At 47.6% G+C, this 288,358-nt stretch overlaps 1 protein-coding gene across 2 annotated transcripts; it reads left to right on the top strand.

The window, feature by feature from the left end:
• The first annotated feature begins 48,179 nt into the window (after positions 1-48,179).
• Positions 48,180-235,463, top strand: EBF2 (EBF transcription factor 2). 2 transcript variants are annotated; one of them, XM_054578988.1, is made up of 16 exons: positions 48,180-48,692; positions 51,143-51,299; positions 52,355-52,418; positions 52,675-52,730; positions 53,228-53,301; positions 59,413-59,481; positions 174,041-174,122; positions 188,454-188,571; positions 190,083-190,213; positions 191,152-191,278; positions 209,593-209,681; positions 216,670-216,735; positions 216,816-216,993; positions 218,799-218,984; positions 227,410-227,511; positions 232,637-235,463. In XM_054578988.1, the coding sequence occupies exons 1-16, from the start codon at positions 48,562-48,564 to the stop codon at positions 232,666-232,668; spliced, it is 1,662 nt and encodes a 553-aa protein (XP_054434963.1). In that variant the 5' UTR covers positions 48,180-48,561; the 3' UTR covers positions 232,669-235,463. The 2 variants fall into 2 exon arrangements, with proteins under 2 accessions (XP_054434963.1, XP_054434962.1); XM_054578987.1 differs by having other exon boundaries at positions 227,344-227,511.
• Positions 235,464-288,358: the final 52,895 nt, after the last annotated feature.

Here is a 288,358-nt window from a genome sequence, read left to right as displayed (position 1 = left end):
TGTCTTAGGTTGCCCCTGCCATTGAGGGGGTCTTACCCATCATTGACTAGCCAGCCATCCTCCAGGGCCACGCAGGGTGATGTGAGGGAGGCAGGGGCAGGACAGGTTTTGTCTCCTCAGTGGGCTCTTTCCCCAAGGCCTCCTTGATTAGCTCCAGCCTTGGGGCCTTCTTGCCTGTTGGCAGGACTGCAGTTCCTGAAACCAGCAGGGCGTTTCCCAACGGTAGTTAAGGGAAAACAAACAACAGCAGCAACAACAAGAAGAAAGCTCCCAACTCGACAAAGATACCTAGTGTTTCCTTCCCTTCCCCATCTCCTCCCTCCCTCCCTATACCATCCATTGTTCTTTATGATCAGAACCTGAGCCGGAAACAGGATGGCAGAGGTAGCACTTTCATAGCTTTTCTGGTAAGGGATCATCCTCTCTCAGGAGTGAATGCAAGTGGGGTTTCCATCAGGCACCTCATTCGCAAGCCGCCTCCTCCTCCCTCCCACAACAACGAGGCTGGCAGTAGGTGAACTTGAAAACCATAAATTGTTGGTGACGCAATTTTCCTAACAAGAGGAAATACAGGATAAAAACAGGTGGGGAAAAATAGAGACTATATGGTGCCTGATATGAATAGATTTCTGGCAGTTCTGACTATCAGGGAAACACACTTAAGTGCAGTGTTTGCTATATCTGAACAGAAAATAACTCACACAATCAGTTGTAAAGACACACTTTTTTTTCCAGTCACTTTCCCAACCCTAGTTCCAGGAAAAGGTTCATCTGATTTCTTTAACTATATATTAGAATTGCCTTTTTTAGAGTTTCACGTTAAGAGAATCACACAATATGTACTTCTTAGGGTCTGGCTTCCAAAGAGCATAATTTCATAACGCATCATAATTACAGACGTGTTGCTTAACGACGGGGTTGCATTCTACGAAATGTGTTATTAGGCAATTTCGTCACCGTGGGAACAGCCCAGAGTGCACTTCCACACCGAGATGGGGCGGCCCACTCCCCACCTAGGTTACGGGTTATAGCCCATTGCCCCGGGCTGCACGCCTGTACGGCACGTTCCTGTGCTGACTACTGTAGGCAACTGTAACACAACAGTAAGTATTCATGTATCTAAACATATACAAATAGAGAGAAGGTACAGGAAAAATACTATGTAAAAGATAAAAAGTGGTGCACTCCTGTAGGGCAGCTACTGCGGATGCAGATGGGGCTCGGGCTGCGTCAGTGAGTGAGCAGCGAGTGAACGTGAAGGCCAAGCACATGGCTGTTCACCGCTGGAGACTTACAAACTCTGTGCACGTAGGACACACTGAATTTATTTTTTAAACTTTCTTTCTTCAATAGTAAATTAACTTACTGTAACTTCTTTACTTTATAAACTTTTTAATTTTTAAAAACTTTTTGACTCCTTTGTAGCAACACTGGCTTAAAACGCAAACACGTGGTGCAGCTGTACAAGCATATTGTCTTTCTTTATGTCCTTATTCTATGAGCATTTTCTGTTAAATATTTTTTTAACTTTTTAAAACTTTTTGTCAAAAGCTTAGACACGAGCATGCGCGTTAGCCTAGGCCTGCCCAGCGTCAGGGTCATCACTGTTGTCTTCCCTCCTCATCTGGTCCCACTGGAGGGTCTCCAGGGGCAACGCAGGTGGCCACGGCCTTTGACAAGGACGCCTTCCCCTGGAGCAGCTCCTGGGGGCCCGCTGGAGCCTCTGACTGAGGAGGCGCCACTCTTTTCAGAAATATGTCCATGGTGCTTTGCTTGGTTTCTTTTAGTTTTTCTTTCTCTTTTTCATCATAGGTTTGCTTGTGAGTAGATCACGCACCATGAATGGTCCTCCGCTTCTCGGTGCTGGATTCGTGTTTTCAAACTTTCTAAGGAGCTTGCCGAGGTCTGCCCACGCTTCTGCTACACCCTTCACTGCGAACGTTCCCGGGGGTCTCTCGCTCCCCTGCAGTCTCCTTGTCCCCTGCTCTTCTGCAGCTCAGCGTTCCTCTTCAGTCCCAACACGCCTTTCTTAGACACTTCCTCAGGAGCCACTTCTAGGAGCTGCTCAGCGTCATCCTAACCACACCCAGGTGACAGTCGTTTGCCTTCACAACCATAAGGGCTACGGTGTCCCCAGGCGACAGGGGTTTTTCAGCTCCATTATAGTCCTATGGCACCATCGCCGTCATATGTGTGGCCCGTCATTGACAGACACATCGTCACGCAGGGCCTAACTATCTGATGCGACTCCTCAGTGCTGTTTTGTGTACCAGTAGTTCATTCCTTTTTATTGTCCAGCAGGATCTCATCCCAGAGATGTATCACGTTTTGTTCATTCCTTCATCAGTTGATGCAGATTTGGATTGTTTCCAGTTTTTTGGCTATTGCAGATAAAGCTACTATAGACATTTGTGTATAAATCTGTATGTAGATATATGTTTTCATTTCTCTTGGTTAAACACCTAAGGGCAGAATTGCCGGGTTGTCTGTAAAGCATATGCCTAACCTGAAAAGAAACTGCCAGAGGAATTGAATCGCTTTATTCCTGCTAGTGATACATCACAATTCCAGTTGTACTATCAGTCTTTTTAATTCTGGCCATTCTAGTTGGTGTGTAATGGTAGCTCATTGTGGTTTAATGACATTGAACATTTTTTTTCCATGGGGTTTTTGGCCATTCATATATCTTCTTTTGTTAAGTGTCAGCTAAAACGTTTTGCCCATTAAAAAAGTAAGTTGTTTTATTATTGAGCTGTAAGAATTCTTTTAATAATCTGAACACACAATTTTTTAAATTTATGAATATTTTTTCCTAGTCTGCGGCCTGCCTTTTTCATGTCTTAATGGTTCCGATTAGAACAGACATTTTTAATTTGATAAGATAGAAAGTACTCATTTTTTCCTCTTACAGTATATATTACTTGTTCCCCATCAAAGAAGCCTTCACAGGGGACAGGGTCCTTCTTTCTTCTAGCAGATTTGTAATTTCATTTGTATATTTAGATTTATGTTCCAGCTTAAGTTTTGTGTATGGTGTAAAATATGGGTTAAGGTTAATTGTTTTTCTTATATGGCTATCAACTTCCAGCACAATTAATTGGAATGTTTACTCATTTACATTTAATGATATTATTGATATGATATGGGTGGAAGTCTACCAAATTGTTATAATTTTTTCGACATTGCTATTTGTTTTTTCTTTGTTTAATCTGTTTTGTTTCCTCTGTCTCTCATTTCCTGTCTTTTTTGAGCAAATTAAAGTTGTGTTTAGTATTCTGCTTTAATTCCTTTATTAGGCTTTTTACTGATTTTTTTTTTTTGTATTTTTAATTTCTTAATCGCTCAAGGACATTTTTCCTTGCTTTTAGAATGAGAAGATGGTGGGGAGCGGGGGAGAGAGGGAAACATTGATGTGAGAGAGAAACACTGACCGGTTGCCTCCCGTACGGACCCCAGCTGGGGAAAAACCCCGCAACCTGGGCACGTGCCCTGACCGGGAATCAAACCCACAAGCTTCCTCTCTGCGGGACAGCACTCCAACCGACTGAGCCACACCGGCCAGGGCTTAAATATTTTTAGTGGTCACTCTAGGGGTTACATTACGCATCCTTTACTTATCATAGTCTACTTAGAGTTAATATTGTGCTATTTCACATAAAATATAAACATCTTACAAAAGTATAATTCCATTTGCTGCAGTTCTAGTTATTATGTTTACTTAATAAATGACCCCAGAATTTAGTAACATAAATATTTATTATACTTATAGATTTTTTGGGTCAGTAAGTAGGGCTCCTGGACCCAGTTCCAACTTGGGATCAACGCACTATCTTGGACATTGGCAGGGTGTCCAAGACTTGAACCCAATTCTGACACTAGCTCCCCTGAGGCAGCATCAGATTCCACAGGTTAAGGTTCAGGTCTACAAGACCGCACAGCACCTCCCGGCGGCCCCCGCCCACACACACGCTTCAGTCACCAGCCACGAGCCTAGGCTCCCACCTGGGCTTCTGACCAACAGGCTCCAGGTTGGAGGTTCCACCAACTCCCACCAACTTGAAATGCCAATCACAAGTCCAGGCTATTACCTGTACTTCCCACCAACTGGCTATAAATCAGAGATCACCCAACCGCTCCTTGGTTTTAATTAGTTTGTTAGAGTAGCTCACAAAACACAGAAGAAATTACATCCTAGAACACCAGTTTATCATAAAAGGATACAGGTCAAGATCAGAGGGACAGAGGGCGTGCCTAGGACGAGGTGTGTGGGGAGGGGAATGAAGCCCCCAAGCCCTCTTCGGTGCGCCTCCCCTGAACCCTGTCGCCCGCCTGGAAACTCTCCAAATCCTGTCCTTGTGGATTCTTACAGGGGCTTTATGACATAGTCGTGTTTGATTGAATGAGCGGCCATTGGCCGTTGATTCTCCCTCGAGGCCCTCCCCCCTCTCATCACAGGGTGGGCTCTCCCGGCAAGCCCCGCCCCCGATACTTATTAAAAATGTCACCCCGTTTAACAAAACAAAAGTCGCCCCTTTCCACTCTCAACATTTAGGAAATTCCAAGAGTTTGGGGAGCTGTGAGTCAGGAATTGGAAATGAAGACCAAATATATATTAAACATATATTGTGGTCATGTGACTTATATTTCTTATAAGTTCCAATATTGCAGTCAGGAATTTGGACAGTGAAGAGTGGGGGTAAATTGCCCCCGTTCTTTAGTTTCCAGTAGTAACTCAGGTAGAAGACCTGAATCCCGGGGCTGGAACTATCCCAAGGCTCACTGACCTGTATACATGGCGGTCGATTCTGGCTGCTGGTTGGCGCCCTAGCTGGGTACGTCCGCTGGAACTACGCGGCCGCTCCAGGCGGCCTGAGCGCAAGGCGAGGGCTGCCCCGAAGGATGACCATTCTGCGAGGGAGAGGGAATCAGGTGGGACGAAACTGCCCTCTCCGGCCTCACTTTGGAGGTCACTCAGCGTATCTTTTGCCACATTCCGCTTGTCAAAGCACCTGCTGCCAAGAACAGGCCATATTCAAGGGGAAGGGAATGAGACTCCACTCTTTTATGGAAGGAGTCTCAAGGAGCAGCTCTGGAACCAGAGGTGCCGCCAGGGCCTTTTTAGAAAAATGTAACCTACCACAGTCTGTCTCCAGCTACAACAATTCATCTGTCTCACGTACCCAAGATACTCACTTCTCCCTGACTCCCTAAAGTCACCCTTTAAAAAATCCTCACCCAAGGATATGCTTGTTGATTTTAGCGGGGGGTGGAAAGAGACACAGATGAGAGAAACATCAACTGGTTTCCCCTCATAGACTCCCCGACCGGGAATTGAACTCACAACCTTCTGGTGCAGAGGATGATGCTCTAACCACTGAGCCACTGGCTGCAGTCGTTCTCTCCTGGCATCCGGCTCAGCCTCAGTGTCGAGGATCTCGTCTCCACATCGGTCCAGCTGTGCGTGAGCGCCTGGGCAGTGCTCCTCAGGCACAGCCTCTCCTCTCTCGACCTGAAGCCCTGTGCATCTGAGGCACATGCTATCTGCTCCCCTCACACCAAACAGTGGTGGGACAGACAGAAGCTAAGTAGGACAGACGTTGTTCAGAAGGGGAGAGGACGTGGGAGCCACCCCGAACCACTGTCCCTGGTAATCCGGAAATCCAGCCGGACCCACGTTCCCAGTCCCGTGGTCAGATCTCAGCCTTTTGGTCTGAGCATGAGATTCCCTTGCTCTGCCCTTTAAGTCATCTGCTCTTTTTCATAAGAAATGCCCCATGTTTGCAGCTGCAGTTTTTCAGCTGTTTCTTTAGGAAATGATTTGGGGTCCATGGGCTTCTTGTCACTTCATATTGTCTCTGCGTCTTTTAGGTCAAGCTGGTGTTGCCACTACAATTCTCTTCACAACTGGGCGGTGGTCTATGAATTTGTTATAGATCACATTATTATACCAAAGCCATATTCTGAATTCCATCAAAATAAATTTTCCTCTCTCTGGGGACTTCAGTAAGACTGTCAAGGGCCTAAACCTTGAAAATTCCTAAAAATGTTACTGCCACCGGAAAATATTGGCAGCGCACCCCCAGGAGGGCCTCTGGTCTGACGGAGAAGTTCCTGCAGGCCGCCAAGCACACCTTCCTGAGGCCTTGGCAGACGATCACACAACCCCCTGCAGACCTGATCTTTGTTCCAACGCCGCTTCTAAATTTGAAAATTCTGAAAACACTGAGAATAAAAAAGCAGATTTTTAAAAACTAGTAAGTCCTGGATCCTTCATATTTTCTATACATTTCACTTGAAAATGAAATACTAGCTTCATCCCTGCCCCCTCCTATATTACTCTAGGCAGCTAGAAGGATGCCCAGAGCACTTCACCACCCAGCCTGGGATTCTTGGTTGCATCATCGATTATTAGGTACAATTTACATTTTACATACTACCATAGGCAACATAGTTGCAAATTTTTCTACCCATATATTACAAAGTCCTTTTTCTACAGCTTCCAATGTTTCCTTTGTGTTTCTTTAACCCTTATGGACAGATTCCCGGAGAGTCCTCAGACTCCCGTTCACAGTCTCCGAGGCCCTTGACACCCGCCTTACCACTCTCCCAGGGTCCTTCCGGCTTGGACCCACTGTGTGGTCCCGAAGCCATTCCTGCATGCTTCTGTTTAATTCATTTCTTTGTTTTGTTATCACAAAGTACCCCCTTCTCTGTTCCCGTTAATTTGGTTGTGTAACAAATTAACCCAAAATTTGGAGACGTAAGGAAACATTTATTATGCTCACAAGTTCTGTGGATCGAAAACTTGGACAGGACACAGTGGGGACAGCCTGTCTGCTTCTTAACATTGGGAACCCAGCCAGGGGACTTGAAAGGGGGCCTGGGAACATCCGAAAGGTCATTCATTCATGTGCCCGTCATTGATACTGGGCCTTCACTGGGACACTGGCCGAGCCTATGAGCTGGAATGTTTGCATGTGGGCTTTCCCAGTGGCCTGGGCTTTGCAACATCCTTTCACGGGTTTCGAGAGGGAGCGCCCTAGAGACAAAGAGAACCCGATAAGAAGCCTATTGCCCTTTCTGCCTTAACTTTGGAAGCCTTCCCAAGTATCTGTATCAATGGCATACTTGTTGGATTTGTAGAAGTGGCTGAGGAGTGACACAGAAGGGCCACTGCCATTAGAAGTAGAATTTATTGCATTTCCCAAAGAGAAAGCCATGCCACGCCATGCCATGCTGGGCCACACCAGGAAACACCTGTCCGGTTGGGAGACAGAAGCAGGGGAGGTGCTGTCCAGAGTTGGCGCTGTGTGCTCTGTAAGAAAGCCGGGCAGGCCGGGACCCAGCTCAGGTGTGCAGAGGTTCGGTGTCAGTGCACTCTGGTCATGGGGGTGGCCTCTAGTGTCTGGTACCTGGCCCTGGGACATTCAGAGTAGGGGCAGGAAAAAGTTGGTTTTGTTTGTAAGAACCGGAGAAGAGAGGTGCCTGAGAATATGGACTTCGGGATTGGCTGGTTTGCCTATGGAGGGCGTGTTCCTGGTTGAGTTCTTTTAGTACCGTGGGAATTAGCTAGACCTAGGAGGACAGCGTCTCTTCAGCCCGCATGTACCCCCGCCCCCAACACACACCCCGATGTCAAAACATAAAGTGAAAAACATAATATAATGTTTTTGACCACATTTTAGTTATTAAGGAAGTCATAAAGTTCAGCCTGTATTCAAGGAGAGAGTAGTTAGACCCTGACTTTTGAAAGAAATATCTAGAGCCTGGAAGGCCACATAGAACTAATTTTTTGTGGGCATTAAGAAAATACACTATTTGCCACAACTGTCCTTTTATTATCATTGCCAAGTATTTTATTCCTGGGTATATTATAAACCCCACAACACTGTGCTATTCTATGTGCTTTATACAGCCAGTTGTCTTTTAAAGAAATTAAGAGAAGGAAAAGAAGATAACTTTATATTTGTTTTTTATTTACCATTTTCAATATTCTTTATTTCTTCCTGTAAATCCATAATCTGTAGACCTGAAATCACTTCCCTCTAACCTCAAGAACTTTATTTGACATTTATTACAGAGAGTGTTAATTTTTTAAAAATTGTTTTAGCTTATGTTTATCTAAAAATCTTTATTACATCCTCATTTTTGAAGAATACTCTCATTGGAGCTAACGGACTATTACATTTTACCACTTTAAAGATACCATATTCTGAGCTTATAGCCTCCATTACTTCTCATAAAAATCAGCCATATTTTCTATCTTTTTTTTCCCTCTCGATGTAATATGTGTTCTTCTGCCCCGCCCCCCCCCCCCCCCGCTGGCTGTTTCGCAGGTTTTTGTCTTTGGCATTTTCAGGGGTTTGACTATGATGTTTCAAAGTGGTTTTTCTTTGTATTTGTTCTTCTTGGAGTTTACTGAGCTTCTTGGATCTATAAATTGATGTTTTTCATGATATTGAACTGATTTTGATCATTAATTCTTCAATATTTTTCTGCTTCTTTTCTTCCTTCCTTTCTGGGACTAATATCTTGGACGACTCTATAATTCCTCACCCATCATTAGGGCTCTCTGTTCATTTCCCCTGATGTCTTTCCTGCTTTTTGGTTTGGACAATTTCTGTTCCACTGATCGTTTCTTCTGTTATTATGCACACCCAGTACACCTTTCATCTCAGGTATCCTAGAATGTAAATGTGTACAGTAACTCTAGAATTTTTATTTTATTCCCTTTCGTTTCTCCACTTCGATTCCCCACCTGTTCACTCATTTTGTCTGTCTTCTCTGTTAGGTCCTTGAACATCTTTATAACGGGACTATAGTAATTTAAAGTCATTTTACTGCTAATTCCAGACCCTGGGTCATCTTGGAACATCTTTCTGTTTTTAAAATTATTGTTATAAGGTGCATTTTCTCATTTTTTTGTACATCTAGTAATTTTCAAATACCATGCTGGACAATGTGAATGGTATGTTATCCAACATTAAAATTGATGAGTTCTGTTTTTGACCTTTTATATCCTGTCAGGTTGCTTTTATTCTTTGTTAGGACAGGATGAGTTTGACTTGTCTTTGGCTTTACAGCATTGCTCTCACTCTAAGCAGGAGTCAGCAAACTGGCTTGTGCAGTAAATCCAGCCTGTGGCCTATTTTTGTGGAGCCTGTGAACTAAAAATAGTTTTTTAAAACACTTTAAAAGAACTGTTAAGAGAGAAAAAAAAAAAAAGAAGAGCAAAAAGAAGAATAGACCAGGATGCATATGACTCGCAAAGTCTGTAGTTGCCCTTTGGCTCTTTATATATATATAAAAATTGTTACCTGCCCCTCTAAGGCATGGGGCATTTTTAAAGGTTTGGGCTTTCTAAGCCTCAGCTCAGTGCCCACGGTGCTCAGGGCGGTCTCTCCGCTGACCCTCCAGCCCCTTCCGGGCGCACCCTCCCTGGCACGCACTCGGCGCTCCGGCCCGGCCCTCGCTCCTGCTAACCCTGCCGGGATGGCACTTGGCACGTGCGCAGCACCGCCAACTCCCGCAGGGAGGCCTCCTGCAAACTTCCGTGGCCCCGTGAGGTTTCTCATCTCACAGACCCTGTCCCGGAAAGTAAGCCGCTGCCACAGCCCTAAGCTCAGATCTCTGTGTCCTCAGCTCAGCGAGCCTGCCGCCCCCCCCACGGCCCACGGCCCACGGTCAGCATGCTCCCCTCAGCCGGCGCCAGAGCCGCGGGGTTCACCTGGTGTGTTTCCTTTCTCAAGAGCCACGGTTCCCTTCTGTCTGGTGTCCGACATTTGAAGATAGTTGCTTCACACACTTTGTCAAGATTTACAGTTGCTTGTTGTAGGAAGGCGCGGCTCCGGCTCCTCTCCTTTTGTCCAACGTGGAGGTCTTCGGAGGGGCCTCCCTTAGGTCTCCTGTCACCTGGAGGCTCCCGGTTGACCTTTTCATCCCATCCCCAATCTCTGCAATTTAGCTTTTGAAGGAACTGTAATATATTTGCCTGGTGTTTTTCATGGCCTGGATTTTACTATTTGCATTCTTATCGTCTCCTTTAACCCGGCTCTGACTTTCTGTCCCTTGGTAGCTGAGTTCACACGCTTGCTGAGATTCGGCTTTGATAGCCTCGGCCGTGCTCCCTTGCGCCAGCTGTGCGTCCTTCTGTCGGGAGGCAGCGCGTCTGGCGCTCTCTGTTTCCGTGGCGCCCTTGGCGGCCGTGTGTCCCGCCTGCGCTCCGGGCCTCATCAGCGCTGCGCCCTTCCTTTTTCGGTTCAGAGCGTTGATATCACAGTATATATACAAATGTGGTGCCTTGATTTTTATACCTAATTGTACAGACTAAGACGTTGTTTTGGTGTCTACACTAGAGGCTGTTTCCCTCTGGACAAGACCACTTTAAAAAGTCTTTTGATTGTAATAAGATGGAAACCACTAGCCAGCAGGAGACTTGCTTGCCCTTTACTTCTATAATTTTCCACGCCACACATGTCCTGCACTTCCCTTCGCCCTTGGTCTGTGAGTGGCGGTCCCCGTGAGCCCCGGCACTGCATGGGACATTTGCCGGGAGACTGGGGCAGAGTGGAGGGTTTTACCCCCCACCTTCTGCTCAGCCGCTGCAAGTATGCCAGGGTGACTGTTCTGAGATGAAGAAATGTCTCCGAATATTTTACTATCCCACTTATGGAAAAAAAAATTATTCATTAACCTAATTGTGATCTTCTTTCATTATATTTGAGATGCTAATAGGAAAACTTTCCCTCTAATCTCTTTATGTGTGTATAATTATATGTATATATCCTATAACATTTGATTAGGTATCTGCCTACATATCTGTCTATTTATCTACCTATCTATTGTCTGTCCTTCTCATTTTTTCTAACTTCACATCAATGACAATAAGTACATTTCCTCACCGCTGCTTACAAGATGAGTTGGTGTCTCCTTTAGGAGAAAATGAATATTTCTCCTTTAAGAAAAGAAAGAGAAACAATAAATAAAGAGAGATTTGGAGAACAAAAGACAATATTCACAGTCTTATTTATGTCATTTTGTTTTATTCTCAAGAGAAGGAAATGTGCTTATGTTTTGAAATGGGGGCTGAGAATGCTATTTATAATAGCCAAGATTTGGAAACAGCCTAAATGGTCATCAGAAGATGAATGGATAAAAAAGCAATAGTACACTTTCACAGTGGAATATTACACAGCAGTGAAAAGGGAGAAACTCTTATATTTTGCGACAGCATGGATGAACCCGGAGAAAATTATGCTAAGTGAATTAAGCCAATCAGTGAAAGAAATACACCACATGATTTCACTTATATGTGGAATCTAATGAATACAGTAAACTGACGAATAGAATAGTAACAGAAACTGAGATACATTAGACCGACTGACAGCTGCCAGAAAGGAGGTAGGAGTGAGGATGGGATGAAAGATGGTGAAGGGTTTAACCGAAGAGCATTTATGCACAACCCGTGGACACAGACAGCACTGTGGGGACTGGCTTAGGGAGGGTAGAGGGGAGGGCTGGGAGGAGGTGGAGAAAGAGAAAAAAATGGGAACAACTGTAACAGCATAAACAATAAAAATAAAATAAATAAAATCGGGGCTGAGAGAAGGTCATAGTCTCCACAGAGATCATTTTTCTGGGGATCTCCCTAGTATCAGGTTATTAAAAACCTTTCATAAACATCAGTTGAAATAACTGTATTATAATCTCTATAGAGTCACCAGTTTACTCAACTTTCCTTTTAATGGTGAGTATTTAGGTAGCTTGCATTTTCTTTTTCATATGCATATGGAGGAGATGGGAGAACATCTTCCAGCAAGGGAGTCTGGGTAATGTAGTTGTCAGCAGCCCTGGCTCTGGATGCAGGAAGACATTGGGGATGGTGGACAAGACAGGGAAGGTAGACTCTGTCTATTTTTGTTTATTCAAGGCCCAGCTCAGTGCCTGGCACCTGGCAAGCAATCCAGGGATTTATTGAATAAAATTGAATCGATAAGACACTTGGGATGATGAAGAGGCTATGAATCACAGACTCCCTTTCTCTAGCGATAGGGTTTTAAGCTCCTTTGGGAGGCAGTGAGTCAAAATGTTATATATTTGAGCATATTTTTCTGGAGAGATTATTCATGATTTTAATCAAACGCTGAGAAGATTCTATAACCGCTCTCCTCCTGCAATTAAGAAACACTGTCCTTGCTAAAATAGACTCCTGCAGATAGGTTGTAAAAAAAAAAAGAAAAAAGAAAAAAAAGAAAAACCATTTAATTCACTTAATTACTCCCCAAGACCTAGATTTCAGGAAGGCAGTTGAGTATATTTTTCAAACAGAAATGTTACTTAGTTCCTTCAAGGGAGTAAAAAAGTGCTTCCTCCCTTCCCAAGTGCTTCAGAGGTTATTGGTACAGAAAGAACCCCAGATGGAGGTGAAGTGCTAATAAGATTCACCAACATGACTAATCAACCAGCTGGCAGCGTCACCTGTCCCCGCATGTTCCGGGTGACAAACCACATGCTGCATGAACTGTCTTTGCAGGCCGGACACCCCCGGGAAAGTTCCCGTGCGGCCACACACTTCTGGGAGGACAGCCCCGGTCAGGGACTCAGCCCCCGCACGGGCGCGGGAGCCGGCGGCAAAGGTCAGGCTGGGCCCCTGCAGGCCAGGCCTGGGAACACCGAGCGGCCGCCGCCGGCGACCCGTGTGCACTAGCCGCGCTGGGCGTGGTGCACCCCCGGTCATGCTGCAAACCACTAATTTGTGTGTACACACACACACTCACACTTACACACACACTTGCCTGATCCAGGAACGACGGGGACTTCTTACAGAAAGCACAAGCAAACAAAAACAAAACCCAGGAATCAGAGCTCATAACTAAAGTTTTGAGGAAAGCTATATGCAAATGCATCGTCGAAATAAAGAAAAGAAATACCAAAATAGGTTTTTCCTACTAAAATCAGTTTGTATCCCGAAGGCACTGTCTAGAGAAAGCTTGATTGAACCAGCAGGCCATCTCGTGTTCAGCGAGCGGGCTCGGCTCCGCGAGCCAGTACGAAGGAAGATGTGAAAATGTCCACTAGATGGCGTCCCAGTCCAAGCAAATACTCCCCAATCTTGGCAAGGAGATTTCTGCGTTAATGCCAATACCCTGCAGGCAAATTAACACAAGGGCTATTGATTCTTCACCTAGATAGTTTAGTTTCTGTTAGAAGAATTCCCTTTTCTCTGCCACCCTATACTCAGCTTAAAAAAAAAACAGCAAAAAAAAAATACTGATGTTGCCTCATTTTTTTGACTGTGCTTCCAAAAAGATGTGCGTAAACTCATTAATGATATTACATACTTAGGGAAATGATGTTCAAGTTATGGGCAGTGATCCCCACCACTTTAGCTGCATAGCAAGAAGGGTCATGAACTTGGAGTTGGAAGGCATTTTGGGCAGTTGGCTGTTCCTGTGGTTGTGACAACACCCACTTCGGTTTTCCCACTGAGAGTAACAATAATACTTCCTTACTAGTTATTTAAAAAATGGTGATAAGAAAGGACTCTCCCTTATTTACTAGTGATGCAGGCTAAAACACTGACTCCTGAAACCAGATGCAGAATTTATCTTAAAATACTCCAGAGGAACAAAAGAGGAATGGATGGAAGAAAGACTAGCGAAGGTTTAAAAACGAGTGAGCGCTCACCTGTTAGTGTGCCTGCTCTTCTGTGAGTTTGCAATGTTCCATAATAAAAGGTTAGAACAGATCCTTCCCCTACAAGGCTGCTGCAAGGATGGAGGGAGATGCTGTAAATTGCTGAATTGTAAGTTGCTGTTTCTCTCTTCTGGACTTCAGCGGTCTGTAACGTGAGGGATCTGGACCAGCAGCACTGTAAGACCCTCTCACCATCTGATTTTAATGACTGTCTAATGCCAGCCTGTCCTGTAAGGGCACAGGCCTGGGAACAGCTGTCTCCTCGTCTGGTGTCTGCTCTTCCAGGAGAGGCCTTCTTCACCCTCCTATTTAAACCCTTGCCCCATGACCTCATCCTCAAGCTTAGATTTATTTTCTTCATCGTATTGATCACTCCTAGTGTTACAGACTGACTGTACCCCCCTCGCCCCACCTAATTCATATGTTGAAGCCCAACCCCGAAAGTGGCTGACTCTTGGGAGAGAGGGCTTTTCGGGAGGCAACTGAGATTAGCTGAGATGACAAAAGTGGGCCCTGACTGGTGTCTGCCCAAGAAGAGGAAGAGACGCCAGGAAAGCGAAGGGCACAGAGGAAAGGCTGTGTGGGAACGCAGCAAGGGCTGGCCGCCTGCAGCCACGGGTGAGACCTCAGGGGAAACCCGCTCTGCGGCCACCTTGGTCTTGGACGTCCAGTCTCCAGAACTGGGAGGAATAAATTTCTGTTGCTTAGCGCACCTCATCTGTGGTGTTTTGTTACGGCAGCCCAAGAAGACTGACGTAGCCGGAAGTCACCTTTCCGTTTGACTTCGGTGTTTCTAGCCTGACTCCCCAGCCAGAAGGCTAACATTGTGGCATGGCACCTGGCACATGGCTAAGTGCACACGGCTAAGTGCACACGGCTAAGTGCACGTATGAAAGAACTTGATGCGCTGGAGGCACTCGTTGTTTAGAGAACAGTAGGTGTCTCTGTCAGTTAGACTTGCCCCCTTGAACTGTGAATTTTATAAGTGCACAGTTGTTTTAAATCCGAAGACACACGTGCTGGTGAAGGGGCAGGGTCACTAGAAATGTTGCCATCCTTCCCTGTCAGCCCCGCCTCGCCACAAGCACCCCGGGCCCCTTAAAGAGTTCAGCTGGGGTCTAGGAACCAGAATGTTCTGCATCTGGCCATGAGGCCACGTTGTAGAAGCACAGTCTGGCCACAGTTGAAGCCCCATCCTGCCTGTTCTAACCTATTATGTAATTCCACCTGCATTTATCTCATCAGAATAAAAGATCAGACTTAAAAACAGGACAGTCCTGTTCACACTCTACTGCCGGACATGGGAGGACAGACTGCCCCTGCACTAAAGACAAAAGCCATTCATCACAGACATTTGTCACTGTCACAACTTAAAATAATACATAGCGTCACATTTTACTTATTTTTCTTCTACATCTTGTTTTTTAAAAAATAAACCTTATTTTGCATTCATTTTTGATTTACAGAAGATTTGCAAAGATAGTAGAGTTCCCACATACCTGTCACCTAGCCTCCCCTACCGTAGCCACTTCACATTGTGATGGCACATCTGTCAAATTTAAGAAACCACTGGGCCCTGGCTGGGTTGCCCAGTGGGTTGGAGCGCCATCCTGTACACCAAAAGGTTATGGGTTTGATCCCCATTCAGGGCACGTAGAGAAGGCAACCAATTGGTGACAGAAATTGATGTTTCTTTCTCATTTCGATGTTTCTCTCTCTCCCTTTTTCTCTCTCTCTCTAAAACCAACAAACATATCCTCGGGTGAGGATTAAAAAAACTAGCATTGGTATGTTAGTATTGACCAAACTCCAGACTTTATTTGGGTTTCACCAGTTTTTCCATTTCTGTCCCCTTCTGGCTCCAGGACGCAGTCCAGGGTTCACATTGCACTTAGTCGTCTTGTCTTCTTAGCCTCTCCCAGGCGCTAGACTTAGTTATTTCTGGTTGTTAGTTATCTAGATATTCTTGAGAAGGACCGGCCAGGTATTTCTTGGAATGTCCCCCAATCTGGGTTTGCCTGACATTTCCCTTGTAATTAGATCAGGAAGTGGGATTTTAGAAAGATGATCCTTGGTGTGAGCTGCTGTTCTCGGCACAGCAGGAGGGCCTGCAGGATCGCCTCCTGACACCGGGGCTAAGGTTAGCCTGACCTTGGTCAAGGTCCCATTTCCTGGGTCTCTCCCAGCAATGGTAGGGGCGCCACCCCCTGGAAGGGGTGAGGGTCTGTACCTATGATCTGGAATTCTTCTGTAAGCAAGATGTATCTCTTCTCCCATGTATTTATTTATTTCATGATTTCCACCAGTATAGACTCATGTAAAAAGTAACTATTTTATGCCCCTGGTACAATTCGGTCCACATGTAGACGGATACGGATATGCTAAGTTGTTAAGAACTAATCATTAATGGAAGTGCTTCCCAAGGGGAGAGCAGGACCTGCCCAGCCGTTCCCGGGGGCTCCGTGCCTCCCAGGGGCTCAGCTCCCGCGGCTGCGCGTCCTGACCCAGCGGATGTTACACACGCTGACTTTAGTGTGCCCCTGCCCCCATTTGGGTCCCCAATTTTCTCTCCCTCCCACTCCTTTTAAATGAACTTCTTTGGGGATTAATTTTAGACTCGCAGAAAAGATGCAAAGATAGTAGCGACTGCCCATAGACCCCTCCCCCACTTTCAGCCCCCCCCCCCCCCCCCATTATCATTTTGTATTACCGTGGCACGTTCGCCAAAACTGAGACAAGGGGCATGGGCAGCGGTTCCGCGCTGACCAGCCTCCGGGGGCTGGGCCTGCCCCCGTCCCGACCCGCCGCCAGGGGCCCCGGGCCCCGCCTGGAGCCCAGGTCTGTTTGCCCAGAGCAGGGGCCAGGCTCGGACACCCCGTCAAACCCCACGGCCACACAGCTCCCTGAAAAGACTACTACCTGACAAGATTAACTAAGGCGCACCAAATACCTTTTAGGTTTATTAGGGTACTTCCTAGTCTTTAATATTTTAATGAACGAATACATTCACTTAACTTCCTGTTGCCCTTTTTGGTTTCATTACCTGGAGTCTTGAGTTATTAGTTTGCATCTCTCAGAATATAGTGGCCGAGGACACCGTCTTCCCCACGTCCGCTTCTATGTACGCGTATTAATCACCACACCTGCTCTGCCCCCACAGAGCGCCAAGCGTTGGGGGACTAGCAAGGCACGGACCCGCGTGGGAAGAAGTTGGAACAGGGTGGGGGGAGAGGAAAGGCGCGTGAGCACAACAGCGAAGAAGGCAGAAGGCGAGAGGGACGCTTCCAAAGCAGAGAAAGGGGCCGAGTCTCTGTTCCGTAAAGTCCTTCTGGAGCCGTAAAGTCCTTCTGGAGCTTCCAGATACTTTCAAGAGTAAAAAGATTCTTGGCACGCTTTTCAAAGTCCTCCAAGATTTGTTTCTATTTTGTCTCATCTTCAGAATGCTGGCCACGGAGGCCTTTGTCCAGATCCCTGAGCGGTGACGCGGCGTATCCCCCGGCCTCCGGGGCGGCGGTGCGCGCGCAAGGACCGCCCGCACTCGGGCCCGCCAACTGCTGCGCAAGTGTCTTCCGGCCTCTCGGCGAACCCCGACCTGCGCCAGGTCGGAGCCTCTCGCCACGCCCTCCCAGGGCATCCTGACGTCTCCTTTCCCAACAGTCATTCCATTTTCATGGTGACCAGGACTTACTACCTTCTCGCCCTGGGTGCCCACGTGCCCTGTTCCCTGCCGTGTCTGCTGCGGCGCCCAGGACGGAGCCGGGGCCACTGTGCCAGCAAGAAAATGTTGTGGAGTGAATACAGGAATGAACATAAGGAGAGATAAGTAGATAAGAAGGATAAGCCAAGTGTTCTTACGGGTTCGGGAGGGGAGGAAGGGCATTTGGTTGGTGAGACCAGGAAACGTCCCTGGTGGAACTGGTTTCCCGCCACCTTGCAGGATGCAAAGGCCGAACTGACCCGCCAAGGCGCTGCTGAGAAAAGTCAGCGTGAGGCGGAGTGTGGGAGCAGGAGGGAGGGGCAAGTGAGGGCAACAGAGACTGACCCAACTTGGCTAAGTCTAGAAAGGACGTCAGGAGAAACAGGCAAAGAAGAGCCTATGATACCAGGGAGGCTGCTTTATAGGATCCGTGGGTAGGGGAACTCAGTAGCCATTGAAGGACTATTTTCAAATGGAACAAGTCATCTCATGAAGTACTGAGCTTCCCACCACGGCAAACATTTAAGCGAAGACCCAATGACAATCTGCCCCCAAACGCTGCGACAGGTGTCCCTGCACTGGGTCAGAGTTCGGACTAGGCAGTAACCCCGAAGTCTCCTTCTAATGGAAAGTTCCGTGGCTCTGGTCCCTCTCCATTCTCTGGATAAATGCAGCTGACCAAGGGGGTGGCATGAGTGCACCCCGCTGCGGGGAGAGCCAGCCGGCGGAGGCAGCCTGCGGCCCCGCGGAGGTGAGAGGCGGCGGGTGAGAGGACGGCGCCGCCTCCGCAGAGGGCGCGGCTTCGGGGAGGCGGGTGGCGAGGGCTCGGAGGGAGGGCCGCTCGCGCCGGAGAACAAGCTCCAGGGACCTCAGCGGCACCGGGGATGAAGTGATTCCGAAGAGTCGGAAGCAGAGAGATGTCAGGAGTCAGACGATGGACAGGACCTGGAAGAGTTTAACAGCAGAGAATGAATGAACTCCTCAGTGCCAGTGGGAACGCGCGCAGGCCACGGGTGCGTGGCTTCTCCTCACCGGCTGCGCAGCCGGGAAGGAGGTAAGTCAGTGGCTTCCCTGGGCGGGCGTCATCAGCAAGGAGGAGGCGAGTGAATCCGCAAGGTCGGAGATGCGGTTAGAAGCCAAGAGGCGGAAGAGAGCACGTTCCAGGTGAGGAAGCGGGAAGGCAGTGTCTGCCGTGGGCCGCCGGTAGCACGCGGATCTGCGCATCAGTGGCGACACGGGGCTGCTCTCTGCCCCTGCTCCCACTGATGCTCGGCCTGGGGCGACGGCAGGGGCAGCGTGGTCGTGGAGGCGGGGTCTGGGGAAGATGACAGGACCAAGACGGCAGATGGGGGGCGGGGGGACGGGGTGGATCCAAGAGGATGGCCCACACTCTGGGGAATCTCAGGGTGATTTGGGGCAGGGGATCCACGGTGGCCTGGAATTCCCAGTGAGGTCGCAGCCAGGGGATGTATAGTGTGTTAAGGTTCCTGCTGTGGGGTCTTCTCCGAGTTTCGGACTTGGAGGCGCCGACCCTCCGCACAGTTGAGATGCTGCGTAGAAGCCAAAGCCGTACGTCCCGAGCGCCCCTGTGGCCCGCGGGCACGCCAGGCGAGAGCTGCGCCCAGGCCGGCACCGCCCGCCGCACCCGGCGGCCAGGTCTGATGGCCCCGATGACAACCACTGTGGCCGGTGTGGCCCTGGGCTCCGCTGTCGCTGCCGGCCTCCTGCTAGGCGATGCCGTCGCTGGGGGTTCTGGGGGCGGGGGAAGCAGCAAGGAGCCCTCCGGGCCTGACCTCGCTCCCAGGAGCCCCGGAGCCCGGCCTGGCGGGAGCGGCCGCGGCGACAGCTGTGCCCACGTCACGGGCGGCCGGAGTGCGCCCAGAGCAGGCCCGGAGCTGTGCAAGGGCTCAGCCCGGTCGTGAAACAGCGCAGATTTGCAAATGCATTAACCTAATCAAGAAGTTCAACTCGAAGACATGAAAAAGCGTCTCTTATGACCAACTTAATTTAGTTAGTGTAAAAATATAATTGATAGTGAGAGTAGGGAGCTACCCGTTAACCCTCGGCTGTGTCGTGACTCGTTCCTCTGCCTCGGCGGCGGAAGAGGGGTCCTGCCTGCATGGAGGTTCGTTAGGATGATGATGAGCTCCGGGCTGGGCAAACGTGTGTGGCCTCCCTAAACCAGTTTTTGTGACGCTGTTTGTGACTCAATGAGAATGAAGTGGTTTTCTTTTTCTTTTTCTTTTTTTTAAATCCTATTTTGCCTGTTTTGACTGCCGTGCCGTTGCGGCTGGGGGAATACAGAAAATAAGAGCTGCCTCACAGAACCGTGTGGGAGCCAAATCTGACATGATGGGTACAGCGTTGACCGGTGCCTGGTGGGCCCTCTGCCGCTCCCCCGCCCTCAGCATCAGGCTCCGTCCTGTGGAGAAACAGAAGGGGTCGCACGCGGGCTCCGTTTCCCAGGAGCTCGCCTTCTGCTTGGGAGGAGAAAGCCAAGGTTTGACACACAGGCCGACCCCGCAAGGCAGAGAAGGCTGTCCAGCTGTGTCACCACCGGGGTGACACATGCCGAACCTGGCGAACGCCAGGCCCAAAGGCGGAGGCAAGCATCCTGTGGAGGGAGGCTGGATCGGCTTCAGCGTCTCCCACGGGCGTCAGAAAGGTCCCGTCTGAGGTGGGTCTTGAAACAGGGACGTGGGATTTCGAAGGCTAAGACGTGGGATGGTGTGTGTTGGCGGCTGGATAGAACAGGTCAAGACACAGTTAGTTTTAAGGCATCTGGAATGTATTTAATAATAGGAATGAAAACGATACGCACGACGATGACGATAGACACCCGCCCCGAGCGTCTGCAGGGCGTCAGATGCCGCGCTCGGCGCTCCAGTGCAGCGTGTCACCTCATAGCAATCCAAGGAGATAAATCATCAGAATTCTTTTGGCTGCAAGTCACAGAAACCTGACTCAACTCAGCTGAAAGATAAGGCATTTTCCTGGCTCGTGTGACCGGCTATCTGGACGTAGGGTGGGTGGCAGGCCGGGTTTCGTCATCCGTCTGGCTCCGTTCCTCATTTCTCAGTGCTTCCAGCCCTGCCCTCCCCACGCATCCCTTCACCTCCCCACCCCTCCCCACTGCACGCCGGGCAAGAGCGAGGTGGCGTTCCCTGGCTTTGTCCTGAGCGCCGAGGAGCTCCTCTCCTGGAGGCCACAGCGATCTTTTCTGTCAGTCTTGCTGGCATCGGTCTGGACCGTCCTTAAGGCAGACATCAGCAGTGTCATTAGCAGTGCCGATGAGACCAGCGTTAGCCTAGAGCGGCGGCCCCCCAGCGGGTCATGTCAGCATCCCTGGGCTCCGTCCCCAGAGCGACCCGTGCCGCAGGTTTGGGATGGGCTTGAGATTTGGCAGTAGCAAGTTCCCAGGTGATGCTGCTGCTGATCCTGCGACTACACGTGACGCCTGTTGGTCAGGCTCACCGCCCGGGACGGCACAGATGTGGAGAGGCCGGGGTTGATGCCTTCCGCGGACCGTTGCACAGGCCAGGAAACCGAGAGGGGGCAAGCATCAGAGGTGACTGCCGGAAGGCGGCAGGCCTGGTTCCAACCCCTGCAGCTGATGGGAAGGTCTGCGCACTTTGCCACACTGAGCAGGACGTCCTTCTAACTCAGGGTGTGAGATGAGCCAAGCAGGCTGCAATTACACTATGGAAGGTGTTTTTGTTTTTGTTTCTGGGGTTTTTTTTTTGTTTTTGCTTTTTTGTGTTTTACTTTTTAAAGAGAGGGAAAAGAAGGTGGAGTGTGAGAGAAATAGTGATCGGTTGCCTCTCTCATGCCCCCGGCTGGGGACCTGGCCCACAACCCAGGCAGGTGCCCTGACTGGGAATCGAACTGGCAGCCTTTCAGTTCGCAGGCCCGCACTCAATCCACTGAGCCACACGGGACCAGGGATATACTATGGAGGTTTTTAAAAGCCAGACAAAGTAGCTTAATCTTGAAACCATGGGCGATAGAGAGCCATCACAGTTCTTGAGGGGGAGTGTTTTATAAAGATTGGTCTAGAGGTGAAGCTTTTATTTATTTTTGTTATGCAGTTCAATTAATAGTTATGCCAAAAGTCGTTTTTGTTCCTGTCTTACAATAAAAGTTGACTTTATTCTCTTCTTTGTTTTCTTTAAAGTCAGAGGGAGATCTGACTATAAAGTAAAAAGGTCTCCTTCCTGTATGAGCTGAGATGCGCAGTTGCAAGCGGCAGATTCTGGCTCTTGCTGCTGTAAGCAGCAAAGGGACTTACTAGAAAGCATGTCAGGCAACTCATAGAATTACAGGGAGGGCTAGAGAGCCAGTGTCTGAGGCTCGGCAGCCAGGAGCCATGCCCGGAGCTGCGCTGCAGAACACTGGAATGCTCTGTAGCTGAACTAAGCACCAGACACCGCTGTGCGCTACACGATGCGCCAGGACCGCAGACGCGCTGACACTGCCTTCCCTGCCAGCCACACCCCTCCCGTGCCAGGAACGCGGTCTGGCAGCTCCCGCCGCGCTGCCCACAGCACCACAGGGAGAGAGCGCCCCCTGCCCTGGTGCCGCACGGCCTGCTCCAGACCGCATGTCCAGAGCGAGAGCTTCCAATAGTGGAGTGTGAATCCCAAGTCCAGCCCAGCCGCACGGGCGGCGTGGAAAGGAGGGAGCAGAATGCCTGCGGCTTCCTCTGCAGAGAGCAGACTCTGTCTCCTACTCAGACTTCCCATAAGGCGGCATGGGTTGAATTGTGTCTCCCTGCCCCGAATCCCTATGTTGAAGCCCTAACCCCAGAATAGTCTTACCTAGGAACTCGTTGGTTTCAGAGTTTGTCAAACCCTGTACTCATCGTATTTTGATGAGAAAAAATATTTCCGCACTCCGTGCTTGCTTGGGACTTGCTGCACTTGCTAGAACTTGTATGAGTCATGATGCTGCCCCATCATTCAGTGCTTGTCCCGAGTTCTGGAAGGAATTGACGAAGAGTGCCAAGTTGCCACTATTTTTTAGAATGTAACTGCATTTGGAGATGGGGCCTTTAAACAGGTGACTGAATTACAATGAGGCCATTCGGGTGGGCCCTAATTCAGTCTAACTGGCATGCTTATCAAGAAGAGGAAATTTGGACACACACCGAGACACAGGTATGCACGCATGGGGGAAAGACCATGTGAGGACTCAGCGAGAATGCAGCTACCTGCACATCTGCCATCACGGTGTGTGCGCTCGCATGCCCGTGGAGGGGAGGTGCCTCACAGTGGGGGGGATGGATATTGGGGAGCTGAAATGAGTCTCACCCCAACTCACTTGAGGTTGTTGGGTGGCACTCATATGAGTGGGTAAAGATTTGATGAAGGGGGTCTTTGGGAAGAAAGACTGGGAGGATGAAGGATGGTGTTTTAAATGGAGAGACTTCTGAGGCCCCTGCGGACGACCTCCCTGTATGTGCTTCTAATCCACATGGAGAGGCCTGGTCGTTCCTGCGTCTGTATGTTCTTGGGAACCTCCAAATCTGGCAGAGCCCAGTTGGGTTTGGCAAACACACGTGCCCCTGGCAGCTGAAATTCACAAGCTCAGCGGTGCACCCCGCGGGTCTGGGCGCCTTCCCAGACGTGCCCGTCACCAGCCCACGGGCCGCCTTGCTGGCTGTAAAGCTCCCTGGGAGAGCCGGCAAGAACGCGTGCTTTGGCTCAGGGGACCCGCTTTCTGAGCCGAGGTTTGTGGCCTTTGGTTTTTGTGTTTTCCCTATTTTCCCGGCTGTCATCTTTGCCTTGCCTTGTTTTATTTCCTTTTTACAAGTAGACACCACCGCTTGTTTATATTCTGCCACGTGCAAGGAGCTGGGGGACTGCAGGAGAGGCCCGGGGCAGGCTGTGCCACATCCCCGCGCCTCGCTGCGAGGCGCCAGGGAGTCATGCGGGGGACGTGTGTTTCGACAGCGGTGAGCAGGGAGACCGGGACAGAAGAGAACCTAGTTTCCTCCTGCTCTGCTGCTGCCCTCTAGCTGGTGACACCAAAGAAACCTATGGCTGCCGAAGTTCTCTGTCACAACCTCGCGACGTGTGGGCATCCGGAATACTCCCCAGGTGGTGGGACAAAAGTACGATGAGAGATGGTGGTGGGAGGTGGGCCCAAGGGGGCTGGGTGGGAGCGGGGGGTCACCCGCCATAAGAATGTTGGATGCTGCCCCCATGCTTCTATCTGGCCTCCTGAAGTCTGGGTTCCAGGACCTTCAGAGTGGCCTCCCCAGAGTCCCGCATGGCAAGTCTTTGTGCCTTGTCCCAACAGATAGGTTGGGGCTGAGTGTCCTACCTCTGCCTCGCACATGCTGTGTGACCTTGAGTGAAGCGCCTGACCTCTCTGGGTCTGTTTCCCTCGCTGTGACATGAGGTTAATAGTGCTGACCTGTCCCAGAGAATAGGCACAGGAGGCATCCCTAATGACACTTGTTATGAAAGCCTTTGTTCCTCCGAGGCTCAGAGGCCCGAAAGAGAGGCCTGGAGGCTGCGGCTGCAGCCCGGGAAGGCGGGCTGCCCGGGGAGCGGGTGTTGGCACTCTGCACAGCACAGCAGAGAGCGGGTCGGACAGCAGCGCCAGCAGGCTGCACTGGGGCCTCACCCAGGACCCGCGTGGAGGGCCAGGCCGCCCTGGCCGCCGAGGCCCAGCCCTTGCTGTTATCCCACTCAGGACATCTGCAGCCACTCACAGGAGCGACATCAGCTTCTTTCAGTTTCTGTCTGCCAAGTACAAGGGTCTTCCCAGCAGCACTTAGGTGGAAGTTACATGCCAATCACAAAAGAGCGCAAAGTCTGCTGGGAATTTGTTTCTGTGCAGAGAGCAATGGTCAGAGGAAGAGTGCTGCATTCTGCGGTGTTCAGCCTGAGCTGACACAGCGCCTCGTTGGGGGCCGGCCTGTCCCCGAGCTGTGTATGTGTGTGTGTGTGTGTGTGCATTCGTGAGTATGTATGTGTGCACAGGTCCCTGTGCATGTATGTGTGGGGGTGTTGGGTACACTCGTCTGTACATGCGTATGTGTAGATGCATATGTGTGCATGCACATGGATATGTATATGTGCACAACTGCACACATGCATGTGCATGAGCACACATGTATCACACACGTGTATATGTGTAGAGGAATGTGTTGTGTGTGGGTGTACATGTGTGAGTGTATTGTGTATATGTATACAGCTATCTGCCTGTATGTGTGTGGGTATATTGAGTATGTGCATCTGTGTATGTGTAGAAGTATGCGTATGTGTGTAAATGGACATGGACATGCATGTATGTGCACAACTGCATACACATGCACGACTGCATACACATGCATAATGCATGTGTGTAGAAGGATGCGTTGCATCTGCATGTGCGTGTGTGTGCCTGTGTAGGTATATGCACACAGGTGGGTAGTTGTGTGCACACTATGCAAATACATGTACACACATGTGCATTTTAAGTGTGTATATAGCTGCGCATGTGTACCTGAATATGTATTTATGCATGTGTATATGGCAGTGATTTTCAACCTGTGTGCTGCAAGAATTTTAATTTTTATTCATTTATTTTTAAATATATTTTATTGATTATGCTATTACAGTTGTCCCAATTTTTACTCTTTGTTCTCCTCCACCTGGTAACCCCCGTTCCCTTCAGCAATCTCCCCTAGTTCATGTTCATGGGACATGCATATAAGTTCTTTTAATTCCCCATTTCCTATACTGTTCTTAACCTTCTCCTATCTCTTTTGTACCTAATTTGTGATTCTTAATCCCTGCACCTTTTCCCCCATTCTCCCCATGCCCCCTCCCGACTGATAACCCTTCATGTGATCTCCATTTCTATTATTCTGTTTCTGTTGTGCTTGTTTGCTTAGTTTGTTTTTTAGATTCAACTGTTGATTGTTGTGAATTTATTGACATTTTAATGTTCATCGTTTTGATCTTCTTTTTCTTAAATAAGTCCGTTTAACATTTCATATAAGAATTTCATATAAAGTTTGATGATGATGGACTCCTTTAGTTTTTTCTTGTCTGGGAAGCTCTTTATCTGCCCTTGATTCTAAATGGTAACTTTGCTGGGCAGAGCAATCTTGGCTGTAGGTCCCTGCTTTTCATGACTTTGAATATTTCTTGCCAATCCTTTCTAGCCTGCAAAGTTCCTTTTGAAAAATCAGCTGACAGTCTTATGGGAGCTCCCCTGCAGGTAACTTACTGCTTTTCTCCCACTTTTAAGAGTCTCTCTCTACCTTTAACCTTTGGCATTTTAATTATGATGTGTCTTGGCATTGTCCTCGTTGGGTCTATCTTGTTTGGGACTCTCTGTGCTTCCTGGACTTGCATCTTTATTACCTTCATCAAATAGGGAAGTTTTCTTTCATTATTTTTTCAGATAGAGTTCTAACTTCCTGCTGTTTCTCCTCTCCTTCCGGCGCCCCCATGATTTGAATGTTGGGATGTTGAAGATGTCCCAGAGGCCCCTTAGCCTCTCTGTGTTTTTTTTATTCTTTTTTCTTCTTGCTGTTGTGATTGAATGCTTTTTCTTCCTTAGGTTCCAAATCACTGATCTGATTCTCAGCTTCATCCCCTCCACTGTTGGTTCCCTGTAAATTTTTCTTTATCTCACTTAGTGTAACCTTCATTTCTGCCTGGGTCTTTTTTATGCTGTTGAAGTATCCAGTGAGTTCCTTGAGCATTCTAACAACCAGTGTTTTGAACTCTGCATCTGATAGATTGTTTATTACCATTTTGTTTAGTTCTTTTTCTGGAGTTTTATTCTGGTTTTTTTGTTTGTTTGTTTTTTGTTTTTTAATTTGTGCCCTATTTCTTTGTCTTCTTACTTTGGCAGCCTCCCTGTGTGTGTTTCTGTGCACCGGGTAGAGCTGCTTTGACTCCCGGTCTCAGTAGCGTGGCCTAGTGTAGAAAAGTGCATCAGTAAGCTGGATGGGGCGGAGCCTTAGGTCCCCACCAGGGCGGGGAAGCCCATGGGAACCAGATCGATGGAGTCTCCAATACGGCGTCACCTCTCTGTGGCTCTGTGTGGAGGAGGGCTCAGAAAGGCGACAATGGTTCTGCCTGGCCTCTGGAGCTTTGTCTGGGAGGAAGCTGTGCCCTCGCACTCGCCCTGATGTGAGACACTTCCGTTTCTCCCCGTGTGCCCCTGGTGCCCTTCCAGCTGCTGCCCTGGTGCTGAAGCCCAGAGGGAGTGATCTGCCTAAGTCCTAAGACTGTTCTGGGCCCTTTAGGAGGAGACCCCTGAGAATCTCACAGTTTCTTCTGCCACCCCAACCCCCGCTGGTTTTTACAGCCAAAAGTTACAGGGACTTATCTTCCCAGCACTGGAACCCTGGGCTGGGGAGCCGAGCGTGGGGCTGGGATCCTTCGCTCCCGAGACATCCCTCCCAGTTTTTATCCACCGCACGTGGGTGTGGGACTGCCCGTTCCACACCTCTGCCCCTTGTGCCTGCCAACATGAATGTGAGTTTTTTAATTCCCTGGTTGTTGGACGTCAATACAGCTCGATTTTCTGACGATTCTGAGTGATATTTGTTGTGTAGACTAGTTGTAATTTTTGCTGTGGTTGTGTGAAGAGGCGAGCTGTGTTTACCTGTGCTTTCATCCTGACTGGAAGTCCCTGCTGCAAGAATTTTTAAAACCTACAAGACCTGACTGTGTAGTCAGGGGCACTGACCTCTTTTTTCCTTACATTGCCAAATAAAAACATAACAGCCTATACAACAGTAGCCATCTGCTATGATTGAGTCAAAATTATATCTATTTTTTTGTCAGATGGGCAAAAAATATAACAGTTTTTGATGTGCCACAGAATTTTAGTAATTAGTTTCCATGTGCCAAGGGATGGAAAAGCTTGAAAAGCACTGGTGTATGGGGCTGGCTGGAGCGGACACGCATGTGTACATGCTGTATCTCAGGCCTTCACGGGGCTGTGTCCACGTCAAACAGGCCACCACTCCCATGCCCAGCAAATGTCACCGACACTGAGGGCGGGCAGTGCGTGGCGACGTGTGCAGGCTGGGAGGGATGTAAGAGCGGCTGCCACAGAGGATCAGGGCGCCACAGCGCTTCCCTGGCGGGTCACTGGGCCACCTCTCCTCTCTCATGAGCCAGAAGTTCTACAAGCCAGTCAGTTTTTTATGCTTAAAATCTGACAAATGCCATGGATGTGCCAGAACAAATTTTAGTTTGCGTTTTGTGTTTACGACACATAGAAAGTCTTTTGAGTTTCATCTCATCAGAGAGGTTTTTTAAAAAATCTATTTCTTAGAGCAGCCCTCTGAATCTTCTCTTATGTCATCTTCCTTGCTACTTTTTCTCATATTGATAATTGAGATTCACTGGATAAAAGCTCAGGACTAAATGCCGGTGGACTTAGGGACTCAGTCTCTGAGCCAGACAGGTGTACGGGAATCGGGTAACTCCCTAGAGCTCTCTGGCCATTGGATCACTCGGCCATTCTAAGTCTTAATTTTCTCATCTCTGAGGTGGGGATGCTGCCCTGGCAGGGTGGCTCAGCTGGTTGGAGTGCTGCTCCGTACACAAAAGGGTGGCAGGTTTGACCCTTGGTTGGGGTGCATAGGAGAGACAACTGATCGATGTTTTTTACATGGATGTTTCTTTCTCTCTCTCTCTCTCTCTCTCTCTCTCTCACTTCCTCTCTCTCTCTCTAAGAAAAAAATCAATAACTATATCCTCAGGTGAGGATTAAAAAGATTGTCTTTAAAAATAAAATAAAATAATAAAATAAGGGTGCTAATAGTACAAGCTTTACAGGATTGCTGCAAGGATGAAATGAGATATTGACAAGCTTCCCAACCTGTGTGCCAATGTGCTGTGAGGTTGCAGGTTGTCTCCAAGGGAGCAGAGAGTCTCCCATGAGGCCGCAGCCATCAGCCTCAGGTCACGAGTGGTACCCGGGGGGCAGAAAACATAACGGTGGTTCCCAGTGGGAGAAGAAAACACAGGGTCTCTTGTTTAAAAATTATCCAGAATTTCAAGGTGGTAACACAGAGCGTTAAACCAGGTGTGGGGTCCCTGTGAGGGCGCGACCCTCGGCAGCTGCATGGGCTCTGCGTCCGCAAAGCCGTGCTGCCTGTGGGTGTCCGGCCCGAGGAGTGAGGTTGAACGTGAGGAGTGACATCGGCTCTTCGGCACTGCCCTGAGGGCGGTCACGCAGTCTGAGCCCTTGTCATCGAAACGGATGGCAGCAGCCAGCCGTCGAATGTTCCCTGTGCCCCGCATGGGCACGGGGCCCAGGTGCGTGCTCAGGTATCCCGCGTGCTCCTGATGGGCCCAGCTTCAGGCGGGGGTCGACGTCTCGGCCTTCACCACAGGGAGGCGCCGCTGTCTCTGGCCGCCGGGACCCCCGTGGGTACCGTTTAAGCCACGCATGGAGGGGTCGCTGTCCCAATGCACGTGCACTCTAGAAATGCAAATTTCATCATGATTTTGTTGTTTACAAAGTGTGATTGGATCCAAAATACTGACATTATCATGAGAAATGTCAACATGGTATTTGTCAGTGGGAGATGTTACAGATTCTTTACATGTAATTTCAACTCTCGTACATTTTTGAATGGTTGTATCAATGGCTGAACGTTTTTGTGTCCTGTTTGTGTGAACCAAACTTCTCTCCCATGGTGAGCATCATTCACAACCCAAGGGGCCGCCTTTAAAAAGGTGGAATTATGCACGGCCATTCCAAGCATAAAACTTGATATGGTCAAGGATGCAAGCTTGAGTTTTTCATGAAACATTTGGAAGTTTTATACCAAATCAACATTGACTCTCTGCCCTTCTACTTCCCATTTTATTTTTACGTTAATTGTAAGACGTAAATCAAGTGTCCTGGCTTGTGTCCGATGGCATGCTGGAGGGCTGTCGTTTCTCCCGGTTGGCTCGCCCCCACCCCTCGTGCCGTATCTGAGGGACTGTTTTCTGTGAGTGCCACAACGTGCCACTGCTGGGAGGCACTGGGGGCCGCATGTGAAGGGCTCCCTGGCACATAGTGAGCAGCAGTCCATAGTATCAGTTATGTCGTTAATGTATTATTGTCGTCATTAATACACAGATACCTGAGCTACTCATCATAAATTGAGAGTCAGAAGCATGCTTCCACTGTAAACTACCTAATGACTCTAAATGAGTCTGTTTATCTTTTTTATGTCAGCCTAAAATGCAGATAATATTACCTACTCATCCGGCCCAATGTGCAATGTTACAAAATTCAAATGAGAACAACTATTCTGCCGGTTCTATGATTTCTTTTTCTCTAACCCAGTGCTGTCCCACCACATCTGGTGATTTAAACTTAAATTAATTAAAATGAAATGAAATTGAAAATCCAGTTTCTCAGTCTCCCTAGCCACGCTTCTAGTGCCCAAAGCCGCACGTGGCCGAGAGCTACCATGCTGGACCCACAGCCTGGCTACTCCTATAAAGTGTCCACCTTCTGTCTTCTGCTTCCTGCCCCGCTGGTGAATCAGTAGGGAAGAGTTAAACTTTTTTCTACGGTCTTAATCTACAATAGGTATAAGAGACTTAAGATGCTGAGCTGCTCCTCCTGGCAAGGGCAGATGGCGTTGCTGGAAGGACACAGACCTGGCGGACTTGCCGGGACCCCCCAGCCCATTGCCCAGACGCTGGCACTTCCAGGTGGCTGGAAGGGCTGGGCACTAGATGCAATAATGAAGGGAAAGAAAGCTAGCAGGTGCAACAAGGGTTAAATCCATGCGGCTCCAGCGGGGCCTGATGTTCTCATCTCCCCGACGTCCACTTCCATCTTTATCATTAGCAAAGGTAGCATCGGACTTTTTATTTATGTCCCTCCTGTGGACTGTTTGCTTCTTTCATATGAGTTACGAAACTCCCCGGTGGGGGCCGTCTGCAACTATGGCCAGAGCCACCCATGTACCCACCCCCTCCGTCACTGGGCACCAGTTACCCTGGCTGTGAGTGCGAATGCTTTGGCTGAAGACTCTGCACACAGGGCGGCTGGCCAGTGACGCCCGAGCCTGCCGGGGTCCTCACCGTCGCTGAGCATATCCTGCTGAAGAAGGACGGCTCTCGTACTGTGTAGTGTTTCTACGGCAGTTGAACTAGATCCACGCCCCTTCCTGATTTCATCTGGGACAGAAAGCTGTAGGCCAGGGTTTATTTGCGTGGTTGCTGTGAGAGGAATCTTCTCCCTGGACCATTCTGGAGCAAAATCGTATTTCTTCTGGCTGTTGGTTATTGTTCAGTCAAACTGGCTAGGGAAGTGTGAGGAAACTTTGGCTTTCTCCATTACCCTTGGGAAAGAGTCCAAATGGATTCATGTATGCCGTGCACTCCAATGACCGCATTTTCTTTTTATTGATAGAAGTTGCCAGGACAAAACTGATATAGTGCAGTTAACCACATCAGTCAAATTTCTTTTATTGCTCTTTTAAAATCATGGTGTTAGCAATATTTGTTATGGACAAAAATTTTACACATAAGTCTTTTTAAAGGCTTATAAATGTTTAGAAATAAAAACTGGCTTGGGTATATCTTTTAAGCACCAAACATACCTTTTGTAAATAACAGGTTTAGAAAGGGACCAATTGTCCTCTCACCTTCCTGGCTGACCTTCACGGGGAAATGACATGCAGTTTAACATAAACCCCAGCAGGTGTTACTTCACAGCACAATGTTTTTGACCTATTGTTGGCCTAGAGAATTACTAATCTAAAAAAAAAGTCAAACTTTTTAAGCCTGGTTCTGCTAGTTGCTTCGCTTTGATATACCCATTTAACTTCTTCATGACCCAGCTTTTCTTTGCTTAAAGGGAATAATCCTCCTTTCTACAATTTTCAGGGATGTTATAAAGTCAAATATGGGATAACAGTTGAGAAAATTCTCAGAAAACAGTGGAACATACAACATGAATATAGCTTAAGCGTGTTCTCCATTTTCTGTGCTTTGTACAACCACCTATTCGGCTTGGTTACTTAACAAACAGAAATCCAAGCAGTGGTTCTTTCTGGTACAGGAACGAAGCTATGAACTCCCTCTAGAAAAACGGGGGAGGGGAAGTAGCTGAGGTGGTGCGGGGTGCCTTTCTCATTCGTACAGATGAGAGCTCCTACGGGCTCTCGGCTTCATGGAACCACTGTCCCCAAACATCCCCCCCCCGCACCAGCGCCTGTGGGGGGAGCAGAGGACTCTGGCGCAGGCACCCTCCCACCCAGGGCCATGTGTCCAGAGCAGCAACAGGTGTCTTGGCCAGAAGGATTGGAAACAAGAGTGTGAAGGCCTGGCTATTCTCTGCCCCTCCCCCATCTCTCCCACTCACATAAACCATTGGGTCCCTGCCTGGGGCGCCCCGTTTCTCATACAGCGCTGGAAAGGAGCGCCTGAGCACCCCAGGTGAGCCCCCAGGAGCTCTCCAGGGCCCACAGAGATGCCCTGAGACAAGCACGCTCGACCACACACACTCCGGGCACAGTTAGGGGCCTGAGCCCTGCGACTTGGGCCAGACCAACGGAACGAGGCAAGCTGTGCTGCTTCCCTCGGACTTCAGTTTTGACAAGGCTGCTTGCTGGGGGGACACCAAATCCGCCAACCCCCTTACTCTTTAAACTGACTTTGCTCTAAATTTGCTGTATTAGTTTTCTGGGACCAGGTAGCAAAGTACCACAACCGAGTGGCTTAAACAATAGACACGCGTTGTCTCGGTGCCTGGAGGCTGGCTGGCTGCCATCAAGGTGTGGCCAGGGCCGGTTCCCAGAGTTTACTTACACTATCCTCGTTTTTTGATTTTCGATTTTTGTAGTTCTTTTTTTCTTCTTGTTGCTCTGATTGGTTGCTTTTTGCTTCCTCAGGTTCCAAACCATTGACTTGATTCTCAGCGTCATCCACTCTACTGTTGTTTCCTGTAAATTGTTCTTTATTCAATTAGTGTATCGTTCATTTCTGAATGATCTTTTTTATCCTGTTGAGGTCCTCCCTAAGTTCCTTGAGCATCCTAACAACCAGTGTTTTGATTCTGCATCTGATAGATTCCTTATATCCATTTTGTTTAGTTGATTTTCTGGAGTTTTGATGTTTTTTCATTTGGGCCTTGTTTCTTTGTCTCCTCATTTTAACAGCCTCCCTGTGTTTGTTTCTATGTAGTAGGTAGAGCTGCTTTGACACCATGTCTTGATAGTGTGGCCTAATGTAGTAGGTGTCCTGTAGGGTCCAGTGGCACTGCCTTCCTTATCACTCAAGCTGGTATTCAAGGTTCACCCTTCATGTGGGCGGAGTATACCCTCCTCTTTTGGTTGAACTTTGGTTACTGTTGGCAGGTCAATGGGAGGTATTTACTCAGGCCAGTCAGCTGCAAGGACTGGCTGTGACCACTGACCACCAACCTCCACCCTCCGTGGAGGATCAGCTGTGCGGGAGCAGGGCAGTGGCGTTCCGATGTTGTCGGTAGCTGTCCACTGCGTGTGCAGGCCCTGGGGTTTCCTGGGTGGTGCAGGCCATCAACCCCGACCTGTGTTCTGCCCAGGGCCACCCTGTCTGAGGTATCAAGCAGTCTGAGATGGCTGCTACTTGTGCTGGGCTTGGAGAGTCCCAGGCAAAGCCAAGCTGTGAATCTAGACTGGCTGCTGCGAGTGCCAGGCCTGGGTCCCTTAGCAAGAGGTATGGGGGCTGGGGACTCACTGAGGCCAGCTGTTGCTCGTTTGAAAGGATTTAGGAGGTTGTGAAGCATGAGCCAAGACCAGCCATTCATATAGGAAAGCCTCTGTTAAGAGCTGTAAGTTGGGTGGGGTGGAACCTCAGGGGACCTCCAGGGTGGGGCAAATTGTGTTAGCTAGGTTGATGTAGTCTCAGATATGACACCAACTTGCTGACTCTGTGGCCCTGACCACCTTTCTGTCTGGGGGAGAACTGTCCCCCAGCTCTTGCCTTGATGCCAGACACTTCAGTTCCTCTCAGTATGCCAGTGGTGCCTTTCAAGCTATTACCCCAATGCTAGAGCTCAGAGGAAGTGAGTCTGAGTAAGTCTGTGTGGGTTCTTTAAGAGGAACTGCTTGGGATTCCATCAGTTTCTTCCACTGACTCATTCCCTGCTGATTTTTGCAGCCAGAAGTTATAGGGACTTATCTTCCTGGCACTGGAACCCTGGGCTGGGGGTCCTGATATGGGGCTGGGATTCCTCGCTTGTGAGATATCGCTCCCGAAATTTTATCTGCCACACATGGATGTGGGACTAGCCTGTTCTGCATCTCCACCCCTCCTACCAGTCTCGATGGATGGGGTTTCTTTAATTCTTTAGTTGTCTGACTTCCATTCAACTATTTCTGATGGTTCTGAGTGATGGTTGTTCTATAATTTAGTTGTCATTTTGATGAGGTTGTGCAAGGAGGTGAGCCATGTTTACCTATGCCGCCATCTTTTGGAAGTCCAAATATAGTTATTTAAATATAGCCCAAGTAGATTTTTAGCTACTTAGTGCCTGCTTGCTTGGCATACCCTTACCTGGTGTACCCAACATCTGCTAGCCATAGACAAGATAACCCTTGGCATTATGAAATACTTCAAAGTATGCCTTTGGGTGGTTTCCCCTTGTCTTTGGAGGGTGTCCTGATATGAAGTACTTCTCCTTGCCTATATTTCTTGTCAAAGCACTGCCCAGAGTAAAGCTGCTGCCCTCTCGTGGTCTCATCTGTGTCCTGCACCAACCCTGGCATTTGGAGGGACACGACAGATGAGCACTCCCTCCATCATCTGATCATAAGGAGCCAACCAAAGCCATGCAGCCACAGGGAGAGGGCGAGGGAGAGGGAGAGGCGAGGCTACAAAACAGTGGGGGCTTTGGTCAGGTAGCTCTGTTGGTTAGAGCATCCTCCTGATGTGCCAAAGCTGTGAGTTCCATCCCTGTCAGGGCACATTCAAGAATCAACCAATAAATGTGTGAATAAGTGGAACGAGAAGTTGATGTTCTCTCTGTTCTCTCTCTCTCTGTCTTCCCCCTTCCTCTCTCTAAAATCAATAAATAAAAACAAAAAGCACTCAAAACATGAAAAAACAAAACAGTGGTGGGTTCAGCGGGGGTTTGGAAGTCTGGATCGTTGACACCTGCAGCTTTCCAGTGCCCTCTGGACCTGCCCACGCCCAACCCAGGTGTCCACTTCCATCTCACAATATCCTGCTATTACATGGGAGAAGGGAGCAAGGAGGGATGCGTTTGGCTCCCAAGCAATCCACTGGGGAATGTCTTGGTGCTCTTAATTCTGATGGCCAGTGGAAAAGTCCAGCCGCCATAGCCTGAGAAAGGTATGGTCAGCAGAGACGCACACTTTTCAGGCATGATGCTCCATGTCACGCTGACCAGCAGAAGTGCCATTCGAGAGTGAGGGGAATCTGGGACGGGTTGTGGAGGAAGAGGATGACTGTCGGCTCTAGTCTCGAGTCCAGCTGGACCTGCCGGGGCTGTCGTTTGTCCCCTTGGATCCTCTAGGACCTCTCCCAGATCGCGGTAAACCCACCCCATGAAGGAGGCAATTGAGCAGCATAAGGGTAGACAGTCGTGGAGACTGTGCTGAGCAGCCTGGTCCTACCTCAGGCCCTAGTACCCCCGAGCTGCTGGGCATGCTGGCTGGTGAAGGCCACAGTGGCGTCCCTCTGAGCGAACTGACCTCCCTGCAAGGAAGCCTGCTCACCCCAGCTTACGCCGCCTTTGCATGGCCAGCGCAGATCCCAAGACCAGTTGACGGAGGCCCAGAAAGGCACGGGCTCCTTGCCTTGACTTGGCGTATCTTTGAAGGGCCATCGCAGCTCCAGAGCTCCCTGCGGCCCATGGAAATTGACTTTTCCCTCTGCCCAGTCTCACTTCTCTCACGCCCCCTCGTTTGCTGTTGACAAGAGCATTCCTCAATCAACTTCCTGCGTCCCAGTCTCCATCTCTGAGTTGGTTTCCCAGGGAATCCATGCGCACTCTTTTCTCTCTCATTATTTACCCTGCTATTTTCCTCTTTCTTCCCCCTTTCCCCTATGCCTAGGGCAATCATATATCCCAGTTTGCTGTGGACAGTCCTATTTTACCCTTGTTAATCGGGTGGCCCATCTGGCCAGTATCCTCTTTAATTCTCAAAAGGATCCTGATTTAGACTATATACGATGTGATCATAATTCATCAAGCTCATCTCTTCTTCATCACACACATTCTTTACACATATATTTTACTAGGTGCTGGGAATATAGAACTGAGTAAGAGATTCCAGTCCTCTGAGCCCATGCTCCAAATTCCTATTAAAATTGCCAACAGAATATTATAATAAAAAGACATTATTGCTGGGAACCAGAGAAAGGTGCCATTCTCATACAATAAACTTTAAGGAATTTCTCTAAGACTGGATTGAGGGAAAGGTCTGCCTAGACAGGTGTTTCATTTACATTCAGTTCATGTACTTTCTTTAGATGGAAAACTACCTGGGGTGGGGGGCGGTGGCAGCCACCCCACCTGCCCCAGCTCGAAGTAGCCAGGACTGGAGAGGACTGGCGATGACGTGGGGGAGCAATCAGTTCCACGTGTGCACCAGAGCCGCGCCCTGGGCGCACGAGGGCCCCCGGGTGAGGGGACTGCTCCCACACTCACATCGGTCATCTGCCTGGGGAGGTGTCCACCACGTGGGGCGGGCACTGCGGAGGCTGGCCCTGATGGGGAGAGGAGCCCCTAAATACAAGGTCACGGCCCTTGTTGACACTGGGCCCTCACAAGAAACAGGAAAACAGAACTCTCAGGCACGAGGGTGACGTTCTTCAGTATGGCTGCCTTCCTGTTCTCCACTCACTGCTGGAGCTTCAATCTGGAAAAGTAAAACGTGCAATAGTTCTGTTTCTGTTCTTTCTTTACTGAGTCCTGGAGAAGCAGAATGGAACCCATTAAGAGTCCACCTCAGCTCCCATTATCTGGAAACAGAATAAAAGTAGCTAAAATGTATCATCACATTTTATAGATGAAGAAACTGAAGCACAGAAATGTTAAGCAGCCGCGTTCCCCAGGATATGCAAAGGGATTCCCTCTGTAGGAAGAGCAAAATCTTTAGAAATTTAAAGAAAACTTGTAGGGGAGGAAGAGCAGGCACGCTGATGAGCCAGCACAGAATCACTGGAAAAATAACTTTTAAACAAATGTCATCAAGATGATAGCAGCGAGTTCACTGGGAGCTCACATCATGTCAACATTCTGTGGAAGGGTTTTATAAACAATTCTCGGGGATTATTACCAAAGAAATTGTGATATTGTAGCAAAAATAATCATATCCACCTTCATTTGCCCCCAAATTACCCAAAGAGGGACTTTGGTCAACTGAGAAATGTATTTAAAGGAAAGGCTGATGCCTGTAGAGGTTGTTGTTCAAGCATCTTTTCTGAGAAAAATGATGACAAGTCCCTGTCAAAGTTTTATTTCAACTTTCCATAAGGGAAGAATGTCCTGAGCTAATCATTTAAAAAATTTTTCTCTTTGAAGAAAAAGAAAAAATTAACCAGAGAAAACTGTTGTTCGATTTCTGTCTTCCCCAATGGAATATAAATTTCTCAAGGGCATGGACTCGGCACTGTCTGCCCCGGTATCTCCAGCAAGACGAGTGTTCGATGAATTTGTAATGAATGAATGAATGATTGAATGATTGATCCCATTTGGTTTATTGTAGAAATGCAAGGATGGGCCAACATTAGTAAATGTGTTAATATAATTAATCACAGTAGTAAAAAGAGGAGAAAAGTTCTATACTCATCCGAAGATGTACTAAAAACGCATTTGATACAATTCAACATTTTTTTTGTGATCAAAATTCTTAGTGTTCTAAGAGGAATACTTACTTAATAATATCTAACACTACAGTTACTTCAATAATGGAACATTACAAAAATATTCATAATATTCAGGTATAGGACAAAGTTTACCTCCATTGCTTCTATTTGTCATTGTGTTGGAAGTCTTTGCCAATGCAATAAAGCAAGTAAAATAAATCAAGTATATTTATTATAAAGAAAGGGACAAAATTATAGTTAAGTAGGTGATATAATTGTCTGAAAAGTGTAACTGAATCATTAAAATCTGAAATAATAACTAAAAGTGAGACAGCTGATTGCATAATAAGCAGCTTCCTTATATTTCAATAATAATTAGTCAGAAAGTATAATAGGGAAAAAAAATTCACAAACTACCCAGGAATAATTTAAACAAAAATTTTGCTATACTTTTATAAAGAATACTGTAAAATTTTACTCTAGGACATAAAGGAAAATGAATAAATTGAGGAACATATATTTTTCTTAACTTGTGGATTAGCATAAATTTCCAATTACTATTTTAAAATCTCAATATTTATTTAAGATATACATATATATTTATATAGTGACATTTCACATTTGGGGAAATTATGGATTATTTGATAAATGCTATTGGTACAACTAACAATTGAGTTGACATATAAACAGCAAATATGTTTTGAATAAAAGAATAAATGAATTAAATATTTAAATGTATCTACAACTCACCTTATATTTAGGTTGGTCTTCTAAAATTTTGGTATTTATTGTTGAAAATGGAACCAAGACCACAAGAAACAAGTTTATTTATTGATAGAAAAAAATTAAATAGAAAAAAATATGAAAATATAGGTCAATATTTAAATTATTTTGGAATGAAGAAGGACTACATGAGAATGGCATAAAAGGAGAATACTATAAAAGAAAAGACGGACGGATTTAACCACATACAATTAAAGACAGTTTTGTGGGGGGGGGGGCGTGGGCTTGATTGATTGCCCAGTGGAACTGCCACTCTCTAATGCCACTTCTGAGGCCTGTCACCCAGAGGCTGGGAAGGTGGGTACTCGCTTTCTCAGTCGTCCCTCTGACTACAAATAACCTGTCTAACGTCATTGTAGCAAAGGAGACCTAAGGGTTGTTTCTGGAAAAGCTTTTACTTTGTGCTACAAAGGGAAAGAATCTTCTAGTAACTCTGTTCATCTTGCTTTCTGTCTTCAGTGTGTGCTCTGATGTCTGCTGCTTTACCACCAGAAGACAGCAAACATGGGACTGAAAACTCAACATGCAAAGGTTAGGTGGGGCGAAGAGCAGAAGAACCAGGGGAGTTTCTGGTATTAGAGAAGGCTACCCCTAACCTGGGGCCACCTATCCCCACACTTCTGGTTATGTCAAGTTATAAAATAAAATATCGTTATCACTGAGCCATCACTGTCAGTCACTTATTTTATTATTTGCACATGAGAACATTCTAAATGAAATCAATCTGTATCTGCCACCAAAAATGACCATAAATAAAATGAAAGGCAAAGATTAGAGAAAATATTTCCAACATATATAATAAATTAAAATGCAATATCTTTAAAAAATATTTCATTGTTTATGCTGTTACAGTTGCCCGAATTTTCCCCCTCCGCCCACCACCACCTGCCACTCCCCCAGGCAATCCCCACACCGCTGTCCGTGTCCACGGGCCGTGCACGCGTGCTCTCTGGCTAATCCCTTTCTCTTCTTTCAGCCTGTCCCCTCTCCCCCCTCACAGCTGTTATCTGTTCCATGTTTCTATGCCTCTGATTCTATTTTGCTCATTAGTTTATTTTATTCATTAGATTCCACCTATGAGTGAGGTCATATGATATTTGTCTTTCCCTGACTGGCTTATTTCACTTAGCATAATGCTCTCCAGGTCCATCCATGCCATCTCAAAAGGTAAGATTTCCTTCTTTTTTAGAGCCAAGTAGTGTTCCATTGTGTAAATGTACCACAACTTTTTCATCCACTCATCTACTGATGGACACTTAGGCTGTTTCCAGATTTTGGCTGTTGTAAATAATGCTGCTATGAACATAGGTGTGCAATATCCTTTTGAATTGGTGTTTTGGGATTCTTAGGTTATATTCCCAGATGTGTAATTGCTGGGTCAAAAGACGGCTCCATTTTTAATTTTTTGACCAAACTCCATACTGTTTTCCACAGTGGCTGCACTAGTCTGCATTCCCACCAACAGTGCACTTGTGTTTCCTTTTCTCTACATCCTTGCCCACACTTGTTTGTTAATTTATTAATAATAGCCATTCTGACAGGTGTGAGGTGATATCTCATTGTGGTTTTAATTTGCATCTCTCTGATGGCTAGTGATGTTGAGGATTTTTTTCACATGTCTGTGGGCCAATTGTATGCTCCTCTTTGGAGAAGTGACTTCAGGTCTTTGCCCATTTTTTAAATGGGTTGTTAGTCTTCCTGGTGTTGAGTCATATAAATTCTTCATGTGTTTTGGAAATTAAATTCTTATCTGATGTATCATTGGCAAATGTTCTCCCATACAGTCGGTTCACTTTTTATTTTGATGATGGTTTCTTTAGCTGTGCAGAAGCTTTTTTTTTTTTTTAAGATTTTATTTACTTTAGAAAGACAATGAGAGGGAGAGAAACATCGATGTGAAAGAGAAATATTGATCGGTTGCCTCTCTCATGCCGCAATTTGGGACCAGGCCTGCAACCCAGGCACGTGCCCCCATGGGAAATCAAACGGGGGGAGCTTTCCTTTTGCAGGACTAGGGCTGACCAACTGAGCCACACCCACCAGGGCTGTGCAGAAGCTTTGTAGTTCGATGTAGTCCCATTTGTTTATTTTTTCCTTTGTTTCTCTTGCCCCAGGCAATATATTGGCAAAAATATCGCTATGCAAGCTATATGAAATTTTACTGCATATGTTATCATTTAGGATTTTTATGCTAGATGAAATATTTATCATGACTTATATTTAAGTCTTTTATCCATAAAATGCAATATCTTTAATAAAATAAGAACTTACATCTACCCGAACATGTACAGTGGCCAAAAAAATGAATAAACACAATTTTCCCTTAGTAGAAATTTACGAAATAAAAATGAAATACAAATAAAAACACTAAAGACATTTCCAATACATCAAATTGGATGCATTTCCAATGCATCAAATACATTAAAGTAAGAAAGTAATTCATGGATTAAGGAAAGTTAGGATGGGAGAAAAAGGATTGTAAATTTAGCCTTTCAAGAAGAAAATTTGCTGATTTATATCAGGTTTAAAAACATGTATAGCCTTGGTTTTGCAATTATATTTCTAGAATTTTATCTCAAGGAAAGGATCATAGTATGTGGAAAGCTACAGCTATGAAGATGTTCGTCACAATGTTGTTTATAATGGCGAAGAATTAGAAACAACTTAAATATTCAAAATAGCTGATTGGTTAAACAATTTATAGTATATCTTTTCTGGATAATAAAATACTAGGCCAATATAAAATTTACCGGAGGAATATCTTTAATGGTGTGGAAAAATGTTAAGTCAGAAGGTTACAAATCAGTATATGGAAATATGCACAAAAGAAAGGTTGGAAGAAAACCCATCCAATTATTAACAGTGGTTTTTTATGTTAATGGTATTAAGGCTGTATATGGATTTCTTTGCTGTTGATTTTTATATATTTTCTTCAATACACATGCATTGCTTTTGCATAAGAGTTTCCATTGAAAAGGGGCTTCTAAGAGGCTTTTGTCCTATGGCATACAAAATTTTGGAGCCTCTCTCTTTCCCCGGTTCCCCATCCCCTCTCTCCGTTCTTTGTCCTCTTGCTTCCCTGTCCCCAGCTTCGGCGAACGCGGGCTCTGGAAGGCGCAGCGACCGCAGCCCAGCTCTGCGGAGCGGGGAGACGGAGGCCGGCAGCGCCGGGAGACCCGCGTCTCCTGCGGAGGGCACAGGGCGGGGCGGGGCTCCTCGCTTTCCTGTGAAACGCCCATCAACTGGAGTTTGTCACCGACTGTCCCAGACCTCCCGGAGAGTCCCTTCAACCCCCCGGGCCCCCGGCGATTTCCGCGCTCCCAGTGCGCCTGCCCGGCTGCCCGCAGCGGTCCCGTAACGGACTGCACTCGCGTTCTGGATGCGACCTGTCCACTGCGGCAGGAAAAGGCCTCGCCACTCTTAGGAGGTCGCATTCGCTCCCCGGCCGCCACCAAACAAGTTCCAAAGCTCTTTTCTAGACGTAATTCCATGTTTGAAAAAAAAAAAAAAATTGCTGAGCGTCCGCCGCAGGAACCACCTCCGTGCCAGGCTCAGGAGCTGCAAAGACCAGAAAGTCGGGGTCCCGCCTCGGGGAGTTCGCGCGAAAGGCAGGCGGGCGGGGCCGGGGGAAAACCGTCCGCGGTCGGAGGCTCCCGGGGCCCAGGGCGGCGCGAGAAGACTGGTAACACGTTCACTCTGTGGAAACAAGCGTTGTTGAACGCCTACTACGCGCCAAATACTTTCACTTACGCGATCCTCCTATCTGGAAGGCAAGTGCAGCCCTGGAGGAACAAATATCCACCCCCACTTTACCAATAGGGAAACTGAGGTTCAGAGGTAAAACAACCCCATTTTACCGGGTAGGATACTGAGGCTCGGAGGAGTCGGCTCAGATACCCCAGACCTCACCAGTAACTGCGAGGCCCGGCTCGGGGTCTGCGGACTCCAAAGCTGGAGGAGTCTCTCCTTGGTTCCACTGCCCCGCGGTGCGGAGTCAGTGGGAGTGCGGGACTTGCCCCGGGTCAGAGCTGCAGAAGGTGCTGAAGGAAGTTTCGAGGCCCTCGGTCCAGCGCCCCCTATGTGGCGGGGCCAGCATTGCCCAAAACCAGCTCAGAGGGCTGCGGGCCTCGGGACAGCTGTCCCCGCGCGGGCGACCTGACCCGCAAGTCCCGCGCTCCTGCCTGCTCTCCTTAGGGAAACCAAAGTAAGTGGAAGTTACGTCTCCCCTTGGGCGGTGGGACGGAGCTGCCCAGCCCCGCGAGGTAGCTGTTTTCCCAGCTGGCTGTGAGGTTTCCCTGGGCGCTACGTGCGTGCAACCTGCGCCCGCCGGCCCCTAGATGCGTATCCCTCTCCCGGGAGTTGCGGGGTGGGGGGGACGGGGTTCCCATAATCCAGCGATGGAATTTCCCGGTCTCTGGCAGTGTTTGAGGAGACCGCACAGTTAGAAGTTCAGTTTACACCTTAAAGACCCTGGAAAGCATGCATTTTGCTCCTGTGCTTTTCCCCCCGACTTTCTCTCCAGCCACTTGAGGTGTGTGGTATGGGTGGAGGTGACGGTCCTGTGTGTTATGTTGGAGGAGGAGATCACCTAGTGCCAAATGGAATGAAATTCTACCTGGTGACATATTCGTAGCGCTCGCGCGCACGCACCAGAAATGGGGGAGTTGGGAAAACAAGTGTGTTGTGGAGGCGAAAGTTGGATCTGGAAGCCAATGGTTGTTTTTGGGGACTTGGAGGAAGAGGCGACCTACGGAGGAGTGAGAGGGAGCTTTTTATCATTCCCCCCCTATCCGAGACGGATGGCCCCTTGAGTGGGGGAGCGCAACTCTCCTCCCCACGCACGGAGCGCCGCGTGAGCGCGTGTGCATGTGTGGAAGCGAGTGTACGTGGGAAATGTGGCGGCGCCGGCCGCGGCGCAGTGTACGCTCGGCAAAAATATGAGTAATCAGCACATCACTCACACCTCCGCAGCAAGCAAGGACGGAGCTGGGAGGTCCCGAGGGCTTTCCCCTGCCGGCTGGCGGAGGCGGGCACCGCTAGGAAAAGAGGGGGACATTTCAGAGGAGCTCTTCAGTTACCTCTCTCCTCCTCAAGTGAGCTGAGAAACTCAAAGGAGACGCAGGAAAGTCACAGTGAATTCTCTCCTGGTTGGAGGCCTTACATTGCACGCCACTGTGATGTATTGGAAGTGTAACACCGGCGTCAGGCTTTTTGTCCTATGTATCAGCTGAGACACCACTTGTCCTCTGCCCACCTCATTTTGTACAGCTGTAAAATGGGGGCCGACAAATCCCACCTGAAGTGTGGCTGTCAAGTTTAAGGGTGAGAAAGTGTGCGCAACTCCCTGGCACCCAGGAAATGCTGGACGAACCTCCTGCCTGCGTTCGTTTGTCTTTTATCTTGAGTGGAGACCCACTCGATTGCGTCTCTTCATGCGGGTCAATTTGCCTTTGGGTCGCCGCGCCTTAAGTAGTGTGGTAACAGAGATGGCCACCGTCTTCGTGCCCAGGTGACTGGAGGTGGCTGCAACCGGCAGGTTTAGCCCAGCACTGCCCAATCCCGGGCTTGACGCGCACGCTACCCATGCACCCAGGAAATCAGGTCCCCAGGTTTGCCTGGAGACCGCAGCAGGCACTTCTCTCTCTGCTGGTCACCTGTCCTCCAAGACACATGCCTCCCAGTCGCATTCCCGTGTCGCCATGGGCCCAGCTCCGACGTCCGTGCCCCAAACGTGCAAATGAGGTTGTTCCTTCTAAAATGTGCTGTCTTGACCTTTCGCTTCTCTGCCTTGGCTGAGCGCTCTCGCTCGCTCTGCGCTCAGATGAAGGAGTGAAGAAGCAGGGCGTTTTTTCCGGGGCGGGGGAGGGGATACTGAAGCAAGAGAAGAAAAAGAAAAGAGATGAGAAAAGAAAGAGACTTTCTGGAGTTACCAAGGGTTAGGACAGACCCCACTCTGGCTTCTCCAATCCATTTTGGGTAAACTCATTGCGGTGACCCGAGCGGCCTGCGTGCAACCCCGTGACTCTGCACAGTGTCCGCCCCCCGCCCCCCCTCCCCGCGCCTCCGTGTTCTATAGCTGTGTCCGCTCGAATCCCCTTCCCTATGAAAAAGGCAAAAGAAAGCAAACAAGAGAGAAAGAAATATCGATCCAGAAGCGAATCTAACGTCTTACCAAATTGTCCTAAAAGGTGACGAACTCTTCAGTGTGGACGGTGGAGTCTTCCTGATATATTTGTGGCGCATTTATGAATAGTTTCCTTTCCCCCTCCCTCTCTCGGGAACTTTTTGTTATGGAGTATACAGGTCCAGTTTCGTAAGAAAAATGCCGAAGTTGAAATTTGGAGCAGGTGGTAGTGGGGCTGGATATTTAAAAAAATATTTCTCGAGAAATTGTGAGGTAAACATTGGGCAGGATTCAGAAAAGGCGAGCAAATCTATTTATTTCTACTCGGACGAATAAAAAGCAAAGATTCCAGCGAAAATAAACAAATTGGAAAACTCGTGCCCGAAGAGAGCTTTACGGGGACCTGCCACTTATTTAATTGACAAAACTCAGACTGGCTGTCCCTGGGGATCCAGCTCCCTGGGCAGTAGCCAGGCTCTGTTCGTCGGGACGCGTAGACCCAGGCGCCGCAGTGCGTGTGTCTGGTGGTGGGGGTGAAGGTCAGGCTGTAGGGGGCAGGGGTGTTCCCACACCTGATTTCACCCCAGGGCCCTACTGGACGTAAATGAGGCCCTGAGAGCAATTTTGTAAGAAAAATTTCCGAACCTCTGACCTAGAGGAGAGACGCGGCGCCCAGGAGACTGGACCGAACGAGATTGGAGAAAGGGGCCTTAAAAACCAATCCGGAGGAAATTGAACACTGAGGTGCAGATGTGAAACGTAAACGGGAGAAAAAAAAACCGGGGGTTCACTGGGAAGAGTGAACAAAGGAGGGGACAGGGTGAAACACTAATGCCACCACCGCACCCCGGTCTTGTGCAAATAGATTGTTGTTAAAATTTTTAATGTTTATCTTCGAGTTTTCTCGACCCCGGCAAGCGGCGGAACGAAGCTCGAGGGCCGGAGCAAGGCTCCAGGGCCCGGGGCGGGGGAGGCGCGCGCGGGCTCGGCACCCCCGCCGGGCCGGGCTTCCCCGGGACGCAGCTGCGCCTGCCCGGGCCCCGCGCCGCTCCGGGCGGGTTTTGTGTGGAACGCTCGGAAAGGCTTGTTCAAGGGTAGCCGGAGGCGATAGAGATGGGAGCGACCCTCCAGGCGCTGCTGCCGCCGCCGCCGCCGCTCACTCCATCACTAACCAATGCTCCTTCCGCGCGGGTGGCCGACTCTGCGCCCACCCCCGCCTCCCGAAGCCTACACAAACCTAATTAAACCCAACTGGGTTGGCAGAAACGTTCTCTGCTCCCAGAAGGCCGAAGCGCCGCCTTGCTGGGCCCAAGGCTGCGCCCCCGTCTCTCTGTGCCCTCCGCCCTCTTCCCCGCGCTAGCCAGAAACTTCGTCTTGGCCAACAGCGAACTTGGGCGCCCGCGGCTCGAAGCCCCCTGGGCCCCCAGCAGTGTGGCCGCGGTTTGCTCCGAGCACCCTGCGCGGCCGCGGGAGGCTGCCTCTAGCGCTACGGGCGGGGAGCGGTGAGGCTTCCCCCAACCGCAGGTCAAAGATCCGGAGCCGCGGTTTTCCAAAGCTACCTCCGGGCAGGGCACCTTGACCACTGAACTTGCCTTTGGTAGCTGCGGGTGGGGGCGTCCGCCGTGCGCGGTGTCTGGTTTAGGGTGGGCAGCAGGGAGCCGGGAGAAAGGACCAATTCATTCACTTCCTGAGGGGCATAATTTAGATGGCAGCTGTTGCGGGCGAGAAGAGCCAGCGTCCTCGACCCTAGCTGTGCCCTTTAACCCCAGCCAACCCAGCCTGAGGGCCAGCCCGGGACCCAGTGCCGCCCCGCGGCCCCTGGGGTTGCGCACCGTTCCTCTCTTGGCAACATCGCGGTGCAGCAGATCAGAGGCCCCTTGAAAAAAATCGCGGGGCTCATCAACACATCTTGAGGGGCTCACGGGCTCTTCCACACTCTCCGCTAAGGAATCCGAGGCATTGCCTCTACTGGGCGCAGTCCACGGACGAGAATGGGGGTGGGTGGTTACTTGAAGTTCACAGAGATTTATAAAGAGAGCAAATCGGGGTAAAAGATCCGGGTGCTTAGTTTTTGCAGGGACCGAAAATATCCATAAAATCTGCATGCACTAGAGAATTGCCGAGTTGAAACAGGGTAGTTCGTCGTACCCCCCGCCCCCCGCCCCTCAAATTTCGAACCCTGTCTCCTTTCTTTGGACAACTCCCATCTCACGCGGCTTTTACAACAGTTGTGGTCCATAGTCTGGTGCCAAATCACCCTTCCTGGCTCCCCCGCTCTTGTTAGCCAACAAGGAGGACCAAGCCAGAGCCCTGTGGTCGTGGTGCCACAGCAGGCATTATCCAGAGGCGGGGGTTTCACGTTCTCGACGCCTTTATCGAATTCACCCTGTCCTTGGACCCCGGGTTTGTACAGAGAAGGTCCGCACGCTCCTTCCCTCCCCATCGTTTTACGAGTAAATCTCCGCAGTACAGACTTGCGCTTCGTGAGCGCGATCAGCCTGTGATGTCTGGGGTCGCCGTTTGCCCTAGGGAAGAATGGAGCCGAGGAAGGGTCCCTTTCTCAGGAAAGCGGCATTTTCTGAAAGTGCGAGCTTCCTGTCCACCCAGGCAAACGAGCTGCAAAAGCGTTGTGTCCTCTAGCGGCAAACTCTCGCAGTTCATTTGTGAGCGCTCACCTACACCTAAGGGATGTGGTCGGAAGTGAATTCACGCTCAAATTGGAGTCCTGAGTCGGGGGGAAGTCCCCTGAACGTAATCTAGGCTGCGCCAGGGCCTCTCCGTAATGAGGCTGGGAGGCTCGGGCACAGCCGCTCGAACTGGAGAACAGCTGATTTGTCTCCTCCACGGCAGATGGTCTTTGAGCACAGATTTGCATTCATTGTCTTCAAATCTGTTTTCGCGCTGGTGTTCTAGATTTCAGCAGCAGATCTACGCACAGATCAGAATACAAAAGGAGAAGCAAGAAAATAACACCCAGCCAGGAGAATTTTTAATAGGCACCGCGAGCTGCCCGGCGTAGTTAAAAAGCCGTCTAGGGTTTCAGCTGTTTGGGGGAGCTGCCGCCGCCTCCCGGCCACCAGCCAGCCGCGGCCGGCACCGTGGCGACCGCGCGCCGCGGGCAAAGTTTCCGCGACTCCCCCGCCGCGTCCCCGCAGTTCCTCGGCGGGCTCCCCGGGGCTTTGGGGACCGGGCGGGGGAGGTGGCGGGGGCTCCTGGGACGAGGCCGAGCAGCTCTCGCACTAAGCCGGCCGCGATCTGTCAGCGACCTCTCCTCCGCGCGGGTGCGACTCTCACTCGCATCCGCCTGCGGGTATTTTCCTTAGCTCCTTGACCGTTTTCCCCGACACTCTATTTATTTGAATAGCACTTGAGCCTTGTTCGTACTACCCCCGCGCCCCCTACTTTCGTTCATATACCTTTCTCTTTCAACAACTTGTAAACCGCACACAAAACCCGAGTGTCACCGTGTAACGCCAGGGGACTTGGGAGAGCCATTCAGGGAACTGGGTTGCTCTGGGGAACGTTTGCACAAAACCCAAGTACATGTGGCCACACTCTCCGCCTTCTCACAAACACGCACACAGATCCAAGCCCAGGGAATGAACATGCCTTCCCGCAGGCTACAAAAATGTGCATCTAAAGGCAGGATCCACGGAGGCTCCCCGCTCCCGCGTCCAGGCTGAGCGGGTGCGTCCCAGGCCACCCGGCTGCAGAGCTGGTTTTGGGGGCCCCCATCCCACGCATGCACACCAAGGACGCAGCCGGCGTCCCCAGCTTTCCGTCCCCTTTCACCTCCGAGCGTGGCGCGCGCCGCCGGAGGACGTCGGCCCGGCCTGCCCAGCGTCGCCCAATCCCGAGCGTCCATGCAAATGAGGCTCCTTATCGGGCAGCGGCTCCGCCTCCCGCGGCCAGGGCCGTAGTAACCCATTCATGGGGTCCGTGCGCGGCTGCAGCCCTGCTCCGAGGTGCTCGCAGCCACCGCCTCCTCTCGGCTCTGGGTCTTCCCCTTCCTTTTACAACTGATCCTGTTGGGGATTTTTTTTTTTCTAAATTGGAGCGGTGGGGAGGAGTAGGGAGGGTGGGGGACCAGGAGGAAGGGGGAGAGATTAGGCGGCCATCAATCTCCTCCTGTTTCTCCCAGAACAGGTGATGCTTCAAAATTGTGATCACTTTCTGGAGGCAGCGTTGCCGCTGAAAGGATGCGAGCGACCTAGGACAGAGGGCCTGAGGTGGCAGATCTGAACTTGCGGAGGACAGAACCCAAACTTTCCCTGCACCAGTCCGCACCTCACGCGGGAAGCAAAGGACGGGTTATCTTTTTTTTTTTTTTTTTTTTCCGAGAGACTCAAACTTCAGCACTTGATCCCTTTTTTTGGATTGCTTTGGAGGAAACGGTTTGGTGACAACGTTGGGAACAGTAAGGACAGTGTGCAACTCTTATTTTTAAAGAGACAGATCAGACTTTTTAAATGTTTGGGATCCAAGATACTTTAGGAAGAGGACCAGCTCTGAAAGAGAAATCACTGGGTGCCGAGATGGATTCGGTCAGGTCCTGGGTCCGGAATGTCGGCGTGGTGGACGCCAATGTCGCGGCGCAGAGGTAACCAGACTGTCGCACGATTATTATGCTCCCAAAGTCTCCTGCTCGTCTGCTCGCTCCCACTGCTTCGGTCTCTCTCTGTCCCCCTCCCCCCGCTCTCTCGCTCGCTGCGTCCCTTGCCCTCTCCCCCGCATCTTTCGCCCCGGCCCCGCGCGCCGGGGCTCGCCCTCGGGCAGGCAGGTCGGCGCAGTTGGGGAAACGCTTCCCCCGCCGCTAACGCTCGAGTTTCCGAACTGCCTGGGTCCTTGTGTTTCTCCCTCACTGCTTCCCGACAGACCACTCTTTGGAAGGGGGGGAAAAAAAAGTAGCATCCAACGCCTCGCCGCTGAGCCCCCCTTGCCCAGCGAGGAGGGCCTGGCCCGGAGAGGAGCGTGAGCGCCAGAGCCGCTTCCCCGCGGCTGCCCGGTTCCGCCGCGCCGCTGGCGAGCGCCTCTTCTGCCGCATCTTGTCGGGCGATTCCTGGAGGCCGGGCGCCCGGCGGGCAGATGGCGGCGGTGGCGAGAGGCGCCCGAGAGGCCAGAGCGGCTTCCTGGGGAGGCAGAGCGGCCGGGGGCTCTGGGAGGGGGCAGGCTGGAGGGTCCGGGCGGAGAATACCGCGGTGGGCCGGGAGCACCGAGGCGGGGTGAGGGGAAAGAAGAAATTTAAGAGAAAAGGCGAGGGAGTAACAGTGGAAGAAGAATCTGCAGAAGGAGGAAGGCGAGGAGACGAGCTGGCCGCAAACGCAGGGAATCACCAGCCTCTAGTTTCGCTAGTCCCCGAAGTTGAGTGTCTCTCAGCGTCCGCGCGCTGAGATGGTAACCGCCTGGTCCGGAGGGCCGCCGAGCGAAGACATTCTGGTCTCCCTCCCTCGTCATCACTGCGGAGCTGTGATTTGTGGTCCCCACGTCCTTGTCTGCGAGAGAAGGCGGCCTTACCCCAAGGAGCCCACGAACTTCTTCCCACGACTCCGGCCTCTCCACCCGCCCTCCTGGTTGTCCCCCTCTGAGTCCCGACAGAACGCCGAGAAAGTCCTTTCCTAGCAGGCGTCGGGCTCCAAATGTCCCGGGTACAGCGAACCAGCTGCCACCCTCGGAGGACAGAAAACAGAGCTCGCAGAGCTCCGGGGAGGGCAGCGGCGCCCTCCCTCCTGCCAAGCCCGGACGGGACGCCCCGGACTGCTCCGGGGTGCGCCCGGATTTCTCCGGCACACCGCGCGCCGCTGTGCCGGCAGCGTTCCGCAGCCGCCTGGAGCTCGCAGGGCTGCGGGCCGGGGCAAGTCAGGCGGTTCCTCGGAGGCGGCTCCGCGGCGCATTTCCTTAGCCGAGCTCTTTAAAGACATCTCCCCTGCTTTCCTTCTTTCCCCGGATCAAGTACTTATTGAAATTGGAATAGGCAGCTCGATTGGGGTTTTCTAGCAAAATTTTACACCCTTCAAAAGAGTGAAAAGTGCTCGCGCCCTGGGGCATGAGGCCCAGAGACCCCAGCACCGCGGGGCAGCTCCAGCCATCTGCGCGCTCGCCTGGGCCCCGGGTCTGCTGTTAAATGTTATCTGGCGGCCAGTTCATCCGCGGCCGCGACGGGTCGGCAGGGAGGGGTGTATACATACTCAGTAAGCTCGAGGGCGCCTCTCGGGTCCTCCAACTTGGGTTTCGCGGTCAGCGGGTTTGGCTGGCGCCGCCCGCAGATGTGACTGGAACTAGGCTCCCCTAGGTCCCAGGCGAGGACGTTCTCTGCCTCTTAATAACATTTTGGCTTCTCGAAGCTCAGCAGTTCTGGGGGCGGCGTACCCAGGATCAGGTCGTTCCCGGTGGCCCTCGATCCCTAAGAATGGTCCCAGGGATTCCGCCCTGCCACTGTCCGGGGCGCAACTTTTCGGAAGAGCGAGGGAAACGGGGTGAGGCCTCTCCCTGTAGGACTGAGCCGTGGGCTCTGGGCCTCCTGCCCCTCCACGGGGTTCCCACCCACCGCCTTCGGGAGATACCGTGGCTGGGGCGTTGTGGGTACTAGCACTCAAGTGAAGATGCCGGAAAAGGGTCACGTCTTCGAAAGTAACGAGGCGCTTATTCCCCAAACCCTGGGGCCCAGCTCCAATTCCTGACCCATTCGGTGGACACCTGAGAGGCTAGATAAGGGGGCCGGACAGGACACTATTTGGGTCCCTGCCTGGAGGGCGGCTCTGGGCCTTGCTGTGCAGCTGGGATCCTTGTTCTCTACCAAAGGCCTGACCGTGAGCTGCGGGCGCCTGGATGACTAGAGGTGTCGGTCCTGCCACCTGACCCCTGTGGCCACCGAGACTCTTCTAAGGAGTCTCCTCATCTAAACCTGAATTGGAAAAAAGGTTCGAGGGGTCCAGGACTCTTGACCTGGGACATGGACCCTTGACCCTCTGCGGTGTTGCATGGGCGCCCTGGTAACATCGTGTCTCTTTCTCTTTTCCCGGGTCTGGTGTCCCCCTGTTTCTTCCTGCGCAGCGGAGTCGCCCTGTCCCGGGCCCACTTTGAGAAGCAGCCTCCCTCCAACTTGAGGAAATCCAACTTCTTTCACTTTGTCCTGGCGCTGTACGACAGGCAGGGGCAGCCGGTGGAGATCGAGCGCACGGCCTTCGTAGACTTTGTGGAGAACGACAAAGTAAGCTGACGTCCCCTTCTTCCTCTCGCGGCCTAATCACTACCTCCTTGCAAAGCACTAAAGATTCCATCTGTCACTCGTGACACTTTTCCGTTCACATCGTCAAGGATGATAAATCGAGGCCTCTCACTCACAGCCTCTAAATCAGTCGATTTCTGTGTACCTCCTCCCGCCCCCACTCCGGTGCACCCACCACTTGCTGCGGGGGCGCCAGTGGCTCTAGCACCCAACCTCTGGGTCATTAGTAGAACCTGGTCTTGGACTAACGCCACGCAAATGTCCTTCCCACTAGAGCGTGGTTTACAAGTATACCCAAGGCTCCGCTGCCCTTCTCTGGGTTATTTTCGTTATGTTGCACCTGATTGTTCCCGAAGAGTGGGGTAGCTACCAGGTGGAAACCCAGAGACCAGCCTTGGCCCGCCGTACCCGCTGAGACTCCTCTCCCAGTCTCGCTCCCTAACTTCTGGCTCCCAACCCAGACCTGGTTTGGGGCTGCATTTGATATCAAAGGAAGCCGCTGTGTGACAGAAGGGAAATCTGTTGCCCTCTCTGAGCCTCAGGCTCCCCTGCTGTACAATGTGAACCTCAGAGCAGGTGCCCCAGGGATCCCTCCTGACCCTGGGCCTTGGTCTCTGCTTTTTGAGGCCCCAGAGGTGCTGGTCCTGTCAGGACAGGGACGAATGCAGCCCTTCCACATGACTGGCCTCTTCCCCTCTCTTCCAAGAGAAGCCTTGCGACTTCCTAAGGACAGACAGAGCTGGGTGGGTTGGGTGGGGACTTTTAAGGCAGTGCTGGTGTGGTGTCTGTTTGTTGCAACGGGTGGGGCCGCACTTCTGAGGCCATTTTTAAGGGAGAGGGACAGAGGATTGGAGAGGGCGAAGTGGCCAAGAGCCTTGGCAAGTTTTGGAGGTGGTCCTGTGGCACAAGCTGCTGCCTCTGACCCAGGGCTGGGCAGGGGGTGAAAGGCTGAGGGAGGGTGTAGGGACATGCCCTCTTCTTGTCCCCTCATTTGAGAGCCTTGAAAACAAGAGGTTCCAACACGGCTGTCTTTTCAGGAACAAGGCAATGAGAAAACCAACAATGGCACCCACTACAAGTTACAGCTCCTCTACAGCAACGGTGAGCGCCCTTGCCCTCTGGGTCCAGGTGCCCGTACATGTCCCTTTCAAGGAAAGCAGCTGGCAAGTGGCCAGGGCCTAGGGGGGCGCAGGGTTTGGGGAGGCTTGGTCAGAGCCAGGGGGCTGCGTGGGTGGTCTTTGCCCCCAGGGACGGTCATCCTACTGGTCCACCTATGGCCCTAGGCAGCTTCTTGGGCCTGGCCCCAGGTGGGGACAGGTTGAGGGTCCTTACCTTGTGCGTATCCCCTCCCCCACAGGTGTCCGCACGGAGCAGGACCTGTATGTCAGGCTCATTGACTCGGTCACCAAGCAGGTGAGCCCCACGGTCCCCTTGGCTCCTCCCCTCCAGCCCCAGTCTCCCCTCCCCTGCCTTTCCCTGACCCCCCACATCCTCCACACATTCCTGGGTCAGACTAAACTTGTCCTTGAATGTCAACTCTCACCTTGTCCACTCTGGAAAAAAAGTTTTTTCTCTTTCCCTCCCCAACTGCCCTGTTTCTTTCTGGGTGGGGAGGTGCTGAGGGCGAGGGGAGGAGAGCAAACAGGTGAAGGGAGGAAGCTATTATTGGGAGATTCATTTCCCCCAAACATTGCCTTTTGCAAGAAATATGTTCTTGCAGGGCAAATGCGTCTGTTATTGTTTTGCTTGAGCCAGCCAGGCCGCAGCTCGGGTTCTGTGCCGCCAGCGGGCACACCTAGGGACGCCGCGGGCGCGGGCGGGAAGCCCGTCCTGGGCTTGCTCTGAAGTCCCCCGTTCTTTGTTTCCCGCTCCGCTCCCAACTTCCCTGCCTGCCCTTGCCTCTTTCGCAGCCCATAGCTTACGAGGGGCAAAACAAGAATCCAGAAATGTGCCGAGTTCTTCTGACACACGAAGTCATGTGCAGGTAAGAGCTACTTCGTCCTGAGGGGTTGGTTCGCAAGTGGGGCAGGGGAGCGGGCCTCTGCGCGCGCTGGCGGCGGGTGTCCCGCACAGACGGGCGGGAGCGGAGGTGCTCAGCCGGTCCCCGCGGCGCGCCTCCCTCCCGTACCGAAGACCAGATGCTGAGGGCATCTCCAAAAGGAAACCCAGAGCCGCGCGGGATTCCGTCCCCAGGTGTCTCGGGAGACCTCTCCCACCCGGACAGTCACAGTCCCTGCTGTCCAGCCGCCGGGGGCAGCAAGGGGAGGCACCACGGGGCGGCCCGGGCCAAGTTTGGGATGGGGACTCTCCCTGAGTGGTCTGCGCTCCAGCGCGGCACTTGAGGCTCAACGAGGTACTTTCCGCCTGTGTGGCAAGCTCCGGGGGGCTTTCCAAGGAGGGGCCGCTAGGGGTCTTGCCCAGTCAAAGCACTGGAGGCTGAGCCTGGGCAAGGGACCACCAGAGGGTCCAGCCGCCCACTTCCAGGGCTCCCCCTGCCCCCCGCCCCAGGCCCTGGCCTGTCAGGAGGAAGCTTTCCCTTCCTCCAGGGATGTCCTTCCCCACGGTTTCTCCTGTCCGGGGCCCTTCTTGGGCTGGGCCGCAGGAGGGGGAGAAAGGCTGGGGGTTCCCCTCCGGTGCCCGGCCGCCGGGGGCCTGGAGCAACAGCTGGATTCTGAGGGCTGAGTTGTGCGAGGGGCGGTCTCCTGGAATCCCTGCCCTGTGCCCGTCCTTTCAGAGATCGAGATGTTCCATGTTGAGTCTTTCTTTCTTGACTAGAAGGAAGTAAGAAAAATTAAGAAATTCAGCCATACAGTTTTTTTCAAAGAATGTTTACTGAGTGCCTAGTTTTGCCAGGTACTGGGGATCCCACAGCAAAGGAGAGAGCGTTTTCTATAAAAAAGAAACTCTGGGAAGAGGAGGTGGTTTTACTGCAAAAATGTAAATATTTATTCCATACATGTTTTTCTTTCTCCAAAATCTCCGATTAGAGAGAAAGCCTCAATGCCCCCTCCCTCTGCTATTGCTTGAGCAAGTGCCTCCCAACTCCAGACTTGCCCCCTTGGGTAACTGCAGGCCGAGGTGGGGCGGCTCGGGCTGCTTTATGGTCGGCCGGGCGGTCCTGCCTCCCTCCCAGCCCAGCCAGGAAGGAACATCACAATCAGCCGTGCTCGTTTTGGTTTTGACCAAGTATTAGAAAAACAGACCTTGCCAAATGCAAAGTTCAACTCTGCCAGAGATAAGGGAGGGGGCTTCCTCGGCTGAGTAGCCCGGGGAGGCGCGCTGGCCGATGAGCAGCTTCGTTGTCCAGGGCCCCTTGGTAGATCCATTTAGAAAGAAAACAATTCTGAGATGAACTTGCAAGTAATACCTAAGTTAAATGGTCAGAACACTTTGATTCCATTGGTCAATGGAAGGGTGCTTTAAAAAAATTTCTCTTTATACTTTTAAATGTCTTGGTTTGGAAAGATTATCTACTTAAAAGGAAACAACACCCCAAACTGGCCCATTGTGTGAAGAGTCATACCTATTATTTTAAGTAATACTTGTATGCCCCATCCAGCTGTATTTAAAGCTGACATTTTTATTTTGAAGCCCAGTCAAGTCCTCCTCATTTTATGCTGTTTAAGTAGCAGCATCAATTTTTAAAGCCTCTAGTTTAGACTGCATTAGTAACACAATATAAAAATTTAATATACTGTAACTTCTCTGCGTTCGAGACCTGGGAAGAGATCTTCGGCTATTTTCTTCCCAAAGCAGAATTTAAAACAAGTATTAATTATGAGTAAATAAATGATCCATGCGTGGGTGCTGTGTCTGTAGTGGGGGGGAGGGGGGAGGTGAGCCGGGGTGGGGTCGCATGTGGGATGCGTATGAAAGGCACGTTCTCAGTTCACGTGGCAGCCCAGGCGGCTGGGTGTCCTGTTAGGAGGAAAGTTCCTACTGCACGCCTGAGGAGCCAGTCACAGCAGTCGGGCTTTGGGGGGGGGGGGGGGGGGGGGGGGGATCGGAGGCCGTTTCTCCACCGGTTGGGCACACAGCCGCGTTTGTGTGGTGGGTGTTCTAGGGCTTACCTGGGAATTTCCCGCCATGGTTTTATGTTCTGTAACCTTTAGTCAAAAAGTTCATAAATTAGTGTTTAGCTTTGAGGAGGGAAACAATATAAATCGCTTTACGAATAACTTTTTCTGCCTTCTCCAGTCGTTTCCGCTCCCCTTTTCCCTGCTTTAGTTCGTTTTGCCAGCTATTAGCAAGGAGAAAGCGAGTTGTTACGTTGCTGCCAGCCACCCCTGTGCCCTCAGATGCTCAGAGGGTTAAAAGATATTATAATTTGAACAGAAGTCGTCTCAAGGCCTACAGCTGGCTAATAACAGAGTTGTATTGAGCAGAGCAAAGCCCACAGCTGTGACTTTTCCCCACCAGGCGCAGGCTAGACAGGGCCCTAATCAGATGGGCCAGCCGGGCAGTGGGGCCAGTGTCTTTATGGGCCAGATGGTGTGAATTTAGACACTTTTGTTATGCAATCGCAGGGAGGAGTTGGGGAGAAGAAAACAAAACAAAAGCCACCATGCTGTGCGCTTATTTGAGTTTGAAATTAGAGACAGATTTTTGAAAGTGGAGGGTTGAATTTTAAAAACGATTTTGGAGGGGAAAGGGCCCAGTCGCCCGTCTTGAGCAGGAATTTGGCTGACCGGACACTCCGTGTCCGTGGCTGGGCGTTCTTCCTCCCCAGCCGGCCCTCTCCCCGCTTTCTTCTCCCCTCTGAAAATTCAGGTGAGATTCAGGATTGGGGTGAAATTTCCCACTTCCCTCCAACCCCCACCCCAACTTGTTTTTTTTTTCCCTTTCCCTGTCAAGACTCCGTGAATAGACAGGAGAATGAAAGAGGCCTATTAGCGAATGGAGAGGATTTCAGGTAAAAGGTTCCCTCAATAAGCACTAGAATAAAATAAACCAAAGCCAGCCAAGCCAAGGAGGAGCAGGGGAAGAGCTTTCATTTTCATTCATTAGGAAGAAAGGGCACTTCTGAGCCTCTCCATGGTAGTTTAGGAACAGCCTTTACCTAGTGCCAAGTTCAGTTTCCTCCTGCCTTTGTCTAATTTTTTCCCTTTCCTTCCTTCCTCCCCGCTCCCTTTCCTCTTCCCTCCCTCCCTCCCTCCTCCTCTCCCTCCATCCCTCCCTTTTCTTTCTTTCTCCCCCTCCCTCCCTCCCTCCCTCTCTGCCTTCCCTTCCTCCCCCACCTTCCTTCCTTCCTTTTCACTGAACAAGAACTTCAGACTTACAGACGTGCTTGTTAGGAAGTAACCCTAAAAAGCCTTTTTAACTACATTATCCGAACCTGAAGTTGGTCACTCAGGCTTTGACGACCTAGGAAAGGGAAGGGAGAGGTGAGTTTGTTATCTGCCTAATTCAGGGCCCCAGGTCCCTTTTTCAACTATCCACAGACCTGATCCCAGAGCGACGGTTTGGGGAAGGTGGTTCATGAACATCTTCCACTCTCCACTTCCCATTGCTTATCTTAACATTCTGGCACGACGACTGAATGTCATTGAGGAAACCAAATAAGGAATAAGTAGGACATCTTGATGAGAACTTTTCTTTTAAAAAAAGAAAGAAAACAAGAATTAGCTTTGGCTAACCCAGAGAAGTTTTAAGAAGGTCTCAAACGGGGCAAATATAGTCCAATCCTTTGTTCTTATCCCTTTATTATTGTAGTACAACAACCAAGGGGGTGTCTTCTAAGTCTTTTCTGTGCTATAAACATTAGAGATTATACTTAAATATGTCACTGTTGGAAAATAGAAGATTGGGTCCTGAAGTTTCTCTGCATTTTCTTTAAATATCATTTCCTTCCCTGAGCCGAATCCCCACATGGTACTACACTGGCACCAGCCTTATATTTTTATCTGTTTTTCTTTTCCTCATGAGAAACTCTCTATGGAAAGCAGCGGAATTCAGCTGAGCAATTTTGCAAACGGCCTCCCAAGAATCATTCCTTCTCAAACTACACAGATTGACAGTGTGTGCTCTTGCAATTAAATTGTACCCGGCATCAAACACATTTGGGTTAGGTTGACACGCTGACGATGTCAAAGGGGAGTCTAGGTCGAAGGCTTCAGGTAACCAGCAGGTACGGGGCTTTGGAAATTGTGTTGCTAAGAACAAAGGTTTGCCTGAGCTGCAAAAGTTCTGTGACATGTGCCACAGAGAAAGGAGAGGTAGGGACAGAAATGGGTGGGTGTAGGAGCTGGGAAGAGACCCAAGTACTTTGGGTGGGGGGCGCAGAGCAGCTGGCCGGCTTTTTTATTGGTGTTAATCTTGGGGTGGATTGAAATATTAAAAGTTAAGACCTAATATAATTTCAAAAGCAAAATATTATTTCAGAAAGTCCCAGGGGCAAGCTCTGGTATTTAAGAAAGTTGAGACAATTTTTCTTTTACTTCCTACTAATTTGAGTAAATTTCATTAAACCTCATTGTGCCCATTCAGCGAAATTTTTTTAGCATCTCTGAAGTATATTCTATTTTTTGGAGAATGGTAAATTGTTCACTAAATAACCCACACGTCATGGCACGAGAGAGATGGATTTTAAAAGTCATCAAATTTCTTTGTTTGTTTGTTTGTTTATAATTCTGGGGCAGATCCGAGGTGGTCAAAGTTCTGCAGAGAACTGGAGAGCCAGTCTGTGGTGCTGGGGTGTTGGCCTCCGGGCTCCTGCTCACCCGTGGCTCCCCCCGACTCTCCGTTCCTCACCCCGTCGTCACTTTTGGAGGGTGCTCCGCGAACCTCATGGCCGCATGGACTTCTGAAACCTAGAAGGGACTCTGGAGATAACCTGGTCCAACATTTTAATTTGATCTATAGGGAGGCAAGGCCCAGAAGGGTTAAAGAGATGAGACTAAATCCACACAGCTAGCGTGGGACAGAGTTGGGTTAGGTGCCAGGGTCCCAATTCAATTCCCTTGTTAACAATTTTCCTGTTGGGCCGTGTTGGCCTTCAGCTCCAGAGAAGCTGTCATGGGGACAGCAGGCTCACATACAGTGTTGCTGTTGCTAAGGGGCATTAGACATATTCTGCATCCAGGGTGGAGGGTCATGCTTTTTGCATAAGCCACGTGGAGGTGCAGTTGAGGTGGGCCCTGTGCTCACGTGCGCTGAGAGGTACGCAGAGGTCCGAGGTCCTGAGGGGCCGCGATGGTGCTGCACAGGGAGGTTGTGTTCCCTCGCTTCTCCACACCAAGCTTCCTTCGCCGTTTCATGAGTGTCTGGATCTCCCATACAGGGCCCTTTGGATTGGAGTGTTTTGCCATCTGCCCCGAGGTCCTAGTCCTTCCTATCCCTGTAATTGTTCCGGGACTTCTCCCTTCTTGCGTTCTCCAGCGTCCGCCAGGCAGCCAGCCCTTCACAGGTGCAAGTCTAGGGAGGTGGCACTTTTGGGATGGGACTTACACGTACAGTGCCATTTCTGTTCTGGACTTGGTGATAATGACTGGAGCTATCACGTTACAGTTTTCTTCCTAGTCTAAAATGTACATCACAGTTCTGTTCCTCCTCCTTCCTATTTAGAAAATGATAGAAGTGAATGAATGCATAAATGTTTATATAGTGCCCTGACGGTTTTTGTTGTTGTTGTTTTTTTATTTTTTGAGAACAAAGGTTGACAATAATCCAGGCAGCTTCTTGGGGTCTATTTTATACATTTTCAATTTCCTTCTTTCTGCAAGTATATATTAAGACATAAGGATCTAAAATATACAGTCATAAAATCATTCAACGCTGCGCTGGAAATAACCATATAGATTTTTAAATCCAGTTGTCCATGATTCCGATTACAAATATGGCTCTTGGGAAAGTTGTGATTTGCTAAGAATTCCCCAATTTATAAGTCACAGAGAGAGAATTCACGTGAGTGTCTTTGGGTTTCAAGTTCACTCTTGTTTTTAAACATGGCTGCAAATTCTGCCCTCAAGCAGCTGATGGTGAAGACGCTACCCAGGACATAATGCATTTTTGCAAATGTTCTTACACTGTGTGCCTACTGTATTTTCTTGAATTTAACCGACTTCTTTTACTCTTTTGGCTCCTTCCCAATCTACAGTCGATGCTGCGAAAAGAAAAGTTGTGGAAACCGAAACGAGACTCCTTCAGACCCTGTCATCATCGACAGGTAGGGGGAAAGTGACTAAGAATCATTTCTGCTTGCTTTCCGTTGTGAATCTCAACTCTGAGTACTGATCACTTGGGCTCTGCCGTAAGGTTTGTTCCATGTTATCCTTAAGGCGTGATGCAGGTTCGACGTGGGTTTTCTTGCTCTAGTTGGCCTTTCTTGGAGGAAGTCCGAACCTTCCTTTCTGAACTTGTACCTCTAAATCTGTGACGGGATTCTTTTCCAGGGGCACTGGTTTCAGACTAATAAAGGGTGTGTGCGTGGTAAGGGATGCGACGCGTCGCCACCTCTCCTGTCTGGCAGGGCAGGGCCTCCGTCAGCTTCCTAAAAGAGGTAGTGCGCCGCAAGCGAAGCGGCAGCCCCTTCTTCGTTCTCAGTGGTGGCTGTTGGGCTTGAAGACTTTCAATTTAGATGACGGTGTAGGGGATTATGACAAGCTCCCCGTTGCACTGAGGGAGATTCCTTCCTACCACAGGGACTGCATTCCGGGCTCCATGTTATATTCAGAGTGGGGAAGATTCTTTGGGACAAGATGCTAATTCATTGAAATGTGATTTAGGCATCCTCAGCTGTCTGTTTTTGTGATTGGAAACAGAACTTACAAACCAACGAAGAAATACCAAATTAACTTCTAGCAATCATGTAATTTTTAAGAAATCCCATATTCCCACCCCTAATTTTTTCTCTTTCATTAAAAAACGGAATAATTCCCTATTGCTTCTTTCTTTGGGTTTTCATGTTTCTAGCCAGGTCCTGAAATGGATTGGAGAGACCACAGTCTCCAAAGTTGTTATTCCAATATCCCAATGAATTCTCAGCTGGGAGAATGGAACCTCTGGCATTCTGCCCAGAAAGCCAGCTTGGTTTCTTCGTGGAAAGTATAGCAGAGCCCTAGGAAGGAGCAGGCTGGAGCCCTGACTCTGTCCTAGCTGCTGACCTTGGACCGGGCGCTCAGCACCTCTGCTCCTCGGTGGCGTCACGGAGGGAGGAGCGGGAGGGCACTGCCCGTGTCCCTGGGCTTCAGGAGGCGACAGAAACAGTGTGGCGGTCGCGCAGAGTTCTCTGAGATGCTCGCGGGAGGACGAGAGCCACGTGTAAGATGTGTGTCAGGTGTGCATGGCGACTTCGCCGTCTCAGGAGGTCCACGTGAGACCAGTGTGAGGGAACTATACGGAGTTTCTTTGGTTTTCCTGAAAGTGCATGGACGCTTAAAATTGAAGAGCTGTAAGACCTCTTTGGGGTCAGTATCCTCCTCCTTTGACAGATGAAGAGACTGACCGGGGGGTGGTGACAGGTCTTGCCCATGTGTGCGCAGCTGGCTGGGGCAGAGCTGGCACGAGAAACAGTGTCCCCTCTCCTGGCCTGTGCCCCACTCACCGGCACCATCACCTCCCCCAGCACACTCTGTCCTGACTCCTGTGAGCTGGGTGTGCTGATTGCATGGGATGTCCCTTCCCAGCTCCCCAGGCCGCCCTCGGGAACGTCTGGGGGGATCGGAAGGGAACGAGAGCAGCCTAGACACAGCCTGTCCTTTGCAGCGTGTGGCCCACGCTGTCTGATCTTCACCTAGTCTTTTTCATGAACTTCAGCTGTCCTTTCAAGCAGGCACTCTAACCTCATCATTGTTACATCTTTTCTTGTCATAAACACCCCATAATGCAGCCTCAGAAATACTTGTGAACCCGTAAATGCTCACCTGCTCCTTACCTCTCGTGACTGCACGTCCCAGGGAATTTGCGCTCAGCAGCGGCTCTTACGGCAAGAAACTGCATACACCTGCACCCACTCCTACAGCTGAATATGCTTTTGTGGTCCTCCATGCAACACACGTGTCACATGGACAAAAGGAAGTAGCCTTTTTGCATCTCTGGGAGAAAAGGTTTTCACATTTGATGCCTTTGTTGTTGGTGTCAGAATGTCTTAAATTCTTCTGAGAAGGTGGAAACTGTATCTTGGCAGTGTGTTGTGGAGCTTTATGAGAGTGTGGCATTTATTTTCCCATCCTCTGCACAGTAAAACAGCCCCGTGACGCCTCTGCATCACTTGAAATATGTGTTACTTCCGAAATGTTTTGTGTCTACACATACCCACCAAATGGTACTGTAAATTGATCAGTATCAGGTTTTTAGACAACCCATTTTATTATAAACAGATGCATCTATTTGGTTTGTTCATTGCAGGGCTTTTGTTTGAAGTAAAACCAGGGTCCTGTTTTACTGCTGCGGAGTGTCTTTCGGGCTTCCCGGGGCTTCCTCCCCTCCCCCGTCAGAGGTGGGCTGGTGGGTTGCGTCAGCGCAGGTTTGGTGGAGCTGTGTGTCTGGTACCCGGGTTCGGCGCCTGCTGACTGACTGGGAGTCGTCCAGATCACCCGCGAACACCAAACGGGTGCAAAGTAGTCTATTTTGGATTTCCTCTGAGTAAATATAGAACTCTCTTCTTTGCCCTCGTTCCTACAATGCCAACTAATTATCTCCTCCCCCTCCTGGCTCGGTCTAACCAGATGCAGTTAATTTACACTGTCTCTCCCGGAGTTTTCTCACACAACAGGCACGCTCCACGGTGGCCCCAGGGAACCCTGTGTATTCCCAGGGAATGGTGCGTGCTCGGGGGAGGGCCAGAGGAGGCTCCAGCGCGGTTCCCGAACTTCTCACCTCCCGAGCCCCCTTTGTTTTTTTCCTCTGTGAATCCGGGGTTTGGCAAAATTTTTTCTGCCGAACTGCAGTTGACAAGTACTAATTCAGCTGTCATTCCATTTTTATTAGTCAAAGACACATAACAGAATGGCAAGGAAGAATCTCACCCCAGAAATGCCCTTGGGCTCATCAGTGGCCAATCAGGGTTTCTGACCCCGATGAGACACGCTCTGTCATGTTACTCTGCTGACATGATCGACTTCCAGCTCAACCAGAAAACAGCCTGACCTTTCACTTAGTCCATGTGACCGCATCCTGGGCAGATATTCAGTTTCTAACAGGTTGCTTGAAATATTAAAAAAATAGCTTTTGCTTCTTTGTGGTCCCTTAATTGAATATCATTGTATTTTGCAATAGGGCAGCCCCCGCTGAGACTTCGCTTTCTGTTTCTGAAGACTGAGCCCCAGCTTGGGAACTCTTTTTCCATGTTACATTAGTCCTGCCTGATCTCTCTAGAAACATAAATTTAATTTTTATTTTCAGTTGTCTTTTCAGCGTGCTCTCGTGACTGCTTGGGCACCCCACCCCACTCTAGAAAGCCAGGCCAGCGCACCGCCCGGCGGAGCTCGCTGTGAGTCACAGCGCCTAACGGGGCCGTCCTCCTGTGGACGGACGTGTGCGTGCAAGAGCGGAGGAGGGCTTGCGGAGCTTTAGTGTAAAAACGCAAAGTCCTCTTCGGAAAAAACCAGCGACACAGAACAGAACAAGACAAAAACAGCAATGAAAACAGAATCCTTACTGTGGCTGTCCACCTCAATCTTGTCTATAAAGACCTGTGTGTGGTAAAATTAAAAAAAAAAAATACTGGTTTGCATTCTGTGGTTTCAGAGAGAAGCTCTAAATCAACGTAGTTTCTCGTGGGCTGTGCTCTGTCTCTGGAAGCTCCTGCAGATCCACTGAGCCTCTGGGGCTCAGGGTCATCTGCTATAGTCCATGGGAGGAGGATTTCAGGGACTGTCTCACCGATGTGAGAGAAGGATAAGAAGAGTCCTCTTGCTCCGGCACTTGCAGCCTCTATTAAAAGTCGGGGGGGGGGGCGGACAAGACTTCTTTTTGCGTCTCTGAAGGCCCCCCTGCCCGTGTGTACGCTGGCAGGATGTTTTCTGTTAAAAGGGCAGTTCCAGCCTATTTCTCATTTGCTAAATACCCAGGTCTTTTGTCTTGGGACTCGGGTCTCCTCTATCTGACCATTTTAAGTGCTGACGTGTTCTTTGTTCATTTTATTTTCCAAGAACGCCAAACAAGCAACAGAGTGACTCTCACTGAAAAGGTTTCCTCAGAAATATTTGGTGTTCAGGTGTCCAGGAGGGGTTTTCCTGATATTATCTTCTCATTTTTAAGAAGTTAATTGTGGTAAAACACAGACGATGTAAAACTGGCCGTCCTAACCCACTCCCCTCACTGTGTCCAGTCCAGAATTAGTAAGTCCCTTCACGTCGGTGGGCAGCCCCCACAGCCACCCAGCCACACACCTCTCTTCATGTCGCAAAACTGAAGCTCTGTCCCCTCGAACGGCAACTCCTCATTTCCCCTTCTTCCCAGGCCCTGGCCCCCCGTTGTCTACTTACTGTCTCTATCAGTTCGACCACTTACTCCAAGTACCTCAAATACATGGGCCTATGTATATTTAGCTTTTGCCCTTTTAGGAGTGGCTTGTTTCCCTCAGCATAATGTCCTCAAGGTTCCTTCATGTTGGAGCAGGTGTCAGAGTTTGACTCTTGAGAATAAGGCTGCTATGAACACGGTGGACAAACATCTCTCTGAGTCTCTGCTTTTGGTTGCGCGTGTGCGCGCCTGCCCAGCAGTGGGATTGGTGGACTGCAGGGCAGTTCGAGGAACCGCCCTGCTGCTTCCGTCGTGGCTGTGCTGTTTCCCATTTGCACCAGCTGCACAGGTTCTGACTTCTCTACATCTTCACATCACTTGCTATTTTCTTGTTTTCAGATTGTTGGGTTTTTGGTTTGTTTGTGGACAGTTGCCATCCTAATGGGTACAACCTTTTTTTTTTTTAATGAAGTTTTCTTCTGCCATCGTCTCGGTCGGCACCTTCAGCTGATGCTGCCTCCTCTGGTCTAGGCTTCTTGTTCACCTTCCTCCACCGTCTAGCACATCCTCTTCTTGCCTCTCTCTGCCTCACCAACTACCTTGTTCCAGGTGCTGGAACCCTCTTTCCTCTGGGTCATTCCTCTCTCCAGTGTGTCGCTTAACTCCAGGAAGGAGGTGTTTGTAGGGAGGGAAATTTTGGACCATAACTATGGGGAATAAAGCCCTAATTGACCTTCTTGCATGTTAGAAGGCATTGCATTAATCCTGGACCCTGGAGTTTTTCTTTTTGTTAATTTATCAAACAAAACCAACATTAATCCATTCTTGATTTGTGGTGTAGATTATGCTTGTAACCCCACTGTGTCTTTCAGCATAGAAGCAGGTTTTGGGTGGTAGTGGGAGTTCAGCTCTTGGCAAGATTTATGTCCACACATCCCAGCAGGTTCCTGATGTCCTAGGCCACTCAGGCTGGCTTCTAACCCCACTTATTCCCTCTTCCCGGAATGGACGAGTCAGGCCTATTAGTAGCGAGGCCTCCTCAATGAGAGTTCTGACTCTGCGAAAGATGGGCAAGACCAATACTCAACATTTATCTAACATTTAATGGGCACTTATTGTATTCTGGGCATTGTGGTAAACAATTTGTATTAAATAACCTTCTTAATCTTCAGTAGTTGAGAAAATTCTCAATTTTACAGAGGAAAAAATAAGTCTTACGGAGTTAAATAATTTGGCCAAAGTCACATAGCTGGTTTCAATGGTGAAGTTGGAGTATCGTCAATGGGTGGAAGTTGCGGAAAAGATTTTGATATAATAGAAGAAAAGACTGTACAGAATTCGGAACTGCTAAAGAATGGGAACACTTGTGAGCATGGTCTGGAAGAACTCCCGGTAGGAACATTAGAGAGGGGATCTGCTCTCTGGGAAGGGGTGGGTATCATTTGTCCCCAAAGTGTCATTAAACTCTGAGACTGTGCAAGTCACATTCACCTGGGTGACAGGTTGAAATAGTAACTAAAGACATCACGGTGTAGTAGAAATGGCCCTGTGCTAGGGTCAGGACACCTGCTTCTGGCCCCAGATCATTCACTAACCAGCTGCCTAATGTTACAGAGGCCAGAGGCTGCCTTGTGGATCCTGAGTCTCCCTGTGTATAAAATGAAGTGCTCTGGATTCATGGGTGATCCTAACATTACCCTCCAGCTCTAAATGCTCTGATTCTAGCTGGGTGTCAGATGTGCTAGGTCATCATCCTTGCTCGTCAGTAGTTTACGGGGCCCATTAATAACGGCCTCCTCTGCCCAGATGCCCCGCACCCAACGGGGGGAAGCCCAGCACCGTGAAGTCTACAAAAGCCTGGCCCGGGGCAATGTTTCCGTGTCTTACTATTATTTTTGTAATGAAAATTCCATTCCCTCAGGGAAGGTTTAGATTTTTTTTTTTCCACTAAAAGCACAGATTATCTACCCAAAGTGAATGCATCATTCTTTCATGTTCTCCTTCCTTTGTTTTTGGTTAAAACCTTTGCTAGTTTCTTAGTCATTTCAGGGAGACACAGGGATAGAAGAAAGGACTCTTCTTCACTTACTGGTGAAGAAAAAAAAATGTCCCTTTAGATTGAAGCACTTCACCAGATGACAGGCTGAGCCAAGTGGTAAAAAAGAAATGAAACTTCCTTTGAGAAAATGACTCTCCTTTAACTGATTAAAGAAGTGGTGCTAAAAAGTTATGATGTTCACTTTCTGGCTGGGTTAGTTTTCAAGAGTTACAGTTACTCTACCTGACTGACCAGTCTTCCTAGACTTGCAGAGCTTTTGGATTTGACACAAAGTAGCTTAATCATCTATACATTGGTTCACACCATCATTCATTGATTTAGTAATTTTTTATGTTGTTCAGTTATTAAGCAAATATTTCTGACTCCTGCTACTGACAGATCTCCAGGGAACGCAACAGGCATAGCTCCTATTCTCAGGGAGTTGACAACTTAAATAATCATACAAAGAAATACAAACTGTGGAAAGTGTTCTGAAGACTAGGTAAGTGGATGGTAGATAGGTTCCAGCTTTCTAGTTCTTCTCTGTGAATCGGAATGGAATCAAAACATTGGTTCCATCAAACAGACCTTGAATATTTCATCTTCTCTCTCTTTGCTCACACCATTTCTAACCAAAATACCCACCGCAAAATCTCTGCCAATATAAATCCTATCCCTTTTTAGAGACCTAGTTCATGTTCTACTTCCTCAAAGATATCCATTCTTGTAGCCAAAGTCTTTTCACTTGACACTTGTCACGTGCTTGCTCTGGTTAGGATGTATGGGTATTGGTTTTTTGTTTGTTTTTAATTATTTAGGCTTGCCTTACATCCCCAACCATATTGTAATTCTTGAATGTTTGACACCATATGTCATTTAAGTGCTGACTCTAATATTTATTAGCTATATGATGTATTGAGTTGTTATAGTAATATGTTAATGTACATAAGGTGCCTACATAGTGCATGATGGAATAGGTGCTTAAAAAAATCATAGCAATTATTATTCTGTATCTCCCACGGTGTCTACCCAGTGGCTTAGGTATTACAGGAACTCAGTAAATATCAGTTGGCAGATTAATCTTGGACTGCCAAGCATCAAAGAGTTCGGATGACTGAGTCCTTTGCCAGTTCATATAGGACCTTTTCTGTAACTACTTGTATTTGACAACTGCTTAGTGTCGTACTCCCCAGTGGCAGTTAGGTACAAAATAATGCCAAGAACAGATACTTTTGGTTGCAAGGCAGAATGAATCCTTATTTAGTCAGTCAGTATTTTTTGAGGGCCTATCATGTCATGGACTTTGCAAGGTGCTCTTAGGGATAAGAAGATTGAATAGACACAAAGCTTTCCCATCAGGACCTTAGAGGTCAAGTGGAAAAACCATGGGTATGTAGGAATAAGCGATGCAATATAGAATGTAAAGAGTGTCATAAAAAAGGTAGAGAGAAAAACTCTAGGAGATCTGAAGTGGAGAGATGACTTTCATCAGGAAGAGGTGTATGGCATGAGAGCTGTAACTTGGACATTCACAGCTGAGGTCAAGGGGCATTCTAGGAAGAGGAAAGTGTGCAGGAAATGCAGGTGGGAAGGAAAGAATTTCCTAAATCTGCTTGTGGTTTTAGAAGGGCAGCGATATGTGCGAAGGGGGATAATGGGAGAAGGGGGAAAGGTTATCTGGGTTCTATTTAGAAGACGTTCTAGGCCCATACAGAAGTATTTAGACATTTTGTTGGTGATGGGGAGACATCAAAGGCTTTTGCATCGTGAAATCTCACAGTCAGGTCAATATTTTGGAGAGAGGCCTTTCGAGGATGCATTGGAAAATGGAGGACAGAAGTAGGGGAACCTATCAGGAAAATGTCATACTAGTTCATGAATACTTTTCTTTTTGGCCGCTTTTAGGAATTTATCAGTTTACCTGCCAAAACGTGAACATTATTTCCATCCCTCTATCCTCTCAGGAACTAGGGGGATGGGCACAGACTTCAAATTTTGTAACTTCCTATGAAAATATCCCAGTTTCTGAATTAGTTTCTTTTAGCTTCTTCTGAACCTGCCCTCTTCCACACCAGCAGTGGCTGGGAGGTTCACCCTGCCAAATACCAGTGGCGGGAGGCGAAAGGCCCGTTTTCTCCCCTTTCCATACCTCACTTCCCTTCCCCCAATGCACCCACCACTCCAAAGCTTTTGCTGATGTTGCCACTTGTCCCCATGAGTACGCAGCCTTTGTTCACTGGAAAGCTCAGATCCTTTGCAAAGAACTGCTGTTGTACCATCTGGCAATCTGTGAATTTTTTAGTAGCCTGGATGTTTGTGAGAAAGCAGAAACTCAGAAGCCAGGATCCAAACCATTTACAAGTAGTTCCTTAGAAAAGAGGGAAAAAGACCAAAGCCAGTTCGCTTTTACCAGCATTTTCTCATTCAAAATGCGTGCGTAGATTCCTCTGGGTCAATTCCCAGTGAAAATCATAGGACCAACAGGATGTATGGGCTTATTCAAAGCAGATAATGGTATGCTTCCATTTCCAGCTTCTTCCTTGTAAAACTGTGTTGTGATTGAAGAGCAGATTTGCCAGGAAGTGGATGAGTCAAGAGAATCTAAGAAGAGTGCTCTGAAATTGTGTTGTGTTGGAAATAAGAAATAGGTATTTGTTTTTGGGAAAGGTATCTCTTTCTAGAATTATCTGGCTGGCTCCCTGGGGAACAAAGGGACCAGAGCTTGGGAAAGGTTGATAAAACTACATGTTCACCCAGAGAGAACCTTCTAGAACAGTTATTTTCTTTTTCTATTTGAGCAAACGAGGCTGGGTAAGTTTTTCTGGGCCTACTTTTGACCCGGCCACGAGGCGAAAAGACAAATGGTTGGGAAATAAGACACACATCCCAAGGAAACAAGAAGGAAGCTATCCAGAGATGATTTATAGGTGATGGTTCTACCCACTAAAACTTAACTAGGTGATTTCTTAATTGAAATCTTGTAAGACTTGTCGTTTGTTGCTCTGTTCTTCACATTGACCTAGAACTGCAGTTGAAGGGAGCCTTTGATCAGACAGGGAAGTGGGTGGGTGACAGAGAGGCTCCAATCACGTCAGGCAGGCCAGACCCCCCTCTGCGAGGGGTCAGCATTTCCTCAGTCTTGACCAGGTGACTGATTAAGTGAATGTCCCCCAGGAAAGTGGACGCTGGACTCAGTGTCCAGGGAAGGCAAACTCCCAGACCCTCAAGGCCCCGAGGAGCCAGGCCTGGCGAGAAAGGCTGCAAACGCGCCTGCAGAACAGGGGCTTCTGAGAAGGAAACATGGGAGAAATCCCTCACCCCGCTGACGGGATGGCAGGGATGGAGCCACGGGCTCTGGCCAGCTCTTTGAGGTTAACACTTCTGTATTTTATGGCCCCTGGGATGCCAGGACTTTTAAAACAGAGAACTCACCAAAGGATGGTATGTTCAGGGCTGCTGCTCCTCCGAATGTTGTTACTCACACGTAGTCCCTCAGTCCCTCTGAGGAAGCCTCGAGGGGGGTCCCCACGGAGACAAAGGGTGGGCTTTTTTGTTTTTTGGGATCCAGATCTGCACGACTGCATGAGACATTTTCCTGACCAATTTAAAGCGGTGCACGCGAGTCGCCTTAGCTGTGGAGTGGGGCTGCCATTCCACGTTTCAGCTGAGGAAGCTCAGTTGAGAAGAGCCCATGCCACAAGCGGGTCAGAGACTCCAGTGGGACTAGAGGCAAGATCTCGGGTCCCCAGGACAAAACTGAGATGATCTACGCAAGGAAAGGGGCAGGAGAAACGGTGGCATTCACATCAAATGTGTCGTTCCTGAACTGCAGCTTCTGACTGGCCTGACGCTCTGGCAGGTTTGTCACCTCCTCAGCACCGTGCCAGGGGTCACGCTGACAGCATTTTACCTCACGACAAGCTGTAGTTCTGTACACAGCCAGTTCCTCCTGTGCAAAGGCTTTGTCTTACTTTGAAGAAGTAGGGTGGCACATTGGACACAGATTTATGACACGTGGGTTGAGTCTTGAAGTGGCTGTTATTCCTGTAGTGTGATAATGACTGTAGTAAAACCTGGCTTCAGATCTGGATTTAACGACTCCTGGGCCATGCACGCACCCACCCACCCACCCACCCATCCGTCCGTTCTCACTGGGTGTGGGCTTAACCGCCCGTGGGCCGTGCCTACACCCGCCCATTCATTCATTCTCACTGCATCTGGAGTTGCCAGATTCAGCAAATACAAACATAAGACGCCCAGTTAAATGTAAATATCAGATACACAGGAGTAGTTCTTTTTAGCGTAAGTGTGTCCCAGTTAAATTTAAATTTCTGATAAGCAACAAATACATTTTTAGGACAATCGCCTTTCCCATACAATGTTAGGGATATAGTTACACTGAAAAGCTATTTGTTGTTAGCCTGACATTCAAAATTAACGGGCCATCCTGTATTTTATCTGAAAATGCTTCCTGAATCCTGGTTTCTCATGTAAGGATAGGGCTGCCTCCCGGCCCTGGGCGGAGAGGGCGGTGTGGAGGACCCCGAGCCAGGCTGGCCCCCGAGCCACATAGCATATGCTCCTTTTCTCCCTTTAAAGTGTTTCCTTTCCTACCTTCATGTGGTAGAAATCAGCATCTTCTGCTGTATGTGGAAGTTGATTCACTCTTCGGAGGCTCATTTGGGAGGCCGCTAGCTGAGCAGAAAGCGTTATTGGGAAATACAGGCACTGTTGCGACTCCTCGTCTTCGCCCGTTTTTCTGCCCAGAGCCCCCTCCTCAGCCCTCTGTCTCTTTTCTTTCTCTTTCCTTTTGTCACCTCTCAGTCCTTGGTCATGCTCTGTCTAGACCCTGTTTTATGGACTTGTCGCCTCCCTGGCGTTGCTTGTGCTTAGTGTCCACTGTCTGTCTCCTGTCCACTTTCATTTTGACTCCCCCCAAAGCCTTTGTTCAGGTTCCCAAAGTCTCCTTCCTCAGCGCTTCCAACATGTGGGATTGTTTAGGCCCGAGTGATAAATTGCACGGAGCTAGAGGTACGGGGACGCTCCCCTCTCCCTGCCTGGTCTTGGCTGACGTTTGAACAAGAGCCAGACTTGGCTTCGATTTAACGCTAACAGTCCACTTGATGCTTGCCCAAGAACATGCAGAGTGGCTAATGCATTTTATCACCCAGATGTTGAGTCATGGGATGAAGGATAACCACGCTGAGACATATATCCGGATAATTTAGTGAACCTAAAAAAAACCAAACTGATTTTGAAAGTTTGGTGTCATATCCAGTCAACCTGTGTAGAAAAAAAAGATGGCAGATTTTCAAGTTCTCTTCTCCTTCCCTTGCTTCCGTCACACGCCCGCCTTGTCCCCGTCTCCCCCTTTTTCCTTTGTTGGCCTTTCTTTCTACCTCCTGCCTTTGGTTTCAGGGGGCCTTGCTTCCTCCCCCCTTGCCTTGCATTTCTGGTGGGATGTCCACCCTCGATCCCCACGCAGGCAGTCAGAAACGTTTCCACGGGCAGCTGGGCCCCTAATGCCTTTCTCCCCACTCCCCCTTCTGTCCTTCCCTGATGAGGGACGAAACGCTGGTTTCGCTGTAGGTGTTCTGTTTATAACTCTGGGTTGGCGTTTTCACTTCGAGTGGAGTCCATTGAGCTTGTAAATTGTATTGGATCAGTGAGCCCATAATGAGACCTCCAAACCCAAACACTGGAAGTCTGCGGGGACTTTATTGTTCATAAAGCCTCTTCCCGGGGGAGGGATGGAGTCATTAGGTGTGCACTGTGTTTAATATTTGGTCATGACAGGAAGCAATAATTTTCTATTTTTACGGTGGCTTCTGAGTTTTTCAAGCAATTGTCTAATTCCCATCACTGAGACTGGAAGCAAATTAACCGGACAGTGAGGGAAGCCTGGTTGTGGTTTTGGGTGGGCCTTACCTTGCTTAGCACTTTCTCCATCCTGGGCCTGGCCTTGGCCACCCTGATGGCCGCGCCTGCCCGCACGTTTGGACCCTCCCTGAACTCTTCCTGCCAGTAGATCAGTCCCTTCCCTGAGGGGGAGGTGGGGCTGGGGGCTTCTCTTTGAGAAGCCGTTCACTGTTCTTTAAAACACTCCCATCTTTCAATGAGAGAAGTGCTTGAAGTTTTTCAACACCGGCCCCGCCACTGGCATGCTTCCCTGTCCTTGGCTGCTGGTCAGGCCGGGGATGTGAGTATGACATGCACTCTGAAGAGTTCCACTCTAATCCAGGACCACAGGGGCCTTGAGTCACTGTATAAGGCCTCCTTGCTCCAGGGGCACAGAGAGGCTCTGGCTTAGAAACCTCTTGAATAGGCTTAGGTTCTGCACTACATTTTAGTACCTGGAGCCAAAGCAGAAAGAGCAGTTCAGTGAGTTTGCGTGATTTCTATCAGCTGGGCCAACCGGTGATGTTGGAACATTGGGCGGGAATTTCCAAGGGCGCGGCTGTGCCCCATAAAGGGCCGTGACTAGGCGATTGCCCAATAGGTCCCGGGCCAATGGTCCACTGACTTCTGGATGCTAGGCCACCCTGCCAACAGAATTTGTACTTCCATGTAACTGCAATTCTGGGAAGCAATTCTGAGGACAGAGAGGAATGAGCAGAAGGCTCGCTGTCTGGAGACCCATTTTGTCCTAGGACATCGCAGTTCCCCAGCAGGAGACGAACCTGAGGCCTCAATGCCATGCTTCTTGGGGAGGCTGTGGCCTACCCTTTTCCGAGTTTTACCGAACTTAGTGGGAACCAGCTGGGCAAAATGGGTCAGAACTAAACTCATGCTGAGCCTGACCTCCGGAGCTGAGGAACAGGCTCTCTGCGGTTAGTCAGCTGGGCTGACCTTGAGAAATGCTTCTGGAAAGCTCCCCGCGCCGAAGCCTAGACTCAGCGCATGTTAGGGAGTTCCAGGGAAGGCCAGGGAACCGTGGCCTGCAGGCAGAAAGCCGAGCCCGGGGGCGGGCGAAGGCTCCCCGGCCCACTCTGAACCCCATGTGCACCTGACCTCTGAACTTTTACCCCTGCAAAGGGGGCGGCCCCTCATGCCTCCCCAGGGTTGGCGAGTTCTTACTCCCCTTTCATTTTTTATTTTTTCCCTTCGGCGGCCCAGGGAATCCTGTGGTCAGCGGTACCATCAGGGCTTATCTGTATGTAAAATGGAAGGAAATGCTAAATATCTGGGGGGGGTCAGCGAAAATAAAGATCTAATATTCTCTCATCCAAGTTCACGGACCTCTTCGATCTCCAAACACGGGATGTTCCCCCAGCGACACACGCACACTTTCTAGCCCCTTACCCTGTCATTGGCCCTTTGTCCCCTCTCCCGCCCCTTTACTTCTACCCGCTCCCGTTCTCTTGTTCTTTCCTCTTTCATCTTTTTCCTCTCCTCTCATGGTAGGTCTTTCCTTTTTGCTGTCTCCCTTTCCCCTCGATGCCTGTCTTCCCCTTCCTAAGTTACCGAGCACTTGTGTGGGAGCCGATTACCAGCGTGTTTGTGGGTAACTTTGTCTTAGCCGTTCTGTTGCTCTCAATGGCTCATTTGTTTGCTCCTGTGAAGGGGGAAAAAAAAAAAAAACTTTTCCAACCTATGAGTTCCGTTGTCTCCCTAGGGATCCTTGTTTGAATCTTTGCTGTAAGATTTTTTTTCCCCTATGAAGTACCAAAGAAATAATTGCCTTATCGTTAACAAACAGAACCTGGCTCTTATCACCCCATACCCCAGAGCCTTGGTGCAAAAGTTGGGCCGTGCCAAGTGCATGCATTAACCTGATACGCGAAACCCCTTTTCAAAGCCGGTCCTTGGAGGACGCTCATTGAGGGCGTTTTTGTCGGGAGGTGGCACAGTGAAAGCACTTCTTGCAGCACTGGGTGCCAAAAGAGATTGGCTGGCGTTTACACCCTGTTACAACAAAAAAGGTGTATTTTCCTGGGAGGAACATTCTCAGATTGTTCTAATTGTCACTGGCAACGAACAAGACTTGGAACTTGAGGCTTGCAGCGGCCTCGCTGGAGTTTTCAAGCATCCCTTGGCACAAGAGACTTTTTTTGGTTTTGTGGGTGAGCTGTGCCCCATGAAAGCAAACCGATCGTAAAACGCCCCAGGCCCGGCTGCCCACTTGGCCCTGTGGAAGGCTGTGACGTGACCGGAACCCGGGCTGGCAGCCCCATCAGTGTGGATCTGAGTTTGTTTTTGGAGCCCTGGAGGCCTCCCCGGAGAGCTACTTGCATCTCGTGACAGTCTCTTAGCGCCGACCTGGTCAGGCCATATTTGATGAGCAGTGGGGATCTTCCTTTGGAACCTGGGGAGACCGTGGTATCTCCTCCTCGCTTCAGTCAGTGGCACCGTGTTCAGGAAAGCAGAGTGTGAGGCGGCTCCTGCTCTGGTCTAGGATGGGAGCAGCGTGACTTCTGGTGTCTTCTGGGTCTTTTCACAAGGCAGATGCACAAAGGCCCTGGAGAAACGCTCGCCTTGGGGTCAGCCTGGATTGCCTTCCTTTCCTAAAACCTTCTGCCATTGTGTCTTCTTTGTTAAAATAAAATAAATAAATAAGAAAACCCCACAGCAAAACACCAAAAAGATATACGATGTTGCATCAACATCAGATACTGACCCAGAGTCTCTAAAAGATCCTCGGGGAAGGATCTTTTGTTTGGGGTGGGAGAAATCTTTCTCTTAAGCGTTTCCCAGCATTCCTTCAAGACATCTGGTTCTCTCATTTTCTCTCTGACTTCTGTGTTGTTTTTTTTTAAATTACTCCACCACTGTCATTATTTTTATTATTTTTAACCATTTAACTAAATGTGCTGAATGGTGATCCCACATGACATCTTGTCTGAAACTCATTTGACCTTCAGAAGTGATGACCTTAACCAATTTTTACTGGCAAGTGTCTTGACTTTATTACTCAGGAGAGAGTTTATTTTTGTTCCTTAAAGAGAGAGTGAACAAGAGAGAATGAGCTCTTCTTGAGATCAAAGGAAAGGAAAGAGCGAGGAGGTTATACCCACCCTTCTCTAGGCTGGAGCAACATTTCTCTCTTTCCCATCCTGTTTTATTATGATTCTCAGTGTCCTTATAAAAGCATCAACAAACAAGGTGAAATCTCACCCGGACCTCCTGTAGCCACGTTTCCCTCTTGGAGCATTCGGGAGCTGCTCTGCCTGCGCTTGGAAACTGGATTGCTGAGTTGAAGCATTGTCTAATGGAGCCATCCCATTATTATTTTTTGCCCCATATAAATAGAGGCCAAATTGATTAAGTACAAAGAAAAACATAAATAAAAGGAGGCAGACTGGGTTGATGAGCTCTCCGCTCCAACTTCAGTGGACGTAGGCTGGAGCTCGAAGCTGTGGCTGCTGTCGGTCTCCTGCTGCTGCTAGTCTGTTTCACCAGAACCAGCTACAAGGAAGCAGAATGGTGTACGATTTGCAGACGCGGGGGTAAAGGAGCTCAGTAGATGAACTGCTCTTCCGACTCGGGGCAGGGAGGAGTGGGAAGTGCTAGGAGAAAAGGGCACGACTTGTGCTGCCTCACCCTCTCCGCACTTTAGGTTTCTGGCATCATAAACCTCAAAGAGCTGTGAACTATTGGGAGGAAAGAACATTTAAGCCGTAGCATCCTGCCTGGAAATGGAATAATTCCTTCCAGGTTATTTGTGGTAGTACGTAGGGAAGAACATTAGGGGCTTGACAGAGAGCATTCTTTCTGGGAGGGGGGGGCGCCCTGTGGGGCTTCCAGTGGCGGAGGGTGTTGTGGTTTCGGGAAGGGGTTATATCAAGTTGGAACTTAGGAACTGCTACACAGTGTCACCTGAGGTCCGTCCACACCTGCTACTTGCAGGGTCTCCTCTCTTGAAGGACTCAGCGTGAAGCGGCCATTGGCCCAGGGTTTGCCTCCTGTTGGGAAGTTTAATGATGGTGGGCGAGAGCTTGAGCAAGGCACCGAGGGTTTGTGAAGAAGTATATCATTGGTACACGGGGCTAAGATGAAAATTGCCCTTAGAGGTGTTACAGCTTGGAATGCTAGCGCATCATTAAATGCCATTTGCAACAAGAATGACTACTTTACAGCAACTGGAGCTTCTGTCATATTCTCTGTCCTGCCTTCCCACTCCAGTGCCATAAACTCTTATGTTGCCTAAACTTTTTGAAGGTGAGCAACGTCAGTGATTCACTTAATCAAGCCCTTGATCACCTCACAAATGGGTACTGAACCCGCAGAGCACTCAGCACTGGCCCCTGCTCTGGGGAGTTAGCAGGACTTTTGGTTCAAGGTGGAAGGGCATGGACTTGCTGCTGGGGAGAGGGGAGCAGTTGCGCATTCGCGATGCTGCCTGGGCTTGTCTCCGTGTCTAATAAGAACTCTCAAAACACATCGCGCATCTCTGGGCCTCACACGAAGCCGCCCGTTCTAGAAGACATGTTGATATTGTTCCTAGATTGTTTTTTCTTCTGTGGTCACTATTGTTTTCTTGGTCCACCCATCACACAACAGAGGTCGTAGCACCATGACCTTTTCCGGGTGGAATGGACTGCTGAAGAGTCACATGGCCAAGTTTGTATCGGGGGTCCACATTTGTTTCCTCCACTCTTTTAATCAGAATGCTCATTTAATTCTATTCCAGCACCTGTTCAGCAATTAACACCCTACGATTTGCATCTTACCCTGACATTTGCTATCTTTCCAATTAGTTTTTATATCAGTATAATTAGGTAGGGTTATTACAGTGCATCAAGCAGGGTCATGGTTATTCCCAAGCCTTTAAGCGCTTTCCCAGATTTGTTTAGGGAAGCCACTGAGGGCAAATGGTTGATTAGGATCACTGTTTTTCTTCTTCATTCAGATCAGGAGAAAACTGTTTCCCCATGTGGCTCATGAAAGATCAGGGAAATATGTCAACCTCTAAGAATTAGTATTATGTAGTTCATGACTTTTGGACAAATTTACAGAGGATTATAAATAAGGTTCACAAGGTGGGTGCACTGCAGGCGTTTCCGCTCAGGGACCAAGGCAGAAGCCACAGCCCTCGCCTTGGGCTCTCGGTGGCAGGGACAAAGGGAAACGTTAAGGGAAACTGAAGCCTCCCAGGTCAACTTTTTAGCACGTGTGTATGTGTGACAGAGAGAGGGAAGGGATGTGTTTTCTAGTGGACAAGGGGATAAACAAAAGGCAATTTGATAATCAGGCCAGTAGCTGTTCTTAAGTGTAAACTTGGTTTTCTCATTTTTCCCCCTTGGGAAGGTCTGATGAAATAAAAACCAAAAAAAATCCCTACCAAAAACAAAACAAAACAAAACAAAACAAAACGAGATAAATTCAGGAGGCAGGGGCTTCGCTCGATGCATTAGTGTATTTATCTATTATACCCTGGATACTTGGAACAGTGCCTAGATAGAGGATCCATAATATGGGCTGGAGGGAATTTCTGCCTGCCACTAAATGCAGTGTTCAGAATAGGCACTAATCTTTGTTAAGATTGAAAGTAGATGCCATGCAATAATATGTTACATTATTATACTATATGTGATTGATTATATTATAATGGGTACATAGCGTTTCATCATATATACCTAAGTCACATTCATAGAGTATTCTCATAAATGTGTATGTATGTATAGGTCATGCATTAATGTTTGGGTCAAATTCCATTATGCCCAGTACTCAAGTTCTGGAATTTAGAGCATTGATAATAGTTGGAAACAAATGCGGACTTTGACATCTCCTGGAAGAGTTCAGATTTTGGGGGGCCCAGAGGGGTTCATGATGGTATCTGACTTCCCGCTGAGTTGGTAGGATGACAGAGCAATATCCGGATGGTGCGTCCGATACAGTTGTTGGAGAAACAATACCATGATTGATGGGGGATGTAATAACGCCAGATTCCTCCGGGAGAGGATTTTACACTGTCTGATTTCATATCGACAAGGTTTTCTTTTACCTGTGATTCAAAATTGCATGGAGACATCTTGTTGTGGCTTGCCTTGATTTTTTAATAGTGAGGAGAAATGTGATTGTAGGTAGAGTGCATGAGAAAACCCGGGAATTGGAATAGTCATCACTGGAGCATGTCTATTTACAATTTGGGGGTGTCTGGAATTAAAAATCCCAAGCCCTGGACCGGGTTCTCGGAATGTTTCTGCCTTAAGAAGAAAAGGAGAACAAGTAGATGATGGGAGATTAGAAGTGGGGAAAGAGTCACGTGGTATTGTAGATGCTGCTCCTATACCACTTTGATATTTCTTCCTCAACATGTTGACACGCAGTAGATGCTCAGCTAACGTTACGGAAAGGAAGGACGGAACTTGGTGTTCTGTCCACAGGCTCCAAATGGTGCAAGTTGAGCAGGCAAAGAAGAACCGGTGTGGGAGGGCACAGTCCAGGCTCAGGAAGGAATACGGGGAGGCCTACAGCTGTTTTACCACGGGCTCTGACTGGAATGATAAAAACTAGTGGGGATATCTTTGTTATCAGTGAAATCACATCTCCTGTTTAACAGGGGCTGGGTGTTCCAGCGTGAAGTGTTTGCTCAGATATCCTTTGAGTCTTTGCTTAACTGTTGTCTCCGTGGAGCACCTCCTTCCCGGTCCTGCAGTTCCTAAGCCTCTTCCCTAGTTGATTGTTCTCATTGCACTTCTCACCACTTAGCGTGCTCTGTGTTTACTCATTTGTTTGTTGGTTGTCTCTAATGCCCTCCCTCCCTGGCAGAGGTTTTGTCCTTCTGTTTGGTGGTTATCCCCAGCTTCTAGAAAATGCCTAAAACACAGTAGATGCCCGTGCAATTTTGCTTGAGGGAAGACTACCGGAGACCTACATCAGGGAAGACGTGGTTCTCTCAGAGAAGGCCAGAAGTGTCGGGGCGCCCTGAGTGTCCGCACCGCGCCCTGAGCCGGGGACGGGGGCAGTCCCCACTAGTAGCAGCTGTCTGAAGTCTGGCAAACCCCGCAGACAGGGAAATGTTTCAGAGCTGGAACATATATATGCAAGTCAGAATAAAACTGTAACTAAGTCCACCAGCGCAAGAGTTAGGAACCAGGTCTGCCCACCTCAGCTCCCGGCTCATCTTTGTCCTTGGAGTTCCGCCTGGAGCGCCTGCATCCTGGGACCTGAGGCCTGGTTAGGGCGCAAGCCACCTGCTCTTGGAGGAGGGGGAGGGGTAGGCCTAGGGAGCAGCCGGAATCACTGACATGACTTTCAGTGTGGGGTTAAGGCAAATTCCTGTGTCCAATTAATTATTCTTTATCGCATTTTTCTTGGTATTGTATTCCTCCAAACCACTATTTTTTATATAAATGAAAATGAGCTTGTCCTATCATTCTCTGCACTAGTAAGTAATATATGAGCTTGACACTTGCACATACAGGGGCACATATATAAGTCTGCGGGGCAGAAAGCCTCCCGCAGAAAGACCCTGTGGCACGCCTGGCCTGTGGCTTCCTTTCCTCCTCCATCCCCACCCTCACCCGCCACAGACGCCTTTTGACTTGAAGGACAAAAAATAAAATCTCGTTCCTTTAACCAAGAGCTGTGACACCAGGACTCTAGGAGGTGATATACTTGCAAAGAAGTGGGAGAAGGAGAAAAATAAACGGCATAATCTGTTCTTTCCTGTCTCGGGACAGGAGCAGGCGAATCTACCTGCCTTAAGGTGCCAAGGTTTCTCTCCCGGCTTCAGCTTTCAGGGCTTCAGTGCTCTCGAGGCTTCCTTTGTGAAGTGCCGGAGGGGGAGGTGTGCGTGGGGAAGGCTTAAGGCTCTGGAGGGGGCGCTGGCCTAAGCTCCCGTTTCATTGAAATCATGCCCTCGTTGGCTGTGCAGGTGTGCCAGAAATTGGTAACACTTTGGTTTGGAAGAAAGGTCCAAATAAATGTTATTTTCCCCTAAGAATGCTGATGGTTCGCTGAATCACACTCAGGAGGGTGCGAGGGACTAGTAGGGAAAAAAGCGGGCTCTGTTCTGTGAGGTGCGCGGCGGCTTCTTGGGTGGGGCCCTTTCCGTGCGCGGTGCCCCCCCGCCGCCCCGCCCCGTTCACTTCCACGCCAGCGGAGCCAGGACCGTCCAGGCGGTGGCTGGCTTGTTGGTACTGCTGCGCTTCTGCCTTAGGCGCCGTGCGCAGCGGCCGCGTCGGTCTCGGGGTGTCTGCTGTTCTTACCGATGAACTGGCAAACTTTAAGAGCTGAGGTGGGGAGAAAGAGAAGTGATTTGAGACAAATGAGATACAATAGGTGGGGTCAGCATGCAGAGCTGTTTGAAACGATTTGAAACGAGGGAACTAGGGCCTTGTTGCCCGGACAGGAAACATAAAAGGAAAATGTTTCCTCTCCACTTCCTCCTTCTCTTTCTTCTGGTTTTTCTTCTTTTTTCTCCATTTACCAGAACAAGTTGGTTGTTTCAAAAACACAACCTACAAATCAGCAACCAGAGCTGGCGTGAGAGCCAGATTAGCAAGGTAATCAACCTAAACAATATTACCGCCCATCCGCGATTTCCTTGGGAACCACGCCCAGCTTCCAGGGTGCAATTTCGGTAGCTTTGCTCCGTGTAGTTTGCCTTTTTCCCCTGAACAGCTCAGCTGAGCAAGTGTTGAGGACTCTTTTCAAGTCTGCAGCATGTGAGAGAGACCTACGCCCTTTTGCTACCTTAGAGACACACATGTCCATATACCTATTTTATATAAACACATGCACATATAGGCACACGTGTACGCACATACATGCATAGCACAAAGTTGACATGCTCATGGAATGCTGTGTTAGGGACTTGCTTGGTGTGGGCAGGTAGCTGTCTGCACCCCGCTGTCTGCCCGAGTCCACCGGGTTCAGCGATACATCCACCGAAGGCGCCTCAAGGAGGGAGACCGCCTCCGGGTCCGCTGCCTTTGCAGGCCTCAGGGAATATTCTCGGCAGCGCATGTGCCCTCACATCCAGGGGAGGCTTTCCAAGATGTCAAAAATAAACAAATAACATTTGCCGTTGTTTATAAATCAGTTAATTGGGAAGTTGCAAGGTCAGGCACAACATTGAGCGTTTCGGAGGCGGCCCGGGAGCTGCAGCCGCGCGGAGCTCAGCTGTCAGGGCGGCTGCCGGGCAGCACTCAGCTGCGCCCGCTCCTCGCTGCTTTGCCGGGGACGGGGATGGGGACCGACCGCTTGATTAGTCGCTACTGGGTTTTGTTCAAGGGAGAGCTCTGCATGGTTGCATTTTAACACCTTCTCCGCTAAGCAGGAGGCCAGCACAGGGTGCTAAATTCCTGTCTGTGGCTGTCTGCGAAATAAATCTGTGCGTCGGCCGTTCCAAGCTGTCAGCAGTGCTTCGCCCTGACGGGCCCTGAAAGGAGTTTCCTCCGTCTGTGGAGCGGCGAGCAGCCACTAGGGAGCTGTCTTTAGCTCAGATTTCAGAGTTAGCTCATTAGACCAATAACAGCAGACACTCTCTTAAACATATTCACAAAGTTATATTATGAGAAGGAAAAAAAGAAGTCGCCCGGGCCAGACAATGCTCGTATTGGGTTTCGCCTGCCTTCTCCTGTACCAGCGAGATGGGAGCCGGCGAGAGGGCTCCGCGGCCTCAGGCCCTGGTCCTTTCCAGCGACTCTCCTTTCTGATGTGTGGCCTAATCTCTGGGACAAGTTTATTTTTAAGAGCAGAGTTTCTTCCCCTCCTGGCTAGGCGGTATCTCTCCATCCATTCTGTCCGCTCCTTCTTACCAGGATCGCAGCCAGCAGGATCTGCAGCAGAGGGCGGCCGGTGAAATGATTATTCCATGTTCTGGCTTCTCTCGCCTGCTCTTCCAGTGCATGTTTTTCCTCTTGGCTCTGGGAGGCCAGCAGTCTCCTCAGATATTTATGTGAGGTTCATGAAATGAAGCCAGTGACTGAATTTCGGAGTTGGGTGCTTCCCTGCAAAACTGTGCTGGCCCCTTCCCCCTCCCTAACTTGTTCAACTCTTCCCCTTTAAGCCTTCCAGAATTTCTGTGCCTCTTCTCTGCCCCGCCTGTTGTTGGCACACCATCGCTGAACTCTGTCCGATACCGCATGGATGCCGTTTGCAAAGACTCGCGGAAACCTTCAGTTGGGGGCAGCGTTTCTTAGACAGTCACAGCTGGGAGACGCGAGGCCCATTCGATGCCCGGGTGCCAGGGCTTCGCTGTGTTTGCATTTCAGTAAATGAGGGCCACCTCCTCGATGGTTATTTCTGTGCTAAATGCTCTAAGATAACTTTAAAAATCAAGTTCTTTTTTTCGGGTGATGGATATTAGGTTCATGCTGGCTTCGCGATTCTCGCAGTTATTTGTCATTATGATGTGCGGCCTGCTCCGTGTCTGGTAATGGTAGTTTTACGGTTACACGTAGATGTGCCTCGGAATTCCCTGGTGCACACTTGTGTGGAGTGCGCTGAATGTGTTCCTGCTTGGCTTTAGCACAAAGGCGGTTCTCTCCTTTCTGAAAAAGTTAAAAAAAAATTGGGCAAAGTAGGCCTAGCCATTGTCAAGCAACTCAAAAGGGAGAGAAAGAACAAAATAACTTTTTTTCATCTTTTATGACAAAATTCAAACTCCCACTCCATGTGCTGTTTTTTTTTTGTTGGTCCTCCCCCCGGTCCCCCCTCCCCGCCCCCTGCCTTTCACTCATGGATAACTTAAAAATGGCTCAACTTGAAATTTTCCATGTGTCCAGGAAAGCTCCTGGGACTTCTGAGGATATGTAGGCAGGAAACACTTCAGAATATATAAGCAATCAAAAATTTGTTTTCAGTTTGTGAGTTAGCTGTATAAAATATCACAAATGCTTTGGCTTTACAATCTTGCCTACAATTTTATACACAGATAATGTGGTATTGTTTTTGTTTTTGTTTTTGTTTTTTTGATTGGTTGATAAATAGGGCCAAGAGTAGTTTGTTTATTTTGGATCTGGACAGTTAACAATGAAGTATTTCTATATAGAGTAACTTTTTTTTTTCTGTTTTGTTACTAAGGGAACAAATGCCTGCAATAGGAAAAGCAAAGATGATAAAATGCTGCTCATTTAACATTGGCATTAGAATTTCAGGCAAAGGAAAAACAAGTGAAGCCGTAATTCTTACAATAACTGTACTTACTGCACATTTCCGTAGAGTGCCTCCCCCTTGGTGATTACAGTCTCGTCGCGGGGAGCGCTTTGGGGGTTAGCTGCCGAGCAGGTGGATCCGCCGACCGTCTCAGACCCACCCTGGGCTGCCAGTCTGTGGCTCTTGCACAGTAGCTGAAACCTCAGTTTAATGGGCCTCACTGGTCCTTCCCAGCCGAGGCTTCTCCGGGTGACAAAGGCAGAGCGTGTTTTGCAGTATTGCTGGTTGAATGTGGACCAGGAAGGGTGTGAAGGGGGAAGCACAGCGAATGGAGGGGACAGTGTGTGGATGCAGCCACCAGGCCCGTGGTGAGTCCCTCGCGCGCTCCTGGAGGACCCCTTGCCATGCGCCGTAAATACGGCTCTGTAAAAATAGACCCCCACCCGTGTGTCGCTTCCGTCCATCTTGTACACGATTTGAGAAAACTTAATATTGACCTCGAAGATCTCCCAGGCCCTGCTGGTCATGACGATTGCATTGGAATTGGGGACACAGTCTCCCAAGTGGATTCAAATATTAGCCTCTGTGAACAGCCCAAATGTAGGACATTTAAAACTATTTCACTTGGAAACTATGCAGTGATATCCTCTCTCTCTCTCTCTCTGTCTCTCTCTCTCTCTCTCTCTCTCTCTTTTCCAGGGAAAAACGCTGAGATAGTGGTAAAGTTATTTTTCAGGGAAACCTACGTGTCATGCTTTTCGAGTTAATACCCGGTTGGGCTTAGGTGTGCAATTGGGAGCTGCTTTCTCTGTGGGGGGTGTGTGTGTGTGTGTGTGTGTGTATGTGTATGTTATGTGCAAAAAGTTGCAAGTGTATGAGAAAGGGAGTGTCTTTCAGAGGGTCAGAAGCTGAGTCTGATCCAGGAACCCAGTACGGTATCGGCCCTGCAGCCCACCCTGTGCTCCTGGGCTTGGAGGCCGAGCGCGAGCCGGGGACCACCGTGCAGGGACGTGGGGACTCTTAGGGTCTTTTACCCGCCCCCATACTCTCATCCCGACCCTTCCCAGCACGTGCTTCTGTTTTCTAAGTGAGGCTGTTTCAGTATCCATTTCTTTACATATCCATCTCGTTTTTTGTTTTCACAAATCGCCCCTGGATTAGATGTTTTCAAAACACAACTCGAGGAGCACAAATAATAGGTGACAGTATTAGCAGGAAAACACGATGAAGAAAATGGCATCTCTGGTTTCCCAAAGGGAACCGACACCCAGGTGACTCTCACTGTGTGAATGGAGAATGTCAGAGGCCACAGCAAGCGCTCAGTCCCTCGCAGGGCCTCGTGCAGAGTCGCCGAGCGCTCCGGTCCGTGCAGAAGGCAGGACACACACGCCTGGCGACCCAACCGACCGCTCCCCCGCAGGTTGGCCCAGTCATTTGAAACGTGGAGGTGGAGCAACCAGATGACAAAGGCGGCGGTCACTGAAGGAGCCCGGCCCAGGAGAGCCAGGATAAGCAGTAGTTCTCTCAAAGTTACACTTCATTTCTCACTGAGAATATTGCTCCAGGCTTCTATTTTAACTCAGTCAATTTCTTTGCTGCCCTGGCTGTTTGAAAAGACCTGCTCCTTCGGTGACAAGACAACTTATGCATCCCTTCTGGGCCACAGAAAGGGGACAGCATGAATATGGCTCGAGATGGGCTCTCCGAGAGTAATCCCGCCAGACTGTGGACCGAAAGCCTGTGCTGAGCAGCGGGCACTCCTGTGTTCCTGTCCCACGGCCTCTGCAGGGAAGAAGAAATCGCTCTGATCGGTAAGAGACGGGACTTGAAGTTAAATAAGAGGGACAAGGCCTGGGCAGGATGCCATACCCCACTGGAGCCAATACCAGCCTTGCTGGAGCTTCTGAGATTTGCTACGGAAGAACCCCTGCGGGGCAGTGCGTGGCGGGGGGCACTGCGGGGGAGCGGGTGTCAAGAAAAGGTAACCAAGCAGACAATGTGGCTTTCTTACCAGGAAGTACGTGGAAGGTGGTTTATTTAAAAACAGACTCACAGGAGATAATGTAACAGAAAACAACCTCCACCCGGAATGATGTTCATTACCTTGTTTATTACGTGGAAGAGCATGGACCTGAGCAACCTAAACTGCTGTTTGAAGAGGGGCGGGACTAGGGAAATAGCGGCACAGCGATTGGACGCATTAGGTCATAGCCACCGACAAGAGCCACGGAGGCTGTTGTGCAACGTTGGAAAATGTGTAGTGAGCAAATAGAACGAATGCCGCAGACGCACGGATCAGGGCTCTATGAAACGTGCTTGCATGCGTGCGTGCAGGAAGCAGAGAAAATAAAACAGCCAGTAGTTCAGGGGATGTGATTATGGCTCTGGATCTGTTTTTTATTTTCTGCTTTGATTCCCCCTCCCGAGAGTAATTACAGCCAACATTCCTAAGAAGGATCACCTGGACCAGCTTTTTGATGCCCTGACCCAGAGGGTGTCCTAACTTTTTATTCTTTTTCTGGCTTCATCCATGTTCAAGGATGCTTAGCCATTTCTACAAATGCATCTTTATCCTGCAGGAAGGGAAGTTCTTTCTTGTGCTAAGGAGGAACCAGGACGTTGACGGAGACACGTGACACGGAGGTGAATTAAATGGTGGCAACTTTGGGAAAGACTCAGGTTTTGACGTCACTGCTTTCTCCATTAACACACACACATACACATGACACCCTGTTAGTTGGTGCTGTGGACATCCACTTAGAAAACAAAATAGCTCAACAGCTCTCTAATGTTCAAGCACCTCCTTATAGTTCCACAGGCTTTTTATGACCTAGAAAGCACAACAGGGAAAGGAAAAGAAATCCGAGACTTTCACTTGATGTTCACCGTTAAACTTGGGTTTCTGGACAGGTGGATCTTCCTCTGTCCTGTGCCTCAATTGTCTTCACCTCAAAGGAACTCCGACAGCCTCAGGGGACTGTTGAGGATGATCCCGTCATACTAGAGAAATGAAGAGATGAAAGAGAATTCTGCCTTACTCTTTATGAATGGGCTCTCAGTACGGGGTAAAGTAGGGCTCAGTTTGAACCATGATACCCATCTCTCCTCCCTGGTTATGAAGCTACCATTTGAGATGTTGAGGGTTTAGGAGCCCTTTAGGGGACTATTCTGCTTAAAAATGTTTACTTTTGGTGGAATAGTTTTTATAGGCAGTATTATGCAAGGGACCTCTTCAATTTTAGCCCTATGTCAATTATTGAAGTAATATTGGAATATAATATAGAAGCTGAGTATCAATAAAAAACAAAAAACTTCTAATTTGTTAATTTCTCTTGCAATAATTCCATCAGATGTATGCTGGTTTAGAGATACTGGGGCTACAATTATATTCCAGGAAAAGCCCATGTGTAAAGAGTTTATAAGTATCAAAATCAATAGTAACAATAAACTCTATGTGTTGAGTTTATTTGGAGAAGTTTTAATCTCTTCCACCCCCCCACCCCCCACCATCGTCACTATTGTCCTAAGGCCTTTTTGGACGTGGGGGAAGTACTAATTCAACAATGAAATGATACCTAGACTGAGAGTCTTGGGCTGGGTGGACGGGAAACGCCTCTCCTAATGAGATGGAAAAGAGAGAGGAGGGAGCTCCAGACGTGAAGAGCTTTGGTACCAACTGCCCCTGATCCCCAGAGAGTCCGAACTCTTCCTGGCAAGAGAGAGAGCACTTTGGTTAATCCCTAATTGCTCTCTTGGTGCTTCGCCAGAGAGGCGCTTTTTCAGAAGATGGAAGGGTTCAGATCAGAGCATCCGAGAATTCGGCGGTGGGAATGGTCAGTAATGTTTGCCCTTTTAGCATGGGGCCGCAGCCGAGGCGGACCTTCACCTGCCTGGCAGGGTCCGGGCCTGGGAGAGGCAGGGGAGTTGCTTACACACCTGCATGGATGGCCCGGAGCACTAAGACCCACTTGTTACCGACCTGCGGGCTCCTGACAGTGAGCGCGGCCCTGCACGCCTCCTGGAGTGGCTTCCGAGAGCCTCTGCCTCCCTGGAGCTCGCTCCGCCCAGGGCGAGGCCCCCTGCACCCACGTGCGCGGCGGAAAGGGCCGCTGCAGGCTTCGTTGTCCTGGGCTGGATCTGATTGCAGAAGTTCAGGTGCAGGAGATGGATCCACCTGCTGCTTTAACCGCATATAAGTTATTGTAAATGATATTCCTCTCCCTCTTTTGGGGAAGGCATTGGGAGTAGGGGGAAGAGAGCTACTAGAGAAACTCTAAAAATTCTTGCTCACAGAGATTATGGAGCAGCAGCAATTGAATTGGAGGTGGGAAAGGCAGTGGGACATTCAGCGTCTTCCTAAGGGGGCTTGGAAGTTTCTGGCTGCTTTTTAGCAGGTGTGCCCACAGGCTCAGTGCCTGTGGATGAGCTATACCCGCTGTGCGAACACCGCACCCAGCACTCAAACACTCTCAGCCCCATTTTATTTTAAGTGCCGAGGGATTCCCAGAAAAGGAGCGAACTTAGAACTGCCTCTTGGAGTCCGGGCCAGCGCCTCACTCTGACCCCTCCAGCAATTAAGGATTTTGTTTGTTTCCTGTGCTCCTCGTCTGCAAAATGGGGCTGGGAACAAGGAGGACACTCTCTCCAGATGAAAGCTGCCTGGGGGCCATCCCAGGACATGGCTTCTTCCAGCCCCTTGCTCTCTTGACCGCGGCAGGCTGTCCCGTCAGCTTCAAGATTGAATCAGTAACCACAAGCAGCCACACTCAGACTTCAGGAGACGCTCCATGCCCGGCGGGGAGAGGCGCAGCCAGGAGGAAGCGGGCCCATTATTACCCTCATTATTTATTTCTCACCCAGCACTCCAAAGTCTGCAAGGGGAAGGCGTCTAATTCCCTTTGCATTTCAGTCCTGCAATATTTACTCCGAGCCAGAGCCTCTGCCTGTTAATGTTCTCTCTGAGGAGCGCCACTCGCTTTGAGGCCAGTGCCGTGGGGAAATGGAGCACCGGGGCCATGGAGGCAGAGCAGCGCTTGCACCCGGCCTGCGCCGCCGAACTCGGGCTGTCAGAACGCACACACCTCGCCTAAGGCGCGGCACGTCTCGGCTGCAGCAGGCCTTGGGTGCACTGGCGCTGTCGGCCTCCCGGCGGGCCTGCTGAGCGCGTGTCAGTGATACTCTTAACGATGACAAAGTAGTTCATCAATAATTTTTTCCTAACACCCTTATCCAAGAACCGGACAACAGAATAAATACGGATGAGAGTCCCTTCCGTCTCTCATCAAGCCCACCCTTCTATGTGGTCTTACATGCCTGGCTCCGCGCAGCTATCTGTGTGTGACCCCGGCAGGAACGCCAGAGGGCCAGACGTGGGCTCACGGTGCTGGCCGGGACCTCGGGATGCACCTTTCAGGCCAAGGACCCCGGATTTCCGTTTTCCATTTTCTGAGCACTTCACGCGCCACATCCACACTGACGAAGAGTAGGGTTCTTCCAGATGCTGTGTCTCAGGAAGGGACGTTCTCTTGTTTTTCAGAGTCGTTTCAGCGAGGCCACTTTCACCGGCGTCCCCCCCCTTTCTGCTGCCCCGGTGAGCGGGGTCTGGGTGCTGCTTGGGGAACAGGCACGGGGGAGGGAAGACAGGCAGAGCTGTTCTTTTTAAGAATTTGAATAGCCCTGGCTGCTGTGGCTCAGTGGGTTGTGTATTGTCCCACAACCCAAAAGGTCGCAGGTTCAATTCCAGATCAGGACATGTGCCTGGGTTGTGGGCCAGGCCCCTGGTTGGGGGTGCATGAGAGGCAACTGATCTTGCACATCGATATTTCTCTTCCTTGCTTTTCTCCTCCCTTCCTCTCTCTCTGAAATAAATCAATAAGGCCTGGCTGGTGTGGTTCAGTGCATTGAGTGCTGGCCTGCGAACGGAAAGTTTGCTCATTCGATTCCCAGTCAGGACACCTGCCTGGGTTGCGGGTCAGGTGCCCAGTTGCGGGAGGCACCCGATGGAGGTGTCTGTCACACATCGATGTTTCTCTCCCCATCTCCTTTCCTTCTTCTCTCTCTAAAAAATAAATAATTAAAAATCTAAAAATAAAAACTTAAGTAAACTCTTATATGCATTCAGTGTACAAACGGAGAAAGATTACTTGAAATTATAGAGACTGTAAGAAAAAAACAAAGGGCCTCTATGTAGGACAGACCACTAATAACATTTGATAAATATCCTTCAAGATACCTAGTTAGATCCGTCAACCTCTTTTGCTTCTTCCTTCTCTTCCCCCCCTCTTCCTCCCTCCTCCTTGTCCTCTCCGTATCTGTAGGTGTGTTGAGAGGCGGCAGCCAGTTTTAGAAGGTGTTGGCTCGTGCTGTCGCTTCCCTCCCCTTCCAGTCTTGGGTGGGCGGCTCGGCCGGATTCGGTCCTTTGAGGGCCCAAGAAGCCATGGCCAGGTGTGGTGCCCGCACTTCGTGCTCATTGGGTTATTGCTATTGCAACTATTTTGGTACCCCCTACGCCATAGGGTTGCTTTACATGCTAGAAGTCATAAGCTAAAGAAAGCATTAAATCTGAAATTTATGTCTGCCCTCCCTGAGGCAGATCTGCCTTTTACTTCCACCCCCTGGCTCTTACTCCGATCCGCTGTTCACCTTCCACAGCATGACCATGGACGGCCTCGCCCTAATACGAGGATTTTTCTTTATTTATTAGATTAGCAACTCAGCTGGCATTTTTACGGTGGTGTTGCACCTGTTGATTGTTTTTGGCTAAAGAACAAACGCCTGGCTAATGTCCACAGGGAAGAACAATTTGCACATTTATTTTATCCTTTTGTTGTTATTTCAGTTCCAAAAGCTCAAGGTTAGTTTGCTTAACTAATGCATTATCCCTCGATCCCAGGTGTTTCCACATGACAGTGTTGTCTGGGCTTGACTCCCTAGTGTGACATTCAAGGCTACTAGAATGTACACATCCTTATGAAATACTAACAGTTCCATTTATTAGGGGTTACAGATCCAAGGTACGGCCAGTTGATTAAAGGAACAAATGAATAGTGCATCTATTTATGGGTCAGCAGAGGCTAGTTGTTGGATGTGACTGATTTGTCTCCTACAATATGGCCTCTGCACGGGGGGTAAGCATTGCTGGGGGTGCCTGCCACGGGGGCCCGGCCTCCCCACCTTCCCCCAGCCTTGGCACTGGACGCGAAGTATGTGTGTGCCGCATAGATGCCGCCTGGCGGTGTTGGCAAGGGCGGCGTAGCTAGCAAGTGCGTTGTTTTGTCCGTCGGGCGAGCCAAAAATGTGACGCCCAGTGGCCAGCCATGCACAGCCCCCCCATTTCTTTTCCCCAACAGCAGAACGCCAGCTAGGAGGCTGGGCCTGTCTCAGGTGCCCCGTGATAGCGTGACTTGGGAATAGGGACTCGGAATGCCAGGCTTGCACTTGACTGTAATTTAGGAGGTTCCAGGACTCCAGAAACATACGAGGGCAATAGTGTAGTGACTTGTGCACTTTTCCTGGCCTGTTTATGAATTTCTGGCTACGTAAGGGGTCTTCGTCCACAGGGGACAGACTCATTGTTTTTGAGTGTCTGGTGCTGTCCATTCGGGGGTCAGGAACTGGGGCCCGTCCATTTCGTAGACTCTGTTCAGATGTGTTGGTCCCAGTGGAGAAGGATTTGAGCCACAGAGCTGGGACTGCGGAAAATTGTGTGAGGGGGGAAGTCAAGAAAAAGGTGTGGGAAGTGAGCACCGCTGAGGAACAGGATGGTAGAAAAACTAGACAAAGATGAACCAGGCGGGAAGGCCGAGTATCGCGGAAGGAAGAACAGCTGGGGAGGAGGCGCCCTCGTGGGAGAGAAGAGGGGAGCGTGTGGAGGACGGTGAGGGGAATGAGAGGCAAAGGCAGAATGGGAGGGAGGAGGTCTGGAGTGGGAAGAGCATGAAAGAAAGCCGGAGATGCATAGGGAAAAGAAGGAGGAAATTGAAAACCCAGATGTAGAGAGACCCAGGCTGCAGAGGGAAGGAGAGGAAAGAGAAAATGAATACAGGAAAAAAAAAAATGGAACGTCCTTTTTGAGGGACATAAAAGACGGCGTTAGTCAGGTGAGACTTTCTCTGTGGTGCGCTCCGTTTATTTGTTAGCTGACTTCCGAAAGAGAGGGCGGAGAATGCAAGTACAGGGTGGGGCAGCAGGAGGCTCCCACTAGTTGTGTGTGAAAGTTTATTCTTGTATTAATTATTGCATCATTTTCTATATGAACATCTGTAAACCGATTTTTGCCCCACCCTGTATAACTTTATCTGATGTTTTTAAAAACATTATCCACCCTGGCCCAGTGGCTCAGTTGGTTGGAGCATTGTTGCGTACACCAAAAGGTCGTGGGTTCGATCCCCGGTCAGGGCAGGTACCTAGATTGCGGTTCCATCCCAAGTCGGGGTGCGTACAGGAGGAAACGGATCGATGTTTCTCTCTCTCCCCCCCTTCCTCTCTCGCCCATAAAATCAATAAAAGTATCCTTGGGTGAGGATTAAAAAGAAAAAGTAATAAAAATATTATGCATTTATATTTTTATTGGCACCCAAACCCATGGAATGCAGACCAAGCAATCATGGAAAGGTATTTTGGGGAGAAGGAAAGAAATGAAAATGATTATTGCAATAGATTGTTTTTCATTTTCCATTTCAGAGACAATTTAATAACAATTTGGCTTTGATGCTTTTATTTATTTTGCTTCCTGGGCTGAGGGGCCTATTGGATCCGCGTCTGTTTTTGCTCGCCCCTAAGTATCGCTTGTTTACCACTATGAGGGAACCTAATCTTTTACTTGAGTAACATCAACCTCATTTTCTCTAGGAGACTGAGTTTCTTTTCTTTCTTCTCCAGCTCTTCTACAAGGAATTGGCTGCATGTCAATCTTTCGTTTTCTTGAAAAGTGTTTTCTTCCCTTACTGGTTACTCAGTGGCACTGATAAGTGGGGCCCGCTATTTGTTTATTCAAAGGGAGATGTGGTGATGAGTGTGTTTCCTGTATTGTGAAATCGGAACTCATCTGCACTCTTGTAACGAGATATCAATCTTTTGTGTAATGCCAGGTACTGTGCTTAATTGCCCTCTTGTAATGTGTTATCCCTGAGATGATAATTTGAGTTATTTCTTTGTTAACCTTTACACAGCCAATAACAAATTAAACATCATTATCTGAGTTTAAAATAGGCTGTAAATCTCTAAACCCTGGTAATACTCAGACACTTACAACCAGGGAGTCATAAAATGACATTAAATGACACTCTGAAACACAACCCAGAAAGTGCTACAAATGAATGGGAAGAAAGCAGAACTGGCCAAGAGGAGTTTATGTGGGGTGGCCCCCCAGACTCTCCGTGCGGGGGTTATTCAAGTTATGGTGATTTTGCTTTAACAGAACCACTAAAAATGCACTCTCTGAATCTTCGTGTTGCCTGTGACTCCTCGAAACCTGGACATTCCTTCTTCATGTATTGCTTGAAATATTGGGAGAAGTTCAAGTTTATCTTCTGCTGGGAAGCCAGACTCACTCACTTCCTTTTGGGCTGACATCCTTGTCTGGCTGCTTTTACACCTATTGCCTGAGCCTCCTATTTGGTCACTAATTCTGGCTTTTTCACTTAATTCCCTTTCTTCTTGCAAGTAGGTAGGTTCATGTCTTGCTCTACTTTGCAGAGTAGGTGTCCAGTTATCTTCCAGGTGGAAGTTTCTGGGTTCTCTCCAGTCTTTCCAGTGATGGTGATGGATGATGAGGAGGGAGAGGGCGTGGGGAAGAGACACACATGTACCCGGAGGGAACTAACTTTTGGAACCAGCATTACTGTTCTTTTCTCGGGTTTGTTTGAAAACTAGCTCCATGAAGCCACAGCACACTGAGGTCAGGCCTTCTGCTGTGGGCGGAGGGCTGCCTTCTGCAGGACCGAATGAAAACTGCAGCGAGCGGGCCGAGCGGGAACTCAGGCTTCTGGGCTCGGGTCTGAATGCTCTTTCTACTGTACCCCGTGTCACATGGACATGGTTCGAACTGGTCTGTTGGGGTAAAAGAGAATTATTTACTTTTAAAAAAGATTTTACTTACTTATTTTTAGAGAGGGGAAGAGTGGGAGAAAAACGTCAATGTGTGGTTGCATTTTGTACACCCCTTGCTGAGGACCTGGCCCGCAACCCAGGCATGTGCCCTGACTGGGAATTGAATCGGTGACTCTCTGGTTCGCAGCCTGGTGCTCGATCTACTGAGCCACACCAGCCAGGGCAAAAGAGAATAATTTGTTATTGGATAAATGATGGTGATCAGAGGATGTAGCTCCAGGACCTACCGACCTCGGAGGAGTGAAACCTAGCAACTATACACAGATGTGTGCATAGAACGCAGTAGACGATGTTCTAGCCGCGGATGGCCGGGGCAGTGTGGGTGGTGCGCCAGCGCCTGGAAGTCCGCTCGGGCTGTGCCGGCTCCGGGGTTTTGCGGTGACTCCCTCCGGGGCTCTAGCGTGTTTCTGACCACTGGAAACACAAAATCTTTGCTCAAAGGATGCCTTTTGAAAAGGTTTTCAATTTTAGAGCCACTATTGGTCAGTTTACACTTTCTGCTTCTTCTCGAAGCAGTTGTATTCTGAAATTCAGTGTTTTCCTAAAAGGGGCGGACTTAGTCAGCATTTTCGCACATTGGCACAGAACCACTGCAGCGGTCCTCAGTCTTTAAAGTCTCCGCCTCAGCCTCAGTTACAGCTCTAATGCTCCGCATTCTTAGCGAGTGAGGTGCATTTGTGTCTTTTTTCTCTCTCACTCTCTTCTCCTCTCTTCCTTTTATTGTCTTTGGCAGATTTTTTGCTAATTTACACTTAAATTATTTATTTAAATTTATTTGTCAGTTCTACTTAATTATGGTCTGCTTTCATCTTTGATGATTCTGTCTTCCTTCTTTCTGTGGGTTTATTTTATTTTACTTTCAAGTTTCCTTGATTGAATTTTTAGTTTATTTACTTTTTAATTTTTCTGTCCTTTTTTTTTTTAACTCAAAGCAAGAATTTGGGGCCATGCATTTTCGTCTGTGGATGGTTTGGCTCTGAGTTTTATGAATTACATTATATTTTTCTTTCTAATGGTCATTTACTTACAAGTACTTAAATTGCAGTTTTGATTTCAAAGTAATTAAAGTATTTTTGTTGAAATTAAAAGATTACTTTAAATTGTTGCACTTTGGTTAGAAAATGTGGTTTGGACCATTTCTACTTTTCAGGACCCTAAGAAAAACAGCTTTATTAATATTATTTACATCTTCTACAATCCTGTTAATTTTTTAGTGTATTTTATCTGCTAAAGAGCGAGAAGACTAAGTTGAATCTCTAGCTAAATTTATCTTTCTGTGAGTTTATCCTTGGAATTCTAACACTTTTAAAATTTGTATATTTTAATCTAGTGTGTTTACATTCATGATTACTATGTATTATCATCCATATAAATGTTAGCTCTTTTTATTATTATAAACTTACCTTTATCCAGCTTAGTGCTTTTGCCCTTTGCTTACTACTAGTTTTATGACCTCTGCTTTATTTTTTTACACTTTTGCCTCATAATCATTTGCACATCCTTTTCTTTCTAATCTTTGATTTGAGTGTTCTTTTTATTTAAAATAATTTTAGCGAGGTAAAGTTGACATACCATAAAATTCTTCCATTTTCAGTTATAATTGTGATTTTTAGTAAATTAGGGGAGTATGGAACACCTGAGGCTTCTCTTAAATAGCATGTTGTTGGATATATTTTTGATTCAGTAGCAATATCTCATTCAACCCTCTTTTAATAGGAAAGTTTAACTTATTTACATTTATTGTTATAGCTGATACCTTTGGTCATACAGCTGTCATTTTGTTTGTTTTTATTTCCTTTCTGTTTGCTTTGTCTCCTCTTTTCTGTATATTGACCTGTGTTTCTTTGCTTTAATTTTCAAATATTTTTGAATGTCTATCTCTTCTTTTAACTAATGATTATATTATTATTGGTTGAATTAAAAAATATTTCTCAGGCTATATTTTTATTATTGACAGTCATGAGAGAAATGCATCTTTTTCTCTATTTGATGCAAATAATTTAGCACAAATTTGCCTTTACATTATCCCTTTTCTCCTTACACTATTTATTAAGCCTTTTAAATTTTGCTTTTATAACCAGATTAGTGTAATTACATAAATTTTGTATTATATGTCTTTCCTCTGAGTAACTACTTTTAGTATTTATATTTAAGTTTTGTAACCATATTGTATAGATTATTAGGCTTCTATTTTAATTGAATTTGTTGTTCACACCAGCTCTTTCATATTATAATATCTGTATTTTTCAGCTCTTAATTTTGCTTCATTTTTGAGGAGTTGGATTACATTTCAATAATCTTGTCAGGAAGAACACATAGGTGCTATATTTTCTGACACTTTTGCATATCTAAGAGTCTTTTTCTGAGTTCTTCACTTACAAAATATTGGCTATAAAACTCTCAAGTCATATCCTTTCCACTTAAACTACTTAGATGTTGCCCAATGTAGTCTAGCGTTTAATGTTGAAACGGGAAAGTCTGATCCTTCATTTTCATTGATTAAAATCTGCATATATTTCTTCAACTCAGAAAAATTTCTCTGTTGCATTTTTTATGTTCTTTCCATGGCATTTCTTTGTCCTTTCTATTTCCAAGAAGAGCACCTCAAGCTTGTGGTCCACACACTTGGCTTCTGTGTGGAGAATGGACTGAAAGGTGGTTTGAGGTTGGGTCAGTGGAGGGAGCTAAGGTAGCTCATACAGAATCAGACCTGGGTGGTGGCAGAGATACACTATAGAAGTTATTTTCCATGTTACTGTGAGTCTTCTCCTTCTTCTTCCTCTTCTCCTTCCCCTTCCTCTCTCTATCCCCCTCCCATTCCTGCTCTGTCTTCTCTTTCTCCCTCTCCTCCTCCTCCTTCTTCATTTTTCTTGAACTTGTAATAAAGAGGTAGCGGAGACAGCCTGCGGAGCCATTAGCTGGAAGCCATTTTGAATCAGAAGTCTGTTCACAGATTGTCAATGGGTATATGTGGCAAATTTATAGGGAAGAGGAGCCCTAATTGTTGCATATTTGCAAAGTGCTTTAGAAGTTATACAGTAATGCCTTAATTGAGCCTCTTACTCCGGGGTGGTTGACAGTGCAGATAGAGATAATAAAACTAAGATGCTGGGTGGTTCAATGACTTGCTTGAAGTCACTAGTCAGTTAATGGCAGAATCATGACCTCACCTTCTGTTTTTCAGAGCAGCAGCCTTTCTAGTTCGCTAGTGTATTTAAACCCGTGGAGGCCTACAGACTGGGATTGAGGAGCGGAGTGAGGGGCCGTGAGAGGTGGCCGGCCAACTTCGCACATGGGGCCTCGCCCCGTGCCCTGCATGTTGATCAGAGTGTCATTCCTTTAACCTATAGTTCTTGTAATTTATATACATGAATTAAAAGAAATTTTTAAAAAGATTTTATTTATTTATATTTAGAGAGGGGGAAGGGAAGGAGAAAGGGAGGGAGAGAAACATCGATGTGCGAGAGATACATGGATTGGCTGCCTCTCACACGCCCTCATCTGGGGACCTGGCCCGCAACCCAGGCATGTGCCTTGACTGGGAATTGAACCGGTGACCTTTCAGTTCACAGGCTGACACTCAATCCCCTGAGCCACACCAGCCAGAACTAAGAATTCTTAATTTAAAAAATTTTATTGCTGAGCAATAAAGTTTGAAAACCGTTCCAGGATACCACGTTGCCTCTAGTTTGGGGCTTGATGGGTCTTTGGGCTTTAACACAAAAGATGCTGAGTCCTCCCTGCCCTCTTCCTCTGGACTCTGACCCAAGTGCCACCAAATGGATGGCATGGCCGCCCTGAGGACCTCGTACCAGGCCCGGCCTGGCTGCGCTGAGCTGGGCGGCTGGGAGAAGGCCTGGGCTGCACCTACCGCAGCCCGCGGGCTGCGTTTCTCCCTTCTGGTCCTGCTCCTTTCACCTTAGCTGCCCTTTGTCTCTTTGTTATCACCTATATTGCCTTTTTCTATGTATCTGCGCTTTCGTTTCTTTATACTTTCTTTCCTTTCATGATTTCTGTCCATATTTTCTGTCATCCTCCAACTTGCCTTCCTTACACGTTTCCTCTCCCAGATTTCTTTTCATCATCTTCTTTCCCTGTCCTTTTCTCTTTTCCTGTCTTTCCTTTAGTTTCTTTCATAATCTGTTTTCTGTCCTTACCCTCTTGCTATTTTCCCACATTTTATATGAAAATGTCCAAATATACATACAGTGTTGAAAGAATTTTACAGAGATTCCTGTATGCTCACCACCAGATTCCATCACTAACGTTTCATAAAACTTGCTTTATCTCTCTATTCATCCAGCAATCTGTATTTTTTTAAAGAAATGATCTCGCCCTGGCTGGTGTGGCTCAGTGGACTGAACACCGGTCTGCAAACTGAAAGGTCGCTGGTTTGATTCCCAGTCAGGGCACAGGCCTGGTTGATGGCCAGGTCCCCAGCTGGGGGCATGTGAGAGGCAACTGATCCATGTATCTCTTGAACACTGATGTTTTTCTTCCTCTCTCCTTCTCCCTCCCTTCCCCTTTCTCTAAAAATACATAAATAAAATCTTTAAAAAATTAAATGATCTCAAAGTAAATTTTAGGACTTCGTCAGCAGTACACTCCCCCTAAGTACTTTAGTATGCACATCATTGACCAGAATTCACTGTTTACAGTTCGCACTTGTCTTTTACGGTACAGTGTTCATACGATAAACTGCCCAAACCGTCAGTGGACAAGTTTTGACAGATGAACACATCAGGGTAACCCAAAGCCCCACCAGGACAGAGCAACGTCCGGTCCCTCAGAGCGTCCCTTCATGCCCCTCTCAGTCTCTGTTGCCACTGAGCCCTGGAAAGACGGCCACTGTTCTGGCAATTTACCTCTCTGGGTTCGTTTTGCTTGGTCTAGAACTTCATACAAGACACCAAACAATGTACTCCATTCTGGAAAGCTTCTTTCACTCAGCAAAATGTTCTGAAGTTTTGCCCAAACTATCAATAGCTGTTCCTTTTTTATTGCCAAGTAGTATTCCATGGTATGGACATGAGTAGACCTCAGAGAGATCGTGGGGTGGTTCCAGACCGTGGCATCAGAGCAAATATTGCAATAAAGCAAGTCACCTGAGTTTTTCATTTCCCAGTGACTATAAAAGTTATGTTTATACCATGCTGTAGTCTATTAAGTGTGGAATAGTATTATGTTTCAAAAACAATGTGCATACCCTAATTAAGAACACTTTACTGCCAAAAATGCTAACCATCACCTGAGCCTTCGGCAAGTCATAATCTCTTTGCTGGTGGAAGGTCTTGCCTTCGATTTGTAAGAAATGCAGTGTCTACAAGGAGTGATAAAGCAAAGCACGGTAAAACAAGGCGTGCCGGTCTCACAGTTCGTTTAGTTATTCTACGGACAGGCCATGTTTGCTGTGCGAATGAGGCCGCTATGAACCTGCCCTTTGGCTTTTGCTGCCCTGTATTTTCTGCCCCAGCACTCCCTCCCCGCCTCCTTTTGGTCCCAGGGTACACTCAGCATGCGTGAGCAGAGTGGGGAGAGTAATGCTTACCTCCCAGGGCTCTGGTGGGAAGTAGTGAGATACGGTTCGAAAGTCTCCCAGGTCAGCCCCTGGTGCACAGTGGGCACACAGTGATGCATCCCCAGGGGAGGCACAAAGGCTTCTAGCTGGACGATTATTCAGGATTGTATTTCTGCACCGTTTTCTAGCTGGGTGGCTGCTGCCGAGCTGTGTCACTTTTATCTGCCTGCCTTTATTCCTCTACGATCTTTCCCTTTCCTCATGAATTACATAAGGGTAAAAATATCAGCCTTCCTGGGATTACAGAAAGGGAATGATGAAGAAAAATGATGGCAAAAGAGTTTGCAAAAGTAATCACAACTTTTTTTTTTTTCACACGGGTTTTGCAAGGAATTGCTTTGAGATCTTTGGATGAGAAAACCTGATTCAAGAGCCAAGAGCTCCAGTTTGAGGGTGTCCCTTTCCCAGATTCATTAGCTGCCATTCAGCTAGGACTCCGCAGTTTCCATTGGAGCGGAGAGAAGTTTATTTTACCATTTGAATTTGGTGCTGCTTTATTTACCCTGTTTGTGCTAGCCCAAATTTGGCACCCACTTCGTACTCCAAGTGCTAATTTAAGTGACATATTTCCGTTCTGCCTGGGAAGAGTACATAGAAGAGCTGAAAGACGTGTGTTTATAATTATGAGGTACCGAGCTGGCTCCAACAGCATCTCAGAGCATATGGGAACTATGTGGGCTAGTTAGCAAAAGTTTATGCTGAAGCCTGATGCTGCTTGGCTGAGTTTTGTAAACGCTGGGTTGTTAAGCTGTGTCTAATAAAACATGGGTCGAGTCGATTTAATATTTCCAGGCTAGTCTGTTGTTGTGCTAAAGACGGTCCCTTTCCCTTTTCTTGGCCTAAAAATGCAGAGGATCCCTGGCCAGCTGGCTCACTTGGTTGGAGCGTCGTCCCCTAAACCGAAGGGTCGTGGGTTCGATTCCTGGTCAGGGCAACTGCATGGGCTGCGGTCTGCCTCGGGTCAGGGCATGCGCGGGGGGGCACCCCATCGGTATTCCTCATGTCGATGTGTCTCTCCTCTATTTCTCCCTGTCTTCCCCCTTCTCCTTCTCTGTGTCTCTCCCTTCCCTCTCTCTAAAAACAGTGAGCATGTCCTCAGGTGAGGATTAAAAAAGTGCAGAGAATTTGAATTCAGTTCTAGAGATGCTAGATTTTGTGGGGATTAATAGGAGGACAGGCTGTTTTTCTTTTTTTTTTTTAATTTTAAAAAATTTTTACAGTACTTCAAGACCCTGGATATGAGTCCTTGGCCCCAAACTAACCAAACCTGGTTCTATTTCTCATCAGATTAACATTGAGAAGGGTTCTGAGATTATTCTCAACATTGCGCCTTTCAGGCTTTCTGTTAAAAAATGTTATATGTGATTTTAAAGTTTCTACTTACAGACCTCCTGTTATTTTTTAATATCACCATGCATATTTAAGCAGGCTATTTTAAACTCAGAGGAAATGTAGGCTGCTGTAGAAATGGGCCTGTTTAATATGTGGGTTTCTGGGTGTGTGTACACCCAGAGCCCCGCCCAGGTGCGTGCATGTGGACTGGACACCATGGGACGTGTTGCTGGGGTTACACCTACTGTGTGCAGACTACCGGAGCTTTGCTTCCGGACCTCGGGCTTCCTTTTGTATTGCAACCTCCGAGCCTGGGAAGAGGAGATGACAGGAGAGAACCACCAGGGGCTAAATTCCCATGCTAATGCTGACAGCAGTGCAGGCTCTAGAAGTTGACCCCAGGCCACGTGAACTGGCGGAGAGGAAACCATGAACCCTCAGTGGAAGGCCTCCTGCTGCGGGCGCTGCTGCGGGCGCTGCTGCGGGCGCTGGCTCAGCGTGACTCAGTGGTAAGCGCGGGAACCTGGCGCTCACCTCCCCTTGCATCCGGCAGGCCAGGTCAGCCAGGCTTCGGGAAGGGAGCCGCTTACACCCTTCTTATCTGTGCTGACGGCTTCTATTGCCAGAGTGCTGGAGAGAGAGTGGGTCCGAAATTTAAACTTCTTGTAAATGTAGGGGGGTTCTCTGCAAACATCTGGATTATCATGTACCCAAATTGTTTTTATCTCCCAGTGCTTCAGTGCATGAGGCTGAACAGTATCATGTGTGCACCCTTTGAAACCTCTGGGTTAGGTGGATGTTTGTTTAAAGAATCCGAGTTTCATGTGCAAAATAATGTGCTTTACAAATTGTGTGTTTCTTCATCTTCTCGAGGGGACCACGTGAGGCCTTGCTCTTTTACAAGTTTGCTACCACGTAGGCCTTCATGGCCCAGGTTGGCATGTACTGCAAGCCGACACCTTGCCCTGGATGTCACGGGAGAGACAGTGACACCAGTTCTGCTGTGGCATTGGCCTCAGGCCACGGCGTCAATGTCTCCAGCAGAGGGGAGCCCTCGTCCTACCCGTGCTGCCCCTGGACCTAAAGAGTCACCCTCACTCGCTCCTTCCCTGCCTTGAAGCATCTTCGCCTACAGTATTTGCTTTATCCCTGGCAGCAGCGCTCTGGTGGCTGCTATTATCTCCTTTTCCTGGAAAACTGAGGCTCAAAGAGGCCACGGGATTTGTGTGAGGTCCTCTATTTCCCAGCAGGTGACAGAGCCTGCGCTATCTGACTCTCAGTCTGGCGCTGGTGCCTCTACATCCCAGCTGTCCCTCGTAGTTGGGCCTCACGCAGTTACTTTTATATAACTGGGTTATATGAGGCTGCTAGTTTAGTTTTCGTGGATTAGTCTGGCTTTGCAGAACCCACCATGGTTTCTTGGAAAGAGCTGTGGTCATGGAGTTTGAACTGAGTTGACATTGTTGCTCTTTCGCTCTTTAGTAACACAATTTGGGGAAAATCAACCTGGAGCCTCAGCTTCCTCATCTGCAACATAAGGACAGTAGTAGGCATCTTGCGAAGTATGGGGGATGGTGTTTGAGAAAGCATTTTGTAAAATAAAAACTATTGTGCAAAATATAAAATGTTATTATTATAGTTCTCCATCTAGATTGTACATTGCTTTTCAGGCCGTGTTACATTACTTTTCTCTTTCTCTAACTTAGCTTAATGCCAGGTGCATAGAAGTTATTCGGTAAATACAAACTGATCGATTTATGGATTGATTGAAAGCTGAGATCATGCCTTCCCATTCCTTCGTTTCTTTTCCCCAGTGCATAATACATCTCTGTTCAAACGGTGACGCCCCGAGATAATTTTTGGGAAATTGAAAAATGTTTCTTAATACATGTCAGTGCTCATATGGACTTGTAAAATTTATTAAAATGTGTGTGCGTGTGACCGTGTAGACTGTTCCTGCACATGTGTGAGGGGTTCACCGCTAGCGAGGGGTCACTAATGGCCGGTGCACAGGGGCTAATGGAGCCTTTGCAAGATCAAAGCTTGTCTGCCTGTCTCTGGTTGTTGCCACTCTGTGGGCAGCTCTTTGATGTCTGGGCCCCTCAGAGCTGGCTCTGGTCAGGGCCCCAGGGTGGGAGCAGGTGCCTCGACTCTCCGTTTCCCCACCTATGTGCTCTCCCCAGCCTTTTATCCACAGCCGCCCGCCTGGATCTGCAGGCAAGAAGGGCCAGGCGATCCCCAGGCACTAGTGGGCCCCTTGCCAAACCCTTAGACACCGCGAAGCTGTCCTTGGAATGTACATGTGTTATGAAAGAATTCAGGGAATTATAAGATTTCCTATAAAGTGAAAAGAAAAACCTAGCAAATTGGTAAATGTCCTCAAGAGATTTTCAAAAATGGTTATTTTTTTGTGTATTGCTGTCGCGTGTACTTGAGGGTTGGGGCTGCCTCCCTAGACACCCAGCTACTGCTCCCCAGAGCCCCAGGGAACACTTGGCCCCCGGGGAGGAGGGGCTTCTGGGGAACCAAGGAGAAGCTTGCGGGAGGGGCATTAAGTGGGTGTGGGTTCTTGGGGAGTCGGGCTTAGCGAAGACTGGTAGGTGTAAAAGCACTGAAGTTCAAGGTTGGGAGTCCTGCATTTTGGTTTGGCCGTGTTATCCTGGGTAGAATTTATCTTTGTGCGCCTCCGTTTGATCGGCTGGAGAACCGAGGCGGTGATCTCCCTACGTGATAATTGAACGGCTCAGGCAGAATACCATGCATAAAAATTCTCCAAAGTTCCAAGGTGTAGAGCACATAAGAGGTGCTATGATGGTTGGTTTTTGAAGTCTTGAGTGACCTGCAGAGCCAGCTGTGGCGGAGTGATCAAGACAAGGACTCTTAGGATGGCTTGGGACCAACTCTCAGCTCTGCTCCTTGCCAACAGGGTGACCTTGGGGGAGCTCCTGAAGCCCTCTGTGCCTCAGTTTCTTCATCTGTAAAATGGGGGAAATAATGGTATTTGAATACACAGTGAAGGTCTCAAATCAGTGTTTTAATATAAAAATGCATACACACAGACACACCTCAGGGGTATCGCAGGTTTGGTTTCAGACCACGGCAATAAAGTAGCGCTATAAATTGAGTTGTAATTTTTTTTTTTGCTGGTGGAGGGTCTTGCCTTCAATTTGTAAAAAACACAACATCTGTGACGCTCAATAAAGTGAAGCACAATAAAACAAAGTATGCCTGTATATATAATGTACATGTACATAGCGTATTATTCATATCATATACAACTTAAATTACTGTTAACATGCACCTTTAGTAAATTGGGTGCTAAACTCAGTGCTCTCTCTGTCCTCCCCCTACAAGCTCTTTAGTTTTATTCTCCTCTTCTATTTTAATGAGAAAGATGAAAATTATCATGGATTTAAAAAATAATGCTAAGGCAAAGCCTAGAGCAAGTGGTCTTGGGTGATGGCGCAACCTCAGGGAGCCAGAGACGCGGAGCCGAGCCGCCCGGGGGCGGGGACGGGGGCCGCAGGATGAGAACGGGGCTCCCCGTTTGGGCTTTGGCAGAGCCTTTACTGACGTTGGGTTTCTCTGTTTAATTTTATTGAACTAGAGAGTTTAGCGGCTCTAACAAGTTGGAAACCCACTGGCTGACACCAACACAGTTCACCCCCCACCGTCCCTCCCAAGGAACACTCTCCACGTCTATGACAGTCCACAGGGGGCGCTGGTGATAACTGACGAACCGCCGAGTGAGGCGCCGTCCAAGGAGCAAAAAGTTAATTAAAAAAATGCTTTTTCTTGATGTGCCCTATTAAGAAAGTGGACTGTTAACCCAATTTAAGAGGATTAAGAAATAAAGGTTGAAATAAAGATTCACTCTCAGGAAAAGATTCACTTGCGCCCTTTTGGTGGGATTGTAAATTGGTGCAGCCACTATGGAAAACAGTATAGAGTTTCCTCAAAATAGTAAAAATAGAGCCGCCCTACAACCCAGCAATTCCTCTTCTGCGTATTTACCTGAGGAAAACAAAAAACACTAATTCAGAAAGACACATGTGCCCCTATGTTTATTGTAGCCTTACTTACAATAGCCATGATATGGAAGCAACCTAAGTGCCTATCAAGGGATGAATGGTTAAGGAAGATGTGGTACAGATATGCAATGGAATATTACTCGGCCATGAAAAAGAATGAAACCATTACCAATTTTGACAATGTGGATTGACCAAGAGGGTATGATGTTTAGTGAAATACGCCAGGAGAAAGAAAAATATCATATGATTTCACTTACAAGTGGAATCTGAAAAAGAAAATGAACAAACAAAGCAAAATAGAAGCAGACCCACAGACAGAGAGAACAAACGGATGGTTGGCAGAGAGAGGGCAGGGTGCTGTGAGGTTAGATAAATACATAAATGGATTCTTACTAACAAAAGAAAAATAGTTTTAAAAATTAACTCAGATAACCAGAAGAGAGCCCCCGTAGTTGGGAGTTGTACCCACCTGAACGTCAGTCAAGGTGTACACATTGAGAAACTGCGAAGCCCGGCACCGTGGGGACCCGACAAAGACGGAGGCACGGTCCCTGCCTTTGGGGAGCGTCTAGTCTAGGGAGGGTTATGATTTGGGGGCACTGAGCCATGGGTTTTCACTTTCAACAGTGCTCTGAAAAGTCTCCCAGTTCGGAGACAAGAGCAGTCGGAGCCGGCCGCGGGAGCCGCAGAGGAAGGCGTCCGGGAGGAGCTGGCAGCTGCAGGACAAGTGAGGGAGGCTGCAGGAGGGCGCCGAGGGGCCTGGCCCGGTGCGCACAGGCGTCCGAGAGGGTCCCGGGACAGCGGCCACGTGGAGCCGGGCGCTTCGGAAGGGCAGGAGCCAGGCGCTGGGCACTCCTGCCTGTGTGTCCAGCGCACAGGAGTCCTCAACAGGGAGGCGCACGAATGGACGTGCATCACAGGCTCCTGGGACGCCACCTTGGAGTTCAGGAAACTACCTTTCCAGCACCTCGCCTCATTGTTACTGTTTAAAAAAATATTTTGATTTAATCTATCTTACTTTTTTTTTCCATCACCATTTAGTCCCCTTGTACCCGCCTCCCCGCAGCAGTCACCACCCTGTTGCCATGTCCGCGAGTGCTTCTTCCAGAGAGGTTAAGTGACTCACGCAGTGTCACACAGCTAGTGCGTGGCAGCGCGGTAGTTCTCTTCTGTTCAGAAGTCTCGCTTCTCCGGGGAGAGCCTGGCTTCCTCGTTAGGGCCAAGTGGGTTCGGGAACCGCCCCCGCCTCCGGACAACGTCTCCTGCCTTGCTCTCTGGAGGCTTCCCAGCTGGGTTTACGGAGGGGGTGGGCTGCAGTTTTTGTGGGGATCGTGTGTGAAGAAATCGGCTGTGGAACGGTATGTTTTATAGGCAGCTGCTGGGTATTTCAGGGAAGACGGCAGCTGAATTCCCAGCCAATTTAAAGGGTCCGTCTTACACGGTGTGGGCAGAGAAGGAGGACCGGCCACAGGGGCCCGGAGAACTCACTGGGGGCTTGGATGGCGCTGGCTAGTCCCCGTCTGGGTGCCGTTCCCCACCCCCGAACACAGCTCACGCTTTGCCCAGCTCAGTTTCATCCCTTTGCAAGTATAACACAGTTTCTTCCTAAGAGCGGAGTTTCCAGTCCATGAGTCCTGGAGCCAGAAGAAAGACGCCTTTGGCGTCCTTTGCTTATTGTGGAGCTGTGTGTGTGTGTGTTTTTGGCAGAAGTTGTGTTTTTTGAGAAGTTCTGCACTTTCAGTGAGTGAGTGGATAAAAATCTTGGAGAACACCCAGGACAGGTATCTGTAGATCTGGGCTTTCCAGGTCTCACTCTCTAAAAATCTAAAGGCTTCTACCTGAAGGAAGAACCCGGGGCTGTTCCCAGAATGTGGACTTCAAGAACCGTTGGGCAAATCGCATCGCCTGGAAATGGGGGGCTTCTGAGGCGTGAGCAGGCTCGATGGAGCTCCTGGAGTTTTCCCAGGTCCGGTGCCTTGTTTTCCTGTAAATGTCAGTCAACCTGGATTTGGGGGTCTATTTACAGACGCTTTTAATTATATGGTTAATGCGACTGTGCGTGAATCTGACACTCAAAGAAACTCAGCCAAGATTGTTCCAGCGAAACAGCCCTATTTTTCCCTGCTCCGTGGAATGCTCGAGTTCTAACAGTTTTCATAAATTTGAAGACCCAGCTTCTCCTTGGTTTTACATTCCAGAAATGATTCTTAAGATTCTAGTTCACCTCCGAGCACACACATAAGCCCACAAAAGCAGCGCACCTTGGGTCACTCTTCACTCGCCTGGACCCTGGCACCGCCTCCCCCAGTCACTGCTGGAGCGGAGCGCCCCGCCCAGGGGAGCATGGCGGGTGTTGAAGGAATGCAGCCGCCAGAAAAGAAACGCTAGTTCTGTTTTTGTTTTTAAGCAGTCATTGATCAGTTTCCTTGGGACATTTTTTAAACAATAGCCCACTGACCCATGGAAGGATAAAGTTCACCAAGCAAAGTTTTTGATTTTTATATTGGCACTGATCGGGGGGCGGGCCCTTTGCTAGGCCTCCAGCCCTGGGTCTCGGCGCACGCACAGGCAGCAGCGGCCTGCGCAGCGAGCTCTCATGACCCCGTGAGCTGGGAGGCCGCTGATGAGCGGGGCTGAGCACAGTGCGCAGGAGGCTGGGGCGGGGGCGAACCTGGGGACTGCGACTCGGGGGTCCTGGCTTGCCCCCTCCCGTCGCAGTGCCAGGAACCCGAGGCCCAGTCCCCACGCCGGGCACCATGGGCCGCCGGGTAGAAGACAGCCGAGTGAGAGACACCTTCCGCTGGAGGCAGCACCGAGCTGGGGTCAGGTTGTGTTCAAGTTTTCTTTTCAAGTATGACACGAAACTAACACAACAAAACGGAAGTCTGGAAACCAGAAGGAAGAAGATCCCTCTCAGCATGTAACTATTGATTTTCAAGTTGGTGCGCTCCCTTTGGTCTTTTTTTTCTAATAGGTGTACTTTTATGCACGTTTCGAGTGTGCACAGTTTTGGATTCTGTTATTTCAACTTCCACAATGAGTAATAAGCACGTTCTATGCTCTTATATAGTCTTCATCCTTTTATTAACAAGCAAATACTATTCCTTTGAGTCAATGCATATGACATGACTTAACTATTTCAATATTATTTTTGCTACATGGAAGTTCTGATTTTTTTACTTCTAAGAATGTGTCATGTACTTCTTCCTGTGTGTAGAGCTGAGGGCGCGGGTCCCAGCCCTTGTCCTGCCCCACATCAGCCGGGTGACTGACCTTAGGGTGTCATGGAACGGCTTCGAGGCTCATGTTTTTGCTCAGTTCTCACTCATTCCCCCCCACCCCAGGAAGCACGATCATTATACCTAATATGTAAATACAAACCTTAGAAATATACAAATGCAACATATCAATAATATGTAAAAATATAATTACACATTTGTATATAATGTTATATGTATTATAGTAAATGATATAAACACAAAGAGTTTGGTGCCTATGTGACCCTTATGTGTTTCTGTTCAATTTCATGACTGATTCCATATTCTGAAAACCAAAATAATTTAAACCAATAATCTAAGAAGAATAGCACACTTCTCCCTGCGGGGTGGTGGAGGGAGGGAGGGAAAGGTGGTGCTAAACCTGACAGCCAGTGTGTGACCGTTCTCTACAGATTCTTAATGGTCTTGGAGGGCAGTGTAAACACACATCAGTGAAGTCCCCATGCAGTCCCCCCTCCTCTTAGACGGTAGTTCCCGGCTCCGCCCCCATGGAGCCTGGCACTGAAATTCTCCCCCCCTCCCCAGGGACTGAGCAGGGTGTCACCTTTCTCTTCCCACGCCCACTTTTTGGTGGAGGGTCAGAGGCACCGAGGAAGGAGCAGGGAGGAGGGGAAGCCCTCCTGAGGCAGGGAGGCAGCAGGAAGCTGTCCCTGCAGAGTCAAGCTGGGAGACAGAGGGCCTACGTGGGGTCCTGCCCAGCCTGAGCTCGGTGAACAGGGAGAAGGGACAGCTCTGTGTGGGTGTTCTGGGCCGTTTTCTCGCCGCTTACCACTGAGCAGATGTCTGAAGGACTCCCTCACGGAATTGGCAGGAGAGTTCAGAAAGCTAGGGTATGAAGAATTTCAGCTCTCTTTGACGTATACAGGAGAACTTCGGCCTGGGTGTTGGAGAGTGGGAGCTAAAAATGCCCGTCCAAATCCCAACTCTAACTGGGTCACCTTTATATATAATACCAAGAGCTGGCGCTGCTGAGACCTCCCCCTGGGACAAGGGCAGTCTAGCCCGTGAGCTCTGTTCGACTACCTGACAGCGTCCTGGGCCATAGGAAATTGTATTCTTTTTCATTAACCAATTGTGACGCTCTGCTCTGCATTGAGCTGTGAGATTATTTTGAAAAATTAAATCCAGACCCTCCAATGTAAGGAAAGGAGTGCTGGGCACCTCCTTTATATCCTACTTATTGAATGAATAACTGCACAGATTTTTAAACTTGGAAAATGCAGATGCATGCTATCTGATCACATCTGTTTGTGCCTTCCCCCGCTTCCGTTGCCCCGTGAATTTTATTTTGGAACCCAGACTCTTCCTTTCACTTGGCAGTGGTGGGTGCGGATGAAGTCACATGGACTCAGCATCGGTGACCCGGCGTGCAGGTGGGGCCGGGGGCCAGGGCAAGAGAGCTCCTCGGCCAGGAGTTAGGAGGAGAGAGGTGGCCCCACCAAGCAGGCGGAGGGACGGGGCAAGCTGGGGCAGCGCGGAGACCAGAGGTGGGCACGGGAGCAGGGTCATCGGCAGGGCTGAGGAGGGAGGCTTTGGGGGCATTGTAGGGAGAGGGTAGGGCTCTGCGTGGGCAAAGCCTGGAGGTGCAACTAGCAAGAGACTTTGAGTCTCAGGCAGAAGATGAGCCGTTTCTGGGGCTGGGAATCAAAACTAGGTGGTAATTGGAGTTCTGTACTCATGGGCTCCCCACTACTCAGTGGGTCAGACCTAACCAAGGACAAATCACAGTGCACAAGGTGGTCCTGGCCCTGTCCCCCACGGCAGGGCTGTGGCTGCAGTTTTCTTGTGGCCCCCAATGGCACCCCTCCCCCTGTCTTTCCTCCAAGGCATTTGGCATTTTGCGTATGCGCGCGCACGCGCGTGTGTGTGTGTGTGTGTGTGTGTGTGTGTGTGGGGTGGCCTCCCAGTGTCATTAAGCAAGTCAAAGGTCATCAGTCTAGAAATTGACACACTTGACCCATTTCCTTTCTGTGCTGGACCTTGAGTCTGGACCCAGCCCCCCAGGGACGTGTGGAGGGCTTGAAGCCCAGTCCTCAGTCCTTTCTTCCCATGAGGTGTATAATTCGATATTTATTGCCTCTCTCCCCACCAGGGTCTATGGTGCCACTGGGATCCATTTGGTAAAGAATGCTGATCCCCTTTATGAATTTTTGATGGTGGAGGAGGAGCGTTTGAGGCCACTGGGGGACCTTGTGAAATGGAAATGTTTTTTCTTTTTGATCTCTCTCTAGCTCTTTCTTTCTTAATTTAAAGACACACACGCCGTTGTGGCAGTGCCCCCACTTCCCTGGATGGCAGTGTGAAGTACCTTTTCAAGAAAGCCAGATCCCTAAAAAAAAAGCTGCAGCCCTAGAAACCCCAGAACCCCCTTACAGACCTATCGCCCTGTGTTTGTCAGAACAGGGAGAACTTTATTCAGGAAAAGAGACGTGCAGGCCACAACCCAAAAATTAAAAATAAAACAAAGCAACAGAGGAGAGTCGCTGCGGAGTGGGAGAGGACACACGATGCCCCCGCCCCCGCTGCTCCGTTTTTGGTGGTCCGAGGGGGTCGGACTCCGCAGCGGAGAGTCGGGATCTGTATTTCATTGCTGAGAATCTGACAGCCACAGTGCAAAGCAACACAGTCCTGCTTTTTATTAGCCAGTGTGAGTCCAGCACATAACGAAGGTTTTTTTTTCCTTTTCATTTTTCAGAGGTAGAAGTTTTTGCCAAACTATGAGATGATTTAACCACAATTTCCTTCCTGAATTTTTTTCCAGAAGGGGGAGGGGATGGTTGGGTGGGTGTTATTGTTTAATAAGATTTAAACAGGGTTTCTATTTTGTGGCTGGAACAGCCTTTCATGCCCTTTATCTGTACTGGGGTTTCAGCTGGGGTTTTATTTTGGTGACATATGGCCCATCGTATAATAAAAAGAGACGAACCATTCAGATTTAATTTGAGCCGCTAAGGACGTCAGAAGGGCTGTGAGGAGGGCTTATACCTGAGCTTTCATTTGTTTAAAAAAAAATTGCGCGGAGAAGTTGAGAAGGTGACTTTTGGAATTAGTTTGGTTTGGAGGCATTAAGTCCCAGATCAAGAGAGAAGGTCAATTTGAAAGTTTGGGATATATGCCAGCTCTGCTCGCTCTTTTATTGGAGAATCGCCTGTGGGGCCTTTCAAAGTATCTGCCCTTCAGGGGTTCTGCTTTCCACCTGCTTCCCCCTTGAACAGGGAAATGGGCTTTTAAAAATATGACGCAGCACGCCACAGCCGTCCCCTGATCCAAATGCTGTGTGGCAGAACACAATGTGGCTGGAGGGCCGGGGGCAGGGCGCGCGTCTGCAGCTGGCACACGGGGCCTGTCCGGGGCGGGGACTGCTACTTAGTCCAGCCCGCGCTTCCCTCCGAGGACACGGCCCACCTGGCCCGCCGTGCCCCTGGCAGCCTTCCCAAGCCATTTACTCTTGCTTTCCCCCGCACACTGTCATAGAGGAAATACTTTTTGCTTCTGTGGGACACAGAGCAAGTGGCTGGCAGTGGTTTTCTGGGCCGTGGGCCGTGGGTGTGACAGAGGAAGCACAGAGGTTTGTGCAAAAGCCCAGGATACTCCCCGTTGCTCTGTCTGTGCGGCTCCTTGGTGCGCGTGCGCGTGCGCGTTCGCCCCCACGGAGACGGGGTGCCGGCCTCCCGAGAGCCTCCGCGTCACGGGAAGATCAGAGGTGCCGCCGCCGGGCTGCGGCGGGCGGCCTGCCAGCCGGGAGCCACCGCAAGCTGCAGAGTGAAAGGAATCCCCCTGCCGCCACGACTGTTATTTGCCCTCAGTGTCTAACGCGCATCTCCGGCATCCTATTTGAAAAGCGCTCCTCATCACGTGAACTGTGTCTCCTGAGCACCGCCTCGCCCTTTTGTGTTGCTTCTAGTGGACTGCGGTGACAACATTCGGTGCCACTTCGTGTGCTGGAGGAAGGGGCCCTGATAACGTTTCCTTGGGCAAAGCCCGTGCCATACGGGGAGTTCAAGTTCATGGCTGTTCTCTGGTTTCCAGCCCGTTCATAGGTGGTCACTGCTCCCCCTGCCCATGTGGGCCTCCGCGGAGCGCGGGCCGTCGCTGCGCTGCCCCCACCGCTGTCGTGGAACGGCCGGGACGGCCAGCCAGGCCGGCCTCCCCGGCAGCTGCCAATAGTGTTCTTGATTTATTTGCAGCGACTTGGAGATCCGCCGCTAACAGCCATCTTGATGGGAAACAGCACTGTGACTGCCTGGGGAGAAGGACAGGCGTTTAGCGGTCGTAAAAGAAAACCTGCCCACGGCCACGGCCAACGCCGCCGCCCTCCCTCCGCCGGGCCGGCTCCCTTCCCCGCTGGAGCCCCCCAGGCGGGCGTGGGGCTTCCCCCACATGTTAATGCCCTCCATCCTGAACCTGGGGTTTGAGTGATCCTCTTTGGTGCCTCCTGGGGGGACCGAGCGTGTGGGGAGGAGGTGACAGTATTCAGCGCATGTTTTCCGGGGCTTCCAGTGTGACGAGAGTCCAGTGACAGGAGCATCTGACGGGCTCTGGGCTGCCCAGCAGCCTGTGACCAGAGGCGGTCAGCTGGGGGTTCGCGGTGCTCTCTTTCTACCTCTTCAAAATGACAACGGGGTAGGGCCAAACAGGACAAAGCCAAGCCGGAGAGCCCCCGCCAAACCGAAAACCTGGCTGGGAGATAAAATAATACGGTAATAATGGTTCTTAATTTTGCTCCTCCCGTGGGCACCCAAGGGGTAGCCGTCTCCCCACAGGTCCTCCATTATCGTTAGTCTTTGTCCACAGACCCCAACTCACCTTATATTTCTTTGGCCCCAAAATGTGTCTTTGACATGTGTCATGGAAGAAACTGTCAGCCAATAGCATTTGTGCTTCTGCGCTTGGGGTAAAGAAGTAAACGTGTCTCGGGAGAACTGCCCTGTTCACGTCAGAGGGGAGGAAGGACGGCCACTGCCCGCGCACGGGGGACAAAGGCACGACTCGCGTGCTGGAGTGAGCTGCTCTCCCCAGGCCGCTGACCGCCTTTCTATTTCTCTCTCCTCCCGGTGCCCCTCTGTGTCCCTTCTTGTGCCGAGGTCCGAACATAGCTGGGGGCGAGAGAGGGAACTGCAGGCTGGCGGTGCGGCCAATCAATCACCGCACAGAATGCACTGACCGAGCGCCCTTCTGCAAGCAGTGCCGTGCGGACGCTGTGCACACACTGGGGCTCAGGCCCGTCCCCTTTCCGCTGGGGGAGAAAGCCCGTGGCGGTTCGATTGCAGAAGTAGCCGGACTGGGATGTCTACTGCTCCGTCCAGGATGAACTCACATAGCCAGGTGGAGGTGCCAGGACTCTGCGAGGTGTTCCAAAGTGACAGAGCTGAGCCCAGGTCTCCTTGGCGCACCTCTGAGTACCTCTCCCTCACCGGGAAGGGCCTGGCGGTCGGAGATCCGTGCGGGGACTGAGGGCAGGCTCTCGGTTTGGAAATGCCTCTTCGCTCTATTCCCTAATCAGATCTCAGTCAGATAACAGCTCAGACCTGGGAACATGAGATTTTAATGTGAAATGAATAAGTACCCTGAGACTGAAGCTTGTCACTGCGGCGCATCTGGAATCACTTACAGCTGGGTAAATTCACTGGGAGCTGCAACTCGAGTGAACATGGGGTTTAAAAGGAGGCGCACAGCGCGTTCCTTTTAATGTCTAAACAATCTGATGTTGACAAGCCTTTCACATTAACCCCAAAGTGGCAAAGTTTAAACCCTTTCTTATCCGATTCAGTTTGGCAAATCATTTAGAGGCTTAAGAGTCCATATTTACAGGGAAAAGGCCAATCTTTCCCCCCCCCCCTTCTTTTTTTCAAAGCAAGCGCCACTAATGTATGCACATTTATGTTTGCTTAGAAGGTTTAAAAGACCTTCAGCATTAAGTGAGACCCAGGCTGGAGAAAGTCAGTTGATTTTTTCTTTTTCTTTTCTTTCTTTTTTTTTTTTTGGTCAGGAAGCCCCTAATCTCTTTTTAGCACACAAAAGGCCTGAGCATTCCAACCCCTGGAAACCATATCAGATTAACAAATAAGTAGAGAAGAAATACAGGAAATCATTTCCAAATATTATTAGTCTTCAGTTGAAATATATTGTTTCTTGGCAGCTAATGCTAACTCTGTCATTTTCCTAAGGTTTTGCCCAGAACGTTATGAGTGATTCGAAAGATGGTGAATGGTCATTTACATTCTGTAGGGGCTACAAAATGTTATAGAAGTTAGAAAGCTTAACAGTCGAGCACTGCGTAATAACCATCTATCGAACCTGTTGCCAAGTTGGCACAATTTTAGGGAATCTCCATTATAACATGTGGAAGAACATGGAAAAAAGCTGCAAGTGGTTTTTGAGAACTAGATTCAATAATAATTTAATCATTTTAACCACATCCTTTAAAAGCAGCGAAGACATTTTAATTCGTCTTCATAAAAAGCATGAGGCAACAGAGTTGAATTTTAAATTTTCATCTGTGGAGAGTTTTAATGTACTTGGATTTATTCTTATTTTATTTTAAAGAAGACCAAAAGCTAAGAACAGGGTAACTCTGCCCTCCTTCTGTGGAAGGAGTCTCTGGAAATTTCTGGCATTGGTTTGAATCCTATTGAAGAAGCTCATAAAAATTAGCATTGCAGCATAATTTCAGCCCCAGATGTTCATCCTTTAGATGTAATTTTTAAGTTTCCTTTGGCAACCGTGCGAACACAGATCTGAAATCACCGGCTCTGCTTGGGCAGAATTTTTAGATTCTGGGCTGATTTTCTGCCTATTAATCCCCTCGGTGGCTCGGTGCACAATGCCAATGTTTACAACTCGGGATAGATTTGAGCTACTGTAGAAAAGAAAAGGAAACTCTTCTTTAAAAAAAAATGTTGCTTGAAAATAGGAAAAAAACTCTACTCATTCAACATAATCCTTGAGTCTGGGGTTAGGCAAGAAAAAGATGAAAGCACCTTAGAATCTTGTTTGTATAAAAATATACAACACACATATATCACTTTTATATAAAAACATGTAGCACAATTTAAAAAATTAAATAAAAAGTAGACTGTATGTTTCAAATATATTGTTTAATGAAGCCAATGTGTCTGAGCCACATAGTCATAACCTGCAAAGCATATCACTTAATTTATGAATGCTTGGGTGTCTACTTCACCGTCATGTTATTTAACCAGCAAAAATTTGCCCTCAAATTTTCTCACAAGAAGAGCTAAGCAGCATATCTGGCACTGCTTGCAGACTTTGCCTACGTGACGTGGCGTGTCTGTGGCATGTTTCCCTGAGACCTCGCCGGTGGTGTAGCAACTATACTTCATCGAAAATGAACCCTCTAAGGCCCTTTCAGTTTTGCATGATGTAAACTGCTGTAAAATTTGAAACATGTATCGTTTCTTTCATTTCCCCCTGTAGTCCCTGCTCACAGAGGCGGGCAGAAGATGTGGTTTTCAGTTCAGCGCGGTAGTTCCTGTGTTAACAGAAGCCTCTGAGACCAGGATGTAAAGTTTCATTGCATTTTTTCTGACGTGGGCACCTGGTGTTTAAGGAATGAGATTTAGAGCTGAGCCTGGAACGGCTGCTGTCACCTCGTGGTCTCTCTGATCTATCACTCTGCTTTGTCTTTCTGGTGGAAGACAACAAAAACAAAATGGTAACGCTTACTTGGGAAACTGATGTCAGCAAGTAACAAGAGGGGCGGGGCAGCCGGTAGCACGATTGTTCTGGATGAACTATCAAGGATCTTGTGGGAATACTGGTGCCTTGACCCCGCTGGCCCTCAAAGTGCTGAGTGTTGGAAAATGGGAAGTCTCCCTGGAGCTCAAAATGCACAAGATGTCAGAAAAATGCAGTTCTTGGAAACTGTACGTTTTGGCCGGGGCGGAAGTGGAGGGACGGTGAGGGAGGACAGGGGCCGTGATAATCTGCAGTTCAAGTCCTACTTACTGTACTGCTCACATATTTGTGTATTGTCAGGGAAACCTTTTTAAAATGTGCAGTAAAATACGTATTTAAAAATACTTAGTTGAATAGCAACATTCTAACTCAGTTGTTTGAAGAATCCACGTAACATTACCAGTTCAAATTAAGATTTTACTGAGCTTCTGGCTCGGGCCACTAGCTAATACCCGAAGCAGCGATTTCCCCAAACAGCTTTGAGCAGCTTGGGAGGGGGTGGGGTGGGGGGAGGGCGTTCACACTGATAACAAGGCTGTTGCTCGAGCAGTGTTCTTGGCTTATAGCAAGTGGAGAGAGGGGACCTGGACCCTGACCAGACCTCGTGTTTGCTCTTGTTTACGGTGACAGTCAGGCCTGCAGAAGGAAGTCGCTCATTGCTTAAACCTCAAGTGGGGTGACAGGGAGTGGGGTGGGAGGCGAGGGCTGGGGGGAGCGGGCCCTGGCCGGGGTCCTGCGCGTGCCACCTGGGACCTGCACCTGCGCCCCGGGGCGCTACTCGGCAGCGTTGGAGTGTGACGACATGCTCTCACCTGCCTCGTCCATCTCTTGAGTTCTCATCTCTAGCAAGAATGTAAAATCTCCCGAACAGCTTCCTTTCGGAGCGCTCACAGGCAGTGTGGCGCTCGGACCGCGTGCTCCTCCAATGGGTGCCCTGCCCAGGAAGGGCACAGCTTCACCCAGCTCCACGGGGTGAAGCAACCTAACCAAGCAGGCAGGTCGCAGGACGGAAATGTAGCAAGTTGATGGGTTTTTTTAAAAAAAAATTTTGCTTGAACGGAAACATAGCTCACTTTTTTAAAAAGTTAGACTTGTTTCATCAATGATTTTACATGCCTTTGGAAATGCCACCTCGTCCTGAGTAAACTTCCAAAGGGAAGTCACAATAGCGCTTAGCAGAAGCAGCCGCCACCGTGCGCCCAGCCAGGCCCCTGAGGCAGGAGGCAGCGCTCTGCCCATAGCTATGGGCCAGGCTAGGCCAGCGTGGAAGCACTTAAATCGTAGAAGTAACACTCTGTTTAGGGGACCGAAGTGAGGCAGGGGAAAGAAAGGCAGTTAACTAACTAAAAGGTTGCAGTCAGCATTTAAAAATCCCTAAAATGCATATATTAATGGTAACCTTTTATTTTTTTGAGCCTGCCCAGGTTCATGTTTACCTGTGAGACCAGTTGGCAACGAAGGGCAGCCTGGGTCTCACAGGTAAACAACAAGTGCTCTGCAGACACCTAATTGTGTTCCCTTCCCTGGAAACGGCCTCGTGGGTGAACGGTGTGCTTTGGAAACTCTAAAAAAGGAGCATCAGGGCCTGCCTTGGGTAGAGCCCAGTGGAGAGGAGGAAACCGGAAGCTGCCACCTTGGAGCTGGGGGGCAGGTAGCAGCTTTTGAAACATAAGGCAAGTTTGGACACGACTTATGAAAAAGGGGGCCCAAAAAACAATGCCAATATTGCATTTCATTGCATACTGTCTCCGTTTATTTCTATGGAAAAAGCCACCTCCCAGTTGCTGTGTAAAACGCGCACACCTTGTGGCTCCTGGGACTTCTCACGCCCCTGGTGCGCTGGGCCCCCGGTCCTGCCGGGCGTCCTTGCTGCGGCCGCCCAGGGGGTGTGCTGCAAGGCTGGCCCATGGTCCCAGCTCCGCTTCCTCCTTGCGCGACCTTGAGCAAATCACTTTTCCGCCATCGGTCAGTTGTTGAGGGCAGAGAGGGGGCAGGTTGGGAGGTGGGGGGCGGTTTCCACAGCTCCTAAATCTTTTGCCGCTCTGCCCCTCTATGAAATAATCCGTGAATTCTGTGTCAGGGTTCGAATGTGTTTTGCACCCATTAGAAAGAATCCTGTGCTGCCTGCCTGGGGTCCACAGTTTTGTCCCACTCATGACCGGGGTAGCCACTGGACCCTCCCACACCACCCCCATCCCCACCGAACCCCCCACCCCCCAAAGGAATGCACTGTTTGCTGGGGGAGGGCAGGGGTGGCTCTTCAGACCCATGGCTGGGAACTGTACCTCCTTCAAACCCTGGTCTGGGCTGGGCCAAGACTGTGTTTCTTGGCTCCTCCTCAGGCCCCATGAAGGAAAGGATGCCGAGGTCCGTGGCTGTCTGTCTGTGCAGTCAAGGCCTGTGCGTTGCGTTTGGAGGGGGCAGTCCCCTGATCAGCGTCCTTGGTCCTTGTCAGCTGCAGCGGCTCTGCCACCCTCTTGCAAAGCGCTAACCTTTTGATTTAACTTTATTCGCCACAGCAGGACTACGACCAAGAAGGGAACAATACGCCCTCACCATCTGGCCCGGCCGCCCCAGGCGTCCCGGCCTCACGCAGCTCCGGGTCCTCGGAGAGGTCGCCGGGAGCAGTGACTGCCTTCCTTCCCGCCTCGCTAGATGGGTGCCCTGTTTTTGTTTTTTTGCAAATCAACCTCTTAAAATCCAGATCCAGATGACAACCAGTGACACAGAAAACCATAAATAATATGCCAGACTTTGCTCGAGGAAAGGGAAAAAAAAAAACCCAAACCAGCCCAAAAGGTGTATCTACCATTACACTTAGCCAGGAACTAGTTGAAGATAAAGTTTTTTTTTTTTTTTCCACGCCCCACCTCCCGCCCTTAAGCAAGTGTGACAGGCATTGACCTATTGATATTAGTGAGTGATTTAAAATACCAACCAACATTTGTCTGCAATAATTTCTGTTGTAAACGACTCCTTCTGGGCCCTCCTACCAATACTTCAGCGCCCATAAATCAGAGACCAGAGAGTGCTGCTTCTCTCTCGCCCTGAGCTATTCGTGACGTCTTTTTTTCTAGGGGGGGTCTGGAATGCATTCCAATTGCATTGTCCTCTTTCCCCTGCTGTAACCTTTGTATGGGACACACAAAGAGCACACAGGTGCGCAAGATGGGACAGCGCTCCGTGCCCTGCACCACCTTGCTCTGGTGACGGGGGTATCGGGCTTCCTTTTTCGTCACTCGGACACATTGCCCAGGAGTTAAGCTGGCTTCCGGTGGGGGAAGTTTCATCTAGAGCCTTCCGCATTAGCCAGCAGAATTGGAAGGTCACACCAGGGTGGAGATTGCAGGTTAGGTGAGTGCGAGGGACGGTGAAGTTTTCGAGTCTGAGGAGAGACGGGGGGGTGGGGCGGGGGCGACAGTGGCCAGGGCTGAGCCGGGACCGAGGGGAGCCACCGGCAGTGGGAAGGCCTGGGTGAGCAACGGGACAAGCACCGCCTGGTCTGAACCAGCAGGCCTCGTCCTGCAGCCTGCAGCCTTCTGACCCCACTCCGGCCCACGGAGGCCGCTAGGGTCCACACATGTGACCAAATGAAATACCCACTTCAAGACAGGTAATTTCTTTAGAGTTAAAAGATTTATTAGGGGAGCCTGAAGAGTGGGGAGAGGGTGTTGGGGAGGGACCGAGACCCATCTGGTTTGTTGTGGGTCTTTTTTTTTTTTTTTTTATTAGAAGCAAGAAAAAAAATCACTCTGTGGGTTCATATGTCTAAGGAGAGCTCAATTAAAGTTATTTGCTGGAGCTTAAAATATGCCCGCACCTGCTTCAGCGCCAGGCTCCGAGACCGACACACAGTCCCAGAAGGCGCAGCAGACGAAGGCTCCTGCCGGGCGAGCGGAAGGGCAGGGCGCAGCGTTTCTCGTGCACTTCGGTTCCCGCTTCGGCCGGCAGCCAACCTGGAGGCAGCTCCCGGGCTTGCGTGGACACCAGGGCCTTTGGCCTGGTCTGCCCGTGGGTCCGAAGGACTCTTCCCTTTGAAAGCAGACCAGAAAGGACGGGCCCAGGAAAGGGAGTGGCGTGGATGGGCTGGCACCCCAACCAAGTCGCTCGCCCTGGTGGCTACTTCCTTCTTGACAGTGGGAAGATAATAAAACCTGTTTCAAAGGTCTGTTTTGAGGATGAACAGTAATGACTCACGTTCATCCGGCATTTGCTATGTATTGGGCACCGCACTCAGCCTGTTTTACACATCACCTCGTTGAATTTTTACCGCAACCCCTCAGACTGGGGGAATGTCGTCATCCACGTTTTATAGACGAGGAAACTGGTTCCAGGAGAGATCACGTTCCTTGTCCGTGGTTACTCAGCAACCCAGATCCATCAGACTTTCAGAGCGGAACTTCTCACCGCCCTGCCTCCAATGAGACTCAAGGGTGCGAATGAGCTTCCAGATAACGTGACAGCAACATAAATTCACCACGTCCCGAGATGGGCTCTGGTTAAGCACACGTTCTCGTTTCAACTTTCCTTTGCCTTTTTCCAGCCTCAGCTGAGAAAGTGTCTTCCCAGGAGAGGGGCACCACGCTTGCAGATGCTGCGGTCCCAGGCCTCGGAAGCTCGCGGGGCCGCCGGAGACGGCAGCCTCTATTGTCCCCCGTTTGCTGAAACAGGCGACTGATTTCAGGGCCTCCTCTCCATCCACACCACTTGACCAATTGGTTCTCTTATCGCTCGCTGGTGCCCTGGCTGCTCACCAGAAACAGCCCGCTCTGGGACGCTAGGGAGGCAGTTCACACGTGGAACAGAGAGGATGCCGCCCACTTCCCCCGATGAAGTTCGGTGTTCGTCAGACTTGAACCTGAGTCTTCCCAGGCAATTCCTTATTCTCCAAGGTCTGGCGCTGGGATGTCTTCCGAGGAGCCCTGACCCAGGGAGAATCCAGATGCCAGTGAACATAATTGGAAGATTTTTGATCACGTGATTCGCTGAGCGTCTTAAGAAGCTCTCAGCTGTCCCGTCTTTCACTAAATAGTCTACCATTGTGCAGAGAAAGTATCACCTGCAGCCTGTAAGCCTTTTTAAGAAAAGCTCTTGTCCTGATTCTTTTTTTAAAAGATTTTATTTATTTATTTTTAGAGAGGAAGGGAGGGAGAAAAAGAGGGAGAGAAACATGAATGTGTGGTCCCCCTCTGGAGCGTCCCCCACTGGGGATCTGGCCTGAAACTCAGGCCTGCGCCCTGACTGGGAATCAAACGAGTGACCCCTTGCTTCACAGGCCACCATTCAATCCACTGGGCCACACCAGCCAGGGCTCTTGTCCTGATTCTTTAAGCTTCATACGGTAAGTACGTACTGTGTGTACGTGCATACTGTACCTATGGAGTGTGCCAGACACTGTGATTGGTATTTTACCTGGCTGCTTCATTTAATATTCCTAGTCACAGTCTTCTGTGGCAGGTTCTCATATTGCCCACATTTTACATGTGAGTGTGTAAAGACTTAGGAGAGATTAAGAAATTTGCCCCAGTTAGTAACTGAGGGAGCAGGACTTGAACCTGGGCAGTCTGACTCGAGCTGCGGTCCGAACTCTCTGCTGCCTCTCCGGGGAACGGGGGTCAGGATCCTAGCTACTGAATGCACCTGCCCACCCCTCAGCACCCATGCACATGCACCCCAGATCTCTGCTCAGGATGGGGCACTATTTTTATTTTTTACTTTCAAGACTTAACAACAGTTCCCCAAGCTCTGGCCTCTAGCTTCCGTCCTTAGCAGTGATTTAATGAACATCTATCACCTTTCTCTCTAGCTCCCACGCGGTGCCAGCTCCCACCCAGCAATATGCTGTGTGCACCGCCAACTGGAGATTTAATCTCCCAAATATATGGACTCATCTTCATTTTCTTGCATCATCACTGAAGATGAATATATTGACTAGCTTCTTCCCCATCTATTGTGGCTATCGCCACTGCAGCTTGTCCATCGTTACTGTCCTATCCATTGTTGATATTGACTCAAGAAATTATGTATAGTCAGGTCTAGCATCTGGTGACAGACCACAGAAAAAGATCTCTGGCCAACCCTGTCCCAGGAGGGGGGCCGAGGCCACTGTAGCTTTGCCGTCTTGTTCTGTACGAGTCCTCCTTGTCCGCTTGTACACTGCGCATGTGGCCTGCCTGGGATTCCTGGGTTTCCTGGGTTTCCTGGGTTTTCTGACTTTCTCATCTGCCAGGTGGCAAGAGGGCTGAAACGGCAGGAAGGAGTCGAGTCCGCGCCGTCTCTCCTCGGGAATGCAGGGAGGAGCTGGGCCGGGGCAACTTCTCGTTGGGGTGTTGAGAAAGGACTCGTCCTGTTCATAAAGGCGGCTCAGAAGCCTCCACCTCATACTTTATGTAAGGGAACCACAGCCCGTGGTTTCCAGCGAACTCACAGGGCGGTCCCCTTCTTGCAACTACTGTCCCTTGCTCTCAGCCTGGGCTCATGTTTCGTTGTCTGGTGAACGTGCTGGTGAGAGCAGAGTACGGGAAGCTCTTTCCTCTGGGGACAGGCTTGGGCTGGGGTGGGCAGAGGGTGGAGGCACAGTGTGCCCTGCATCACACGGCTGCACTGTCCTTCGTCCACCTGCGTGGGGCCAGGGTTGCTTTTGAGTGACTTTCATTACATACACCGGTTCTTCCCATTGAACTCCCTAGAACCGATGTAGCTCCCTCCCTGGTTGGAAAGACTTGCTTTCCCCAAGGTCTCAGGACATGAGCAAAAGCCATCTTTCCCGTCGGGTTCGAGCCGCCCTGACCTGGATTGGGGGCGGGGATAGGTGTTCTTATCTGCGCCGCTGGAAGTTCCCCACCCCAATTTTCCCATTGGCTTTTCCCACCTTGTGCTGTTCCAGCCTTCTCCTCAAATGGCCAGTTAGGGAGGCGACGTGCCTGCTTCACATCTGGTCATTCTTGCAGGGGTCACGCCATGCCCACCGCCTGCACCGGCCAACTGCAGTCCCTGCAGCGGAGGGCGGAAGCTCTGGCAGGGCCGCGGTGGGCGGAGCCGTCAGGCCAGCCGCGGAGCCTCTGGGTTTCTGTCCGCCCCGCCTGCTCTGGTCCTCGCTGTTCTAGTCGGAGTCCTCCCGCTCTCCCCGGGGGCACCGGGGCACGGGCCGAAGGGGCAGCTTTAGGGTCCTACCACGGCTTTGTGGGTGGGACAGGGAAAGAGGCGGGTCCCCTACAGCAGGGGACTCTAATGTCCTCTGGTGGCCCTTAGCACAGTTGTCCATCCTTGTGTTTTTAGCTGGAATGGGAAGAATCCAACGAGCGACAGTTCAACTTGGTACCATCTCTGGTGTCTGTCATCTCCTGCTGAAAGTTGACAAATAGGGTTTTTCCCTAGGTGCACGCTCAGGTTCATGGCATTTGCTTCTCACGTCATATATTATTTTTGGCAACTGAAAATGAATAGGACTCTCCACCTCCAAAGGCGTTAGCCCCTTCAGGCTCCCCGGAGCTGGCCTCGGCCTTGTGCTTGTTGGTGAACGAGATGAGATCAAAAGCGCACAAGCTCTGCATATGAGCAACGCAATGTAAGACAAGATCTGTCAGTGAGCACTTTTAATGTTGCTTGACAAAATATGTTACACTAAATCTTTATAGACTGAATAAGTACTCCGAGTTCCAACAAAGTAAACCAAAGTAAACATCGCTCTTATGGGAAATAAAATTCCATGTGGTTAGGGGCAGGGCTGTGATTAATTCAGTGGCAATGAAAAGCCCATGAAAATATAGTCAAGTTATTGACTCTGAGAAACAATTTAATATCTGCCATACATATATTTGTGATTTAATGCCAAATGATGGGCGGTGGGAGAGGAACTGGAGTTTCTCATGTGTAATTATAAATTAGTGTGCTGATGCTCTAGGTATCATCGCCCCATCAATTATTGATCCTGACCTCAGTCCAAAAACCAGCGAGGAAAACAGAGTGACAAAATGCAGTGCTGCGGAGAGGGGGACCCAGTGTCTCCACGAGTCCGCGCGCGCCTGCGTGCGTGCGTGTGTGTGTGTGTAACTCAGTTTACCTTCACACACACTATCTACTGAACTGGACATTTCTCAGAGCTCTCTTGGCCTGCAGCCTTGCCCGAAGTGCATGCTTTCAGAATGTGCATTTTAACGTTAAATGATTTTTAATATTCTACATATGGTTTCATGGTTTTAAGTCTCTTCCCTGGGAATGAACAGGGCTGTGGTATCACGATGAATAGTGGATGGGGTCCAGGACACCCACTTACTTCCCTGCATGTCAAACATGTGGCGCTCCCATTAAACATGGGGCTGTCTCCAGAGATTACAGTTGTCCTATCTAATCCAGTCCTGTTTTGTTCCCTCGACCCGGATTGAGAGGGATACATTGTTCTCATACATTCTTCTTTTAATTAAATGCAGGAGATATGTCACGTCCATGAAATATTCCAGGTCTGTTTTCACATCTGTGGATATTTTCTGCTCCTCTACTTGCATTTGGCTTCTTGGAAAGAAAACCAACCCTAAATGTATACTTGGATTAATTGATTGGGGGTATGCAATTTGCCAGGACGGTTTAGATAGGATCTTAAGTTTTTGCTCCTAATTGTAACAAAATGCTCTCTGTCACCGCGCTTTGCAGACACCCACCAAAGCCCTCATCATCCGTGTCATGACTGGTTTGAATAGGCTATCCTCATTCCAGTTGGTTCGTGCTTGCTCACTTCTGCCTCTGCTGGTGCTGGGGCTTCCAAGAGAACTTCTGGGTGTGTGTGTGTGCCTGGGTGTGCTTTAATTGCTAGGGGTGATTTGCTAATTGATCCTACTGATACAAAGTACTGTGAGGAACCTTCTATATACAACATAGGGCTTCATCACCAGCAAGGAAACCTGATATCTCATAAAATTCTCCATTTAATTATAATTTTAAAACACTGGAATAAACTCCTAGCTATTCACAAGAGGCTAAACGAGAGCCCCATTAGAAGGGTACTACAAGTAAACATTATTAATTATAAAAAATTGCCTAAATTAGATTTTTTTCACACCTGCTTCTTGCTTAATTAGCTAGCAATCCATATATTCCAGTCAGTTGAACTCTTACTATTTATTCAAGCATACTTGACATTAACATACTGTTTGATGTTTGATATCCTCAGCTTTAATTTAACCACATGACAACAAATGGTGTTTATGAAATACCAGTGAGCTGGAAAAATATCCTGTGTTGGAGTCGCACATGGGACTGAATAGAGACTTTCTCTTTCTGAAGAGCTTGAAGGCAACACGAAAATAAGTCTCATTTAAAAATTTCCCTATGTTTTCCTTCCCATCCTCCGTCACGCTCCGTAAGGAAGATCCTGAAAGTCAGCCCCGAGGCCAGGATGCAAAATATCCTCGATAACTGTGATGATGGAAAAGCGCTGTGCACGTGCTAGCCCTTGGGAAAGGTCTGGGAGAACCACGGTCATGCCCCCTCCCGGGCCCTCTCTCAGGGCTTAGAGAAGGCAGCAGGGACACGAACATCGCAGGCAGATGGGGACTAGCCTGCGCTCAGGAGGAGAAAGTGGGGCCAGAGGTGCCAGAGGCTCGAGGGCCTGGCCTGCCCCAAGTGCCACTTTCCCTAAGCCTCAGCTCAGCCAAGGCGATCGGCGTCCCTTCCGGGGTAGACCTGCTGCGGGGAGCCTCCCCATGCCGTTCGTTTCCAAAGTCATGACCTTCAAAGGGGTGGAAACAGCAGGAATGGGCTAGGCGAGGTCAAAGTCAACCTGCCCGCAAAGCCCTTGGACTTGTTACTCCGATTCTCCCACGTCTAATTCGATTCATACCTTAAGCGTCCCCCCTGCTCCTCCAGAGGGGCCACGCGAGGAGCCCTGGTTGCGATTCCTGTCAGCCACTTTGTAATACAAGTGCTTGCAATCTAGTGATGAAAGTCAACTCAGAAAATTCTCTGGGCCAAGAGACAAAAGAGAAAATTGTCTCCATAATGTATTGATTCTGACTAATGACATCACATGTTGTAGGGGATTCGGATTGATAGCCAGCCACTGGCGTGTCTCCAGTAAGACACCATTGTACATCTGACTCTGATCAAGCTGTCTGTAAATCATTTTGAACTTGGGTCCTGTAGATTCTGTGTTCACACCACGGAACTATGGCTTGGGTTTGACATCATTATTCTTCGTTGGGCTGTCTTTGTTTAAGAGCCACTTAAAATTTTTGGCTGCTGGTGAATAGGGAAGCTTGTTAGCAGAGGAAAACATGTTGATGTTACACACTCACAATTTTTTTTGGGGGGGGGGCAGCTAGGGAGGGTCAGGCTATGTGGATCCAAGAAAGTGGGTGGTGTTACCCGTGATAGATGGACGGCTTTAGGTTCAGAGGCTAGATTGAGATATATCTGGATAATAGCTAGATGCTGATCCGAAGGGGTTGCTGTCTCTTGGGACCCAGCATATTTACATCAGGGCCAATACTTCTTGCTTCTGGAGGGGGCTGTTACCCTGGGACTAACTTGTTATCCAAGACAGCTCTCTCGCCGCTGGGATCCAGGGGAGGCCAGGTGCACCGGAGAGCAGCCACCACCAACACCCTGTGCTCACGTTGCTCACGGTCCCCAAGAACGTGGGTGTTGGATAGGATTTGGAGTAACAATCTGGATGAACCTCTCATTCCTTTGTTTTACCCTTTACGTGTTGGAACACACAAACTCAGTGTTTAAATGGAGAAGGAAACAAGCAGGACTTGTATTTGTCATTCAGAGTGCTCCCCCCGCCCCCCTTTTGTTATTTGTGTTTAAGTGTGGCTACTCCATTAAGTTTGTATTCCTTACACCCCGCTCAGTCGGGCAGTGGGGGGAGGGACATTTTGGAATTATGGAAAATAGGGTTTGGCATATAGTTTTTCTAAGGACAGTTTGGAGGGGCTGTCATCGAGAGAAAGGTAATAAAAACGAGCTTTCAACCCGGTAGGAGTAACTGTGAATGCACTTTCTATTTTAGGGAGAACACAGCCCACCATTTGGCTTCCCTTCCCCCTTTTCGACTGTGGGCCCCCCGGGGCGTGGACCCTGCTGAGAGCTTGCCCGCTGGGCTTCAAGGCTCAGGCTGGCTCTCAGGCGTGGGGTTGGTTCTTCCAGTGGGAATCTGCTTCTTTTAGTCCATGGGATAATAGGCTTTCTTTCAGTCAGGACGCCAGACAAGGCCATGGCTTTGTGGGGGGGGTCCCACATCACTGAGCAAGGGCCGAGCCCACCTATCGGGGCGTGGAGACCGCAGGGCTGGCAGAGCGGGGCAGTGGTGGATGGTCATAGGCCCTGAGTCCCTTGATGTTCTCCCCACTCCTCCCTCCCTAGATGCCTGAAGGTCATGGCTTCAGGATAATAGAGGGGTCAAGAGTAGCCCGACCAGAAACCAGGAAAGACACCTGGGCTGGTCACTGTGTCTACTCTGGCTTGGACTGTCTTGGATGCTCCTCAGTACTGTGGCTTTCTTACCTGCAGAATGGAGCATTATGACCTAATTATTGTTCCTGTTGTTGAACTGGACTGACCACACACACACACACACATGCACGCACGCACACCCTGCACACCCTGCACACACAGTTTTTAAAAATCTGGTCTTAGCAGTACGTTCTGGTCTTTGGCATTTACACAAGTGTGAACTATATGGCTTGAGAGGCTCCTGGCCTGAGTCCGGTCAGCAGGATAAGCAAACTCTGCTCTATTGGAAAAATGACTTTGCTCTTAAAATGTGAAGGAAGCAAATCAAGTAAATCAACAAAAAATAATGTTTTTGAGGCCCATCTGTGCCGTAAAACCGCATAAGAAGGTGCCTTCCCTTTGCTCTCCCGAGAGGTCATCTTGTTGCCGTGCAGGCTGGGGGGCGGGGGCGGCAGGGGGAGGAGGGTGTTTCGCGCTTTGTGGGATGGGCTTCCTCTTGGATACGCAGTGTTCTCGCCGTGGCTTCGGAGCAGGGGCCAGCGCAGGAGAACTTGGTATCAGGAGGCCAAAAGCTGGACAGACAAAGAAGCCCCAGTGTGGCAGGACCTCAGGGAGGCCGCCCTACATTTAGTGTCTGCAGCAGAGGCAGATGGGAGGACACACCGTCGGGGGTGTCGGTGTCCCTTAAGCCTGTGTGGTGACTGATGATTTTCTTTCCGTGTGCCTCGAAGACATCTGCTTCGGAGGCATGCCCATTCCTGACTTCCCACCTTCCCAGTTGGGATGCCACGTTTTAGAGGAGGCGACAGAGATGTAATTCTAGGTAATGAAACCCAGAGGGGGAAGAAAGGGACAGAGCTTGAGGAGAGAGATGTGGGGACCTGGGACCAAGATACTTGCCGTGACGGCAAAATGGCTCTAGAGTGAAGCATCGCGCTGGCAGCTGAGCTATGGGTTTAGGAGGAAGAAATAAAAAAGAAAACCTTCTTGAACAGCAGAGCAGAATTGGTCCCACTGTGGGAGGAAAATGTTGGTTACCTTTCCTATCACGAGTCATTTGCTTATGAGAGCATATTTTAAACATGAGTTGTTCCCTCCAGAAGCCAGAAAATCAATTGCTAGGTTGCTCCTGCCTTTGCAAAACAATCTTCGCCAATCCAAGACATCTCTGAGCTCAAGAAGTACCTAGCGGTCATTCCCGCCCCTCTCCCTAAAGTTTTGTCGTGGCTTACCCTCCCCCAGCGCCTTTCTCTTTGTCCTTTTGCTGAGCCTAACATGGTGTCGCCCACCAGGACCCCGTCCACGCAGCAGCTCGGCGTGGGCGAGGGCTCCCCGTGCCACTGAGAACAGGCTAAACAAAGCTTCCAGACTGGATTTTACTTTATTTTTCCTCTCGAGAAAGAGGTGGCGAGAGGCTACTTCAGATTCTACTGAAGTCATAATAAAACCAGACCTACTGGGTCACCATATGTGGTGAGAAGTCCTCTTGGGTCTCAGTGTACACACTTAGGGGGCGAAACAAAGAAAGGGAGAGAGGCAGGCCTGTTGGCAACTGTTGTTAGGCAGTATAAACAATGGCCAGTCCCTGGCATGGAGCAGGGGCTCAGATTCCAATAGCACTCGATGGGGAGCCTTCCTTAAAAAATTAGAAGAAGCTGGGCTGGAGCTGGTCCATGCTGGGAATGGCAGAAGAAGCAAAAACAAGAGTAAATGAATGGAAATTAAGCAGCAGGAAATGGGGATTTGGCACAAAGTTGGAATTTGAAACTGCAGAGAGGTGTCAGTGATAAGGTTGTATAGAGTTTCTGGCCAAAAAAAAGAGAGAGAAGGAATGCAGATGTGTTCATTGAATAAAGTGCAGATGGAGAAGGGGCAGGAAGGCAAAAATGCCGGGGAAATCGTAATGAGCGGAGGGGCATTTATGTTGAGCGAAGCTTTAAAAATTATTCTCCCCGTGTGTCTGGATGAAATTACAGGTTGGTTCAGATTGTTCCAATCGACGGGGAGATTAAGGCAGCATTTATTTACTTTTACCTTTTCCTGCTCTGGGCCGGCTGGGCTCTCTCTGCGGGGACGAGCTCACGGGGCTGGACAGGCGGCTGCCAGGTGGGAGGCTGTTTGGGGTCTGCTCAGGAGCGGCGCCCATCAATTCCTCTGTAGTTTGGAATGACTGGACCGGCTCAGGAGAGTCCCAGCCCGTGTGCAGGTTAGCCGTCTGTCTGGGGAGCTCCTGGGGCCGCAGGCAGCAAGGAGGTCTGACCCTCTCCCAGTCACTCTGTGGGCGGAGCAGGATGCCTGAGCCGCTTGGCCGCCCCCTTTTCCTACCCGCATCTGGCACACCTGGGTTGCCCTCCTCTTTGGCTGAAGGCGGTCCATGGCTTACAGGGCGATCCTCGAGTTGAAAATAAAACGCTGTCTTATTTGGCTTAACTAATGGGAAGCCCGCAGTTCGCCTGTGTGGCTGCAGCCTGGTCCACCCTATCTCTTGTCCAGTCTTGGGGAGCAGGGAAATAACGTAAGGGAGCCCTGGCCGGTGTGGCTTAGTTGGTTGGAGCATCATCCTATACACCGGAGGGTTGTGGGTTGCATTCTTGGTCAGGGCATGTGACCAAGTTGCAGGTTCCATCCTCAGCAGGGACGCGGGCCCCGGAGGGGTGTGTAGGGGATATGTACCAGAGGGCGGCCAGTCGGTGCCTAGAGCAGAAACTCTCTCTCCTTTCCCCTCTTTCTAAAAGCAATGAAGAAATGTCCTTGGGTGAGGATAAAAAAGAAAAAATAATAATAATGCAGGGGATCCAATCCAACGCTAGTGTTCCAGAACCAGCACAGATGGCAGGCATGGGGCAGCCCGCGGGGAAAGGGAAGGGGGGACACTAGACAAAGTCCCTTTGCCGTTCTGGGATGTCAGCTCCTCAGTTTAACAGGACTCACAGTAACTATCCAACGCACTTTAGAGCCTTTATTTGGGGGAAATATGTTTGAGAGTGATCTGCAGAATACCTGGGGTTACTTACGCAAACTGCCACCACCCTCGTCACTGGGGAAGCAAAGGTTCGCTCCGGGAGCTGAGATGGCAGTTGTAGCGGAGGTGGGCGTCCTGAGGCAGGGCACCCGTGTGCGCGCCAGCCCCTCGGCTGCCTCCCTCGCGAAGGCGGAGCGCGCGCCTCTTGGTGCGTGTGCTGACCCCTCTGCCGCGTGTGTGAAGAGTGGCGGGCGCGCGGTGGTGAGTGCGGTCCTCGCCAAACGCCTCCAGCCTCCCGCCTGTCGGTGTGGACACGGGCAGGCGCGCGGCAAGGGGCCTGCCGTCTGGGCGTCCTCGTTCCTCCACCCGCTGGGCAGCGCTGCCGGGGATCGCCACACCCGTCCCGTGCTCTGCGTCGACTCTGTTCACGGAGCAGTCTGGAATACCACCGTCAGTCCCGGCTGTGTGTCAGCCTAGGAAAGAATGCTGTTTACGTGTTAGCACTTAAAAATGGAAGTTACAGGAGAACTGGAAGGAGGGTGCCCAGGAGGACCGCCCCGTTTCGGCAGGGCCACCCCTGCCTTCCCACTGTCTCTGACGTTCCTGGGACGGAAACATCGGCCTGGCCTTCTCGTCCCATCAGCAGGCCCGCCTGCGCCTCCTTCCCGTGCCGCGCCTCTTGCGGGGAGAAAAGGCACACCGAATACCTCGGTGTTTTACCTATCCTCGGCAATCACAGAAGGTAGCACTTGACTGTAGGCAGAATGCAGTCAAAAGGGGAACTTTCGAAGGACTCCGGCCGCCGTGGAAGCCGCTGGGTGAAGGCAGGTGCCGCAACCACGGTTTGTGGGTGGGAGCCGCCGGCGCCCCTTACTCTCCTCCTTCCGCTGTCCCTTCTCCTTCGCAAACATCAGCAGATGATCTCAAGATACAGACAATATGTTCAAATAACAATACCTAAAACCTGTTTATAAAAAGTTTTCATTTTTATGTGTTCCTGGGTACATGAACGTGTGTATATATAACTCATATGTTGGCAAAATATTAATATTTATTACGTCTCTAGGATGGCCTTAGCCTTTTAAACCCCCCAAATTCTTAAGAGTCTCATAAAACACTATTAAGCCCACCCCCCAAGTGTCCCCGGAACGCCTCCCTCCTCCCTAGCTTGGCCTCCCCCTGACTTGGGCCGTTATGGCTTAGCATCTTGGCCTCGCCGCTGGGTCCCTGTGCCCCTGCCCTGGAGTTCACCGTGGCGGCTGCCCTCTGCCTACGGGCCTGGCAGCAACTCCTGGTGCCCACGGCAGAAGCCCGCCCGGCGGACCTGGCCTCCGCTGCACGCGGCTGAGACCAGGCCCCGGCCCCTCGGCCGCAGAGGCCCGCCCCGAGCCTCCCGAGGCAGCCCCTAGCTTTTCCTTGGGGGTGTTTATTGCCCCCTTCCACAAGCCGCTCCGACCTCCCGGCGCGGGGCACCGTGGTTACAGCTGCCCCTTGGGCTGGCACGCTGTGTCTGCATCCTCGCGGCAGAGGCCCCAGGTCCCAGAGCCCACGTGGCTGTCTGTCACCGTGGTGAGCAAATGAGGCCCAGCGCCTGCCTTCGCGGAGGCAGCAGTCCGTTCAGGGGGAGACAGGGCGTCATTAAAAGTGCAGTGAGCATCAGTATCATCCAGACCTGCAGGGCGCTATGGCAGCAGATAATCCTGGGACCCAGATGCGCCTGGGGAGCAGAAAAGGCTCCTGTGGGGCGGGACTCCGGCCGGAGCCGCGGAGGAGGAGCCCGTGCTCCCGCGGGGCGCGGGGGCGGTTCTGGGGGTGGGTGGGCTGAGAAGCGAGATTTGAGGAAGGCCTTGAAAACGTGGTTAAACCTAGGCGAGCAGCGAGGATAGGGCGGTGGAAGCCATACGATGTATACATTTCTCCCATTGACTCCCTTGACAGAGACCGTCAAGCGTTTTTTTTCTTTAGTGCCTCAGTCACTTGGCACTTGTGAGAACCAAGACCCGCTGGTCGCCCTTGCCCCTCGGGGGTCTGCCATCGCATTGCGCTGTCTCTGCGTCTGGAGGAGGGACCCGGCTCCCTTCTTGGCGGGCTCTCAGCCGGGGCGCGGAGCAGCGAGATGCTCACCAGCGCGCAGACCCAGGCGGCCGCACTAACAACACGCACCCTCCCCCGCAGGCCTCCGGGACCCTGTTAGTGCCAAAAAGGGGCTCCGGGAAAGCAGTTTGGGTTCCCGCGTAGTCCCATCTCACGCTTCCTCCGCTGAACTATTTTGAGAGACTCCTGCCATCTTTCTCTCTCCCACACATACTCTTAATATGACTGGAATATAGCTAGTTCAAGATAACATATGTTCTCATAATTATGTTGCTAGCATGATAGATTATTTATTCTCTTTTTTTTTTTTTCAGTTCTAGCTCTGTGTACCAAGACTAAGGAGGTTGCTTAAATAAAGAGATACTAACACACCTGGACAGTAGCTTATATTAAAAAAAAGGAGCCGCCCAGCCTTTAGGAGGTCTCAGATCTGCAGCCCATCTGTTGAGTATTCAACCCGGTGTGCAACCGGGAGCCTCCCTTGCCCACTGGGAAGCCGCCGAAGAGGGAACAGAGGCTGCCTGCTAAGCTGTCAGTCCCGGCGGTGGGGAGGAGATTTGTGCATCCGACGCTGGGCGGGTGTGTCACCTGCTCAGGGATCCTCACTCGCCTGGAGGGGTGCTCAGCCCGCGCGCTGGGGGCCGATGGCGGCTGGGACTGGAAGCGGTCTGTGCAGGCCTGGGGGCCAGCCTTCCGCTGTTCCCGCTGAGGAATCTGAAGGCCAAAACCCGAGCCTCGCTGGTGCTGGCGCAGAGGCTCAGCGGAGGGCAGCCCCCGGATCCCGCGCTCTGAGTTTGAGTTTGGAGCCTGCTGGCCTCCATGGCGTGGGGCTGGAACTGGCTTCTGGACGGCAAACAGAACGCGCCACCCTAGCTGGGCCCTGTGACGTGTCTAGGAAAGAGAAAATTACTCCTCTTCTCTCCCGACTAATTTTAGTAATCCGATGAAATCTAGTACATGCCTGCATTATCGCATTAAGAAAAACCACGTGTTCTCCATTCTTTCAGTCATTCATTCCACTAACATTTAATGTATGTCTAGTTTGTGCATGTGTTGAGGATATAACCAGCAGAGTTCCCGCCCTCCAGAGCTTTCCAGCATGGTGATGGACAGCTAAGTACACAGGTCATTATGGTCAGTCATGATGGTGAGGAAATGCCATACAGGTGTGTGCCATGCAGGGGAGCGTGCCAGGTCCCATGCGGCACGGAGTCGGGGCCCTTCCCTGGGCTGTGAGAGGGCTGTGCGTCCCAGGGGAGGCTGCTTTTCTCAGGTCCTCAGGGCTGGTTGGTTGGTTTGTTTGCTTTTTAAGATTTTACTTACTTATTTTTAGAGAGGGGGAGGGAGGGAGAAAGAGAGGGAGAGAAACATTGAGGTGAGACACGTCAATCGGTTGCCTCGACCAGGGCCAAACACGCAACCCAGGCATGTGTTCTGACCGGGAATCGAACCAGCGATTTTGCGGTTGGCAGGATGATGCCCAACCAACTGAGCCACAACAGTCAGGGCCCTGGGTGTAGTTACTAACAGAGCTCCCTTTGAACACTCTTTAAATGTTAATATTAAAAGTGAATAAACAAAAGTATCGTTTCTGATAAACCCTGTCAATTTTTAAATTTCTTTTATTTATTGATTTGAGAGAGAGATCAATTTGCTGTTTCACTTATTTATGCATTCATTGGTTGAGTCTTCTATGTGCCCTGACTGGGGATCGAACCTGCAGCCTCGGCGTACTGGGGACAAAAATCTAACCAGCGGAGCCCCTCAGCCAGGGCAACCCTGACCGTTAATTTTGACCTTGTCTTTGTGTTGTAGGTGGAATGCTGGAAGCCATTCCTTCTCCTTTCTGTGCATTTGGACACCCATGAAACACTTGGTGCTTTCATTTTTGCCTAGGGACCTATGGAGCCAAAAGAAATCTTCAACCTCATTCTCTCCTTGGTAGAACATAACAGTTCACCCTTAGAAGCTGCTGGGAAGTAAAAACTCGCTCCTCTCTGCTCTAGCAAAATGTGTATCCTCTCTCCTCCCAAGTGAATTTCCAGGTTTTCAGAGATCTGTCTTTGTCTGCACGGGTTGGGGAACTGAATTGGATGACTTGGAAAGTGTTTAAGAATTCTTTGGACAGAGGCATCCCAGAAATACCAGGTGGCCATTGGGAAGTGAGGGGGTGGATTTCATCCAGTGGTGGCGCCATTTATCATGTTCAGTTGATGGGCCAACTAGGACTCTGGAGCAGAGAATGAAAGGCTGTCCGCCCCGGGACTTGATCTTGCTCGCGCAGCTGGAAACCCTAGCCTGGCCTGGCCTGGGTTCCAGCGCACGTAGCCGCTGCTGCAGCCCTCTCCCAGCTGCCAGGGAAGATACTAGTTGCTGGCACTGTCGATCCAATACCTTTCTATGAGCACTAAATTTGCAAAAATAATAAATGAAAACGAGGTTGTGTGTCATTTCAGCATGTGTTCTATATAATGAAATAAGGTGGTGATATCAAATTACTGGCTAATTTAATTGCCTGGAAAAATTAATTTCTAAAAATGCCAAATAATTTCCAAATCAGACAGATTAGAGAAGCAGCATCTATTTTTGGTTTTCATTGGGAGAGAAAGACATACAGCGTGCTCAGAGATTGTTTTATTCTTTGAAAAACATCTAGAAAAACTACTTTGTCCTGGGCTGGGGTATCAGCTCAGAGTCGGGGGGAGGGTGGGGCAGGGAGAAAAAAACCCTCGTACTTTCATTTTGTTTCTGAACTGCACTTACTTTAATTCTGCTTTCTTCCTATAAATCTGTGTTAAAATGTAGTGGTTTGGTCTTATTTATTAACTGGCCTGTGAATTATACATTTCTGGTGTGACTTGGAGCACCAAGGCATTAAAGGATGCCTGAAGGCTGCCCAAACTCCGAGGCTGTCATTCTGTGCCTAAGGGGGATGATGAACAATTATGGTGACCTCTGACCCTGGGTCAGTGATTTAAGTGACTTTAACCCATTCCTCCCTGAAGGAGACCCAGTCCTGGGGTTATTTATGTGTTGGGTCTTCCTCCTGTGTCAGTACTCAGAGACAGCCATGGGGGAAGTGTCGCTGATGGCTACTTCTGTCCCGTTATACCAAACTAGACGTGAGAGGTCCAGAGCAGTGGCCACAGGCGGCTTGGCTACCTGCATCAGCAGCCAGGAGCCTTCTGGAAAATGGGAACGTTTAGATACTAAGGACCAGTGTATTGCAGATGAATCCTTTATGCAAGAACTGTTCATGTGCTTTCTGGCCTGTTAGTGTAATTTAAAAATGAGGCCGATTTTATTGTCCATTTCCATTTTTCTTTTTAATAAAAATGTGCCAGTCTGATATGGTGTGGGCATTGGTGACGGCAGCTGCGTGTTGTGGTTTCTTTTGTTTGTTTGTTTGTTTTTTTTTTTTTTTTAAGCAAACTATAGGATTTGAGAGGCCTAAATGAAGAGGGGTGTTTTATCAATCAGCGATAAAAAGGGAAAACAGCCAGCCCAGTGGGGCCTCGTTTCAGGTGCCCTGATTAAGGAAGCTGCCCTCTGTCACAATTGGTCTTCAGATCACTTCCATTAATACCTTTCTAGATTGACAAGCTGTGCCCTGTTGTCTTCCTTAAATAAGATCCTGGGTCTGGTTGGCCTCTTGCTCTTTAGTACAGGGTTTATTTCAAAGAGTGATGAAGTTAATATTTCTACAAATAATGATTTAACCCTAATTTAAAACATCTCACCAAAAATGGCATCCCGTTCAGGACTGATGTGTGCTCCCAGGCCAGCTCCAGGCACAACCGTGAAGTAGGCCAAGTTTCTCTTTGACCTCCCTGGCTTCCTCCGCCTGCGGTCGGTCACTCTCCGTCCTTTGTAGACCATCGCCCATGTCTCCTTTCCCCCACCCCACCCCCCTCCTCCCCCATCCTTGTAATGCCCTTGATTTTTCTTTCCTGCTAGTGAAGGAATGATCTAGAAAACTCACTCTTACTAAGGTAATAGTGACTTCTTACAATAACCCCTCTTAAGCCTTGCATTTTACAAAGACATGAACAGGGCCACCTTGAAACCCAAGGAAGGGATCTCTAGGGGCCGAGTTACAGGCATTAACAGAGAGAATGTTTGTCAGAGAGAAGCTCTCGTGAGCTTTTTATTTACATTTAGCCTAGCCAGTGGTTCCAACTGCATGAGAGCCCCTGTTAAATACCAAAAAATAAGGAAGTCATCGGACTCCCCCCATGGTTATGGGGTGAACTTTCAACAGCTGTTGACTGAGGAATGGAGGAGGCAGCGTGACATATGGCAGTAGCTTTCAGGCACACGGGGCCATGGTGTGACCCGGAACTCCATTTCTTTCTAGCTGTGTGGCTGTGGGCAAGTTACTTGACCTCCCTGTACCTCAGCTTTCTCATCTGTAAATAGGAACAGTAACGAGAATGTGCCTCCTTGGGTGGTTGGGAAGATCAAGTCCGTTAATGTGGAGATGGTGTTTGGGAAGTGCTTGCCGTGTGGTAAGCACTCAATAAATGGCAGCCGTGGTGATGCGGAGGAGGAGGAGGATGATGATGAGGGTGATGACTGAAAACATTTGAAAATAGAAGAGTATGTTGGTACCAGGCCTATTGTTTATTTAGCTGTGATTCTTGGTGTGCGATTGGATCACTCGCACTAGCCCCCAGCCGTCCAGGGGTCTGAGCCGTGGCTGGCGTTTGGATTGGAGGCTCGCCCCAGCCGGCCCCCTTTTGCAGAGATGAGGAAACGCAGAGGCGGCAGCACTGGTGCAGGATTCGACTTCGGGGCGCCCAGGTTCCAAAGCCCCGGAGTTCTGTGAGCTCGGTTCATCTTTCAGTTCAGGATCCGTTCGTTTCCCTTGTGTTTGGGGCTCAAAGAGGGAGCTGCTGTTCCCTTACTTTATGAGTCATGGTTCTGTTCCGTGACTTTGGGAAGGGCCTCAGGCCCCTCCACAGGGTTCTCCCTGTACAATTATCTCGGGTAAAGGCGCACAGCAAAGAGCATTTCCTTTTTCTAATGTAGTTATAAAAGTCGCATCAGTCTGAGACTTAGGAATGTGATCAGGAGCTGTTTCCCAGGCAAACAGGTATAATTAGAGTGGGGCTCTGGGTCCATCCCTCCCAGGACGTCGTAGCAGGGGAAGCTGAGGCTATGGGCTGGTTGGCTTCCCCGGAAGCAGAGGGGCACCAGGAAAAGGGCTGCCTTCTTGCCAGCCCCCTGAGCCGCTCCACGTGGCTCCTTGCTCAGAGTCACAGAACTGGGTGGTTTCCCCAGTGGAGCAACGTCTGCTCTCCAGAGAAAGAGCAGGTTAGAGCTTTCATTCATCTGCAGAACCCCTGAGCTGGGTGAGTGTGTGGCAGGAGAGACACAGCACGTTGCCATTTTTGGTGTCTCCAAGACAGTCCAAGGAGAAATCAAATCACTTAGAAAACAAGTTCCCTGAGGACCAAACTCTAATCAGATGCTCCCACCAAAGTAGAGGAAGCTTGCAGAATGACTCTGCGAATGCATGTGTGCGTGCGTGCGTGCTTGGCCAGCTAAGCGCTTTGGAAGAACTTTCTTGCATTATTCATGCTCTTAAGAAACATTCATTACACATTTTCCATGTAACAGACTCTCTGCTGTGGATAGAATTGAGTCCCTGTTCTCCAGAGGGCCCCAGTTCAGCTAGAGCAACAGACGCGGAAATCCAAAGTGGCAGAAGAGCTTCTAAGTGTTTCTCGGAGCTCTGTGTCCCATTTACAGGAGGGGGACCTGCCTCCCTCTGCCTAGGACAAAAGTGGAATCATGGACTACTCCCCAGAGTGGGCGATGCCCAGACTGGGTGAAGAAGGAAGAGCTGTCACCAAGGCAGGGAAGAGGGGAACAGCACCCGGGTAGAAAGAAAGCAGCATGTGCCACGGAGAAGGCGTGGGGGCACTACATCGCCAAACCTCCAGTAGGTGCCAGTTACCAAGGGAGCCTTAGGCCAAGCAAAGGAGCAGGACTGGGGGCTGAACTTAGCAGTGAGGTTGGCAAGAATTAAAAGTCTCTAAGGAGGGGTGTGACCAGACTGAACTTGCCTTTGACGGGAGCTAGAGGGTGGCCTGAGGGCCTAGCTGGGGAGAGAGTCTGGAGGCGGGGCAGCCAGTTAGGGACCGCGGCCAAATCCAGGCCGGAAGGGCTGGAGGCCGGGAGGAAGGCATAGCCGTGGGCACGGAGAGTGGGGGGCCAGCCCAAGCGCTGCGTGGAGGTGGGATCGACTGGCTTTGACTGAAGGAGAAAACGAGGCGGGGGAGGAGTGTGGGCCGCCGGCTGGGTCGTACGTCCAGGGTGCTGGTGTCGCCCCGTGGAAGCGGTCGCTGGTCTGAGAGACGGAGACGGGTGGGCGCCGACGCTGCAGAATCCAGGGGAACAGAGCTTTCCTGTTGGTGGCACCGCCGTGTTCCCAGGTGGCTTTTGGGAGAATTGGGGAGTCTCTGGTGCTTTTCCATGTTCTTTTCAGTCGCTTGTCTCTGAGCAGGCGTGTTCAGATGTGGGAGAAGGCACCACGCCCGGCCCGGGACAGATGGCATGAGGGAGGTGGGGGGCCTGTTCCCAAGGTGTTCGCAGGCTGCCTTCTGTGGCAGACACTCCCCTTGGCCTGCGCCACCCTGGGCGCGCAGTCCCTGTGTCCTGCTCCCAGAGGCTCATTCCACCTGTAGTGCTGGCCGACAAAAGTTGGCGAGATTTGGTTGTTACTGGGTGCGCTTCAATGGGAGAGTCTGGAAGTTGGAAAATTCCTTATCAGAAATGAATCGCTTGAACAGTGGCAGTTACCAACTATGCCAGACAGAGATGCTTTGGGCCTGGGAGGGCTTCCCGCTGCCACGGCGGGCACCCCGCTCTGCCGGCAGGCTGCTCTGCCTTCACCCGGGACCGTCTTTCTGGGTTCAGCGCCTTGCTTATTCGGAGACCACACTGCTTCATTAATTGTGAGAGGGCCTCCCACCTCTAGGGTACCAGAAAGACCACTTTAGGAGGTTTAAGAGCCTGAATCCTCACACAGCCTGGGAACAGAAACTCCCTTTCTCCCAATCAACGGAGTTCCCCTGCAGCCGCATTAAAAATTTAACTCAGCTGGAATCCGAACCACCTTCCTTCCAACCCTCTCTATTTTCCCCCATAATCCCACTTGTACACCCATTATTCAGGAACCCTCGGAGGGCCGCATTACCAGAAACAAACTCCATAGGCACTCACCGTACCCCTGAAGCCACACACAGCTTATGTACGAAGTTGCATAAAGTAGGGAAAGAAAGTTGATTGTATATAAATGCTGCTGCTCTCCCCCGCACATCTTGATTTTGAGATAAGAGGTGCTCAGTGTGGGGTCAGTCAAGGCAGACTCTGTTTGCCTTTCTAACCAGGTGATGCGAGAAGCTTCATTCAGGCCAAAAGCTTGAATAAAGTGAAAATAAAACCCAGGAAACTACTAGAAAAGGTGGCGTCTTTGCCTGGGCTCCCCTGGCTCCGTCGCCCCGGAAGTCAGCACCCCACGGAGGTACGAAGGGGAAGAGATGTTAGAAATTGCCTGGTCTGCACCACCACATAAATGTTAAATAAGGGAGATACAGCCTAAAAGAAACTCGTGAAATAAGACACAAGTATTGGGTTCAGCTTCGGGGGTCCCGGCAGGAGAACGCTGACAAACTGGGCCTGTGACAAAGAAAGCGAGGAGAGCCATGCGGGCCATGGAACCCGGTGAGAAGACCCAGAGTCCAGGTGTTGGGGCCGGGAGAAGCTTGGAGCAGAGGAGTCCGGGAAGGGAGGAGAGGGGCAGCCCAGCGCCCTTCACGTACTCGAAGTTGTGAAGCTCGAAGCCCACAGAACTAAATGACTTCCTCGCAAGTGGGCCCGAAGACCTGCATCCTGTCCTGTCGGACAGTGGCCGTCCGCCAGACGGCCCCGAAGACCAACCCTTGGCTGGATCCGCCATTGGACTCAGTCATTGAGCTGCCGTTTGTTCTTTGAAGGGCAACCGTGTGCAAAGTTCTGTGCTAGATGTTGAAGGGGATTTAAACAGCAAGCTTTGCCCTCTGCCTTCAAAAACTTCTAGTCTCTTCAGGGGAGAGAAGGTTGACACCCGTGAGAAATGAAGGCGCTATGGCAGGCAATAGACCAAAAGCCCAAGGCGAAATGGGGCGGGAGGTGTTCTTAAGAGTTTAGAGATCAGAAAGATTACTCCAGTGGAACGCTAGGGGACAAAGTTGTTTATAAGGCTCTTTCCGGCACTCTGTCATCTGTGCTGCGGTGCTCATGTGAGCCTGTGGCTCCGTGGAGAGCTGCCGCCCTGTCTTACGCTTTTCTCGTATCCCCACAGAGCACCCAGTATGAGCCAAGAAAATAACAAGTGCTTAGCATCACTCAAATCTAAAATTTTAAGGAGACAAATGTTTTTATGGAGATGTTCTCTTTTGGAAACGCCTCTGTTCAGACAGACCTTTTCCAAAGAGGAACAGGGCCTGCTGGGGCGTGGCCGGGGCCACGGGCCTGGGGCCCCCGGGGGCCCTCTGCCCTCCCGGTCCTCTCCTCTGGCCAAAAGCTGGTAAAACCATCTGCGAGCCCTCACGAGGTCGGCATGGTCATGGGGATGCTCGGGGATCTTACTCTGCTCTGTTTCCAAAAAAGAATGGGAAGGAGGAGAAAAATGTCCCAGATCCAAATAGGCCCCTTTTGTAGGCTTCCGGTGTTTTGGTTGGACCTATGCTAGGAAGAATTGAGTTTTCCGGGGCTGTTCAGCTTCTAACCCAGCAGTTCCTGTTTTCAGGGGTGGAGCGTTGTCTCCTAACCCAGGAGCTGGGAGTGGGAACCAAAGCAGTCGCCACCTACTGTTCTGAAGGCCAACCATATGCGAGGAGGAGCCGGTGCTCGCGACAGGGTAGCGAGAAAAGGACAGGGGGGCCAGGAGTCGGGAAACCTCGGTTTCAAATGAGTTGTCCCTACCATACGGCCCCCGAAGTCTCTTCTAGTTTAACAATTTTATTCCACAGAAGACACAAATATTCAGCTGTTAGTCCAATTCAGCCCCTGTGCAGCTGAGGCAGGGGACAGAGGCGTGGACAGAAAAGAACCCTGTGCAGTTCCCCCGGAAGGGAACTCTAGTTTCCAGACTAGTTTCATGGAGGAAATTCCTGTGCTCAAGGAAGTTACCCCTTCCCAGGGGTAGAGCGTGTGCAACACACCACGACACGCCTGCAGAAGCGTCCTCCGACACCTCCCACGCAGAAGTCCTCACAGCAACCTGTGAAGGGTAGAGGAGCGCATACAGCAGTCACTAGGTTCTGTGACGCCCCGGGAGCGGACCCTCAGCTGGGACGCACGTGGCAGGGTGGGCAGGAACCAGGGGCAGTTCAGCTTTCTCACGTGCCCTGGCCTCGCAGCCCAACCTCCTCACTCAGTTACCAAGGGAAGGAGATATGTGCACAATCTCCAATTTAGGCTTCAGTCAAGTGAGAAAAGGCTCTCGGTTTCCATTTCAAGCACAACTTTGCCATATATGTCTCTCTGAAGCGCCTGAGGAAGGGGCTCGGGGTCAGCCTCCGCCCTGGTGACCCCAGACAGCGGCTAATCCCCACGGAGCCTCTCTAAAAGGGGCACGAGCCCCACAGGGATGCTGTGTCACTTTACTAATGACTGTAAAAGGCTTTGAAAACCCCCAAGTCCTGGAGGAATGCTGCTTCCAGCAAAGGGAAAAGGAAAACAGTGCACTTCCAGGACAATGCCCCCGAAAGACCTCCTCCCCGCTCAGCGGAAGAACTTGCAGCTTCTCTCCGTCCGGGACCAAGCTTAGGTAGGCCGGTTTTTGGACTGTTTCAGGATCCAAAGACTTCCACGTAACAAAGAGCTCAGCCCTACGAGGGCAGAAGGGTTCGGAAGAGGGGTTTGGGAGAGCGTGAGAATCCAAGAAAGACAGTGAAGAGAGGGGAGCGTTTTAAGATCCTTTTATTATGTACGACCCGCTGCCCAAATCCAGGGGCGTAGGAAAGGGAGCTGTTGCAGTTAGTTAATATATTAGTCAATTTATTACTCCAACAGACACTTAGAGAGTTTAATACGTTACATATCTCACATACAATTTATTACATATGATACATATATAGAACAATATCTATATTTTTTCTCATGTCCAGTCCTAGGACACAGTAAATCCGTCAGAAGAATCCTTCACCATTCCCCAAGACTGAAGCGTATGCACACTAACGAACAGGAAATGCAAGCCATCCATAGTCTAATCGCAGGGCGTATGTACACCCAAGGGAGTGCCCAGCGTGGCTGCAAAGTAGTGAAGCCACGAACCTCAGCTGTTCTCGTACCTGCTGGTCATCATGGGCCCATGCTTAAGACTGTTTAGTTACCTGTTTTCCAAAATGAAAATGTTATTTTCATTATCAGTTTTCAAAACTGCAAATTGTGAACGTCTCCAAAAAGTATCCTACACATGAAACAAACATAAGTATACAACATCTAAAAAAGGTCAGAGCAATCCAGTGCTTGGCAACATGCTTGGGTTTATGCCTTGTCCTTCTGTTTCCAGCTTCCTAGAAACCACTTTTCCTGTGGGCTTCCTTTACTGCGCAGACCGAGGAAGGGGAAGGACCGGCCTGGTACCAAGGAGTACTGAGTTGTACGTTCTCCAAAAAGAGGCGCCTGATATAGCTTGCTGTCTAAACAGGCCCCTTCCTCTACGACACACCCCAAGCTCGTCTGGGAAGAGATTTTATTGGGATACAGGTTCTAGAGGCGGGGTGTAAAAGTCTAGTTTCCAAGTGGGCAGGCATGCCTGAGAGCCACTCTGCATGTCCCTGATGCGGCTCGTTGTCCTTCCTGTGTGTTTTCAGTGCGCGCTGGGCTCGCCTCTGCCTTGGGACGCAGCACACCATCTCACAGCGTTCTCCCCGGCGTTCACCTCCTCCACGGGAGTGTGAGTTCCGAGGGCGGGGACATGCCTTTCTATTTCCAGCTTCCTGCTCAGTGCCTAGCAAATAATAGATGCTCAATAAGCATTTTTATGAATGAGCAAGTGATGCATAATTTAGCCACAGGGTGGGCTGACGAGGACTAAAACCTCAGGCCATGTTAGGAATGGAAATGGCTCATTTTGGACAACTCCGCTACATCTTAGCAAGTTTACGGGAGTATTGTACCCAATGGTTTGGTGCCAGTGGGGCTTTCGTAAAGACGGGGAGGAAGAGGGCAGTGAGGATGAGGCTCTGGCCCCTCTGGCAGCGGCCAGCGGTCGAAGGCTGCAGTTGGACCCTTGTGGTCAGCCCGGTGTCTTCAAGGCTTCGCCACAGCGTAAAGCACCGGGTCAGATGAAGGAGGAGCTGTGGTTTCTCGTGCCCCCTCTGTTTTGAGACTCCCTGTCTTCTCCTGCAGCCCTGTTGTTCCATTCCCTCCAAAAGCGTCAGACGGGAACGGCGAGCAGAAAGGAGAAGGAACGGCAATGTCTTTGGGGACGCTGGTCGTCGTATAGTTCAGCGGCAGTGGCAACATGGGGGCGAGAGGCCCCTGGGACAGGGGGCGCGGCTTCACCGCGTCTCACGGCCACTCCACCCTCCACCCCCGTGGGGTCTGGTGTCGCGCCCAATCAACTAGCCAACGGAATAAGGCTTGGAAAAATATTGTAGGGATCGGCTGCTCTATAAATATAAGGTATCATTATAATTGTTATTAAATCCTGCTGGAGTAAAATATTTCCTTTAGGATGAAGTTGTTTGGCACATGGGAAAAATAATCCCCACTGTTAGCCTTGCAAATAGCTAGCAAACATTTACTAGTTTACCACGTGTGGGAGAAGGGGAGGCAATGGTGGTTGGGTCTCTCTCTCTCTCAGGCCGGTCCTTCCCCTTCCTCGGTCTGCGCAGTAAAGGACAATATATATATTCCACATGCCTTCCCTCAAGAGGCACACGGAAAATGTAATGAATGAAATCATTCTTGCACTCACCTGGTTTAAATCATTACTTGCCTTGTCAGGGGGGCGGGGGCCTAGTTAAAGGTCTTTGAGGAACCAAGCAGGAATCGAGGGTCTCATTTCAGGTGGCTCGCTAAATGACGACGCCTCCAAGCCTTAGTTTCCTTTCTTTGTAAAAGGAGAAAATGGAGCGACAAGACTGCAGAGGTTGCTTTCCATCTCTGGCAACTAATGAGTTGCTGCGGCTACTATACTGAACGCCCCTCTCTGGGACGCTGCAGGGAGTCATCCGAATAAGAGAAGGGCGTTGGGAGATCCTTGAAGGAAAGTGCTGAGGGAACAAGGCTGCAGCTTGGGGGGGGGGGGGCGGCGGAGGGGCGGGGAACCTGCCGAGAGTCCCAGCCCTGATCCTGCCACGTGCTAACTGCCTGGACTTAGGTCACGTAACCTCCCTGTCCTTGGTTTTGACATCAGTAAAATGCGTGGCTGGTAAGTCCCACCCCAGAAGGTTGCTATAAGGCTCAAAAGAGCTGTATGAAAAACTGTTCTGTAAACTCGCCTTCGGCCGCGGGTCACTGCTGGCCGGGGCTGTCGCCGGCTCTGGGGGAATGTAGGAGTGGCCCAGCGTTTCCCCGGGGCCTCCTTCTGTTTTAACGGTCTGCTCTTTCATGATGGTGTTTCCAATGAAAGACTGTTTCTGTAAAACACCCTATTGGCTACCTGTTTGTCTTAGAATCATCAAGTGTATGTGTATTTTTAATGGGAAGGGGATTAGATGTCATCTAGCCCAACCTGCTAAGTCACGCGGCCGTTCTCTTCGTGGCATCCTTGACCATGGGTTAGTTAGAGTGGGAAATCATGCCAAACAAGGGAGCCAGTTGTGATTTTGAGCAGTGTTCTACCTGAGCACGTTTTTCTCCTGTGGAACTCGATCTGCTTCTTGGTAAATCCTACCCACCGGTCCTGTTTCCCCTCCTCTGAAACTCTGAACAATTTCAGGTTATTTATATTCGTTCTATGTGAAACACCTCTCTTGTCTAGGGTAACGGTCTTCTCTCTGCTCCACAGATAGGGAGAGAGGACAATCCTGGTTACATGGTAGGACCCGTCAGAGTTCACTGAGAATGTACTGCACGAGGGGCGCATGGCCGCTGCTCACACCTTCTGAGCCGCAGAGGAACGGTCTCCAGCTGATGGAGAGGAGCCCCAGATTCCTTTTACCAACAAACCACAATCCACTGCTTTGTTTTGCATTTCTTTGTTTAGCAAAATGTTTTCATTACGTTAACTGGGAAAGGTTTTTCTGGTTGACCAAGACTAGCTCATTAACATGTTTGTGCAAATACACGCATGCGCGTGCACCCACAGCCTGGGAACCAACATGCAACCTAAGCGACGGATCAGGAAATGCAGGGAGAGCTGGCCCGCGCTAATGTGTTCACGTCAAACTTGAAACAGTCTTAGGAAAATAGATAACACAGACGAAGGAGAAATATCTCTGCATTTCAAAGTGATGCTCTCACCCAAATGAATCCAGTAATGTAAAAGTCAAGAAACCCGGGGAAAAAAAGATCACAGAACAGAAAAGTTAGGAGCCTTTGAACTTTGTTTTGTTGGGATATGGAATATTACCCTTGGTCACTCCTTGTTTAATTGTTAGATATTTATCTTACGAGTGAGCTCACACAACAGAAAATGCACAGCAGTTCTGCTTTGTGCGGAACTGCAGGAAAAGGTGAGCGCGAAGGGCGGGCGCTGCCCCCTCCCAGGCTGCCACCGAAGGAGGGCCAGCAGGGACTCCGCGGTGGGGAGGCGCGCAGCACCAGCAGCCACTTCGTCCCTTAGAAGTTTCATGCATCATAAAGGGAGATGAGGAAGTCATTTAGGACGCTGCCCCCTTGCAATACCAAGTGTATATTTTATGAGTAAGAAAAACCAGGCCCAGGCCACTGTAGTAGCTCCCGTGACTCCTCTGAGCAAACGGGACAGAGCCAATGCTGGAGCTCTGGCCTTTGAGTCTTGGGCCAGCATCCCCCGCTGTGTCACGGAGCAGAGTAGAGGACTTGATCCTCACTGTCCAGAAGATGGACCCTCAAAAGACAACGGCCCCTTCTTTCCTTTGGAAAGCATGCAAGTTGTGCCTTTCATTCAGCCACAAAAACATCTTACCATTAACGCCTTCAGTTACCATAGCTTAATGTCACCATTGCTTCGGATACTTTTCTTATATTTAGATTTAGTATCTTAAAGGGTAAGATAATTGTCTCCTATATTGGCTAGAAATGGAGGAAAAATTTAAACAGCTGTACAACTAGAGCAAGCAAGCAAGAACTAAGCTCTTTTTTTTCCCTCAAAGTAAAGGAGGAAAAATAACATTAACACAAAGGAACACTCTTACTAAGAGTAGGTGGAGAAAGGCATCTGAAAAATAATACCTCAAGATGCATTGAAACATTTTAGGGAATTAGGGAATTCTGATCTCCTGGAAAAAAAAAGAAAATTAATATTAAAGACAAGCTGTGAGTTTCCATCTGGCCTTGCCGCTTTCGACTAACGCTTCCATGACGGAATTCATCTGTCCATCAACTGTCAAAAATTCTCCTGTCAGTAAATCCCACGATACCCCAGCAAGCCCACCCCGCTCAAAATATTCCATGCCACAAACTATTCCAAATTCCGAATTCTTTTTTTTCAGGTCTCTGTTCTATAAGACATAAAAATTGTTACTTCCCCTCTTTTATCTCTTCCTTCCCCCCAAATCTCTGTCGCCCACACCCTCTAGTTTGAGGGGATGAGGGAAGTGGGGTGGGAAATTTGGGGAGCCCTCAATCATTTGGAGATTGTCTTCCCACCAAGATCCTTCTGAGCTTTTCCACTAGAATTTGACAACAGACAGCTCACATCTGTTTTAAAACACTGAGTGGTTGTGAAGTGTGAACTCCCCACTGTTTAATGTAACTACATGACTATTTAATGTACACAGTGGTAGAGCCGCTCAGAATGCCAAACTGTTGTGACATGCCTGAAGGACATGTATAAACACAATATACTGTGGTTTATTGTGACAAAGAACATCTATGCCACAAACAGGGAGCTCCGTTTGGTCACCAGTACCATCCAATGAGAAGGGGGAAATGTTAGTGAGCTCCTTCCCCCGTCCGTCGCCCACGTCAACAGTGAAATGGACATGGGGCTAATGAATTGATAAATCCAGACTGGGCATAACATGCCTTATTTTAATAATTTCAAATCCAGAATTTCAAAACCATTTATCTTTTAAATTAATCTGAACCTATAATGTAGAAGGAATGTGGGTGGGGAGAGAGCACAGAGAGGAACAGAAGTTGGGAATGCTGAACATTCTGGCCTCTTCCTAGAGACTTTAAACTTTTCTGAGTATTAGGGGAAATTGGCTAACATTTTGGTGCTACTTTTGGTAGATCTGGGGGCCGTAATTTTCTGTATATTGTCATAGGTGAAAAACATCTACAGCTTCTAGTGTTAAGAAACAAAATAAGAGGGAAGACATTGTGGCTTTGCAAATGCATTTCATTTTTAATATGTTTCTCCCAAAGGTGAGTTCTTGTACCTTCTGACATGTCATTAATCAATTGATCAGAATCCGTTATTTTACATCGCATTGCTACAACTCTAATTAACCTTTGCTAGTTAAATACTCACCAGAAATCAACTCCAATTGTAACCCCCTTTCCTCTAATCCAAGCATTTCAATAAAAGCTTTTCTTTTTATCAGTCTTTAATTAGGAATTAAGTGGAAAAGATCTATACTGTGTAGTATCTACTGCTCTTTAGGGGATTTTCAAAACCTAGAATAAAATCTTTAGGCATAAAAAACATACAAAGATTATACTCTTAGTAGGTCTCCAGAGTGTAGGCTCCGCTATATTTGTATATACGTTTAGGAAAGTATTGTTCTTTTTTTTTTTTTTAATTCAAAGTTGCTGTTAATCAGAAAATAACTATTTCCATGGAAAACAAAACAAAACAATCTGAAACAACAACAACAAAAATCTTTTTGTAAATGATACCAAGAAAGAGAAAGGAGATTTATTTTCAAAATAAATTTCACACTGCTATTGTTATTGGTATTTCAGTTTTGCTGTTTTGGGGACAGACCAAGATTCACCTCCATCAGTTATTTGTAGATTGGAAACACCAGTGGGAAGGTCCCCAGGCTGGGAGGACTTGCTGCTGCCTCTGACCCTGGCGTTTTGGGGTTCCCATGATTTGAATATCACTGTATCCTGTGGTTCGCATAATTTTCCCCGACAATTTAGCGGTCACCGGGGGAATAAATCTGAGAAGGCCTTTTAAACAAAATTGTGACTGCTTTCCTGTTTGCCTTTGAACCGCAGCCGAAGTCCGGAGGCAGATGAACCGTCCCAGGCACTAAGGACTTTTCTTATAATGCGCATTTTAAAAGGACAGAGTAGGGTGAGCAGCTGAGAGAGGAGATGAGGAGGAAGAAATGGAGAAACTCGGCAACCCAGCAGCAAGGGGCAAAACTACTTTTGCAGAGCAGGCAAACAGGAAGTTTTGGTGTATGGTCTTTTAGAAACCGATTGTCCCTTGAAAACCCGGTGAGAGCTGGTTTTGTTCGGACACTGTTTCCTACGGCGGCCGTCTCCCCTGGTCTGCGGCCTGCAGGCCCAGTGCCCAGGGCCCTCCCAGGGTCACGCTGCATCGGCGGCTCCTGACGCGCACAGGTTTCTGGTTACAGGGCTGCAGATGCTGTCTGGCGTTACCACCCTCCCACCGCCCAGCCAACTCCAACGGGCTTTTATTTTAATTTCCTTTCTCCCCGCGGTTGCCACTTTGGAGCCCAGCACCACCCTGGCCGCACAAACAGGGTTAGTGCCTCTTTAAGGAATATTTAAATTGCATTTCCTACTGTCAGTTAAGTCTCATCAATCATGTTTTTAATTAAAAAGAAGGACATCTACATCCCACTTTCGACTGAAAGTGCATAATGAAATTGCGGAGTGGGGCAGCGCTGGAGAGTTGGAGCGCGCGCGCTGCGTTCTGCAGAGATGCGGGGGAGGTCGGCGCCGCTGCCTGTGCAAGTGGCAAACAAATAACACTCCTGATAGGGCCGGCTGACATGTGTCAGCCCTTGTCATCGAGAAACAAGAAAGGCAATGTGCCCAGACAAAGGGTAGGGTGGAATCTCTACACACTGGCAGAGCCTGACCCACGCGCGAGGGCTTTGTGCGGCAGATGCCTCTCTCATTGTTCTGCGCCTCCCTCCCCGGTACCCCTGACAACAGCCACCGCCGCTGGCATTCCACCCTGACATCTGTTCAGCTTTATTGATGCGGCCCTGGAGGAATTCCCAGTGTAAACAGGGAATTCTCCAAGGGAACCCCATGTTGTAAAGGGATGAGCTGCATAATGCAAAGATTTAACCACTATTTAAAGGTGTGACACTTGATTGAAAGTGACTTGATTTTTACCCCCCTTTCCAATCCTGCCCTCCCTCTCCCCCCTTAACTGTGTTTGGCACACACTGGCGGCAGCGACACCCCCCGAGCCCCCCCATCGCTTTGTTTTCCTGATGCATAACTGTGAGAAAGAATGAAGGATGCGGGGCCTGGGTCCCACCGTCCAAAAAAGCCACTAAAAAAATATTCTGGGTTACAGTCAATTGAGTCTACTTGTCGCGTTGGGATCCTGCCCGCTGCCCACCCACAGTCCTGGCGAGAAGCAGCTTGAAAGTCGCTTGGTCCTGTGGCTGGAACCGACGGGGTGGGCTTTGTGCTCTTTGCTAGAAGCAACTGTGGCCATTTACAGTCCCCGGGTAGAGCCTGGTCGGGCCAGTCCTGGCAGTGCTTGAACGTGGGGGATTTGCCTTCGGAATTTTATGTTTTTGGCAGTGGTGTGATAGGATGTTAATGCGAATTTTTTTAAAAAGCAGACCTGTTAAGAAATGCAGTGCATTCATCTTTGCCCCAGCACATGTACACGTGCTCTGAGGCCGGCTCTGAAACGCTGCAGCCTCACTCAACTTCTTGGCTGATATTCAAGGACAGGGAGTGTCGTGAGAGCTGCAGCCGCTCACATTTTCTTGCTGAGGTGAACTATGCAGGGATCCGTCACCAACGCCCTGTGCAGCGTGACCGCGTCTAGTTCGGAGGGAACTTTACTTGTTCCAATACACAGACGGGGTATGTTTTGTGAAGCTGTGGGCTGGGTTTGGATCGGTGTGGGTCCAAACCCCCACCCCCTTTCCAATCCACTAGTGAACAGACAAAATTTGAGAATTGCAGTGACTCTCTCCTGACTGATTCAGAGTAAATGAGGTCCTGTGTTATCGTAATAAGCGCCAAAGAAAATGACAGAATTACCCAAGTACGAAGTCCTAAGTTATAAAAGGAACTCCATCTCTGTAAGGGCTTCAAATGCCACTGACCTGTCTCTTCAGAGAACAGATATGAAAAGGTTGGGGGTGGGGTGGGGTGTGTGTGTGTGTGTGTGTGTGTGTGTGTGTGTGTATGAAAGAGAGACAGAGAAGTACCTCCAGCAGCCCGGTTGCGAGTGTTATGACCAGCGCGCCGCCGCCCCCTTCCCTTCCCTTCCCTTCCCTGGGCGAGGGGCCTTGCGTGGCGGCCGGCAGGCTGCAGCCAGAAGAGCCGGCTCGCCCTCCTGGCGCGCGGCTGCTCCCACCGCAGCGGGCACAATTTTTACCTCAAACAACAATGGGACCTCCCTAGAGGTTTCTTTTATTTCTAAAAATAAGTTGTACGTTTTCCTTCGGTTGAAGCAATGCATGATTGCTTAGCAAATTTAGGAAACGTGGACAAGCAAAAGAGAATAAAATGGAAGAATAGCCATTAACTCACCAATCAGGAATAACCATACATCCCTTAGTTAGCCCTCTTTAGTCACCTTTCTCTCTCTCTCAGTTGAAAAAGAGCGGTTGTCTTATGTCTAGTCTTTTGTAGTGTTTGTTTTTCACGTACTAGACTATCTTTCAGAATCATTAAATATTTTACAACGTATTTTAAATAAGTATGTAGTATTCTTTTGTATATCATAGTCAATTATTCACTTCAGGACAAGCACGGTTTCTACTATTATATTTGTTATAAATAATGCTGCAAAGAACATCTTTTGTAGGTAAAGGTTTAAGCACATGACTCCTTGTTTTGGACAAATGTTTAAAATGGATCCGTTGGATCAAAAGCTATGTGCATTTTTAATATTTTTGATCCATAGCGCCACGCAACCCGAAAGCCTTGTACGCACTTACGCTCCCACCGATAGTGGATCAGAGCACCCCGGATACAAGTGCACATAATGTAGAACTGTGTGCGGTGAGGCCACAGTCCCTGCTCCGTAGGTTCGCGGCAGCTTTTCTAATTAACACGTCCGTTCTCAACTCCCTTCTCATCTGCACGTCTCTGCCTGGATGGCTGAGCACTAGGAAGTACACACAGCTCCGTGGTGACGGGAGCCTTGCAGTCTGCCAGGCTCCAGCGTCCCTTCCTGTCCCCTGGAAAGTGAAAAATAAGTTAGCTTTGACATTTCTACCAGTCCCAGAGTTAAAGTGAACTGGAAATGGGATTCAGGCCCATTCTGCAAAGGACACAGGAGCGCCCCAGCATGTCTACGAGACCTGTTGGAAGGTGGGGAAGAGAAGATGACTCACAGCTTGCAAGGGAATGCTCTTTCATTAGAACGGACTATTGATGGGCTGCCCCTTTAAGCACGGTTTTCCTTCACTGAGTCTGAATATACCTTTTGGGATTCAAAATAATTTTGCAACAGTGGATACAGACCTTCTTTATGTGTTATTGGTCTGGGAACAGCAACAGATTAAAAAAAATATTACCAGGTCAAATAACAGCTGTTATTATTAAGTTCAGCTTTTATTATCAATTTGCCAGTAGAATCCGGCAGTAAAAAAAAAAAGTCTGCATCTGAGCTTTTTACTAATCAGTACTCTCATTTTGCTAATATTCTAACGACTGTCAATTTACTTCAGTGCTGCCATTTGCAGAATTTTCCAATTAGCAGCAAACCTGTTCCACCTTCTCCTGTAATTACGGGGGACTCAGTTCAGATCAGCTGCGGCCAGACAGCACATGATGTCGTTGCCAAAATCTGTGCAATGTTGTTTTTAACCTTTGCATGTGCTGGCACAGTTTTAACATCTCTGTTTGTAGGCAGGAGGCTCCCACAGTAGTGGCATGTGTCAAAATATCAAAATTATTTTTAATAAACACACGAGGATGAAAACACAAATATGGGCATATTTGGTTTTTGGATCAATTTAGCGTCTGTTCCAGATTCAGTAGTGTTTTCTCCGCTCCAGCCCCCCCAGCGCCCCCCACTGTTGTTTTTTTTTTGAAATCAAGAGTCTTTTGAAAAGGAACAATTGAGAGTTGTTGAATTGAATCAATCTCTTCTTGTTTTCTTTGCTAGTAAAATGGCACTTATTTAAAGAGTCTAAATTTCGGGCTGGAGGGACCTCATTGACTATGTAGGTTAACCCTCTCATATTTAGAAATGAGAAAATGAAGGCCCAGAATGGAGAAGGGACTTACCCAAGGTCACACTGCTGCTTATGTGCAGAGCTGGGGCTAGAACCCAGGTCTTCTGCCTCCAATCCAAGGTTCCTGCAGCGGCTGCAGTCATTTCCCCCCTTCTCTTGCTGGCTTCCAAAGATGGCAGGAGACAGAACAGGAGAGCCTTACCCGGCACCCTGGTCTCGCAGAGCGCCTTGCTAGCAACATCAAAACCAATCAAACTCTCTGAAAGCTGCCTAAACAGCTGACACTGCAGTAATAACAATAGTGCGGCAATAACTATTATTGCTACATGAAAAAAATATATTTAATAATAAGCTCATTGATTTTTAACAACATCTCTGTGTTGCCTAATTGATGGGAAGTTGTATGTTTGTGTAGCCGATGGGGGTTATGAATTAAATATGGCCGTCTTTCCTTGAGGGATGCATGTCAATGCAAGAGAGACGGAAGATCTACATTTCCCCCAAGCAAAATAGTCCCCTTGTAACAGAAGCAGGGAAGACTGAAATGCGAACAAAAATAAAAACCATCCATCACTGTTTATTAAGTGCTGCTACTTGAAGGTAAAAGGGATATTGAACTGTTTTTAAATTGGAAGGAATGTAGCTGGACAAAATATTGATGGTAATATTAGCTGGGTGACAAATTTTATTCTTTTGTCCACATTCATCAAAGGGGCAATTTGGAGTGAATTATTCTCCCTTTGCCCATAAACCGATTTTTCTCCCCTTTTTATTTTTAAGCACACATGTTTATTAAGGAACATGGTGTAGGAGAGATGATACCTTCTGGTTCAAGTTCTCCAGGCCTTGCTGTGTGAGTCAAAGGTTCCACAATTGCTTAGCCCAAGCCATGCATCGATCTCCAAGGTGCTTGTATAAAATTTAATGTGGGCTTAAAAATTGAGGCAGACTGAGTCTGTTCCCACAATTTAAAAGAAAAGGGGTGGGTCAGATTTGATTTCATTTTTAGCTGTGGTTTTCAAGTGGAAGTTCTGAAGCATTTATTTATTTTTCCAAATTTATAGTGTGCCCCTTTAGTCCAATGTTCACTGGCTGCTGTTCAATGAAAACATCCAAGTTTCTATGGCAAAATGGGCTGAGGCAGGGAAATGAAAATTGAAAATGTCGGCTGACAATGAGAATTTCAATAAAAATTTAGTTTGAAGTTTCATTCGCTCCAACTCTATTCAATTTCAAGTCATTTTTGTTTTCATGAGGTCATGTAAGTGCTGAGCTATTTCACAAAAATCTTACCAGGCTGCGGTGCACTCAGAAATAAATGGGTGGTTGGATTCAAGACTCAACCTGAGCCCCACCGTTTTTCGAAATGCCTACTGTGTGTCCAGAGCTGGTCCAGACGGTTGGCCTTTGTTACGTCTTAACTTAGATGTTTGGAAGCCGGGTTCATCCAACCTCAAACATGCACTTAGCAAAAATGACCTTCTCGTTTGTTTTCTGAGAAAAAAAAATCTCATCATCCCCTCGAAAGTGAAATTCCTTGAGCAACAGAAAGAGGTTTCTTTGCAAGTACATTTGTAAACCTAAAAATCTCTTGGATGAGGCTGCTGTAAAGCCCCAAGTGGATTTTCCTGGACGTCGCTTAACTTACATAGCTATCCCACTTCTCAACTAAACAAGGAAGCTGGTAAGGAAGCCTGCGCAGTTAATCAATCGGGTGATCAGTCAACAAGATTTTAACGAGTTCCTGCTGGGCACTGGGCGATAGCAACACTGTGGAGCCCTTTTTGGTTTCCAGTCCACTTCCACACATATTTTCTTACTTGCTCCTCACAGGCCGATATTATTCGTGAGGCTCAGAGGAGGCCAGCGATTTCCCTGAAGTCACACAGCTATGAGGTGAGGGGCTTTAGTCCAAGTCTTCCAGAACTTTTTATTTTTTCCTACGCTGCTTGAAACAGTGTGAGTCAGTGTAAGATTAAGAACCCAATAAGTAGTGCAGTCAAGAAGTGTACTTGATCTTGGATGAGCCTTGCAGACGTGATCTGAATAAACCGAAAGGCCGTGTGTGCCTTTCTCAGCTCGGTGGTGCGCCCCAACATTTCAGTGGCCGGAAGTCACTGAAAGCAACTCCAGGGCTTTTGTTTTTGTTTTTTTTAGATATCATTCAAAGAACATTAAAGTAATTAAGAGAAATTCAGCTCATTAAGATTTTGCCTCATTTTTTTCCTCCATTCCCTCCCCTCAGGCCCCACCCCCGCTACCAGGAAGTCTTTAGCCCCTCTCTTCATCCTCCATTCTTATAAATTCTCTCTTGCACTCTTTCTCTCTCCTTCCCTCTCTTCCCCTCCACGCCCCCTACCCTCTCCTGTAAACGTCAGCTCCTTTTCGGACACGCCGCCGCCTTTATCAGTGTTCTTCCCACAGTTATGAGGACCTGGGCGAGGCCTGGTCGCTCAGCGGTGGGGCAGGCGGCGGAGGGAGGAGCCGGGGAGGCCCCCCAGGGCCGGTGTTGCCTCCCCCCGGAGTGGGCATGGACACGCGCGTGGAGGGGCGCCGTCGTGTGCCCGGAGTGGGGGCGGGGTGGGACTGCAAAAGCAGGAATAAAAAGGCACCTGATCGAAGGGAATGAAGGAACAAAGTGAATAAATATTAAAAGAGTATTTCTCTGCCTTTAAGACAGAATAAGCACCCAATAAATAGTGTTATCGAAGGTCTGCTCTCCATAAGCATTGTGTTGTGATTGAAGTCACCGTGGACCCAGATAAAATGCTTCGGAGAGAAGGGATAAATCTCACTGATCACTTGTTCGTGCAGTGGCAGCTGGGCTAGCGCTGCCTTTCAATCGGCTCCGGAGCCAGAATGCCCGGGCTCCTAACCCTTCTCCACCGTCGGCCGCTGGGCGACCTGTGCAAATCCTCAACCTCAGCTTCCCCCTCTGTTGAAAGTGGGGATATTAGCGCTCCAAAGCTCACAAGATGGTTGCGAGCACTCCAGTGAATTAATACAAGTAGATCGGTCAACACTCAGGAAGCATTAGGTAGTTGTGTGACTTCAGCTAAATTCTCTCTGCACCGTTTTGTTTTGAACTGATAGCAATAACACCAATAACTGTCACGTATTGAGTGTTGATGGGGAGGCGCCTCGCTAAGTGCTGTGTGTGGAAGGGCCTCTGTGCTCCCATGCAGCAGGTTCATCTTGGAAAGTAGGGGATATTCCTGGTCTCTTTGTAGTCAGGCCTGTTGGAAGTCGTCACTTCCTGGTGGAAAAGGGCCCAGACCAGGCCCCTGGTTCATTCCCACCCTCCACCGCCAGGGTGCGGTGTGTCGGCAGGGGATGGGGGAGCAAATGAAAGGGCTGCGTGGGTTCTCCTACTCTTTCACAGGTAGCCTACGGGGAGCCCAGGTGACTAAAACGAACCTCTGTTCCTGGGCAGGTGGAAACTCAGCATATCCATTTGAGATGCCGAACAGCCCTGGGCAGGCACCGCCAGTGTCTCAGGAATCCACGCTAGCTGTGCTTCCTAGATTTTCTTGACTGAATTCACCCTAAAGAGTGTTTTTATTCACCCCAACCAGATTGTAACCCACCTTGTTTCCCGTTTCAGTAGGGGAGCCCCGTTTCTGATGCTGTCTTAAAGTTCGGCTGCAGTTGTGTGGAGGAAGGGAACAACAAGCCTTGTTCCTTTGGGGAAAGATTCCTTATATTTCTATTTTCATTGAATGGAACAGATCCATTCTGGGCTTTTTCCCAGGTTTTATTCCTGACAAGGTTTTCTTATCAGAGTTATATAACCCTTCTGGAAAAATAGGGGATTTCTCAGAGAAGAAAAACAACCCCGCAACACTTGACACACTTTAATTATACCTGGGCTGCAACAGTATAATACCCTGTAAACTCACTCTGTTTGGAGTTCATGTCCAGCTGCGTGCTTTTCAGGCCGGTATGCAAAAGCAAGTGCTGTAAGGCCCCAGCAGCACAGATCACAGTGCTATTTCCTCTCCTCTCCCCTGCCCCCTCTCCTAAGGCTCAGAAGGAAGGCCCCCGGGGGGATTCCCGTGAACCAAGAGCAAGACAACCCACCAGGAGTTCTCCACCCAGGCAGAAAGTGCCCACTCTTTGGAGCTGTTAGGTTCTTTTGTGTCTTCAAGTTTCTACAATAACACAAGTTCTCTCTAGAGAGAAACCAATGGGAGATTTATATTTATATATACATATTATGTATGTAAAATATATAATATATAACAATGTTTATGTATATATTATGTATGTAATTTATTTATTTTAAGGCGTCTTTAGGAATTGGCTCATGCACTCGCGGGGCGGGGGTTGGCAAGCCCACAGCCCGGAGGGCGGACAGGCAGCCTGGAAACGCAGGCAGGAGTTGATGCTGTAATCTTTTTTCTTTCTCTCTTTCTCTCTCTCTTTTTTTTTTTGGATGCTGTAATCTTGAGGCAAAATTTCTTCTCTGGAAAACATAAGATGTTGCTCTTAAAGGCCTTCAACTAACTGGGTGAGGCCCACCCACCTAATCCAGGGTAATTTCCGTCACTGAAAGTCAATGGATTGTAACGGTAACTACATTCACAAAGACCTTCGCAGCAACACCTAGGTTGGTGTTTAGTTGAATATCCGGGCACCACAGCCCAGCCAAGCTGACATTCAAAACTGACCCTAAAGTCCTGTAGCTCTCCTCTGGTTTCTGAACCGTGGGCCCAGAGAGATCCCCCGGACTTCCTGCTTGATCCCAGAAGATAATCTGGTCTGTTGGAGATGCTCTTCTCAGACCTCTCGTGTAGTCTGGTGAACTGAGGTTGCTCCATAGAACTTTCTAGTATACGTCCCAAGTCTTGCTATGAAATAACAAACTATTGCCTGGGAAATAGCCTGGAAATGTGGGAAGGGGTCATGCCTCTGTGAGTCGGCCATCGGTCTTCATGCCTCAACTTTCATGAAGCAGAACACGTGGGAGGAATTGGTGAGCATCCTGCAGAGTGGGACCAGTGTGGATTTTCTGGCCGGATGAAGACCCTTATTATGGCACATGCTGGCTCAGAAAAGGTGACGCCTAGAGGTAGAGGTATGCCCTTTGTCAAAGTTGAGGTAGAAAGACTGATGTTCAACTTACAGATGCATGAGTCTTTTCCATCTCTCTGGGCTGTTTCTCTTAGACTTGATCACCGTCCAATCCAAGCAATACTGTACTGCTTCTTAGCAAGGTTTGGGAAGAACATTAGAAAGACAGGAAAGGTGGGGGTGGGAGGAGAGACTTCATAGGCCAGATGTGATGTCTCCTAAATTACCTTTCTTTGGCATTAGCATCGATAGTGGCCGAACCAGCCTGCTTTTGATTCAGTCCCAGATAATTCACAGAAACCCTTGACCGGGCCATCCTGTGGGGAGGATGAAGAGGTCCTCCTCGCATGTTGCACTGTGGCCTCTAAATACCTGGGGACATGGAGCCCTCACTTGGTGGTCCTGCCTCACAGTAGAAGGACTGACAACTCCCCTAACCCCTCTGAGCTGACTGCGTGTTTGAGTCAAGACTTCTTAGAGCACCTGTTGGTTTGGGGTGGGTGAGGAATAGTTTGCAATCATGTAAATTGCAAAATGAAGAGAACTATTATTATTATAATCAACACGCACACACAGGGCAAAGTTGTGTAGAGCCTGAAAAGAATTGGCTGGTACCTGCAGGAACATTTAAATCTACACGTGTGGATTTCAAAACCAAAGTACAAGGATCATCACACTTGACCTTAAAATGCATTTCCTGCATGGGCTAGAAGGGCTTTGCAAAAAAAGAAGCCTTCCTTTCTGTCATGGGAACGGAAAGCCTGCAAGCTTTCCCTCTTCCCCCCAGGTCGGCCGTGAAGGGATTCGGGGCCCCCAGCCCATCATGATGCAGAGGCAGCTGCTCCGACCCAGGCTGTGCAGACCTCCTAGGGAGACTGCCGGTCGGGGGGTGGGGCTCGGCCGCGCAGCGATTAGGCCCTGAAGAATTATTCTGTGTTTCTGGCACTTGATGCACATGCACGCACGCACACACGCACATACTTGCATGTAAACATACACATTTCAAAAGGCACCTGAGGAAGTACATTCCTAACAACTGGCTCAAGTGATACGATGGTGGATTGGGGGTGAGGAGGTGGATGTGGGAATTAGAGGATCGGAGTGTGACAGATGATGCTGTCCTCAGACCCCTGATGAAGGGTCCAGTGGTCTTTCAGCACCTCCCCACACCTCCACGCGACGCGCCACAGGAGGCCGACGTGCGTGGCGGAGCCCAGGCCCGGACACCCCCTGCGTTTCGGCCCTCGCCCGTCACCGGCGGCCTTCCCCGGCCATTGGCGCGCCCTGGGTTTCCCAGAAAGCCCGCTCTATTCTAGTTAAGGCAGACAGAGAAATCCTGAAGTTCACAGGGCTGTTTAGGGATAAAATCTCGCATAACTTCTCAAAATCGAGAGAGTTACAAGGAGAAAAAAATATGTCAGGATTTCCAAAAAAAAAAAAAAAAAAAATAGGAAATATCCTCAGGGGCTGCAGTGAAAATACTTCAAGTGCCAGGCCCTGCTCGGTCTTGTAATCCTAACAGTCGGACAACGAGCAGCATCGGGGGGCTACGGGAGACCGACGGAAGCAGGCCTGTGGAGACTGTGCCGCCAAGGCCAGGGCAGGTGTTCCCAGAGCACCCCAGAAACAGGCCAAGGGAACGCCCCCGTCCCACACTGGAAAGCAAGTTCTGTGTTTTCTCTGCGCCCCGTGCATTGCTGAGCGCCAGTGGGCACAGTTGTAGCTTTAAATAAGGTCACTTTAAATGTTGCCTTGCTGTATGTTCGAGCCATAGGGTAGCTGGATCTATACTGTCTTGTGCCAAAACTGTATATATAACAAGAGTCAAAATTCAGGTTTAGGCATCGGATGATCAAACTGCAGAACTTCAGGATCAGCCATGCTCGTGAAAGCCATTTGGCCCTGTTTTCTCTGTGAACAAAGCTATCTGTGTTGGTTCATTTAATCTAGCATATATCTGGCAATTATTGATATTAAATTGATTTAGTGTTTCGCAAGATGTTTCAGACACCAAACACAGAACTCCCGGGTTATTTTACAGCTGAAAGCAGGACGTGAGTTCCTTCCCGATGCAGTCAGCTCTTGGTTTAACCCCTAAAGTGCAAGCATTGATCCCTTCTTAACTTGTCGGCTTAATTACTCTCCACTGTGCGCGCCTTCTGTGTAATGTATTCTCTGGAAATCCACGGACCCTGCTGGGTGGAGGATCACCTGCGTGAGATCATCTCTACTGAGTAGAAAGACAATTTGCTAAATGTGTCGTGGTTATTTACGAGAAAGATGACGCTACGGTAGAGACATTAACAATACCTGCTATTTCACAAGGAAGTTCTAAAAGGTGTTTTGAGTTGTTTCCCAAAGCACCTAAATAATTCTGCCAGCATCTCCCAGAGGTACGAGCCAATTTTACAGGGACGACATGTGAGGGGATGTGTCTGAGGGGCGGCGGTAGGCAAGGGAAACACAGGAAGGTGAAAATATTGTCAGGAACATAGGCAGTAATTGAAGAGGATCGCCTTACTCTTGGGTCTTACCCTCTGGGCCACACTGCCCCCTGCAGTACCTTATCCATACTAACCTGAGCATGGGGGGGGGGGGCGAGTGTTACAGATTGCAGGAAACGTAGATGACATTTATCTTCACTTGTCAATGAGTCATCTCATCAGGAGAAGGGTAAACATTCAGCCTGGGTTAAAATAGTTGAATTACGAACAAAATTAGTTCACAGACTACTTTATTGCTTTTGAAAATACTGTAATACAAATGTCAATCTGCTTAGCTTTGTTCATTTAAAAAAAAAAGGCGTTGTTATTATAATATTGGCTAGTGTCAAGATAGACTGTATTCCTAACAAAATACTAAAGAGTGCAACAAACTGTGAAAGACCATGAGCTAAATATCACTGGGCCTTTGCGTCGACTTACGTCAAACCTGAACTAGAAATGCACCCCCAACCCCCACTCAAGACCTTGGGTGCCAAAGCAGGAAGATGGGGACATAGTTGGATTAGCTTAGAAGCTGTATTAGCAAAAGAAAATGTAGAGCGGTCAAGTTACTGGGATGGGTGAAATCTCCTTTAATTTTTTTCTTTCTTAAAAAAATAAAATCTTTAGACATGGAATGGATGCCTCGCTGTTGGCAGAATATAGTTGTTTTGGAATCACCCTGGCCAGCTGAGGGGTGGTGGAAAACAACAGGCCTGACTCTTTGGGGAACGTCGTGTTTCAGGCCGGCTTCTACCGGGAGGGATGGGGAATCTGAGCTTGTTTCAGATGAATCAGCAGCTGACAGGCTCTGACTCATGCCTGAGACCTGATGACTTCCTTAGGATCTTTGTAGATATTGAATATTCGCAGGCTTGTTTTCTCAAGGAAGGTGTTCTTTATTTAATAGAGTCATCCCAATTATAGAGCCTCAAGTGAACGGGCTGCCCGGACACCTTATCTCCTGCAGGGCGGTGTTGGGCCAGAGGAGTTGGTGGGTCCTTTCTCTGGTGGCGATCCTACCCCGGGGACGGGCAGGGAGAGACTGGTGTCCCCGGTGTCTGAGCTGGCGGAGAACGACGGGCAGGCCAGAGCTGCCCACCTTGTCCCGGTGTGGCCGTGGCCCCTGTGCGGCTCCCCGGGAGCTGGGGCCGTGGCTTTCCCAGGCTCCTGCTGCTCGGTGAGGTTCCGGCAGTTCCCGGAGGAGGGAGAGCAGCTCTGTGGCCTCGGAGTGAAGGGCGGAGATGTTTTACTTCCAGGTCAGCTGCTGACCCCCCGAGGGAGGTGAATTTTTTCTTTAAGGGCCGTGTTCCCTCAGCCACTGCACAGGAGCCCCCGTGGGCTGACCGCACACTCCAGGGCGGGGGAGGCTCACTTGGGCAAAGCCGGGTAGAGGCAGTGATCTGATGGCGAGCATGTCGATGGTCCAGGCCTTTCTTCTTCCTCATGATGTTAAAATTTTAGTCATTTGCTTAATTCTTTGCTGCATTCCAAAATAACTTGCGATGGTTCATTTGGCCTATCAGCGCTTATTTCAAAGGCATTTTGGAGGGTGAGACAGCCAAGGGCACTAAAAGTCTCAGCTGAGTTTTGGGGACTAAAGGCAACTTATATCTTTTTGTGTTGCTCTGTGTCATGTGTATGTGTTGACGCAATAATGGTGTCTGTTCTGGCAAAGGAAATGAGTGATTGAACTATTTAAAGTTTAGGGACCTTGTATCTACAAGGATATTCCCACAATCTTTTTCTCAAAAAAAAAAAAAAAATGAACTCTTTTATTTTTCATTTGAGTCATCCTGATTTTGTGGTCTCAAGCGAACATGCTGTGTAGACACATATTCTGCATTGGGCTTTAAGAATAGATCTCATTTAATGAAGACCAGGAATAAATACCTAAAATCAACCTTCATCTTTAGAAATGGCCTGAACTTGTAAAACTCTGTGTAACATAAAACCAGGTTCAAAAAAGAAGGAAAACAAATCTCATCCATTTGGACGTTATTTGGAAAGCCGGAGCTCGGCTAGGCTCAATCAAAGACTTCTGAAACCTTCAAATAAAGCCAAGGTCCTGTTTTAAGCAAACGGGGGCTGACTTATGGTCACATGAATCTGCCCCATTCACACTGGGCTTTTCTTTGCACCTGGGGTGAGAAACCCCTGTAACTCAAATGGGATGGAGGATTTTATGCCTAGCTTTCATTTTTGAAATAAAGTGGCTCGGCTTTGCCTTGCTTTAGTAACCCAGAATCCGAGCATTTTTGATCATCGGTGTTATGTGGTACGGAAAAGAAAGGCTGGAAGTACAGGACGGCATGGGTGACGTGCGCAGGGTCTGTTTCTGCTCCCAGTGGAGAGCGCTTGGGTCTAGAAGGCCCTGGTTCCGTCACGGGACCTTTCTGGTGGAGCCTCAGTTTTTGAAAGAGACAACGAAAGAAGAGATTCTGGTTACCCACTCGTAGTCCGAGCGACGGCTGGCCTGGCGGTGGTCTGTGGGAGGTGACCGGAGTGGGGACAGAGCGCACGGGCGTCAGAGAGGGCGGGCAAGGGACACAGACAAAAACCTCTGGGCAGCATTTAAAAACAAGGACCCACTTTTGGTCCTCAGATTTGGAAATCTTCGAAAAACTCCTGTAGAGATGACAGAGGCTTAAGAATCAAAATTGGAATTAAAAAAAAGAAACAATTGGAAGTCATGACGGGTTCCGAGAATGTCACGCAGATTACAGGGGTTAGGTTGAGATTGGACCAGTGTAATCGTAGCACGCTGAGTGGACAACACCCTGGAATATTATTAGCCTTATCTGAATGCTTTTGGTATCAAATTCTTGACCTGATTTTTGTCCCAGTTTCTCTTTTATATCAACTAGGTTTAGTTCTTCCTTTAAGAAAAAAAAGTTTTAAAAAATCCTAATGAAAGCCGGCTGGCTCTATTATGAGTAATACAAGAAAATCTATTTTGCTAAGGCAGTGACAGAATATTGAAATACCCGGTTTTAAATTTTTATGTGGGTTTGGCAAATGCAGCCTGAAGGTGGCTAATATGACACCCGACCTGGTGTTAATAGCCAATGATAACTCCATATGCACCACCTGCTACCTGTCAGGTTACACGTTCTTTCTTTTTCCCTTTTTTGGCATGAAGGTTACATGAGCTGTGAATATGGGTCTTCACGGCTGGAGTAGAGGCGGGCTGTGATACTTTTCTAGAAGAAGTGGAGCTTTGATGTAATTATCATCTTGGTTTCTTTTCTTCAGTCCCCTCTTCCTGACTCACCTCCTCCCGTCAACCTCTGCGCTGCCCTTAAAAGTAAAACACACCACCTTGAATTGGGGAACTGGAGAGAGAGAGAAGGGGAAAGAGTGAATCACGAGCATAAACTACAGGGTTCATGGAGAAAAGCCCTCCTGCCACAAACTAGAATGACATTTCCTGGAGCGCACAGATGAGGGGGACCCATCAGGCAGGGATGCGGATGTGTTACCCAACTGCCTCACCCCGCGGTGTTTGAAGGCCACCACGTCACTCCTCCTCCTTCCTAATGGCTTGTCAGGAACTTCTCAAAGGCCCACTCCGCATGGGTCGCAATGGCTTCCCCTGCGCTCTCTCGCACTGGCACACAGTTTGAAATAAGCTGGGCAAAGCTGGGTAAATATCCCCTCCACAAGCCCCGCAAAATGCAAAGCTAAACCAAACCGCTTGCCTGTCGATGCTTGCAGGGGACTTGACTGGGTGAGTGTCCAGCTCTTTCTACCTTCAAGGTCTGTTCCAGACAGCGTGTAGGGGCCTCAGCCCCACGCTCCTGGGGGCGGGGGGTGACCCTCCCTCCCACTCTGAGTTTAAACATCAAGCACCTTTGCGCTTTAGAAAAACAGACCGGCACCCCCCCCCGCCCCGCCCCCCCCACCCCGCCGACTGCAGAGAAACCAGGTTTCCTGCTGTAACCATTCAAAATGGGATATGGGGAGTTCAAAAGATAAGCACAAAACATCAGAATGAGCTTTCTTGAAAAGTGAAGACATTATCAGAGATTTCCATGGCCATTCATATATTTTTTTGAAAGAAAATAATTTTAGCCTCTTGTTAATGTTATTATTCCAGCTGCTGTTATGTTCCTTCTGAGAAACTGCAAAAGGCACAGAAAGCTCCCTCTTTTTCTGGCTTTTAAAAGTCTCCCTGCCCTGGCTGCGTGGCTCAGTTGATGGGAGCAACTTCCTGTGAACCAAAAGGTCACGGGTTCAATCCCAATCCGAGCACATGCCTAGGTTTTGGGTTCACCCCTGGTGGGGGTGCACACGGGAGGCAACCGATTGGTGTTTATCTCTAATGTCAATGTTTCTCTTTCTCTTTCTCCCTTTCTCTCTCTCTCTCAAATCAATAAGCATATCCTTCGGTGAAGATTCTTCCTGAAAAAAATTCTATTCTTCTTGCACTATTTAATCTCATTAGATGGGAACTAAAGCAAAGGCTCTGGTTTGGCTCAGAAAAACCGTCCAAATGTCTTGTTTCTAAACTTTTCAAGTAATAATACTGCTTAGCTCAGGAAACTGGTTGCAGCTTTTTCCAGGTGCTGTCAAAAGAGTTTTCTGACTCCAGCTAGTCACTGCAGTAGGCCCACGAGGTCATGTTTCAGGTTCCCCTTCCAGGCAAGGGGACGAGAAGGAACCCGGGGCAACTGTCTCTCGGGGCAGAAGCCGAAGCAGCCCCTCACCTGGCTGCTGGCATCTGCTCTGGCTGTGGCCGCAGGCCTGGGAGGCGCTAGTGACCTTTTCAACTTTCTTCCCAACTCCCGAGCTGACTTATGTCCCGGCTTCACCTGTAAATAGATACAGAGGTAGAGAGAGACTCAGACAGATTTAGGGAGATACAGAGATACAGAGACAGCCTGGCTCGTAGTGAGAAGGTATTTTGCTATGGCAATAAAGCAGGTAAAGAAGTTTCTATTCTGTATAAAAAACTAAATTGCAGTTGTAGAGAGCCAGGCACATTTCAAGTGCCTCTGTCCCTTTGGCCTGACAGTCTTTGGGCCACGCACGTGAGCGATATTGCTAAGTGGGGGGGCCGCAGGGCTCAGGGTTTCCTCTAAACTTCTTTCTCTTCTCTTTGAAGGCGTAAGAACCTCCCCTGCCAGAACATGCGTTTCCCCGCCTTCTCTTTTACAGATTTGTTCTCAATTTGCATGACTATCTTATTAAATTTACCTTGGCCTTCCAGACTCCGACCACATTTAGAGTTTTTAGCAAGTCGTCTACCTCTACCTTGAGCTCTCCTGATCCTGATTTAATTTTGGGGTCAAAATCATATAGTTTATTTTTGGGGGTAAACCTATACAATTTCACATTTCAAGCACACAGATGCATACGTTTCTTTGAGACTCCACTCTTCAGCTTTTAAAGAGACCCTTCATTGTAATCATTACTGAAAGGATACAGTACTAATGGAACTTAATTGTTTCCACTAGACGCATCTCGGGTGTTTTTGGCAGCCAAAATGAAAATGATTCCAAATACCATCAAAGGGGCTTATAAGCACCCAGCATGCTCAGAGTGTTTTGATATACAGTGGAGTGTTAATATCATTATCTCTCCTAATACAACATACGGTTACTTTAATCCTCTCCCGCCTCTGTGATCTTAGAAGATCCCACAGATAGAAGGCGAAAAATAAAATACTCTATACAAGGAGACAAAGGGAGAACTAGGCCCCATCCGCTGAATGCAATTTTTTTGATTGTTTGAGTGTTGGCTTCAAACATGGGCCTTTATCAATACTGACTTCTGTGTCTCTCGTGCTTGCCTGAGTTTGTGTGCGACATCAAACATACCTTTCACACATGTTCTTTCCAGATTTTTTTTAACACTTACTTAGCAGTTTATAGAAGGAAGTGAATGATCTCCTCAAGCTGCTTACAAATTAAAAAAAAATCTGTGCTTATTAATTATGCAGGATTAGTCTAATTATAATTCAGCAAATTAATTAGCGACAGAAGGTGTTCTGAAACATTGGAGTACATTTGCATGTTAAATGGAGAGGCTAGTCTGTAATATATGTAAATTTATGCATGGCTTCATAGTTTAATTTAAAAATTTGCAGCTGCATATGGTATGGGAGCAGGTGAAAAGTCAGTTTTAGTTTAATGATGCTAACAAACATTGGATGGTGTCCTGTCTTAGCAAGAGAATGCACTCCTATCTGCTAATCCACGACTCTGTCATAAGAATATAATATTACATAGATGCTCAAACTCAAGGTCATTAGTGAAGGGACCCATAGGTGCAATAGGCAGAAAGCTCAACACTGCAGAGAGAAAGATACCCTAAGAGGATCCCAAAGTCTGAACTTTGTTCACTGCTTCATCCGGTATCACTCTTGGAGTCGGCTGGTCTCAATCTCGGGAAAGCGGCTTCCCGCCTGTGTAAAGAGGGGTAGGTTTCCTTTTTGTCTGACTGGTATCTATTCTGGCAGGTGCAAAAAAGTTGTCCAACCTTGATTCCCTTTCCAAATATTCACATTTGCACTTCATTTCAATTTCCTGGAGCCGTGGGAAAGTTATTACCGAGTTATGAATTAATGGTAGGGTAGAGAGTTTTACACATTGGCCTCAACCATCTGGCAAAACAGTAAAACCAGCAGACCAGGCAGCAGCAAAGGGCTTTTGGTGTAATTGGTGTTCACTGCTCAGCCTAGCATAGATGAGCTTCAGGGGGAGGGCCTGTGGCGGGGGTGGGGGTGTGTGGCGGGGGAGGGGGGCAGGCGGCAGAAGGGGAGAAGGGGCACTAAGGAAATAGGACGGCAAGGACCCATTAAGCTGATGGCTGGCTAATAACTTCATTTCTCTCCTTCACCCGAGTAGTCACGGCATTAGAAAGGGAAATAGATTTGTATTCTAATTCTGAAGTCTCACTGAAAGATGTTTCCTGAATTCAGTAACATGTTCAGTTTCACTCAGTCTTTTTTCCTTTTCTTGAGAAGAAAAAGGAAGGGATACAGCAAAAAGGAAGATATGGTTTGAAAAAACAAAAAACAAACAAACAAAAAAGATAGAACTGGGCACATGGCAAAGAGCCCTCCGAAGACATTTTATGAGAACAATTGGAGTTACAAACATGCTGTTAGTGTTGTGTTTCATTCCAATCCAGGCCCGAAGAGTTCAATTATTATTTTCATTAATGGTGTCAGATTTCCATTCGAGTGCAAAAACAAGGACTCCTCCTTAGAGGTTCCTCCCTGCCAGCCTCCCGGTGCCAAGCGATGGAATCCAGGGGCATGGAGATGTGTCTGCGTGGAGCTGTGTCTGCGCGTAGAGGAAAGAAAAGGCCCTACCTCTGACCGCAGGCCCTCAGAAGCGGTGGTGCGTTGCTGGTCAGAAATAAGTGGAGAATCAAAGCGGCCTCCTTGTTTTGGCACCTCTGCGGCTGTTCACGGCCAGTTGCTTGCCACTTGAGCTGTGGGACACATTCCCTCCAAGAAGAAATCGTGAAATGGCTTTGAAATGAAGTCTGTCGATAGGGAGTCAGATCACACAGTGGGGACTGGCTCCCTCCTGGTGCCTAAATGAATGCAGCAGCTCCTACTCCGGAGGCCTGTGTTCCGGACGAAGGCGCGAGCGCCAAACTGAAATGCCACTTCCAGGAGCTTGTAATGGGTTTGAGTGGCGAATAGAGAAGGGCCCGTTGCCAGTTAGGAACGAGAGGGAACGTGCGCAGCTCTGAGCTCTTGCTGCCTGACCATTGCTTACTGAAAACAGTGGTGAGGATTTGGACCCACCATCTTTTCGTCGTTTTTGTTCTTTTCCTGTGATCTGTTGCAACAGATTCGTTACAGGTTCATTAAAAGAAAAAAAACAATCTCTCCCTAAAAATTAAGGGAAGATCTTCAAGTAGACTGTATGTTAATATTGGAGAGGTAAAGACTTTGAATTTGTGGCAACTCCCTCCGGTAATTTTGTATGGAAAACGGGCCATTTAAAAATGGCGGAGAGAGAAGGGGCAATTCAGGGGAGCACCCACGAGCACGCCTGCTGGAAGGCGAGGGAGCTGACTTACGAGGCACCAGGCATTTACCCAAACACTCCTCACAGACAACTGTTCCTTCCGACTGGCCTAGGAGGTCATGTTGCCAAGGAAAAAAGGAAAGGTCCCTAATTTTCACAATAAATATTAAGGAAGCAAAAAATATAGAATTACAGAAGACATGACCTCACATGGAAATAGCTTGGTAGGGACACCCCAAAGACTGCACTGATCTGCTATGGGAGGAATTAGCTTGGTGGTCTATTTAAACATGTCCCGTATAGGGCGGGGGGTCTCCTCTGTCCCTTGGATAATGCTTTCAAGGGTTAGCTTTGTTCACTTGATCCTCCAAAAAATGTTTTCCAAGATTTAGTTCAACTGATGTTACACATTTGACTTCAGGCTTTTTTTTTCCCCTTCATAGCTGTGATGGGCAAGTGTCCTTGAAGGTCCCTCGGACTCTCAGGCAGCCTTGCACCGTCTTGTGCAGAGGCTGCAGCTGTTGCGTCTGTGCCTCCTTTGGACCCTGTGGGTTCTTGGGACGTCTTGTTTTCCGAACATCTGATAGGCTTGCCTGTCTTCCTCTGAGCACTCTGCAACAGCCACGGAATTTCTGGAGAATGTAGTCAGTCCCTGATAGGAGTGAAAGACATTTTTTGCTTGTTTGCTTTTTTGTTTTGTAACCTGAAGAACGACTCCACTCTCATTCAGGGAGTAAGGTGAAGGACGCGGGGTGACCCCCACATGTAGATCAAAGAGATACTGGCCCCTCAAACATAGAGCAGCTGGGCAATGTGTCGCCCTTCCCTGCAAGGGAAGCTTGGCTAACCTCGCGCCAGAGCAGTGTTTTTCCAAGAGTCAGGCAGGCCCGAATTGCACTCTTAGCTCTTCCACTTACTTGCAAGTGTTCAGACTTCTGAGCCTCGTTCATCTCTCCTGTAAAAACGGGGACGATAATTATCTTACTCTCAGGGTTGGAGGGATTAAATGAACGCATACATGGCAAATAGTATGTGGTGAATGAGTATGGGCTTTTTTATTATTATGATGATCATCATTGTAATTAGTCCTTCAGCCAAGCGCAGTTAGAGAAGTTGAGTAGAGTTGAAAGTAAGAAAAATTATTGCTTAAAAATTTCTGTAAACTTCAGTTGTTTGGAATCTGAAATGGTTGTTTATTGAAAGAGTCTAGGCAAATAAGCTTTAATGATAATATTCCATAGGAATATCTGTGGATATTAAAGATTTTACACCTACTCTGTTTGTGTATTTATATTTGCTTTTTAAGGGATTATATAAATAAATGGGTTACTTAAAAAAAATCAGCTTCTAAAAATGAGTATTCGGTTTAAGTGAGAATGTGGCTCTCGCTCTGCCTGGCTCTCCAGCGGGGTCTGCCAGAGAGGGTCCCGGGAGAAGGGAAGCAGCGGCCACTCCTTTCACACATGGCTTTAAGCCGCAGCCCACCCTGGCTTTGGCGGTGTGCAGAAATGCAGCTTTCAGAAGCACTCCCAAATAGCGGAAGCCGATTGTATTTTAGAGCGGACTCTGGAAAAGGAGGTTTCAGAGTTAATCCAGATAAATTGTGTTTTCCTCGAAAATCAGTGGGCATAGACCCCTAAGCACCTGCGGGGTTTGTGAGGCTCTGCGGGTTCCGGATGTGGTCCATCCTTCCGTGGTGAAGCCCACTTCTGCGGCCGTTGTGGCGGAGAGAGGAGAGCCAGACCCAGTGAAGCCGGGCTTGGCCCTCGGACGGGGGTGGGGGTGTTCTCGTCCCTGTCGTGTGTGGATGTGGCCACGACATCTCGGGAGCTATTTCCAGAGTGGGCAGAATTAGGCTTTTTTTTTTTTTTTTTTTAAGGGAATAACTTTCAGAATGAAAGGCATTTTATAAATTATTTTGCGTAGACTAAGGCTCTGCACAATGGTCGCTGTTGCTGGTGCCAAGTTCACAGTCTGTTGCCATACACCCCCGGCTCATCTTTTTGTTAAAGGAAGCTTTTGTGCCTTCCTAAAGGTGCTGTGTATTACAACTTTTGAGAAGGCACTAGCTTTTGGATTTCAAATTGGAGGTAAGTTGAATGGCCTCTTCCACACCCCTAGAGACATGTGATGCTGGGCTTTGTACTAGGCAGACCTTTGATTATGTTCCTGGAATCTGGCACAAATATTAAGTAGTTACCCTTCCTGTGACCTAGAGACTCCTCGCTGCCCCACCTCCGGACCTTCACTCTTCCTCCTATTTGCGCATCAACTTTGCATCTGAGTTTCTCTTTGGGATGGGCTCAGCACCTGTCTGGAGCCACATGGGCGCTTCCCTTCGATCCTGAAACAGTATCCTGAGCGCCCCAGTATTCCAGAGACTGGGGAAGAAGGCGATGTTCTGGGGGCTGGGCAAGTCCCCGGGACTGAGCTCAGCCCCCGCATTCATTGCTCTCTGGGCTCATCTCAGGATCGGAAGAAGCACGTTTTGCAGAGTTTGGTTGTGTGCTCCACGATGACAAGGATTTTGTTCACCTTGTTGGCCATCAAGCCTGAAAATTCGTGGCACATGTTGCATACTTAATGATTGATCCAAAGAGTGACTGAAAGAACTCACCAGGGGTTTTCAATAAGGGCCTTTACTTCTATGCCACTGTCTTTGACCTGATGTTTCCCCCTTGGGCTGCTAGAGTCCCCTCACTCTCCAAGAAACCGGAATCCTTTATGGTTTTGTTGTTGTTACTGTTGTTGCTTTTGCTTTTTTCAGACCATGCTCTCTGAAGCTGTTTCTTTAAACAGCTATACTGAAACATTATTTACATACCATAAGGTTCACCTGCTTCAAGTGTCCAGTTCAGTGGTTTCTCATATATTCCCAGAGTTTTGCAACTATCACACGGATGTAACTGGTGCAGGACACATACAACTCCGGATGGAACTTGCTGCCAGAAAGGCCCAGGTTTAAGTTCTTGTTTCTGTCACTTACCAGCTGCGTGACCTCGGACAAATGTACAAAAACTTGGTGCCTTAGTTTTCCTAGCTGTGAGGTGAGAAATAAATGAGGCAATGAATGTCAGGAACGTAGCAGGGAGCGCGGCACAGAGGAGGCATTTGGCAAGCCTTCGTCCCCTGCCCTCTGTGACCCTGCGCCCTTCAGGTGCGGGGCCACGCGGGAGGGTGTGCAGGGACAGAGCTGGCTCCGCTCGGTGGTGTTCTCGGTGGGAGCCACCTCCCACCTTGGACGTGTGGAGAAAGGACGCTGCGGGAAAGGTGCATCTCGCCCAACAACCTGCCTGTCAGCCTCATGATGCCACCCGCTCTGGCCAAAGCCTGAGCCAAGACGCCCTGTTTTCAACCCACCGGCCAGGCCTGCCTATGTCCCTTTCCGTCTCAGACCAGTGGCTTTGGCCTCTCCCTCAGAAAACCCCTGCCTCCACCTCCCCTTGGGCTTCAGTAAGTCACGATCTTCTTGTCTTCAGTGGTTTCTTCCCCCAATGTAGCCATTTCTGGAGGGTTCTCGACTCTACGTGTTTTTCTTAGCAATCATAGAATATTAATGTTGGAAGGAATCCTCGGGATAATCCAGTTAAACCCTCTTAACAGTTGAGGAAACCAAGGCCCAGAGAAGTGAGGTAACTTGATTACAAAGTTAGTTGGTAGCAGATCAAGACTAGCCCAGTGTCAGCATTTAATAAATATTTGTGGAGTGAAGGAATGCCCTTTGGTACATTCTCTGGCCTCACTTGAGATCTGAGAGCTTGAGGTCACTTTTCTTTTTCTTTTTTTTCTTTTTTGGTTATTTTTTTAATTTTACTTTTCAGTTACAGTTTACTTGAGTTCACATTTCAACCCCACCTCTGTATTCCCCTTTAACTATAAAACGAGGACCAACGTGTTGCTGTTAGTGTTTACTCTTAAAGAGTGAGATCAGAGGCCCTGCGAAGTGTACCATGCTAAGTGGTGATAATATTTATGTAGTCAACATTGTTTGGAGAAAGTGAAAATAACAACTTCCATTCCAATGAGAATCTGCACATTTGGTCTGAATCTTGTAATTCACTTCGGTTTCCCATTTCTGAGGAGAGAGCGCTGACATTTTCCAGGCAGCTCTGGCTTCGCAGGGATCTGGACACAGGGGATTTGTTCCCTGAAAGTTACCCTGGGGTTAATGGCTGGTTGGCTAGGAAAGGGTTCTGCACCAGCCCCTGGGCGCGAGGCGTGGAGGCGTGGTGGGGGAGGGGCGGGGGGGGGGAGACGTCAGAAAAGAGAAGGAAAAAATAGGAGAGATCTCTAAGCCCCAGAATTTCTTTAAATTAATTTTAGGTCCACATATAAAATATCAGGCCATAATTTCTGGTGCTGGCCGTTTGGAAAGAGAGGTCGCTGTGCCTCTTTGAGAAAGCACCATCCGGTACGGGAGACCTCCCTCCCTCCCTCCCTCCCCCACCAGCCTCTTAGCCTTTGTGCACAGAGTGTCGTATCTTGAGCTCCGCGCAGGGCCTGTGTGGGTTACGCACGCAGACCCCGGGCCAGCAAACAGGGTGTTCTGTCCTAAGAACTGTTAAGGGTCCTCATTTAGAAATGAATAAAGCCTTTCAGCAGGCCCCTTGTTTCCTTAAATCAATTTGATTTTATGTAAACATTTATCTCCTTTGCACTTTTTCACCCACCACACCGTGCCTATAATAAAGCCTCCGTGCACAGTAATGCTTTCACCAGACACGTCCGGAGGCAGGGCGGGGCAGGCGGGGGGGTGACACCCACACAGGGCGTTACACGAGCGCGGGTGTGGGGAAACTTTCCCCAAATCAAGGGGTTAGTGGGAAAAATCACTTGATTTGATTTTAGTGGGATTTTGGGGGGGGGGGGCGTGGTATGGGAGGGGAAGGTAAATCCCTGAAGGGGGTGTGTCGGGCCGATGTGGTGTGGGAGTGGGGACTGTTGTTGGAGGGAGAGACGCAAGAGAGGAAAGGGCACGTTTAAAGTCAGGAGAGCATCGCGGCTCGTGGTTGGTACCCGTAGATGACTGCTGTGTCCCCTTTTAAAAAAAACACAAAACAAGTGAAATGTTTGACTTCCGATCCATCTTTCCTTAAACAAAAGCAGCTCCGCGCTAACGTGCTCCGGCGGCGTGGGCCCTTGGGGGGCGGCGGCGGGCGGAGGGCGGAGGGCGGGGGGCCGCCGCGGTCCCTGCCCTGCCGTTCCGCGGACTCTGTGCACCCCGCCCACCCCAGGGAAGGTTAGGAGAGAGATGTGAAAAGCAGATGTTATAAAATAATGAAAAAATACTTACCCGTTAATTCTAAATTCACACCCAACCTTATTCATTCGATAGGGGTCAGGAACACTTGGCCAAATATTTTTAAGCAAATCTGGAGACTCAAAATAAGGGAAAAAATGCGCTGCAGAGTGCCATTCCCCTTCCCTCCTTTATCATTTACACTTTATCTTTCCATCAGGGTTTTTTTTTTTTTTTTTTTAAGTGCGAAATACCATCAACTGGAACACTCTCTAATTCTTGCGTGTGATTTTTAAAAAATTAAAAATAAACGAAAGGTCAGCATGAGAGCATCTCACCAACCGTTGCTTTAAAATAGAATTTTTGGAAGCATTGTTGATTTCTACTTATTTTTGTTGGTAAATCCTGGGGAAAATGTATATCTTTTCCTTTAAAGTTCTAATTCAAGGCATGGATGTGAGAGTTCTGAAGGGACTTTGGGACTGCGGTAAAATTTCGTTGTCATAGTAACAGAAAGGGAAATAGGCCTAGCTCACCTGGGACTTTAGCACTGCAAAAGCTGGATTTTTTTTTTTTTTTTTTTTTTTAAGGAAAAGGACTCTGCAAGTAAAATAAATGAAAAACTTATTGCGTTTTTGAAACAAAAATTCCAAACATTAAATACATAAATGACTGAAAAGGCCACTTCTGTCATTTTTCTTGGTGGATGTACTTATCTGATTAAAGATGCCTGGTTTTTAAATTGCACAAATAGTTCATTTAGCAGAAGATTGGCTCAAAAAAAATATGTCTTACGAATGATGACCTCAGACCATTATTCTGTGCCTTTATTTTTTCTGGATAATCTATAGAAGGTCTGAAAGGACATTCACGCTTGTTATTAATCACAAAAAGCCCAGAGTATATCCTGCGCAGACTTACTGTGTGTTTGGATGGTAACATAACATTTTCTGATTTTTATACACATTGGTTGAAAATACTGTGTATGAGGGTGTATGTGTGAAGTGTGTGAGCAGGGAGGTGTGTGTGGCCAGCAGAAAGCCACATACGTGAGGAACCCTGGGATTCTGGGCTAAGTCAGGCCATTTTTAACCCTGGAGCAAGACATTTTTGCACGGCAGGAGTCACTGCTGCTTTTGAAGACTTTTTTCGGGGGTGGGGGGAGAGGGGGGTGGGGGGAGGGAGAGCGCCCTAGCAACTTAGGGGTGGGAGTACAAACCAGAATCCAGCTTGTGAATCACTTCACAATCCTTCACAGTGATGGAGCTGCCTGGCGACTGAAAACATCCAAATTTGCAGAGTGCTGAGGGTCAGCCCTGTTCCTGGCCGGGCAGGGCCCGCTGAAATCCCCAGGCCCGAAACACAATCACTTTCCAATCAAACCTAATAGAATGCAGGGCTTTTCTCTCCTAAAAATTGTTTACTGAAAAAATGTAACACATTGCTTTCTTTTCACAGATTCTTTTTAAAATTTTTCCTCAAGTGCAATCAGAATTGTTTGAAAACAGCAGGAAACCCAAGGGACATGAGGAGGTTTCAGGTAAGGGGCCTGCAGATCTTTCCTGGGAAGTAAGTCATCCTATTTTCTCTCCTCTGCCGTCTCTGCACCCCCCCCCGACCCCCCCAGAACACATGGCTCACTGAGGTTGCTAACAATAAAAAAGATAGCGGTAAATGATAACCCTCATCGATGGATAGGAGGGAGGTTTCTTCATGTTCGCGTTCAGCCCCAGCCCCCAGGGTCAGTGCCTGGGGGAGGCCGCAGCCGAGCTGGAGGTTTGATTTGAAGCCCTCAGGCCGCCCTTGGCACACGCAGCTGCCCGCAGCAGGAACCATGTTCTGGATATTCAGCCACCTTGGGATTTCTCAAAGCGGCGGCTCTGTGCTTTCTGCAAGCAACAGCCTCTTTCTTCCCTTTTCCACCGATTAACTATTCCGTGGTCTCTCTTGGAGCCTTTTGGAGAGCAGCAGCTCAGACAGCCGTGGTCACTTTAAGATCGCAGCATGACAACAAGACCCATGGGACAGTGACCCAGCTGCCTGGCAGTTAAATCTGCCACCGGTTTCATCACCCTTGCCACGGACGTACCGAGGATGCAGGCTAATAAAAAACACAGAGCGAGGCAAAGTGTGTCAGGTCTGAGATGAAGGGAAGAGCAGCCCCTCCCGGCCCACCCCCCTTAATCTTTGAAGGACCCCCACTTAATCCGCCAAATGGCTTTCCTGCCGCTCACATCCAATCGATAATCCACAGCGCTCCCTGCCCCACAGAAAAATGTAAAATGTGCTCAACAATAGTATTCAAGCTTGAGACTTTAGAAAACAATCCTGGCAGCAACAAGAGAGATGGGGGTGATTAGCCTCATGTTCCAGGTGAAGAAGGTGAGGTTCTGGGAGACTCAGTAACACGCCTCTGGCCACAGGAAGGAGGCGGCGGAGCCAGGAGCCAGGAGCCGCTGTCTGAGCAAACTCCGTGGCTTCGCGAGGGGTGCAGCAGCTAGGTGTATGGCTTTGCTGTTGCCTTTTTGAAATTCTGAATAATTTCTGAATAAGGGACTGCGCATAGTTGTTTGATGCTAGACCCCACAAATCATGGTTTAGGAACTGAGTCACGAAAGAATTCATCGGAGAGAGGAGGATGCGCACAGAGGCCAGAGAGAACTACTATGAAAAAACAATTCTTTTTTTTTTAACCACATCATGGTTATCAAACAATCTTAGTGGGACCAGGGCATTTTTTGTTAGTTATTGAACACTATTACTAGCTTCTCAAAGAAATTAACCCCCGCCTCTCCATGCTGTATGGCGTGGAGAAATGAAACAAGCCATCTTGGGAATCAGGTAGGGTAATTCTGCACAAGGAAGTTTATGGTGCTCACTGTTAGGGAAATGTGTATAATGGAAACATAAATAATTTCAGTCCAAAAAAAGTGTGACATTCACATGAATCCCAAGTGTCTCAGTGACCAAAGCTTAGCTTTCACTTCTGTGAGCCAAGAGGTAGGAAAAGGGGCTGCCAATGTAGATTCTTACCCTGCGTTCTCTCCCGTTACTCCCAAAGTTTTAAATTAGAAATACTCTGATAATCGAATTTGGAGAGGCTTTTAGTAGAATGCCTTGCCATTTTATTTGTCCTGAATTGTAGAAATGTACCTGCTAAGCAAATGCATGCTAATATTTTCTCTACTTCTTTAGTTATTTACTACGTGAGGTTTTCAATGTGCCTGAGTTTTTAACAGGGTCACAATAAATATTGCTGATCTCAAAATGATGAGGAATTTTGATCTTATGTGAAAGTATTTGGCTTTTGCAAAGACAAAAGATCTTTTTAAAAAGTTTGTAGGCTCTACGGTTGTCTTATTTCCAGGGTAGAGCTGAAGACAATTGGCAGGGTTATTTTTTTTGTTCATGTGTTTGTTTGTTTTTGCGATTTTTATTGAGATAAAATTTGTATAACATATTCACCATTTTTACCATTTTAAAGTGTGCAGTTCTGTGGCTTTTAGTGTACCTACGGTGTTGTGCAACCGTCACCAGTCTGTCATTCCAGAGCATTTCCGTCATTCCAAAAAGAAACCCCGTACTTGCCAGTTCCCTTTTCTCCCCACCTACTGGCACCCGCTAATCCACTTCCTGTCTCCATGGATTTGTCTCTTGTAGACTTTTCATAGAAATGAAGTCACATAATATGTGGGCTTTGTGTCTGATTTCTTTCAAGCTTCACCTTTGTGGTTCAGTGCTTCTTTATTTTTTATAGCTGAATAATACTCCATTGTAAGGACATGGTCACATTTGGTTTAACTTTCCATCAGTTGAGGGACATTGAGGTTGTTTCTACTTTTTGGCTTTTATAAATAATGCTACTGTAAACATTCGTGTGCAAGCCTTTTGGGGGAAGAAATGTTTCCTGTTCTCTCGAGTCCATGTCTGAGAGCAGGGCTTCTGGGTTATAAGGTAACTCTAACTTCTGGAGAACTGTTTCCCACGAGGGCTCCAACATTTTGCATTTCCCTCGGGAACACATGAGCATTCCCATTTCTCCGTAAATTTTTAGCCGACGCTTCTATTTTCTGTCCCCTCCCCCCCTTAAATCTAGTCATCCTCTCAGTGTGAAGTGGTATCTCGTGGTTTTGATTTTCTTTCCCCAATGACCTAATGATTTAGAGCATCTTTTCTTGGACTTATGGACCATTTGTGAATCTTCTTTGAAGAAATGTCCATTCAGATCCTTTGCCCATTTTTAAATTGTGTTATTGTTTTTTTATTGTTGAGTTGTTGGAGTTCTTTAAATATTTGGGCTACTGGGCCCTTATCAAATAAGCAAGTGGTTTGTAAATATTTTTCTCGTTCCATCCTTGTCTTTTCACTTTCTGGAAAGTGCCCTTTAGTGCACCAAAGAATTGGCAAATTTTATGCTGTAGTCTGATTCTATTAAGAGTACAGCCTTCCATGAAAGCTCTTTCACATGGAGAAGGCCATTGAGGAGAAAGGCTTGGCTATGTGCTGTAATGGTCAAGTGAGAAACTTGGATCGAGTTCAAAATATGAAACAAAACCAGAGCTAGTAGGTAATCATGGTGATGGGGAGAATGATCTGCAGAGATGGCAAGTTAAGAATTCCTGGGATAGGTATCTTATTCAGAAAGAAAAGGTAATGATTTTAAACCGTAGAGACAGTGACTTCGTTTCTCCACTTTGTATGTGAGCAAACATACTTTTGGTGTGAACTGTTCTTTTGTGGAGATTTGATCCGAACAGAATAGAAATACAAAATATTTCTAATCAAATCATGAATCCAACCAGTGTCTCTCTCCTCTCTCACTCCTCTTTCCCTTGTACCCCCAAAACTGGTAGAACTTGAATTTTTCCCCAAAAGTGATCAAATGATAACAAAATCATGATATCAAACTTATTTTCCAGCCTGAACCCAACCTCTCTTTACTTCAGTTCAAGTCCTAAGTATCATGGGCATGTATAAAATATCTATTGAAATGCAATGGACTTTAACCCTTTTATTGGCTCAGACCCCTTTGAGAATTTAGTAAATGCTGTAGGTTCTGCCGCCACAAAAAGCTCCATTTTAAGGAAGTTTTGCTTAAAGGTGGGGTTTCCAGATCTCTTCAAACCTCTCTCAGGGCTCCACAGCGCCCTGTTCTAAAGCAGTGGAATTCATCTACCCCCAGTGGTCATTCTCCATGCAATTTGGCCCTTCCGACGGGGACTTGTCCCCCAGGGACTTGTCCTGATGATCTTCCCACTCTTTTGGCTTTAAACGCCATTGGATCAGATGGCTCCTGATGTGTTCCTGAGACGGCACCCTTCTCTGGAGCTGCAGGTACGCAGTTTTGCCTTCCTCCCGGGCGCCTTCGCTGGGATGACGAATGAGTCCGTGTTCACAGCAGAGCTCAGTACTTACTCCCTGACCCGTGCGCTCCTCGTGTATTGTTCAAGTGTCACTTCCTCCCCTAAGTATCTGTTAAACCGATCTCTCTCTCTAAAAATGGCAAAAGGCCTCTCCACTTCTTCCTTGTCTAATTCGCTCTTAGCATCCCTGCCAAAATGATCTTTGGAAACATGTTACTTTGGTCACTCTGTGTTATCAATATCTACTGTCCCTAGACAAAAGCTTAGATTTTAAAAGGTGTGGCCAGTAAGTATCTTTCTCCCAGGCACGTACATCTGAGGCTCCCACATGCCCACTGCGCAGCAGGCGCCCCTCGCTGTGCTGACTGCATGGAACCTTTCCGGGCTCCCGCCCCCTGCCCGAGAACGCTTGCCCCTCCTCCGTTTGCCATTTCCGCCTGTGCTTTCGCACCCAAGGGCTGCCTGCTCGCGGAGGCATTTTCTGACCTCCTGGCGGGCCTGCTGATTCCTTGTGTGCCAACCTCCCGTCTTGTACAAGCTTCTCCAGCACAATCAATCACGTTATCTTGAGGCTGTTGTTTGTCTAATAGACTTTGTGCTTTGGGGGTAACTAGTGTGTTTTATTTATTTTTGTATCTCTCTTCGATGCCTAGCACACTGCCAGCCACTCTGTAGGGCTTAATAAATTGTTATCGAATGAACTTTTAAGAGAGAAATCTTTTCAAAATGGAAGGAAGGAAAGAAAGAAGGCAGGGAAAAAATTAAAGATTTCCAGGGCTCTGAAAGTCTTATTTTTTAACTTTATTTTTTACTGTTGACACTATTACAGATATCCACGTTTTCCACCCACAGTATCTTAATCTATGGACCATGGACCATGAGTGCAGAAAACCACTTCTGCCCTCCTTAAAATGGAACGGTTAAGTTAAATACCCAGATTAACAGCTCAGTGAAGGAAAGGAAAAGAAATTTGTGTCTCATTTAAGCTGGCAGGCCTGTTAAGACATAAGGAACCCCATTCTTTACTTCTCTGCATTGTGGGTGGAAAGCAGGCAGTTGGAGAATCCAGAAGAAAATCAAGCCAAGAATAGGAAGACTCAGGCATGTTGTCATTTCCCACATTCAAATTCTAAGACACAGTAGAAGTTGACAACAATCAGGGCTATTGTTGCCAAGTCACTCTCAGAGATAGCCTGGCTGGGTCTGCTCCAAACCCTAGTGAAAACACAGATGCACTTACTCACTTATTCATTCACCCAACCACTGTCATTGAGGGAGTTCTATGTGCCGGGCACTATCCTAGGTGCTGGAGATACATTAGCAACATTAACAAAGCAGATAAAATTCTTCTCCCTTAAGAGACTTACATCCTAGTGGGGAGATAAGGAAAATAAGATAAGTGAGTTGCATAGCTTAGCTGTGCCTCTCTGGGGTCTTCGAGTGCTGGGCCTGGAAGCATGGGGGCCCATCACAGTGCCATTTGTCTTGTGTTGCCTCCTGGAGCTCAGTCATGTGGTCAAGCACGGGTCATGGAGGGGCTGAGGAGCGCCCGCCATTATGATGCTAGCAAGTGTGGGTGCTCTTCCTAATAGTTTTCAAGGTTTTCCACAACATCAGCTGGAGCAGGACACTCATGTCAGCAGATCTTTTACTTGAGCTTGGGAAGCTCACGTCCGTCCCACCTCGAAAGGGCTGTTTTAAACAGACATGACCCCTGTCCAGGGCGGGAGTGCCTTCCATCGCATGGGCAGCACCGACCTGCCTGTGGGTCGTTCTGGAGTTGGCAGCAGCTGCCTTGACTCATCTCCAGCCCTGGAATCATTGGAAGGGACTCCTTCATTCTAACTTACGGCTTCCTTATAATTAGAATAAGGGTTCATGCCACAACGTGCTGAACTTTGCTGAGTGGCTCTTGGGTGTCTCAAGTTCACTTCCTAGATTACTCCCTTTTTAGATTAGGCCACCCAAATAATCACTCACACTCCCGCCCCCAGATGGTTAAGCTAGAGAGCACACCGGGATCCATATGCAGGCCTTGTTATCGCTTGTCTCGGGACGTGAGAGGTCAAGATGCATGGAGGGGCCCATATGTTTCCAGGGAAAGAAAAGTCGTTTCCGCTTCCGGGCCGGCAAGGCCATCCGTGCTGAGCTGATTCCTGTGTTTGTAGGCTGTGCGCACAGGATGGGCTCCTTGAGGGGCATCTGGAGGGGGACTGGAAGGGCGTGAGGGAAAGCGTTGGTGCTCCGTGCAGATCCAGCCAGCAGGCCCGTGGGAACTCGGAGGAGGGGAGGAGCGCACAGGCGCGGACGGGGCCACGGAGGCCGCCTCCATCGAGGACGACGCCGCGGCAGTGGCTTAGTGCGCCAGCCCCGAGCATGTTCGTGCCTCCTGGGGGTGCCACAGCTCCGCAGGAATGGTGGGTGGGGACAGTGACGGAGAGGACAAAGCCAGGTCCTCCAGGCATGAGCCGTGTCTACTTGACTAAGCGACGCGAGAGCAAAGGGCAGAGCTCCTCGCGGCTCGGAACGGGGCCAAGATCCAGCCAGCAAGCCCTTACGATTTTGTTAAGCCCCCAGCTCTTATATAAAACTTTAATGGCACCACCATCTATTTTCCTGAAATAAAAAATGTTGAATGTTTCTCTCACACCCGCCGAAGAGGGAAACAAGAGTTTAAATTAAGTCCAAATGGTAAAAATTTAATATAGCTCCAGCTGCCTGCAGGTTTCTTCAGTTCAGCTCGCGTGGTTCAAGGGCCCCTCCAGCTGCTCGGAGCTCCCGCGCCGCGAAGGGCGCCCCGCGCAATGACGCGCCCGCCTTCGCCTCTCTGACCTGCAGGTGAGTCCCTTATCTGGTGGCAAAACAAACCGAGGGGCCGGCTTAAGAAATAATAACTATCTATTTGGAGTCAGAAAAAACCCCTCATCTGAGGGTGTGAGGAGCTTTCATTAGGGCTAATGCCCCGAGCTTGGGCAGGGCCTTCCGGAGATGACTGCGAGCTTCGCCGGGCGCCGAAGCAACCTTCCGCCACCGCCACTCCCTGACTGCAAGGGTCTCAAGTGGGGGCCGGAATCTAGGTGATCGTATTGTTGTCCAGCTCACCTGGGAATTGTGTTTTGAGTTATTTGTGGAAAGGGGAGAGAAGGGAGTGCGGGAAGTTGCCTACGTAATTTTTGGGAAAGGACATACCAGGTTTCAGTGAGGTGGAAACAGAGTCCCAATGCTCCCACATTTTAGGAGACTCCCATTTGGGCACTAAAACTGGAATGCAGTCAAGAGCAATCAGCTGCAGAGCTTCGGGGAAAGGAAAGCTCTTCGTTTTGCAACGAGAGGGCATAGATTCTTAGGCTGCGTCCGGGCCTGTGTGATCCTGGTTGTTGAGGAATGGCAGGTGATTCGTGAGGTCCCTGCAGCCAGAGTTTGGTGGGAGAGAGTGGCCCAGCCAAATCAAGATGGCATCCACTATGTTAAGACTCCCCTGGGGCTCTAAAACGTTTGCTAGTAAATTACTGCCCTTGACCATAACCCCCCTACTTGGCATACATTTTAGATGGGAAAAGCAGTGAGTTCAATGGAGTAAAACGAGGTCAGCTACCAGCAGAATGTGTCTACGGCCTTTGAGATGAAGGTTGACATTTGGGCTTCCTGATGACATAAACGTCTGGTTTAAAAAAAAATGCCACTTGAGTTCTATACATATTCAACTGATTTATTTATTTTTTTAAAAAAGATTTTACTTATTTATTTTTAGAGAGATGGGAAGGAAGGAGAAAGAGAGGGAGAGAAACATCGATGTGTGGTTGCCTCTTGCACACCCCCAACTGGGGGCCTGGCCTGCAATCCAGGCATGTGCCCTGACTGGGAATCGAACCAGGAACCCTTTCGTTCGAAGGCGGGCACTCAGTCCACTGAGCCACACCATCCAGAGCCATGTTCAACTATTTTTTAAAAGACAAGCTCTAAAAGGTGTTCCCCCCTAAGCCAAATTTGCCAAAATATGCCAGTGGAAATGCTGTTTGGCACGCGACTCCGTTTATGCCAATCAGAATTTGCTTTTAAGTTCCCAAATAATGTCAGTTACCTCAAGCTGCATAGCAAAACTTTTTCAACTGTTCAGGGTCTATCTCAAGTCTCATTTCCGTGTTGAAAATGTTTTGTTACTGTCTTCGGCTCTGGTTAATTTTCTCACCTTTGGACCCTGGAGTATACAGTAGCCCACCAGTTTAGTCCTTAGTTACGTGTCACTGTACGGTGACATCCTCTGATTATCGCAGTGCTTGTCACGCTCCATCAGCTACGCGGCAGCCCCCTGAGGTTGACAGGGTTTCCTGTGAGCCTCCATGGCGTGGAGCACAGACCTTGGGAGCGTCAAGCCAAACCTCCGACCGATTAAAACACAGCGCCGTCTGCCTACCTAAGGAAGCACCGGCTCGGGATCAGGGATGACATCCATGCCACAGCCCCCTCCCTTGGAGCGAGCGGCCCCACAGTGCCCCACATCTGTTTCCACAACACGCAACCGTGTGTTCTCTCATTTGGGTACCTGATACTTAACTGAACAGAAAATTTAGCCTTAGGGATTATGAAACAACAGCGATGGCTAAGAATTCTGGGAATTCCTTTAAAAAAAAAAAAGATGACAAAATCCATACTTGTGGGGTAGGTGTTTAAAGGTAATTCTGGAGACTCTGGAGTCCAGTAACCAAGAAGAATCTGGGCTTTAAACCTGGTTTGAAAATACGGTGCGTGCCAAGAGTAAAGTGGTAAGGAGAAACAATCGGCGGTAGCCAAGCTGTTTGTTGTTAGCCTGGGTTGAATTAGTGGAGGCTTAGACAAATTGTTTCATCAGATTCCCCTTGTTGGATGTGAGAATGAGCCAGTGTATGAAAACACCCACGGAGTATTTCTTCTCACGATGTGGACTCCAGACTTGGTTGCCCACCACAGCCAGAAGTCTGTCTTGATTTTCTCTGTCCTTTTAATGGTCTCTGTGTCTCTTTCCTCCTTCCACAGGTGGAAAATAAAATCCCACATAATAGTTATGCTTTGGGAAAGCTGAAATAACATATATAGCAACTGAACAGTTATAAGGGAAAAGCACATCATGAATTTAATTCCATTTCCAGATGTAAAATGTCATAAAGAATTTTTTTCCATACTTGGCAAAATAACAGGAATTTTCAAGACCATTTTACTTAGCTTGGTGTACGTGTGTTTGTAAGTAGGTATCAGTCTTTCACATTGTGTTGTAAATGCTGTGCATTGTAGCTTTATTGAGATTAAACTACCAAAGGCCCCACATTCAGCTAGGAGGTGCACAACCCTCATTGCAATGGAGGGAAATGTGTCTGATTGTGGAATTTGGTGTGCTTTCAAAGCAAGAACTCTGATCCATATCCAAGGTCATTATTCTCCAGCGGCCACAGACACTGGGATTCTAGTCTGCTTCAAAACAGCAGGTCCTTTTGTCATTCTGCACCTTTTTCATTTTGACTTCTCTCTTCTGTCGCCCTCCTGCGCCGAGGCTCGGGCCCTTCACAGGGACGCCTGGGTGGGCGTGGGCTGAGGGCGCTGGCTGGCAGGAGGAACCGTGCCGGCCACTCTCTCGCTGTGCCGTTGAACTAGACTAGAGATTTGAGAAGGGGAGATACTAAAAACAAGTGAGATATTCCGAAAAGCCAAAGATGTTTCAGATGGGGCATAAAATGAGCCCCAGGGTGAGAATGAGTCATTTTGGTAAAAGTCCCTGTGCCACATACCATCGTTCTGAGACTAAAGAAACGGTTACTGTCTCGGAAAATTAGTTGTATGGGCAGATTAGCGGATGTGTCCACCTCGGGGTAACTCCCACCGAGGCCTTTCAGAGGCAGGAAAGAGCTCTTCACAACTCAGCTCCTGCTTCGTATAAATTATTAGAGTGAGGGACATGGGAGCGCTTTGGGGTAATGAGAAGAAAAATATAATTTTAGAAAGCCCATCAGTTTTGGGGTGTTTTTTTCTGAGTACTTTTAGCAAATTGCTAACATAGTGGTAGGTTTTGTTCTTAAGACTTTCTGGTATTTTTCAAGGGGAGATACAAACTTTTTATGTTTCTCTTTCTGTTAAATCACCTAATGCTGCCGTTTGATTTCATGATTCAAAAATGGAACCTACACTGTCACTCACGAGTTGGCCTGTGCGTATTGATCTGGCCTCACCAAAAGTTAGAGATTGCTCTAAGAAATATAAGGAATTGCAAAAAGTAGAAAACTTCTCTCACTTAAAAAAGGGGAGGGGCAAGCCATTCCCATTGATCTCTACTCTTTTGGAACCTTGACTTAAAGGCACCACCTCATAAATAGTATTTGTGTGAATATAATTGGTCGTTGTTTCTGTGTTGAACCGAAAGGTACCAGTTGAGGAGGGCTGTGAAATACAATGGCTTAGTCCTCAGCCCTGCAGGCTTTCTTACTGGAGCTGTGAGCTGAAATGCAGATACACCCACTATGAGAAACAAATGAAAGCTGTCACCAGTGTCAGTAGCAAAAGCCGGGGGTCCCCCCACGCAGTGATGGACGTCCGCATTCCTGATGGGCATCGTCTCCGGTTGTGGCAGCAGGCTCGGGTGCCAAGGGAGCCAGACAGCTACAGAAGGCGCTAGGTATCAGGTTAGGTGGTAGGACACACGAATGAGGCTTGGGCGTTCTTTTGTTTGGAAGACTCTCCATCTGTTTGTGATAGTCCTCGTGGTTTTTAGTTTCAGGTACCTCCGAATGGCACCCCTTGTCAATACTAAATTTGCTGGCTACTTCTAAAACAGATCAGTTTACGATCTTAGGAGAACAAGTGGTATTGATGGTTATATGATCAGGAGATCGTTGGCAAAGATGCCTACAAATAGTTAACAAGGTAATGGTAAGAAATGTTGACCTTGATTTGTTTAGCTAAGATGTAAAGATTTTTGAAGGTCAAAGGTGTCCTTGTGTAGTGTTTTGGAGTCTAACTGTGTCTGACCCTCTAACATTAAGCTGCTGTGGCCTGCAGTTTTCAAGAGTGAAGCAAACCAGGGGGAAAGAGAGAAGGGGGGAGAACAGGAAATGGAGTGAGGTGTTTCAGGAAGTTGTCAGGGGTTGACTGATTGATTCCAGATGGAAAAGGTCAGCCTTCGCGACCCAGGAAATACTCACTAGGGGAAAGAAGTTGGCTTGTGGAAGGGGAAGGCCTGGGAGTGAGCTGAGGCTGGAATGCACATTCCACTTCCTTTAGTCTTCAAACGTTCAGAAACTTTAACTTCTCCGAAGAGAATAACATCAGTGTTGTCATCGTTCATCAGAAAACAGTGAAGGAAGTTAAATTTGGAGCTTTGACTGTGCCAAATGTATCTTCACTTCCATAATGTTGTTCATTCTTCCAGAAGTGAAGTGGATGTATGTGAAAGTCCGCATTTGTGTGTGTCTCCGTGTAGAACAACAACCAAACTTGCCTGGTTTTACATGATAGAGTTTGTGAATTAAATCCTTTCCATTTTGCAAATTCTCTTTAATTGGCAGGCTCTTCTACATACCTTGGAGTCTAAGATATTTGGAATATTAAAAATGGGATCTTGTCTTGTATCTATATATATACATGCACACGCACATACATTTGGACATAATTTAAAATCTTGTAATAAATTTTGCAGACACTGAAATAATTCAGGTTAATTCCCTTGCTGTCATGAGAGGCCCGCGCTAGCCAGCAAGAGATTAAAATTTATTTCCATTGTTAATAGAAAATAATGAAGTGCATCTGAACCATCAGGGCATGTCATTTGGGAAATGTTCACTTTGGAACTGACTCTCACTCCACCCAAGTGGACAATGATGAGCTCAGCTGGCTGGAGAAAGCCCGTATTTTGTGGCAGGAGTGTGCCAGGAGCATTGGCGTAGAGTATGACAAGGAGCCTGTGGAATGAATCACAGTGGCCTCGGAGAGGAGGCTCTTTGCACCCATGCAACCCACGCAATCCCAGGCCGGCCGGGCTTCCCTCAGCGCGCCTAGTACACACGGCTTGTTAGCCACCGAAGCCAGAAGCACCGTCTCGGTTTCGGTTTTCCCAGAGACGACCGCTATGTCTTTGAAAATCCATTCACACACACAATTGACCAAAGTGGTCTGATTGCTCTTTGGGCTCCACCTTCCCCTCTCGTTTTCAGAGGGTAAGCGTGTACACGGTGGACGGCCCTCTCCGCCCCTGACCGGGAGCAGCCTCTCCCTGCCTGCCTGGGCCGCCGTCTGCGCTTGCGCAGACGCTCCGGCAGGGACCTGTGCCTCCGTGCACTTACCAGGAATGGAGGGCGTCTCCGTCTCACGGTGGCCACCCCATGATAGGGACCTTCTGGAAGGACTTTCCCCAGACTCTTAACATATTAACATGGATACAATTGAAAACAGACCTGGAGCTAGACAGGCTGCATCCCTCAATTGTGAGCAATTATACTGATGATAATTTTCTGAATGACGACTGGAGAAGCATTATGCTGGGTTTTGTGCAGCCAGAGCATTGGTCATATTCCCAGAATCTGGCACGACACCGCACTCTGCGCATAGAAGGGGCTCAGTGAGTGCTTTTGGGCTGAAGGACGGGGGCCCACTCGCGTCCACATGTAATTCTCTGCGTGCTCCTGCCACGCCTGTGGCACCCGGCAGGTGAAAGAGTGTGTGAACTCATAGTTTGGGGGAGGTTCCCAAACTCCCATTATAGTAAAATGTATTTTACAACATTTAAAAGGTAGCATCTAAAACTGTACGTAAGGTAACAGGAAATCAGAAGCGTGTTGCCGTGGGGAGGGCTGCCGGAGACAGCTGCGTGGGGAGCCGGAAGCACTGAATGGTGGCGCAGGGCGGGCTGCCTGCGCGCGCCCGTTTGCCGAAACGGTGCAGCCAAGATGTGTGCATTTTGGTGCACGTCAATTTCACATAAAATGGGAATTCATTACGTTACTCTGTTTATTTTGTTTCCTTGAAATTACTCATAGTAAAAAATTTTAGGTGCCATTTAATGACCATTTAATGAACGTTATTTCTTGTTTAGGAGCAAGGCAGGGTCGAGGTTTCTTCCCCGTTCACTTAGTAAGAAAGGAAGGGGTGGCTGAAAAATTACAAGTAGCTTATCAGGAAGAGGCATTTTCAACTACAACACCTCATTATGTCCCTATTCATTATCTTTCCTCGAAATGTTTATACATATGCATGAATAGGTATATAACAAGTTGTTTTCTAAAAAAAAAAAAATAATAATAATACTGCCGTGCGTCGCGGACAAGTAGACTCCTACCTAGGATGTATTTGTCAGTCGGTGGCGGGTACGTTCAAGTCCACTTCATTCTGCTCTACCTTCCCTCCTACTCCCGCCCTGGCTGACCCCTGCCTCTTTGAACTTCCTCCACGCTCCTGGTCTGCAGCTCACACGCAGAACTCAGTTGAATCTCGTTTCTTGTGCTACTTGTTTTATGAGTTAGCATGTTCTTCCAGCTTGAAAATAAGCCCTTTGATGGTAGGGGTCATCCTTGTAGCCCTTGGTCTCTATCCCCTGTGTCCCTCTTCGGAGAGCATCCCCCAGAGCTCAGACTATGGCGGGGCCCAGCGAGTGATGTCGCCCGTCCTACTGACTGGTCAGACAAGGCAGAGGCGAGGCAAACTCATCCAGGCCCTACACCAAAAGCGTTACATGTGTTTATTCTTATTTTGTCTTATTCAGCCCTTGAGACATAGGCATTGTTTATGTTTTATAAGAAAAATGGAGGTTGAAAAAGGTTGGTAATTTATCCAAAGTTGCAGGTTAGGAAGCAGCAGGTGTGGGATTCGGGTTTAGTGTTATCCGATCCCCATCCGTGCTCTCGCACGGCGCCACATCCGTCTCGGCCCTTTCCTCTGGTTAGACACCGAACGCCCTCGGTTCTCAGCGCCGGCCTTCCCACCGAAAGTCCGAGCATGTCCACACTGCTCTCTCATGGGCAGGGACACCATGGAGTCGTCGCCGGACAGCCTCTCCATGCCAGCGTTACGTGAGCACGGGTCTGAGGTGCAGGAACCCATCCTGAGCTTGGAGACAGGACCTCCCAGTTTGGGCCTCATGGAACCTTGAGACCCAAGCTTTTGGAACCTTGGGGGCCTCAGCTTCCTGGTCATACCTGGTCAGCTCCTTGTTGCGATGACAGCTCAAGGGTCAGCTGGGAATGGCTGTCCAGGCCCTTTGATAGAGAACTAGATTTTTAGAAGCAGCAGGCGGATAGCTGATTTCCCTATTTCAGCATCGGACATAGTCTGAACACAAACACGTGCAGGGCCTGGGCGAAGGGCGGTCTCTCCCCGTGAAGCTCTGCTGGAGTCACAGCAGGAGGGGCAATGGCGAGAGCATGGCCCCGTCCCCAGACGCCCTTCCATCTCTCTCCCCTCAGCCATGTGGACGTCTGGCCGACAGAATTCTGGTACACTTACCACTTCATGTGAAAATAACCCCACACCTTTTTTCAACTTTAAATATGCAGGTTGTGTTGTCGACAACGGTGAATGTGGACGGACATGTGCTGGCCGTTTCCGACAACATGTTCGTGCACAACAACTCGAAGCATGGGCGGAGGGCGAGGAGGCTGGACCCGTCTGAAGGTAGGGCCGTGCGCGCGGCACACGCGCGAAGTTCTCTGCAGACTTCCTTGCGTGGATTTCAAAGTTTTGTCTCTGAGTGGGAGTCAAGAAAGTACCCAAGACCATGCGAGGTTTAAAGCGAAGCTGTAAACACGACTCCCGCCTGCCCCTGCGCGCCCCTGCTCCCCACGCTCACGCCCCTGTGCTGCCTCAGTCCGTTCCATTCAGTTCTGTGTTTTTCTTTTTGCTAGACAGGTATTTCAGGCAAATGCAGGCCTATGACATCTTAGTTAAACAGGAACATTACAGTGCCAGACATGTATGAATAAGTGTCAGATGTGCCCTTAAACAGATTGTGGGCAAAACAAAACAATGTGCAGAATGAAACTGACACTAATTGATTTTTGTTTGCTTGGACTAGAAGAAATCGTGGTCTGTTCTGGGTAGTTTTCCAAGTGCATTAAAGTAATTAGAAATACCAGTAACTGTTAAACTTCAACTTGTCCGAAAAATTAAAGTATATCGACGGAGATAACTGACAAACCTAAGTACAGTCCATCTAAGCTCTTCTCTTTCCTTCCCCGCTCCCCAGCTCTCCGGGGTAGGGGGTCTGGGCTACAGCAGAAAGAGTTAAATTGGGGTACGTCCTGAGTGTGATGTTTGACGGTGTACTGCCCACCAGCTCCCACCCCACCTCGGCCTTTAAAACGTGTCTTGTATCATTTAATACAGGAATTAATGGACTGAAAGAAAATGATTGAATCAGTAAAGAATTTGGAGTGGTGTTAATTCTCCCACAGTGGGCACTGAAGGGGAGAAGGAAACCCCAGGGTTCAGAACTAGGAACCCATCCAGTTTCCTTTGACTGATTGGATGTGATTGACTGGCTGTTCAAAGGAGGCTCATGTTTTTGGAGCCCTGCCAAAGTTCTCTTCCACCTTTGACCTTGTCAGCTTTGGAAATGGAGTGATGGATTGACTTTAGTTATGGCCTGAAAACCATATTGGGTTCCTGTTGGGATGTAAAGTCCAGAGGCCTCGAACATATGGAAGAAGGAGGAGGGGGGTGGAAGATGCTTCCTACAAAGTTAAGAAAGTGATTAGAAATTGTCTCTTGATAGAGTTAAAAAAAGACCCTTCACTCCTGATAGATTTTGCTTCCTCCTTCTCTCTCTAGCACATTAGCAGGCCTTGTAAATCTTAACATCTTGGTGCAGAGGAGGTGGAGAGAGAAAAGGGATTTGCACATTTCCAGTGTGGTCAACTTATAAAAATATTGGGAAAAACAACAGAGTTCTAAAAACACCCTTTGCACAATTAGCTAAGTGTTCCATGTTTTCATACATAGTGGTCAACTCATTAGGCTTTAATGACCTGGTGAAAACTAACAACCAATTAAGAAACGATGGCAAGTCAGCAGAGCTCGACTTGAACCTCTCGGAATGACCAACAGCTTTCAAGAGCAGCCAGTACCCCAGGCTGCAAACTTCAGCCGCAAAGGGCAGACCTGACTTTCCTTTTCTGTCTTTTCAGCTACTCCCTGCATCAAAGCCATCAGCCCCAGTGAAGGCTGGACCACAGGGGGAGCCATGGTCATCATCATTGGGGACAACTTCTTTGATGGGCTCCAAGTGGTGTTTGGGACCATGCTTGTGTGGAGCGAGGTAGGCCAGGGCGACTTGCTGTCCTGATTTTCTCTCGCCCGAGGATTGTTTTGCTCTGGGGAAACTAGTAATTCCTGCAGCATCAGCGGCATGAACGCACATTACTGAGTACCTGCTATGAGTAGAGCACCGAAGATTAACCACGTGTAAACCACAATTTATTGCAGGCATGGATACCTTCAAAAGATAAGTATTCACTGAAGCATCGTTTATAATTGTGAAAAGTTTGGAATAGCCTAGATATTGGATAGTAGAAGAATGGTTAAACACTGAAATATCATTGCACCATGAAAAATGTTGTTTTGAAAAAATTTTAACCGGGAGAAGGGTGCGTGTTTATGCTACACTGCTAAGTGAAAAAAAAAATATCGTTGCAACAGTGTCTGAGGATGTAAAATATACTTACATAACATTCGTGGAAAAGTACTGGAAACACACCAAGGATGAGTGATGGTTGGTTGTCTCAGGTTGTGCAATGTTAATATTTTTTCTTATATTTTTCTGTAATTTCTGAGTTTTCTAAAGTCGATATGTTTCACTTTCATAATGAAAAAACCAACAAGATAGGTTGCAGAATGATAACTAATGATGCTGAGTTGTATGTGGAAGTTGCCAAATCAATACGTGAGATGAGAGCAGTGTAGAAAGTGGGGGAGGGTGTGAGGAGAGGGGTAGGGGTGGGGTGGGCGCAGGAAGTGGGAGGGACTTGAGCTGGGCTGATCGGAGGGAGAGGACCAGGACAGGTGGGGTTGAGAGGAGATTCTAGGGCGAGAGGGAGAGAGCGGTGCCAGACAGGGACAGGGCGTGCAGCGTAGGGGCACCGCGAGTGCAGCAGTTTGCCCTGCTGGGAGGAGGTGTGGGAGAGCCTCGTGTTCGCAGTGTGTTCAGCGATAGCTTGTGTAATACGTGTTTTATTTCCCTGCCTGTTCACTCCTCAGCTAATCACTCCTCATGCCATCAGAGTGCAGACTCCGCCTCGGCACATCCCCGGCGTCGTGGAAGTGACTTTATCTTACAAATCCAAACAGTTCTGCAAAGGAGCCCCGGGGAGGTTCATTTACACAGGTGAGTGAGCACATGAGCCAGCGGGGCTGGCCCCTGATTCCCCTTTGCTCTGCGTCCCCCTCTCTCTGCTTTTTAATATTCTAACTTCGCTAGGTCTTTCTGCTTGTGTGGGAAGAGTGGACTGGGTAAGGCATTGAATAGGGAAGTATAGACTTGAGGCTGAATTTGTGTTTTACTTAAGCAATTTCTGCACAGGCTGGGGGAGGGTCCCGGCAGCTCGTCTCAGGCGCACATCCTTATAAATGTAAATAACTCTGCTGGGACCTCGCTGGGACAGACCTTTGTCCCAGCAACCAGATAAAAACATTAGACAGAGTTGCTGGATATAACTAAATTTTCTTGAAAAGGATTCAAGGAAGTCGCCCACTGAGCTGCAGAATGATTCAAATTGTTCTAAAATTGCAAGTATAAATTATTTACTATATATCTGAATATTTGTTGACGATCTACCTTGTAGGTACAACTTTTTCCAGGTGTAAGGTACAGGGACATATGACACATGATCCCTATTTGGAGCGTAGAACTTTTGGAGGAGGCAGTGGTATATTGCACAGAACACCTGGAGAATTAGAACAGTCAACATGTCTGGTATTTCCAATAAATGGAATATGAGTTCCAGGAAAAGAGAGTTTAGTGTGGACTAGAGTAGTGGGGTAAGATTTCAAGGAGGACGTTTCTAAGGACGGAGAGCATTTTAGGTGGACAAAGAGAAGGAGGAAGGTTGCAGCTATGGAAGCTCATGTGCAAAGGCCCAGAGGGTGGCGAGCAGGCGACCGGAGGAGAGAGGGCCGGTGCGACGCCGTGGCAGTGAACTTGGGTAGGACTGAGACCAGCGCTTATCTTAGATGACCTAGGCGCGGGAAGCAAGGAAACCATATAACAGCCTAAAAGCCCTGTGTGGCACCTGGAGTCGTCACATTCACTGAGACAGAAAGTTGAACAGTGGCGTTTAGGGGCTGGAGGTGGGGAGAATGGAAGTTGCTTTTAATGGGGACAGAGTTTCAGTTTTGCAGGATGAAAAGAGTCCCAGCGCCGGGCTGCGCAACAAAATGTGAATGTACTTAAGGCTATTAAACTATATACTTAGAAACAGTTTAAGATGATAAATTTTGTTACATGTATTGTACCATAATTTAAAAAAAAAATGAAAACAGGCTTTGATTGGCCGTTTGGACTTGGTTTGGCAAGATAGGAGATGAACTGAGGGCTCCCAGGCACGGGAAAGCGACTCATTTCAAAAGCAAAGCAGGGATGTACCAGGCAGGCTAGAAGAGGCTGTGGGCTGCAGCTTGTGGAAGCAGAGCATCCGGCGGAAGAGGAGCCCACGGAACCATGGAAATAATAAGAGATGTTATGTTACATGGAAACTCAAAGAATCGTAGAGATGAGGTGACATTGAAGATCATCTGGTCAAACGCCGTCTTTTGCAGATGAGAAAAGTGAGCCCAGCGAGAAGTGGCTTGCTCACAGCGCCCACTGCATTCCAGGTGGGGTCGGAGCAAGACTCGGGGCTCAGGCCATCCCGCCGGGGCCTCCCTAGCGATGCAGCGGCATCGAAGAGCCCCCTCTTCCTGACGAGCCCTGAACAACTTACTCATGAACACACAGGGCGGGAGCCGGGCCCTGGGCTCCGCTGCGCCATGGGCTGGGGCACTGCAGCCGGGTCAGGCCCAGGCCCGGCTCCCCGGCGTCACCCTGTGCTGGCACGAAGGTGGCCTGCTCGGGGCGGGGGGGCTCTGGGCTCCCACGGCCTGCACGCACAGCTCGGCTCGCCTGCAAATAGTTCTCACGTCTTGCGTAAGTGACTTAGCCTCGTAGTTTCCCATCTGTCGAATGGGCTACCTCCCAGAGCTGCAGTGAGAACGACGTGCTCCATTGCCTGGAAACAGCGGGGTGCCGGTAATGGCGTAACAGCCAGCTCTCAGGGCACCAGGCGAGGGTGGGGAAGCACTGGTTTGCAGCGTGTGCTGATTTCCGAGGTGCAAGCGCTCTCCCCAAGGCTGGTTTCAAGCTGCCAGTATAACAGCAACCAACTCCCAGAATTTCTGAAAATTTAACAGCCTGCCCTCACAAACCAGGTCTAGAACACCTCTGCATGCAAAGCATTTGGGACAGAGAGCAACGAGATCTTACTGTTCAAAAGGTGTTTATCATTAATATTATTCTTGTTATTGCTATTAGCCTTATCATCGACCTGAGTAAGAAATGACAAGTGTTGTGAGGATTACTGTTGCATAGGACGCTGTGGATATAGGCCAGGGAAGTGGAACCTTCTTAAACTGAGGCCACAGGGAAGGGAGGCTAAGGCCAGTCCAAACACAGAAAACAGTACATGCAAAGGTCCTGGGGTGGAAAGGAGCGTGGGATGTATTTGATGGTCACTATGACCGGGCAGAGAAAATGAGTTAAAAAGAGGCTGGGTTCAGGCTGGCAGGGGGGACTGGGGCTGGTTGCCTGGGGCTCCCTCTAAGGAACACGAGGGATTTTTCCATCCTTATGAAAACATAGGGAGCCACTGGAGCACTTTAAAGCTGTGATCAGATTTGCCTTTTAAAAGATCATTCTGGCTGCAGTGTAGGGAATGGCTTCGAAGCCAGGGTGGACTCGGGGGTCAGCCGGAGGCCGTGTGGTGGCCGCGGCCAGGAACGATGGCGGCTCAGGCTGGAGTGCCGGCAGTGGGGACAGGCAGAAGGGGGTGAAATTTAGGAGGTAGCACTGACGGGACCTGATGATTGATTGGATGGGGTGAAGGTTGGGGACGGGAGGGGAGGGGAAGACTCTCGGGTTTCAGGTTTGAAAAATTGGGTGGGTGTAGCTCAGAAAGTGAGTTTTTAAAAAGGTATAAAGTGCTAAAGGGAGTTCAGAGGAAGGACAAAATCCTTCCAGTTGGCGGAGAGGTGGGAAGATTTAATATTGTAAAGATGTCAATTAATGAATACATTTAACACAATGCCAATCAAAGTACCCACAAACTGGGGAAACTTTAAAAAGCTCACCAAGGTGCTATAATAGGACCTCTCTTTTTGAAAAACGACAGAGCCTTGCCCTACTAGACATTAAAACCGATTTTAAGTTTCAGTAATTAAAAGAATATGGGGCTTTGTAGGAACATACAGAAATGTCGTGCAACAGGGGAGAACATTTAAAAGTAAATATTTGTGTACACGTGGACAGTGTGAATACCTAAGTATTTGTACAGGCGTGGACCCTGGTCAGGTCCACGTGGGAAAGATGGAATATTCACCAGTGGCATTGTGCCAACTGGGGAGGCACTGAAGGAAAAGGTACCTAATTTCATATCATGGATATAACATATCTGAATTATATAATTTCAATTAAAAAGGCGAGCATGTCAAAAAATTGTTATAAAGTTGAGCCTTGCCAATCTTGTGCAGATATCATCAAGCATAAATACGTGAGTACATAAAAAGAAAATTTTAAATCAAAAGAAAAGGACAAACTAGGAACATACCTGTTATGTATGACATATGGTCTTACGCATAAAAAGGTTCATTCATTTGTTCAGCAAAGGTTTATTTTGTGCCTGCTGTTTTTCAACCACTATGTCACATGTGCATTGTGGATAGGGAGGTGAATGTTAGCTATCTTACAAGTTAAGGAGAAAAAGAAAAATACCTCAATTAAAAACCAGTGAGGAACATCAGGAGTTATATCAGGAAGGAATACAACTAAGCAATAACATATTTTTTAAAAATCCCAACCACATTCATAATCAAATAAATGCAAATTAAGCAGCTTACAGGATCACAGTTTTCCCCTATCAAGTTGGCAAAGATTTTTTTTACCAAATAGAAATACCCAGGTTGGCAGTTAGAAGTGGAAACCTTCTCACACCACCGCAGGAGGCCGTGGCTCCAGGGAGGACTTTCAGGGTACCCAGACAGGCCCTGAAAATCTCTGTGCCCTTTGACCCAACAGCTCTGCTTCCAGGAGTGCAGACTGAGGAAATCAGCGGGTCTTCCCAAAGGCTGTCTCCTGGAGCACAGTGTATAGCGGTGAAAACGGAAGGCATCCTCAGTGTTCATTAGGGGACTCGTTAAGTAAATGATAGGCCATCCTTACACTGAAACACTTTTTAAACGTTTAAAGTAATTCTGTGGGTGGGTATTGCGTTACATGAAAGATGTCTATGATACAGGGTTTTTTCTTTTTTAAAGCATAGTATGGTGCGATTTTTATATATATGAAAAAAATTGTTGGGTAAAAAAACCCAAGAAAGGTATGGAAGTCTGCACACCAAGATGTTCAGAGGGATGGATTTGGGGTGTTGGTCTTATTATTTAGGGTTTTTTTTTTGTTTTTCTTAAACAGTCGAGCCTTGAACAATGTGGGGCGTTGGGGGCCCAGCGCCTTCACCCAGGCACTGATCTGTAGGAAACTTCTGACTTCCCCAAATGTCAGTCCCCTCTTGGAATCTGCGGAGCACAGGTTCCAGGGGCCCAGCAGACGCCCAAATCCCGGGACGCTCAAGCTCCTCTCTGTGCAGCAATGCAGAGCAGTGCATACAGTCGGCCCTCCTCATCCACAGGTTCCCAGCCAGCGGCTGAAAATACTGTTGTCCAGCCATGGTGGTTGGAATCTGTGGATACAAAACCCAGGGATGTGGAGGGCTGACTGTATATTTATCGAAGAAAATCTGCATGTAAGGGGACCCATGCAGTTCAAAACTCTGCTGTTCAAGGCTCAACTGTATTTATTATTTTCTAATAAAATTAATTTTTAATTAAAAATTAAATGAAAATATGTAAAAGTTAACGTCACCCATGTTTAAATACTGAAACAGCACACGTGGTTACACTTCATTCTGTGGGTATGAGGAAAGGGTTTCCATCCGGGGAAGCAGGGAGGCTTCTAGAAGAACTGCTTTGAGAGAGAGGGACCTGCGGGGGCCGTTAGGGGTAGGGTGGTGGGGACATAGCATATTCTCTCACAGTCAGAGAAGAAAACAAGTACAGACACTGTCCAGGCTGGCTCAGGGGGCTGTCACTGCCTATGAACTTCCACCTTGAGGTTCTTGGGCCACACGTGACTCAGGATGGTGGAGACAAGCAGCTGATGTTACGCATCGAGGGTTTTAGTTGCCACAGAAAATGGACCAGTGGCTTCTGGTCTTGCCCACTCACCCAGCAGTTGCTGGCGTGGACAGCTGACCTTCAGCCCATCGAGAACCTTGGTCCAGCAGCTGGAGAGGCAGAGGCTCCCCGCTGCCTGAAGGCGGCTGCTCTGCCTCCACGGCCTGGAGGGCCACGGCCTCCTCCACGGGAGGCGGTGGACAGAGGCCCCCGCAGGTCCAGCCGCCCTGCCCTCCTGAGACACGCACTCTGAGCCGCGAGGGAGGCGAGCGCCTGCCGCCTCACATCCCGGGCTTGGCTGCAGGACAGCGCGCCAGGGACCACGCGGGCCTGCACACAGCTCTCGGCTCCGGGGGTGAGGTGGGAAACAGGGTCTTGGTTCCAGAGGAAAAGAAACCGTGACACCTGGGAAGCTGCAGGGGACAGAGTGAGCATGCAGCGCGGGGTCTGAGCGGAGGCACGCTGGACTCAGCCAGAAGACCCACGTTTAGATGGCAGATGGGTCATCGATGACTTGTTTTTTTTTGGTCAAGTCACTAACCCCTCTGAGCCCCCTTTGCTTCCCTATAAAGCTCTGGTACCGATTGCGCCATTACCCGGAGCCGTTGCCCTGATGTGGCTGAGCCTGAGAATCAAGCCTGGCCCTATTCCAGACATGCTGAGTCGTACTCTTCTGGGAGGGTCCCGAACCCGTATTTTAAACACAGAAGTGAGTTTAGGAAACCTAAATCCTGCTCATCAGGCTGGTGCAGGGGCTTCCTGGCTTGCAAAGTACAGGTCAGCATCGGGGCAGTTCTTAGGACTGAGTCATTGTGCTATGAACACAACAGTAGAACTCTTAGGTGGAACTTTCTAGAAGGAGACTCAAAAAGTAGGAGGTGGGAACAGGGCCTCTGAGAACCTCTCCTCCTCCAGCCCCACCCTGCCGCACATGCCCTGTGGTTCTTGGTGCAAACGTTGAAGGTTCCTGTACCCAGGGACCCACCACTAGCGTAAACCCGTGCTTATTAGATGTACAATTAGCCAAAACGCAGTAATCAGCTCCCCATGGTCGCTGCTGCCAAGAACAGCATAAACAGCGCCAGGGCTCTGAAAAACATCTCACTGTCTTCACCCCTGTGACTGAGCAGGTCTCTTTTCCTCCCTCCACGGTTTGCTACATTGCGGCCTGTCGCAGCGGAATCGAGGCCCGCAGGAGGGCACGGCTCCTTGGGAGGGGCCCAGCGGCCCCCTGCTGGTGCAGACCGAGGAGCGGGTGCCAGCCACGGCTCGGCGGGGAGGCCCTCTCCGCCCCGCCCCCCAGGCTTGTCCAGGGGGAACAGCCGCGCCGAGCAGTGACCCTCGTAGAGATACCCAAGGGGGCCACCGTGATTGGTGGTAGGGCTGCTGCTCGGCTGTCTCGAGGGTGCAGGGAGAGAAGGCCTTGAGCACGGATTTGGGGGTGGAGTTGCTGTCCCCTGTCACTGTAAAATCTGCACCAGCCTCAGAAACCTGTGAGGCGGCCTGACGCGCGGGCTGCGGCAGGTCAGTGAGGACGTGGGGGCCAGTGAGCCCGGTTTTTCAGTGTTGTTCCCGCAGCTCTTGGCAGAGTCTGGGCTAAACATTTGACCGCTGGTAGAACTAGTAAGAAAAAAATGGTGCTAGTGATTCTGTAATCACCCTTGTCATCTAGTGAGTGTGTTGGGCCAGGCCCGGTCTCAGGAGCTCAGGTAATCACCACCTTTTCCCGTATGTTGGTTCTATCAGCACCTCCGCTTTATAGATGAGAAGCCTGCTGCCTCAGGCCACCGAGCCAGGTCCCATCCTAGCTGTCCTGTTCCAAAACTGCGCTCTTAACTGCTAACCTGTGCTGCTTAGCACTACTGTACCTCCAGTAGGAGAAACCACGCCCAAGCCACACGTTCGGCTTCATCTGGTGGTTTTCCTCAGCGCGGGCCCACGGCCTCGGACCGCCTGCTGTTCTGAGGGCGGGCACGGGAGGCGGCCTGGCCGGTGCGCACGGAGGGGGTGGCCCCTGGCCCCTGTGGCCCGGGGCGCCAGGTGCAGCATTTCTGTTCCGGCGGCTGTGATGGGCTTGGCGCCTGTGGAGTGCTTTAAATTCCTTGGAAGCCATGGAGTCTGTCCTCTCCATAACTGGAGTTGCAGGAGGCAAAAGAGTAGAAATTCCACTTCATTATTAACCTTGAGAGACAGCATTGGGGCAGATGACAGTGAGGGACACCCTTGAGTGGCCTAGGTTTGAATCCCAACATTCTGCAAATCGCTTAACCATTCTTCACCTGTTTTCTAATCTCAAATGTAGGAAAATGTTTATCTTACTGGGAAGACAAAGTTATATAGATATGCAAATATACAGGTATTGAAGTGTAAACATAGAAGCAGAACTCACCAGTGTGAGCATTTGGCAGAAGAGCACAGCTTCTGGGTGGGTTTTGGGGTGAGTCCCACGTGGCTTCCTCCTCACTGCTGTCTAAGCGAGGGGGGACTTTTTTGCATCTTCTCTTCTGTAAAAAGGTGAATTCTTTCCGAAAGCCCTGCCATGTTGTGCCCTTAATATCTGGCTCCACGTTAGAAATCAGGTTTTTTGTTTCGTTTGTTTTTAATTTACTTTTAAATGACAGTTGACTTACCGTCTTACATTGCTTGGGTATATAGCACAGTGGTTAGACATTTCTGTACCTCAGGAAGTGATCACCCCAATAAGTCTAGTACCCGTCTGACGCCATACATAGTTATTACAGTATTATTTACTGTCTTCCCTGTGCTGTGCTTAGAGACCAGGGTTTTGGAGACAGACGAGGCCAGCGCAGCCTGAGGACGTGGGGTCTGCAGGAGGGCGAGGGGAAGCAGGCCTGCAACAGGGGACGAGAGCAGCAGAAGGGGCTGCTGGGTGCAGCTGGTCCAGGCGCGCATGGGAGGACCTGCTCCCGGCGGGGGCTGGGGGTCGCCGCGTGGAGAAGTCGGCAAGCACCCCTGGCTGATCCAAGACGCTCCGGGAAGCCGAAGAATGCGTGTGGCTCATCCTCCCCAGAGCACTTCTTAGCTTTTACCTGAGCACAGACAAGTGCATTTGATTACCCCTCTGCTTTTTGTTGTTGGGGGAAGTGTTAGTCAAAGAGGAAAGGGCCAAGAACAGGCAGCAGGTGGGAGGAGAAACGGGAGACCTAGATTTTTCCACAAGCCCCCAAATCACACCCTGAGCAGCCAGCCTCCTCCCCAGGGCTCAACGTGGGGAGTGGGTCCCTCCCTTTGCAACGCTGCGCGGCACAGGTGTGCGAGCTGGATGGAAAATGTTCCTAGCTCATCCACTTTGCATTCCTTTTTTTCCCCTTGATCCTGGAAAAAAAAATCCAGTTAAGATATGAATTTGATCTTTCGTTAAAAATGCCCAATTCAGACATCAAACACTGGCCCAAGTATAGTTGTCCCTGTTCACACCGGAAACAGGTGGCATCGATGGCCCTCCTGGTAGGTAGCCTGCAGCTGTAGCACTGCCGCCATCTGAAACCCAGCTCTGTCCTTCAGCTGGGCCGGAGGAAGGACGTCTCCGTTGGCGGCCCCAGAATGGGGGGCTGCTGTTCACTAGAGACTCCCTGGCTCTGTAATGGCCTGGTGCTCTCAGTTATAATATTCTAAACACACATCGCAGCGCGCCCAAGCGCACTCATAACTGCTCCGCTGTGGCATTTAGATTTACCCTTGAAATTTATCTTTAATTTTTACAGTTGTCTCCTTAACCATGTATATTACTCCCTTCTTCAAACAACCTGTCTTGCTGCTGCAGTTTTTCTTGAAACCAAAGCGTAATTAAATATTAAATTAATATTTCATTTAAAATTAAATATCAAAGGCTTCCGTCTAATCTTTCACTTGTGCACTGCTGGTTCTCACCTCGTGTTCTCATTCCTATATCCACAAAGGCAGGTATCACCTCTTAATAATGTGTTTCCATATTATCTTTGTCTTTTCTTTTTTTAATTGGTGACACTGAATTTTTGCTACGTGGCAGTGAATGGATGTAGGGAGAGATTTTACTGTGTCAAAGGATTAATTCAGCAGAGCCTATGGCTGCAACCCCACCCATTTCCTCTGCTCAGATAAGGCTTTCGCTGCACCAGGTAAATAGGGGTCTTAGAATCCTATAAGGCAGAATCTTACAAGGGGTCTCAGGGGCCATTTAGCCCAACCTTTTGTCTTTGCAAAGAAATAAACCAAAGTCCACCTGGCCTTGAAGGGGGCATTGTTGGTCAGGGTCTGGAACTTAGAGCCTAGGCTGTGCTGGCTTTATCTCCATTACATCATCAAATTCTATGAAAAAATTTAACTTGGGCCCTGGCAGGGTGGCTCAGTTGGTTGGAACATCATCCCATGCACCAAAAAATTGCAGGTGTGATCCCCATTTGGGGCACATTCCTAGGTTGCAGGTTCGATCCCTGGTTGGGGCATGTACAGGAGGCAACTGATCAATGTTGCTCTCTCACATTGATGCTTCTCTCTCTCTTTCCCTTTCTCTCAAAAAAATCAGTAAATATCTTGTTGGATGAAGATTAAAAATAATTTAACTTGGGAGCATTAAAATGTTAATTGTATCCTTTGAATGTTGGGCACATGAAGCGGAGGGCAGAAGGTAGATGACTGGAGGGGAAAATTGGGAGGACATGGAGGGGGAGAGAGGGGAACCAACTCATAGCACAAAGAAAGCAGATGTCACAGAATCAATCAGTAGCATCAAATTTCCTTGAAGACACAGACACTGTGAGGGAGAAGCGGAGCGGCAAAGCCCTGAGGCGGCGTGAGGGCAGGAGCTGGTCGGTAGGTACCTGAATTCCTCTCAGGCCCGGCTGTGTTCTCGGGCCTTCCTGTGCTGGCAACAGCGTGACTGTCTTTGACCAGAGCCACATGCAAAGGTGTTGTGGATGTTTCTCCTCCACTTGCGTGTCAAAGTCCATCTTCTGATGGGTGCTCATCGGGCAGGCAGAGATTTTAGCTGTCCTAGGCAGGCCTTTTCCCCATTGTTTTCGTATTCTTAGAGGAGACCGACTTAGAGTCAGGACTGGCGGGAGCCTCTGGTTCTGTGGGCGAGTCCTTAGTAGGCAGTGGGCTCTGTGCTGCTGAGAAAAGCGAAGATCCTTTGCTGCAGGCGAGCGCACGTCTCTGCAGACACACAGTGGGGCTCAGACTTCCTAGACTTTTATGTGTCTCTTGATGGCCACCCACAAACTCAACCGCGGTCCTAGGCTCCAACGGAAGGCTCGCCAGTGACAAAAGCTGCATCCCAGGTCGCAGCCCTGTGGAGCACTCAGGTCTTCCCTCACCCCATCAGCTTAGTTGCCTCCTCAAATTTCTGCAAAGGAACTCATGGGCCCTGGATGCCGCCATCTTGGTGATCGGTACTCCTATTGGTCAAGGGCATGGGCGACCTCCCGTGTGCAGCATCAGCACTGTCTGGGTCACGGTTAATCAGAACTCACCAGTTTCCTTTCCGCGTTAGCCAGGGCCCCCTGTATTTTTGGGAAACGGAAGTGAAGACAAAAGCTGGAGTGAGCATTATCTGGTCTCTGTACCTCCTCTTGAGGAAAGCTGGAAAAAATCATATAGAATTTATATAGTTCACCAACCCTTTGGGAAAATTAATATTGAGCACCAGCCAGCTTTTTATTTTTAAATAAGTGGTTCCCAGTAGATATTTTTAGTCAAAAACTATTTACTTATAAAAGAAACTCTTCACACATTGCTCATAGTTTACATCTATTTGTTGGGTCCAACATAGGTAACTAACCTTGTATCTTACTCCCGCAATCAAATGAGAAATGACACATAAGATCCAGGCTCTCAGGAGAAATATTATGAAATCTCAAGGTATTGATGAAAGTGTTTCCAAGGCAGATCCAAATGGGATTTAGATTCTGTGGCAGTTGAAATATGTATTATTAAACTCCTTAAGCAAACCCGAATGACTCCCAGTGGAAGATTAAGACATTCTATGTATAGCAAAGACGAAATTCTCATGTCTGAGTTCTCTCTATTGAATTCCCCCTTGATTACCTTCTGCAATATTTAACTTCATGCCATGCCACAATTATTTAATAAAAGGTAAATATAAATTATATTTCAGTGGGGATATGACCTTTTACCTTAATGTTATGTTACTAAAGAAAGACATAGATAAATAGAGCCTATAGATCGAAGCGTATTTTTAATTTACTCTGTTTTTGCCGCGCCAGCATTCCCCTGTGTTCTCATCAGCCAAGGGGTTGGTAGGCCCCCGCGGCCCCGCACCCCACGGGGTGGGAGAGGTGGTGGTTCACTCTGATGGTGGTGGCTAGTGATCCGGTTGGTCCTCAGAGGCAGTCTTGGTGCTGGTCTTGGGCACCTCAGCCTCTAACTGAGATTTACTTGGCTCTCACCATGGCCTGAACAGACAGAACACCCAGAGAGGTGGGGAGGGGGCCGGGATTCCGGATGAGGCAGAACCTATAGTATGCAACACAACTGGCCATTTGAGAAGTCAGTTTGGAACCAAAGTAAAACTATTCAGTCCAACCTCAAGCGGAAGGATTAAACGACTTTTCCTCTTATGGTTTGGTGTTGACTGAACAGTTTTGGCTTGATGATTTTTACTTCAAAAGTATACCTGATCTAATGAAATTGTGTGTGTGCGCGTGTGTACATGTGTGTGGTCAGTCCCTGCCCATGTAAGTGCCAGTGTGTTTACTGCCGTCTTTCTCATTTTGGGGCCCACATAACCCATCTCACAGCTGATGCCTTCGAAGTCTGGCCAGGACCTGCCAACCAAGCCAAGCCAAACCAAGCCAAACCAAGCCAAACCTATCCAAGCCAAACCAAACCAACCAAACCAAGTCCAACCAAACCAAGTGAAACTGAACACTCAACCTCAGAATAGATGGGTATGCCCAAGCTATGTGTTCAGTTTAAAACGTGAGTGGCTGACCCAGTGTGGCCAAGATCGTCTTCTGTTTCTGACTCGGCTGGACAGTCAGGAGGGGAGGGCTGGATGGACCCGTCATTCCCCCATGTCCTGGCGGCTCTCCATCTAATGGGAGGGAGCAGCGGGTACAAACGTGGGGCGAGTGCTCTGAGGGGAGCCCTTCGACTCCGCGCCACCTCTGAGCGCTGGCCAGAGCCCAGTTCAGGGGACTCCCCTGCCAGTGGGGAAGGACCCAGCAGGAAGAGGCAAGTGGAGCCATGGGTGGCGGGCACTGAGCTCCGGCGAGAGGGGGGAAACCAGCCTGGGAGCGGCCGTGCAGGTCGGGGCAAGCGGCCAGGGCAGTCGTGGGGCCGGCGGGGGCCTGGTGGGGGGCAGATTTCCTACCCTACGGAATGGCCTCTTGATAGTCAGCATGTTGTGAGCTCAACCATATACATAATTTCCGTTTTCTCCATTTAGGAAAATTGGCACCTTAGGTAACGAAATGGTGCCTATTTGAACAAAGACGAGGCAATGATTGATTTAGAGCATTTTGTCACCAAGTCTGTTCGCCCCGCAGCACCGGGCAGCTGTTTGTGTTTGCTGATTGATACCAAATGGGGCCTCGTTGCACGGTGACAAAGCAGTCAGGCAGCCTGGCCTTTCTCTGCAGGTCGGCCGGGCTTTCCTGGAAGCTGGAGAGGAAGCCCAGGATGGGTGACGGGTGCAGGGAGTGGGTGACAGGAAGCAGAGGGTGGCACGGCCACTTTTCAACACTTTCTCAGCTCTTCACCAGCTCCCAGCCAGCAGCTGCGTACAGGGTGGCGGGGGGGTTGGGGGTGGTAGCCTCTGGCCCTGGGAGCGGCTGGCCCCTGGCTGGGGCTGGGGACCACGCCTGCGTTGGGGGGAAATTAAAGACGCAGGCCTTGCACTAGAGAAGCTGGGGTTCAGCATCCACCTCCACTGCCTGGAGCTGCATTTAAAGTGGAGGTAAAACCCGCGTTGCGGGGCTGTGGTGAAGATAGATGAGCCGGTGTGTGTAAAAGGCTTAGCACGGTGCCCCGACAGGGCGAGCCTGCGGGAAGCTCCAACGGTGGGAATCACGGTTTCACCATTGACTGTCAGCGCCACCCAAAACCCTGTTATTAAAGAAAAGGTCTGCAGAAATTGCTGCTATTATAATGCTAAGTGGGAAAAACGAGTTTACAGAATGATTCCGATGATACACCCAGGCCTTCTTACACGCGTGTTGGGCAAGATGGTACCGTGAGTGTGAGTGTTTGGTCTGTCCCCGCCCCCAGAACACAGAGGAGGGTATTTCCAAGAAAACATGAAAGTAAGAGAAGTCTAGTGTTCACGTCTAAGGCCTGGCTGCCGCCATCAACGTGCCAGGAAGTTGGCGCGGTCGGGCTCGGGTGCGAGATGGGGGTGCATCAGCGGGTTTGTGGGGCCCGACCTCATCCTTCCTGGAAAATGAGAGCTGGGCTGGGAAATGACGGAGGAGACCTGACAAAACCTCTAGAGCTTCTCTGTCTCCACCTCACAGAGTGAGACCAGGGGACACAGCAGAAACTGGATCTTGACTGGAGCACAGTATCCTTAACAGTCCGTATCCGGAGAAGTTGTCATTTATGTGCGAGAAAGAAAGATCACCTCTTCCGTCAAGGGCTCTGACAGATTTCAGCTGTTACTTTGACTGATCCAATGGGACCGTGGGAGGATTGAATCAGCGGAGAATGCAAGGGTGGAAGGGGCTGTTGGGCGGCCGAGAAGCACTTAAGTGTGGAGTGCCTGAATTATGGCTAATACGACGGCGAAGCCTAAGGTAGATGTGAACATTATTGTCTAAGAGACACCAGTCATCAAAAGTTGAATAATAGTAGCATTAGCTGATGATGGTCAACTAGCAACAGAAATGTAAATGTGGAGAGAGTGGGGTGAGGAAACTAAAGGTAAGCAAGAATTTTTACATATGGAGGGGCTCAAAAGACTCATAATTTAAAAACTATCATTTTTAAGAACCTTAAAGGTATTGCTTTAAATTAAAATAGGATGAGCCTCGTCCTCCTCACTAGAGGAAAATATATACATGTGAGACTATTAGAAAGACAAGGGTAATGTGGAAGGGTAAGTTTATAGTAGCACTTATGTATAAAATATGTTAAAGAATATCAAGAAGATATATTAAGTAATACATTTAAAGCATTACCCAGGAGCACAGATGAAACTAGTAGGTATTAATTCACAAAATACTTAATAAATTCCAAAAGGCAGATCATTCTACAAGCCACCTTTTAAAATCTAATGCCATTAACTAGACTAAATAATTAACAATTTAATACCTAACCACCTAGAAATTTTAGGATACTCTCTTGGAAACAAAAAGAAGATAAAATTAGAAATAGGAGCTATTCAGAAAGTTAGAATAAAGAGGTGGGGAAGAACCATTAATAGGAGATTCAAATTTTAAATAAATTACCATGTAGGATCGATGCTATAACATTTACAATCTTGATGACACGCATATCTTCCCAGAAAAAACCAAACGGTATGGAGAGAGAGAAAGAATGACTCCACGGTTCTTGATTGGCAATCTGATGGACAGTTTACCGAGAACGGCAGGGGCGTGGGGTCTCTCGAGGGGGAGGAGCCCAGGGCCATCGGAGTGGAAGTTCCCAGCCAGCAGGTGGAAGAGAAGAGGCTGAATGTGGGGCAAGCTCTCTGGCCCGGACAGGAGGAGGTGCGACAGCCAGCGCGTGGTTTGACTCAGAAGTCATGGCGCCCTGACGAGGCTGCGCAGGACAGGTGCAGCCAGGGGAAGGCGCTCCTGGCAGCTCCGGGGGCGGGGGCGCCCCAGCATCTGCCCGGCCTTCTGAGGACGGGCCCAGCCGCGCGGGGCGGGCGGAGGAGCAGGGCAAGGAGCTCGCAGTCACGCAGGCGGCCTGCGCTCGGCACAGCCCGGGCGGGCGCAGTGTTTCCAACAGTGGGGAGTTTCCAGTGTCGAGCGCTAACCCGAATTTAAGATCAGGGTAGAAAAGTTCCTCTTGGCTTGGCTAACATGTCCCTCGGTGACGTGGCGAGCGCGATGTCAAGGGGGTTCTTTCAGACTTCAGTCAGCGGGCAGTAGCCATGCTATGTAAGTTTTATAGAGCAAAGGGTAAAATATAGAAAGCTTTTCAATGTATTTTTCAAAGCAAGTATAAAATAAAAATCAATCACAAGTTGGAGAGCACCACACGCACATCCCAGTTATTGATACAGACACAGGCTCCCAGCAACGGTAATGGTAAGTGGCACTTGCTGACAGTCTGTTCCAGGCCCTGCTCTCAGTAATTTAATTGATTGCACCCTCGCACCAGCAGTCTTAACAAAATATTAACAAATGGAATCCAGAAATGTGCTAAGTAAATTATGTACCACACCCATGAATAAACGTTTAATTGTGAAATACTGGGAAATCTGCTATAAAATACAATATAAATTGGTGAAAGCAGAAAATTCGTATGTTTGTAATGTTTTGAAATTCTGAAAAGTTCTGATAAAAATCCCTTAACAAAGCATGATACCTAATTATCTCAAATAGCCAACGCCCCATTGGTGGTGAAATGTTAGTGTCTTTTAGAGAAGAACAAGCAAAATATCCACCAACATCCATCGTTTTAGACACTGTCAGGAGAGTTTGAGCCAACACGAGGATGGGATTAAGAGAGTTAAATGGGATTAATATACTGACTGAAAGGAGACAAAATGATCATTGCATGTAGATGCTGTTAATGTACAAGCTTAAGAATGAACACCCCAAAATAGTGGTATCTGTCAGAGGTTTGGTTGCAAAATAAGAGAAAGGTGCAATTGGTTAAGATCTTTTATGTGCCAAGAATTGTGCTGGGGCGTTACATAAATTGTTTCATTTAATTTTGACAGCAAACTCATGAGGTGAATTTTAAACGGGAGCTCTCAGATTAATGGTGGAGCTGGTATTCAAGCGCAAGGTCTACTTGACTCTAAAGCTGATTCTCTTAATGACTATTCCACGTACTGCCACACACAGTCTGCTCGGACAGAAAGCCTAAAGTGTTTCTAGGGGCCGGAAAGACTCTTAGAAAACATGATGAGAGGGTGATCGTATTCACAGTAAAAACAACAAAAAGTGAAATACATAGCAAAAAATAAAAATGGACAACAAAAAGCTTATTACCTATAAGATTATTAGTACATTTTACTGGTGGACCTAAAGAAGACTTCATACGTGTATGAATATGTGTGTGCATACATACAAATGTCATGTGTGTGGGTGGACCAGATTTGGTGTGGGGATGGCCTATGGTCTTTCTACACGTAGTTCTTGTGGACAGATTGGGATATGCTATTGTGACAGAGTGTTAAAAATATTCATATAAAAGTGTTTGTACAAGTAAAAAAAGAAAAAGACTAACCTCAACAGAAAAGAGAGCAGAAACTATTAATAAGCAGTTTATAAAAGAAGAAATTAAAATTGTCACCAAGTACAAGAAAAAATGTTCACCCTCACCAATAAATAAATAAATGTAAGTTAAAATGATGACATATGCACTGACTGGTGTGGCTCAGCGGGTTAGGCCTCCTCCCACAAACGGAAAACTGGCTGGTTTGATTCCCGGTCGGGGCACAGGCCTGGGCTGTGGGCCAGGTCCTGGTTGGGGGTGTGAGAGAGGCAGCCATTGGATATTTCTCTTGCACAACAGTGTTTCTCTCCTTCTGTTTCTCCCTCGCTTCCCCTCTCTCTAAAAGTAAGTAAATAAAATCTTTTTAAAAAATGATGGCAAATATTGCTGAAGGGAGTATAAATTTGTACATTCTTCTGAGGAGTGATTAACAGTACCTGTGAAAGACCTTAATATAACCATAGATTTTTTTGGTCAAGTAATTCTTGAAATTTTCCAATTGAAATAATTAAAGCTTTGTGCAAAGAATAATTATTGCTCTGATATGTAATAGTGAGAAATTGGGATCATGTTAAGTGCCAAATATTAGGAAGCTATTTAAATAAATTATAGACCATGCAGTAGAAAAATATGCAGAGATTTTAAATAATGTTACAAAAGGTGATTTAATAACCTGGGGAAAAGTTTGATATATTGTTAAATGGGTAAAAAGTAGGTTATGTAACAGTGTTAATTGTATGTCTCTGAACAATTTTAAGTATGCGTTTGTTCAGTCTGGAAAGATAGAAGCAAAAATGTTAACTCTGATCATCTCAAAAATGGTGAGGTTATGAGTGATTTTATTTTTACTTAGATATTACATTTTAAAAATATTTTTAAAATAAATCTTGTTGCTTTGATAGTCATAGCAACAAATATTCATAAAACATATGCAGAAAGGAAGAGTAAAAAACAGACCTCGGGTGTGTACTGTTGCCTAATGGGAGTGCAGGGGATGATTACTTTGCTTTTTTGTATCTTTTTCTTTACTCTGATCATGCATTAACTTTAAAACCACAAAGTGTATACCACAAACTTAAAAAGTAAAGAAACAGAGGAAGAAGGAGAGAGGATAAAGGACGATACTCCAAAAATTCCTCTTGAGTGCGGTAGAAATGCGGAAGTATGTCGTTCGTTGACTCACCCCTCACATGGCTGACACCAAGCGCTTGCTGTGGGCCAGGCACGGTCTCCAGCGGCGAGAACGCAGTGGTGAAGCAAAGCCAGTGTGGGATTTGCTCCTGTGGAATTTGCAGCGTATGGCGGAGCCTGGCATTAAAGGAATGTGCATGTAACAAAATATAATTGACCATTAAACTCATGGAAGGGTGCGTGTGTGTGTGTGTGTGTGTGTGTACATATATATAAATATACATGTTTAAGAGAATAATTAAGAAAAAGTGATATTTAGAAGAACTGATAGGTGATAAAAGCATGCATACCTGGGAAAGAAAAGGGGAGGGAGGAAAAAGAATGTGAAGGTAGTTTGTTGTCTTCAGAAACTGGGGAATGTTTAATTGTATAATATTTCTGATTATGTGAGACTGAGCAGAGAATTACAAGTATGTGCACTTAAAGCAGAAATGATAAAATAATTGTAATAATTAAGAAATTTCAGAATATCATTCTAATGGAAAAACATTAATATTAACTCCAAAGTAATGTGTGAAGTAACCAAAGTCAATAGCAAAACTTTAAGTGAGTGTACCCATTATGTGTCAGTTTTCAGGTGGGTAATAGCAGAACCTCTCTGGTACCTATGGAGGACTTAGTTAGAAGTTTGCTTTATGGCCAGAATACATGCTCACAAACAGGACTTTTATTTTCCAGCATTAAACGAACCCACCATCGACTACGGCTTCCAGAGGCTGCAGAAAGTCATCCCCAGGCACCCTGGCGACCCTGAGAGGCTGGCTAAGGTAAAGCCCTCCAGAAATTAGCACACGGGGAACTCCTTGCAGAATTTCAGGAACTTTAGATAAATATAGCAACTTAAATCCCTCTAAAATTAAATTAGATCTTGGAATTTGGCTAAGCTTTAGATAAAGATGCACATAAAATATTTCCTAACTTTGAAATATGCTATGGTTAATCTCCGAGGATCTATGAACCCTAAAAATTTAGGCCTATAAAATAGATGCACTGTGAGCTTAGAGATTTCTGCCAAGTTGATGAAAATGAATAATTGTATAATTGCTTAAAAGTGTAATTTCTCACTCCTTTGTATTTAAATATAATTGTATTTACCCACAATTGCAGGGACACATTAATCCATAATCAAGTATTCATTGAGGGCCTACTATGTATACAGGCATTTAATGAAGTGGAAAACACCTCCATCTATAATTTCTATGAAATGCATCACTTCTAAATGAGCTTGCTTATAAAAATTATAACTCTAGCCTATTATTTTGGCTTTCTTTTTAAAAATACATCAATTTGTTAGGTATTCAATTAATGGGAAATTAATAAATTTTAACACTTACATTTGTATTTTAAGCACACACATTATAATATGCTATGTTCTGTTTTCTGTACTGTGAGTAAAATTTAAGTACCACAGTTGCTTCTCCATCACACCTTTATTTTCCACTTAGAAAACTCCCAGCCCCACTATTAAATTAGATGCTATCTGGAAAGTAGGTTAATAGCAATTTAAAAGGCTGTTAAAAACAGGAGGTGGAAAAGATAAAATGAGAGGAAAGGGATTACTGAATACTAATTCTCTCTGGTTAAAGTGAACAGAGGGAAATATTATTGAAAGAATTCATCTTTATGAGAATAAAATTTTGCAGAGGACATTACCAAGTTAATTTCAGTACTATGGACAACTCCTTGGCAAGCAGATAAACACAGGCCAATCAATCATTTTAAGACTACTTGGTTGAGAGATCCAAGATGGCAGAGGAGTAAGTGAAAGCTACATTAACCTCCTCCCAGGACCAATCTGGAATTACAACTACATTGTAGAGAAAGCATCCTGAATAACCAACTGAGCACTAGCTGGAGAGAAGCCTTATAACCACGGACAGACAGAAGAAACCACTTCACCACAATGTGACTGGTAGGGAGTGTGGTAGAGATGAGAGAGACCTGGTTGGGCTCCCACACGTGGCAGCTGAAGTTCCGGAGGGATATTTCAGGGCCCAGGGTAGAGGGTTCCTCTTCAGGAGTGTGGGGTCTAAATCCCAAACTGGGCTCCCTGGCCTACAGCACATGAGTCAGAAAGGAACCCAGAGAACATCCAGCCTTGAAAAGCAGCAAGGGTTCTGTCTGCTGGGGAGAGGTAGCTGGAGATGCAGAGAGCCTCTTAAAGGACCAGTGCACAAAAGTTCCTTTGCAGCCACTTACCCTGGGCTCCAGCAGAGGAAGGGCAGAGTGGACTAGAGATACTTGAGGAAAGTCGGGGGCTGGTGGCTCTGGGGAAGAACTGAAGGGACAGCTGCCAGGATCCCCGTGCTGAGTCATCCCCCAAACTGCAGGAGCCACCGTTCTCCGACAGAGCACTCTCCTCCAAGTGGCATCAGCCTAAGAGGAAGCAAGGGCCCTGCTCACAAGAATTATCATGCGCTACCCCATGGAACTTAAGCTGGGCTGCTTACAGCTTGATTCGTTTGACTATTAAGGCATGAAATACAAAGAGGCAGCCAAAATGCAAAGACAAAGAAACAGACTCCAAATGAAAGAACAAGAGAATTCTCCAATAGAAAAAGTAGATGAAATGGTGGCAAGCAATTTACTAGATAAGAGAGTTTAGAGTAATGATTACAAGGATACTCAAAAGCATGAAAAAAGACATAGAAACCATAAAAAAGGACCAGTCAGAAATAAAGAACACAGTGTCTGAAATAAATGATACACTGGAAGGAGTAAACAGTAGGTTAAGTGAAGCAGAGGATTGCATCAGTGATTTGGAAGACAAGGCAGAAAAAAGCACCCAGGCAGAGCAGCAAAAAGGGGAAAAAAACCTAAAAATGAGTATCTGCATCATGGGAATAGCAGAAGGAGAAAAGAGAAAGTAAGGGATCAAGAACTTATTTGAAGTATTAATGACTGAAAACTTCTCTAATCTGGTGAAGGAAAAAGACACACAAGTCCAGGAAGCTGAGAGAGTCCCAAACAAGTTGGATCCAGAGAGACCTGCAGTAGGACACATCGTATTTAAAATGGCAAGGCTTAAAGGCAAGGAGAGACTCCTAAAAGCCACAAGATAAAAGCAGGTAGTTACCTACAAGTGAGCACCAATGAGACTGGCATCTGATGACTCAACAGAAAAATTTCAGGCCAGAAGGGAGTGGGGTGAAATATTCAAGGTGATAAAAAACAAGGACCTACAACCAAGGCTACTTTATCCAGCAAGGCTATCATTTAAAATCAAAGGAGAAACAGGAGCTGCCCAGATGAGAAAAACTAAAGGACTGTGTTACCACCAAACCAGTGCTGCAGCAATTGTTCAAGGGTTTGCTTTAAGAAGAAGAAAAAGGGAAAGGAAAAATAAACAGAGGAAAATAGTTGAACAGTAAAATGACAGTACATATATATATGTATCTATCAGTGATCATCTTAAATGTAAATGGCTTAAATGCTCCAACCAAAAGACCCAGAGTAGGTGAATGGGTAAGAAAAAAAGACCCATATATATGCTGCCTCCAAGAGACCCATCTGAGATTGAAAGGTACACAGACTAAAAGTAAAGGGATGGAAAAGATATTTCATGAAAATGGAAAAGAAAATAAAAGCTGTGGTAGCAGTACTTATAGCTGACAAAACAAACTTTAAAGCCAAGGCTATAATAAGAGACAAAGACAGACACTACATAATGATAAAGGGAACAATCCAACAAGGGGATATAACCCTAGTAAACATGTAGGCTCCCAACATAGCATCTAAATATGTAAAGCAAATCTTGATGGACATACAGGGGAAGATTGACAGAATTACAGTTATAGTCGTGGATTTTAACACCCCATTGACTTGAAAGGATAGATCTTCCAGGCAGAAAGTCAACAAGGAGACAGACAACACCTTAGAGCAAATAGATTTAATTGATATCTTCAGGGCATTTCACCCCAAAGCAGGATAATATACATACTTTTCAAATGCACATGGAACATTTTCTACAATAGACTACATGTTAGGACACAAAACAAGCCTCAATAAGTTGAAGAGGACTGAAATCATATCAAGCATCTCCTCTGACCACAATGCTATGAAACTAGAATTGAGTGGAAGAAAAACATGCAAAGACATAGAAGCTAAATAACATGTTATTAAAGAATAGGCCAACAACGACATCAAGGGAGAAATCAAGATACCATGAAACAAGTGAAAATGAGGACACAGCAATCAAATCTGTGGGACACAGGGAAAGGAATCCTAAGAGAAAAATGCGTAGCATTACAGGCCTATCTCAAAAAACAAGAAAAAACTCAAATAAACAATCTAATTTCACACCTAAAGGAACTTGAACAACAAGCAAAACCCAAAGTAAGTAGAAGGAAGGAAATAAAAAAGATCAGAGAAGAAATAAATGAATTAGAATCTAAAAAAACAATACAAAAGACCAATGAATCCAGGAGCTGATTCCTTGAAAAGATAAATGAGAGTGACACACCTTTAACCAGGCCCATCAAGAAAAAGGACCCAAATAAATAAAATCAGAAATGAAAGAGGAGATGTAACAGAGACTGGCACCGAAGAAATACAAAAGATTTTAAGAAAATGTTATGAACTATATGCCAACAAACTAGACAACCTGGACAAAATGGATAAATCCCAGAAACATAATTTTCCAAAACTAAATCAGGAAGAATCAGAGAATCTGAGTAAACAGACTACAAGTAGTGAAATTGAAGCACTAAGCAAAAAACTCCCGACAAACAAAAGCTCTGGACCAGATGGTGTCACAGGTGAATTTTACCAAATGTTTTGAGAAGAAGTAGCACATCTGCTTCTCAAGCTATTTCATAAAATTCAAGAGAAGGGAAGGCTCCAATCTCATTTTACAAGGCCAGCATTACCCAAATTCCAAAACCAGATAGACACTACAAAAAAAAGGAAATTATAGGCCAATATCTTTGATGAACATAGATGCTAAAATCCTCAACAAAATGTTAGCAAACTGAATACAGCAATTCACCAAAAAGATCATATACCATGATCAAGTGGGATTTATTCCAGGAATGCAAGGTTGGTACCATATTCACAAATCATTATTTGTGATTCATCACATAAACAAAATGAAGGATAAAAACCACATGATCCTATCAATAGATAAAATAGAAAAAGTATTTGATAAAATCTAGCACCCATTTATGATAAAAACTCTCAGCAAAGTGGGAATAGAAGGAAATACCTAAACATGATAGAGGCCATATATGACAAAACCACTGCCAACATCATACTCAATGGGAAAAACTACAAATATTCCCCTTAAGATCGGGAGCAAGACAGGGATATCTGCTTTCACCTCTCTTATTCAATATAGTACTGCAAGTCCTAGCCACAGCAATCAGATAGGAAGAAGACACAAAAGGCATCCAAGAAAAGGCATCTTTTGGAAAGAAAATAGTAAAACTGTCTTTATTCATATGTGACATGCTTCTTCTGTACATGGAGAACCCCAAAGATTCCACCAAGAAACTACTAGATAAATGAATTCAGCAAAGTAGCAGGACACAAAATTAATGTCCAAAAATAAGTTGCATTTTTATATGCCAATAATGAACTAACAGAAAGGGAAATTAAGAAAACAATCCCATTCACAATTGCTTCAAAAAGAATAAAATACCTAGGAATAAACCTAACTAGGATGTACAAATCTGTACTCAGAAAATTTTAAGACACTGAAGAAAGAAATTGAAGAAGGTACCAGTAAGTAGAAGCACATTCTGTATTCATGGATAAGAAAAATAAACATCATTAAAATGTTCATACTACCCAAAGCAACCTATAGATTCAGTGCAATTTCTATCATGCTACCAATGGCATATTTCACAGAACTAGAACATATATTTCAAAAATGTATATGGAGCTACAAAAGGCCCCACATAGCAAGAGCAGTCCTGAGAAAGAAGAATAAAGTTGGAGGAATCAAACTGCCTAATAAGGCCATAGCAATCAAAACAGCACGGTACTGGCGTAAAAACAGACATGTAGATCAACTGAACAGAATAAAGAGCCCAGAAATAAACCCACACCTTTGTAGTCAATTAATACTCTACAGAGGAAGCAAGTACACATGCAATAGGCTAAAGATAGTTTATTCAATAAATAATGTTGGGAAAATTGAACAGATATGTGCAGAAAAATGAAATGAGGCCACCTTCTTATACCATATACAAGAATAAATTCAAAATGGATCTAAGACTTAGATGTTAGACCCCAAACCATAAAAATCCTAGAAGAAATCAGAGGCAGCAAAATCTCAGACATTGCTCAAAGCAATTTTTTTGTCATATATGTCTGCCCAGGCAAGGGAAACAAAAGAAAAAATAAGCACATGGGACTACATCACACTAAAAAGTTTTTGCACAGCAAAGGAATCATCAATAAAATAAAAAGACAGCCCACAGAATTGGAAAACACATTTTCCAATACATCCAATAAGGGGTTAATACCCAAAATTTACAAAGTACTTACAATACTAAACACCAAAAAACAAAACAAAACACAAAACAACAACAACAAAAAACAAACAAACAAAAAACCCAATTAAAAAATAGGCTAAGGACCTGAATAGATTTCTGCAAAGAGGACATACAGATGGCCAATAGACATGAAAAGATACTGAACATCACTCAATCATCAGAGAAACCCAAATCAAAATCACAATGAGACATCATATCACACTTGTCAGAATGGCCATCATCAATAAATTAACAAGTGCTGGTGAGGATGTGGAGTAAAGGGAATCCTCATGTACTGTGGGTGGGAATGCAGACTGGTGCAGCCACTGTGGAAAGCAGTATGGAGATACCTCAAAACATTAAAAATTGATCTGCCTTTCAACCCAGATATCCCACTTCTGGGAATATATCTGAAGGAACCCAAAACACTAATTCGAAAGAATGTAAACACCTCTATGTTCATTGCAGTGTTATTTACAATCACCAAGACATGGAAACAGCCCAAGTGTCCATCAGTAGACAAGTGGATAAAACAACTATGGCACATTTACACAATGGAATACTACTCAGCCGTAAAAAAAAGAAGGAATTTTACCCTTTGTGAGAAGATGGATGGACCTGGAGAAGAACATTATGCTGACTGAAATAAGCCAGTCAGAGGAAGACAAATACCATATGCTTTCACTCATATGTGGAATCTAATGAACAATCTGAACTAACAAGGAAAATGGGCACAGACTCATAGATAGAGAGCAGGGTGACAGGTAGTGGGGGGAGAGGGGAGGGGGTGGAGGGGTTGAGCAAAAAGGAAAAAGGACTCATAGATGTGGACAACAGTGTGGTGACTGCTGGGGGGAGGGAGTATAATGGGACTAAAAAGTAATGTAAAAAAAATACAAAGATAAAAGAAAAAAAAGAAGTCTTGGTTGATTAGAGTACCATATTGTTCAACGGAATAATCTGAAAGTAGTTCTTAATAAACCTTTTGTGGCATTATTCATTTTAACCAGCTCCGCCCTTGATTTACTTGTTTTTGTTTTGGCAGCATCAACATTTATGGATCCATTTTATCTAGATGAATTCCATGTAGAGACATATTTATGGAGGGATTTATATGTATGAGTATGTTCTTCCTCTCAAGCCAAATATAGGATCTCTTGGCTAGTATTTACATTTTAGGGGGATGTCTGGACTTTTTACTTTTATACTTGAATTTCCTTTCTGATTGCTGTCTGGGATCTACCTTTGCTTATAGCCTGCTCCTTGTTCCCTTGTCCAGGAAATGCTGTTGAAAAGAGCCGCAGACCTGGTGGAGGCCCTGTACGGCACCCCACACAATAACCAGGTGAGGCGCGCACATCTCATACTCCGTTGAATTTGACTCTCATGCTGGGTCAGATGCTCACCTCGCCTGCCGTTTTGTAGGACATCATCCTGAAGCGAGCCGCAGACATTGCCGAAGCCCTCTACAGTGTCCCCAGGAACCCCAGCCAGATCCCAGCTCTCTCCAGCTCTCCGGCTCACAGCGGCATGATGGGCATCAATTCTTACGGCAGCCAGCTTGGGGTCAGCATCTCAGAGTCGACACAGGGAAATAATCAAGGTATGGTTTTCTCAGAGTCAAATCTTAGAGTCAAAACAGCTCAGACATTTAAAAGGTTGGCTCTGCTTGAGTGGAAGGAGTTAAAGTTCAACTCACGTACCATCAAAAGAGTGTGTCCCCAGATAAGCAATGTAATCACATACCATCGGGTTATCTCAACATTATAAGCGGTGTATTATGATTAGATTTTGAGTATTTTGGGTACCAGGTGGAATACCTTTAACTAAAAATACTTAAGGACCAGATTGACTATTATTTTAGAAGGGTTTAGGCTTACCGAACCTAATTTACAGGTTTACAGGTATTATTTGAGAAAAATTTATACTTCTACTCTTGTGATCACCAGATTGAATAATGGAAAGAAGCTGAGTTACTGCCATTATTGCTTATTATACCCAACTCTCTCTGCCTAAGTAGCCAAGGGTGCATGGCTTGGCTTCATTTGGTAACTCCTTTTTGTATATTACCTCATGTACAAACACAGAGTGGCAAGTTTATACAGTTAGCTGTGCTTTTACATGTAAAGTATATTGTGTAAATATTTTTGTCATTGAGGTTGATTTTATTAAGGTACTAAATTTATCATACATCATTTTTTAGATGTAAGTGTTCTCAGTGATGTCCCTAACCTTGAGATGGTTTTAGTTCTAATTTTGTTCATCTATTGGATGGAAACTCCTTGTTCTCATGCCCAGGGTGATGTTTTTCTTTTTTACGATTATTTATTTATTTATTTTTAGAAAGAGGGGAAGGGAGGGAGAAAGAGAGGGAGAGACACATCGATTGGTTGCCTCTCACGTGCCCCCAACTGGGGACCGGGCCCTTCTCCACCCAGGCATGTGCCCTGACCAGGAATCGACAGGTGACCTTTTCATTTGCTGGCACCCAGTCCACTGAGCCACACCACGCAGGGCCCAGGGTGATTTCTTACAGAAGGGTGGGTGGGGTATAATACTTTCTAAAAAATTTAGGTTATATTCTAAATAGTTCTAGAGGCATTATACCCATAGCAGTTTATTTCAGGGTAGATTGGGCGATGTCCCTGTTTGGCGGTTCAGGAGTATGGGGAGGACTCATTGGCCCTCCCCCACCCCACTTTCAGGTTGGATTCACCCCAGCCCAAATATTGATGCTTCCCAGTCTTTGGTCAAAGAACAGCACATTTAAATGATCTTATCAACACTTTATGAATGAAAATGTTCCTTACCCACCCTCAGGGTGTAGTCACCACTTCGAACGAGCATTTCCCAAGCTGTGAACTGCAGAATACTAGTGGCCCTGGAGATGCTATCAGAATGCCTTTTCCGCACCCCTCCAGAAAAGATGCTCGGGTGTGTTCCATTTGGGAAATACTAAGTTAGCGCAGTTAAACCGGCCTAGTCATTCTCTAGGCCTTGTATACCGATCTTCAAGGAATGGCTGTGGTACGCAGCGTCTGCCACGCTTTGTTTGACCACACGGTGCTTTTCTCAGTGATACCCACTGATGTCTCATAGGGCTCTAGTGTCCTATGAAATACGACTTGGGAGATGTCACTGTGCATTCACTCCTCCGCACGAGTTGGCCAGGTTGACTGCAAACGTAAAACAAGCGGAAGGCGGGACTCGGAGGGACATGGCCCTGTGTAGGATGGAGAAGGAAAAGGAAGGTACGAAAGGATGAAGGCGAAGTGCAGACTTTCCCCTCCGCCCAGGCGCGGCTTGGTGGTCCTCTGCGGTCCGGGGCCACGCGCATCTGTGCGGTGGTGTGTGTTGTGCAAGGCGTGCGCGCGCAGGCTCATGCACCCGGTTTCCTTTGTCGTCCAGGATACATCCGCAACACCAGCAGCATCTCTCCTCGGGGCTACTCGTCCAGCTCCACCCCTCAGCAGTCCAATTACAGCACCTCCAGTAACAGTATGAATGGCTACAGCAACGTCCCCATGGCCAACCTGGGCGTTCCGGGGTCACCGGGATTCCTCAATGGCTCCCCCACAGGCTCCCCATACGGAAGTAAGTGCCCTGCCACTGCCTGACTCTCTGTGTCCCTCTGTCCCTGGGTTTTCCTGTTCGGTCGTCGGAGCGAGGGTTGCCTTCCTGCATCTTACGGACTCATGGAGTAAGAGCCCAATTTGCTGATGAAGTGTCCTTCCCGCCTTTGTTCTTTCCCCTTAGCTGGACTTGGGCGCCCCTGCGGGACCCAAAGCCTTCTGGGGGAGAGGAAAGGGGTGGAACTCTCGCTTTTTTACAGAGAAAGAGCGATTGTGCCTTGCGTAGCTGGGAGGGAGGAATTCAGATCCCAGTTCAGTTCATCTGATGGACACGCTTCACCAGGCGCTTTCGGATGGGATGTTTCAGTCACTCCCCATGAGGACTTTGTGAGGTCAGGATGATTATGACGTGGCTATAGGTGAGGAGGTTTCGGTGGACGGCAGTTCCCCACTTACCTGAGGCCACACAGCGAGAACAGAGCGGCTGATCGTAGGGATGCAGAGTTTATGACGTCTCACTGTTCTGTGCGTCACACCAGGCTCCTTTCTCGCTTTGCTGTGCGACGCCCTCCTGCTTCCGGAGCGGCGGCTCTCAGCCTCCCCTCTCACATGCACATAAAGTAATGGCTCAGTTCTGCGGCACACACAAAATACATTTTTTGTCTGTCTGACAAAAAAATAGGCGTAATTTTGATTCATTCACACTGCATGGCTATTGTTGTGTTGTCTTATTGTCATTTTTTAATTTGACAGTCTAAGGGAGAAGGAGTCTGTGCTTCTGACTACATAGTCAGGGATTGCATGTGTTAAAAATTCTTGCAGCACATCGGGGGCAAATCCCTGGACTAGAGAGACGGAACTTGACTGCGTGTGCGAGTGTGATACGTGGAGACAAGACCCCTTTTTTAAAAAAATTTTAAGTATAGTTGGCATACAATGCATTAGTTTCAGGTGTACAATATTTATATGCCTTACAATGCGATCACCACACTGAGTCCAGTCATCTGTCACTGTGTGAACTTAGCATAGCCCAGCAATTCTGCTTCTGGGTATTTATCCAAAGAAAACAGAAACACCAGTTTAAAAAGATATATGCACCCTTATGTTCACTGCAGCGTTATTTACAATAGCCAAGATAGGGAAGCAACCTAAGGAGAGACAGAACCTCTAAATCCTGATTTGTGGGCTAGCAGCAAGCTAGATGTTCTAGGAAGTTAGGAAAACCCTTTCAGGTTGCTTGTAGGGCTTAGCCGGGAACGTACGCAGTGGCCACAGGAGCCTGAGAGAATATGTGTCTCAAAACTACGTAGGGAAGATTTCAGGCCAGGGGAGAAGCCACCGTGCAGGGGAGGGAACCTGAGTGGTTCCCTCAGGCCAGGAACAAGGGCGAGTCAAGGACGGGGCTCAGTCACTTCCACCACAGCTCAGGAGGTGACCGGCCAAGGACGGGAGGCTGCTCCTTGCCCCTGGGCCTGTGGTTCCCTGTCAACACGCACCTGTGAGTTATTCCTGGGCTGTCTGCGCAACTTGTCACGCTTGGCGCTCTGTTCAGTGTGAGCAAGACTCGGTAACCAGGGAGCAGGGGTAGTGGAGGTTGGCTCTTCAAGTCCAACTAAAATCTTGTTGCCCTGAAAACATGTGTTCTGTGTTGTGTCTTGTTCTATGGCCCAGACCAATTAGGTCAGAATGATCTAGGAAAACAAACTGTTGCTTCATTGACTTATGTATTTCTTCACTTGTTTTTACCTTATTTTGTTTCAAAAATGGGGGAATATTAGTGGTCGGATGGGTAGTTTGAAAGTATAAGATAGAACCTATAAGGAACTGAGATAAAATACAAAATATAGATGAATATGGAAAATCAGATGAAGCCAAGGACAGGGATGGATGCATTCGGTCATTCAAGGGAGCCGTTAATTTGGTTCGCAGGCTTACAAGATGGTAAAGCAAGGAGAGGAACACTATTGGTTATAAGGGTTAATGTCCACTCATCATATTTTTAGTATCTCAGGGGAAACTTGATTTTTCTGTTGTTGAGATTTTGGAGAGGTTTCTCCTGTGCATCGTGTGGAGAGGGGCCCTGTGTGCACAGCGGTCACACCGTCGTCAGCAGGACGGCCTGAAATCACGTCCACACCCCGGTGCCGTCATTCCTCGCAACAGCCCTGTGACGTGGATATAACAATAGTGATTAACACGGAAATCGTGTCTCCTCTAAGATAGTAATTATTGTTAAACCACTTACTCAAGGATGTGTAGCCAGTAAATAGTAAAAACTGGAGTAGAACACATCATCAGATTCAAAATACCATGTTTTTAAATTATTCAATAATGTAAGAAATATTTTGTATGTTTATAATACATTATTAGGCTGAAACATATAGAATGATCTCGCTTTGATTTCCAAAATGGTCATTTCACATGCTCAAGCATACATTTGTGAATAAAATGTGTCTATGAGGTTGAACCATACGGAATTGTCATTTTTGTAGATCAAAAATGGTCAGTACAACAATAGAGTATGTCGTGTGGTGATGGGGGAGGGAGAGAGAAAGACAGGGAGGCTGGGTGTGCTGGGGAGAGAGGAGGGAGGAGGAGGGAGAGGGAGAGGATGGTCAGATGACAGACAGACAGACAGACAGACAGACAGATAATGAATAGATGAATGAAAATGCCCACTGGGTGTTAATTGCTTGATGTTTCTTACCTAAAACTCCTTCGGTAGCAGGAACCCTTCCCGCCCCAGCAAGTGGTGCTCCCCTTCCACTGCCCAATCTCGATCACTCAGTGCCCCTGCCACAGAAGACAGTAGCACCCCAAACCTCCAAAGCAAACAAGACCCATACACAGGACAGAGAGGACGGCGCCGTGCCGCACAGGGTGGGACCCCCGCCTGCTGAGGGCCTCCTCCCGGCTCCCGCGGGCTCTGTGTGGCCTTGCACCTTCTTGTTCCGAGGGAGGCTCCCAAGGAGCTGCATGCGGACAGGGGGACTGCAGACAGCTCACTCATTCCCTTAAAATCCTCTGCTGCCAAAACACCGCATACCCTACGGAGTTCTTGCCCATAGCACCTGACCTGTATTTCTAACCAGCTAAGTCTAACTTCTCTGGGAAATAAAAACACAAACAAATAATAAAAAAACAACCCAAAGGAGAAAGCATTTCATCAGTTCAGTTGCTTTTGTCTGAAAACATCGTTCTGTGATTTTTCATTCTAGTTTTTGAACTAAAACATCAGTCCGATGTGGCCGTGCCATGGAGCAGTCACTTGCCAGAGAGGTTATAAGAAATAAAGCCAAGCCTCTCGGTCGAGTTGACTAGCGTTACGGCCAAGGCAGAGTATCAGAAACCTGCCTCTTTACTGCTTTTGCTCTCACACCACGTCAGAAATGGCCAAGCAGATGTTTTTTCAATTTCACATACAAACTTCACTTCCTGGCGGTAGCGGTGTGTGCCAAGTTCCAGCTCAGTGCAAGTTTTTATGGCTGAATTTTGAACGCCTGACAATAGGGGGTTATAACGAGAAGCTGACAGACCCCTGAGTGCCAGCAACGGCAATGGCTCCATGCAAAGAGGGGGGGAACACCCGGTGCGGTTCCCCTGGGCCCCGGCCGGACAGCCCGTCCTTGTAAGAAGTAAAGTGGTTTTGCCCTAACTCCCATGTTCACAGAGATTTCTGGGCCAGATGTGCTGGCCTTTGCCTTGGCCTCTATCCATAGAGAGCCACGTCCGGAGAAATTCTCAGTTGTGAGTATGCATGATCGACTTCCCCCAAATGGTGCCCCCAGAGGCGGCCTGGCCAAGCCCACGGCACCCAGGGACGCCTCTTCCGAAGCAGAGTAGTCACCAAGCCAATCCGAAATTGTGGGACAAAATCCACAAGACAGAAATGCAATCCGTCCGCAGGGACTCCTGCTGCACTCGCATAGTCTTAGACTATGCCCCGGGCCTCAGGACTTTTTATATTTTCAAAAATAAATACCAAGGCATTTTTCTATTGTAAATTACTAAATGATTTCTACAGAAAATTTAGAGCCCGTGAAAATCGTTTTAAAAAGAAAGCCTACTCTCACCATGAAAAACATCCCTGTTAACATTTTGATATATTTCTATTGTCTTTCTCTTCAGGAAAGAAAAAAATTATCCTATTACAATAGTAACATTTTTGTCATAGACAATTAGAAAGCGTGTATACGTACAAAGGTAAAAAAAAGGACATCCTTTATTTCTATGCAGAGGTAACCATTACCTTTTAAAGTATAGCCTTCTAACCACGGACAGACTCATTTTGAAAATTGCAGTGTCTGTTCTGATGCACAACTAGTGAGGTTCTGATGAAAGACCGATGAAAGAGAAGGTAGAAGGAAAGAGGCAAAATGCCCAAAGTCTCAGGTATGAGGCGGGTGCCCACCTGTGTCCTGGGAATGAAGGCCAGATACGAGGAGTGACGTTTGCTCTGTAGCATTAATGACAGCCAGCCAGCTTGCCCCAGGAATTTGAGAATGTATTATTAGTCTCTTGCTTTTTTATAACAGAAAGGTAGACAGAAAACCTAGTTTACAGGAGGTAAAGCCTTAAATCAAAAAGGTGAGTTAACATCCAAGACCACTCTTATGCCTACTGTTAAGGATTCTATTATTTTTCACCAAAGAAATAGAGATTTTTTTTCCATTTGTCTATTTTAACAGCTTTTACTGGTTTCTGCTACATCAAAAGTAATACATGTTCATTGTAGAAGTGTTGGAAAATCTGGACAAGCAGAAGGAATAAATTTAAGAACATTCATAATCCCGTCAGTCTGCGATATGACTCATCATTAAAAGTTTGGATGTAAATCACATCCTTCTAGACTTTTGCTTTGTATGGTTTTAAAAAATGCAAGTGGGTCTGAGGATAGGCCATTAGACAGTCTGCTTTATTCATGTCGGCGTAGCTTCCCATGTCACTCTGTCTTCTTCTCCAACATGGGTTTCGCGTTTGCCTGGTGCCCCTTTGATGGACTTACGTAGCTGGCCTGTTGGTGGTCACTTCAGTTATGTCTCACTCTTTGGATCTATTTTTTGCACGTTCATGATTATTTTCCTGCATTAATTTCTGGAAATTATAGTCCTGGGTTTAAAACATGCACGTTTTAAAACATAAATCCTTTGTTGGCTGTTGCCATCCAGAGAGGTCCCCGCTCCCCTTAGGAAAGGAGGGGTGTCTGCTTCCCTGTCCCGTTAGCTTTTTCTTCATCTTCATCAACTTTGTAAGTGAGAAGTAACATCTCAGTATTGTTTTAATCAGTATTTGAAACTTTCATAGGCATATAGAGGACTTTTGGTCATTTTTATTTCCCTTTTGTGATTTTTCCTTTCCGTGCCCTTTTTTGCCCATTTTTCTTTTGGGATGTTTTCCTTTTTCTAATTAATTTATGAAAACTTCTTAGCTATTGAGGATATATACACATCTGGTAATTATGACAAGTATCTTTAAAAATCATTTATTTATTTATTTATTTATTTAGAGGGTAAGGGAAGGAGAGAAACATTGATCAATTGCCTCTCATACCTGATTGGGACCAAACCTGCAACCCAGGCATGAGCCCTGACTGGGGATTGAACCTGCAGCATTTTGCTCTGCAGGGTAATGCCCAACTGGCTGAGCCACACCAGTCAGGGCTGATAATTATCACAGGTATTTTCCCTAATTTGTCTTTTGCCTTTTCTGTGTATTAAAGAAGTTTTTTTTTGTCATTTAGCAAACTTATCTCGTGAGGCTCTATTTAGGTTCAGTGGTTGAAAGGATTATGTAAATTATATAACTTTACTAGGTTTTCCTCTAACACTTTATAATTTTGTTTTTACAAATAATTCTGTAATCCACTTCGATTTACGTCAGTGTTTAACACGAGGAAGCACTCTAAATTTAGTCTCCACGTGGCTAGCGTATTGTTCCCATGCATTTATTTCCCCACTAATTGGAAATGTCGCCTTTATTAAATTTTAATTCTCATATATACCCAGGTCTGTTTCTGGACTCTATTTTCTCCAAGGAGTTGTCTGCCTGTATTTATGCTAGTATAACTCTGATTTCATTGATATAGACTTATTTTAAGTTTTAATACGTTAAGATAAATGCCTCCTTATTACTTAAATTTTTTTAAACAAAATTTTCTGGTTCCTTTAGTGTTGTTGTTTCTTTAAACATAAACATAGAAATTATATTTGTTGACATTCATAAATTAAAATTCATTTTAAGATTTTTATTGTAGTTATATTAAATTTTAAATTAATTTGGGTGTCATTTGGCATTTAACAAAAATTTTGTTAAAAAATCTTTTAACTGAACGTGTTATAGTTTTGTGCTTAGTTAACTCTCAACAGTCTTTTTCTGTCATTTAGTGAAGCTTCAGCGACCCCTCTTCCCCTCAGGGGCAGTCACATCCGATCTAATCAACCCACTTTAGGTCGGCTCTGTTACGAAAGAAGAAATGTTTCTAAAAGCGAGTCCTGGGTTGAATAGACAGGTAACCGTGAGCGCGTGGGCGCACCCACTTCACGTTGTAAACGCCCTTCTCTGTCCCAGTGCGTGAGGGCAGGGCCAGCTGTTGCCGACGCGGAAACCAAGGCACCATGTGGAGCCTGCAGGGGCGGGGGCGGGGAGGGGGGGTCAGGCACCCCGGCGGAGAGCAGGCTATGGCCCGCATCGGGCCTCCGGGGTCTCAGCTCTCCTCTGGCCCCCGATTCTGTGTCTCGCAGGGAGAGGAGAGGTCCTCTCCCTTCCTGCTCCCACACGCATTTTATTGTTGCTAAAGCCAAGGTGAGAAGAGGAAGTTTTGCTCTTCTCACCTTGGCTTTAGCAGCAACGGAGGAGGAACTACGCCTGAGCTTCGCTCCAGGGCTGCATCCTGTGTCCTATCCTGTAATACCAGTGAATTGGCCCGCTCTCTTCTTCGTGTGCATCTCCAAGGATGATGTGAGATTCTCCCAGGACTTCGCCTTCCTCTCCAGTTTTTTCTTTCGATGCGCATTACTTGAGGAAAGACAGAGTTGTACTTGGATGCTTCCTTCTGCGTAGTTCTTTAAACCGGGACTCTGTGAGGACAGGCAGTTTTCAGATAAACCACTTTTCAGCGAAGACTTTGGTTTGCGATGTGGCTGTAAAAGACATCATATTGGGGACATGCTGTGTGATTGTGTTAGGCATGCACTTGTGTGAACAGAGCCTGAAGCATATCTTTATAATGGGAGGGGGGAAACTGGAATGGAGTCTTACAGAGGACATCAGAACATTGGACCTTCAGTTCACCTTGTACTTGGTCTTTGAACCATAAGTCACACTCATGTCCTCACTTTCAAAATGTAACAGTGTAGAAGCTGGGCCAGTGAGGATATGAAGCAGCAGTTAGTTTGCACTGCCAACCTTTACCGTGGGCTTTGCCAGTGGGTTCCGGTCATTCTTTTCCCAGGTCAGGTAATGCAGACAGTTCAGAATTCTGGAGAGGATGCTAAAACAAGCCCTTGAAACTTCACCTTCTACTCTAAGATGCTATATCTTACACTTTCACCCTTGTGAACTTTGGTTCACCCCTTTCTTGAGCAAGTTGAACACAGAAAATAGAAGTATCATCTCATGTGATATAACTTGGAGTGTCTGACTTTAAGAGGTGGGGCACTTCGTTGTGTAAATTGCCTTCGTTTTTCTTGGAAATTACAACACTTAGCTTTTGGCTTCCTTTAAATAGTTTTAACGTTAACATTGGTGTTTTTTCTTCGCATTACATCAGAGGAGGCTGGCTTGCAGCTTCATTTCCCAGGAGCTCTGAGAGTAGAGGGAGAGGGAAGCCATCTCCTAAATGTTAATACACTTGCATGTTTAGTGAGGAGGTGGCCCGCAGAGAGGGCGCTCTCCGAGGAGACGCTATCCCTGTCCCTCCAAACGCCGGAGCTTCGAGAGTCGCCAGGGAAGGGCATAGCTCCCAGGCAGGACTTCTTTTTAGGGTAGAAGGACTTGAGGTGATTTTTCAGATGGTCTTAGTCTTCTCTTGACGAGCTTCTATGTGTGAATTATAAGACCCGTCATACTCCCTGGCCCTGCCGATGTCTTCCTGGGAGATGGCTCTCCCAGGCAGGAGGGCATCTGCCCGCCGGCCTGCTTGGCCGTGTGTGTGATTCTCAATTAAATGATGGCCCTCCCGGTTGTTTCCCTTGTCCGTGCCTCCCACTGGATGGGGCAGGGACATTGTCCCATTCAACATTGTTAAGCCCTGGACTCTGGAACAATGCCTGGAACAAATCTGTAGTTTCCCAATAGCTGGGTACAGGTTATACGTCCTGAAGAAAGAACTTCGCTTCTCGATGGGTCCCTTTCTAAAAGAGGGTTGTGCCTTTGCCTTCCAGTCATGTCCTCCAGTCCCACTGTTGGATCTTCCAGCTCGTCTTCCATCCTCCCATTCTCCTCTTCAGTGTTTCCTGCTGTCAAACAGAAGAGTGCCTTTGCCCCTGTCATCAGGCCCCAAGGCTCCCCCTCGCCCGCCTGCTCCAGTGGCAATGGAAATGGATTCAGAGGTGAGCAAAGGTTCCCCTTTGGGCGCAGGCACGACACGCGTGCTGCAGGGCCAGCAGGGTAAGAGCGAACGGCGCGGCATCGTTCTGTGGCCCTAGCCAGTTTGCTTCCAAAGGGAAGCTTTGGTGTTTTCATCCTGGTACGTGAACGGCTCGAGCAGCTGGCTGGTGCTCCATCCCAGGGCAAGATGGGGGGAAGCAGACGTCGAACAGCTCCACAGCATCACAGGATTAACGGTGGCAGAGCCACGTGTACCCTCCAGGGCCGGTTGTACCCCCAGGTCTTTGCTTTCCACAGGGCCACGCCACTGTTTCCTAGCAGGTGCCTGGCCACCGCATCGGGTGCCTGCCCGGCCAGCTTGCCACCTGCGGCGCACACGCACTCGCGTGGTACAAATGCCTGGGCTCCGCCGGGGGCGCCCGCAGGTTCCGAGCCTGCTGGCTGTGTGCTAGTCAAATTGGTAGCAGGTGCCTGGTCGGGGTGGGGTAGGGAAGAAGGGAAAAAAGACATACTCTGTCTAAGAACAGAAATTAATCACCCATCAAACCCATTTTTGAGCAATGTCTTAAAATATAATATGACATGACGTAACCCAAATGTGATGAGTACATGAGAATCTAATCATCTCAGTGTGAATGGGAGGCAGCTGACGGCAAAGAGCAAATTGGAAACTGCTGGACGCTGTGGATCCTGACGACCCACATTATTTCTACGCTGTTCCTTGCGACTTGACATGAAAACATTCACTACCAGCAGTGTTTGCTGGATAAAACCGAAACGGGCAGAGGTTTGGTTAACCCTCGTGGATCAAAGCCTCTGAGGTCAGCAGAGCCTTGGGGGGCCGTGCTGTCTCCGGGAGGGCATCTGCCTCGTGGCTTTGTGGGGGGGGGGGGGTTCCTGATCCTCTGGGGACGCTGGTGAGGGTTCATTGCCGGTCGTGTTTGGGCAGCGTCCTGGGAGGTGCGTTAGGTTTCTGTCCCATCCTACCGTTGGGACAGATCGGTGTCTCATCGAAGTCCAGTGACTTGACAGAGAAACTGCCAAATGAGAACTGAAAACCCAGCGCTTGGAAGAGTCCCTGAAAATCCCTTTTCTTCTAACTAGACAAAGCTGTTGGGTCCACATGCCACCTGACATGTGAGTAGTTGGAAACATCTGTATGTTTGAGGGAAATATATACACATATGTACTTTGGTTTTCATCCAGCTGCCTCATTCATAGAGAAACGCACAGCTTGTAGCTAAGTGTCTCCACCTGTCTGTCTCCCATCAAACTCGTGGTTTCCATCCTGTCGTTAGGGGACATGCCCAGAACTTAGCCCGTGACGGCCTCATCTCCAGGCCAGAACGCGGGAACAACTGCCAAAACTTCGCTGTGTCTTCCCCTTCCCCGCGATGCTCCCAGGGGCGGCGCCCCGCCCCCGCTCTCTGGTTGTAGTCACGCCCCTTGTGCCATGCAGGGCTGCACAGGCCTTGCTGGGGAGACGCAGCGCGAGAGGCTGGGGCGGGCTGAGGCGGACCGCAGGTGTCGGGGGTGGACGGACACAGCTCCTCCCTCCTTCCGGGCTACCCTTGCAAATATGCTCAGTCTCACTTCGAGGAAAAGGTATGACTCGACCTCCCCTTGCCACCCCTGCCCCCTCCTCTCTCAAAGCACTGAGCTGGGGACGTGCAGCTGGCTGCCACAGGCCATCCTTCCAGGTCTGTCCTGTCCAGGGGGCCCCGCCTGCGTGGCCTGCCGGGCCCTTGGCCCTCATCGAAGCCGGGCCGAGTTTTCACTGGTGCCCATGGCTGGAGCCCCCGCCCCGCCTGTCGGGGCCCACTGCCTGGTCAGGGCTGAGTGGCCCAGAGAGTTGGGGGGGTCGCTGGGGTCAGAGTGAGGCTTTCCCCTTGAGACAACAGCAGCAAAACAGTCAGGTGAGCATCAGGTCACCAGAGGTCAAGGTGCTTCGGCTGAGAGGGTGGCTGGCCTGCACAGCCTCTTCTTTAACAATATTTTTGTTGAATTTATTGGGGTGGCATTGGTTAATACAGTGCATAGGTCTCCAGTGCACACTTCTGTAATACAGCGTCTGTATATTGTATTGGGCGAGCCGCGTATTCTCGATCGTGTCGGTAGGTGTGACGAGTTAGTGGCTACCTGTGGGCACAGGCCCTGAGCCCTAGTTTCATTTCTATAGAATCACTGCAAGGTCTCGAGCCTCTGTTGGATCCTACAGTTTTCTCTAAATTTTTCTGATGATTTGACCATTAGAAGGAGGAAGAGGTCGGGGAAAGGGAAGCAATTAGATTAGGACTGTCGACTAAAAAATTACAAACTATGGAAATAGAAAGTAACATGGGAGAACTAAAAGAGAAGGCGGAGGAGACCCTCAAAGGGCATCAGGCACCAGGGGAACACTGGACTGGGCTTCATCGGAGGTGGGTTGGAGTTCCAGCTCATCCGCCTCCCAGGCTAGGGGAGCCTGCACGCGCCGCTCCCATCCGAGAGCCCCGCTTGCCGGGTCTGTGAGGCAGGAAGGCTGCAAGCTACCTGCAGAGCCTGTTGTGAAGTAATCTGTGTGAGGGTGGGGAAAGGCAAAGGATGGTGCACGCAGACCGGCAGGGAGAAGGCTGGGACTGACAAAGGACACCTGTCCGGGGCCTTGGCTCCCCGTCTTCCTCGTTCTAGAACCAGCAGGTAGAAGCTCAAGGCCCAGCGTGGCGATGAGTCAGGGAAACCCCCAGCTGACAACGACTGCACAGCCCATGGCCCCTGAGTGAAGGAGCCCAGAGTGGCAGGCGCGCGCCTCCTCCTTAGAGACAGACAGCGTGGGGGCGAAAATGGGGTCCCAGGGGGTGGGGGTTGCTGGTCCCAGGCTGATGGGAAGGTTCTCTGACTTGCAAGGTGGGAGGCTGGACTCCTCCGCGGAGGCCACGTGCAGCCAACGCCCTGTCACACTTGCTGGCTGTTTCCGAGCTCCACGCGCAAGGCGCTGAATCAAGTGCCGCCCGCGAATTACCTTGTTCAAGCCTCCCATGCGGCCCGAAGGGGAAGGTCAAGCCGTCACCACCATTTCTAGTTAAGCAGCTCTTGCCCAAGGCCACACGACAAGTGACTGATGACTTGACCTCAGACACTTTGACTCCAGAGCCTGTGCTGTGACAATCTGCTGTCTCTCTGGGGACAAGCGCAGTGCAATTCCTCTCTCACCTTTCACCCATACCTACTTCCCACCTGGACCAAAGGGGGATTATTGCTTTCCCATGAAATGCCAAAGGTCAAAACAAAATGGACCAAGTGCCGTTAAGCCTCCCGCCCACCCCCCGCGGAGTGTTCACTTTTCCTCCAGTTCACTTCTGCTCTGTCTGCGGGCGACAGTTTGTACCAGTAAAACGTCAGACCCGCCACGGCGCAGAGGCCCCGTGCACCCAGTGCCCGATGTGAGACTAGGAAGGAACAATATGTAACGTCTGTTGTTCTGACACGCAGTGGACCTGGTTCTTTGAGCGGCTCTGCCCTTTTAATGAGCTCTGTAGGTACCTCTCCGAGAACCTGGAAAACGGAGGGGGCTGATGAGTTTTAAGTGCAGTGGACAAGTTAAAGTTGAAAATGTGAGCCAGAGTCCCCCTGCCGGAGAGCTGTACACGTGTGTCATTGTCCCACCCGCCACCTATCTCTCGGGCATTTACAGTTGATGAGTATGGAGTGTCGAGATAATATTATTCACTAGGCACCTGATTCATTTTCGAGCTCCCTCCAGGAAAAATAAAATAAAGTAAAATAAGAAAACCTCCTACACTCCAGGATAATTACCGGGGTTGCTACATCTCCAAATCATCAGGGAGTGTCCAGAATTGAACTGCGTTTATTGAAAAGCTACATCGATTCAATATATAGTAATACAGGCAAAAATAATTAAGGCTTTGCTAGCTGTGTAAGACCTTAATCCAGATCTCACAAACATTCAATAAAAGCTGTATGGGCAGGGAAATGTGCGGCGGACAGTTTTGCCCAAGAAGACTAGCTGGCATGAGTGGAGGGGTGGAAGGACAGGGAGGGAGGGAGGAGCAGGAGAGGGAGGGGGAGGAGGGGAGGGAGGAGAGAGTTACACTGGGCGAGGCAGGGAGAATTTGGGCCCTTTATAAGCTTAGTAAGCACCTCTCAGCAAAATGGTGGTGTGCGAACTGATAAGCCCGAGATGAAACATAGACAGTACAACTAACGGATCGATTCTAGATATGGTTTGAAGTTTTAATGCAAGAAAGCTATTCAGCCAGCTTCCAAGAATGCGAAAATTCTACGGGTTTCTCAGCCGAAAGCCAAGGCCAGAGGGGCGCGTTTTCTGGGTGACTTCTATACTGCCGGTGCTGCTTGACTTCCCATTATCAAGGGAAGGCCTTCGACCTGATGCCACCCAGATAAACACAGTCCCCATCCTCTTGACAAGATGGAAGAGACATTGGACACTATCCTTGGACAGGAGCTAAAGAGAGGAGATTGGAGTGACTCCCCGAGTAGGAACTAAATTTCGTCTTCTACTCCAGTGGATCAGCATTTATCGGTGACCGAGAGCAGCAGCCAGCACCAAAGGGAGATGAGCTAGTTAGAAAGTGAAAAGCTAATCACATTTTATCTAGAGTGGGTAGATACCTAGGATGCCTAGAAAGCCTAATTTAGTATAAATGATGCCTAGTGAGTAACTCAATGGACTTGGCACCTGGAACATTCTTTCCTGGTCCAGCTAAGTGATTGAGAACTGTAGAATCTAGAGGTTATTTTAGTCTAATAATGAACAAATAGATCACACATAGAATACAGTTTAGTTTACCTGTTTGTGTCTATTATGTGATGTACACAACCCATTGATATAAAACAAAACAAAACAAAACAGAGCTCTGGGCCTCCTGAGCAAAACCTGACCAGCCCTGGCTGCACTGCGGTGCTCGGGAGCCCCGGGCCTCCCTAGGCTTCCGGCTAGGCCAGACCTGGGCACAGTCCCTGTGTCAGCGGAGGGTGCCACCTCCCTGGACTGCACCAGACCCTGCCGGTGCCGCCGTCCGCCCCCCCCCCGCCCCCCCGGCTCTGGGTTAGAGCCTTGCTGTAAAAGCCTCCGAGTCTCACTCCTGTGTCACTCTCTCCTCGCAGCCATGACCGGCCTTGTTGTGCCCCCAATGTAAGGAAGAGGAAGAGCTGCTTTCTCAGAGCACAGAACTACTTACTCTGATGGACCAGCGATGAAGAAAGCACTGTCAGCTCTTTGGGGAGAGTTGTGTTCCCCAAATGAACATGATGGACAGACTTGGGTCAACGAGGAGCTGCATCTTACCTGGTCTCACCTTTCTCATGTAGCTCTGATGGTGGCTACACAAACTGACCCTCTTGGGGACAAGGACAAAAGATGTCATTGACGTAGTCAGTGCTAAAAGCAGAAATGCAATCCTTTGTTATGAACATTATAAGAACCACCTTCCTATGTTTGTAAAATATTTAAGATAAAAATTGGCAAACAATTCAAGCTTAATATTTTGGATACTATTTGTTTTTCTTTGTAGGAAAAAAAAAGTTGAAAGTTTCTATTTTCTATGAAGCCTTTCAGATACCAATTTAGTTTATGCAGAAAAAAAATTGAACAAAACAGGGTACCAGCATGGAAGACTTTCTTAAAACAAAACCTGAATTGAATGACGAAATGTTGTTGTATGTGTGTTTGCTTATAGTTTAATCTCTTTAAAAAAAAAAAGGGAAAAATTTAAAATGTTTTACAATTATTTAAATAAATAACGTGTAACTTATTGTAAGTAGAGGTAGAAATTAAGACCTTTTTGGAAGAGAGGAAGTTCTCTTTCCGATGTAAAATGAAACCGATGCAAACATGTAGTAACAAGTTAAAAGGTGTGTGACTATTACTGCAGTTATTACTAGACTCTTATCCCCATCCTGCATCCCCCTCTTTTTCCATCGTTTTATTGACCCATGAGCAGGAACAGGTACCTGACGTAGATTCCTACAGAACAACCCAACACAGAGACAAAGATTCAAGTCCCTGCAGATACACAACTACGCAAGCCCATCCATTCATCCCCATCCCCATCTGCTTTCTAAATAGTCTACAAGTCCCTTTCGGTATTTGCTCTTTGGCAATTTTTTTAAACACTTCAGTTAGCTTTCAACGTTCTCCCCTGAGCGGTGCAGAGAGTTCCCATGTTTTTGTGCATCCCCGGCTTTGCACCCCAGGGAAAGAAGGGTCTCACCTTACAGAAGAACCAAAGTCACATGACTTTCCCACGCCAGCTGCCCTTGTGGAACTCCTGACAGAGCCCCCCGCTCCCTCCGCTGGGTCTCCTGGTTCAGCCCTGAGGTGGAAGCCCTCCGGAACTTCAGAAACAGGGTTGGAAGAGAACGACTCTGTTTCTTGGACTCTTAGAATGTTAAGTCCTTTCTTCTCTCTGTAGATTTCCCCTTTCATGGCATTAAACTCTCTTGGAAAAAAAAAATATGTATCCATCTTGACACAGTTTCCAGGCAAGAATGGGACGGGGTATGGAAGAGGAATGTCACAAGCCTTAAATCCCTCTCCTGATGTTCAGAGAAGCAGAAACCCAGATTCTGCACAGGGCAGTAGACGGGGCGCGCCTGTGCTCCAAGCAGCTTGTTCCCGGCAGCGGTGGACTTTCCGCGGCCCTGGGAGTGGCTCTGAGCGGGAGACACGCTGCCGGGGCTGCCAACGGCGGCCGCATCGGAAAGCCTGTGTGACGCTGGGGATGGATCCAGACCGACTGGGGCTGCCAGTGAGGATGTCAGTTTTTTCCAGGCCAGGGCTCTCCTTGTTGCCTCATTGGCATTGCCGTCTGGTCTATACACAGACGCCAGTTTGGGGTTCTTGGTTGGTGTTCTAACATTGGAAACTGATGCAGCTCTCATGGAAAAATACCTTTAGTGCATCTGAGCCAATTTTAGGTGAATCTGTAAATTCTGCCCCAGTGATGCATGCCCACAACTGCCCAACCCCAATGGTCTTATTTGCCTTTAATCTATTCTGGAATTACCAGTATGACCCAAATATCATTCCTGTGCACAGGAGAATCCAAGGTATGGGAAACCTGGCACGCTTATAACTCTTGCTGACGGTCCCTCAGAGTCAGGACTTAAAGCACCAAAACTACAGGGGAACACAGGAGAGAAAGTTCCCTGGTGAAAAACGGGATGGGAGGGGGAAGAGTGTGTGGAACACACACATTACCATCCAAAAGTGAAGGCAGAACAAAGTCAAGTGTGTCTAGACCGGGATTTGAGCCAATCCAACAGAAGGAAATTTTTTTAAGTAGCATCGCTTTTAGAATCTGTGAATTTTGCTCTTGCATGAAGATGAGTGCGGTACTGTCTTCAAAATGATTGTAGAATTTGTTGGTAGCTTTACACCGAAAAAAGTGTGTGTAACTAAATACCAGACACCCTTGACCATTCAGCTAGAACCTTGGCAGCAACAGATCTATTTAATTGTACAAATGTGTGTAAGGATTATTTTTAGTGTACTAATAAATTTAAAACAAAGCTACTCTGTCATGTTTAGTCATTGCTGTTGAATCATTCTGGTCCCAGGTTATTTCTGTGCCACTTGGAAGAAGAGTATTTCCATAGGTAATGACAAATTCTATCCTATCTTTCTTTGTAAGAGGAAGTGTGTAAGATCTTTCATTTAAAGGGACAATTTACTTCATTATTTATCTCATTTTTTTTTGTTATAGCATCGTATTTTTTCCCAGTTTTTCTTTGCACATTTCAATATGCATGGTTTAAAAACCATTAACTTCTCTACCTTTTGTACAGTAAGGTCTCATTTTCAAACTGTATAGTTTCATTTTTCTTGTTTGCTTTGTCAGTTATATACAGTATAAAGTTGCTATGCACAGAGCTTTTTGTAAAGACAGCTTTTTTGTTTACTGTTTTTAATGGTCTTACTTATGAAAGAATATCTTGTTTGTAAAATGAATATGCCTACTTCAGTTTTAAACTTTAAATTATCCTAACAAAAAATAAAAATTTTTGTACTGTAAAAGTGTTTGGAAGTTTGCCTTTTTTTTTTTTTGAAGTGGGAAAAACTTACTTTGGGATTTTTTTTTCCTTAAGTTTGGAGATTTTCTCATAACTGCTAGCCCCTGAGGTCTGGCTGAGAAAATCTTGCTACAGCTGTTGCTTACATGACAGATGTTCTGAGGTGCTCACGTAGAGGAGAGAATATGGGTGCCTTTAGGTCATTTTCCTTATGGATTTATCTACATAGCCATCAGTCAAGTTCCTTCATAAAGACTGAAATGATCCCACTTTCTATGTTGGGTTTCTGTTGAAGGGAATTATTAAAGTAGGTGGGTGGTCTACTTAAATTCGAAAGGGTTTGTTGAACAAATGTTATAACTGATCCATCAGACCCTGGGTGAAGAGTTGGAAGCTGGCCATGAAGACTTGATGCCTGTTCTTAAATCACAGGGAGAAAGCAGGATACGTGCTCCTGGAAGGAAATAATCCATAGAAAATAATTTACATAAAGAAGGCTGCCCTGGTCTGGTGTGGCTCCGCTGGTTGGAACGTTACCTGTAAACGAAATGTGGGTTTGAGTCCCGGTCAGGGCACACGCCTTGGTTGCAGGTTCAGTCTCTGATCAGGGCATATAGGATCCCTAGTCCGGTCGCATATGGGAAAGAACCAATTAATGCTTCTCTCTCTCATTGATGTTTCTCTCCCCTCCTCCCTAAAAGCAACAGAAAAAATGTCCTCAGGTAAGGATTTTTTTTTTTTTTAAAGAAGGGCTGTAGGAGCACAGAGAAGACAGTGATCCCAGAGGGTTGGTGGGGTCAGAGAAGTTTCCATGGGGAAGACAGGGCTGGCCCAGGCCTTCAGAGAATGGTAGGAATTTCGCAGTAGGCGTTGGTTGTGAACATGGCAGGTGGGAAGGCCACCAAGAACAAAGACGTGCAAAGGGAAATGCACAAAGCACATTTAGGAGAATGTGACCCTAAACAAGAATTTCAACCAGGTTATTCACAGGCATACTTAAAATCGGATTATTTCTCTCTACAAAGACACAGGTATCTCCAAACCACACAGACTGTGTTCCTTGCACAGGTGGGTGACACAGCCTGCACAGGCGCTCCTGTGAGAAAACCGCCGTGGCCTTGCCGTGCTCTGAGGACCAGCTCCCTGCCCGGTGCGCTTCTCCCGGGTCTTGCATGGCTGGTGCCGCCTCATCCTTCAGGCCTTGGCTTAAGTATCATCTACTCAGGGAGGCCTTTGCTGACCAATGACCATGCAGGTTTCCCATTTACTCTCTTTAACCAAGCTCTTTTTGTGTCCTTGTAATGATCTGTATTTTTTTGTTGTCCCCTTTAGACTGAAGTCTCATAAGACCAGGGACCATTTCTATCTCTATACTGTATGGGGAGCACCAAGGTGCCCAACAAACACTTGTTGAATGAGTGAATGAGCAGACCAAATGCAGATCCCTAAGGGTAGCTCTGCTTTGTCATGTGGGAGAGGTAGCTGATCTGTCACAAATGATAGGATAGCATCCCTTTGAGAATCTGCTCCTTAGGGACTACCTTGTGAGTCAACTAGTCAAAAAAAAAAAAATGACAAACTGTGTCTGCAATGTAAAGGGGTTGGTTGGTTAATAAACCAAAAACAAGAGAGAAAGGAGAGACCCCTGGCTGGGGCCCAGAAGGGAGGCTAAAGGGAGGCTGCTTTGCCTCTTGGCTGAGGACTCATCCCATGTGGATTTTCACGATGTTCAGGCATAATTCCAGAACCCGCATGGGGGGCCCTTAAGGGGGATGCACATTCCATTCCCGTTCCAGGTATGACACCCGATTTATTGGCTGCGCACTTCAGTCTCAGAGCTTATGGTGTGTTTACCAAAGTGGAAGAGGCTCAGAGTACCCGTGAGGCCCCGAACCGGGAGAGCGATGAGACGTGAAACTTTGAGAACTGGGTGAGGACCAGGTCCTCAAGGGCCTTGTTCACCACGCCAGAGAGCTGATTTCACCCGCAGGACTATGCTGTAGGTGACGGAAAACTAGGAAAGGAACTTAAGGAGAAACGCAATCAGTTTCATGCTGTAGAAAAATCCCAGTAGCTACAGTGCGGTTTGTGTAATGAAGCAAGTGGATATTGGGGGGGCAGGGTACCGATTAGGCAAGGGGTGCATGACAGCGGATAAGCACCAGGGTGCTGTGCCTGTGACTGGGACCTGTCTGCTTGGCCAGTGCCTGTGCCAGGCCAGTTGATAAACATTTTAAAATTGCCCTTGCTATTAGAAGACCACTGCAATTCTCCAGACAAGAGTGGATCATGCCTGAGATAAGGATTGGCAATAGAGCCCTTGCCAGTGTGGCTCAGCTGGCTGGAGCGTCATTCCGTAGCCTGAAATGGCACAGGTTCAATTCCTGGTCAGGGCACATACCCAGGTTGAGGTTTTGATCCCCGATCAGGGCACATATGAAAAGCCAGCTAGCTGATCAATGTATCTGTTTCATATCGATGTTTCTCTCACTCCTTTCTCTCTCTCTCTATAAAGCAATGAGATAATGTCCTCACGTGAGGTTAAAAAAAATTTTTTTAAGGGATTGGCAATAGAGATGGAAAGTAGAGCAAAGATTTGAGAAAAAGCGTTGCAGTTTGACAGAAACTATTCACTGATAAGATGTGGAATGAGGGAGGTAGGTGACTAGGGTAACTCCTGATTTGCAAGTTGGACAATTGGATTTTGTGATAACTTTAGTAGGGAACAAAGACAGTACCATATTGCAGCAAAATGGAAGGATGTAATGATTTTAAAGTGAGGCACAAACACTTCTGTTCTTTCCCTTTTTTCCTTGGTTATCTGAAGATTGTTTTCAGCAATTTATTCTAGAAGGACTCAGAGAATTATATTCTTTGGTTCATGTATACCAAAAAAGATTGCTGTAATTTTATTTGAATGGCTGGTTGGTTGGGTATAAAATCTATGGGGTTATGCTTTCCTCCTTTGCGGACCTCAGGGAGGGTTCCGTGTTCCTGTTGTTCGCCGGCTTCTAGTGCTGCAGATTGCAGCGGAGCTGTCTGAGGTCGCGCCGCTCTCGTTCCCCTCTGTTGTTCCCCGTATAGAACAAGGAAACCTTATAGTTTGCTGTTTAAATCATCACACTTTTGAGAGTACAAAGGGGCACAATAAGTTATTATGTCTGGGAAACAGATGGACACTGGCAGTCGGTCCGCCTTGATATTTCTGTCTGTCTGCCTGAGTCTTTCTTCACATGTGAAGGCCAGGAGTTTGTCCTGGTGTTGACTGTTCTCTGCAGTTGTTCCCCTGGGATGCAGTGTTCCCTCTCAATGTACAAATTCAAACCTTCTTTTATTTCTGGAAGTTCTTCTTTAATTACAACATTAAAATCCATTCTTTCTTTCTCCATCTTGGTTCTGTTTGCGAGAGACACCAGTTAATCACATGCTGGATCTCTAGCGCCCACCATTTCAGCCGGCCGCGTTCCCGCCAGCTGCTCGTGGTGCGCGGCGCGCCGGGGCGCTTGCTTTCTCACTCTTGTCCTCCCCTGCATGCGTTCTCATGGGCTCTCCATTTCATAGATGGTTTTATTTTTGTGTTTTAATTTTTTTATCCTCACTCGAGGACTTTTTTTTTTTCATTGCTTTCAGAGAGAGAGGAAGGGGGGGGAGAGATAGAGAGACATTGATGTGAGAGAAACGTCAATTGGTTGCCTTTTCATACACACCCAAACAGGGATGGAACCTGAAATCTGGGTATGTGCCCCAACCTGGACTCGAACCCGCAAGTTTCAGTCCACAGGACAGCACTCCAACCCACTGAGACACATTAGCCAGGGCTCGTTTAATTTTTTTCTTTCACTTTCATAAGCTGTGCTGGGTTGTATCTCATCGCTTTCTATTGTGCTTATTTTCATTGAGCTGTTGCATTTCTGCTATGAGTTATTGTTTTATAGAGAAATTATTGAGTTACATTATTATTATGAGCTTGACAAAATTACCGTCAGCTCCATGAAAACTTATTTTCCTAGTGTTCTTCACCTATAATTTGTTTTGCTTTTTTTTTCCCCTTCATGGTACATGGATATAAATCATATTTTTATAACTTTTTGACACTCATCTTTGATTGAGGTGAGATTTTCCTATTAGCTAGGATGTTTGAGAGGGGAAGTTTAGGGCCATGCACCAGGCTAGCAGGCGTTCTCCTTTCAGGTGTGGGTGTGTATGTGTACAAAAGAGAGAGATCCTTTAGCTTTGAGTTCTTCTTGGGCAAACTAAGCGAGTGTTTGTGCAGTTGCTCACAACACACACTACTCTTTCTGGCCAGCTGACTGGTTCTCACATATATGGCTTGTTTGGGTGGTCCTCTCAGCCTACTGTGCTTCATGTCCAGGCCAAATGTGGTCCAGAGTCATGTCTATATTCAGACTAGATGTCTTTTCCAATTGTTTCAACAAGAGACTGTTGCTTTTGACCCTTCGGAGAGTCACATTTTATCCCACCAGCTTTGTCTGATACTAGCAGCGGAAGCATCCTTTCTCAGTCTACACATTCCTGCCTGACTTTCCCAGCCATTGCCTCATAAGCTGTGATTTGGGGTAACCAGTTTTCCTAGTTTCCTCCAAAATGAAATTCATGCTTCTCTTTTTCATTTTCCTATTTTTCCCAGAGTGATTCTGAGTGGGAACTCATGAAAAAGGTCTTATGACAGCATTTTAATCTGATGCCTTTGTATTCTCTGCTGTGCACCATGGTAAGTCAAGAAGTTGATATTTGCATGGTGCTACAAACTCCACTCACCAGCCACCTGCCCTTGACCAGCAGGTCACCCTGATAACCGGCTCTTGGCCCAGCCCAACGGCTACATCCTTCACTTTCTCCATGGGCTCCTGCCAAATACTAAGATACAGATAACTCCCAAAACTACTGCTAACAGTGATTGTCCAACTGGAATTTCTTACAATGAATAATACCCCAAAAGGGACTCATGGCCTGACTCTTGGAAATATGTCATATTAATTGTCATGCCATCAGTGCTCTTGGTTATTCCCCTAAAGCCAATTTTACTTTGAACAGTAAAATTTTATTTTCCATAATTACACCCAGAGAAAACAGTATAATAAAATGGAAATGGCTATGATTCAGATATCTAAATTCAATTCAAATTCTATTATCCTTAGTTATGTAATCTTGAATAAATCACTGCATTAGGTCTTAATCTTCTTAAATGCAAAACAAGTATAACTATACATATATGTAGGTATATGCATATACACATATATACATATATATAGTTGTGGTTGTCCTTGTTTTATACTTACTCAAGATTCTATAATGAAGGATGTACACACATGCATATTTGTATTATTGTCTTGATTACATGAAAGCACATGTACATTTTAAGAATGTAAGCTCCCTGAGTACTCAATTTTCAGTTTTTGTCTGTTTACTTCACTGCTCTATTTTCAGCACCTAGAATACTGCTTGGTAAAGTGCAAGCACTCAGTACAAAATCAGCAATTGAGGGAATATGTCCAGTGCTTATACGTGATAGAGGCTTGGGAAATTCAACTGCAGCAACAGCTCCATCGTGGGCTTTCACATCCCACAGACTCAGGTTTGCCTCCTGGCTCTCCTGCGGGCCGGGACAAGGATAAAATAAGCGCTGAGACTCAGAATTCCCTGGTTCATAGTCTTTGAAAGAGCAGAACGATGGCACCGGGACTTGCCTTGTGGCCAGTTCACGGCTTCCTCTCACACGGTCCTGCTGCTTCTCAGACACGTGCTAAGACGGGAAGCAGTCAGAGCGCAAGGCTCGCTCTCGCCTGTTTGGGGATGACAGATGGACAGCAATGGAAACATTAGGTGGCCATGGATACCCCTTGAGCCAGCGGTACAAGTTAGGTAGAAGAGGGGGCCCCGTGGCCAGGGAACAGCTCTCCAGCACCTGGCGCACACGGGAGGGGCACACCCCAGAGAAGCCACAGCCCCGGGCCTTTGCCAGGAACAATGAAAAAGAAAAAAGGATGCTTCCCAATCACCAGCCTATGTTTTCTTCCTTTAAAAGTTAAGAAGAATTTTTTTTTATCATAGACCAGAACATCTGGTGTGTCATGAATATGACTTTTGAGGACAAAGCAAGTATTGTTTTCAATCCCAGATTTTTGCTAGTCCAAGTTTGAACCCATGAAAAATTGCTTTTAAGACAGGAATGAGACCAGAATGACTTTGCTATCAAACCCAACTATTGACCATTTCTGAGTAAGAAAAGAATAGCTGCATAGAACTCTGTGTGCCTCAAAGATTGTGACTATATAAATGTATTATATTATTAAATATATTATATTATAGCCATTAAATATTAACAACACGTTATTGTTAACAACAATAATGATAATGACTAACACAGTGAACATGCTAAATGTTCATTCTATGTACAGTGGAGTGGCAGAGAATGAGCACCAGAAAGTAAAAAACCTGAGTTCGAATCCCACCTCCATCTTTTACTGTACCTGCGTAACTATCAGAAAATGATCTTTAGGAGCTGCAACTTTCTTCTCTGTTAAAAAATAAAATAGTAATAAGAAGACCTTTCTGCAAAGATTCTTTTCCTTCCAAGATTGTTGTGAGGTTTAAATATAATGTCATGGCTATAAAAATGGCAGACCCAGGAAGCGTTCGGCTCTATACATTTTTGTTTCTTTCTCCTGAGCCTTGGAGAAATTAATGGGTTTATCTGGAAAGCCACCAGTCTCCTCCCCGGCAGCACTGAAAGGGGGACCATTAATTAGGCCTGTTTGTGAAACACTTAGAAGGGGAAAGCGCTGGGTGTGGAGCAGCACCATTTACATCATAATGCATGAGCTGGCTGCTCCTTCAAGTGGATCTACTTACAGTGTCCCGGCGTCTCCAAAGGTGGGTTCCAGTCATTCAAAGGTCAACGCGGGGTTCTGGACAAGGCCTGTCTCTGTCGTGCTGGAGACTGCTGTGCGCAGCTGGCAGGCATTTCTGGAGGTGCCGTATCAATGGTAACTCTCGAAAAGCCAGGGCCCTGAGAAACCGATGACAGGAGGGCCAAAGGTGTTTATACTTTTCTACAAGTCACCCTAAGTCTCCTTTGGTGACAATTTTCACCAAGAGGCTATCTGGCCTATTTTGTTTTCATATGGTCTCCTTGCCCAAGCAGATCTTGGGATCCAGAAACCGGGGGAAGAAAATCAGTTCCGTGTGGAGAGAAGCAGCATTCTTCAAGCTGAAGCTCCTGCATCCCTGGGGGAGGAGGGAACCGCCCTGCGGGAGGCCTGGGAGGCGCCTGGCTCTCACACTGACCCCCGGTGTTTGGTCTGCTCTGCTCCCGCTCAAGGGGACAGACACTTGGCTTCGGGTAGAGAGCACACAGCAGAGTACAGTTGTTGTAGTACAAAGAAATTCCTGAAACTTATGTTGTTATCAACCAATGTTACCCCAATAAATTTAATTCAAAAATGTAAAAACCAAGTAAAGTAATTGTGATTAATTTGTCATGTTGTTTTAACAGCATTAAAAACAGAATTATACTTTTTAAAAAAATTGCACTGCCCCATGTTGTTTCAGCAAAACTACCTCACACATCACAGCAAATTAATGTTAATACTCAATTTATTGATTTTGTGATTTTGATTCTTTTTTCTTCATGAATCATTTTTATTTAACACAAGCATACATAAAAACATAAGCATTTAATCTTACATTTTAGTTCTGTGCAAGTTTTAATACAATTATAGTATAAATAATTTAAGAAACATTGTGGCCTTTTAAAGTTTTTTTTTCCTGAATTCAGTACGCAAATTTGGGAAGCACTGGAGTATGGCAATGAGAAAAGGGAGGAAAAGGTCTAGTAACCTACAAATTGGGTCATCACTCTGTGAACAATTAAGACTTGGCTGCATGTTAATTCCCGTGTTCTGTAATTCAGCATCAATAAAAGAATCTCCATGTATTATTCCAGAATTTCATTTTTGCCTCTGAATTATGTTCATATCCACAATTTCCAGCCAAGGACCTATTGAATAATTGTCCCCACATGTAACATTTTCCTGGTGATGTTTTCCTTTCCTTGGTTCTAGGAAATATAGAAATGTGTTTCTAATTATTAGCAGAACCACCTGGAAACGGCACTGTATCATCTCAATAATATGACTCATTTAGTATACCGTTTGGTAGAACTCACAGCCATCTTTGACACCATCCAAAAAAGGATCAGTTACTAAAATGACCTCACATTGCACAGGCTAAGCTATAACCAAAAATCAGAACCTGTGACTTGACAAGAATAAACATATCTGCAACTGGGGTTTTCCTGGAAAGTCGAGGCCATGCAGGTTTCCACGACAAGACATGGAGGTTACTTGCTAAGTGATGCACGGGTGGCTTCACTCGTTTACTTTTGAGAACTTAAAATAACTGGTTCTTGTCCCCTCAGTCCTCATGTAGGTGTGGGCTGAGGCCCCCAAAATTGATCATTGCCCCGAGTTCCCTGAGTGGGCAAGAGGTGAGAGCAGAAATCCAAGCAGCTCTTCTGGGACACATACCCTGGCTTTGTGGGGAAACCACATAGAAATCTCATCCTGTGTAACCAGCCTTCTAAAAATTGGCCCTTCCTCAGGTTTAGTGGGTTGGCGCATCGATGGTAGAGGAGGTGGTGGGCCCAGAGCCTGGGGAACAAATGCTCAGGCGCCAGTCCAGGTTGTTCTTCCATGTTGAATCATGCTGGCCATAGGCCACAGGTTTGGGAGCCCATGCGAACTTGCATGGCATACAGTTTCCATTCTAGTTACCTTCTTTTTCCTTCTTAGTGGTTTGACTTTTTTTGTTGTTGTTGTTTTGCTTTTGATTTTTTTTGTTAAGTAAGAATGTCAGGGAGTGGAAGAAGAGATCAAATGAAGAGGGAACAGGGTATATATCTGACCTTTTTTTTTTAAATTGAGGTATGATTGACAGATTACATTTATATTAACAATTACATCATTCTCAGGTATACAGTGTAATGATTTGTTATTTGTGTCATATATTGCAAAAAATGATCATCACAATAAGGCTAGGAACATTTGTCACCATGCATGTTACATAATTTTTGTGTGTGTGATGATCTTTTAAGATTTACCTTCTTAGCAACTTACTAATATGCACTATGCACTTGATCTTAAAGCAAAGACCAGAAGAAGAATTTTTTTAGCATGGCAATGTCTACTGGCATGGGAAGAACTGAGTAACAGGCTAAAGAAAAGTTCAGGTAAGTAAGTAAATTCTCAGAGGCCTTAGACTTAGGTAGGAGAAGCCAAAGAGAAACAGGAAGCGACCCCAACCTTCTGTCCTGCAGGATGGACTTAGATGTGAGGTGTGGAGAGGGGGCTGCGGCTCCAGGAGAGCACAGGAGGCATGATTGATGGCTTCCATTCCCGGCCAATGACAGCAGAACGTGGCATCTCCCCCGACATTCATCAGCGTGGGGTGGGGAAGGAGCCTGTGGCAGAGGCAGCAGCTGGAGGAGGGGAAGCAGCGGAGGAGAGGCGGAGCCTTAGGCCAAAAGCTCCAGGTTCCTCAGCAACCAGGTTCTTCCTGCCAGCAGGGGACTATCCTGGCGCTAGAAAGCTGAGAGGGAATAAAGGTGGGAAGGACGCTTTTCCCAAAATGCTCTAACTTAGTTTTCCAGAAACCAAGGACTTGGACAATTTTAACAAAGAAAACTATTGGGTTGGTTAAAAAGTTTGTTGAGTTTTTTTCATATGATGGTTCAAGTAGTGCTTAGTTGTCTTTAACCTCATTCAAAACAATTTTGTTAGATCATGTTGTGAGAGCTGTCATATCAGGATGCATTAAACAAAAAACTTGTCAAAACTGGTGCATTTTTGTATAACCATTTTAATATTGAAGATGGAAGAAAATTTGCAACATTTTTGGTGTATTATACTTTATTACTTCAGAAAAGTAAAAAGTCAACTGAAACACAAAAAAGATTTGTGCAGTGTATGGAGAAGGTGTTGTGACCGATCGAACGTGTCCAAAGTGATTTGTGAAGTTTCTTGGTGCTATTGACATTTTGGTCAAATAATTTTTGCTGTGGGGCTGTCTTATGCATTGGAAGATGTTTAGCAGCACCCCTGGCCTCTTCCCACTAGAAGTCTATGGAGGGAGATAGCTGACATACTCAAAATATCCAAGTCAATAAAGTTATTGGTGAAAATGAGCAATGTGTCTTTTAATTTACAGAAAAAACTAAACAGACTTGTTGGCCAACCCAATATGTAAATATACCGTGCCTTTCTGTGATGCTCTTTCTCAAGTGTATGTGGAAATGCCTATTGGTTCTGCCATCCCGGCCAGGCTTCCTGCATTTGGGACCTTCACAAGGAGTCCCTTCACCCTGGCAGCGCTCGGGCCTGGGCCTGTGAGGCTGTACTGCGGTCCCAAAAGGACATACAATAGGTGATATCTAACATGGGCTCCTGGGCTGCAATGGAAGACCTTCGAATCAGAAGCTCTCAGTTTGTCTGTTATTAGATCCCGTCAGCTCTTGGCCTTTCTGAGACTTCATTCGCTGTTCTGCAAAATGGGCCCATTCCCACCTGCTCGTGGGTTTGTGATAAGAACACAGTGGGATACCTGCTGTGAGTGTGTTCGGCATAGAGCAGAACTCGTGCCTCTCAGTAGAAACCAGTGTTCTCGAATGTGAACCAAGGAGGCAACCCATGCTGTTTTCAATGCTGATATATAGATAAGTAGCAGATCATCAGCTGGCCTAATGGAAAAGCCTTGTGAAACTTCTTTAGATTAGACGATATGAAGAAATACACTGGAGACAGCTTTGGTCCCTTTCTCTGTGGTGACCTTGGTGGCAAAAAAAAAAACTGGGACATAGAGTGACAAATGTGAGGAGAAAAGTGTGTGAAGGCCTGGGATGACAGGACTGTTCTAAGCTGGTGGCTGAGATGGTGGCAGGACTGTAGTGAACACATAGACTGAGAGCATCAAGTTGTTCACCATGAGGGTCGGTTTTATACTTCCACTGACTGGGCTGTAGTTCTCATTTATTTAACCAAACACTAATCTGGGTGTTGCCGTGAAGGAATTTGCATAGGGGGTTAACGTCTGCAGTCACTGGCCTGAGGTAAAAGGGGGAACCTCTGATAACGTGGGCAGGCTTCACGGAATCAGCTGGAGGCCTACGAGCAAAAACCGAGGTTTCCAGGAGAAGGAGTTCTGCCTCAGGACTGTGACGTCAACTTCCACCTGCGTGGCCGGCCCGCTGGCCACCCCCGAGCCTCCACACTTGCCAGGCCCGTCACTTGAGGAGCCAATTCCTTCACCAAATCTTTCTTTGTCTTTCTCCATATAGTTAAATATAGAGTTCAGTTTCTCTGGAGAACCCTGGTGAATTCTACGCTTAAAACAAGTGAAGTCATTGTAGGTGAACTACGCCTCAATAAGTTGTTCCTCTTTAAACTACATGTAGCCTGATTTCATTTTTATAAATTTCTAGAAATTGCCCTAACCTGTAGTGACAGAAAATAACTCAGTGGCTGCCAGAGTCAAGGGGTGGACTGTAAGGGCCCCCGAGGGAACTCCGGAGGGCGGCGGCTGCGTTCGCCCGCCTGACCGCGGTGGCGGCTGTGTTTGCCCGCTTGGCTGCAGTGGTGGTTTCATGGGGGCATTTACACATGTGAAAATTTATCAAAAAATTTTACATGTGTACAGTTTATTGTACGTCAATTCTACCTTCATAAAGTGGTTTATCTAAAAAGAGAGAGACTCAAAATGATAAATCCAAGAGCAAAAAAACGTCTCACTCGGAGTAGCGGGGGCCTGTGCTCCCTGTTTCGCCCCCTCCATCGCACTCTCCGCCTCGGGGTCCTTCGGCTGCACAGAAAGCAGAGGCGGTTAAAGGAGTGGACGCCCACCATCCAACACCTGGAAGCGCCCCCTCTTCTTTTAATTCAAGTGGAGGCACCAGCAAAGGTCAGGCCCTGGACACAGTGAGCCCGTCTGTGACTGGAGATAAAATAGAGAAACTGTAAAATGTCGGTCAGCTATAATCAGAAAGAACATTGATAAAGGATCCTGGTGCCCTTGTTTTTGTCCAAGAGACTCACTCTTAGAGCCTATGTTTGGTCCAAAAGGTGTGGAATGAGGAGCGTCCATCCCTCACTACAGCTCAAGTGCAGCAGGTCAGAGGACACAGAGCTTCCAGAATCAACTGAGAGGCCAAACCACAGGGTCAAAGAAACAGAAAGAGCTGCTTCCCTCACACCGAGAGGAGGAAGCAGCCAGCATATGCCCGGCAGGTGGGGGCGGGCCGAGCTTCCGCTCAGATGGCGCCCTGAGCCGATATGTGGGCAGAGGCCCAGGAAAAGCACTTGGCGTCCCAGGACCGACCAGGGAGAGGAAAGGAGGACATGGGAACTCAGGAAAAGGAATCTGGTCAGGATCAGCACGGAGACCCCCCACTCTGCACTTACTAAGCGTTTTGGTGACAAGGAAGTAAACCTTAGCAGGACAAGAGCAAAAGCCACCATTCATTGACTATAAGTCTGCTTGACTGTGCGTCTTTGGCTGTTCTTGGTTCCACCTTTCTTGTCCACACGGTGTCTGGAACTTAAAACTACTCAAGATGTCTTTGTAGACACAACACAACTATTCCAGGAAAGCTTCTGGGGCCTGGGGCCAGCCAACCTCAGAGGCTGGGCAAGCTCCCAGGGACAGCCTGGTCCTCTTGGGGACGGTCAAAATCAGGCATGCATCCCCCTGTCTGAGAGGGCTGGCTGCTGGAGCAGCACCCCTGGAATTCCAAACCCGGGGACTCCCCGAACTTCCGTCCTGGCTGGGCGTGTCTAACCTCCAGGCAGAGAGGAGGGTGGCAGTGTGTGTGTATGTGTGTGTGTATGTGTGTGTGTGTGAGAGAGAGAGAGAGAGAAAGGTACAGCCTGAAAGCAGGAAACAGAGAGCCCCGGGACAAGGAAGCCACAGAGACAAATGTAGAACCTGAGTTTTACTGTCAGAAGACTGGGATTCACATTCAAGTTACTTTATACACGAGGATTTTGGCCATGGGAATATGACTTGGTTTTTCTGAGTATATTTTATCATCTGCAAAATGCGCCCAGGTAACTAGCTCATGGGATTGTTGAAAGGATTACATGAGATAATCTGAGAATACAGGAGAAGGTGCTCTATAGGCTGGGAGGCGCAGGTGGAGAGATGCTCCATGTTGCGCGGAGAGCCTCGTACCTGCAGAAGTGTCAGGTTTGCGGGCACACAGCTCCCAGGCGACCAGTGAGGAGGGAGAGAGATGCCTTGCAGGCCGTGGCTGGGCAGGTCCCGCTCTGTCTGCTTTTGAGACTATGGACCTGTTTCAATCCATACATAGCAACAGGACTCAGACACTTTTAATTGTATACTTTAAGAAGTCAGTGCAAGGTGCTTTCTGTACCTCATCTCTATTGTTCCCCCAAGCCTGTGAACGACGGTCGCATCCACATTTCAGAAGTGACTTCGCTGAGGCCGAGCAAAGCTGGGGGCCTGGCCAGCAGCCTCACAGCCAGGCTCCAGCCCTGCCTCTAATTCCCCTGATTTCCCATTTGAATTTTAAAATAATATAAGCAAGATGTTATGTGTTTTTGAATTGAAAAATCGTTTAAAATAAGATTATTGTTTTCCTGTATGAGAGTCAAGCTGGGCCTTGGAAACGAAGAAAGAGTTGGGAGAAGTTGGAAGGGCCTGGGAGAACCTGGCCAAAGCGAACAAAAGCTTGGGAGGGAAACAAGGAAATGTTCCCTGACAGGGAAAAATTAAAGAATTTGTTCGCTGGATGGGGAGTTCCGACGAGGCCAGGAGCTGTATCTTATAACTCCACTCAGCGGCCTCCTCCTCTCCCTCTAAGGTTCCCAGCTGGGAACGTGGTGTGTTTTGGTTGATCTATTGATCGTTTCAGTCTGAAAAAGGAAAGCCAGTGGAGTGGAATTCATTACAACCTCCAAGAATCATGTGGAAGAGAGTCAGAGGGGAGTGGTGATGAAAAGAGGGTTTATGTTCCATGATGTCAGAACAAGAAGGAAAGTTCTAGAATGCCTTTGAAAAGAAATTTCGCTCTCTTTCCATCTGAGATGGGTGTGAGGCACTTGAATACACCACCAAGGATGCAAAGCCTCTTTCTTTGCAGACCTGGAAAAGGATGTTCAAGGGCCTAAGTTTTGAAGGGGTAGACGGCAGGCCTATGGCCCTGGGGGTGAGCAATCAATGTAGCTCACGGTCCGAAAAGCCAGCGATGCCCCTGACTTTGCCCATAGCACAAGGCTGGTTCCAACATGCTCCGCTGGTCAAAACCGTGTCTCCGCTCACGGACGTCTGGCCAGCACCCAGAGGATTCCAGCGACGTGGCTTAGCCACCAGGAAGACCAGGAAGAGATTTCTCAGTATCATCTGAGGCTTTGTGGGCGAGCGAATGTCGAGCCCATAATAGCTGCTTTCTGATCCTCCTCACACTACATCTGGCTCTCCTAAGTATTGGTCCTATTACGTTTTTAAAAATAGCACCGAAGTAATTTGTGTGCTGAACTGGCTACAGGATAAAAAAACCCACCTGAATAAATTCTACTTGTTCCTATCAGCCAGAGACCCAGAACTACAGCTGCAGTTTCCTCAGAGCTAATTTTCAGCATTAGGGTTCATCAGAACCTAAATTCCGCTCTAATAAATGATGAAACAGCAGCCACTCTTTCAGCCACTTATTCGGGCGATCAGGGAATTGGCAGACGAGTTAAAAATTTCCATTGGTGACAACACACAGCTGTTGAGGTGCAAAGATCTGAGACTCTAATCAGACCAGGTTGTATTAGTAGCACCGTCTCATTATCTCTGCTTGGGGGATAGGGGTCACCGGGCAGCTGGGGCTGTACCGGGCGGCAACAGAAGAGCTAATGGGAAGTTGACACACAAAGATATCACATTAGAAGAGAGGAAGTGGGTAACCTGTGCCCCCTTCTCACCTTGAAGGAGAAGATGCTATGGGGCAGCCACTTCACAACGCTCCTTGCATGAGGCAACATCAATAACCAATGTTACTCCATTCCTGCATTTATAGGAAGTGACATCCAGGGCCTCCGTTGCAGTATCCTCCCAGGAGCTTCGTGTTTTCCCCGCGTTCTGAGGAACGTTGTAACGTCAATAAAGCGAGAAGAGCTCAGAGTGGGAAACTGTCTTAGGTGCCCTGCACAGAATAGGTGTCCACAGTGGCAGCTAATCACTCCACTAATACAAAAGCAAGCAGGACCCTTCTGAATTTGCTGATTTGCGAATTAAGTGATGGTTATCTTAGAAATAATAAAAGTAACAATAATCGTTGGCCAAGCTATGTAACAATAAGCAGTTTACCAAGTGTTTTCCCACCCATTATGTCCTTAACCTGTCCACACAACTTTGCGTGGTAGGGTGTTTATTATTGACCCTTTAAGGATGAGGTGCTTGCAGCCTCTATAGAATAAATAAATAACAGCCCTGTCCTTCCTGAGTGCAGAACCTACAGGAGCCAGGCGAGTGAGGAGGAAAATGCTGGTGTTCTTCCCGATAAGAGTTACTGGGGATGGAGGCGGAGCTCGACATGGAGCCCTGCGCGCTGCAGGCACTCACCGCAGCCCTCGGTACAGACCCCGCGGCAGCCCAGCCAAGGACAAGTTTGAGTCTTCACCGCAGATTCGCTTACTAAGCATCCAGCACAAGAGGAGAGAGGACACATCTCCTGTGCTCACAGACGTTTGACAGATGGGGTCCCCCCACGCCAACTGGCAGTATCTCCTCAAGGCTGCCATTGTGTGGCCAGGCACCGTCCTCCCCTTTGTGAGGGTGTGTGGGCGAGGGGTCGGGCAGTGAGCAGTGTGACTCCCGGGAACGTAGGAGGGATGGGTGGGTGATTTCTCCCAGGACGTCCCAGGGCTTTTGTTTCCCTAACACATTGCATTTAGCCATCAAGATCATGCTCACGCAGATGTGGCTATTTTTCCTAAGGGAATTTTTTCTCTCAGCAGTGCTATTCCCAGCTTAAGAGGCCAGCCACTGTCTTCCCACCCCCCACCGCCCCCTGCCACAGGGTCCTCAGCTCCTTCTGACAGGCCTTCTGGGGTCACACGTGGACAGTTTAGAATTCACCCCCAGAAGACTCCAAATGGATCCAAGGAGCAGTAACTTAACTAAGCGCACACTCGCTCCCTCGTCTGTTTTTCTCTCCCCAAAACTGTTCAGCCACGTTTTCTAATAGAAGGCTTTTCAGAGGTTCTGCAATGTGATTAAATAACAAAATAAAGGTACTTAATCATGGAACGCCAGCAAAATAGAGGGGACCACATTTGAATATAAACTCCCTCCCATTAAGAAATTCCAAGGGAGATATTGAAGTCCAAACATTAAATAATCCTCTTGGAAGGAACGTCCAAAGACATTTCAGTCCAAAAGAATGAAAGTCCAAAGTTAAATTTCCTTAACTTGTGCAGTTAAAGTCCAAAGGCATTAAAGTCAAATTCAAATTTTTAGTTTTCCTGTGACTTTGATATGCAAAGAAATTCAGGTCCAAAATTCCCCTCCCAGTTTCCAGTCCGGCTCGGTCTCCAGCTGCTGGGACAGGCCGAGCTCCGTGGGAACGGGTGTGGCTCCCTCCAGCCTCCCAGGAGCCCCCTTTGTTAAAGTGCTCCAACGGTTAACAGAGCACGGAAGATTATCGTCCTATCAACCCCAGACAGCACACAGTTGAGAACGACAAGAAATGTCCAGCCACCAGAGAAGTTTCCTGAGCACGACTGGTTTATTCAGGGTTGCCAGAGGCCCAGCGATATTTGGGGAAAGGAGAAAATCTGTGAGTTAAGCCCCACTTTGGGTCCTGAAATCTAAAATCTTGGTCAGTGCTTATGTATTTAACAAATCCAGAGCCAAATTGGGGGGAATTCTAGAATGTGTGAACAAGCTATGGGAGTCCAAGGTTTTTAATCCCTCCATGGTTCTCAACCTCAGCTCTAGCTGAGGGCCAGAGCCACACAAAGATGGATGACATCGGGACATCTGATCTAGCCCTCCTCTACCTGTGCCTGGCACAGACGCCGCGGTGCTCCGCAGGTCACGTGATGGCTCCAGCGCTTTCAGCTCTTGGCCTGCAGCCTTGGCTAAGAGCCACAGCCAAAGTGGCAAGCACGGTTCTGTCTCTCACTGCCTCACTCACGACAGCACCGGGCCATGCCTGGGTAGTTCCAGGTGAAGCTGTAGAGATCACACACGGGAGTGGGCTTCCCTAAGCCCCCAGCAGTCTGCTCGCTCAAGTCTGGCAGCCAGCATTTGCTCAAGTCCACATTTATTTAAAACTGTATATCCCTGGCCTGTGTGGCTCAGGTTTGGGAGCATCGTCCCCTAGACCAAAAGGCTGTGGATTCAATTCCTGGTTGGGGCACATACCCAGGCTGTGGGCTCGATCCACAGTCAGGACGCATACAAGAAGGCAACCAATCCAGGTTTCTCTCTCTCTCTCTCTCTCTCTCTCTCTCTCTGTCTCTCTGACTCTCTCTGAAAGCCATGAAGAAATGTCCTTGGGTGAGGATAAGAAAAAATTTTTAATTGTATTAAAATAGCCATTTTCCTATGGACAAAACCATCGGGGAGGGGGGAAGCGATAACCACATTAATTTATTATTTAAATTAGGACATTTTTGAGAGTTAAAAAAGAAGAGATGAATAAATACTATGAGACAAAAAGCATGAACTGTCCCGGGCAAGTTGTGAGGCATGGTTACTTGAACCATAAGCTTCCCTGTCTCACTCAAGGCAAAAGCCCTAGTTCTCCAGGGAAGCCCCTTCACGGGGAACACAAGGAGTGGGCCCTAGGAGTTTCCCCCCAAGCGATTTGCCTGGAGTTAACACGCTTGTAAGTAATGCAACCAGAAGTGAATCCGGGTCTCTGGTTGCAAACCCATGGCCGTTCAACGCATCCCAACGACCCAGGCCCTGCCAGTCTGCTCCCACTGCCCCACGGGCCGTATCTCTGTTACAGTGTGAAAGCCTTTCCTCCCCTTACTTACCTTTGCTTTGAAAAAATAATGTTTTTGTCTACCACATGAGTAATAAATGTGCACTGTAGAAAATTTGGAAATTGTTGAAAAGCATAAAGAAAAAATTAATTGTTATTTTGCTCTGGAGGAATAGGCTATGTTATAATTTTCTCCAAATTTGCTTTCTGTGTGTGTATTTATGCTTGTGTGCAGTAATATTTTTGAGCTATTCTTGTTTGTCTTCTCTTCCTTCCCACAATATCTCCCCTCTCCTTTCCCTGCTTCAAGCAGATAGAAGGCACTGTGCTCACAGTCTCAAGAGAAACAAGATGGCAAAGGGCAGAAAATAAGCAGAACTTGGTCTCCAGAAGCCCAGGTCCATCAATGATATTATTCTAGTCATCTCTGAGGCAAATTACAATATTTCTCTCCTTTCCAAAATTTATACTTCATCTTTCTTTCTGCTGATGAACTGTTGACTAAGAGTTCCAGGAAAATATTAAAAAATGGTGATGATAGCAAGCTCACTTGTCTTGGTCTGACGTTAAATGTCAGCTTTCCCCATTAAATATGATATTGGCCAATTTGACCCAAATTTTCTTTGTCTGATTAAGCAAGTTTTCTATTTGCTGTTGCTAAGAATTTTGTTTTTTAAAATTTTATTAAAAATCAAGAATGATATCAAAAATGATCACCCATATTTTGGTATCTAGTGAGATAATCAGGTGGCTCCTTTAATTTATGAAGATGATAAATTATATCAATTGATATTCTGTCATCAAACCACTTTTGCATTTCTGATTTTGTTGTGTTTTTATTTAAATAAGTTGCTGGATTTGATTTGTAATCACGTCAAAAATAAGATTATCTTATATTTTTCATTTTCAGAAGTACCAAGCATATGTTCTTGAGGGATATGTCGAGTCATAAAATAAATTGGAATACTGTCATTATTTTCTAGCTTACATAACAACAGAGGATTATTTTTCTTGAAAATAATTTAAAACTTTCTCATAAAAACTTCTGGGCATGGAGCTTTTGTTGGAGATAATTCTCTGACAGCTTTTCCTGTTTTACCAAATATTATTAATTACTTAAGGATTTTTATTTCATCTGGTGTCAATTTTACTACTCTATCTTCTTTTTTGCATAAATGACCATTGCATTGAGAATTTCAAATTGATTAGCACAGAATTATACACAATTCTTACTTTTTTTCTTGTGGTCTAATATTTGTTGTTGTTAGACTTACTAATTTGGCGATAGATTATTTTTTTCAAAGACCCAATTTTTTGCTTTATTACTAATTCTCTATTAAAATTTCAAAGTTTACTTTTAATAATTTTTCTTATTTCTTTCCTTTTGGAGGATAGTGTGGTGATGATGTTTCCTATTTATTTATGTATTTAGTCGTCACCTGGGGATATATTTACTGACATTAGAGTGAGAGGAAGAGAGAGAGAGGGAGAGAGAGAGAAACATCGATTGGTTGCTTCCCATAGGTGTCCTGACTGGGGCTCAGATCCACAACCTAGGGATGTGCCCTGACTGAGAATTGAACCTGCAACATTTTGGTGTATGGGATGATGCTCCAACCAACTGAGCCACCCAGCCAGGGATGATGTTTCCCTTTTGAACTTAAATAAAGTTTATTACCTTTTACTTATTAGGAATAAAATGATTTAATGTTATTTAATTTCTCTCTGAAAACAAATTTGACTCCAACTTACTGGTTTTAAATTGCGGTTTTCTTATCTGTGGAGTCATAATAATGACTGTTTTTTGTTTGTTTTTTTTTTTTGGCTGAACCTGCTTCTCCCAGCTTTCCCAGCCGCCTTAGCAAGGCAGGGGTCGCTCCTGCCGTGAGGATCCTGGGCACCTTTGGTCCGGCTTTCCTGAGATTTATTTGTTCATCTTGCCTTTCAATTCTGTGTTGCATCAGGATCCTTTCAAAACATCTTCCTATTTTGTTTAATGTGATTAGTTTTTGTTGCTTAACCATGGAACTGATATAATATTCTTAATTTCGGTTTTGCATTTTGACCCAAGTATTATTTAGTGTCCTTTCTAATTCTAATTTCTGAATAGGGACTTTTACTTCATAACTTTGTTATTAATTTCTAGTTTTATTGTATTATTTTAGAATAATGGGCTATAGAATTTCTTGTTTGGAGCCTTTTTGAAAAAATATATTTTATTGATTATGCTATTAGAGTTGTTCCAACTTTCCCTCCCTGCTCCCCTCCACTTTATACCCCCTTCCCCCCAGCAATCCTTCCTTCATTCATCTCCAAGGTCATGCATATAAGTTCTTTGGCTTCTCCATTACCTATATTGTTCTTAACATCTGCTTGTCTATTTTGTACCTAATTTGTACTTCTTAATCCCTGCACCTTTCTCCCCATTCTCCCCCTTCCCAACTAATAACCATCCAAATGATCTCCATGTCTATGACTCAGTTATTGGTAATTGTGAATTTATTGCCATTTTAATGTTCATCATTTTGATCTTCTTTATCTTATGTAATTTCCTTTAGTATTTTATATAATAATGGCTTTGCAGTAATGAACTCCTTTATTTTCCCTTGTCTGGGAAGCACTTAATCTGCCCTTCCGCTCTAAATGACAGTTTTGCTGGACAGAGGGATCTTGAATGTAGTAGGTCCTTGCTTTTCATCACTTTGAATACTTCTTTCCAGCGCCTTCTTGCTTGCAAGGTTTCTTTTGAAAAATCAGCTGACAGTCTTATGGGAACTCCTTTGTAGGTAACTCTCTCCTTTTCTCTTGCTGCTTTTAAGATTCTCTCTTTCTCTTTAATCTTTGGTATTTTAATTATGATGTGTCTTGGTTTTTTGAAATTTTCTTTGTGGCCTAAGCTATGATCATTAAAAAAGTAGTTTAGGAGATTGGGAAAGAAAGTGAAGTTTTAGGGTAGAAAGATATTTATTCAATATTATTACCTTGCAGAGACTTTCCAGCCTCATGTCTTACTTGGTGACCATCTATATTGAGGACTGAGAGGGCTGTGCCCGGAAATGTACTCGGCTTCCTTCCAGCGCCACCGTTTTCACCGCAGAGAAGAGCCTTCTTGATTTATCAGGACAAACGTGTTTAGCAACGGACTTGGCTCTGGACGGGACCTGCTGGGCTATTTCTGGATTTCTTGGGACAGCTGCCGTGGGTTATCACTGAGATGCAGCAACTCAAGGTGTGGTGGCCAGCCCCTTTCCCCTTCCCCGCTTCCACTGCAGTCTCACTGGATTCCAGAGGGGCTGTCCCCGCTAGGCCGCAGCACTGTGCAGACCCCTCCGACCTGTGTTCTGCATCGTGAAAGGGGAGAATTTATCATCCTTTCAGTCCCGCCCCCGCCAGGCGGGATACCCAAGGGGAAGGGGCGCTCGGAGTTCCCAGGGTCCTTGCCAGCCCACACAGATGACAATAATAAATAGGAAAGTGTGGAACCTTCAAAAGAGGGGTGCATTTTATCCTCTTATTGCTTAATCCGTATGCAGAGCATATATATGGAAAACTGGGCTCGACCCGGAGGAAGGGGGAGTGGGAACCGGTGGAAGAAACAGCAGTAACTTCAGACACGCAGACGGCACCAGGCCACGGGAGCAAACGGCTGTGAGGCGAAACGACTGCGGATGAAGTGCCAGAGCAGGAGCGCGTGGGAACGTCAGGACAAAAACCATGACGGCAGGAGAAACACACACCTTTAACACAGACAGTGCGGACAGCGAAAGTGTTAAAGATGGGCTGAGACTGGTTCAGTCGGTGCAAGGGGAGACTGCAGCCAAGAAATCAAGGGAAGGCTGAGACTCGGAAAGGCAGCGAAGGGAGAGTGAGGAAAGGTCACCAAGGACAAAAGCGTCATTAGGGGCCAAGGCTAAGACCATCCACACCCTCGCATTCCTGATTACTATGTGCACATGTGAAAGTTGGACAGAGGAGGAGGCTGGAAAGAAAAATCGACTCCTTCGAAATGTGGTGTTGGGGGAGAGATCTAGGGAGACCCTGCGCCACCAGAAAGATGAACCAGCAGGTTTCAGAGCAAATTAACCTGAAACATCACTGGAGGCAAAATGACAAAACTGAAGCTGTCCTACCTGAGCACATGATGAGGAAGCACATTCTTTGGAAAGACAATAATGCTGGGGAAAGAGAAGGCAGCAGGGAAAGGGGAGGACCGAGCATGAGATGGACGATTTCATAAAAGAAGCCGTGGGCCTGAGTCGGCAGGAACTGCGCAGGGCTGCGGAGGGCAGGTCACTGTGGACGTCACTTATTCACAGGGTCCCCAGGAGACGGAGCCGACTCCGTATCACGTAACACACCCCCCTCCCAAAATTAACACACATGGTCTGACAAAAGTTTTGATTCTGACTTATGCATTTATTTTTGAAAAAAGTCTTAAAGATCGTCACAATGAACCGGCACTTAGTTAAGAATTTAACAAATCACTTTAGCTGTGAAGAATAAAATTTCATGGAACCTAGGCCATCCTGGAAACCATAGGTACAGGTGACAGGTTACACAAGAAAGCACTTTACACGTTTGCCAATTTGCCACCTAATTTTAATTGCTCACTTGGTGATGTTAACGAGCAAAACCTTTCCTGGGTAACAGCAATAATAACAGGCGATACTTTTGATAGCCCTCCAAGCATCTCAGAGTGCTTTCGCATAAATTGTCTCATTTGATCCGATCCATATGTGTAAGAACAGTCACACATACCAACACAGAAATGTCAGGACCGATAAAATTCATAGTCCCTCACACACAACCGGCTGGCCCAGCAGGGCCCTGCTTTTCTACATGCATGTTCTCAGTAAACAGAGGAAGATGACCCAGGGCCGTGGGGAGGTGAGAGGTCAGGAGGACAGTGCCCCTCCCACAGCTGGGGAGCGTCTCCTGTTTCAGGTCACCAGGCTGGTGTCCCAGAAGCCAGCCTCTGCCCCTCTCTCTTTGCTTTACTGGCCAGGACACCATGGGGTCATGCAGGGGCCCGGGAGTATTTCTCGAGGGTTGGAACTGAAGAAGGGGTGAGGCCAGGCTGGATCGGAGAGGGAGGTGGAAGGAGCCGCAGACCAGACCTTGCGGGAACCTGGGAGGGTGGGAGCCAGGGGCTGCCTTCGGCTTCAGGCTTGGGAGCCGGGAGGGGCTCCTTTACACAGAAACCGGGCAAGGGGTTTGAGGGATGGTGGGAAGTGATTTGGGAGTGAGGTTTGACCAAGTCTGGGGAATGGAGGGAGCCCCTCAAATGCTGGAAGAGCTGAGCAGGGCAGGATGGGCTGGCCCCGCTTCAAAGCACAGAGCGTGGAGGGACGCACACAACATTGTCCAAACGCGGTGAGGCGTGCGCATAGATGGTACAGTTTTGGCGCCTGCTCCCCAGGCTGACAGATTCAGGCGCTATCGGAGCTGGGAGGACCTTAGCCATCTCTTGTCTCCTCTCTACAGCGTCAAATGCCCCGACTGTGTCTACACAATCTAAACTTCTGTCCCTCACCAAGACTTCTGGATGCCAGACCTATGTAGTGACATGGGACATGACTTCTTGAAGACTCCAAGGCGATTCAAACTTAAAATGCCAACACTGAATTCTTAGTTTCTCCCCTCCTGCCTGTTTCTCCTTTGCTTTCTCTTTTTAAATCTCAGTAGTTATAACCTCCAGAAACTGGAAGCCATTCCTGATGCCTTCCTTTCCCTCCACCAGAAAGCCACTCATCACCAACCTGTGTCAATTTTATCCCAGTACATGTCTGGACTCTGTCTTCTTCTCCTCGTTTCTTTGCCAGTCAGTCACCAGGACAAACCACAGTCACCCCTCCCGTCTATCTACTGCTAGGAGCTCCTGCTCCTGCCTTCTTCCTGTCTATCTCCCAGAGATTAGCTTGAGTGGCTTTGGGGGGTTTTTTTTTGAAGTGTAAATTGTCTCATATATCTCCCTCCTAGAACCTTCAGTGGCTGCATGTAAGATACGATCCCTAATGTTGCTTACAAAGCATTGGGAATCGGTTCCTTCCCCACCTCTCCAGCTGCACCTTATGCCCTGCTCTTTCTCACTCCACGACCTCCAGCGAGACAGGCCTACTTTGGCCCCTTTTCCTGGTTAACCCCCACATGCACTTCACTTATCAGCGAAAATGCTGCTTCCTTGGAGAAGTCTTCACTAAACCTCACAATCTAAACCATTCCTTGTATCAATTAGGGTTCTTGGGTGCAAGCATAGAAACCAACTGGTTAACCTGGGAAGAGAGGGAATTAACTGGAACAATGTGAGGTCATGCAGAAATTCAAAGGGAAAGTTGAGAAATAGGCCCCAGAAAGACTGGGGTCCGTGATCCCGAGATCCGAGTGACAAGCACCAATGACTGGTTTACGTGTGGGCTTTCAGGGCAAGGACTCAGATCCTCCCTTCCTTTGTCTTTGAGTCTGTCTGGTTGGGGTTAACTTCCAGGGACAGAATCTGATTGGCTTAGCTCCTATCCTGTGTACAAGCCTGGTAGGGATGGGGTCCAATAGAAGGGAAACTTGAACAATAGCACCACAGAAACAAAACACAAGAGTAATTCTCTTATTAGGCAATGAGGGCACTCTAGGCAGAAGGAGGAGCTGGAAGCAAAAAAGGATGCTGGAAGCAAAACCGGTGCATGTCCCCATTGTGTGCTCAGTCGCGCTACCTACTTTTCACTCACAGCACTAATCACCGTTTGCAATTACGTAGTACAGCAGACACTGGGTAAGCTCTCATTTCTTCCTTCTCAGCGAGGAAGGAGCGCTGTAACCAGCTTGGGCCAGTGGAATGTAGGAAGAAAAACGTATACCCCTTCCAGCCTAGTTCTATAAAATCTCCCACAAGATCCTCGCCTCACTCTTCTGCCCACAGAGCAGAGAGCTAGGAAGTCCAGAGTGATGGGGCCACACCACAAAAGAGGCTGGACCTCTGGGCCACCACTTGGAAAGAGCTGACCAGGATGTGAGAGAGGAATATACTTCTATGTATTAAGAGTCTGAGACTATGGAGGTTGTTTGTTACAGCAGCTAACAAGCCTTACCCTGATTATTACAGATTTTAGTGTTTATTGCTTACCATGCGCCTCCTTCACAAGACTATAAACTTCACAATGTCATGGACGAGGTCATTAACTTAGCACCTGACATGGCAATAGCCAGTAAATAAATAAATAAATAAATAGACAGATAAATATCTTAAATATTTGTGGAGTCAGTGAATTACTTTTTCTTAATCAACCTCTCTCTCTCTCTTGTTTGTGTGGAGAAAGGAAACGAAGCTCAGAGAGGTACAGTGACCTTACAGACACTATCGCTGCCTACGTGACGGGCTTACCACTGGGTGGCGGGTTGGTAGGAAAGACGTCTTGGGCCATTTCCTCAAGTCAGTGTCACAAAAGCACTGGAACTTGCTTCAGCACATCATGGACACACTAGGAATGTGATTGAAATCTAACAGCAGGTTACCTGTGACACTGCAATTGCTTCAGTCATTTCTTTGTCTTTAAAATGCCATATAATTGCTAATGTAATTAGTAATGTATACAGAGGGGGCTTGTGCAATTACTGAGTCCTAAGATCAAGTAATTAATGTTCTGTCAACAAAACAGCAACTGTTTCATTAACAACTGCTTGGATCTGGAAACAAGCATAATCAGATGCAGGCAGGCCAACTTAGACATTATCAACTCAGCTGATTTTTTTTAGTCACTAAAATGTCAACCGCATAGCAGTAAACAGAACAGAACTTTCAGGCTATCTTTTTCCAGTTTAAACAAACACATGGTTGGATGGATAGATGGATGGATGGATAAAGGCAGATGGATAATAAATAGACAAAACCAATTTACTTGGGTTTTTTTTCCCCCCAACAGTTAAGAGTCTTATGGTTAAATACCACAGAAAACCAAATTCCCAAACCAAAGTCAGGAAGGATTTACAGATTTTAACCTAGGCACTGCCTCCGTGTTCTCCCAGTGTGTCCTTATAAAAACACACTTAATCTGGCTGGGATGTAGTTTTCTCATTTGAAAAACAGAGGGGCGACCTGAACTCGAGCACTGCAGTGTGAAAAGTTGGGGCAAGAGATGAGTACCTGATGAAAGGTCTGTTGAGTGCCTTAGCTTCTGCTGTGATACGCTGTGTAACAAACATCTCCTTCCCAAAGCCCTCTGGTTCCCAACAGCAAGCCTGCGTCCTTACCCCTGGGTGTGTGGGTCAGCACGTCAGCAGCTCTGCTCGAGGCTGGGTGCAGGCTGTCTCCTGCCTTTCCACTTGAGGAGCCTGGATGACGGAGCAGTGGGAAGCAGGAGCATATTTCCCTTGTGGTACAGGGAGGAGCACAGAGCCCACCACGCAACAGCACGCCTCTCCTCAGACATGATGTTGCTGCATTGGCTCACTTGCACTGGCCACGCAGGCCACACGGCAAGCCCATCCATGGTGCAAGGACTCCACTCCTCCTGTGGGGAAGGGAAGAGGAGGCAGAATATGTGCTCAACAACAATGTCCCAATAAGAAATAATCACTTTCAACTTCTCAGTTTGCATCATAAGTCATGAGCTCCCTGTTTTCTGGGGAAAGTGGCCAAAGAGACCACAATAATTTTTTTTAAATATTTTTAAAAATTCTATCATGGTTGCCTGGAAAAAAATGGTGTGATATTTGGAACAACAGACGGTGCAGTCAGTGGGAGCCAGGAGACATCTGTCTTTTCTTGGTTTTACTAGTAGCTGATTATATGACTTAAAGGAAGTCACTTTACAACTCTGGGCCTCAGTTTCTTCACTGTCAAAGTAGGAGAGTTTGATGAGATGATGTTTAAAGTGCCTTTGAGTCCTAAAATTCTAATCTGTGGTAGGTTCTTTTAGAGTAGATGTTTAGCACCGTTTGGGGATGGAGTGAGAGTCACCTAATGCTTGTTTGTGAGAGAACAGCTTTGTGCACAGGGGGCAGTGGGACAAGGGAGGCTGCTGTGCTGGGGAAATGGAGGCGTTCGCAGCTGTCCCCAGCCCCCTCCCAGGCACAACATAGCTCCGCAGGAAATCAGCTCAAAGCATCTGCCTTTGAGATGTCTAACTTGTGACTCATGTTAGCTATTTTCTTTTCTTTCCTCCAGGAAGTCATAACATGAAGCTCAGAAGTCACAGATGCATCGTAAGTAAACTTCGTTTTCAACGCTCTGGAGGACACTGTCCCTCCATTTGAGGTGGCTCCTGGGGGTCCCCTCCAAGCAAGTTTCACAAACTTTACATGGGCTACTTTTTAAAGCAGGCTGCCCTACATAGCCCCTCAAAATTTAGCGAAAAATTCACTCAGATGTTAACAAGTGATATATCTGGCAGAATCAGACAGCAACTTGGTTTCCTCGTTCCAGGTTGGCCGCTCCTCCAGAGGTGCGGTGTTTGGAAGGGAGGCTGCCTGGCGACAGCGGAGGCCAGGCCCCCGGAAGGGAAGCACCGAGGTGTTGGCAGGGGTGGCCCACGTGGCTGGCAGGCTCATAAAGCGATTTGCCTCCTCTCCTTCTCAGACATGAAGCCCAGAGTTCTCTGGGTAACTGTAGCTCCATTCCAACAAGTGTGAGGCCGTGGGGACCATGTCTCCCTGCATTTCAAACTTTTCTGTCAAAGGACGCCGACACTGGGGCTGCGCGGGGCGTGCTCTCAAACCTGCCGTTGAGCGCGCTCTCTCTGGAGATGAGAGAAAAGTATATATTTAAGTAAATATATATAAGTAAATTTTTAAGTAAAATCTTTAATCTTTGTAAATACTAAAATACCCCTCCCCCCCCCAAAAAAAAACACTTAAAAGTGAGGTAACATGCAATCTCCATTTATCATGTCCTTGTCGTCTCTCCTAGCCACCCACACAACTTGGAACATCAATCTTTGTGACTTCCAATTTGACAAATCAGAATTTTTTCCCCCAAAATTTCAGAACTAACTTTTTGATTTAAACACTGACCATCACAGCACTTTATACAAGGATTTTCAGAGGCACCGAACGAGGCGGCGGGTGGCAGCCACCAGCGAGGCACCCGGCACTGCAGGCGAGGTCGCCGCCGTGCACACCAGTGCCCGTGCCCCTGCCGCGGCCCTGCTGGTGCTGCCGCTGTCCCCGTGCTGGTGGGCAAAGCTGGAGAGCAGCTCCGTGCTCTGCAAGGCGGCTCGCAGTTCTCTCTTTAGTGGACGGTAACTGGATCGTTCTCCAGGAAGGTCTTGGTGGTCTTCCAGAACTTTCAGAGCACATGAGAAGCTCTAGAGTTCCATCTTCTCCCTAAACTAGCTCCTACCCCTAAGAACTCTTCCCTATAGCTCCTTCTCTGTACACTGCTACCTGCAAAACTCACGGGGAAATACCCACCCAGCTGTAAGCTAATGTCGACATGGTTGGAGACGGGGCCTTCTCCCCCACAGGGAGTGGGCTTCGTCTTCAAAGCAAAGAGCAAAAGTTACTCAACATGGTTGAGCTAGTAACTCACACTTACGACACCAAATGTGTTGCTTTCCCTCCCTCCTGACACCAACCAGTTCTGAAACTTACTGGGATCTTGTAATTCAATGCTCACACGAACTGCCCAGAGTCAGCATCACAGTCCAGAGGCTTAAGGCTGCCCTCACCTCACACTCCGGTCTCAGATGGCGTGTCCAGATCATTTACCCTCTTGTCTGACTTGAAGACAAATTTGGGGTTTCCACAGTCCCCACTCAGGTGTAATAATCTGCTAGAATGACTCACAGAGCTTGGGAAAATACTTTGCTTACTATTACACATTTCTTATAAAGGATCCAACTCAGGAACAACTGAACGGAAGAGACTCATAGGGTGAGGTAGTGGGGGCAGAGTGTGTGGAGCTTCCGTAGCCTTCCAAAATACACCGCCTTCCCAGCCCCTCAGTGTGTTCACCAACCTGGAAACATTCCGGAATCCATAGTTTAGGGGTTTTTATGGAGGGTCTGTTATCTAGGCATGCTTAGTGAAATCACTGGCCATTGGTTATTAACTCAGTCTCTAGCTCCTCTCCCTTCCTTGGAGGTTAGGTGTGGGCTGAACGTTTCAAGTGTCTAATCCAGGCTTGGTCTTCCTGCCGACCAGCCCTCGTCCTGGGTGATGACCAGCCCCCACGCTGAGCTACGGATGGGCCTGCCAAGAGCTGCCTCATTACAACGAAAGAGGCCCCCATGACCCCTATGACTCGGGAAATTCCAAGGTTTTCGGAGTCTATGACAGGAACTGGGACCAAATTCTCTCCCTCTGATACGGCAATAGTCATCGCCTCCTTTCAGTGACATGGAAACAGAAGGTAAGTGATTCCGATGCTTTTCCTACATACATGGCGGCTGAGGGTTTAAGAGTGAAGAGGAATGATACCAGCCTCCCCCTCGCCTACTGTCCTATACATTTCCAGACCTGCGATTAATATTGATTTATTCAATGCGAATTTTATTCCAAGTAAACATTTATTGGTACCTATTTTGTGCCAGGAATGTGCTAGCAAGGTATTAGGAATGGAACAAAGAATAACACGTCATTTCTGCCCTTGAAGAGCTCCAAGTTTAGTGGAGGAAATAACTTAGAAAACTTATCATTGCAACAGGGGTAAGCAGGGGAGAGACACTTCAGTCAGCCTTGAGCAAAGAAAGCTCCCAGGGCCTGCTTCCTGGAGAAAGGGACGTTCACACTGTGCGGTGCATGGCGGAGCAGGAGAGAAACGGGGGGACAGGTGTTTCTGAGCTCGCATAAACGATAAACAAGGCCACGTAGAATCAAGCGATGTCGATGCTAGAAAGAACCTTCTGTGAATTTTCCAACCAAGGCCACTGAGTTGGACTGAGTGTTGTTCAAGGTCACAGAGCAGCAAACTTGACTTTGCCAAAAGGTTCAAAGGGACGTTTGCAACCTTTGACCACCTTCCACCCACTTCCCTCCCCCCCCCCCCCCTTGCCCCCCCCCCCCCCGTAACCACCCGTCTACTCCCTGCTTTGATGAGTTCTCCTTTTTTAAAGTGCAAGATAAGTGAGTCCAATGTAAGCGGCATCACACGGTATTTGTCTTTCTCTGTCTGACTAACTGTACCTCGTGTTATGCCCTCTAGGTTCGCTCATGGAGTCCCAAACAGCAAGATCTCCTTTTTTATGGTTGAACAATATCCCATTGTATATGTGTGTCACCTCTTCCTCATCCATTCATCTGTTGACAGACACCGATTGTGGTAATAATTTCACTATATATGTATATCAAATTATCACATTGTGCACCTTAAATTTAGACAACGTTTATGTCAGTGATATCTCAAAGCTGGGAAAATTAAATACTTTAAATATTTTTTAATTTTTAAAGGTTTAAATGCAGTAATACATTGCACTGAAATAAGAAATGAACTATACCCTCCCCTACCTATCCTTCTGTCCCTTTTCTTAAAATGTGATTTTCCCTCAAAAGAGATTTTTGTCTGTCTCTTTTGGTCATGGGATCATTTTGGTCACCTTAAACTTTCTATCGCAAGGGCAGCTACAATTTATGGACAGTTTATTGCTTTCTGTGCATCTTGTATGTGTCTTTCCTTACGAAAGGCTTGGGATGAAGCGCCATCAGGGCAGGGTCCACGACACTGAGCGCTTCCCTGAGGCTCTGCCCCCAGGGTCGCTGCCTCTATTCTACCTGATGTCAGGCAGGACACAAAGCACCGGGCCAATGTACTCAGCTGACACCCAATGAGCAGGCATCTCCGACACTGTAGGCACAGTCCAGACCAACAGGTAGCACACAATTCAGCCAGGGATCAGGTTATAACCGTAATGACGTATTTACATACAACGTGCATTGCAATACGTAGAGGCATGCAGTATGGGAGTCCAGAGGAAGAAGAAACATTGGTATGTTCCCTGGTCAGTCCTGGCTAGACCATAAGTGTCAAGAGAGCAGGGACCTTCGTCTGCCTTGTTTGCCTTTCTATCCTCTGTCCCTGGCACATAGGAGGAACTCAATAAAGGTTTGTTAAATCAATGCATACCTACATACATAAATATACATCTTTTACAAATGAGGAAATAGAGGCCCAAGAAGGGAAGTGATTTGTTTTAACCAATATCCCAGGGCTAGCCAGAGAAATCCCTGCCCAGGTCTCCAAAATCCTGATCGAATGTCCATCACAGCAGATCAACTGCCAACAAGTCCATAAAACGTTCCGAGAATCCCAGGCTCCCTGCTTCATAACTGGGCTGGATAAACTTATAACAACGTACATCCTGGCATTGGACATGGCTGACTGTATAATTAGCTTGTTTCCTACCCATATGGAGCAGCTCAGCTCCTGTGCCTCAGTGGGGAATTCCTCGTATGTTGCTAGGGTCGCCTTCTGGGACTACATCTTCAGAGGTGTGCGGGAGGAGGCGTCGGCTGTGCTGATAAATGCATCAGAGAGACAGGAGGAAAGCTGGCAGAGCCTGCAGGGGAGATGGATGGGGGCCGATCGTGCTCAGTGCTGCGCTCCTCCCTCGCCTCTTCTCCCTCTGACCCGGGGTGGGCCCAGTGGGGAATAGTGCCTGCTTCTCCAGGACTTAGTGCTTAGTCATAAATCTCCATCTCAGGGCTGTGTGGGTTTTGGGGGCGGGCCGGGGAGGGGGGAGTGCAAAGGGAAGGAGGGAGAGAGAACGAGCAGAAGAAATACGGGAGGAGGGGAGAGGAGACAAAGATGTCTGGTCAAAGTTGAAGGGCTAGCAAAGCCTCTTTAACTCAGGTTTCATAAGTCGAGAAATATTTTATCACCCTGGTGAGTCAAACCTCTGAAAATCAATAGGGCTTGAGAGTTGCCTATATTGATCTGAAAGCCTGAGATGTATTGAAATATTCATGGCTGGATGTATGTGTTCAGAGAAGGCGCTGGGGGAGGGAGATGCAGAGAGAAAGAGAGGGGAAGGTAGATTTCTAAGTAAAAGCCATTCACATTTTCATTAAAAATAGATTAATTCTATTAGTTGGACTAAAACCTCACACTTAAAAGGAAATGAGCTTGTTTGTCAGACAAATAAGCCACTGGCAAACCCAGAAAAAAAACATTTATTTATTGCTATTTAATAGCAGAAGAGCCGGGGAGAGTTGATAAAATTAGCACGGGATCCCCGGGGGGATGCAAGGGGCTGCTTTGTTTGCAAAGGCAATTTGGACACTGCTGCTTTGATCTTCACTTTGAGCATTTGAACAGGCACGTTAGTATCACTCATTTCACCAGAGAATTGGGATTCAAGTTTCCCCAACAATCTAAAGAGCAGTACATTAGAAGGGGGTTGTCTGCCTGTAGTCTCCGAGCCTCAATACCCCTGATACTAATTTGATGTGATGCATTTCACCAGATGTGTCTACCTGAACGGCGTCTGATGCCCGGGAGACTGTGGTCCTGCTCGAGAGTATTAGGCTCGGATTTTTTCCCCTTCGAAAACGATTGGATGAAGGCATCCATAATTTAAAATCTGCATATAGATACGACATATGTTGAAAATATTTGAGAAAATTCATGCAAGGAATTGAACAACAACAACATATGGGAAATCGACTCCAAGTAACAAGACATAATTAAAAATAATCTGTTACCTGTAGCTACCCTCCTCTTAGATTCCAGTGCAGCCAACGGAGTGCCCAGACCCAGCTCTTGAAAAACAATCCCAACCCAACAGGGATCAGCCTGTGGAGCAAGCCCGCGGGATCCTGGGGAGAATGTCAGACTCGTTAGATTCCAGCAGGGCGCATCGTTTCCACGTCCCTTGGGTGTAAGGATGACCGCGAGGGAAGGCAGCAGGCATGGAATTGGATGGATGGGCGTACCCATCTGCCACAACGTGACTTTGGGAACTGAAACTGTGCTAAGCAGCTTGTGCCCACTTGATGGGGGACAGCAAGTGCCATAGACCGTCTTGGCTTTGATGAAAGGCAATTTAACAAAACTTTTAAAGACCATCTACAACGTAGCCAGCCCTGGCTTCACGGCATGTTCCCTTCTCTGATTTCCACCATAGTGCTGCCCCATGGAACACGGCTGTGGACGGTAGCGAAGAAGGGATGCAGAGCTCTCTGAGCCTCAGAGCTTCTGGGAGGGCCGTGTCTGGGAGAGAGGGGACCAAAAGTCGGCCTGGAAGTCAGGGCTGGCTGGAACTCTGCTGCCTCTTCCAGGGCCCAGAGCCACCTGTCCTTGCTTCATCACCTTCCTGCCAGTGTGCAAAATGCTTCATGACCTCCTCATCATGGCTCTTCCTGGAGCGTGTCGGCATTTTTGTTGTTATTCCCATTTCTTGGATGAAGGAAGAAGAGTACAGAGACACTTTCCCAGGCTCTTATGGGAAGAGTTGGATGAAGTTCATGTCCCTAAATCTCTGTTCCACTGCCACGCCAACAGTCTTGTCCCGCTCCACTTCCCTGCCCCCTGCCCCGAGGCAGGGAGGAGCCAAAAGGGTCCTGCTACGCAGAGGCAAGCCCTTCTCCTAGTGAGACACCACTGTGGCTGTTGGAAGCAGACAGCATGCTCTGGGAACACGTTCTCAGACATGAACATAGGGTGTGGTCCTATAAAATCTACACGGACAGCGCTGGTGACCTCACACGTAGATGACAACTTTTCGTCTTCCCCAACCCCCACCCCACTTGCCTTCTCTTACAGCTGGAGTTAGGACCTTGGGCACCTTCTTCTGAAAGGAGGGGGCATGGCAGAAAATGCTCTGAGTCCAATTAGTGGCTTTTCATCTTGCCTATCACCCAACAAAGGTTTTGGAGATGGAGGAGACTGAAAAAAATCATTGTTTTATCTAAACCTTTATGACAGGCTCCTAACTGTCCCTGTCTTCCTTGTCAGGCCGGTCATTTGATGGACCCCTCCCCGCACCACCTGAAACCCTTCGCTGATCTCTGCTCCTCCCGGGGGTGGGGGCGTGGGTAACTGGCAGCCCACACACAATGGGGGCCAGAGGGCCCACAGCTCTCCCTGAGGCTGAATGTGAAATGTGAAAGTGTGTTATGTGTGTGTCACTGTACATTTTTTTCCCAGAGAAAAGGACCATAGATGCCATTTTAACCTGTGTCCCCAAAAAGGTTAAGAATTGTTCCATATGCAGCACAATGTTCAAGCTCTTTATCAGGGCATCGGGGGTCCTTCATGACTCAGCCTTTCCTTGTCTTGTCACAGATCGCATTCTCGTGTTCTTCCTCTTCACTTGAAAGAATAAACCACGAGTCCTCCAGGCCAATGGACAAGCTGCTCCCTCTACCTGGAATGACCCTCCCACCCTCCTGCCCCTCCCCCAGGAAATGGTTCACGTGTCCGCCCGTGTCTCCCCGGTGGTCCCAAAGAGTTCCTGCTTCCCGCTGGGGCAGCCCTTGGCACGCTGCGCTGTAAGGGCTTGTTTAGTTCGCTGCCTTCCCTGAACCATGAGCTCTTAGGGAATGGGGGCTGTATTTCTTGTTTCTGAATCTCGAGCACTTAACATACTCATATATCCACAAATAGTAGATATTCAGCCTTTGCGATTTTAAACACTCCACAAGAACATGGTAAGTGACATTCAAAAAATTCAATTGTGTACAGTTTAGTCTCTCATTAGACCAAGGTTCATAAAATGACCAGGTAGATTTTGCACACATGACCAGCTTGAAATTCTGGAAGTATTCCGGGGGTCTAGGGGCTGTGCAATCTCAATTTTTTCTGTTCTGGGTCTGAAGACTGGACTTTTTAGGACAATGGAATGATTTCCAAGAAAACCTTAGTTAGTGAGGGTCTGTTTCCTCATCCACTATGGGTAGTTTGGGCCGGGAGAATGCTGAGGATGTGAGCACCCCCTCCTTCCCCCCAACATGAGGTTGCTGGCCTTTTCCGGTGCTGCCCCATCCCCCACACCTTCCTCATCTGTCCGTCTCCCCCAAGAAGGTCAGAACTGCAGCTCTGCTGAGACTCCAAACTGGGCAGAGGACATGACCTAATCGCCAACCCCATGGCAGCGACATTTGTGCATGTTATGAAGGTATCCTACTCTGTTTACAGAAAGCATGAAGGATTCATGGGAGCAATTTAATTTAAAGTCCCCTTTTCCCCTGCCACATCCCCCTTGAAGCGAATGTACAAGAAGAACCCAGAGGGTCCTGCCTCCCAGAAATGTCCTCATCAGCCCCGGACTCGGAGCGCCCCTTGCGGCTCTCCGTGGCCTCACTGGGACCTCAGCCAGGAGGGACCCACAATCTTGGTGCCGCGAGCCCACAAAGCCAGCCTCATGCATCTCCTCTTATTCCAAAACCAGGTCTTAAGTCTCTGGCTTATAAAGATTCTTAAAGCAAAGATGATGTAGGTGTGCGGAAATTGTTTACCTACTTTGTGTGCTATACCAAGAACTTTATGTAATTAGCTTATTTAATCCACAAAAAAAAAACCATGGTAAGTTAAATATTATTCCCATTTTGCAGATGATAAAACAGAGGATCATAAACATTAAATAACTTGTACCACCAAGGGCCGGTGGTCATGATTTGCATGGGGATTGGCCAAATTCCAAAACCCTTGTTTCCCCACCGTGAGGGCGCAGTCCAGGGAGCTGGGCCCCGGCATTGGGCTGTGTGACCCGCTAGCTACGTGGCCTTGGTCCTATTTCTTACCTGCTCCGTGACTCCATTTCCTAAGTAAACTTGGGGGAATACTGTTTCCTCTCTCATATTATAGAGAAGATTAAATGAGTTAATGCATATAAAGTGCTTGGAACACATGTCAGGGCTTAGTAAATGGGAGCCACTATGGCTATTGTGACATATGCCTGATAACTCGGTGACCATATTTTCTAAACAAAGCTTTAAACAAAGAGTAGTCTGACCAACAGAAGTGAATTGAGGGGTCGGATGGGTCTCAGGCCAGCATATTGGCCCCTCTCCCGGCTCCAGAAAGAGACGACCACATCTCTATTGCATTGATAGGCATCTTCCTTCCACTTGCAACACATTCCATGCATTCACTTTTTCAACTACAGAAAAGCATTTGGATAATAACTTGACGAGTATTTTCTTCCACAGTAACCTGTAAATCCCTCTCCTCATTAGTATGCTGGTAGGCACTCCTACTTAATATGTATCCCTCCTCCTTTTTCCTCCAGTGTTCTCACCCACACTCAGACTGATTTTTCTGTGTTTCCATTAAGAACATTTTCCATTTGCCAGTCCAAAAAACAACTTCTCAATATAATGGCATCATTTCCTGCAGAGAGGAGAAGTCTTTCCATTTGCAACCAATCACAAGGCCAGATTCAAATGAGAATTAACTTCCAATCCTTCTTTCTCAAATATAAATGGGAAGGTCAAAAGCCAATTCTAGAGACAGCCTCCCGCTCACTTCTGCACGTAAATTCCAAGGATTTTTATAATGTCTTGCTGACAAATTTTCCCACTGTTTCTGTTTTATTCTTCTGATATTCTAATTTAGTAAAAGTAATTCTAACAACTTCATAAATGTCCTTGAAATTCTTGCAAGAATAACATGAAAGGCTGTGTCTGAGAAAGAATGGTGTGATGCTTGGGTTTTATTAGGATGTATTATTTTGATGTAGAGAGATTTAACTTAATAAACTTTTATTAAGAATTCACAATGAGCCACAGACGAGAATAAAGGATGAGTAAGGCTAAGTTCATGCCTTTGAGAAGCTCAAATCAGAAATCCGAGGAGTAAGAAGATATGTTCAGTGTCCCATGGAGAGAGCTCCATGACCTGTGGAAACTTCAAGCTGTGGGAAACAAAGGAGCAGCCACCCACCACGCCAGGGCACCGGGGAGAGAAGGGAAGTCTCTGTGATATTGTGATTTGTAATATGAAATACCTATTTGGTCTTGTCTCTTTTTTTCCCTTCAGAGTTCTCCAAATCCTTGGGATTTCCTAAGTGATAAGAGCAACAGGGGCATTTTCGGTTGTAGTATTTGGTCTTTTGTCCTTGGTTCTTGAAATAGCTGCAGAGCCATTAAGGTGGAAAAAGTGCCTTGCTAGCCATAAGAACCCCTTTCAGCCACACTGCGGTTTGTATTAATGAGGTCACTTTCGGAAAGCTTCTGAAGATGGGGGTTACTTTCCACGGGAACCACAGCCCGTGTTGGAACTTTCAGCCCCACACAGGGACTTCCAGGCAGAAAGAGGGGCTGGAGATTGAGTTCAATAACCAAGGACCACAGGTTTAATCGATCATGCCTATTAATGAAGTCTCCATAAAAACACAACAGGACAGGTCCGGAGAGCTTCCACCTTAAAAGCCAGAAGACATCCATGTGCCAGGAGGGTGGTTCACCCCCAGCTTCATGAGGACAGAAACTCCTGTGTTGGGGACCCTTTAGACTTCACCCTATGTATCTCCCGATCTGGCTGTCATTTTGCACCCTTTCGTGTATTTTATAATAAACTAGTAGTCTAGTAAGTAAACTGATTTCCAGAGTTCGATAAGCCACTGGAGCAAATTAACTGAACTTGAGGATGGGAGCTTGTAGGAGCCTCAGTTTATAGCCCATCAGTCAGAAGCACCGGTAAGAACGTGGAGTTGCCGTTGGCATCTGACGTGAGGGCAGTCTTGTGGAACCGAGCCCTTAACCTGTGGGATCTGATGGTAGACAGTGTCGGTAGTGAGTTACGTTTGTGGGCCACTCAGCTAGTGCCCACTGAGAACTGGAGAATGGCTTGGTGCTGCCAGGAAGCACACATCAGAGCTTCACAGGAGAAACAGCCTTCAAGGAAAGGTCTTGAAAGATGAGCAGAAGTTTGCTCTGGTGGGTGTAGGGATGTCACCAAACCCAGGTTCCTGTGCCCAGCACTTTGAAAGGCCAAAACTCAAAGTGTCAGAGTTTGGAGTAAGGGGAGGTTTATTCATCGAGGACGTGCCAGCTGGGAAGATGGGGGACCTGTGGTGGCTCAAACCCATCTTGTTCGCTGGACTAGGGTAAGGGTGTTAAGGGGTTGGGGGAACAGGGGTGCGGAAGCACTGGCGGGGCAAGTTTTCACTGGAGGGCCTTGGGGCTTGGCCACTTGTGGTAAAGGGGCATCGCCGCCAGACCTGCCTGGCCAGTGGACCCTTTGCTTCTGAAAGGGTTCCTGTGTTCATGCTCCAGTTCTGTCCAAGTCCTTTAGTTCCGTGTGTTCGTTGGGGGTGGGGGGTAAGACTGTTTTTCCGAGTGCAGCTGGAGGTCAGTGTTCTCCCCTCCGAGCCCACTTCCGCCACGTGACTTGCCGTTTGGGTCTGTTGTCTCGGAGCAGCAACTTGGGATCTCATTAAACAGTACAGGACCATTCTGAGTTGGTTCTGTGGTTATAGGAACACCAGGGGAAGCTGGGGGGTGAAAAAAGCAAAGAGAAGAATAGAGAAAGTGTGATTACTCTAAACAGAATATTGAGTAACTTACACTTAGGTGGACAAGGTGGTCGAGTTTTCTTTAGAAAGATTATGGATGTCCCAACATGAGACATTCCCATAAAAGATCATTTCTTTAAATGAGACTGGTAGACTAGAATAGTGCCACTCAAGGATAAGTTATATACAGACCACTTGTAATGGGAAAAAAATTTTGCAGAGCTAAAAATGTTGTGTCGCATTAACATTTTATTATATTTTGTACAAAAATAAAATGAGGTATAACTTCTTATAAATATTAAATAACTATAAAGTCATATTCACAAAATGTATAGAAACAAAACTCAAAAGGCAATAAAACATTCATTTAAAATAGTAAGTAATGTTGCTTGGCTGCAACGGCATTACCACCCCCAACGTGATTTAAGTGCTGAAGGCTACCCCTGAGTTACTTTGGAGGTGGCGATGTCTATATTTCCATGCTATGTGGTGATGAAATTCTCATATTAGTTTCCTTTTTTTAAATCACTGAAACTTTTGCTCATACAGTATGTCATGATAGTACTTCATCTTAGCTGTATGAAATGCATACGTTATCTATTAAACCTGATTTTGTTCTTTTTCATTGGCCATCTGTTATAATATGTCATTTCCATGATGTCAAATCAGTCTTAATTTATTTAAAAAACTTCAGAAACAAAAACCATAGTCTGTGAAGGCGGCTTTCAATTGTTAATTATGATTAGAAAATAATTCTTATGTTTATCACTGGTAAAGAATTTAGCATGAATACAGAGAGCACCCGCATAGACAGTTGTCATTGTCACATTAGGATCTGTCATCCTATTCCCAGCCACACAAGCTCAAGTGCAAGTTCCCTTTGGGTGGCCCCCGCAAAAAACTACAAGAAAAGAAAAAAAAAGAAAGAAAAGAAAGAAAGAAAGAAAGAAAGCCATAAATACAATCCTAGGATCACATGGCTCCATGTCTGCCCTCAGACGCCCTGAGTGTTCTGGTAATATATTTATATCATCATCAAAATGAGAAAATAAAATTTGAAAACCTCATAAAGAACTTACACATTAAGAATAGGCCTATGGATCCCGGGAGTCTGCTAAACCCAGTTTGAGTAAAGCTGGACCAGATAATGTTAAAGATCCTTTTCAGCTCTGAAGTTTCCCCTTTATTCCGAAAGTCAGGCATGACAAACACCAAACGCAGACAACCAGGGCGGGCTCTTACCCAAACCACTGGGTTAGCCAGATTTGTCCTTTGTGGCCCCCTGCTCCCCTCCTTGCCCCTGTGTTCCTCATTCCCAGGTACCTCAGAACTCCCTCCTCACAAAACCTGCTGTTGGAAAGGAGCAGATCCACGGCCCTTCGTGTCTTAGTACAAATTGAATCCGCACCCCTACCTCCCAAGGGGATGCGCGTTACCCGGGAGCCCTGGGTTCTAAGTGTTCTTTCCCCACCTCTTGTCTTTCTACGCCCCTGTGCTGGAATTCCGGACGTCAGCAAATGGTCCAGGGAAAGGCCGTTTGGTGTGGAAGGGGGAGGGGCGGGGAGGCACACCCGGGCCCGCGCAGCTCCGCGCAGCCGGAGCCGGAGCCGCAGGAGTGAGGACAGCGAGAGTCGCACGGTTATAAACTGGGCAGATCTGAAAATTGATCCGGAATCAAACAGCCACTAATTTTCCTAGTCCCCTCTGGCAATCATCCTTTCAAACTATTCGGGGCTTAAAATACGAAAATAATGAAGCCCTGGCGACCCTCCTCTTTGTCCCTTTCTACAGCGCCCTATAGAGATCCTTCTGATTGATTGGCTGTCGATATTCAAATTATATTTTTCAAGCTCTTCTTTCAGTAAGTTCAAGAAGAGTGGGTTTCTTCCCACAAGTGCTTCTAAATTATAATTGTCTGCTGTATCTTTTACCCCCTTTTTGAATAAGTGGTGTTAGATTTGCCACTTTGGCTAATCCTCAGGAATCTGACCTGTCATTACACAAACTTCTAAAACTATCAGCTTGCATTTCACAGTTTGTTTGGGTTTCATGTAATTCCTCTTCAGTGTATTTTATTTGAACCTGCTAACCTGTTTGAAGAAAAAAAAATGCTAGCTAGCATTGCCTGTCATCTGCTGTGTTTGCTTTCCTCTCCAAAGGCTTCAAATGAGAACACTGCTCTCTGGGTAGCTGAATAAAAATGAGAAGAATGAAGTGGAGGAAAGACTTACTGATACACCATTCCCCTCTGGCCTCCACCATCACTGCAGACAACACATCCCTCCTCCATCTTCTCCTGACGAGGACCCGGGAAAAGCTACAGTCATAGAGAGTCCAACGCCCATGAAACACCTGCCGAGTAACTGTGTTACCAAGACACTGTGGTAACTGTGGGGACTGCGCAAACGTTGCTTACTACAAATAGTTAAGAAAGAGTCTTCACGGCGTTGGGGTAGGTAGGAATGGAAAGGCTGAAAGCAGGAAGCTGAAACCATGCTGGGCAAGTGGGACGGCAGCTCTTCCCCTGAAAACGGCGGTCTGCCTAACCTGGCTGTCCACAGTGAGGGACCAGGCACGCCCCTTCGGAGTGTGGAGTCTCCTCTGTAAGATCAGGGTCAAAGCCGGTGGGACGAGGCCACCGTGAGACAGAACAGGATATCCCCATGCAAAAGAGTGGAGCCAGGTCTTTATTTTATACCATATAACGAAAAGAACCCAAAACAGATCGAAGACCTCAGTGTGAAATCCAAAACTAAAGCTCCTAGAAGAAAACGTAGGGGCTTAATGATCAGGAGGCTGTGCCCCTGGACCCTACAGGACACCTACTACATCAGGGCACTCTATCAAGCCCACGAGACACAGCAGCTCTACCTAATACGTAGAAACAAACACAGGGAGGCTGCCAAAATGAGGAGACAAAGAAGTATGTCACAAATAAAAAAACTACACTCCAGAAAAAGAACTAAACAAAATGGAGAGAAGCAGTCTTCTAAATGCAGAGTTCAAAACACTGGTTATAAGGATGCTCAAGGAAATTAGTGAGGACCTCAATAACATAAAAAAGATCTAGTCAGAAATGAAGGGCACACTAACTGAAATGAAAAGTAATTTATAGGGAATTGACAGTAGAGTAAAAGAAGCCAAGAATTAAATCAGCTATTGGAACATAAGGAAGGAAAAAATACCCACCAGAACAGCAAAAAGGAAAAAAGAATTAAAAAAATGAGGATAGTGTAAGGAATCTCTGGGACAACTTCAAGTGTACCAACATTCTCATCATGGGGGTGCCAGAAAGAGAAGAAAGAGAGAGCAAGAAATTGAAAACCTATTTAAAAAACATAATGACAGAAAATTTCCTTAACTTGGTAAAGGGAATAGACATACAAGTCCAGGAAGCACAGAGACTCGCAAACAAGATGAACCCAAAAAGGCCCACAGCAAGACAAAGAGAGAATCGGAAAAGCAGCGAGGGAAAAGCAGTCAGCCACCTACAAAGGAGCACCAATAAGACTGTCAGCTGATTTCTCAAAAGAAGCTTCGCAGGCTAGAAGGGATTGGCAAGAAATAGTCAAAGTGATGAAAAGCAAGGGCCTGCAACCAAGATTACTCTACCCAGCGAAGTTATCATTTAGAATCAAAGGACAAATAAAGAGCTTCCCAGACAAAAAAAAAAAAAAAGTAAAAGACTTCATCACCACTAAACCAGGATTACATTAAATGTTAATGGGTGAAGAAGAAGGAAGGGGAGGCGGAGGGGGAAGGGGAAGGGAGGGGGAGGAAAGATTAAATACCTGAATGAAAATGAGGAGATGTCAGTGGCTGGCACTAGATGCCACTCTGCCAGGGCCGCCTCCCACCTCCTACTGGGGAGAGGGAAGAGCCGTTGTCAGCCTTGTGAGGAGTGTGGGGTTTGTGGGGAGTTCTTCCCTCCACTTTGGAGCAGGAACGCATGCGTGTCCGCCCCCCGGCTGCCGGAGGATCCTGAAGAGCAGCAGTTGTGGACACTTGGAAGCCAAGGAGCCCTGCCTCTTGCATCCTCGCTGGGTGGCTGCTGAGTGGAGGGACCCATGGGCTCTCCCTGGAGCGGCCTGAGGAGCAGAGCGTGGAGAGGCTGCACCCGGGCTCTCTAAGGCTTAGACTCGCAGGGCTGGCCAGCCTGTGGCCTGCTGGCCACGTGCAGCCCAGGATGGCTGTGAATGCGGCCCAGCACAAAATCGAAAATTTACTGAAAACATTATGAGTTTTTTTTGTGTGATTATGTGTCACAGTGTATTAACATGTGGCCCAAGATAAGTCTTCTTCTTCCAGTGCGGCACAGAGACGCCAAAAGGCGGGACGCTCCAGGAGCATATGGACATGTTCGCAGTGCTGCCTGCTTCTCACCCTGAGATTCCGAAAGCGGGAGCTCTCCCCCCGTCGTCTGAGCCATCAGAGCTTGGAGACAGCATGGGGTCGTGTGCCCAAGAAGAACCCCCTCTCTGTTCTCCGGGGGTCTCCGACGGCGCAAGAGGGTGTCACGGTACCTGTGGCTCTAGGTGAACCAGAGCTTAGCAAAGAGGCAGGTTCTATTGGGCAAAACAATCATACCCACCCAGAGGGAAGGTGGGGTGCGCAATGTGAGCAGAGCTGAGAGTCAATGTGGGTGCCCTGCAGGGAGGTCCTCAGCAATGGAAGGGGCTGAGGCAAACACTCCCAGAAAAAAGATGTCACAGTCCACATATGCAAAGACCACAATTTTAGCAGAAGCCCATAGCGGGAGAAAGGAAAAGATCAAAGCAGAACAAGGCAAGTGGCCCGTCTCCACCACAGCCAAGAATAGGCTCTGCCCGAGACTTCTGCTCCCTCTTCCAGTCTTCCTATGCCCGACGTCAGAGGGAACGTGCCTCGAGGAGTGTATAGGGACGTACCCATTCCCACTCTCAGTCCCCAAGTCACAGGTCCTCTTGGCTGCGGACAGGGAGAGCTTTGGCCATACGTGAGGCTTAAGTCTTAATATTATTGTGAGATTTAGATGAAATGCCATCAAAGGTCCCAGTTCCCAGAAAGAAGGGATGTGAACATTCAATACAGACTATTTGAGGGCAGTGGGTGGCAAAAAATTAAAATCGTTTTGTCTCTCCTCGTCGAATAATTTCGTCAGCCCACTACATGGAGACAAAGTGACGCTGGGGCGCCGCGGGACTGGGAGCAGGGCCTCCTGAGGGGCTGGGGACGCAGAGGGCACTTGTAGGGGAACCGACACACGGCTTTAGGAGGGGGCAGGAGCGTTGGCCCAGGCTGTCTGACCGGTCAGTTAAAGCCCCCTTCTTCTCCCACACCTGGTGCCTTGTGCTGGGCCTGCAGCAGGAGAGCTGTGCCCCTCATTTTCTCTGCTCGTGCCTTTACTACCCCGGGTGCGGGGGGTGGGAGGCAGGCTGCTCACCTCCAAACACCCCTGACTGCTCCCTGGCCTTCCGCACTCAGCTGGCAGCAGTATCCTCTCTCTCCAGCGCCTGCTATGGGCTCCCTGCCATGTTCTGGAGCCCCGGTCACGCAAGCGTCATCCCCCCTCCACACCCAATTTTCCAGCTCAGCCAGCCTCTCTCGGCCATGTGCCTAAGCACGCACAGCTCCCAGCGCTCAGGGCAGTGGAAGGGCCTCTCCAAGTGCATGCGCCTCCTTTTAAGCTCTTGGGCTACACACACATATAATAAAGCAGGGCATCGGGCGATAAGTGAATAAAGCTGTTGTTGGGGCTGGGGAGGCAGAGCAAGCACATATTTGAATGAGATCTTGAAGGACAGCAGTCATTGTCATCATAGCAGTAGTGAAAAAGAATGTTAATATTGGCAGCTCATCTTTACTGAGAGCCTCTGGGTGTCAGGGTTGGTGCTAAATATCTCCAATGTATCATCTCTATTCCTCAGGACAATGAACTCCCTAATAGAGACACCTAGGCAAACGACTGCTAATTATTTATACAAAAAACTCAGATGTCCTCTTTTGCAGTCTAATGTTAAGTATTTGATTAACTCCTTTCTATTGATGAAGAAATTGAAATTTAGAGTGATTGAATAACTTGACCAAAGATTATCCAGATTAACTAAATCACGCAGCATTAATGTAAGTATCATAGTACTTTGGCTGAAAGGAGGAAGTCGTTTATATCCAAATACTTAAACATGTTGCCATGTAAACCCCAAATTAACAGCATTAGTTGAGGAAGACATTTTCACTTATCTGCATAACCAAAAATCTTACAAAGTTTTCTACAATGTTCTCAGGGAAAGGAATTTGCAGCTATTTGCTTCAGTTTTAAATGAACATGCAAGAGAAAGTACATGTAATGTTAATCTTTGGCATTACCTTTATGATCATTTTAATTTGATGCGTATTAAACCTTCCACTGTTTCAAATGCTCTGACTGGAAAAAAAATAGCAAGTATAAACAAAGTCTAGAGACTCCAGTCCAACCACGGTGCCCTGAGACTGAGCACGGGCTCGCCGCTCACAAAAATCACTGAAAAGGAAAACGGCCCTTTTCGTTATAACCTAGCGTGTGTACAGGGAGTTTTCCAAAGCTTCATACCCTTGCATTTTATTCTTTGAGCATTTCTGTATCTCACAATCAAAATTATTGTGCCTCTGTGTTTTGTACAAAATAAGTACATCCATGTGGTTAACAAAATAGTTATATTATTGTAAAAAATTATTGTGCCAATTAAATAAAATTTCAATTCAGAATAGCTGCCTTCACTGTTTTATAGCGTGCTCTGGAAAATAATACTAGTAATAGTTACAACTAACATTGGTTGAATGCTTACTACGTGTTGAATGCTTGAATTAATTTGATGCTCAAAAAGATCACATGAGGTAGGTCCTATTTTATTCCCATTTTACATACATGAAAATAGAAGTTCCGAGAGGCTAATGAGCTAAGTAGCAAAGGAGACATTTGCGCACAGGCCAGCTGGCTCCCAAATCCGGGTTCTTAATTACTTTATCATAAAATATGAGAGTATATAAAAAATAGCAAGAGGGTTTTTGGGTTTTTTTTACCAGTTCTTAACCAATTGGAGCAACAAAAAAAGCATCTTAAATATGAGTGTAAGGCCTTCTCTTTAACTATGCTTCAAGGAGTTAAAAACCACTGCGATCAAATGTTGCCTCATTGGAACTTGGTAACCACTGAATATGAGTTCCAAAGGTCCTCTGAAAAGTTAAAAAGCATTGCACAAATGTTAGTATTACTAATTTTATTGGCTTGAAATACCATTCTTTTTTAATAGTCCCTGAATATATGATATTGATACTCCAGATTCAGAACTGAGTTGAGATTGTCCAAGTATCGTTCAGCATGAAGTTGTTTTGGAAGGTCCAACATTATTTCCTCTAACCCTTCCAAAACTAGAATTCTTAGACTCTATGATGTCAGTCAGAGAGATGATGCTAGAGAGAGGAAAAAAGGATTTTATAATTATTTTCATCAAAAGCAATAATTCTCTGCCAAATCATTTACCATCCTAGATTGAGGTCATCATGACATTTGGTTCTTTCCTCAAATCGAATACATCCTGCCAGAATGAAAGCTCATTATTGATAATATGCAAAGGAATGTGACAAGTCCTTCAAGCCCGTTTCTGAAGATGAGCTCTAACAGCAAGGGCATCCAGTGTGAGGATAAAGATGGCGTCGGCGCGGAAGGGCACTGAAGTCGGCAGGAAACCTGCTGATGTGATCTTTCTGGTTAAAGAATTCCTAGGGCTCGACATACATACCTCACACGTTTGCCCCCCAGCAGCCCCATTCTGTGTTAATAGCTCAGAGCCATGCCACCCTCTCAATGCAGACCTTGCTGCCAACGATCAGCGGTTTGAGCAGCAGGCTGACCTGTGAACTCCCACCCCACCCCCTCCTAACATTTAATATCCCCAGCTACAGGACAGCTAATGGTGCTTGTGTTAGAAACAGCCAGGACAAAGGTCAGCGGGCGAAGAATGTCCCTAGGAGCTCACTGAGCTGGCGCGGGCTCTGCATTAGGGCGCGGCGATGAGAAAGTAAGAGCCCAACTGTTAGAGGCCTGTCATCCGAGCCAATGTAAACACCGAACCACAAATACTTCCCCTTCCTCCTCCAGGATCCAAATGTCAATTGCTTCCAGCTTCAAAGTTCTGAATCTCCACCACACCTCCCTTTGATTCAAGCTCGCTTGGAAAGAGAACAACAGGCCTTGCTCCATCTGTGTGGTAAGGCCGAGTCTCCCCAGCTAAGTCATCAGGCGATACTAGGCGTGCCCCAAACCCGCATCCCTGCAGCAGAGTGCACCCTGGAGACAGTTCTGGCCACCTATCAAACGACCACACAAACAACAGGCCAGCCTCGGCAAAGGCCGTCCTCCAGCGGGCAGGACCCCGGACAGGTCAGACCCAGTCCCGGCTCCCCTGGGGGGCTCAGAGGCACGCAGCACAGGCCACCCTGCTGGACCTTGGGGTCCCTAACACAGGGTTCCACCTGGACCTGTGACAGAGGGAAAACGAAGAGTACCAGCTGTCCCTGCTCCCCTCCCAGCCCACATTCTTTTGGCCAATGATATTGGACAGTGTGATATTTGCTAGCTCTTTTCCTTAGTAAACTTTTCCCCAGACTTAATAGCAGTTAATGATCTGTTAAAACCAGTTTGCCTAATATTCACCCCCACCCCGAGTGCTTTTTGGCATTGTTATAGATGTTTAAAAAATTTTTTTGGCCATTATGTTGGCATTTTGAAGACTTTTAAATCACCTCCTTTGTTAGCAGGCCTGTAATGTTCAGCCCAGAACCTGAGTTTGTTTTCTGCCTAAGGTGTCCCCTTTCCTACTCTGCTCCAGCAACTGTTGCTCTGTTTCCAGGCTCAGGCGGTGAGGACACCGTGAGACTCGTCAGCTGGGTGCTAGGCCGGGAAGGTTCCTCCTGTGTGCATGTGTGCGTACATGCCGCCTGTTAAAGCAGTGGAGGTGGCTGAGGAGGAAAGGGGAAGACGGTGGAAGTAGGGCCCTTCAAATTAACAATGTTGGACTAATTCCTGGCCCTTCCTGGTGGCATCTTGCAAGTTGAGACTAAATTCTTCATCTTGTCCACCTCCTTCCTACCCTGTCTCCAACACCATCTTTCCTTTCATTGCTCTAACTCTCATTATTATTTTTTTTTTTTTTTTGGTTCCAGCTCCCAGGCCATATTTTCATGATACATAATTCCTCTTGTTCTTGGGTTCATAGGTTGGAATTTGACCTCTGGATTCGGAGGGCTCTGGTTCCTGGCAAGTCAGAGAATACTTAACTACAGGAGAGCAACTTAGTGAGAACTAATGGTGCTGTAGCCGAACATTCCCAGAATCCTTGCCGACCTGCAGGTGAACCCCTGGCGGACTCAGTTCTGCTCGTTGTCAGAAGTGTGCTGTGTGCCACTAGGACCACCGTCTCCATTTCCTCATTCATAAAGTGGAACTAATCACAGTCTCCTCAAGAGCTGTTCTAGAGACAGCGCGCCATGAGGGATGTAAGATTTTGGACTTGTTTACTGTTCTTCAACGTAATACGCTTTATTTCTTTCTGCTGATCATTCTACATGCTACTCCTTTGCCTAGAACATTCTTTAGTTTGCTCCCAACTCAGAACCAACCCTTATATTGACTTCATTCACCTTTCAGAAGCCTTCTCCCCATGCCCCCCACAAACTAAACTAAGTCTTTTTCTTCCTCCTTCCAGACTCTCTCTTTTTCAATTGCTAGAGTATTCTACATGTCTCTATATTTTATTCAGATTTTCCTTTTTTTTTTTTTCTTTTTTTTACTTAATGTTCTTTTCTGTCCCAAGATCCCATTTAGGATACCACCTTACATTTGGTTGTCATGTTCCCTTGGGCTACCCTGGGCTGTGACAGTGTCTCAGGAGTTTCTTATTGTTCATGACCTTAGCCATTATGAGGTTACTAGTTAGCTATTTTTGTAAACCATTCTTTAACTTGGGTGTGTCTGATGTTTTAATCCTGGCTAGAATGGGGGGATGGGTTTAGGGGAGAAGTTCACACCACATCTTCTCAAGGCTACATACCATATTATCAACGCGACTTATCACTAACGTTGTTGACCCTGATCACCGGGTGGCAGCAGCCTGTCAGGTCAATCCATTGTGGTTGACCCCCCCTTTCTGTACTGTTCTCTTTGGAAGGAAGTCACCATGTGTGACCCACACTAAGTCGGAGATTATGCTCCACCTCCTTGAGAGGCAAGCTTCTGTGTAAATTATTTGAAAATCTTTTGCCCAGGAGAATCGTCTCTTCTTCCCCACGTATTAATTTATCCAGCAATTTATAGCAGTATGGACTCATTTGTCTTATATTTTAGGTTCCAGTTTTGGCAAAAGAGAGTTCTTTCAGGTGACTGCTGTGTTCCTTTGACATAGCCCCATCCGTGTGTGTGTGTGTGTGTGTGTGTGTGTGTTGTCTTCTGACTCCAGGCTCTGGGCTCACCTTGTACACTCCCTCCCTCAGTGTTAGAATCTGCTGTTTCTCCAAAGAGCTCCACTTCCTCTTACTGGAGAAGGTATTAGAAACCATGATCTGTGTGCTAAATGGGCTCATTGCTGACAGAGCATGGAAATACGTGTGTGTGCGCTAATCATGTGTATACATATTAGCTATAAATATTTCTATGTATATTCAGCTGTATCTATAGTAAACTAAACGTGAGTTTGTATTCTTGCTTGGAGAACTCTAACTCAGTACCACGTGGATCATTCTAGTCTCCTCCTTCCTTGCTTATCTGTAACCTCCTACTTCCACAGTGAGGACCTGGTTCACATCATCTGCAATTCATTTACTTACATCTTCAGCGCCAGGACACATGTATAGTGGTTTCAGAATCGTTAACCCAAGCCCCTGTGGGAAATAACTTTAGCAAACACAGAACAGTGCTTTTGTGCAGTTCCTTCTGGCTTTAGCGTAGAGTCCTCACTCACTTCCCAAGTCACTTAAGTCAGCACCCTCCTTCCACCCCCACCGACTTCCTTCCGAGAGGTTATTTTACACATTTGTAATGCAGTGAAACGCTTTTGTCAAAGCCTGCATTCCAGCCTAGGTCCTCTGACCTCCTAAGTAATTTTTTAAAATTTGCATAGGGTTTTACGGGTTCTTTGGGTTCTAACAAATGCAAACTGTCATGTAGTCATTGTTATAGTATCACATAGGATCATTTCACTGTCTTAAAGAATGTCCGATGCTTCACCCATTCAATTTCCTCCTTTCCCCAAGTCAATTTATTTTGAAGAGGGATCTTCTCCCGTAAACTGGGAATGCTCCAATGTAATAGACTAGGAGCACCCACGATTCTCTAGGCTCTGTAAGTGGGGCACTGGTGACCCTAAAGAAGATGAAGATATTTGGGGGACTGCCGCTCACGAGGGTGCAGAGGTATTTAAAGGTGAACTTGCAGAGAAACTACAGATGACTCACTGTTTGTTGAACTAGACCATAAATTCCCTGATAGTGTAGACCATCTACATTTGGGGGTTTGCTGTACTCTCATTGCCTGCAAATTCTTTACATTTAAGAGAGCAGGAGTCCTAGGCCACCGATGTAAGGCATGGTTGTGGAGGTCCAGGGGACAGTTATTTCAAAACCACTAAGGGAGAGTGAACCCAAAGAAAAAGAGTAAGAGGGGACAATATCCACCCATTTCAAATAAGCCTAAAATATAAATTCCAAAGAAAACAAAGTATAGAATAAAGCCAGTAATCAGGCTATAAATTGACAACAGATAGAAATAAAATAGCAGTAAAATCAGAAGTGGATATCAAAATAAGTGTGTTCATGTTGTTCAAATAGATTAATGAAAAAATAACATCTATAAAATAAGAACGAAATTATAACACCTAAAGAGAACAAGTTGGTTTTTTAAATTAAAATTATTAAGTTGGAAAATGTAGTTGTTAATCTAATAAACACAGTGATAGACTAGGAGCACCCATGATTTTGCTGACAGGGCATGGAATTACATGTGTGTGTGCGTGTGTGTGTGCGTGTGTGCGTGCGTGTGTGTGTTAATTATGTACATACGTACTGGCTATAAATATTTCTGTATGCGTGCATCTGTTTCTACAATAAACTAAACATGAGTTTGTACTCTTGTCTCCAACTCTAGGGCTCTTGCTCTCTTAAATGTAAGGAATTTGCAGGCAATGAGAGTACACATATAAGATAATCTCTTGACTGGACATAATTAAAGAAAGAATTAGTGACCTGTTAGAAAGTACGAAAATGTTTTCTTTAAGATATATGTACAGAAATAGAGATATTTTAAGAAAGAGAGAGCTATTGAAAGATGGATAAAATACTGAGAATCCTCCAATTCCATTAAATAGGAATTCTGTAAGGAGAAAATCAAAGATGCAAAAGGAAATTTTTTTTAAGTGATTGAGAATTTTTCAGCAATGAAGAAAGGCACAAGTTTCTGGATTATAAATAAGCACCAATAATGAGCAAAATAAAGAAAAGAAAACCAGGCAAACTGGAGAGTTTCCCCAAAATTAAAAAAAAATTCTAAGAATATAAATGTCAAAAGTGAACCTTTAAAACTTTCAGAAAAAGTCTAAGTAAACATCTGTAAACATCTTTCTGGCCTTGTGGTAAAGTAGGATTTCTGAAATAATACCTTAAAAACAGCAACTTTAAAGAAAAAAAAGGATAGATTTAACTACATTAGGATTATTAAAACGTCTGCTCAAAAAAAAAAAAACAAAAACCCACTTTAAAAGAGTAAAAAATCAAACTATATACTGAAAAATACACTCATATAACTGATAAAATAGTCTAATTAAGAATACATTTTAAAAATTTCTACAAGTCAATAAGACATAAACAACTTAGTATCAGGGGGATTTTCTAAATTCCACAGAAAATGAAAATTATATGACCAATAAAAGAAGTTAAGAGATGCCCAACCGCCCTTAGTATTCAGGGAAATTCAAATCAAGACAAAATGAGATGCCTTTTTTTCTGCTTTGATTTGTAAAAAGTTAAAGAAACCTGATCATATTAAGTTTTGACAAGCATATGTATTAATGGCTTCCTCATGTAATTATTGAGACTATAAATTGATAGTTATTTTTAAAATCAATTTGATGTTATCACATAAAGTTGAACATTTTTATATCCCACGACTCAGCAATTTCACTCTTGCATATATATCTAAGAAAAACGTTAGCACACATGTCTCAAAAGGTATGTACAAAAATATCATAGCAGCACTATTTATAATATCTGGAAACAATCTAGATGTCCCTCCACAGGGAAAAGTTCAACTGTGTAAATTCATACAATCAAGTATTTCATAACAGAGAACTAAACTATATACAGTGACCTGAATGAAACTCAAAATGTCATGTGAAAAAAATGTCCCAGAGAACTACATATAACAAGATAAAATTTTTATAAATTTCAAAATTAAAAAAATAAAAAAGGTAGATGTTCAAAACTGAAGGAAAAAGAAGTTCATAAAGAAAAATTACCTGGACATATTATGTATGAAAAATATAATGGAAAGAGTTCATTTGATAGCTTGAATGGCAACATGTTACCATATTAAGAAGACTGTATTAAAGAACTCTCCCAGAAAACATTAAGAATTATTAAGAAAACAAAAATATATATAAAATGTGTTTAGAAAAGCCACGAGAAGAGAAAAAGAACTTAAGAGCAAATAAATAACTGACTTTTCCATATTTCGAAAAATACAACCTTCAGATTAAAAAGAAGTGTGGAGTAAATAGAAAAGCACTCCACACTAAGGATCTACATCTTACATTATAAAATTTAAAAATAAAAGAGCAAAATAAATAAAGTAAAATAAAATGGAATAAACTTCAAAAGCATCAAAACCCGAGAGAGATTTCCAAGGGCTGTCGGACAAGGAAGCGGGCTGCCCACGGAGGACCGGGGCCCGGCCGAGCGCAGGCTCCTCCACGGCCACGCCCAGGCGGGCGGCGCGGCGACGGGGAAGCGGCCTCCGAACGGTGAAAGGAGCTATTTTGAAGCCTAGATCGTTATGTCTACAGGAACCATCATTTAAATATAAACATGTAATAAAGATATTTTACGCATAAAAAAGGTTTGCTACAAATACATGTCTATAAACACTCTTAGAGAAAGTATTTCAGTAGAAAAGAAATACACTCAGGAGGACAGAACAGAATATAAATGAAGGATTTACTGAAATAGATTTACCATACATTCATTACAGTCCAGAATTAAAAATCTAGAAAATACCAACCTAATGAAGAGGAGGATAGTATAAGAAAGAAAGAAAGGAATTATAAACAGTTTTATATATGAACATAGGTGCATAAATTCTAGAGAAAATACTAGCTAACTAAACTCAAGAGTGTGCATTCCAGTAATAGAGTTTATCCT

The sequence above is a fragment of the Pteronotus mesoamericanus genome, unplaced genomic scaffold, assembly GCF_021234165.1.
Source record: "Pteronotus mesoamericanus isolate MK-2021 breed Mesoamerican mustached bat unplaced genomic scaffold, CSHL_Meso_final contig_502, whole genome shotgun sequence".
Lineage (NCBI taxonomy): Eukaryota > Metazoa > Chordata > Mammalia > Chiroptera > Mormoopidae > Pteronotus > Pteronotus mesoamericanus.
The sequence above is the reverse complement of the archived record's forward strand: the minus strand, read 5'-3'. Positions and strand labels throughout refer to the sequence as shown.

What these genes read in the sequence shown, in the direction of transcription:
- EBF2 (XM_054578987.1), top strand. Translation starts at nt 48,562, where the DNA reads ATGTTTGGGATCCAAGATACTTTAGGAAGAGGACCAGCTCTGAAAGAG. An exon ending in GCCAATGTCGCGGCGCAGAG is followed by an intron (nt 48,693 to 51,142) that starts GTAACCAGACTG and finishes CTTCCTGCGCAG; the next exon opens with CGGAGTCGCCCTGTCCCGGG. An exon ending in ACTTTGTGGAGAACGACAAA is followed by an intron (nt 51,300 to 52,354) that starts GTAAGCTGACGT and finishes CTGTCTTTTCAG; the next exon opens with GAACAAGGCAATGAGAAAAC.